General features: G+C 42.5%; 4 protein-coding genes and 1 long non-coding RNA gene across 29 annotated transcripts; 2 read left to right on the top strand and 3 right to left on the bottom strand.

Moving 5' to 3' along the window:
* Positions 1-4,250: 4,250 nt before the first annotated feature.
* Positions 4,251-11,669, top strand: PDE12 (phosphodiesterase 12). Its single transcript, XM_006277975.4, has 3 exons — positions 4,251-5,591; positions 7,529-7,607; positions 8,635-11,669. Exons 1-3 carry the CDS (start codon positions 4,377-4,379, stop codon positions 9,075-9,077), a joined length of 1,737 nt encoding a protein of 578 aa, XP_006278037.3. The 5' UTR covers positions 4,251-4,376; the 3' UTR covers positions 9,078-11,669.
* A 23,762-nt stretch (positions 11,670-35,431) lies between these two features.
* ARF4 (ADP ribosylation factor 4) lies at positions 35,432-50,853 on the bottom strand. Its single transcript, XM_006277973.4, has 6 exons — positions 50,616-50,853; positions 41,191-41,271; positions 40,700-40,809; positions 38,021-38,092; positions 37,567-37,692; positions 35,432-36,398 (listed from the first exon to the last, which is right to left on the bottom strand). The coding sequence occupies exons 1-6, from the start codon at positions 50,680-50,682 to the stop codon at positions 36,312-36,314; spliced, it is 543 nt and encodes a 180-aa protein (XP_006278035.1). The 5' UTR covers positions 50,683-50,853; the 3' UTR covers positions 35,432-36,311.
* Positions 50,854-56,589: 5,736 nt separating this feature from the next.
* On the bottom strand, positions 56,590-96,630 carry DENND6A (DENN domain containing 6A). The gene is made up of 20 exons (XM_014596543.3): positions 96,199-96,630; positions 93,663-93,701; positions 93,525-93,567; positions 81,365-81,477; positions 80,631-80,711; positions 78,749-78,854; positions 76,288-76,367; positions 74,754-74,816; positions 71,781-71,836; positions 70,736-70,858; positions 70,392-70,487; positions 67,090-67,184; positions 63,744-63,809; positions 63,569-63,633; positions 62,679-62,768; positions 61,912-61,965; positions 61,719-61,828; positions 60,450-60,552; positions 59,317-59,391; positions 56,590-58,526 (listed from the first exon to the last, which is right to left on the bottom strand). Exons 1-20 carry the CDS (start codon positions 96,376-96,378, stop codon positions 58,395-58,397), a joined length of 1,770 nt encoding a protein of 589 aa, XP_014452029.1. The 5' UTR covers positions 96,379-96,630; the 3' UTR covers positions 56,590-58,394.
* A 2,754-nt stretch (positions 96,631-99,384) lies between these two features.
* On the bottom strand, positions 99,385-112,886 carry LOC106738772 (uncharacterized). Of its 5 annotated transcripts, none has more exons than XR_002092774.2 (4): positions 112,759-112,886; positions 106,846-107,005; positions 104,986-105,084; positions 99,385-99,796 (listed from the first exon to the last, which is right to left on the bottom strand). It is a non-coding gene; the product is annotated as an uncharacterized LOC106738772 (long non-coding RNA). The 5 variants fall into 5 exon arrangements; XR_001371925.3 differs by having other exon boundaries at positions 112,704-112,885; XR_002092775.2 differs by having other exon boundaries at positions 106,846-106,975; positions 112,759-112,883.
* Positions 112,887-112,948: 62 nt separating this feature from the next.
* SLMAP (sarcolemma associated protein) lies at positions 112,949-278,771 on the top strand. Of its 21 annotated transcripts, none has more exons than XM_059715853.1 (25): positions 112,968-113,066; positions 113,145-114,175; positions 183,096-183,243; positions 188,931-189,003; positions 193,026-193,062; positions 197,981-198,043; positions 210,747-210,842; positions 211,213-211,284; positions 212,468-212,608; positions 215,649-215,786; positions 217,881-218,049; positions 218,134-218,184; positions 218,751-218,801; positions 226,230-226,292; positions 239,502-239,558; positions 243,437-243,517; positions 243,813-243,872; positions 252,221-252,343; positions 253,189-253,263; positions 257,776-258,096; positions 262,443-262,560; positions 268,553-268,724; positions 271,526-271,660; positions 275,648-275,737; positions 276,789-276,877. In XM_059715853.1, exons 2-24 carry the CDS (start codon positions 113,978-113,980, stop codon positions 275,729-275,731), a joined length of 2,526 nt encoding a protein of 841 aa, XP_059571836.1. In that variant the 5' UTR covers positions 112,968-113,066; positions 113,145-113,977; the 3' UTR covers positions 275,732-275,737; positions 276,789-276,877. The 21 variants fall into 21 exon arrangements, with proteins under 21 accessions (XP_059571835.1, XP_059571839.1, XP_059571838.1 ...); XM_006272192.4 differs by having other exon boundaries at positions 183,096-183,249; XM_059715852.1 differs by lacking the exon at positions 275,648-275,737 and having other exon boundaries at positions 112,949-113,028; positions 183,096-183,249; positions 276,789-278,771.
* The last annotated feature ends 3,419 nt before the right edge of the window (positions 278,772-282,190 follow it).

Below are 282,190 nucleotides of genomic sequence, written 5' to 3'. Positions count from 1 at the left end.
TCAGGGTCAGACCAATTCCTATATTTGAGGTCAGAAAGGAATTTTACCCCACGGTCAAATTGGTATTGACTATGGGGGTTTTTGCCTTCCTTTATAGCAGGGATGTCTGGCCCTCTACCCAGGAACTCGAGCATATATTGACAACATTTTATAAAAGCAGGACATTGGCTGCCATGGTTCTCCTGCTTTATGTGTGGCAAATTAAGGTGTTAGGTTTATTTTGTATCAGGATTGACAGGAGGCAGGTTTAGATTACTGTTTGTATAGGATGGTTTAGATAGGGTTGATCCTACCTCAGGCAAAGGGTTGAACAAGATGACCCATGGAGCCCTGCTTCCAGCCCTACTTCTCTGTGATTCTGTGCCAGTAGTTCACAGGCCTGGTTCTCACCTAGATAAACACATTTTCCTACTTTGCAACACAAAACAAAGATTGTCACAGTCCCCTCAATCTTCTCCCCAACGTGCCCTCTGAAGTCCCTTCTACTTCCATTTTCTTCTATTTCTAGTTTTCAAAAAAAAGAGGGAGACACACACAGACACTCATCCCAAATTGCAGCAGCTGGCTTTCTAGGTAGAACAGGACAGTTGCCACACTCTGTTAACCCAGCCAATCCTGTTCTGCATTTCTGCAAAGAGCTGCTAACGAGCAGGGATCCAGGATTTCTCTTTCCCACAGAAAAATGCGGATTTTCTCCTTTAAGGGAGAAAAATATGGGAAACAGCAGGTTTTCCCTTACAGGCTGGCACATGCGCCATGTGCGCGCACACATGCTCATGACCAGCAATACAGCCAAAAAACATGGCGGAGAGCAGCTCTCTGCAGGTAAGTCTATTGGGGGGACATAGATGATGCATGAGAACAGAGATGACATGAGGGGGCACAGGTGACATGTCAGGGAAATTTGTAGAGGCACATATCGGGGGTACAGCAGGTCACAGGACTGCAGCCTGGCTAGAGCAACACCAGGCAGGTGCAACTTGGTGTGGGAGGGCAGAGCGGGGCAAGGAGGCTTGGTGCTGCCACCAGCACCAGGAACTCCACGTGACCATGGCCACTAAGGTGATGGCCTGCCCACCCATCAGCAGCAGGGAAGCACAACTTTGCAGTGCTTCACCTTGACAGCCATGAAGGCACAGCTGGCGTGTGCCCTCCCTATGGCCCCCCCAACGTGTTGCCTAGGGCATCACCTATTCCTACACAACCCTTGCCCTCCACCCCTTCCCCCCATGCTGGGGAACTGGGGGCAGTGGGTTGGGAGTGAGGGGCACCAGCAGGGCTCGAGGGCCGCGTGTTGAGAGTGAGGGGAAATAACATGGGCAGGGGCAAGGCACCAACATATCAGGACTGCTCAGCACCACAAAGCAGTGAGGGGGACAGCCACAGCTAGACACACATTCCGGTGAGCAAAGCAGACGGGGGAGCTCCGATTTCCCATGATATAAAAACCAAAATCAAATACCAACATTTATAGGTATTTAGAATTTATTTAATTATAATGATCGAGGCACTGGTAGACGTCCAAATTACTTTAAAATTGTAAATATATCAAAACACTGTTCAATTAATACACACACACATACACACACACACAGTTGTGTTTCGGAAAAATGCAGATTTTGGTTTTATCAGAGAATTTTGATTTTTTTTGTCAGAGGAAAGCAGGATCCTTCTTAATGAGGCAAAAAGACACTGGCCCGTTTATTTGTGCTTACAGGTCAATGGCGCGTTTGACCCATAGCTCAAGGTCTGAGTATCCTATTAATATTAGGCCTCCATGGAAAAGAAAAGCAGCAGCCATGACAACTGAGTATAGGAGTATAACTTCAGTGCATGAGCATTCAATAAGTAAGGGGAGCCAGACCAGAGAGAAGAAAGATCTTTTCCTGAAATTAATTCAGATTTAAAGAAACAAAGTCAGAGAGTTGCCACGGATTTACATAAAACCAGGATCCCCTATTCCTTCTCTCATTTCCCAAATGCAAGTGGATTGAGCCTACTTTGTACATGCTCACCAAAGGTTATACAGACACAAAAGGATAGAGAGCAGCATGAATATTTGGCACTAGAAACTTGCCCAAAACCACTCCAAAATTGAAGGTTGCTTCAAAGGAAGGTAGTGACATGAGAGGCCTTCTTCTGAGCATGACAGGAGCTGAAGGGGTTCAATTAACCACAGTCATGCTGGAAAACAGGCTGGGGATACAGGCTGACCTGGACAGGCTCACAGTCACTTGTGGGCAGATCAAAACCTGATGATGTTTAACACCAAAAAATGCAAAGTGCTCCATCTGGGGAGAAATAATTTGCAAACACTTACAGGGTTGGCAGTGCTACACTTGCTAGCACCACAACCACAAGAAACCTGGGTGTCGTGCTAGACCACAGAATAAACATAAGCCATCAATCCGATGCTGTAGCTAGCAAAGCACTGGTAAGACACTGGTGCCACCTTAGTGGGGGGGGGGGGCACATGGCCCCCTCCCCTGCCCCAGTGACAGGGGGGTGGTCCTCTGTGGCAAAACTCACTGACTGGGAAGTGGCCGCAGCACTACATCTGGTCCTCCTGCCCCCCCGGCTGGCACTCCCAGGGGGGCACCAGCACTCCTGCCTGCCCCTCCTGCCCATCACCTAAGCAGAAAGCATGGCCGGGCAGGGGGTGCACGTGCACCCACTGTGCATTGCCACTGGACACTGGTATGCATCTACAGATGCATCTCAAGCAAGACTAAGGATATTGTCCTCTTGCTCTACTCAATTCTGGGAGTTGCACTTCAGGAAGGCTGTGGAGAAGATTGAGAGAGTCCAAAGGAGGACTATACATATAGTTAGAAGTCTGGAGAGCAGATCATATAAGAGGCCAAAAGACATGGCACTGTTCAGCCTGGAGAAGAGAAGAGTTAGGGGAGACTTGGTGGCAACCTATAAGAACATAAGGGGTGCACTTCAGGGCCTGGGGGAGCATCTGTACACCAAGGCACCCCAGGGGAAGACAAGGAATAATGGTCATGAACTGCTAGTGGATTGCTTTAGATCGGACATAAGGAAGAACTTCTTTATGGTTCGAGTGTCCGGGGTCTGGAACAGATTTCCCCCAGAGGTGGAAACATTCCCTACTCTGGAAACATTCAAAAAACATCTGGACACGCACCTGGCTGGCATCATCTGACCCCACCAGTCTTCCCTGCCCAAGCGCAGCGGGGCTGGACCCAGTGATCCGCGAGGTCCCTTCCCGCCCCGACAACTACGAGTCTATGACCAACATGCCCGCTACGTATCCCAGCAAACGCCCATATCCCCAACGGCTTCCTGGTGCTCTGTCATCTAGAAATGGCTGGTTGGTCGAGTTCAGCTGGCGGCAAAGCCGGCTTTCACTCGGTTCCATTCTCCCCCTGCCCAAGCGCCGCGGACGGGGACTCTGCAAGGCCCAGGACAGGCCCGTGGTGGGGGGCCAAGGTGCAGCTCTGCGAGGAGGATGCTGCCTCTGAGCAGCTGCCCCTTCAGTCCCAGCGCGGGGCGGCGAGTCGACGTGGGCCCGGGCGGCCGGAGCCAAGACCTCGCCTGCGGCCACTTGCCCGGCAGCTGCCCCCGCTCCCGCAGGGCTCCTCACCTGGACGACCCCGTCCGCACAGCGGCGCAGCCCGGGCTCCTGCGGGGCGAAGCAGCCCCGACACCCGGCCCCGGCGGACACCCCCCAGCGCCCAGCCCTGCCGCTCCGCTCCGCTCCTCGGGGCCGCGGCGGCTCCGGGCGGGCCGCGATGGTTGCCAGGACGCGGTTGCCACGAGCCGGGGCCGCCCCGCGAGGAGGGAGGAGAAGGGGCCCGGGCCCGGGCCCGACGCCTGCGCGGCGCCGCGAGGAGAGCGGAGCGGAGCGAAGCAGCCGTGCCCCAGCCCCCACCTGCCCCACGGCGATGCCCCGCGGCGGCAGCGCTGCTCCGGGCGGCCGCGCGAGCCCCAAACGCCTCCCGCCCGGAGAGGTCCGAGCGCGGGGCCTCCCTCCGCCGCAAACGGAGCTCCCGCCCTCGCTCCGAGCCGGGCGCCCGCAGAGGTCTTGCACGGCCGGGCCCGCGGTCCCTCCCCCGGGCAGCGCGGGGCAACCGGGCGGCCCCGCCACCTAGCTGGGCTAGAAGAGAGCGACGCTAGGACCCGGCGCTGCATAGCCCACCCTCTAGCAGCCATGATCCCGCCTGACTTGCATCACTTCCGGCGGGAGCCCCGCCCTCCCAAGAGAGTCCCGGCACTTCCGGTAGGGAGAGGCTGCCGGCTCCTTCTCTTCTGTCAACACGTCGGTTTGGCCCGGAAGCGATTCCGCGTCGTCACATCCGTTCCGCAGCTTCCCAGCAGCCTACGCGGCGCGGCGCGGCGGCGGAGGACGCATGGTGCCGGCCGGCGCGCTTCGGCTCCTGCTGCGGCGGCTCTGCTCCCGGGCGGCGGCGGCGGCGGTGGGGCTGGCCGGCGCCATGGAGCGGGCCGTGGTGCGCTGCGTGCCCGCCGAGCCCAAGCTCAGCCTCTCGTTCGTGCTGGGCGACGGCAGCGCCCGGAACCTGCAGCGCGACCGCGAGGAGCCGCTGGGTCGCGCGCTCGCCCGCATCGCCGCCAAGGGCCGCGCCAAGGCGGCCAAGAAGGGCCGCAAGGGCCCGGCCAGCGGGGAGGAGCTGCCGCCGCCGCCCACCGTGCGCCTCTTCTCCCGCGACGGCGAGGCCGTGGCCGACGACGTGCCCAACACCGAGGCGTGGCAGGACGGCGCTGTGCTGCAGATCGGCGACGCCACGTACCGTGTGGAGCGCAACCCGCCCACCGTCACCGAGTTGCGCCTGCCGCACTCACTGCTGGCTGGCTTCCCTGTCTGCCCCAAGCTGGCCACAGAGTTTGCTGCGCCTCACCACTGCCTCTTCCGCTGGTTCTGCGAGCGGCTGCCGGGCGCCAACGGGGCCCAGCCCGTCTGGGTGGACGTTGAGGGCGGCGACCAGCAGGTCTTTGTGCCCGGCAATGCGCACGTGGGGCAGCGCCTCAAGCTGCACTGCACGCCCTGTAATGGGCTGCAGCGCTATGGCGTTCCCCGTGAGGTTGAGAGCGTGGGGCCTGTGGAGGCGGGGCCTGGCGCCTGCACTTTTGATGCAAGACACCTGTACACACGGCGGTTGGCGCCTGCTGGGACCCTCCGCGCCGTGTCTTACAACGTGCTGGCCGACACCTACGCGCAGACCGAGTTCTCGCGCACCGTGCTCTTCCCCTACTGCGCTCCTTACGCCCTGGAGCTCGACTACCGCCAGAGCCTACTGCACAAGGAGCTGACTGGCTATCATGCTGACCTCATGTGCCTGCAGGAGGTGGACCAAGCCGTCTTCACAGACAGCCTGGGGCCGGCCCTGGAGGCTTTCGGCCTCAAGGGGCTCTTCAAGATCAAGGAGAAGCAGCATGAAGGCCTGGCCACCTTCTACCGCCAGGACAAGCTCCAACTGCTGAGCCAGCATGACCTCACCTTTAGTCAGGCCCTGCAGGAGGACCCGCTGCACCAGGAGCTGCAGGACAAGCTGGCCACCTACCCCATGGTGCAGGAGAAGGTGCTGCAGAGGTCCACCGTGCTGCAGGTAGTGTCTGCAGCCAGGTCAGCCCCTGGAACAGGGTGGCAAGCCTGGCAGTGGCATTGTGGGTGTCGGGAAGCAGGGCTCTGTTCAGCTGAGGTGGGAACATGGCCACTACAGAGTGCAGGATTCTCATTAGGGCAGCAGGTGGCTCCTGGGCAAGACAGAAGGGCAGAGCAGGAACCAACAAGAGCATGTGCAGGAGTAGATTGTGAAGGGAGCACTTTGCACAGTGCAGTGTATGTGGCTGCCTGCTGGCTGTTCAAAGCATGAAATGCATTTTGACTTCATTTGCTGAAGTTCTGGGATGGGTTTAACAGTCTGTCTCTGCAATTTACTTGCATCTGACTGGCCTGATGGCACAGGCAGCCTCTGTATGTGGTGAGCACCGCAGATTGTGGAGGGGACAGGGAACAGAAAGAGCAGCAGATCAGGGAGAGGAAGGGGATCAGAGTGGCATTTGGAGAGAGTGTGGGGCAAATTTGTGTCACACCTGCCAAAAAGGTTGGCTTGGCCCCTACTGCTCTGGAATAAGGACTTGAAACTGACGGGGTTATGGTTTTCCTGTATCAAACATCCACATCAATGTAATTTCTTTACTGTGACTTCAAACCATCTTAAAGTGAGCTTCTAACCTAAATTAGGTTAAGACTGGATATTTGATGGTCACACTTTCTAAAATGCCTGGTATGAGCCTAAATTAAAAATAAAATGACAAACTAGTAAACATTATGGTTTGGGACAGGGGACGGGTGGCAGTCTGTCACGCCTTTTAGCACAGGGTTGGGCAAATTATAGCTCACAGGTCGGATTTGACCTGCCAGGCCCTCATCTGGCTCACAGCACCCAGCAATGAATTGCACCCCACCCAGTCCTTCTACCCACGAGGGTGGAAGCGAGGTGCCCACATACAACCCCCAAACATATCCTACTGCACCTTGTTCACGCCCTTGTGGGTGGAAGGGCCTGGCCATCACACAGCTGCAGCTCCCGGAAACCTGCTGTACTTCCCCTGCCTCCCAGTTGCTCCAGGTAGCAGGTAGGGAAGTGGCAGGAACGGGGTCTGAGCTGCATCTGGGTAGGAGCACAGAGCCTGAGCCTAGGGGGGCAGTGGCAGCAAGGAGCTCAGGTGGGCAGCAAACCCAAATCATGACAAAAATATTTTTTGTAATAAAATTAAAATGTTGTAGTAGGTATTTGACTTTTAGTGTATGATTTGGCTTTTTTCTGGTTCTCAGATGGCAACCCCTCCTCCCAAAAGGAGTATTTCCAGGGGGCAAGGGGCAAGGGTTAGGGGGTGGGACTTCCAGTCCCAAGATGGGGGTGGGGCAACTGTCAAGGGGCAGGGCTACCATGCAGCCTTTGACAGCTCACCAAAACTTGTTAAGCGGCTCTCCACCTGAAATAATTGCCTATGCCTGTTTTAGCAGTACTAGAGACAGTAAGCGGCAATCCTACTTCTTAACTTTGGTCTTATTTTTCACATCCTCTGTTTCCAATTGAGCGCAAGTATAAGTATTTCCACAGTCAAAACCTTAGTTTGGTGTTCTAGTAACTGTGGTAATGAAAGCCTTGTTTATAAGGCTTGAAAAAGCCACTCATCTAGAGATGGTGTGACTAGTAAACTTTCTCTTGTGGGTCACACTATTTTAATAAGTGCTTGGATCAACTTCTCAAATACAGGCTAGTGCAATACTGGTTTTTTCAGAGTGCAAAGAAAGGACTCCACTGTTCTTGCAAGGTGGGGCGGGACGAAAGACTGGAAAGGAACAAACAAATGAAGAGTTGGGGAGAACACTATAACAAGATCTCTTGCAGATGATTCATTTTTTTAAATTGCATTAAAATGCTTTGGCTTGTGTTTTTACATAAATCTTTTGGAGGTCTGCTAGTTTTATTCTGATTTTAATACTTTGGATAAGAGCATTCATTGTCTTATGTAGGTTTCAGTTCTTCAGTCTACAAATGAGCCTTCCAGGAAGATTTGCGTAGCCAACACTCACTTGTACTGGCATCCAAAAGGTAACTTTGCTACTGTAGCCATAACTATATAATCAGGTCAGCTAAACTTTTCTAGTCCTGATCCTGTCTCTCCAACTCTAATTATTGGAAGCAAGGGCTTTCGTAGCTTGTTTCATCTCAGAAGGAACGCACAACTAATGTGCCAGCATACAGAGGATTGTGTCATAGTGAGAATCTGCCTGGTTATGTTTAGCATGCAGCTCTTACAGGCAAGCCCCTCGTAGATTCATAGATGTTAGGGTCGGAAGGGACCTCAATAGATCATCGAGTCCGACCCCCTGCATAAGCAGGAAAGAGTGCTGGGTTTAGATGACCCCAGCTAGATGCTTATCTAACCTCCTCTTGAAGACCCCCAGGGTAGGGGAGAGCACCACCTCCCTTGGGAGCCCGTTCCAGACCTTGGCCACTCAAACTGTGAAGAAGTTCCTCCTAATGTCCAGTCTAAATCTGCTCTCTGCTTGCTTGTGGCCATTATTTCTTGTAACCCCCGGGGGCGCCTTGGTGAATAAAACCTCACCAATTCCCTTCTGTGCCCCTGTGATGAACTCAAACCATGATTTGTTAATGTAGCTGGAGTCACAGAATATAGCATCCCCATCCTCATTGGAATTGGTAAGGTTGCATTGTGGGGTAGGTAGCCAAGCAGAAGGGTCAAGTGTCAGGCTTAGGAGAGGTGCCCTGATCTCCAGATGTTTCTAGAGGGCATGGGGTGGAAAGGAGCCATTTGGATGGCTATGAAGCAGAGTGATTTGGAGCCAGGGGACTGATGGAGAAAGTGTGAAAGAAGCCTCTTCTCAAGCAAGCTTCATTCCCATTTAAAGGAAAACAGGGAGAGGGTGTATTTAAAATGTTCCTAGTCCCCTCAATCACAGATCAGGCTTAAAAAGTCTTGCCCTAGTCATAACATTTATTGAAGGTTGTCCTGAATGATTTCGTGTGTAGGCAAGCCTTAAATTAGCTTCTTAAGAGAGAAATCCTTTGAAACTACTGAACAAAGTATACAAGTAACGTGTCTTTATGTTCTTAGGTGGAAACATTCGTCTCATCCAAGCTGCTGTAGCCTTGTCTCACATTAGGCACATAGCATGTGAGCTGTATCCTGGTATACCAATCATATTCTGTGGGGATTTTAACAGTACCCCATCAAGTGGACTGTATCGTTTTGTTAGCAGTGGCAATATTGATGAAAATCATGAAGATTGGGTTTCTAATGGTGAAGAAGAAAAGTGCAGTATGTCTTTAACCCACCCTTTCAAACTACAAAGTGCTTGTGGAGAACCTGCATATACAAACTATGTTGGTGGGTTTCATGGCTGCCTGGACTACATTTTCATTGATGCACATGCTCTAGAGGTAGAACAAGTAATTCCATTGCCAAGTCATGAAGAAGTTACTACCCATCAGGCCTTGCCAAGTGTTTCACATCCTTCTGATCATATAGCACTAATATGTGATTTAAAGTGGAAGTAAAATAGTACTGACAGCTCTTTGCCTGACCTTTTAAGCAAGAAATTAATTTACTTTAGTGGAACTTGTACCATGCTTGAATGCAACAAAAAGAAAAGCGGGAGCGACTACTGGAAAGTTCACGTGCTTTATCAGCTCCAATATAAACACCTTGTTGAGCATTTTGTCTGACTAGTCATAACATTTGCATGACAACTTTTTATAACTAGGAGCAAACATTTAAGACAGGTGGGAGGAGGAAACATTCAAGACAGATTAGGTGGTGCTATATAAGATGATTTTTTGTGTATTAATTTTTTTTTAAACCGTAAACTAGTCTGATTTATAAAGTACACATAAAGCAAATGGACAATGCAGAACTAGTTGGGGAGCAGGAGGAATAAGCAAATGGCATGAATCCAATTTGTTATGCCCATTGTCATCACAAGACACAGCTCCATTTTCTAACAAATCTAAAATACAAATAGCTTCATTCATTTGCCATTCCTGATGCATCTTTCAAGCAAGTAGCCTGTTCAGTGCATTTATATCCACTAGCACCTGACATGTTTTAAGCTAGTTACCATCTGAACAGTTGTACAGTTAAAGAGCCATCCAGCTTAAATATAAAAGTAAAATTAAAATTTTAAAATTAAAATGTTTTAACTTCCTCTGCTCAGTTCTTAGTGTACCTGTAGTAACTGAAAAGTAGCTTTTTGAACTTCTAAAAAGTATCTAGATTTTAAAAAAAAAATCCCACCCATTATAACAAACCAAAATCAAGTATAATGAATAAACAATGTTTTATGTGTGAGCAGTTAGCCTTGAACACAATTTCAGCAGGGATAAGTCTCTAACCATCTAATATGCTATTTTTTAACTGTAGAGAAGATGATCGGAATTCAGATAATCTATATTTCCAAGCAGGGGAGGGAGTGGGTAGAGAGAGAAGAAAACAGTTAATGAGAAGAGCTAGTTGTAGGTATCATGCTTTGAAGAGAAACAGGGACCTTGCAACAAATTCAACTTCAGAAAATTCTGCATTTTGCTTCTTTGTGTATCTTACATATATATTTGATTTAGGATAGAGTCTAGTTCCCCCCCGCATGCTTTTTTTTTTTTTTTAACTGGAGGACATGTGGGGTGTTGGAAAAATGTATATTATCATGTTTGAATTGGAAAGGTGGGTGTTAAATCACTTATGAAGGCTTCATTCCTCTTACAAAGACAAATTTTAAACAGTTTTCCTGAAGTTTTCTATTCTAGTCAATAAATGTTCTTATTAATTCCTGTGATTAACACTGGTATCATCTTACTGTTTCCTGTTATTGGTGTACTCTGGGGAAAGAAGCCCCAAGTTTGTATCTCTGTCTCTCTCACACACACACTCACACGCACTCTCTCTCTCTCTCTCTCTCCTATTCTAAAGAAGCAAAAATAACACCTATGCTGTTAATGGTGCAATAAATGCATTAAGATAAACTTTCTAAGGCTACTACAATTAAACTCTTAAAAATTAATAGAAAACACATTGATGCTCAGGCAAGGCGATATAAAAACAACTCTGCCCTTATATTTTCTTCAAGGAAAACTAAAAACTAATTTTATATTCTCACACTGAATTTAGCTAACTACTGTACTGATAGAACTTAGGGGTCTCTGAACACAAATATAAATACACAGTACATTCCTGTTCAGCCAGAATTGAAGCTTAAACTATCAACCGCTAACTAAGTGAATAAATGTTAAGTGTCAAAGTAATCCTGCTATTGCCATTCTCCTAGGCACCAAACTGCCTTCTAGAGCAGAGGTTTTCAACCTTTTTGGATCGGTGTACCCCTGGTGGTGGGGGGTTGACAACCCCCAGTTCTAGACTAAGCGGATCTGTCCTGAGAGGAGAGTCTGAAGCTATTATCTGTATGGTGGTGGAGAAAGAGCAGACTAGGAAAGCCTGGGAGGAGAATCCTTCCAGGGCTAAGACCCCACTACAGCTACAATTCCATTTTGCTGAACATTGATTGCCAACATAGGCCATTCCCTTTTAGGGCTGGTGCTAGTCTGGGGTGTATAAAGCACAAAGCAGATATTGTTAGATCAGGCAGCTTTCATGTTGTGCCTCTCGGGCCCAATGATGTCAGAAGAGACTTTACGAAACTCCTTAGCTGAAAAGAACAGATTCTTGTCAGAGGGTTTAAGATGACAAGCTGGCATTCACACCTATGGGTTGGACCGCAGAGGGAGGGTGGTGGGAAGTTATGGGTTAATAGTAAGATTTTTACCATTTACCAGGTTTTAAGTGAAAATCCATATGTAAGGAATCCCATCAGATTAATATAGCAACAATGAATGCAACATGCAACGATTAAGATGAGCACATAATTGACAGGAATTACTCGGGCGGGGGGGTGGTGTGGAAATACAGTAATTTTTCTTTTCTTTCAATTCTTGCTATTTTTACTTTTGTATCTTGTTTAGACAAAGATCTCTTAAAACATTTTTGAGAGACTTTTTCATGCTGAAAAATAAGTGATGTATGTACATACAAACTGCATTCCACCTACTGTGTATCCAGTCCTCGCATGGAAGGTATTTTTATTAAATAGAACTTGTGACAAAGAGTCTTAAATCAGTTTTGTATATTTTGCCTATAGATGGAAGGAAATCTAGTGTACATGTAAATCTAGTGTTTCTGTATGTGTGTCTAGTGTACTGCTCCTAGCCTTTGCCTTCTTCGAGCATAGACTGATGAGTGGAAATTGTGCTGTAAACCTTTGGGGTACATAATACTAAAGTTATACCTGCCAACAAGACAGTTTTTCTTCTGAAACATGCCACCATTCTGAAGAACTGTACTATGTGGTTACACTTGGGCAAGAAATCCTGATAAAGAATAATAGCACTTGTTTCTGTCCATTACAGCAGGACATTATGGAAGCAGCAGCTTACTGCAGCAGTACGAGATAAGCAGTTGCAAGCATTCTGCTTCTTAACAGAAGTAAGGTAGTTTTTAAAGTCAGTGATGCAACAAACAATCATTTATGGAAGGCATCATATTGTGGCTTTCAGGTCATTACAGGAGTACTATTGAAGTTGCTTTAATTATAATTTATTAATATTTAATTGACTTTTATGCTTCCATGCTCTGGAGTGACTTTTTTTCTAAACTTTTTAAAAATTATTATTTTTAAGAAAAGATACTTGAATGAAAAACCCTAACTCTTGGTTAACAGAGGCTTTTGCGTAGACACTATTTTTATGTGATGTTCCTCATGTACATCTTTAAAAAGTGGATTGTGATTGGACAGCACTATTAGAATCACCAAAATAAAATCCCAATCTTGAAAATTCACTGCCAGGACATTCCTAGACCTCTGTGGATTCCCTTGAGATTGAGTAGTAGTGTGGTACTGAGGTTTATATTCTGACACTATCTTGAGTTTCAACTTAAACTGATGCCCATGGGATTACACATCAGGCACAGGAGTCTGCCTGCACATATATTCTGACCCTTCTAGCCCCAGACCAGAGTCTTGTCATGTCTGAGAGCTGCAAGCACAAGGCTCCCAAGATATACAGGCCCCAGGGTAAGTGACCTGATAACCAAATAAGAGTTGGTTGATCAATGCCTCCTTAGGAAAAGTAAAGAGCCAAAAGGGAAGAAATCCAAAAGTGGAAAACAGAGTAAAAGAACGTGTTTATTTAACTATGCCTCATTCTCTAGGAGCCACATGCAGTTTGTGAGCTGGAATTTGGCCACCCCAGTGTATACAAAGGATCAGAATCCAGATTGGAATCAGTTGAGGCTAAGAATCCAGACAAATTAAAAATTACACTGAATTAAAATGGGGAATGGGCTCATTGTGCACCCCCCACCCCTAGAGTTAATTATGTGGTTTAGCTTTCATTTATTGTACAGTAGAAGCAGCACATGTTACCATGCACCAGCTGTATATCATCCACTTGTGGTATGTCCCCACCCCCCATTTTACCTTTGTCCGTACAGTCAGTAATATAGAGAGATTATTCTAGAACTGAATGGCTTTGGATTTTCAATGACATCTAGTATTGCGCTAAGTCTGTGGATCTTAAGAAACCTACTTATCGGAGCTACAGAAGTCTTCGTAAGTTTACTGGCTCTAGACATCGAATTGTTGGGTCTGAAGTCTAAACATGACTACTCTCTATACACACATTTTAATGGACGACTTGGGAGGCCATTAATATATTCTCAGATAACTGTATTGCTTCTAGAATAGCGGGGAGGCACTCAGCAAGGCCAGCTCAGCAAAATGAACCTGGAGGACTTGAATAAAATAATTCTGTCCTGGGGAGATTAGCGGTAAGAACTGGGAGGTAAAAAATCAACATCTAAATCCTTTTATATTATATATTTGTGTGTGCATGCACGCCCACGCGCGCGCACACTACCCCAGTCTCACATTCCTTATTTTTTTTCTTGTCTCAAAGCTTCCACATAATTTTTACATCTTTAAAACTGTTAAGTCCCATAACATCAATGCACTGCCTCCATTTTTCTATTTAACACTTCTACTATTACAAGTATTATAACTATCTGGTTCTCATGGGGGACTTCAATCACTCTGACACCCTGACATCTGCTGGGAGGGCAATATAGCAGTGCATAGGCAATCCAGGAAGTTTTTGGAGAATGCTGCAGACAACTTCCTGGTGTAAGCGCTGGAGTGGCCTACTAGGGGCCGTGCTCTTGACCTGCTGCTCACAAACAGGGAACAACTGGTAGGGAACGTAGTAGTGGATAGCGATATGGGCAGCAGTCATCATGAGATGATTTGAGTTCAGGATCCGGAAGGAAGGAAGGATAGAAGGAAGAAGAGCAGCAGAGTAAGGACCCTGGACTTCAGAAAAGCAGACTTCAACTCAGGGAACTGATGGGCAGGATCCCTTGGGAGGCCAGTCTGAGGGGGAAGGAGTTTGGTCATATTTTAAAGAAACCTTACTGAAGGCACAGGAATGAACCATCCCGATGCACAGGAAGACTAGCAAGTATGGCAGAAGATCAGCTTGGCTTAGGGGGGAATTTTTCAGTGAGCTAAAAAACAAAAAGGAAGCTTATAAGAAGTGGAAACTTGAACAAATGACTAGGGAGTAGTATAAGTATAACTCAAGCATGCCAGGATGAAGTCAGGAAAGCCAAAGCACAATTGGAGTTGCAACTAGCAAGGGACAGGAAGGGTAATAAGAAGGGCTTCTACAAATATGTCAGCAATAGGAGGAAGATCAAGGAAAGTGTGGGTCCCTTACTAAATGGGGGAGGCAACCTAGTGACATGATGTGGAAAAGGCTGAAGTACTCAATGTCTTTTTTGCCTCGGTCTTCACAGGCAAGGTCAGCTCCCAGACAACTGGACCTGGCAGCACAGTTTGGGGAGGAGATGAGCAGCCAACAGTGGTGAAAGAGCAGGTTGGGGACTATTTAGAAAAGCAGGATATGTACAAGTCAATGGGGCTTGATGGTGTATCCAAGGGTGCTGAGGGAGTTAGCCCATGGGATTGCGAAGCTACTGGCCATTTTCTCTGAAAACTCATGGCAGCCAGGAGAGGTCCCAGATGATTGAAAAAGGGCATATATAGTGCCCATCCTTAAGCAAGGGAAGATGGAGGATCCGGCAAACTACAGACTGGCCAGCTTTACCTCAGCCCCTGGAAAAATCATAGAACTGGTCCTGATGGAATCCATTTCTAAGCACTTGGAGGAAAAGAAGGTGATTAGGAACAGTCAGCATGGATTTACTAAGGGCAAATCATGCCTGACCAACCTAATTGCCTCCTATGATGAGATAACTACATGGATGCAGGGAGAGCAGTGGATGTGATATACCTTAACTTTAGCAAGGCTTTTGATATGGTTTCCCATAACATTCTTGCCAACAAGCTTAGGAAGTATAGGTTGGATGAATGGACTGTACAGTAGATAGAAAATAAGGCTCAGAGGGTAATAAGCAGTAGCTGTTGGTCTAGCTGGCAGCTGGTATGAAGTTGAGTGTCCCGGGGGTCGGTCCTGAGATTCAGAGACCTTGACAAATTGGAGGTTTGGATCAAAAGAAATGTCATGAGGTTCAATAAGGATAAGTGCAAAGTCCTGCACTTAGAATGGAACAATCCCATGCCCTGCTACAGGCTGGGGACTGACTGGCTGGGCAGGACCTGGGGGTTACAATGGACAATAAAATGGGTATGAGTCAGCAGTGTGCCCTTGTTGCAAAGGCTAACAGCGTAGTGGGCTGCATTAGTAGGAGCATTACCAGCAGATCAAGAGAAGCAATTATACCCCTCTATTCAGCACTGGTGAGGCCACATCTGGAGTACTGTGTCCAGTTTTGGGCCCCCCACTATCGAAAGGATGTGGATAAATTGGAGATAGTCCAGCAGAGGACAACAAAAATGGTTAGAGGGCTGACTTCTGAGGAGAGGCTGAGGGAACTGAGTTCATTTAGTCTGGAGAAGAGAAGACTGAGAGGAGATTTAATAGCAGCCTTCAACTACCCAAAGGGAGGGTCCAAGGAGGATGGAGCTAGACTGTTCTCGGTGGTGGCAGATGACAGAACAAGGAGCAATGGTCTCAAGTTGCAGCAAGGGAAGTTTAGTTTGGATATAAGGAAACACTCTCTCACAAGGAGGGTAGTAAAGCATTGGAACAGGTTACCCAGAGAGGTGCTGGACTCTCCATCCTTGGAGGTTTTTAAGACCCAGCTAGACAAAGCTTTGGCTGGGATGATCTAGTTGGGGATAGTCTTGCTTCAAGCAGGTTGTTGGACTAGATGACCTCCTGAGATCCCTTCCAACTCTAATTTTCTATGATTCTATTAGAAAGCCAACCGTCCGATACAAGTTACTTCATATATTTTGAGACCGTCATTTGATTTACAAAGACTCCTACCATTTCCCTTTGAGGTGGGAATCTAAAACTATTGGCTCTATTTCCCAATCCCTGGCCAATATTTTTCAAATGATAACAATAAATTTAACCAAGATTTCACTTTGTAATTGTTCTAATATAGGGATGTAGAAGCAGTTAAAAAAGTTATCCATGTAACCTCTATCAGTTGAAGGGTCAACTGAAAACAGCAGCTGCTAATGGGAGCTGCCCCCTGGGGCCTTTGATGCGGGGAGCAGTCAGAGGCAAACCCCAGCAGACAACACAGCCCATGTGGCAGCAGGTAAGGGGTTCCCAGCAGGCACTGGAAGGAGGGAGCATCTGAGAATGAGCAATTGCTTATTTGAGTAGACCACCGTTTCCCTCTTTAACCTCTGAGGCTATGATGATAGTGAGCAAAATACAGCCCATGGGCCAGATCTGGTCCACCAACTTATTGGATCTGGTCCACCACAGGTGGGCACCTGTCTATTGATTGTATCTGGCTTGCAGCTGCCCCCATGGCACTCACCATGGGACCAAGCCCTGCCCACTCCTGCCCAAGGCAGCCCACATGCACTCCTGCCTGAGCCTGCCAACAGCTCCAGTCCCAGCCCTGCCTCCAGACAGTGTGCACAGTTTCCCAGTGGGGATGCTGCAGCTGTCTGGGTACTGCTTGCCCACTCCCACCCCCAGGGGGCTGCTCATTGCACCAGGCATGTGGAGTGGGTGAAAGGCAGCTGGAGCTTGAGCCTTGCAAGCTGGGGCAGGGGCCACCCAGCTACAGCTTCCCCCTTGCCTGACTGGGCACATGGTGCCTGGCATATGTCACCACAGCTGCTACCCTTCCATATGCTACCTGCTGCTCAGAGCAGTGCAGCAGGGGCAGGAGAAGGGGCCGAGCAGCACCCAAGCAGCTGCAGCCACAGCAGAAGCAGCCCCACTGGGATGCCGTGCATGCTGGCCAGGGCTGGGGCTGCCAGTGGGTGAAAGCAGGAGCATAGTGTGGGCTGTCCCAGGCAGAACTTGGCCCCATCTGGAGTGTTGTGGATGTAGCTGCAGGCCAGATAGGGCAGCGGAAAATGGGCAGACTGCATCTGCACTGAACTGTCTGGGCAAGCTCTGCTGCACATACCCCCTACCCAGACCTAGAGTGTGGGCAGGCCTCCCACATGTAGAGTTTTCAAGAGTAAGACTTTATTTTGAGCTAGTATGCTATCACCTCTATATACACTGCTCAAAAACACAAAAGTCAGGACAAAAATTATTTTTTTGAAATGAAATTAAAAGTATGTTATAGTAGATTTTTAATTTTTAGAATAAGATTGATTTTTATCTATAATTTGTTAAAGTGTTATCTTCTAAAAAGATTGTGTGCATGTGGCCCTTGACAGCTCACCGAAACCCATTAAGTGGCCTGCCAACAAAAATTATTATCCACCCCTGGGCTATGGGTAATAGTCTCCCCTCACCCCTCCCCTTCCCTACCAGACTGCACCCTGTGCTAAACATTAATTGATAATGTATTACCAGTATAAATATACTTACTTAAAGGTTTAACTTTTCACATCCCTATTTTAAGTATCAAAGTAAAGAGATTCATGGCAGCCCTCTAAAAAGGAAGTGCATGCAAGCTGGCAACTTAGAGTGATATTTTTTCAAAGGGCATATTGATTGTTCCTTCCTCTGCTTACAGAAGTGACCCCTGGCACACAGAAGATTCTGGTCTGGGAAGTGCGACCTCCAGCATCATTTTACTTATTTACATAGAGAAACTTGGGCCCAGTTGCTCCATAACATAAGGGAAGTTTCTACTTCTATAGATCCCTCAAGATAATCACACATACGAGATGATCCACTGTTTATGGCCCAGAAAGCTACAGCCACAAAAGGACAAGCCTCACTTTTCCACCAGTGGAAGTATTTGTAGGAAATTCTACAAGAAAAACAACTAACCTTGTTCATACGTGACATGATAGTTAACCCAGATCCTTCACCATTTGGGTTTTGCAGACTTGCCATAGTATCAGGGTCAATTACTTAACCTAGGATCTGTTTCAAGGCACAAGGGAGTTAGTGGAAAACCTCCTGTTGACTCTAAAGCCTATTAGCCCGCCCTAAAGCTAACTGCACTGTGATCATCTTTCTGTATAATATGGACAATCTAGCAAAAAATTAAGTGAGCTAAATGACAGCTAATGGCCTCTGTGCTGTTATGCTACAAAGTAGGAAACTTAGTTCTTTGCATGTTAGCTTACTGATTTCAGTGGGAGAGAACGCAGAACTGGGCCTTAAATTGGCAAACCAGATGTTAAGCAACTCAATGGATATATATTTGTTTAAATCCTTTGCAGGTGCTGAAGTGAGGAGAGATTTCTGCCCCCACATTTGTAGATATGTTCTTTTTTAGTTCCCAGATTCCTTCCAGCCTTAACAGTGTGAAAGGCAATTCCAGCTTTGAAGAATGAGTAAGCAGAGAAGTCATGGTGAGGGGGAAAAAAAAGCATGACGGCATTTTTGAAAGTGCAGCTCTTCATCAGCTAAGCAGTTTATTTCTTAGAATGCAGCTGCCCCTGCTTTGAAACAAACCTTTCAGAGAGGGTACCTACTTTTTCTGCTATTGTTTGATTGAAGGTAAAGCTGAATAGCTGGAGTCACAGGGTAGGAGTGCAGGCTGCCTTTGCAAAGGGATACGTATAATCAAGTTCTAAATTAAACCCTAGCAGCTGCACTTCCTACAGCTCACAATTTCAGCACTTGCCATAGGGATAATGCCAGGCTGGCAATCTGGGCTATATTTTCACATTTTAGCTATTTTAGCTTTGCACCCTCACTTATTTTTCATCCTGATGCTAGTCATATTCAGGATTCACTGTACAGGCACCACCACACCAATCAGAACAGAAGTACAAATGTGTTTCCAAGAGATTGTTCATTTGTCTATTTGCAGTGAAAAAGTTCACAGTTTAAAACCCCTATCCAGCTGTACAATGCTGCCAGGCAGGTGGAGTGATGACAGTCTGCTTTTGACCCACAACATCCCACCTCCATGCTCTCCTCCCTCCACATCCAGCAAAGGGCTCTCCCATTATTTTCTTTTCCTTCTCTTTCCTCCTGCATACACATTACTTCCCCTAATCTCCACCCATGGGACAGAGAGCCCTTCAAATGTTCAGGGCAGAAAGTCTGCTGCAGAAACCTGCTCTGCAACATTGCAAACCCAGCTTTGCCTGGCAATTCAGTGCCACAGGCCAAGGTGAAGCATAGCACTAAGGGTCCTACTCCAACAGCAGGTTCACAAACCATGAGATGACCATGCCATTTTCAGAAGACTTTGTGGTCTGTCTTTTGTCTTATCTCCCACTGCCCATCTCCCAGCACAGATTTTACCCCCCTTCACCGCCACCACCATCACATGCACTAGAATCCTGACCAACAATTATGTCCCTCAGCCGCCAAATAAATCCTACCTCAATTCTACCCCTCACCCCAGCCCCCAGAATCACCCCAAGGAGTCTTCATCCTCAGGCTTGGGAGAGATGCCTTCACTCTGTTTCAAGTTGGGGATGGCTCCATGGGGTCTTCACAAACATAGTGCTCCAAGGATAGAGAGAAGCAGTACTACTGGGAGAAGGAAGACACAGATGCCACTGAAAAGCAGAGCTCTCCTGTTCCTCATCCCTTTGTGCAGCTGAAGAGACCTCTACCTACTTCATGCAGCTGCCCTGATTGGAAACACTGATTTGGGAAACAAGCTGCAGGCGCTCAGAGATTTGTTTTGCAATAAATGGCACCCAGGGGAATCCTTCTAAGCCTAAAACAGAAAACCCATGATGCAGGGCTCTACTACTTGCCAGCTGCTGTGAGCCCTTTCAACCCTCCACTGCAACCAGCTTTTTTTGGACCCCAGTTGTTCCAGGAGGGCCTCAGCACCCCTAGTTGTAGCTGGTATCTCAAATCCTTTCCTGCAATGATTTATTTAATCAGCCCTTCACAGACACACCCTCTTCCACACACCCCCACCACCTCAGCTCACTAGCCTGGCATCTGGCCATGCCCCTGCCCCCTCCGCTCAAATGGGAAGCAGAGGAAAGGCAGACCCTGGCTGCTTTCCCATATGGTTTGCAGGGGGGTGTTAAACCCCCCTTCCCTGGTTCCAGACCACAGCTGGGGTTTGCCCTGGGCAGGGGGCAGCTCCTGCCAGGCTTCTGCCCCTCCGCTATCCACTTTTGGTGGAGGAGAGGGCAGCCCTTGCTGGAGTTTTCTCCATCACTCCAGCAGAAAGAAGGAGGGGGCGTGACCATGCTACGGCCAGGGCTGGCACACCGAGACATGGGGTTTAAACCTATGTATGCGAGCCCCTGGCTGGGGTGTGGCCACCCCCACCCCCTCCACTAGAGTGTGGGGGTGGGGGCAGCAAAAGCCTGACAGGGGTCCCAGGCAGGCCAGGGAGCAGGGTTTAAAGCCTCACTTCCCCATGCCTCAGCATACTGGTCCCGGGCTGGGGCCTGGCCATGCCCCCTCCACTAAGGGAGGGGGAAGCCTTGGAGGGCTTCTCTCCTCCCTTCCCTTTGGCAGTGGCAGGGAGGTCCCCCCCAGCTTCTGGCCTGAGCCACTGCAGGCACATGGGTGCATTTCCTGAATCAAAAGTGAATGCGTGCGTGTTCACCGGCTTCTCAGTTCAATCTATGCAGCTTCGACTAACCTTCAAAGATTGAATTGATTCAGCCTTGGGCTTTTTGAATGTCTGTACTTAGCCAAAGAAAACAGGTTTCACCCAGCACTGGTTCTCTCCTAGTAAATGGACCATCTGCAAGGTCCATTACTGCACTGAGCCCAGAACTTAACATTGAGATTTCACCTCAGGATTTTTCAGTGCTCCACAGGGTAGCTTCTCAGTTTCTGCCAGGTCGTTTGTCCTACTGTTGGCACCTACACTTCACAGTGTAGTGTACTGCCATTTCCAAACCCAGACTAAGGCCTTTTGACTTGGAATCAGAGAAAGTTAGGGTTGGAAGCAACCTCAGGAGATCACATCTAGCCCAATCCCCTGCTCAAGGCAGGACCAGCCCCAACTCCATCATCCCAGCCAAAGCTTTGTCTAGGCAGGTCTTAAAAACCTCCAAGGATGGAGAGTCCACGACCTCTCTGCGTAACCTGTTCCAGTGTTTTATTCCTCTCCTAGTGAGAAAATTATCCCTAACATCTAACCTAAACTTCCCTTCCTGAATCATGAGACCATTGCTCCTTGTTCTGCAATCTGCCACCACTAAATACAGTCCAGCTCCATCCTCTTTCAAACCCCCTTCAGGTAGTTGAAGACTGCTATCAAATCCCCTCTCAGTCTCCTCTTCTCTAGACTAAATAAGCCCAGTTTCCTCAGAAGTCATGTCCCCCAGCCCCCAGTTCATTACCCTCTTCAATTTGTCCACATCCTTTCTGTAGTGGGGGGCCCAAAACTGGACACAGCACTCCAGATGTGGCCTCACCAGTACTGAATAGAGGGGAATAATCACTTCCCTTGACCTGCTGTCAACACACTTACCAGTGCAGCCCAGCTTACCATTAGCCTTCTTTGCAGCAAGGGCACTGTTGGCTCATATTCAGCTTATTGTCCACTGCAATTCCCAGGTCCTTTTCTGCAGAGCTGCTACCCAGCCAGTCAGCCCCCAGCCTGTACTAGTGCATGGATTGTTCCATCCTAACTGCAGGACTTTGCACTTGTCCTCATTGAACCTCATGAGATTTCTTTTAGCCCAATCCTCTGATTTGTCTAGGTCACTCTGAATCCTAGCTCTACCCTACTGCTCCCCCCAGGTTGGTTTCATCTGCAAACTTGCTGAGGGTGTACTCTACGCCATCTTCCAGGTCATTGATGAAGACACTGAACAAAACTGGCTCCAGGACCAACCCCTGGGGCACTCCACTTCATACTGGCTGCCAATTAGACAGCAAGCCATTGATTACTACGCTCTGAGCCTGATGATGCAGCCAGTTTTCTATCCACCTTATAGTCCATTCATCCAACCTGTACTTTCTTAGTTTTCCAGCAAGAATGTTGTGGGAGGCTATATCAAAAGCCTTGCTGAAGTCAAGGTATGCCACATCCACTAGTGTCCCCACCTCCACAGAGCTAGTCATATATATAGAAGGCAATCAGGTTGGTCAGGCAACACTTGCCCTTGGTAAATCCATGCTGACTGTTCCTGGTCACCTTCTTCTCCAAGTGCTTAGAAACAGATTCCTTGAGGATCTGCTCCATGATTTTTCCAGGGACTGAGGTGAGGCTGAGTGGTCTGTAGTTTCCTGGATCCTCCTTTTTCCCTTTCTTAAATATAGGCACTGTATTTGCCCTGTTCCAATCGTCCAGGACCTCTCCTGGTTGCCGTGAGTTTTCCAAGATGGTGGCCAGTGGCTCTACAATCCCATTGGCTAACTCCCTCAGCACCCTCAGGTGTATCCTGTTTGGCCCCATGGACTTTTATATGTCCAGCTTTTCTAAATAGTCCCTAACCTGTTCTTTTGCCCCCATTGCTTGCACATCTCCTCCCCAAGCTGCCAGATCTGGGAGCTGACCTTGCCTGTGAAGACTGAGGCAAAATAAGCATTAAAAAAAAATGGCTGAAGTGCTCATCTTCTGTCACCAGGTTGCCTCCCCAATTCAGTAAGGGACCCACATTTTCTCTGATGCTCCTCTTGCTACTGACATACTTGTAGAAACGCTTCTCATTATCTTTCATGTCTCTTGCTAGCTGCAACTCCAGTTGTGCTTTACCCTGCCTGATTTCATCCCCACATGTCCGAGCAATACTCTTACACTTTTCTTTAGTTGTTTGTCCAAGTTTCCACTTCTTATGAGCTTCCCTTTTGCGATTTAGCTTACTAAAGAGTTCCCTGCTCAGCCAACCTGGTCTTCTGCCATACTTGCTAGTCTTCCTGCACATCGGGATGGTTTGTTCCTGCGCTCTCAGTAAGGTTTCTTTAAAGTACAGCCAGCTCTCCTGGACTCCTCTCCCCCACAGACTGGCTCCTCAGTGGATCCTGCCCATGAGTTCTCTGAGTGAGTCGAAGTCTGTTTTTCTAAAGTCCAGGGTCCTTACTCCGCTGCTCTCCTTCCTTTCTTCCCTCAGGATCCTGAACTTAATCATCTCATGGTCACTGCTGCCCAACGTGCCATTCATTACTACATTCCCCACCAATTCTTCCCTGTTTGTGAGCAAGAGGTCAAGAAAAGCAAGGCCCCTAGTTGGCCGCTCCAGCATCTGCACCAGGAAGTTGTCTTAACACTCTTAAAAAATGTCCTGTATTGCCTGTGCACTGCTGTATTGCTCTCTCTCCCAGCAGATGTCAGGGTGATTGAAGTCCCCCATGAGAACCAGGGTTTGTGATCGGGAAACTTCTGCTAGCTGTTTGAAGAAAGCCTCATCCACCACTTCTTCCTGGGCTGGTGGTCTATAGCAGACCCTCCCACCACAACATCACCCTTGTTGCTCTTCCCTCTGACCCTAATCCAGTCTTTCAACAGGCTAATCTCCAGTTTCATAGTGGAGCTCTGAGCAATCATACAGCTCTTTTACATAAAATGAAACTCCTACTCCTCTCCTCCCCTGCTTGTCCTACCTGAACAGTTTGCACCCATCCATGACAGTGCTCCAGGCATACAAGCTATCCCACCAAGTTTCTGTTAATCCAATCATGTCATAGCTCTGTGACTGTGCAAGGACTTCCAATTCTTCCTGCTTCTTTCCCAGGCTCTGTGCATTCATGTACAGGCACCTGTAACTAGTCAATTGCCCTGATTTGTCAGGAAATATGAGAATACCTCCCCTGTTGCTCAATCCTGCTTGCTCTTCCTCCAGGTCTCCTGCTTTCCCACTTACCTCAGAGCTTTGGTCTCCATCCCCTGGCAAACCTAGTTTAAAGCTCATTAACTCCTTACTAAGTTAATGAGCCTGTCTGCAAAGATGCTCTTCCCTCTCTCTCAGGTGGATCCCATCTGTCCCCAACAAGTCTTCTTGGAACAATGTTCCAAGGAGCCAAATCCCTGCTGGCAACACCATCTGCACAGCCAGGTGTTGATCTGCAGGATGCACCTGTTCCTGCCCAGGCCCTTTCCCTTGACTGAAAGGACTGAAGAGAACATGACAACTTCTTTCATGTTTTTTGGGTGTACTTGGTAGCTGTGCTGGTCTGAGACAAAAAGACATACAAAAAACTAGAACTCTTGGTTCCAAAATAATACCTTTTATTAGACCAACTGGAAAACTGCAAGGAAATTGTCCTTTTCTGCAAGCTTTTGGGATCAAAGTCCCTTCGTCAGGGTCTGGGAAAAATGTAGATGGTACAAGATGGTAAAAAGCCCCCATGGGTAGGAAATAAAATTAATTTTGCACAAAGGGAGCTGAAGATGGAAGGCTGTCCCTCTGGGGCCATGAGAGTGTCTTTGTGAGCTGTGTTGAGTAGCTCTCTGATGTGTTGATCAGGTAGGATTCCTTCCCTGGAGGTGTCAGATGGCAGGCAGGGAGGTAAAAAAAACAAAACAAAACAAACTTCCTTGTTGTGCTGCAATGAAGTTTAAAATCCAAAATCAGCTAAAATTTGGCATCTTCCATGTTTCAGGGGTGCACTGGGTAGCCGTGTTGGTCTGAGACAAAAAGGCATACAAAAAACTAGAACTCTTGGTATCAAAATGATACCTTTTATTAGACCAACTGGAAAATGGAAAAAAAGTTGTCCTTTTCTGTAAGCTTTTGGGTTCAAAGTCCAGGCTCTGGGAAAAATGTAGATGGTACAAGATGGTAAAAAGTCCCCATACTACCAAGTACACCTCCGAAACATGGAAGAGGTCCCCTGGTGAACAGTTGTTTGCCAAGCCCTTGATGTACTCCCATAGTGTAGCGGTAAGCTGCTACCAAGTCTCCTCTCAGCCTTTTCTTTTTCAGGCTGAAGAGTCCCAGGTCCCTCAGCCTTTCCTCGTATGGCTTGCTGTGCAAATCTCTGATAATAGGCCATGTGGGGGAGGGGCAGGGGGCACTCCCTCCCAAGATTGGCTGCAGCTTGGTCTGCCCTCACTGCCATGGCCACCTACAGGTGGTCCCTGCTCCCACATCGCCACCACCTCCAGTGGGCAGTCACCATGTCCCCTAGCCTCAGGAGCCTGGAGTCTTTCGTGTCTCTGATCATACGGGTGGCCCTTCTCTGGACTCTCTCAAGCTCTACCATGTCCTTGTTAAAGTGCGGTGCCCAGAACTGGACGCAGTAACTCCAGCTGTGGTCTCACCAATGCCGAGTACAGAGGGAGAATCATTTCCTTGGTTCTGCTGGAGATGCATCGATTGATGCATGCCAGAGCATCATTTGCCCTGCTGGCTGTGGCATCACACTGCCGGCTCATATTCATACTGAGGTCTATTATTACCCCTAGGTTCCTTTTGTTCATGGTGCTGGTCAGTTTGGCGCCGGGAAGCCTATAGGTGCATAGGGGTTGTTTGTCTCCCTGTGGAACACTTACATTTCTCAGTGTTGAAGCTCATCTGGTTCCGACTCATCCAATTTGCCAGCCTGTCTAAATCCGCCTGTATCTGTAGCCTATCTTTAAGCGTGACCACGCTCCCCCATAACCTGGTGTTGTCTGCAAACTTGGCCAGTGAGCTCTTTACCCCTACACCCAATCACTGATAAAGATGTTGAAAAGTACTGGACCAAGCACTGACCCGAAGGACACCACTGGCCACTTCTCGCCAGAATGACACAGATCTGTTGGGACTCTCTGGGTTCTTCTACCTTGCAGCCAACTCCCTACCCACCTGTCTCGCAGTTAAGCCCACAATCCTCCATTTTTATCACAAGAACATTGTGGGATACCAGATCAAAGGCTTTTTGGAAGTCAAGGTATACAATGTTGACCTCCTCTCTTATCCAGGTGGCGAGTTACCTGATCATAAAAGGAGATGAGGTTGGTAAGACAAGACCTGCCTGCAATGAAGCCATGCTGGCTGTCGTTCAGAATCCTACCTTCTGCAAGCCTATCGCAGACTCCTTGATGAATTTTCCAGGATTTTCCCTGGAATATAAGTTAAGCTAATTAGCCTATAGTTACCCGGGTCTTCCCTCTTCCCCTTCTTGAAGATGAGCACAACATTGGCCCTCTTCCTGTCCTCAGAGCTCTCTCCAGAACACCATGAGTTGTGGAAGAGCTTTGCCAGGGGCTCCATGATGACTTTACCCAGCTCCTTCAGCACTCTTGGATGGAGTTCATTTGGTCCTCCTGACTTATATGTCTAATTAATTTAATTGATCACACATCAGTTCTGCAGCAATAGTAGGAAGGCAGTCATTGCTGCCCTGCTCATTCTGTACTCTATCTGGCATGATTTTCCTTTTCCCATTGGCCCGATGAAATACCAAAGCAAAGTAGTTATTCAGTTCAGTTTTCTTCTGAGTGCCAGTAGCCAGCTGCCCCGAGTTGTTGAGCAATGGCCTCACACTCCCATTTGTTTTCCTCCTGTTCCCTACATACCTAAAGGACTTCTTGTTGTCCTTGATTCCCATTGCTAATTTAAGTTCCGTCACCATCTTAGTCTTTCTAATTTGTTCTCTACAAGTGCAGGACAGTGTTGTATAGTCCTCCTTGGGGGCCTGTTCCAAGCTTCCATTGTTTTTACACCTTTCTTCTTCCTTAGCAGGACCTTTAATTTTGATTAAAGCTCATCAACTTTTAAATAAACACAGTTCAATCTGACCCAGTAAGCCAGATAAACATCTTGCTAGACCTTCCAAATCTTTTCTTCACAGGCATGCACCAGCCTGCCACAATTAAAAACCCTTACCTTGTGTATATGATCTCCCTACTATGATGACTAACTGCAAAATGCACATTTGATATGTAGACCCTGTTCTGCTTGTTAGCATTAATAGGCATTTTTGTTTTACTGAATCACAAAGCCATGTACAAAAAAGAACCAAATGCTGCACCCATTGATCCCTATCCAATTACACTTCATAGATTTCATAGACATTAGGGCTGAAAGGGACCTTGCAAGATCATCAGGTCCAGCCCCCTGCCCAAAGGGCAGGACGTCAGCTGAGGTCACTTAAACTTATTCCATGAACTGAATGGAAAGGAGTAACTGGGGGAATTCCCAGGCTAAGAAACAAAGGTCACCCATGCGTTTTGATCCCCTTTGTATTTTCTGAACAATTGGACTTGTAATCTTAATCATTCCACTACCAATTCTGATTGTTCTAATTTCTTCTTTCATCCTATTATCTTTGTAAAAGAGAAAGCAAGAGGAGAATCCTTGGCCAGCTCAGATATCTACCATCCTCTTCTAAGTAGAGCTATATAGAAACACACAAGGGAAGGTGCCCCAGGAAACTCCAGCTTTACCTCTGAGTGTCTTTTGCATACTAATCCCTAGGAGAAGGGTTTTTCTGGCTACGGACAGAGCATGGGATGCTGCCAAGATCCTGGGATCGGTAACCTATCCTTCACAAGTGCTTCCTGCCCCCCTCCCCCCATGGAAGCACAATTTCTTTTGGAGCTGTATGCCTGTTAGCTTTTGTTTGTAGCTGCAGAAAATATCTTTCCTGAGGGCAAAAGAAGAGAATGTAGTCTCAGAAGTCGAAAGAATATCCTTTGACTAGCAAACTACTGCTCAAGTAACTAATGTTCAGAAAACTGCATGCTGTGGCTTTCCCTGGATCTCCCCAGGAATTACTTCATCTTCACTGAATGATTCCCTCATTTTCCTTTGGGCTAGATAATCACTGTACAGACCACTAAGCATTTGCTTCCATATTCCTATACCTCCTGCCTCATTTCTGCTAGTGCATTAGAGGTGGACATCATCTCAGCCCTTTATTTATTTATTTTTCAGAAATGTACAGCAGACAAACCTTTACATGTCCTGCCATACACAGACTCCTGATCATCCTATGAAGGCATCCATGTTCCTCAGTGAAAGCAACAACTAGGAATTCCCCAGATTAAAAAAAACCAATTAAATGTCAGACAAGAGTCACACCACAATTCAAACTCTTCATCCGTTACGTACTGATAAACAAGAACAAACTTACCTTTGAGGTTGATTCTCCAGGCTGTTTTTCTTCCTCTGTTCTCACCGTCCTTTTTTTTTCTTGCTTGTCTCCTTTGCTAGTTCCTGTTCCTTTCTTCATCGTGTTTTCTTTGATCTTCTTGCGCACTATATCCTGTTACCTGGTAACTTTTCCTGTGTCCGTCCTCTTCACAGGGGGCCCCAATATTGTCAGCACGCTTTTCTCACATCTTCAACTGCTATTCCTATCCACCAATTCCCTGATCCCCTCCCAACTGCTCAGCACCAACCACCAGTGCCCAGTCCCAACTGCTATGGAGCCTTCCAATTCCAGCATTCTCTCGCTTTACAAATAGAGGATCCAGGTCCCAAATATTCCTGTTGGTGATGGCGTGCTAGTAGGAAGGAAGATGCATTTCCACTTCAGATCTGTGAAAGCAGGCTGTTGGAAGGAGAGACCCGTTTCCAGACAGGGTATCTGCTACACTGATGATTTCTGAATGGGAGCCTGGTGATGATTTCTGAACGGGAGCCTAAAAATGCAGAGTGCAGGAGGGAGCAGGGTGAATATACATTAGGCAGAAGCCTTTGTGCCATGCTGAAAAATTTGAAGATTTGCTGCTAAACCCTGCCTTTCTGAGTTACTCAGCCAAGTTGGTCCTGCGGTTCAAAAAATTAAAGGTGCCATCGGCTTACACCAGGGATGGGCAAAACGTGGCCTGGGGGCCGGATGCAGCTGCCAGGCTATTCTATCCGGCCCGTGGGGCCCCTAAAAAAATTTAGAAAATTAATATTTATCTGCCCTGGGCTGCCTGTCACGCGGCCCTTGAAGGCTTGCCAAAACTCAGTAAGTGGCCCTCCACCTAAAATAATTGCCCGCCCCTGGCTTATACTGAATTGAAAACATGCTATAAATTGCTTGAACTCAGAGACTAATTGATATATACTTACCAGGAGACAGGGCCCTGATTTCCTCTCCTAATTACTTTGTTAATGCTTTTTTGAAACACCTAAAGTTTATTTCAATTTTAAACTTGCATGGGTTAAAATTCAGAGTCAAAATTTAATACATCTACAAGAGAAAAAAAACAAACTCTTAGTGGAAGGATTTTCTGGTCCGAGGCAAGTTTATTCTATAAAGAAAGTGGAATTTTCACTCTAGCACAGTGGTTCCCAAACTGTGGGTTGTAACCCCAAATGGGGTCGCAACACCAGCAGAAGAGGGTCACAGGGGTGGGGAGCTGTGGGCTGGGAGTGAGGGGCCATGCTGAGGAAATGGGGCCATAAATGGGGTCATGCCGAGGCAAAGTTTGGGAGGCGCTATTCTAACGTAGGAGAATGGGGACACCAGGACTAACTAGTGGAAATTCAGCTTGGTAAGCAGGCTTCTTTTACATTACAGTAACTTAAGATGTGTGCAGATATATCTTCTAAGCACAGTATCAGTCAAGTTCACAGCAGACACCAAGGGAGAAACTGACTCAATTAACAGTCTTAGTAGTACTTGAATCAAGTCCTTTCATAGGGCTTTTCTAAAGATCTCTAGAGAATATACCTAGTTATTTTTGTAAGAGTACAAAATTGATGAGTAAATGGTCTGTCCAAAACCAAAGAGTGAAGGGGAAAATTTGGCACTCAGAGAATCTGATGACAAACAAGAATAGGGAATAAGAAGAAATGGAGTTAAGTTAGGCAATAAATATTTTAATGCAGTCTAGTCTGGTAGCATCTCAGATGCTCTAGCATCTGTAGATATTATGCACCTGATCCTATTATCTTTTAGTCATACATGCAATTGCAATTTAGTTAATAAAACTACTTGTGAGAACAGGACTGGATTAAAGTATAAGAGGCATATGCCTATATGGAATAAAGCTGTTCAACGCATTTGCTGTTAATACATTATCTTAATACATTTTCTGCTTGCAAACCTGTCATGAACCTTTTCATGGATACTGATCAAACAGGTTTTGAATACATTTAGATTATGGGTTGTTATTATGGTAAGTTTATTAGGCCAATCCCTTTGTGTAGAAGAATTTGTTCAGTGTGTAGCACAGAGTCCCAAGTCCAACAACGAGAGTCACTTCAGTTGCAGGAACTCAGGATTTCCTCTTATTTTAGCAGAATGAGGAACAGAAATTTTCAGCAGATTTGAGTGAGAACAGGCCATAACAGTTTTGGAACCATGTCCCAGTTTGGGTAACTGACTTGAGTCAGAGTAATTCAATAATTCTTTTTCTATCTGCTCCTCCTTTGATGCAAGTTTTAAATTTGATTTGTTAGAATTTTACCTAAGCCAGGAGTGCCTGGTTAGACTCTGAGAGGATGCATCAGATAAGAACTACTACTGTTAGTGGTTTTAGCCTTAGGCAGACGAACTATTTTAGTTGATACCTAAAAGACAAGAAGGAACAGTTCCTTCCTATTTACTTAAATACTTGCACTGTACCCACTGCTATAATTCCCAAGTACCTTCAGAGGAGGATAGTCATACAGATTTTCAGTGCTCCTGTAGCACACTTCCAGTTTTTTAACTAGTGGGAAAAATGATACTGACTTTAGTGTCATGCCAAAGCGTTTTTACAATCCAGAAAGGGAGAAGGGCCAGAGACATTAGTGTACAAAACTAACTTCACTATTGCCACTCTGGTTTACATAGTGCTGTACACAAGACACTAATGGCTGTACAAAATCCTGAGACATCCGAGCTGCACCTCATCCTATGTATTAAACTCCAATTACAGCAACACAGAACCTCCCACTACTGCCAAAACACAGTAGTAAAAAACCGTAATGGCCTATCAATTGGCCATTCATTGACCTATCAATCTTATAACATAGTACTTCTGAAGTATATACTTCTCTTCCCAAAGGCAGAGAAGTTGAAAACAGGCCTATTAATGGTTTCAGATTTCCACTTGAGCCAGTCTTAAGGCTGAACTTTGGCATAGACTAATACGTGATTGCAACATTAATACATCCTAAGAAGGATGGATATGTATAGCAATCTATGTATGGGAGTTAAGAGCCACTGACTCTTTGAACTAAGGTGATATCCATCAGAAAAGCCACCTGCAGCAGGGTAAAGCAACATTTAACTGGCAGCTATAATGCGAGGCATCATGTCTAGCAACTGTGGATGTAGATGCAGTATTTCACCATGGTCCTGTAAGGAGACTCAGACATGGGTGGTCTAGCCCACTTTGGGGCTATAATCCAAAAGGCAAGAGGCAGGTAAAAACCATAAACCAAGTATATGTTTTTAGTTCAAAGGCTAAGATCAGAAGCCTGATATCATCATATGTTGGCAGCAGCACAGAAGCCATATGAGCATCAGGAACCACTTAAGTAAGAACAGGGAGACACATCTCAAGTAAGAGAAGCAAAGGGTTGGTAGAGAGGTGTGTGGGGGTGAGTCGTGTGTCACACAGCTAAATTAGGTCCCAATTAGATCAGAACTGTTTCAGCAGCTAATTCAATAGCTTTAACTGGTACAGCTGAAGACACTGGCTCACCAATCATTATGTCACAGGTCCCAGCTGGGACAGACTAACTCAGAGTGACTATGAACAAGTCTGGAACCCTGACACCTTCCAAGGTAATGCATCTGAGCAGGCCAAAAGTATAATGTGGCACGTAAACATCTACAGCAAGTTAAACCACCAAAATCACTGTGGCTAGCCAGAAGCAGTCATGACAACAGACACTTCATACTTCTTGCTTTTGATCCTGCCCTTTGTATCACAGGAATTAGTAGAAAGGCATAGAGGAGTCAAGATGATTAACCAAAGGGAAAAGCTTCGGAAAATAAGCCTGTACCTGCTCTTTCTGCAGAGCAGTGGTTCTCAACCTTTTCAGGCTCAAGGCACACCTCAGAAAATGCCACCTCTTAGCTTTTTGACAGGGGGAGGGGAGGGGAGGGGAAGAGAGACTACACATTCGCTTTAATGCGCAGTGGCCTATTTTACTGTGCATTAAAGCATCGCATACAAACTGTGCAATAATACTAATGTGCAGTAAAATAGGCTACTGTGCATTAAGCATCACTTTAAAAATGTGTACTTTTGGTATTGTGCATAAGGGCAGCCTAACGTGCATATTTAGTACCTCACATTGGAGGATCTCTCTGGGCTTATCTTGTGACTCATGTAAGTGTTTGCATACTTAATGCCAATAATGTCATGCAGCTCTCCAGGGCACTCTTAAAAGATCTCATTACCATGGTTGAGAACCACTGCTGTAGAGCAAGAGGGGGCACATGTTGCAGCCCTCTACGGTGACAATATTTTTGGGTAAAATGTAGTGAGTCTTTTAGTTAAAGTACAGGACCTGTGACAGACTCTTACATAAAAGTGGCCAACCACTACTTTAGGGCTAGAAAGGACTTCAGACTTCTTCACAGGTTAAACACTACCAGGGTTATTCCATATGAATTACACCACTTCCAGAGACTTCTTTGCGTGCGTTTCAAAATGGCCATTGAGCAGTGCTCTGGAGTCTGTCCCTCTCTTGAAGCTCAGACCTCTAGAACACATCATTTACAGACATTTTTTCTACATCACAAGAGGAGCTCACCTTAATGCCCAGGGACTAAGCCATGCCAGAGCCCATGTAGAGGAAGGTAAAGACCTTTTACCAGGGCAGAAGGGGCATAATAATAATAATAATAATAATAATAATAAAAACCACTTAACACTACTCTGCTTTAAGTTTAGTTTCTTTCAAAGCCACAGACAAACTACTAAATAGCATCAACTATCCAATTCAGGGCAAGGGACCTGGGCATCCAGAGACTTCATGTTGGAGCCATGGCCTCCAAGATGGAGTGTGTAGCAATGGGTGTGCCCTGTTTTTTTGCCCTGGACTCATGGGACAAGAGATGTCTCAGTCAGTACCTTAGCAAATACTGCACTACAGAAAAGTGATCCTATACACATGGAGCTCACACACTAAGGGATCTGCCTGGACAACCATCAAACAGAGGAAATGCCAGTATTTAAACCACCTTGATCAGCTAGAATGTTACTTTGTACTCCACTCCAGAGTAACCTACCAGCACTACTACACCATTTAATCAGGAGATAAAAGCCATTCTCCCTCTTTGCCGACATGTCTTTAGAGAGCACCTTGCAGATGGGGCCATGTTTCCAGAAACAGACGAAGAATGTGATCTAATATGATCTATTAGAACAACTTTTTTTAAACACTATTTCAGTTCTTCCAAATACCTTAAAAATACTTTGAGTGGAACAATGCAGCAATTCTATCAGTAGCCTAACTAGTGATGTTCCACCAATATCTTACCTGGACAGTAAGCAAAGACACCTCTGATCTATCCATCTCTCAGCAAGCACCCCTTTCCAGGAACAGGCTGAACAACTCTATTCCTCTCCAAGTGGAACCATTTGATTTACCATTTTACCCTGGTCTTCCAGGTTATGGCACCCGATTTTCCTCAGCAGCTCTAGCTGTGTTGTCTCCCGCTATACTTGCCATTGAATTATAACCTGAAAATTCAGCAACTTGGGAAAACATTATTTAATTATCTGTGAACACTGATCAGAAAGGAAGAGTTAAAAACATTACAAGGCATACATCATCTCTGACTGAAGCATTTTGGTCTCAAGATTTTGGTGCAATTTTTTTAGATTCCAACACCAAGGAAATTAGTCAGTGTTCTCCTAACATTTGCTTTCAACTTGCTCTTGGCTCCAAGGCTGAGGGCCTAACTCCTTTCAAGTTCTGTTCAATTGTAAGCCACTTGCACTCACTCCCACTGTTACCAAAAAGCTTTCTGATCAGAACATAGCAAGATACATTTTCAAAAGGAACTGATTCTGTATTGTTATCAGCAACAGAGCCACTGACTGTGGAGGGCAGTCTCACTGCAGTTAACCCAAACTGTCAGTTTAGGTGGGAGCATTGACCTAGTTTAATATAGCTCAGATGGAAGCATCCTCTGAAGAAAGCCAAACCTACATTATTGCATCTGCTGTTCTGGCTTTTGTCTCTATGGGTTGAGGCCTTATCCCATGGCTCTTTATAATCAGATTTTCTAAGATTTCCACCCCTACTCCTCATCCCAGCAGCTGTGGAAAAACCTGTATGAAAGTCACTGGAGGACTTTCAGAACCAGAATTTTACCTGTCAGTTGTGAAATGGGAAGGTTTTGGCCCACATAAAAGCAGAGGACAGATCCTAACCCAGGGACAGGCAAAGTCTGGCCTGCGGACTGGATCAGGCCTACAGCAGACTCCATTTCCCAGCAGCCCCTGCCTACCATCTGCTGCAGCTGGTTTCCATGGAGACCCCAGCAGGGGTGGCACCCTGACAGCACAGAGCAAGGGTTTCTGTGGAGCAGTGCTGGCAGATGCACAGTTGGGCAGGGAGCTACTCCAAGGCTAAGATCTTGCAACAGTGACCTTGTGATCCAGAGTTGGGGCAGGGGTGTGCAGGCAGCAGATCACAGCTCTGTCCTGGCTCTGGACCACTCTGTCACTGCTGCAAGATCCCAGCTCCCAGGCCAGCCATGCACCCTGCCAGCACTGCTAGGGCTGGTCTCCATGGAAATACCAGCCCGCCACTGCTGGGGTCTCCATAGAAGCCAGCTGCAGAGACCTAGGCAGGGGCTGCTGGGAAATAGAGTCTGGCCACCAGCCAGATCTGCCATTTGGCTCACCCTGTCCTAACCTATAGCCACAGCATCAACTAATCGCAGGTTTTAAATACCACTGAAGTCCATCCGAATGTTTTTTTCTGAGTAGACTGAAATAGGAAGAGGTCAGGCTAATAGTGCAGTAAAACATAAGGATTTCTGCAGACATGAGAGGTGCATCAGAAAACTCCCCATAGTTTCATGTCTCAAGATGTTACTCTACATTCAAATGTTTTAAGGAAGGAAAGTGGAGATACAGCTCATGTGGACTGACTGGGATTTTTGAGGACTGATTGTCACCATTACTGAAACATCAGAACAAATCCCTAGATGTTCAAGTTTGTTGCTCAGGCAACCACCCCCAGAACTCATCTGTCACGTTGCTACTGCAACCCTTATTGTACTTTAAGTGCACATTAACTATGAAAACAGACATGCATGCTTTTTGGGCAGTTTGTACTTGTTTTATTACAATTTTAGCTGTTAGTATTTTCATATCTGGACATCTTAAAAGGATTTTTTAGATTTACAACTTCAAAAGACACTTTTTACAGAATTATAAATCTTGTTGATGACTACTGACTGCACTGTATACAACTTAACTGCCCCCCCCCCGGGGGTCCACCCCCAAATAGCTCCAAACAAGTGGAAGTCAGAGATCTGTGTTCACGTTCAAGCTACAGAAAAAAAAACTCAATTAAAGAAAAACAGTGATCATATTAATTTGACAGTTCCACAATTTTAAGATTCAAGAAGAGCATACACAAAACTATATTTTATCATTTTATTAGGAATAATTCCAAGTGGGTTATGAAGAAACTAATCCATAGAGTTTGATGAATTTCCAAAATCTCTTTATGAAGATATGTTCACCAATAAACAGTAAAACTTCAGCAGAACTATTATACACTGGGCAAAAACAGTCAGGCTGATACCAAAAAGCAACATGCAACATAAAAAAAAAAAAGAGATACAATATAAAGGAAGACAATCTGCTGAATATTAAAAACAACCTAAACATGAGCTCTTCGCAACCAGCGCAGGACTATTCTACCCAACAAATCCAATTCACACAAAGGCAATTTGGGCTGACGGAACCCAAGGGTTAATAAAATGTTCCTCAGTGCAGTAGATCTGAATAGTGTTTTAGAGAATTTTCTTGGCTGGAACAAGCAGTATTAGGAAGTCTTTTTTGGCAAGGGAGAGAAATAAATACAAATGGAATGCTACATTTTTAAATCAGCAGACTGTCTGAGGAATGAAATAAGGTATCAGTAAACTAAAGTAGCAGGGAAAAAGACTTTAAAACATTAATTTATTGGGGCTCAAAGTATTCAAAACAGATTTTGAAGATGTCACAAGAACTATATTCAGGCATTTAGGCTAACAAGGGAAGTAAAATCAGAAGATACACTTTTTTTTTTTTTCCAAGTTAAGGAGATATTTTTACCCAAGCCCATTGCTACCTCTGCAACATGTAGCTTGGTAAACAATAATTGGCAACAAAATAAGTTGAAACGCTGTAATATCCTGCCCAAATCAGTTCCAGATACTGTTTAATAACCAAGATGCAAACTAATTTTTTTTTTGTAACAAGCCTAGACCACTTATATCAAACATGTCCCTGGTGAAAGAGTCATCCAGTTTGAGTTAGCGTTTTGAGAGCTCATTTGACAGCCAGTCGAGTCCCTCATACAGACCAGTTCCTTGCGTAGCACAGGTAGCTTGGACATACCACTGTTAATAGGGAACACAAAGGTAAAATTAAAATAAAAAAACTCAAACTTTGGTAAAATAAAGACTATAAATTATAACTAGAACATAATGGTGATAAATACTTACAGGTAATTTATGCCAAGTAACATGTAGTTGGTTTTTAAAGAATCAACTATTGTATTCGTCTCCCAAGTACTTTATAGTGCATGAGCTCAAAGAATAAGGGGAAAGGCAAGATGTAAACTAGTTATTTGCTGTTACTGAAAGCTATTTAAAACCCATTAGGGAATTTAAGAGGGAAATTATAATAGACAGACAGTACTTTTGTCAATATGAAGTGATGAAGGAAGTGACATACTAGGTTGCAACTGATTTATTCGTTCAGTAATTCTAAATTTAATGCTTATGCAGATGAAGCCTCTCTTCACATAGGAACAATTTTAATGCATGTATTTTCCCCAAATTATCTTGAAACTGTGAAGTATTCAAGCTTTCTTCAAATAACCAAGAAGAAAAGTAACCATGGTTTGTTAACAGATCATGGTTAGGGACCTACCAAAATTGCAGCAGAAGTGCACTGCCTGGTGGGTCCTTTAATCTTGCAGTTTCCACCCCGCCACTGATTGGCAGAGGGGCCTCACTGCTCGCTCCTGAGCGGCAAGCAGAGAGGCGCAAAATGCCATTTTAAATATGGCACAGTTTTTGCCTTCCACCGCTGATTGGCCAAGGGGCTCTGGCAGCCCAGATGCTTGCTACTAAAAGGCCAGGAGACAAAAACCACACCATACTTAACACCACAGTTTTTGCCTTTCCGCCAATAAGGAGTGAGCAGCAAGCAGCAGAGTCCCTCTGCCTATCAGTGATGAAGGGAGAGGAAGGGGGAGCACAGGGGAAACTGCAAGATTAAAGCAGCCCTGAGCAGCATACTTCCGTTATGATTTTGCTATGTCCCTAGCCACGATTCAAGATACTCAGTTGTCTAAAACATGGTAGGTAATTACATTCTTTACAACTGCAACCTTCGCTACGCTACTGAGAACCAGCTTCATGCTTCGAACTTCACTTATTCATAGAAATAATTGTGTACAATACATTTAACATCTTTCCATGTGAGAGAGATGAAGGGAAATCTACACATACCACATAAAAACTGAACTACCTGATAAGCAAACAATACTTGAGTACTCACAGTTCTGTTACGCAGAGACTGAAGACCTAGTTTATCTGTCATTTCACTGATTGCCATGGCATTTGGCAGGTCTTGTTTGTTCGCAAACAGAAGCAGTACTGCATCTCGCAACTCATCTTCCTGAAGCTAACCAAAATGAGAGCATGTTAATTTCACTTGCCTTCTTAATTTTTACTTAGCTAAAGAAAACACAATTAAGGGTGCAGTCTTGTCAACTGTTCACTGTTATTCCCCACAATCAACTGTCAGACGCTGTTTGCCAAGTTAACCAAGAACCCTGGTGGACCAATAATGCTGAATTATAGAACACATGTACAGAATTTTAAGGCTTCCTGAAACTTCAAAACCCGGGACACTGTTAGAGAGGCTGGCATATTCATCATTTTCAGAAAAGCTAACTTAGCAGAGTAAACTTAACACATAAATAGTCAGTTTGATAGGTTTTGATAATTACCATTTTCTGCAGCTCTTCTGCTGCTTCCTGAATTCTCTCTCTGTCATTGCTATCTACCACAAAAATGAGACCCTGCAAAAAAAAAAAAAGGCAGCTTTGAGTCACCTTAAAGTATACAGCATTATTTGAAGAACAAAATAAAAGAATCAACACAGAAATGAGTGCCATTGCTGCTGTGTACTATTCCATCCCCCACCCCCAATCTTTTTATCTACTGAAGCTGTAAGAATTAGAGACATTCTTTAGGTAGGTAGATCACCTGTAGATACAACACAAACACTAATTAATAATTAGTTGGGTAACTTAAAAAAAAAAAATCAAGAAGTTTAAAATGAAAGACGATTCCCAAAAATGAGGTATTACACATTATTAGGGTTCAAAGGAAAGAAAGCTAATGCAAGTGTTCCTATTTTCCTTTTCCCATCCTTATCATGCTGAATTAGACATTTCCAGCACATAAACTATTTCAAGACATAAGGTGTGTTCCACAGGTGAACATTTAACAACTCTTACCACCAAGCACAACATTTACATTAACAACCTGAAGTTTCACTAATCGGCATTCCTAATAGCATTTGAAAAAGGAAAGGCTCTTGTTCAAAAGTGTTCTAAAATGTCATCTGCTCCAGGAACTCCAACCTAACAGCCTTTGTTTCAGCTACCCTCCCCTGAGAAAACGAACATTTCTCTTTAGAGGTCGTTGACAATTTGCTTATAGTAGCTTGGAAGAAGTCGCTAACATGTTTGGTCCTCAGATGAGCTACCCTTAGACTACTGAACCAGCCCCTTTTTTGTTCATCCACACACTCACTTTTCTACCCAAGTACCACACATGTGCTGCTACTGAAAGAAGCTTCCTGACAATAATTCTGCTCCCAGCACACTGCAGCATAGCAACAAGCATGTATCCTCCACCGCCAACAGACACGATAAGCTACTTGCCTTTCTGATAAACATCTGAACAGAGGCTCACAATTGTGTTGCTGCACACAGTACTTCCCTGCAGTAGTGAGCAGCAGCAGCAGGGTAAACTTGAAATGGTATAGATCAAATAATCAGAAACTGGATCTCAAATACAAACAGTGTTCTAGAAACATTTTATCTACTCTTCAAGTAGGTATAGAATAAATCATCCCCCCCCCTTAAGTTTAAAATATCATTACCAGGGATCCTGGTTCTCTGTTTAAAAACCCAAAATTCTCCAATTTAAAGGGGAAAAAAAATCCCAAATTGATTAACCAACCCCCCCCCCCCCCCCAAATGCACGTTTTCCCACAATTAAAATGAAATGCTGCTTTATACATACATGCATGCACACACACACGTATAGGTATTAGTTGAGCACAAAGTTTTATTGACATATTTACAATATTAAAGCAATTTGGAAGTCTGCCAGTGCCTTGACCATCACAATAAAATAAATTCTAAATATCTATAACATTTTGGCATTTGATTTTGTTTTTTTATCATGGAAATATCAGAGCTCCCCCTGTGCCCTTTGCTCACCAGAACACAGATCCAGCTGCAGCTATTTCCCCCCACCAGAGGGAGCCCCCAGCTGCCAGGGCGATGGAACAAGGGGCAGGGGCTGCAGCCCCCCCATCCCACTCCCTAGCAGCACCCAAGAACTGGTTGCTAGGTGTGGGAGGTGGCAGTTCCTGAGGCCAGAGTGGAGCCTGGAGCCCAGGCTCTCCCCCCACACCCTCCGCCACTGACATGGCTGGAGCAGAGCCTTGAGGGGGTAGGATGCAGGCTGCCCGCTGTGGGACTTTAGTCTCCCCACCCTGCTGACCTCTCCCCTGGGCCTCCACAACACAGTGGGTGGGACCCGACACAGAAGAGCAAAGAGGCTTGGTGCTGTTGCTGCCACAAGCCCTGTACCAGCCAGGCCACCAGGGTGAGGCGCCCCCTGTCCGCCTGGCAGCGAGCCCAGTGGTGGCGCAGTTGTACCCTCTGCTGCAGCTAGGCACGCAGGCAGATGCCTCATCCTGGTGGCACAGCTGGTGCAGGGCTTCCTCTCTGGAAGTGCACACAGTGGTAGGAAACCAGCCCCCCTGCACTCCCCCAAGGTAAGCCACCCATGGCCAGGCCTCACACCCATGTATTCCTGACCCAGCCCCTGCCCTGGCTGGGCAGCACCTCCAACCCCAGCTGCCAATCCTCCCCCACTCTCTCCCTCACTGTGGGGGCAATCTGCCCTGCTTCCCCATACAATTACCTACAGGCAGCTTCTTTCCACCGCTGCCCGGCTCTGTTGCTGGGCACATGCATGTGTGTGCATGCACATGTGCACATGGCACCCCCTGCTTCTTGCTCTCCCCAGCCCCTAGCAGGCTGGAACTCTGCCAGCCTGCAAAGGGGAACCCAGTTTCCTGCATTTTTCTCCTTTAAAGGAAAAAAATCCACCCTTTTCTCCTTTAAAGGAAAAAAAAAATTCACTTTTTCCCCCACATAAAATCCAGGATTGGGAATAAAGGCTCCAACTAGAACAAAAAAGAAACAAACAAAGAGCCAGGAATCATTACAATTCATCAGTGAGATGGTGATGATCATTTTCAATGAAAGGAAAAGGAAGTCATGAGAAGTCTTTCTACACACAAATAAATTTAATGTCAGATTTGTAAAGCTAAAACATGCAAAACAAATCTCTATAGATAAAATGTAAAAATTCCTTCCTACCTGCGTGTTTTGAAAGTAGTGCCTCCAAAGAGGTCTAATTTTATCTTGACCACCAACATCCCAAACGGTGAAACAAATGTTTTTATATTCTACAGTTTCCACATTAAAACCTAAAAGAAAAAAAAAAAAGAAAAAAGTGGTTAAATATTCACAATGACAATGTATAAACATAATTGCTATAAAATGTTAACTGTGCTCTCATGATCATTTACCATATTTCACTTTCAAAAAGGAAAGCTTGATGAGCAGGCTTTTGTTAAGATGACATCAAGATGGTAAATTTTGGGAGGGGTCTAACTCTATCCTACATGCTCATTGGGGAAAGAACCCAACAACTAACCCTTTCCTTAAAAATAAGGTCTTAAAAAGAGAAACACTTTAAAAAAAAAAAAAAAAGTCCTTTCTGCTTCAGGGGATTTTAACTTTAAGTCTGAACTAGATTACAGAAAACTTCACAGTAATGATGAAATAATACAAATTTGTTTACTTACCAATAGTGGGAATTGTGGTGACAATTTCTCCTAGTTTCAGTTTATACAGAATAGTTGTTTTGCCAGCAGCATCCAAACCAACTAGAAAAAAAAGTTTCACAATACAACCTTAGTTAAGTTACTTAAGATAGTCTCATTAGACGTAACAGGGAAGCAATTCATTTTTCAGTGAGCAACTGGTCAATTCTTAAAGTTGTCTTTTCAGAAAGTTCTGATATACCACTAAGTAGGTTTCCTCCTTACTTCTCCTCTGCCTATCACTGAGTCACTGACACACAAGCCAATTAGCTAGTAATTTAAGTCAAATCCCAGATTCTCTCCACCTACACACTTAGAAAGCTTTGTATTTCTTCTTTTGCAGAAACTGCATAAAACCAGATTTTTTTTTTAATGTGCAGTTCAAATTTAATCCTCTCCTGAATATTTTAATATATTTGTTATATCTGGCATTATTTTCTAGACGACAGCCAGAACTATGCTTTCTTTTCTCCTCAGTCATTCAGTATCTAGATTAGAAATTTTGGCCTTATCTATTACTGATCCCTTTGTTGCCTCCAGATCTAGCTACTGCTTTGTGTAGCATTTGGATTTACCTTGGATTACTTATGCTGTTTCAGCTATTGTGAAATGCAGCAGTCCACTGTGCAATACCTTGTATACACTGCTGTTCCACTGACCATAAAGTAGAATTTGCATTGTTTTTACACATAAAGCATCAAAGGATTGTGGCCTAGCTGCTATACATTTTTCTTCCCCAAACTTTATTCCTATTCATTTAAATCTATTAAATCTGAGCTATTCTGGAACTCGGGGGGAGGAGGGGGGGAGCACTCTACTGCAGAAATGGCTTCTCTGTGTGGCAATTAACATAAGTGCAGAACTTCAAGGCAAACTACAGAGGAAACCTTTTTAAGAGTGAACTTGGAAAGGGGTGAATGGGAAGGCTCTTCTGAATGGAAGATTGTTAGTTTATTTTTTTTAAGTTATTTAAAGTGGACACACACCCAAATAGACTAAGACTTCATGGACCATAATGATATTTCATTATACTATGGAGTGGTTATGCAATCTTTGACCCAGAAAATCAATTTATCACCTTACATTTCTAAATATATTTTAATCCAGTACGTAGGTGGACAAAGAAATAGTTATGTATTTAAACTGCAAGAGTGAACATTCAACGAAGACATATACCACTTATTAAAAACACCACCATGAGAACCCAAGGCATTCAGAAGGCAAGACAACAACAACAAAAAAACCCCCACGCATTATTTTTGTTACACTTTCTGCCAAACTAAAAAATGAAACTGAAGCGGAAGGAGGGGAGGGAAGTCACAAGAACATTATAGCACTGCCAACCCACTCAGCAGCAATTTCTGTATGAATACTGGCATATCCTTACTGAATAACACTCTACCATGTTTTGTACTCATTTCTTAGTTGCTATTTTTGTGGCTGTCCTGCACTCATATTTGAGGTCCCTGACTATTTAATTATACATGCACTAGTTGGGTATTATGTCAGTTTCCTTTATATTACAACATAATGTAGTGCAATTTGAGATTACTCAATTACTTAATCAAAATGAAACCGAACCCTAACAAAAAAAAAAAAAAAAGAGCCTCTAGCCTCTTCCTTCTCAAATACACACAACTAACTGCTTTGGCATGGCACAATTCCTACGAGCAAAACTTCCACATAAGCCAGAGGTGGACAAAATATGGCCCATGAGCTGGATTGGGCCCATCAAAGGACTTTATCCAGCCCACAGTGCATCCTTTGGCCCTGCCTGGCTTACAGGTGGGGGACAGCCCAGGCCATGGCGCATAACACTGGTCCCAGTGCCCCAGGGCATGCAGAGGGGTGGGGGCACCGAGGTGGCTGGGCTTGGCTTCCCAGCAGCCCCCAGAGAAGCAGCTCTCTCTGCCTGGCTCCTGCTGCCAGTCTGCCCCGCACCCACCAGTGGGGATGCTGGACAGAGCAGACGGGCGGGTTCTCCACAGAGACCCCCATAGGCCAGGTGCACTCGGCTGGAGAGATGGGATGGGGCTGCAGGCAGGTGCGGCTGGGATTGCCGTGCAGTGATAGCACAGGGCCAGGGATCGGGGCAGAGCTGCAATTTGCTCCCATGTCTCTGTGATAAGCACCAGTTTCAGGCAGGTGTGGAGAGTGGATCGCAGTTCTGTACAGGCTCCAGCACTGTGCTGTCACTACTCTGTGATCTTGATCCTCATCTCCGTGATCCTGGCCCTAGTCACCCCCACCCCACTCCCAGATGCTGCTCTCCACTTACCCATGACCCCATCCTATTTGCCGGGCCGAGCCTGCCCTTCCTGCACGGGTCCCAGGCCAGTCTCCATGGAGACCCCAGCTGGTGACCCAGCCATGGGTGCAGGACAGATGGCCCAGGACTGGATAGGACCAATTGCCTGCCTCCCTTCACAACAACTCACCAAAACTTCTTAAGTAGCCCTCCAGCCCAAATAACTACCCACCCCTGCCATAAGCATTCTACAGTATTTGGGGTAATTTATGAATAAGCAACAATATATATAGATGCATACAAGTTAACAGAGCCATCCTTTGGGAAAAAGCTGCCCTGGGGGAACTTGTATTTTGGTGTCGTCCCTCTGCCCCCAAGTCAGAGGTGTTGCTGCAGGTGGCCCCAACCCCAGCTGCTGCCATGGTGCAGTCACCCACCACCTGTCAGCCTCACCCACTGCTGTGTGAGCACCTATTTGGAGCCGCCGCTGAGGCGGGAAACGATAGCAACATCCCCAGAGCAGCTGTGTGGCCAGCCCCAAACAGAATGGGGGAGGGGCAGCTGCCCAGGCAGGTGGCCCTGTCCCCAGCTCAGTCCCCATCACTGTGGACATTTCCCCAACCCCATGACTGGGGGTGGGGAACATGCTCCTCCACTGCCTGGCTCAGTACTGGCTGGAGGTGAGGATAGGCTGAGGCAGGGGTAGAGTGCTGGGGGGTGGGTGTAGGTGTGGCACCACTCAATGCCCTCCCCTGACTACGGCACCCTAGGCTGTCCCCTAAGTCTGGCTCTGCAAGTTAAGGCATTTTTCTCAAGTACTTTCCCCTCACATGTTAGTACACAGCTTTTATAGATATTATTTTAACTGGAAAAACCAAAAACAAGCTTTTTTGAAGAGCAAGAAAACAAAAAGATTTCCCAAAAGTCAATTTAAGAGCTGGCTTTTTTAAATGTTGTTACGTTTTTGTTCTGTAATTGCTAGATGCTGATCCCTTATAACACCAATAACCGTTCCTCCCTCACTCCCCTAAATGATTAGTAGGAGCACAGATGGTCACAAAACACTTTTATCCTGATACTGCAATATTATAAAATACAAATGTTGGTTTAGCATTTTTCCTTATACCTATGAATACTGGGTAGCTTCTAAAGAAAGGACTTTGTAGGGAACTCTGAACTCCTTCAAATATATGCCAGCTGTACAGAAGTAACGTCTTTAATAGTCCAAGGTATCACAGTCCAAGGCTGCTCTTTCGGAGCTAAGCCACACTAGTGGGCATTGCCAGATGGAAGACAGAGTACCTGTACCCTTAAGAGAAGTCATAAGTATTATGTACATATCTTTACATAAGGTAACAAGGAACTTTTCTCCATGAAAAAATTTAAGACACATTGGGGGAAGGGGGGGTTGGAGGGAGGGGGGGGGGGAAAAGTGCATGCATACAACCAACTCAAAAATTGCTACTTGAATGTTTCAAAACTACATGGCATCAGTTAAGGCAAAACATCACAAGTTAGACAACTCTGAAAAATAAACATGAAGTTAAATTCAGCTGCCTGAGACTGCCACCCCAGGAGACATTGGCAATATCTGGTGCATTTCTTCAATGACTTGAAACATATCCCTTTAATTAAGAGACATTTCAACTCATTAAAATGATTCAAGTATTAAACAATTGTGGAGTATGGGCTTAAAAAAAAAAAAAAAAAAAAAGTGATCCTGTGACTCAAGAGGAGACTTAAAACCTGGAAACAACACCCTCTACCCTTTAACAAAAAAACCAACCAAACAAACAAACAAAAAAACCCTCCAAAAACAAAACAACTGAAAACGTAAGTCAGAGGTATTCAACTCATCTGGCCCTGCAGACCAGATGAGTGGCACAGAGCTGGACTACAGACCAGCCCATCATTCCAGATCTAGAGCGTGTCCTAAAGCAGTTGGAGTAGACACTGTGTGGGGTGTGGTCTGGTCCTGCTACAAGGCTGTGCTGCACACGGTAGCTGCTCCAGGATGTGCTGTTGGATCTGGAGTGGAGACAACAAGCGGCGCATGGGACCATCCAGCATGCCCCACATGCTGCCCGCAAGTTAACTTTGAAACCAATGGGCAGCACTGGAGGCTGGATCCTAGGGATACGAGAGCTGGATCCAGCCTGTTGGCCAGATTTTTTACACCCCTGATGTAAATCAATTCCATGCTTCTGTGGGGACAGAGTGATTAATCAGGTTCTTGACGATGGCAATACTGGAATGACAATGAAGAATCCTAGATACTCTTCCTCCTAAAATAGTTTATACTCCAGTGTAGAAAAGATACTGCAGCCAGATCTCTAAGAAACCACAATTTTGTTCAATCCCAAGAATAAACTCTGCCCACAAGTCTTTGGACAAAGGACATGGCTACTAATATTTCCAGGAGCATTATAATATTATAAAAACCTAAGTCCGTCTATCACGCTTTGATTCATGCTTGATTGGCTAAAGGAAACAGCCAATCAGAGTGCTCCAAGCATGGGGGAGCACCGTCATGATTCCAAAGCGGCACTGGCTTCGGCTCCCCCACCTCACAAGAGGCAGAACAATGACAGCATGCAGCATTAGGTGGTGGCACTCCATCCCAGCCCTCTCCCCCCCCATCATTCTTGATGGGCAATTGGCTAGCATTATTATAAATACAGAGTAAACTGGCTTCCAAGTCAACTGCCAAGTAGTTATACAAGATAGTTATGAGCATCAGGTTTTTAAGACCCAGCTACACAAAGCCTTGGCTGGGATGATAATGTTAGGGATGGTCCTGCTTTGGACTAGATGACCTCCCAAGGTCCCCTCCAACCCTAATTTTCTATGATTCACAGAATTACCAAGGTCTTGTGAAGCTTGAATTTCTGCTAGCCATCTCACTAACGCAATTACTCTGCATAGACTTTTTATTCCAAACTGAAAATAGCCTCACCTTGCATTTTAAAACCCTTAGAATAGTAAATCCCATGTTTAACTGCTATGAGTTAATACATACTCAGAAAACAAGCTTTTTAAAAAAAAAATAATACAGTAGCATATAATACTTACCATGAGCCAGGTATTTCTTCAATGTCTTAATACATAGCTTTTGAAAAATGAAAAATTGAACAGTCCCACCATTTCTAAATCCAGTAAGGGCAAAATGTTCCTGTTAATCTTGTAAAACAAAAGTAATATTTTGTTTTTAAATGTGTCCTGGGACTATGATTTTAAAAATCTGCCTCTTCATCACACAAAAATTACATTAAATTTCACTTAACTTGGATGAGCTCCTGATGTTATCTATTTCCAAATAACCAGGTTCTTAGTCAGAAACCAATAACCAAAATCCAAAATAAAAAAAGAAGACAGGTTCTATTCAGACAAGTCCCCAACATTCAACTCTTTGATTCTTCTTCACTGCTGTTACTGTACAGGCTGAGATTAAATGTAATCTCAAGAGTTCTATGGGTTCTTTTGTGAAATCTCCAGACAGAACACACTGGATAACAATAAGCAGCAAAGAGCTGCAATAAGCAGCAAAGAGCACCTTGCCCTGGCAACCATTTGATATCTGCAGTGCCTACTCTACCCCTCTCAGAACTTCCCTTTTACTTGTGACTGGAGAAATCATATTTGTAAACCTCAGCTTTACAATACACTCAACTCTGAGCCTCCACTTCCAGTCCCCTATGTTATCATGGCCACGTCTACTTCAGTAGTAAGCAGCCTCTCTAAAACAGTATGTGACAGTCATATAGGGTGCCTGTACACGAGCACAGAGGCTGCTCCAACATGCTGTAATTACAGCACATTGGAGCAGACTCAATTATAATCAAGTCTGCTGGAAGGCGGCAACTGCTGCGCTCCAGCAACCTCCTGCGTCTTGTGTATCAGCGTCCTGGTGCTTAAAAATGGCGGTGGGGGCACTTGAACTAAAGCTTGTTTGACAAAGAGTTCCCACTGCCATCTTTAAGCACAGGGACGCTGATACATGAGATGAGGTGGCGCTTTAATTAGAACAGCTCCAAGAGCTGCTCTAATTAAAAGCACTCTCCCACCTCGAGAACATGTGTAAAAGTACCCATAGATTGCTTCCCAAAGAAGTTCACAGGTTTGTATAAGATAACCTCTGTCTTTTCCAGAGTTCCCTCTCTCCACCACCACTGAATTTTTTGTTCCTTTTTATGAATTATGCTTGCTTCGGAGCCGTGAATTGGATTGCTGACACTAGTATATGGCAGGAACTCCCATCTCAAAGGCTGTTCTTCTCAGCCAGTCAAATTGTATTGGTAAAAGCCACGTGCCCTTCAGAAGGGATTTCAATCGCTGCATTGTATGTTAGTCTATTATACTGTTCTCTCTCTTAACGAGAGAGAGTAATTTTGTTTCTTTTTTTTTTTGCTCCTTCCAGCTAGTCTTTGCTGCTATACATGGCAATCTCCTGCTCTGGATGCACATAAAGCTTCACACAAATTAAACAACTACAAAATCTTAGGGATTAGGTTTTTTAAAACAGAATAACCATCAAAACCAATGCAGCCAATGCATTGTTGCAATTAAATTTAGAGTTCCAAAAACAGACAAAGACAGAGCAACCCAACCTTGAAACATCCAGGCTCAATTTGAGACATAACCAGGAACAATGCAACTTCAGAACTATGCTTACTTTATCATTCATATAAAACAAAATCTATACTATAATTTCTTTGCTGTTTGCAACAGTTACCATAAAACACAAAGCTGATTAAGAACATATACAACAATTATTCTTAAGATAGCTATGTTAAAGGGGTTTTCCCTCCTTTAAATTACAATTTCAAACCTTTCTGAACACACAGAAGGGATTCCCAAATTCTCCAAAGGAACTGCCCTTTAGTGTGAAAAGCCAAAGCTGGTACCACTATCTGTTTCTCCAGGATTATTTGGTGGACAAGAACTTAACTACTTATTACATAAGAAGTTAATAAATCTCTCTAAAGACTAAGGCTTGGCTACAAGCTCTCTCAAGTCTCATCTGTATGGCCATATCAACGTATCAAGATAGGAATTTGATTTTACTAGGATTGTGCAAGGCGAAAAACAAGGTTTTCAGTTATGTGTTAAAGTGTAACACAACACAACACACCTTTTAAACATGTTTTTCTTTAGCTGACTATGCATAAAACTTAAGGTCCAGGATTTTTCTACTCCAATACAAGTGTCACCTAATGGGACTCTACCAAAACATTTAATCCCATGCCTTGGTTGGCCTTCCTTCATCACACCCCCAGCTGTAAAATGGAAACAGAACTGTACTCCAACACTGTCTTGCAGAATCCTTGATGTGCACAGACCACTCATGAAAGTGCAGACCAAAGTATTAATACACATTCATGGTTCATACCACAGCTGCCCTGGTCAAAAACTTGGGACAACAGCTCACTACTAGCTACTGCTCTCCACCCAGTCACAATCTTGGGTTTAGCAATGGCCTACCATTAAGCATATTGCACCTTTTTACATTCTCTGCCTACATTATACAATTTAATAAGATTATAAAATATTTGAAAAAGACAAAAAATAAAAGAGCTTGCAAAGCTTAAATGTAAAGTATGTGGAGTGATAATTCTGCTTTTTACTGATTTTGGCAGGACTGTAAAGGAAGTTGGTCATCATACTTATTTTCTATTATAACATAGTGTTTGAAATAAGTTGCATCTATATATCACTGAACAGATGTTTGTTTTCTCACCTACATGGTATGTTAACTTAGAGCCATTTTTAGAAAAAATAATTTAATTCAGGTAAAGGAGGCAAACTGTCATATTTCAGAGATAGAGTGCAAGCATTAACATTTAAAAAGCCTGCGCACTACAGGGTCCAGTCTAGAGGGCAAAATCCTAGCCCCAAACTGCTGCTTTTGAGATAGACACTAATTCAGTCTTTGCATCCATTCAAATTAAGTTTGTGAAGAGAGATACCTATTATGACGTGGACAACTGTTTATATAGATTTCTGCCTTCCATGCTACATATACAAACAAGTCCAAGGCCCCATCTTCTAGCTATAGATCCTTCCACACAAACAGGGTCTCACAGTTATGCTACTGAAGAGAAATATAAAAGGGGCTTGTTCTTCGACCCAGCTGTACATCTATTGTAACCAACCCTTAAACTGACGTGAAAACCAAGTCACTTAATGTCAAGCCGCAAGCTATTAAAAAGTATTGCTGATTACTTTAAAGCTAACCTAATTTCAACTAATTACCTAGGAATAGAGAGACTAAAGGGCTGAGCGCTAGGAGAACCTCCAGAACACCACCTCATCAGGCATTTATAATCTTGCAAATGATGAAGGCACAACAAGACTACCCACAGCAACGACCCACCGCTGCATTCTTCCAGCATGGCTTAGGGCCACCTCCTACAAGGATTTCGTAAGTTACTGATCGTTGCCTGTGAAGAATCACTGTCCACGTGCAAGTAAAGTGGAACAAAATATCGCTCTTAAAAACAACATACTGCACATTTCCTAACAGGGCTGTCCCGGTGAGACGAGTCTTCCCTGGAAGACAGGGCTGTTCTCACCCAGCTTTCAAGGCAACCGGACGAGGCTCTCGTTTCAAATTCTTACTTTCGGAAACGAAGATGGCAACCGTCCAAGAGAGGCTGGCAAAGTGGCCCTGCGGCTCCCACGCCGGGCGTGCAGCCGTGCAGGGGGAAAGGCCGGTTTCCTACCAAAAAAGCCCTGTCCTGGATGCGGGGCAGCTCCCGCGGCCACGAGGCAGGGCTGGGCCCGTCTCCAGGCCGGGGAGAGGGCAGAGATGTGGGCGGTGCGGGGAGCCCCGGATCGCGAGCCCAGCCCCGGACAGGGCCCGCGGCGCGGGGGCGCGGGAGGGACGGACTCGCGCAGGCCGCAGCGCCGGGCCGGGCCCAGCCCTAGGGCCGAGCTCGCCCGCACCCGCCGCGGCCCGGCAGGCTCCGCCGGGGTGGGGGGGCCGGCTGCGGCAGAACAACAAAACCAAGATGGCTCGGCGGCGGCGCGGCCCGCGGGGCCTAGTCCCTCCCCCCGCGGCACGACCCCCCGGTGCGGCGGCCCCTCGGGCCCGGGGGTCGGGGGTGTCCTGCCGCCCGCGGGGCTCAGAGGAGAGAGCTCGGGGGAGCCCGGGCCGTACCCATGAGGATGCGCATCTGCTTCTTGCCGAAGAGGCGCGAGAAGAGCGAGGAGATGGTGAGGCCCATGGCGGCGGCGGCAGCGGCGCGGAGGCGGCGGGGCCTGGCTGTGTCGGATCGCTCCGCGGGTCCCGGCCCGGCAGCACCAAGGGCGGGCGGCGGCGCCTGTGCGTCCGGGAGCCTCGCTCGCTCTCTGCCACGTCACGCTCGCCACGGCCGCCGGCTCCAACGCGGACAAAATCGCGTCACGCGGCCACCTCCCCGCTGCGGCGCCGCCCCCGCCTCCGCCCCCCGGTCGGACTACGGCTCCCAGCGGCCCCCGCGCCCAGCCCGGCCTCGGCGCCCGGCGCCGCCTGCGCGAGGCATGATGGGAGACGTTGTCCGGGGCCCGCCAGCCCGGAGCGAGGCATGCCGGGAGCTGTAGTCCCGCCCCCTTCCTTGCCGCGCCGCGCGCTGGGGGATGTAGTCCTCGCGGCCGGGCCCGCGGTGCCTCCGCGTCGGAAGGCGGGGCCGAGCAGCGGCCGCAAGGGCCGGCGGAGCAAGAGCCGACCCCTCCCTGCGCTACCTTTGCCCGCTCCGTAGATCCCTGCCCGCCCTTCCGGCTGACTCCACGTTGCTCAGGTGTCTCCCTGCTGCCTTCAGCGTTTCTCCCGCCCCCGCTGCGCGGCGCAGGCTTTCCCCCCCGCTCCCCGCCCGGCCCCGGCTCCTCTCCTGCCCCCGCTCGGTTTCGTTTCCTTGCCCCTGCCCCACACGTGTACCTTCCTCTGTTAGAACCATAGAACATGCGGGGCGGACGGGGCCTCCGGCGGCCACATCTAGTCCAACTCGGAGCAGGACCAGCCCCAACTACATCTTCCCACCCAGGGCTTTGTCTACCCCGATCTTAAATACCTCCAAGGATGGAGAGTCCACCACCGCCCTGCAGGGCCTGTGCCAGTGTTTTACTATCCTCCTAGTGAGAAAAGTCTTCCTGATAACCAACCTAAACCTCCCTTGCTGCAACTTGAGACCGTTGCTGCTTCTTCTGTCATCTGCCCCCACTGAAAACAGTCCAGCTCCATCCTCTTTTGAATCCCCCCCACATCAGGTAGTTGAAGGCTGCTGTTAAATGGCTTTTGGTCTTTTCTTCTCTAGATGAAATAAGCTCAGGTCCCTCATCCTCTCATGTCCTGTGTCCCAACCCCCAAACTATTTCCATTGCCCTCTAGTAGACTCTCTCCCTTTGTCCACATTCTTCCTGTAGTGGGGGGGTGCAAAACTTAGACAATAAACTCTTCTCTTGGGTCACCTTTTCAAGGCTACCAGGCTTTTCACAATGACAAGGCAGGACAATAACATGCATCTCATTTCCTCATCACACCAGCTTGCTTTAGAAACCCCCAGTCACTTCTCCTGTCCTGTTTGTACTTGTTCCATTGGCTCCCTTTGGGCACATCTGGATGAGCGCAGGCATGCGGTACGTAGAGCCACAAACACGTTTGCAGCCCCACATACTGCACAGCCCAGTGTTCTCTGTGCTGCAAGGGTGCGCTGACCGAGCATACGTTGCTCTGTTTTTTTTCCCCCTACAGATTTTTTGGACCCCTAGATATCAAGGAGTCAAAAAAAACAAACCAAAACAAAAAAACTGTGTGTGGGGGGGAAAAAACCAAACCACAAAACAGTAGTGCACGCTTGAGTGCACACGCTGCTGAAAAGCGGAGCTGGGCCACCCAGAGCCGCACTGCGGCTGAAGACCAGGGTCTGCCTGGCAGAATTGCTGCAGCCCTTGGAGGCCCCCAAAACCCCAGGTAAGGCTGCTGGGGCTTCCCCTACCATCCCAGGGGTAACTTGCCGCATGCCAAAGCACACATGGCACGGGCGTTCCCCAGGGACAAGTAGCTGTGGTACGAGGTGTGCACCATTGCTAATTGTCCTCAGGGAACCAAACATCCATACACGTCTGGATATGCCCTTTGAGTCTTCTCTCCAGCCATTAGTCACCTCCCTAAAGAAACAGAGAAAGTCCAGAGGGACAAGTGATGCAAGCCACCCAGCAATGAATGGGGAAAGCACCAACTCCTTACTAAGCCCCACATACAGCTTCCAGCTTTGGCCCTTTTAAAAGCTATAAGGAACGATTCTTAAAAGTTTTCCAAAATTTTTTGTAAAGTAACTCTTCTGTTTCTAACCTTTCTCCCCTACCTCTGACAATATAATGAAGCTAATCCCAAATTTTCCTCTCTGCCACTTAAACATGAGGATTTCTTGCACGTCCATCTAACTGCAGGTAGCTAAAGAAGTTCAGCAAATGACATAATAACAACACAGGTCACCTGTTGCAACCAAAGTTAAAAGTGTTCCTTTGGCCCAGGGCCCATGAACAATTATGGAGGAACTTGTTCCTGAACTGTGCTCTGTTTTGAATTTGCTCCAGAATCTTTTTAGTTGTAAAGAAAAACTCCATTGTCAGTTTACTGATATGATAGAACAGAGTTGCCTTATGTTTTCCTGGGGTACAATATAGGAAATTCCTATTACTCTTAAATTTAAAGTAATTTGTGCTGCTGCAAAAAAATCTGCACCTGTTCTCAGTGCCTGAAGGTGCCAGCTTCCTTCTGTTCATCAAGAACAGAACACAATTCTTTGCTACTAAAAGCCCTCATTGAATAGCCAGCTCTCACTGTCCCACCTTTCTTATAACAGCTCCTATAAGTAGTTATACAGACTTAATATAAAATCCTAGAGCAGTGAGAATGAAAGTTAGAGCAGTATATTATACATTTAGTATTTAAATGATCAACTGATCCTGTGAGGAATCTATGGTCAACAAAAGACAAAAGAACCATTTAAAATCCTCCTTACATTACTGCTAAGTGTTTCAGAACACGTTAGTTAATATTTGTAAACACAAACTGTTTTTCCTGAGATATATATCATCTTATGAAAAAGATCATGGGATTTTTCATGTCTATGCTGAACAGACAGGACCTATGTTTATCAAAGGTCTTTTGCCAAAGTTGTACAGCAAACTATGTAGAACTCAACTTACCCAGTTTCTCAGAACCATACCTCATACTCTCTTTGGATCTTATCCATTTCTTTGATATCTTCTCAGTCTCTTTTTAATTTGCCCATAAACTTATTCTATATATGTTCCCATTTAAAAATATTCTGGAAAGAAAAAAAAATTATTTGTCTCCTTAGATGTCCATCAACGTCATAGTAGGTGCTGTGTCTACAGATCCCATCATGTCCCGTTTAAAAAAAAATGTGCATCTGTCACACGCTTTATCTAAGCCTGTGCTAAAAAGACACACAGACTTCAAACACTCAGGGATTTCAGTGCTTACCCAATGTAGTAAGGGAGTGAGCTCAAATCACTTGCAGCTTCGTATTTTTCAGTATTATCTTAACCAGTGTGCATGAAAGTTAAGGTTCCAGTGAAATCCTTTGTAATTATTTTTGCACAAGCATTTTTTCCCTAAATGTATCACATATATGCATCAATGTATCAAAGGACAACAAATTAGTTTACGGGCCAGCAATGTGATTACTCCCAAAGATGTCTAAAGAAAAATATTTCCATTGACTGCAAGAGGAGCTGGGTCAAATCTTGAGTATAATTAAGAAGCAGATTGTTTATCTGTGTCACTGCCCTGCTACCAGAGTGGTTAGAGAGAGACAAACCTCATATTGAAGCTGGGTAGTGCTTACTGAAGATGAAAGAATTATGTACATAAATCATGTCTTTATAAACATTAAACATTAAAATTGTCTAGGATGAAACCCTGATTCAAACTGTTTGTAGCCATCCTGTGGCATAAAGGTAGAATTAAAGGTAGAATTTAAAAAAAAATCCAAAAACCACATTTACAAATTAGAGGCTCCCCTAATTTGCAACTTCAGTAGATATAGTTTGCCAGCAGGGACTACTACGTATAATCATCTTGCACTGTTATGTTTTGCCTTTGAGTGAGGAATTTTTACTGTGTTTTTAAAGAAAAATACCAGGTTACAGAATGAATACTATTTATTTTAAAATAATTTCAGTATGAAGAAATCAACTTGCAACTTAATGAAAATATTGCCCAATTAAGGATAGTCTCCATTATACCATGGCAACAGTGGCATCAATGGGAGACGCGAGTTAGTTTACAAATTTAAATTATGAAAATCAGAGGCTTGGTGTTAGATAGGACCTCAAGGGTGATCTAGTCCAACCCACAATAAAAAACATGTTTATTTTAAACAAAAGGGCCACCTTTCAGCTAACAAAATACTTTCAAGTTGGAACTGAAAAGTTTGAGTAAAAAAAATAAACCAGTTACTTCAGTTTATTCCTGTTGTCAGTGTAGTTTAAAAGTAGCAGTGCACTTATTTATCCCAAGATTTATAGTGCACAGGTCTGGAGTTTCAGTACATACTCATCTTCTCCTCATGGTACTCAATTTTGAGCTGTAGAGATTGTTTATGCTTTGACTAAATCTGGGAAAGTTTAAATGGCACATACCAAGATGGCCTACCTGTGGCACAAATGCCAAGTGACGCAAACAGCTTGTGTTGGGCACATTGTAGATAGGGGAGGGAAAGGCAGCATAACAGGCAATAGTGCAGGAAGCACAAGGCAAAGGAGGAGACCATGCACAGACTAGGGAGCAGAAAACAGAGGAGGAGATCAGGCAGAGAGGAAGGGGATTGGAGCAGCACTTGGGGAGAGCAAGGGGCTAATTTGTGGCATGTACTATATATGGGGAACACTATTAACATAGTTTCACCTTTACATCATGTTCAAAGCAATCTTGGATGTGTTTTGAGTGGATATGAAAATCAACAAATCGGGGACTCAAAGCTGATCACCAGAGCAGTTAACCACCATTACTTACATCCTACCATTCTCCTGTCTTCTTTCTAGTCCATCTGTTCACCCTCAGGTGGTGCGACCTTTTCTTTTTATCCACATTGGCGGTGGTGTTTTGTAATTTTTCCATTCTCCAGTTGAACCAGGGCCTATAATGCCCCTGAGAATCACCTGTTACTACCTAACAGGTCCTACTGAGTTCAGCCACTTGAGGTTTGTTCTCCCTTTCAAAGGTTTGGTGGATATGGTGATGGAAAATACTTTCTAAAACTAGTATTGTTTATCTCAGCAAACAAAACAAGGCTTCTGGAGTAGGGATTTTAAAAATCACAGTCTAGGCATATCTATCTTGCCTACAGCCTTCCCATCCTATGCAGGTAAACCCATGTGGGCTTGGGAGGGTCCCATGTCTCAGACTCATTCCCCGCAAATAACTGCTGCACTCTTCAGAGAGTGCCCTTTTTTAATCTTACAAAAATTCTCTGGTTCTTCTGTGTTCATGGCTTTCTTCTGTCCTAGTTAAAGCTAGTTTAGGTTGGCTGGAGATGGGAGTCAAAAACAGATAGCTCCGTCAGTGCCCCTTAGTACTCTTAAGTGCAGAAAGGGGGTTAATTCTAGCCATTCCTTCCATTCCTGCCTGTTTTTCCAGACAACTACCTAATTCAGATAAATCAATATTAATAAAACGTTAACATCCAAAGAGCAAGGCCAATGTTTAGCATTCATAGTTTAATTGTGGAATAATTCCAAATCTGTCAAAGCAGTCTGTGTTTGTTGGCCTGAAGGAAGACCTAAGCAAGCTCTCTCTGCAGTTCTGCTAGGCAATTTTCAGAGGGAAGAAAGTAGGCTGAAGTTTTTAGCCTCATTTCCTCTCTCTTTTCTTATGAGGTCCTTATTCTTCTCTTCCAAAGCTTTCCTCTTTTTCATTGTTCTTCCACTCTCTGCTTCCATCATCTTCCCTCCCTGTGCTCCTTTTGTATTCCTCCAACCCGGGTCTAATGGCAGGTGCTGCTGAGGGGCTGCAGCCTACTACCATCTCTGCCGTAGTAAGACAGATGAGGAGGAATCTGGCCAAGAGGAAAATAAGAATAAGAAACTCGGCGATGATTTGTGGAATAAATAATGGAAACAAAACATTACAAAAATGAAATTTATTTCCTTTACAAAAATATGTATTTGCAGTCAAGTGGCAATAGGTTAACATAGCTGGTGCAAATTTACATGGTTTCAAGATACTGTGCAGTGCTTCAGTTAAATATTCAGAAGGTAATATAATGTATTAATGGCTACATTTTAGTCTCAGGGTTAGAAAATGTTATTAGTTAGCTGTGCAAAATGAAATGCAAGTCAGAGATTACTGTCATAGTGGTATAATTTAAAATGACTGATTAGATAGAATTTGTTCCACCAAAACTTCTGGCCATGAATTTTGTATGAACTGAAAAAATATTAAAATACATATTTTCTTAAAAATACAAACATGTCTTTATACCTAAATAAGAAGTTTATAGATGGTATGAAATATTTATTATACAAACGCATTTTGTAGGATAGCAATGTTACAAAATTATTCTTGCTCTACCCAGAACACTTCAAAGTAGAATTTTGATAGTTGCTATTTGCCTGTCACATAAAACTGTGCTGTACAGTTTTGCTCACTATAGCACCACTAATCCTGCTGCAAATGGGTTGGCAAAGTACAACTTTGCACTTCTAGTAACTGAGCTCTTTTACCACCAGAGCTTCTTGTTTAAGGAGATCTCACAGCAAGAGTTTCTTGTTGCTTAATATGTAATAAAAATGGCTTTTTATGCATGTCTACTGTATGCACATACATTTTAAGTAGGTTTGCTGTACTCAAATTGCATCCAGAAAAGGCCATATATATCCAGAGGCTGCCTACAAGCTGAAAACAGTATTTCTTCCTTCTAAAAAAAACCACTTAAATGGCTAAAAAAGAAGAATACCAGGAATTTACCAACATGCTCCCCAACTGAAGTGGATTTTGTAACAGATTTCAGTAGTGTTATTGGATACAAGAGGAGCAACACTAATCTTACACTTGAATTATTTAAAAAGCAGCACTACTAGGCCTATTTTCTGTAGGGAACACTAGTTAATTAGGTTATCATGAATAAACCATATCTAATGTTGAATTTTTGCAGCTCAGCTTTAAAGTCATTAAATTGTTCAATAATAAAGATAATGCAAAATTCAAATTTAAGTGTAAGTAAGGCATGTGACTACAAGCACCCATATTATCTGACATTCAATGGAAAAAGATACCAGCTTCTCCTCAGAAATTATTTAGCATCAGATGACTTCTTCCCTGGACACAGTTGAAAAGTAATACAAATCTTAAAAAAAAAAAAGGAATAAAAATAGGATTAATGCCCTACTAAAATGTTTTCGGTCATTTCTATTAATAATGGTTTTAAAGCCATAACAGATTTGTATGCAATGATCTATTAACAATGTATCTCAAAAACACAGCAGTTGGGTTTCTAATGTCAGATATAAGACTTCTAAAGAAAGAAGGCACTGTGAAGAGTGGGATATTACCTTAATGGGACAATCTCCTGACAGACCCAAAGCAACTGTTGCTTTTCCCCTGAGTTCAAGTGACTAAACAGAGCAACACCAATAAAAATATTCTGCAATGCCAGCATTGCATTGTGGTCCTGCATAATTCATGATTTCATAAGTGCACTTGATTTTTTAACATGATTTAACACAGAAATTCCTTCTGTTCCATCAGTATTTAAGTGGAACCCATGCAGGTTTCTATTTTAAAAAGAAGCTAAAAATGGTTTTCTGCTATTAGTACAGTTATTGCTAATGTTAATAGACTATTTGGAGCTGCATTTCAACTGTTAGCTGCCAATGTCCATGAAGCTTTGAAATGTGTTGTGAATCTGCTACAGAAATATGCAAGTAGAAGTCATGTTGTGCCAGTTTTAAGCAAGATGTCCTGTAAATCATCTGGGAGTGCTAGTATAATTGAGTCAATGTGCATCTGTAGTTTCTCCAAAGTGTCAGGTTTCACAGGTAGATGTTCTCTGTCAGCCTGTAACTGCAGGAGATAAAAAAAATGAAAATGTTTTTAATTAATCCCGGTACAGACATTATACTTTTACCAGTATAAGTGACCAGCAACCAGTCTATACCCATACAAGAACAAAAGTTCAGTGCATACAGATTGGTTTAAACACCCCAAGGGTGAACGTATGTTCTTTTCACTACTGATGTGAACTTTACAGCTTACAGAAAACCGCATCACTTAAGTGGATTCCACCTCAAGCTTTTTGAACAACTGCACTTAGTTTAGAAGTCTGCAAGTTAATTTGATGTTCACAGAGAAGACAGAACAATGGATATAGAAGCTGAAATCCTTCTTCCATCCAGTGTAGAACTTTGGACAGCAGAAGTGCAAGCTTCTCCTTAAATCAGCATATATTTCACACACTTCCAGGAATCAGAAAGTGAAATATAGTTTCCAGGTACTTTTACAAATTGCTCTTCCTACTACTGTAGTCCATTACAAAACTGTCACCAGCTTAAATGAAAACATGACAGAACTACTAATCTTTGTTAATTTTCATAAAATGCCCATGTTCTTGGGTTTTGGGATGTCAGAAAAGCACTGGATTAGAATATCAACATTGCCTGTTGCACAAATGCTCAAATGGTCAATTCACAGTTAGCGCTGAATTGGATTACATTTGAGTTAATAACCTGGACTGTTTCTGGAAACTGAGTGAGCTACTTTTATATTTTGAAGAACATTTCAGTTTGATGTGGCTATAAAATATTATACAACATGAAGATAAATTATTTTGGATATATTTAAAATGGTTACCTACCAGTTTATTCTTTAGCTTTAAGACAAGATCTACTGTTTCTACTTCTGTGTGTTTCTGACTCCAGAAAAGCAAGTCCTATTGGAATAAAAAATATTCACTGTACTATTTCATGTATGCACATGCACATTTTAACCTTTGATTATGCCCATTATAATCCCTTCTAGTCCATTTTCTTCACTCCTTAGAATGAGAAAGAAGTCAGTGCTGATTTTGTGGTGCAAATCATTTTCTTGAAAATAAAATTATGTCAAAAGATAGCAGTGCCATTTTAGATGAGACCATGGACCTACCTGTTGTTCTGAAACCTATATTATGCTTGCATGGATTGGGGGGCTAGTTCTTTCATAGTTCTTTTAGATCAATGGATGTCGTCAACCATGATGTTAATTTCTCCGTTTCTGTTCTCACCAAACATGTTATAATTCCATTCACTTTTATGATGTTGCTATCCACGTCAGCCAGTTGTTTTGACCAAGTTTGGCATGTTTCAAAATCATTTCCATAGTGTTTCTTAATCAAGAAAAGGATCCAAAAACTTTTTTGGAGCTTTTGGCTACAATGATTCATTTTAGGATTTAGTTTTCTTAAACTCATTCAGCATCTTCACCATAATAAACTGGTATTTTCTCCTGTCATTAATATATTTATATGCATGCTCAGCAAGACAAACTAGAGATATTTTAAAGTCAGTTTGGTTCTTGAAGGGTTTTTTTCTTAAATTAAACGAATGGGAGGAGAAAATGGAGTTCTACTGAATTAAGTAGATTATATTAAAAATTAAAAAAATATGGGGTTAGGTGCAAAATGGCCTTCAAAATACACACCTTAAAGAAATAAAATGGAAATTGACTGCACAAATGGTGAAAGTCATCCCAGAAGGTTACAGAAGGCAGTCTTCTACACAACAAGAAATTTTGCTCAAATTTGTGAGCCAGTACTTTGCAATACAAGTGTAATACAATTGCTCTCTGTATGGCTGTTCCAATATGAGCTCTTCTTGAAGTTAATAAACTACTGTACAAAACTGAATCTAAAAGAGTATCTTCAGAATTTGTAATAACTGCATTTGACACAGAAAAGGTCAGGAGTCCATTTTTGAAACACGAGACAAAAACAAAGACATGTTTTCCAACCTCATTACAGAGAGCTTCTAACTGAAGGGCCTCCAGCTTCTGCATCATTTCTTTCTGACGGATCCTGAACCAGCCATCAAAATTTGGAGATTTCAAAAAATGCCTACAAAAAAATAAAAAGAAAAAAAATAAAAAGAAAAGAGTGAAAAGGACATTTCCAGTCCAATTCTTTTATTTTTTCACTCTGTCAACTGTTGCATATAGCTTCAGTAAAAGTAGTTCTGTGGTGAAGTGGAGGAGGATATGAAGATTATTTTTTCTAATTTCTTTCAGTACTTTCTGCTGGGAAAGAAGAAATGTCTGTAATGGAATGCTCATTACTGTTGCAGGTTTGTGTTCCCTGGACTACTAGTAAATATATATTTTTTCCATCTTTTAAGCTAAACACCTTAAATCCTTATGAACTTTCAAAGACTTCAGGCACAAACACTCCTAAACCCAAAGGTTCTGACTGTGCATTTGAAAGGCTGTTTATCAGAAAGAATTTGGTGACCCTTGCCTTTAAGGTTTTGGATAATGGAGTTTCCATTCTAATGAAAGGAAAACTGATCAATAAGTAAAATGTTTCATAGTTATTATTATAACATTTAGTTCTTCAGAAGCTAACTACTCAGTTTAGAAAGTTAGCAGAGCAGACTGACCTTGGGATTCTTATTTAACATACTGGAATGTATACAGGCACTGTACATTCAATCCTGCTTTATATAGGATTAGTAAATATTTGTACTATGGCATCACCATATATCAGAACCACTGTGCCTGTATGCTGTGTGCTTTGGTAAGAGATCATCCCAAATTGTAGTGGATTTGTCATCTAAAAGAAAAAAAAATGGCCAAAGAGATAAAACATACACAAAATAAATATGGTGCAGTGAATTTGTTTTGTTTTTTTTATTGGGGTGGGGGAAGAGGGCAGGGAGGGAGATAATATGAAAGCCAGACAAGCCTAAGCATATGGGTCTAAGAAAAATACCGAGCCCTTCGCCTGCCTATCCATAACCAGTCACCAGGATTCAGGAGGCATCATGGCAGAGATGAGCACTGCAGTGGGATCTCAAGGAGAACAGGGACTTAGAGTGGCATTTTGAAATTCTGCATTCAGCTATTTAGAAGTCTTTCCCTAAAGCTTCTCTATTTATCTATCAGAAATGTTAATACTGCAGTACAGCCAAAAAAAGTTCACCCAGGAGAATATAACATTACTGATTTCTCTCCAAATACGTTTAGTTTGATTTCAGGTTTTTAAAAAAATAAAATAAAATAAACAACCTGTAAAGTCCTATCCAGTCTCCCTTAAGTCTTGAGGTGAGTTGGGGTCCTGCTTTCTCCAGTGTTTTCATGAAGTCCTCTTGACTGAATTGTCTCAACTGTGGTGGACTCTACAAGAGAAATAGTTCTCAGCCACTTACAACCTTAGCTTTCTTTAGAGTATTTTCAGATCCTCTGAATACAATTTCCTTACCTTCCATGGTGATATGCTCTTTTGCAGGGGCATAAGGCTAGCCACATAACGTTCCTGAGGACAAAGAAAAATAGTTTAATAAAAATGTGATGCTGCAGCCAGTATAAAAATCAGTTCACATTAATAGTTCATTTGTTCAAACTTTCATGCAGCTGTACAAAAACCCCCCAAAGGGTACCTAAAACAGTTTTCTCAAGCTATTGTAACAAACTAGTTTAACAGCTTGCATTTATATAAAAATCAGAGTGTGCCTTCACTATACTTTACAAAGTAGTCTGTTCTGGGTAGAAGGAAAACAACCAACCAGCTAACAGCAAAGGTAGCAAAGAATTCACTCCAGTAACTAAGGGGTTTGAGAATGAGGAATGGTACTCAGTGGGACCAGTTTAGTGTCTGCCTACCACATCTGGCCTGGACTCTGAGCAGCTGTTGCCTGCCATGGAGCCTGGGCTGCTCACAGCAGGGCTTGCAGCTTCCCTGCTGTAAGCAACCTGGGCTCCATAGCCAGTGGCAGCTGCCCAGAACCCAGGCCAGCTGTGGTGTGCTAAGCCTCATGTGCCATCCTCTGGCACATGTGAATGAAGACTTGTTGCCAACCCCTGTTCTAGCTCTATACAAGAAACAGATTTTTATAAAAGAAACACTACATTTAGAAAAATTAATAAAAAAAGTTATTAGTGCAGAATGCTAGCTTTTTGTAACAACTGGACACTGTAGAAAAATACATCATGTGTGTTAAGTAACAGACACGATAAATGCCAGCTTACTAATGGAATGATGAAGCTTTGTGTCAGCTCTAAGAAATAACGCCGAAGAATTACACTCTGGGCTTCTGCAGGACGTTTCTGTTGTACACCCTATAAGAAGCAGACACAGTAGTAACCTATTATACCCATTGTGGAAATAAGACTTATTTTTAGTTACTGAATAATTAAGGAGAGGGGAAACTGCATGACCAGATGTATGCTCCATCAATGCATGTGTCCATCAAAAAAAATACCACCCCCCAAGTATATAAAAAATAAATTAAGGCACTGTCAAAAAAAACATTAAAATGGAACATTAAATGTAATAGTCTTAATACAGCTTCTAATGATTCTCTGATATTTAAGTTGTATTTGCTTCTACACCTTAAATTCATCTAGAATCAGAAACAGAAATTCTAGGAGAAAGTTTATTCTCAAGCAGGGGTAGGCAACGTTTTTTGGCCAGAGTGCCAAAAAACCCCACAATGTCTACTGTGGAAGGTATCGGAGTGCTGGCATGCCAGAAAAACAAAATGAGGGCAGGGGGTACATGACAGGGTGCACTGCATATTAGTATATGGGTTGCTTGCAGCAGGGCTTGCAGCCTCCTAGCCACCTGCTGGGAACAGCCTGTGCTCCCAGCTGGCAGCAGCTGCCTAGAACCCAGGCTGGCAGTGGCATACCAAGGAAAATGGCCTCTCATGTCATACTTGGCATGCGTGTGGGGGGTTGCCGACCCCTGAGTTAAAGCTTCGAAGTGCCATATTGAAAACTTCACAACTGTGAAGTTTACAGGTTTGGAAACAGAGTATGGAAAAAAAACTGATTAATCATCTCAGTTCTCTAGATTCTTAGAGGAAGAATGGACAAGCAGCATTCAAAATAGTTTCAGTCAACAAGTTTAAGGTTACCTTCTGTAACTGTTTTATAATTTCTTCATCTTTGTTTAAGTATGGTTTATAAGATGTATAAACACCTAAAAGACAAAAACAACAAAAAGGGTATACAGCCAGAAAGCAAACCATGCATATTTTTTAAAGGAATCAACAGTAAGATTTAGGTTAAGTGCAAACAATGATGTATTACCAGGTTTAGAATCCAAAGTCTTCAGGTTCTTCAGCTTTTTCACTTTCACCTGCTTTGGAACTTCTCCTGCAAATATATTTAATACCATCACAACTGTCAGTCCTGTTCTTCTAATGCATGCAACCACAATTAATACACCAAATGTTTACAAAACCTTTTATTACCTGTACAATAAAAGGTATCAAATGTAGGTAGTCATTTGAACTAAAATATATTCATACGAATTTTAATACACAGACTGCTTATAGTCTTACAGGCTTTTCATTTAACTCATGTGCATTACAAATAAAAACACTCAACTGGAGAAAATGTGAAAAAAAAGTGTCCATTTTTCTTTCAAGATGCCTGTAGCATGGTCACAAAAGAAAAAAAAAATCCATGCATAGTAATGAAGGTTTGTCTTCTCCATTAATTTTCTAACATTTTATCCAGTTCCCCCTCTGGGTTACCTGGGGCAGAAGCCTTCAGTGAAAGTAAACATTTAGTCAACCACAAAACTGTGAAGTACCCAGAAATATAAAGAGCAGTCAGAAGAGAAGACCTGAACTCAGCCTCCTAGCTTCCAAACCCAGGGCATATGCTCCCTTTGGCAAGTACTGACTTCTTTTGTTTTTGGGGTAGGACCTCTTGTTTCTTCCTCTAGCCAAGAATCTCTGCACCCTGTTGACATTTCATGAACAGTTCAAAGGAGCCTGATGCTGTTCTGTAGAGTCAAAAATAAGACAACTTCGCTGTCATGTTTAGCTGGACCAGCAGTTCTCAACCTTTTTAGATTTGGGGCACCACTCAACAGATGCAAGGCACCCCTCACTAGACTTGAGGCACCCCCTTCATAACTTTTGTGAATTGAGCATCTTATTTATTATAGTGCTCATCTCTTTGCAGAGGGGCAGGCAGTCGAGGAATTGCCTGAGCTTGCCCTTATCTGCTTACCTCCTCACACCTGGCTTCTCTCTCATGATGCCCCAGATGCACTCTTCAAAGGATCTTCTGGCGACCTAGCTGAGAATCACTGAGCTGAACACTAGCTTTCAAAAGGGCAGTCAAGTGCAGTACTATAAGCTGTACAGATGCTGCTCAGAGATTTCTCCTCACCTTTGCACATAAAAAAGTTAAAAAACACTTTAGGAATATTTGTGTATCAGGATCCACTTGATTAAAATGGCCATAAGTTTGGGCTGAACAGTGTTCTGACCTTGAAGTGGTACACTAACTTTTTAAAACAAATTTCAATTGTACACTAGGATTTTAAAGAAGCTTTGACAGGTAATCTATTTTCTACTACCTTATTATGGGACCATGAATTTCTACTTTAACGATCTTTCCTCCTCTTTCTAAAGCTTCTCAAGGTCTGGTGAAAACAGTACCAAGGCTAATACCAACGATTATCCTCAGGAAGTGGAACACTACTGAATATTTTCTTACAAAAAAAGCATTTCAGGCTGAAATATGCTGGCCTTAAGTAACATCTACATTCTTGGTCCAGAGCAGAATAAATGTACATACCTAGACAAAGGGGGATTCAGTTCAGGTACTTGAACTGGCTAAGCAGCAGCTCTGCAGAAAAGGACCTGGGGGTTACAGTGGACAATAAGCTGAATATGAGCCAGTGTGCCCTTGTTACAAAGGATGTTAACAGCATACTGGGCTGCATTAGTAGAAGCGCTGCCAGCAGATCAAGGGAAGTGATTCTTCCCCTCTTCGGCATTGGCAAGGCCACATCTGGGAGTACTGTGTTCAGTTTTGGGCCCCTCACTACAGAAAGGATGTGGACAAACTGGAGACAGTCCAACGGAGGGCAATGAAAATTGTTAGGGGGCTGAGACATGATTTCTGAAGGGAGGCTGAGAGAGCTTGGCTTACTAAGTCTGGAGATGAGAAGACAGAAGGGATTTAATAGCAGCCTTCAACTACCTGAAGGGTGGTTCCAAATAAGGTGGAACTAAACCAGGAGTCAGCAACCCCTGGCACACGTGCCAGAGCATAGCATACAAAGCCATCTTGCTTGGAACACCACAGATGGCATGGGCTTCGGACGTGCCCCTGCTGCCAACCATGAAGCCCAGGCTGTATGCAGCAGGGAGGCTGCAAGCACCTGCACCAGGGTCCACGGAGACCTGGCCTGACTGGTTGCCAGTAGTGGGTGCATGCAAACCTTGGGGTGGACAGAAAAGAAAGGGCCAGGGCTGTGCTGCCACAACAAGGATTGGGCCCCACCCAGGTGCCCCTGCCATCCACCCCTGGCACACCAACATCTTGCAAGTTGAGGTTTCCAGGTTTGTTGGCACTCTGCCTAAAAACTATGCTGACCCCTGAACTAAACCATTCTCAGTGGTGGCAGATGACAGAACAAGGAGCAACAGTCTCAAGTTGCTACAAGAGAAGTTTAGGTTAGATATTAGGGAAAAAAAACAAACCAAACAAACAAAAGAACACCTCACAAGGGGGTAGTAAAGCATTGGAACAGGTTACCCAGAGAGGCTGCTGAATCTCCATCCTTGGAGATTTTTAAAGACCTGGCTAGACAAAGCCTTGGCTGGGATGATATAGCTGGAAATGATCCTGCTTTAAGCAGGGGACTGGAGTAGATAACCTCTTCAGGTCCCTTCCAACCCTAATTTTCTATGATTCTACTTCACATCACAATCATAACGATGCATAATATTACTACTGTTGGCCGAGAAGCTACCTTTTGGATAGCAAAAGGCTAACAGATTTCAGTTGGGGCAAAGAAAAAAAAAAAAATCGAACTTAACAGCTGTAATGGCTTAACATTTAATATGTTTAAAAACTACACTGGTGAATGTGTAATTTCACACTACTGTTGCATCAATTATTAAGCTTTATGGTTACGAGTAATACTGTGTGTACTTTTTAGCAACTGTTACTCCTATATTTTTCTGATTCTAAAATAAAGAAAATGCAAGAAGAAAAATACACACAGACTAAAGGTCATGTTTAGTGACAGTTAGTAAAATGTTACCTTTGAGCAGAAGGTTTCAGCTGTTACACTCGTGGTAGAGGTATGAAAGCAGAACACATTTAAATATCAATAAACAAACATGGAAGCTAATGGCTATTACTGCTTCCTACCTCAAAGACATAGAGATGGATACTAGATGGATGTGACAAAGTGGCACAAAGCACTTGAATTTACTTATCATCCTTAAGTTACACGTGCAACGTAGATGGAGTTGTTTTACATAAACTCAGACCTACAAATAGCTTCATAAAGCAGCATGCAAGTGTAAAGGCTCCTGTATTAGCATCTAAGATTTCATTAAAGGAAAGGTATGATATTTTATATAGTCTATAGTAGAGTACTGTAGAAGAGTTTATACTTTACCTGGAAGTTTAATATCTCCTATTCGAATAATGTGTGGCCAGTGTTGAAGCGTTTTAGCAAAAAAAGGATTTGTCACTCCTAAGATGACAGAGGGTCTGAAAAGAAAAAAAAAAAAAGGTTCTTTAAACATGAAAACAATAGCTTCTCTCCCCCTAATAAATACAAACACTGAAAGTTATTCAAAGTTTATATTAACGCAAAGAAAGAAGTTTCCAACATATGACGAAGCATTACCATCTTACAGAGCTTTCCTTTGGTAAGCTTTCAAAGGGCTGCAGAACAGATGCATCTTACTTTAAAACCTATAAAGTAATAAGAGGGGCACAACTACTAAATATCACATTTTGCTGATTCTTAGCTAAATGCTGCCCAGTTGTACTGTTGTGTTACTCAGCTTTTCCAACACCTATAGACATTCATGAAGGACATCACAAAACCTAACCATGTGACTTCACAACTTGGTGCAATTTCAGGGTTTCACAAGACAGCTCCATGACCTTTTCTCATGTGCAGCCTCTAATTCTATCAGCATCTCTGCAGTCAGATCTTGTAAGCTGAGATTTCTGCCTGGCTGACCTTTTCCACCCTAAATCTTTCAGATTCATTGTTTTGAAATGCACATACTTGAAGGAAAGAAGTGTTTTCCCACGTTTTGGCTTCTGTTTTCCACACAAAATTTATGACTTCTACTCACATTTTTAGTCTCTTCAAGCTTATTTGAATTGTTCCTTTATTTCCCACTGTTATTTGGGAGTGCACTCTATTTATTATCATTTTCCAATCGCCTTGCCATGCTATTTATTCCCTCTTCCAGGTCATTCATGAGAATGTTAAATAAAACACATACAAAAAACTTAACTTGGCCATCCCACAGAAACTCAAACACAACGTATTTTGCTTTACATTAACTTCTGGGTTCATCTCAAGTGGTAAAAGCAGTACAAGAATAAGAACACTGGATGTCTCAAAGGATCAATAATGAGAGATTCTTGTACATCGTTGGCTCATATCTAGCCTAGCCTAAGCTGCTAGGGTGCCTATACACGTGCTCCAAATAATTAAGTCTGCTGGAGCGTTCTAACTGGAACACTCCAGCAAGCTGCAGCATCACATGTATTCAGTGCGTCTCGCGTTTCCAAATGGGGGGGGGCGGGGCCGGCAGCGGCGGCTTCAACTAAAACTCTTTGAACGAGCTTTAGTTAAAGCGCACCCCCCCACGGCCATTTTGAAGTGGGGGAAGCTGAATACATGTGATGCTGTAGCATTTTAAATTAGAGCAGCTGTCCAGGAGCCACTCAAATTGAAACACCCCTCCTCCCATTCCAGACCACATGTAGACACCCCTAGTGACTGGATCCTTTCATGGCTACCGAGTCCTATTTCATGCAAGTTAAGTGGTCTTTCCAGTTCTTGACACAGGTATCTAGATTACAAAAAAGTAATGGTTGTATTGGCACTTCTTCTACCACTGGGAAAGAAAGTCCTTTCACCTGTACAAACCACTTCTCTAGCTCAAGTGCAAAGCACACTGGCATTAAAATATGAAGAACTGTGTGCTGGTCCTACCTGTATGCACCTGTTCTGAGAAAAGGTATTTTCAGTCTTTAAAGGGGCTTTTACGATAACTCCTTTTCCCCAGAATTAAGCTCATTAGATTTAGTTTACCTTTTGTTTTAAAAAAATGAAGTCTCTAACTTCCGAAGGGAACAGCACAGCGAAACAAAGCTTCATTATGAGAAAAAAATCCTCTTGAAAAGTTGATGTTAAAGTACTTTGGATATACTTCTTTGTCAGAATCCTTCCTCTTTAAAAAAGGCACTCAAAAGTAGAAACCTGTTTCCAGTCTCTTAAATTTTTAATGAAGAAAACACATGGATGCAAGCTCCATTTCACAAAACCAATGATACTAAACCAGAAGTTTAAAAAAAAAAAATCTCACTCTGGTATACATCAGTGAATTATGTCTTCAGGGACAGGTCACTAAAGTTTAACCAACTATAACTGTGTATTCCATGGGATTGATAATGTAATATGCAATTTAGCTTCTAAAAATAACAGGACCATGAAATACAGTATCCATGTTTAGATATTGTTCCACTGGAACATTATCTGGAAAGAGTTTAAAAAACAAACAAAACACAATTTCAATATAACAGTGACTTCAGACTTTAAAGAAATCTTATTCTGAAAATGATGAGTAAAGAAAACAAAAAACAGCACACCCCCAATTAAGTTACAATATTTCAATAAAATATATTTTTAATACAAGTCTATGATTGGGATCCCATGGAGAGTTGCATGTGGATTTAAAAAGGTCACAGTAAGATCTATAAGCAATTATGAAGAGGAGATTTGAGAGGGGATTTAATAGCAGCCTTCAACTACCTGAAGGGGGGTTCGAAAGAGGATGAAGCTGGACTGTTCTCCGTGGTGGCAGATAACAGAACAAGGAGCAATGGCCTCGAGTTGCAGCAAGGGAGGTTTAGGTTAGATATTAGGAAGAAGTAGAAACCTGTTTCCAGTTGATGTTAAAGTATTTTGGATATACTGCTTTGTCAGAATTCTTCCTCTTCAAAAAAGGCACTCTCAAAAGTAGAAACCTGTTTCCTAATATCTAACCTAAACCTCCCTTGCTGCAACTCGAGACCATTGCTCCTTGTTCTGTTATCTGCCACCACCGAGAACAGTCCAGCTCCATCCTCTTTCGAACCCCCCTTCAGGTAGTTGAAGGCTACTATTAAAATCGCCTCTCAAATCTCCTCTTCTCTAGACTAAATAACCCCAGTTCCCTCAGCCTCTCCTCATAAATCACATCATCCAGCCCCCTAACGATTTTTGTTGCCTTCTGCTAGACTCTCTCCAATTTGTCCACAACCTTTCTGTAGTGGAGGGCCCAAAACTGAACACAGCATTCCAGATGTGGCCTCACCAGCGCTGAATAGAGGGAAAGAATCACTTTCCTTGCCCTGCTGGCAACACTCCTACTAACAACAAGGGCACATTGTTAGCTCAAAGGTTTAAATGAGATTTCAAACCTTCTACCAATCTTGAACACAGAAGTCCTGTCGACTTCAAGTATTATTCCAAATATGAGATGATTACAAGATTATGACAAAAGGCTTTACCTTTATTTAATCTTTAGTAGTAAGAATTACTCCAATTAAAATACTCAGCTATAGCTTAGTGTCAAAACAAGTAACAGGTTTCCTTCCAGTCTTGAAAAGTTAGTTTCCACTGTCAGCATTATACAAAATCATGACTTGCACGTGATAGGTTTACAACAGTGGTTTAAGCATACTTACGGGGCTTGTGTACGTGTAGTATATTCTTTGAATTCACTGTCATGTATTGTGAAGTACGGCCTAAAATCACTGCAGTATTTCAAAGGTGAAATACAACTGTGGAACAGAAATAGAGAAAATAAATGTAGTATGCACACACGTAAATACATAAAAAAAAGTATTATGTATGTACGTACGCATATATACATGTATGCACACATACAATACAGTATTTAGTGGAGGAAGACAAAACAGCATTAAATATGTACAGCTTCAGCTGAGGTTATCCAAAGCTGCTCTTGGCTCAATTTAACTTTAATGTGCCTCTGATCATTTGATCACTGTAAGGAAGCTGTCACAGTTACCTTACAAGAGCCAGAACAGTTTCTGAAGACTCAGAAGGTGATAGTGCCATGACAACAAGTGGTTCGCCTAACAACACAAGTTCCCAGAGCATCTGGATATGAAAGAACACTGGACAGAAACACCTGAAAACAGATTAAGAGAGAGAGTGTGTGGACATTTTCAATATACTTAACTTGCCAAAAGCAATACAAATTTTAGTTAAGTTATATATCTAGCCATAAAAGGATGACACCAAATTATATTAAGCTTTCTCCCATTTTTCAAGCTGATTATTACAGGTTTCCCTTGATTCATGGAAGTTCTTTATATGCAAATTCACTCTCATATGATGAGCATATTTAGACCCATAATTCATTATATGCAAGGTAAATTTGCTCCTATGTGATCAGCATAGATGCCACCCCCCAACCAAGCAGGTAAGTCTGTGTGGGGAAGGGAATAGGCTGTGGCCCCACTCACCCCAGCCCTGGCTGTGACAGCCCTGGGAATGGCCAGCACCAGCTGCCTGCAGCCCCTGGGCTGCACTGTGTTCTGCCCCCTGCCACCTGGGTTCACCCCAGCTCTTGGGCTGCACCTTGCCGTGGTACAGGTAGCTGGTATTGGCAGCTCCAGCACAGGCTGGGGTGAGCCGGACAAGCAGAGCCCCAGGCAGCACAGGGCACAGCACTCACCCCAGCCCTGGCTGCAGTGGCCCCAGGAGCTAATGCCAGCTGCCTGCATCAGGGCATGGCGCAGCCCAGGAGCAGAGGTGAATGGGGACAGGCAGAGCACACTGCAGCCCAGCAGTGAGTGCCCTCTGCTTTGCTGCCTTGTGTAGCCCCAGGAGCAACACCCCTCCCCTGCCCCTTCTCTAGTCCCAGCATCACTCCCTCCAGAACACATCCCTATTTGTTACACTGGAAATGTAGTTAGAGTTAACTGTTTAAAAGGTGCTACAACTGTTCTGCCTTTTACCTAAGTCATGTTTTCTGAGGATGCCATCAACTGTACCTGGATTTGTAGGCATTCAAAACTACTGGAAAAAAAATCAGGTCAAATTTTTACCTGAAAAGCTCCACTTCATGAACAGTGGGCAAGGCAACAGCAATTTGAGAGTCTGTCTGAAAGACAGAAAATTAACTTTCAGTGTACATAATGCACGGTGGCATGAATATTGCTTAAAACAGCTATCCTCCCTGTTTTGCAGACACTATTCAAATATACAGTATGTGCTCTGCGCTCTCCAAAACAGTTATTTAATTGTACTAAGGGTAAATGAAGGATATCATCAATAAAAGTTTCTTGAACTAGTGCAAGTCAGAAGGGTTGCAAAGTATTTCAGCTCAGAAGGGTTGCAAAATATTTAGGAGGTTTCAACCAACAATTTTGTTGGGTTTTTTTGTCTGAAAGTACAGCTAGACCAGTTGGCTAAGTATATCTGTTTTCATCTTATGGCTAAAAACAAAGCTTGTGGTGTTTTGGTTTGTTCAACAAATAGCAATTTTTAGTCAGGTAGCGGGAGTGTTGGAGAGCATGGAAAAGGGGCATGTGGTATGGGGGGAGCACAGGGGAAAGGGCAGAGGTAGTGACTAGATGCTAATGAAACTATACTCCATATATCAAAATCTCACAGTTAAAAAGACGACTTTAAGGGAACGTAGCTCCTGAGTACATGAAAGTCTATGCCTACTATTATTTTCCAAGGGAATTTAAGATGTTGGTCATCTCTCAAAGCCTTATATTGCTTATGAATTAATTTCCTTTCTCCATGGGAAATAGAACTGCAGTTGTTATCCAAGGTACTCAAGTCAAAGCTCCATAATTAAAACAAGGATGATGGCAAGCATTCCTTGCGAAAGGACACAGGAAAAGATGACTTTCCTAAGCTCAGAGAGAGGGATTTAAATTAGTATAATGGAAGTGATAATTTTATGGGGGATTGAATTATCAGATCAACTGTTGGTCCTTTTGCTCCATTACTTTTCATGTTGTAATTGCACGTGCGCCTAGATTGAGATAAAATATCTAACTGAACAAAGGAATAAAAATCCCATTTTTCCTCTTTGACAAATTAGGAGAAAATTAGTTCTACAATCATCTCTAGTTTTACCACTTAGACAAAGCCATTGCTCTAGTATCAAGCCACAGAAACTGAAAACATGTTTAGAAAGGAGAAAAAGACACACTGACATTTCGGTTTATTGAACATTCACCAGAAACAAATCACATAAGCCCTTCATGAATTCCATTTGAGAGAGAGATTTGTCAACAGGTTCTGCGAATCATTGCATTTCTGTACATCATCACTCTCTCCTGCAGAAACCCCTTTGGCTGCTTGCAGACGTTAGAAACAACCCTGGTGCTGGACTTTAAACTTGCTGCACACCTGTGCCAAGCCCAGCACATGCCCAAAGGAGCACATGCCCAGAGGAGGCACAGCGTTAGTTAAACCCAGCTTGTCCGATGTCTGTATAGATCAGGCGCTTTAATGGGGTTCTTTTGAAGCTTTTATCTAATAGCTGATTGACTCAGCTTTAGATAAATGCATCAAAGAGCCCAACTGAAGCACCCGATTTACACAGACACTGCAGAGCTAGGTTGAAGTAACGTGCGGCTTCTTCTGGTAAAGTGTGGCAAGTTTGTCTGGGGTTTTTTTGTTTGTTTTTTTTTAAATCTGCAAGCAGCTTTTATGTTCCCATATCACATCTAAGTAATTAAATCACAGCAAATATAGCTGCTTTTCTGCCAGTCAGCTCAATCCTCATGTAATGGATCCTCATGCAATGGATTTTGCAATAATCCTCCAAGCACAAGACTGGGGGCTGGAGCAGAGCAGTTCCTCAGAGCCAGTAATGCGGACTCCCCATTCATGATGCAGAAATCTTATGTCATAGTTAGACAAAGTACTTTGGGTAAATGTGATATAATTTAGCCAAAGCACCTTGTCTGCCCATGTCCTTTGACCAACACAGGTGTAACCATACCCCGAAACTACATCATGGTTAGGAATGATTCCTTGCGCCTGCTCCTTTTCCTCTGATGCAGACCCAGGTTCTGCACCATCCTGCTCTGTTCCACGCACTTTTCCCTGCTGCAGGTAACCAAAATAAATCTGACCACGGTGCACTGGGCTGTGTAAACAGTGGTGCTAGGAGAGCTGTCTGAAGAGAAGTGAAATGTCAGGATGTGCTCTTGGCTGCCTTGAGCCGCTGCTGCTTGCAGCATTTAATCTGAAATCTGGGGAAGTCAAGCTCTGCATGTGTCCCTGCTCTGGGAGTGAGGAGGCACATGGCCTTGGGGCTGGGAAGCTGAGCAGTTCCCCAGTGCCAGCAGAGCCCGCATCAGCCCCCAGCACCCACCTTGCCTTGCCACACTGCAGCCCAGCTCCTCTCCGGGCAGGTGTGCGGTGTTAATAAGTTAGTGCGCGGCATGGTATTCAATTGTGTGTGGCCGCGCACACGCGCAGCTTGGAGGGAACCTTGTAAATCACAGCATATCAATACATGAAAGAAGCAGATTTGCTGCTCCACCTTAAAACGTTGTTTAAAGGAGCAGTGTATCGGGAAATAAATCAGACTGCACAGAGAATGTGACACACAAGGATGCAGAGACATGTACTGTAGCACAGTGGTGCTCCTTGTAAATAGGAGGTTGTTGATGTTTGTTCTCCATGTTCAAGTAAACATATGCAGTTTGATCTTCAAAACCTTCAACAGGCTGGGGCCTGACTAAACTCATTACAATACCACTTTTCCTTGCAACATAACATATCTGTTACTGTCTGACCCCATTTAGAAATAAAAAAAATAAACAACTTAAAATGGACATAGCTTTATTACCAAGCTTGTTAAAGTTTGCACAGGTAAGGCCATGACATGGGCTGCCTTCATTTATTTATCCTGAAAAGCTGACCAAGAAAACTGATGTTGAATAAGTCATCCTTCAGAACACAACAGATTAACACAGCTGAGAGGGTCACTTAAAACAAAGATACGAGCTCTCTCATTGTTCTGAACCATAACAATATCTGAGCGCTACCTGTTGCGTGAACTGTACTATTTGAGTTGTTCCAGGCTTGTCGTGACACGTTGGAATCCGCACCTTTGGAATTAAAAAGTTAGGAATTAATTTCCCTTATATCCAACTAAACCTAAGCTTAGAACATCACCCATGAGACAGGATGCAATGTTCAAAAAAGTCACTCATGTGGTGCTTAAATTGTTTTCTAGTACCTGCATGCATAACTCCCTCCCCACCCCCAGCAATGTTATAGCTAAGAATTTTTCAGTGTCATTTTTAATCTTATAAAAAACTCCTAGCAAATAATTCAACTAGTCACTTTTTAAAAGACAAAGCAAAAAATAAGAAATTTCTAAAATACCACAGATGTTGCTGTCCAGAAGGAACCGAGTAGAAGACAGAAAGGTTTATAGTTTTCAGTTTAAAATTGCCATTAGAAAATTTTCCTCCAAACCCCAGACTTTTTGGCAAGTACTGGTTGCAACCAAACCAAATTGAAAAATTGTAATGTAGCTCCTGCCCTCAATCTGTGGCTGTTATTAGATTGCCTGAAGGCACACATGCATTGCAGAGCCTGTGGAACGGAGGATGAAGAGTACAGTCTAAAATTAAGCTGTAATTGTCTAACAATAATGGAAAAACAGCCCTGATATTGATTACCATTTGTATGTAAGAGGCAAAAATAACAAGGCCATTATAAAACAGCACTCTGCATTCGTGTGTCTGAAAACTGAAATCTCTTTTGGGGTCCTTCCTGTCCTTTTAAAAGGACAAGTCTGACATCTGCCAGGTAGAAATCACTGGTTTATTAGTGACAGTTGATTCTCTACAATTACCTCAGACAGCTTTTTCTTTGCAAACACACATGGCCTTTAGACATGAAATTGAAAATCATCCATATTTCTAACTGTGCTGCATGGAATCCTTTCAAACCTACAAAGGAACGTTGGTGGCCAGCTGCCCTCCGTTCTAATTGAGCATCTGCTCATTGCAGTTTTCCCGGACTAGCATGCATTAGCTATAGCTTCTTCTATAGCTTTCCTTAGAAATAGTTAATTTTATTTAAGATTGACAGTAGATGCAGTTTTGAAACTTTCTAACTTCTGAGACTATCAAAGCACACATTGACTAGGAGGCTATTTAACTTCTGGGATAGGGCATATTTTCTTTTAAGCATATACATCAGTGTACCCCTAACTACACTGGAGTTCCATTTATGTAGTAGAGTTTGGTACTAAATATTGTAAAATTTTTGCTGACACCCATTTTGACTCTTTAACAACACTTGGTATGAAAACCTCTTGGAAAGTATATTCTAGAATAATAGCAGACTAGAATTATTTTGTGTATGAAAATGTAGTGATAACATAGATGCATCTACCAACTTATGTTCTTGCTTCCAAAGAACCCAAAATATTTAATCTGGATCCTCCCAAACTTAATCAGGAGCTGAATGCACATCTATATCTTTTCCTAAGCATAAACAATGCAGAACACACTGAATATATACAGTAAATGCAACTAAATCCAAGCTGAAAATTAACACATTTACCTTCATTATAATGTCCATAATAGGCAATTGAAGTATTTTCCCTGGAATTGGTGGGGGCCAACGATCAACATCACTACAAACTGAAAAACACAGTTAAATAAATGTTCAGCATATGTACAGGCCATCTCTGCAACGCTCCAAGCTGTTCAAATAAACTGTTCAGTATGCACAAAATTCAAGTCTTAACTGAATACTTATCCCCAGTGTCACCCCATGTCACCTTCCCAATTAAATATTTTAGAGACTTATCACTACACTCAAGTTATTCAGTTGGTTTGGTAAGAAAGGGTAACACGGTCTACTTTTAATTTAAGAGTTGTATTCAGTAGCAGCCAGAGACTCCAATCAGGGTAAAGATTCCCTGGGCACTGTTCAAACTTATCTAAGAGACAGTAAAAAGAATAAATGATTACCATATTTACTTGAATCTAAGACAACCCTGAAGTTAACATAGCACCCCCCCCAATTATTAGATTGTAGACACGGAAAATTATAAATGTTTTAATATTCCATGTCTAGAACCTAGTTGTTGGGAGAGATGAATTTAAGACAAGCCTCTATTGCTGCCACAGGAAAAGAAGTAGCAAGGAAAACAGTGGTTGGGGGGCAGGCAGCCTACCACATGCCCCTTGTCCCTCTCTACCCCACATGCCTGCCCCTTACCTTTGCAACTACTCTTGCTCCATCTCCACTGGGGGCACAGAGCATGCAGCCAAGCCAGGCAGTAGCAGCTCCAGTTTCAGCCTCCCAGTCAGGGTCAGGGCTGGAGCTGCAGCAGCTCCCCAACCACTCTGTGTCCCTTTCCCCACACCTTCTGCTCTGCATGTCCCTTTCCCTGTGCTCCCCTTGCACCACTTCCCTGCACTCCTCTTACTCTGTGCTCCACTTCTCTTGTGCCCTAGGCATCCCTTTCCCCACATTCCCCATGCTCCTCTTGCTCTGAGAGTCCCCCAGCAGCACACACACTTAACCCTGCACTCCTGTTTACACTGTGTGCCCCCTCCCCACACCTCCTCCATGCTCCTCCCACACTGCACACCCCTCCTGATGCAGGAGGAAGGGCGCACGGTGTTGGGGAAACAAGGGAAAGGGTCACACAGTGTGGAGGGAGCACAGATGAAAGGATGCGTAGAGCAAGGGGATGGGATGTCAGGGGGGTAGGTGTACAATGCACAGGGGAAAGACTATGCTCCCCTTGCTCTGTGTCCCTTTCTGTGTGCCTCTTCACTTAATGCATCCTTTCTCCCACACCACCCCCCTCCACCCTTTCCCCTGTGCTCCCCCCATACCACATGCCCCTTTTCCATGCTCTGCAGCACCCCCACTACCTGCCACATGAGCCATCCTGGGCTGCCCCTGGAGCCACAGCAACTGCTTAACTGGCCTGTTCTTGATTTCAAGACAAGATATTTTTCCCCCTTGTTGAATGTGGGGAGGAAAACCCTCATCTTATATTCAAGTAAATACTGTAGGTAAATTAGCTCTGTGCACAAAACTCATATTGGGTAATTAAAAAAAAGAAGATACAAACAAGAAGTATTAGTGAAACATCAATATTAAAGCAATTTATCTGTAAAGATTTTCATCTTGGATTTTCTAGCATTTATAGAATTATAAATATGAATACCCTCATTAAATACCACTATTATTATTATTACCATTAATAAGTCCAACAGTTGCCAGGTTTAAGCACAAAAGAAAATATTTGTTTTTCTGATCAAAGGTTGGAATACTTTCATTTGAACGGCTGTACAACATACAAATGCAAATCCCACCAAAAGTGGATTCGCAGATTGCTGTTTACTGAAGCACAAAGCAACAAGATGTGGTTCAGGGTGAGACACACCATATTAGGACCAGAATGGGAAATGTGTCTCACAACTGACATGGGGCTGAAGCACTTGTTATTGATAATTTCTTGCTTCTGGCAAAACAAAGGCAAACCTAAACTCTCACTTTCCCTGCCAGCTGTTCTGGAAATTCAGAAGTGCCACCCACTATCTCCTGTAAGGATAAACTGGCCATTAGGCCAACTCCCTTCTGCTTATATGCTTCCTTTCTTTTCAGTTCAACAGCAGCAAATTTATTTACAGACAGTGAATCCAAATTGTGGGGCAGAGAAAATTAAGGTGAAACAATGAACATTAAGGCCAGCAATCTGTGTTGCACTGATGATCCCTATACTTAGAAGACAAGGCTTTTGGCTCTTCAAAGGGAAACATCAAATTATCCTTGTAAAGAACCAGATTAGTAAATTTTTAAAATTGTCTAGAAGGTAAAAAAAACTTTTCAACTTAGCTTCTCAGAGCTTTAATATTTCTTCCAGATAGAAAAGTATGCAAGCTGCAATATATTTTGTTTTTAATAAGATTAAGAAATGTTATGTTTAGCTCACTTGTTCTCTGGAGTTTTGCAATTTTTATGAAATGCTTTTGCAGAATAGTGAACTATTATTACTAACCTGCTTCCAGGAAAGGTTCACTCTTTTTAAAATATTCTGGTGCTATTTGCTTAAGCACAGTGTGGAAGAGGTGAACATAAGGTAGCTTGCTGATGAGAACCAAGGACTGGAAGAGAGCATAGAACACCAATGCATAATTATATCATTTTAATTTAGTCTCTTTCTAAAATACTATACAATTTAACTAAAAGTCTTCAAGTGTGAACTTGTAATTACCTTTTTGTTGCAAAACAACTACAAACTGACCTACAAATAACAAGTTACCAACTTGTTTCATAATTTGTAGCCTTGCTCTAGAAACAGAAAATCATGCAGGCAGACTGGCTGCAAAAAATGACTTGCATCAAGACACAAGGTTTTCAAGGCAATTTCTTTTATTGGCACAACTGTAAAGTTGAGAAAAATGTTAGGCAAGCTTTTGGGTTCAAAATGACATATGGACAAAACATTCTGTGCCTGAAAGCTTGCCTAACATCGCTCAGCTGTACAATTACTCCAATAAAAGATAGGGTAGATTTGTAGCTTATAGACCAACTAAATCACTCTGTCTCTCTTCCCTCTGATTTAGTTAATCTATGAAGTGTAAATCTACCCTGCCTTCTGGCCTGACTTACTACCTCTGCCCCCCTAAAAAGATATAATAAAAAGAAACCTTGCTTTTCAAGTATTTCTTGGACCATCACAGCTACAACAATACTCCAACCCTACTTTTGTGTTAATTTTTTTTCAAGTTTTCCTCAAATAACAAAATGACTTAAATAATGGGAAAGCGTGCCAACTCAATCCACAATCTGAAAGAAATGAGTCCCTTTTTGACTTTGTATCATCACCATTAAAAGCAATTTGTATTCTGTAAGCCAAATTCTACCCACAATTACATCTCTCCAAACTTACGGCAAGAATCACATTTGATAAGTAAGGATATTTTCTCACAAAGCTTTGAACAGCATTTAAAGCTTGGTCCACAGAGAGGCTTAAAACTCTTCTATTCCTGTTCTCTTCAGAACAATATGCTCCAACATGATGCCAAGATTTCCCTTTTTAGCAAAGACAATGTTCTTCTGTTTTAAAACTGTACGCTACCTGTCTCCCAATTAGGTCTGGTATAGCTTCTTTCTTTCACGGGATGTGTAAACAAATACTAAAGCTGTTTAACAAACATGTGAACAAGTTCTACTATTGTTACTAGAAAAAGGAAATTAGGTCTGAAGAATGTGTGCACTTGGACAATACTCTCAAGGACCTGACTATATGGTGTCATTTAAACAACACTGTTAACACACTGTTTCATTTTATCATGTAGAAAGAATAACACCTTTTCTTAATGCTGTCAAATAACTAAATGAACTACCTGCTGTTTCTCAAAACTGTTTTTTCTAAGTGGGGGAAAGTACTCTGGTGCTTGCCCCTGTTTCTTTCCCCTCTGTAGTGCCTGCCCCTACACTTGCTCCATTCTGCAGCCTCTGTCTCCCACCCCTGCTCTCTACCACCCCCCCATCACAAACACACACAGCTTCTGTCCAACTGCCTACCACTGCTTCCTGTCAGGTGAGGTTCCAGCTTCAGTCCCTCCCAAGCACATGGAAACTCCAGCCCCTGCCCAGAACATGTGGAAGCTCTGGCCCCTGCCCTGCCATACAGCAGTGTTAGCAGCTCTGGCCCTGGGACACTTGCATGGCCAGGCAGGGACTGGAGTTTCCATGTGCCCCAGGAGGGAATGCAGCCAGAGCTTGAGCCCTGCTTTACAATACATGGTGGCAAATCATATTTATGTGCATGGAACTGTACAGAAACTATGAAGATGCAGTTCCCACACCAATGAGGTTTATTACAGTGTAATGGCCCCTGTAGATTTTTTTTTTTTTAAAAGACATTTAATTACCTTCTGGAAGTAGCCTCTTTTTAAGGTCTTGTCTCGAACTTGTCTGAAATACACGTAGCCATAGTAATATGCAGAGTCTTTCTGTTTAAAAAAGCAGTATGATAATTTGAAAGTAAAAATTATGTCCTATTTTTTAAAATGTTCTGTGTTGTTCTTATAAAATCCATTGTTGATAAGTGTGTAGTGCAAGTACACATACTAAAAAGATAATTTACTCCACATTTATAAAGATTCTATATATTTGAATAGGAAAGTTCTGATTCTAGCTTTGTAACATTTGAAGGATTTTTGTTCATTCAGCGAGCTTGAGGTTTCTACCGTCTCACAAACATTTCACCCCAAAATCTTCTACAAATGTACATAAATAGAATTAGTTGCCTGGAACACAGTCAAAGTTATATTATCCAGTTAGTGGTCAGATTGTTAACATCTGGGTAATGTTATTAATAAAGAAAAAAAAGTCTACAATCCCAAGATTGAAAGAGAAAGCTATGACACCATTATACACGCTGTAAGTGTAAAGTTCAAAGATGAATTAAAGAATTTTTAGTAAACATCTAGAAGAACATCTCTTTGAGAAGGTTTCCTAAATAACTTGTCTAAAATTTGGTGATACAATTGCATCACCAGAGTTTAGATCAGAGTTACCTTATCTATACTAAAATGTAAGCGTATTTCTGAATGTTTAAAACAAATACGACAGAACTCTGTTTTAGTTTTAGCATATTTCCAACCTTTAAGTAGATTGGTAAATCTCTGTCCAACTGGTCCAGATGACAATGCATTGAGAGCTTCCTGCCAGAAGACTGTCGGAATCTAAAACAAAACTGGGTGTCTCCCAGACAACCTATTGTAAAAAAAAGGAGAAAAAATGGCTTAACTTTATATTTCCATTTAAATTAGGGCCTATCTCCATGGGCCTGCTATATCAAAATGATTTTACTTTGTTTGCCTTAGTGTGTTTATCCAACTCTGCCTTTAAAAAATGGAGCCATTTGGTGCTTTCAGCTACAGTAAATAACCTTTTCTGCAACAAGAAAAATTCTACATCCCAGCATGCATGTTGACTTTGATTCACATGGACACATTCCTAACTACTCTCCTGATGGCAGTTCTCTCACTACTACTATACACTTAACTACAACATTTCACAAGATGAACATCTTGGACAGCCCCCTGTGTGAATGAGGTATCCAACGAACAGCACAGCACTTAATCAAAAGCTGCAATCCTTACGAATGCCCAGATGGGGTAGACAGAATCTGGACATTGAACAATAGTACCAGACAGCGGTTTGTAGACTTGGAAGCTGATATATGATGCCATATGAAAGAAAAAAGAGCTGCCTAAGTGGAATGACCCACTGTCGCTGTGTGGGGTCCCCAGAGATGGCCGTGATGCCCCTAGGGCTCTGTGACCATGCCAGCTTCGCCCTACAGGCGCCTTCTAGTCTCACATGCCATGTCTTGTTGGTTTAGATAATAGATAGGGAGGCTGCCCTCAAGTTGTTGTGCAGTCACAGTCCTGATGGACCCCACTAAACCCTATGGGTTCTTAGACCCCTGGCTGGGTCCCTGCAAGACACCCCAAGCCTAATGGGCTAGATGCACGGCTCCAAAACTGCACCATGCCTCGCAGATGGTATAACACTGGGCCTCTGGCGCTGTCACTGTGCCCTTTTTGGTGCTGGGGCTCCACACAGTAGTGTGCCCCCTATGAGGCCTCCTCCTCCCCAGTTGGCCTCATCCCAGTCCACCGGTATAAAAGACAACAGAGAAACAAGACCCTGGGCTATAACGTAATACAAACAATGTAAGTCACACTCCATCTCTTTAAAAAAAACAAACTTCTCCTCAAGCACTGAGTGCCTCCCAGCCCTGGGTACCTTATGGGCTTCTGGAGCCCCATTAACCATATGAGCAGCAGTTCAGGCTGCCAGTGTCTCTGGGTAGTTCTCCCCTGCAGGAGCTCCTTCCCCTGGCAGCTGCCAGAGAACTAACACTCCCAGTCCCACTGCTGGGGCTTATATATGCTCAAGGCCCTGCTTCCTTCTGGTCAGCTGACCAGGTGCAGATGCCAGCTAGTATCTCCCTTAACCTGTTGCCCTGGCCACCTGCAGCTGTGAGGCTCTGCCTGGCTCCTAGGGCCCTCTATCTAGGCCAGGGGCAGGCAAAATGCAGCCCATGGGCTGGATGCGGCCTGCCAGGCCATTCTGTCTGGCCCACAGGACCCCTAAAAATTTTAGAAAATTAATATTTATCTGCCCCAGGCTGCCTGCCACGCAGCCCTCGATGGCTTGCCAAAGCAGCCTTCTGCCCAAAGTAATTGCCCATCCCTGATCTAGGCTGCTTCCACTCTTAAAGGAGCAGGCACCTTAGTGCCCTGCAACACCCACCCACAGAATCATAGAAAATAAGAGCTGGAAGGGACCTCAGAAGTTCAGCAAGTCCAACCCCCTTGCTCTGGCCACAAATTAATGTTGAAATCAAATTATCCCAGCAAGGTGTCTGTCCAGGCTCCTCTTGAAGACTTACAAGGTTGCGGACTGCACCACCTCCTTGGGAAATTTATTCCAGATTCTGGTCACCCTCACCATAAAGAAGTTCTTCCTTACATTCAACTAGAAGCCATCCTCTAACAGTTTATTCCATGTAACTGCGTACCCCATTACTTCAAGATCCTCTTGTTGGAATAGTACCCACTACCCTTTCTGGTATCAGGCAGCAGCATGTTCATGTACATTACATGACCACTGAAGTAGCCACCCCCATCCCCATGATTCCACAGCAGCTGGACTTGACCACCAGTTAGCAGGGCTCCATGTCTAGTCTAATCTGGAGAAAAGTCACCAAGATGCAGATATTTACAGGACACTGCTAGAGCAGAGATGAAGAACAGGGGACACTTTCCAACTAGCTCCTAGTACAGAGTCAAAACAAAAGCTTTCCAACAAAAGTATTTGAAGACAAGGAAGCAGCACAGACTCTTCAGTAACATCCCCATTATCTGTCTATGGTGTAAGGTACAAAACACCATAGCACTCATAAACCAAGGGGTACAACTAGACTTTTCCTGGCAGCCAGGTGGTAGGTAACTTGACATGCATCCATTCCCATGTGAGATTCATATGCACTGAGTCAGAACAAATCTCATGTGGAGGAAATCCAAATACAAGAGAAAAATAAATCAGGAAAAACACTTCGGGTCACAGTTCTCTAAATGCCTTCAGCTTTTAGATGTGTAGGTTTCTTAAAAAGGCTTTCACTCAACAAGGACACTCCTCCAGAGATAGATCGCACTTTTGAAAGAACCACCCAGATACCACGTGAAGAACTGCTGCGCTACAGAAGAAAACCCCCCATAAATCACACACCGTTGGTTATGACATCACCCCTACCTTGAACCCATAAGGAAAATCCTCAAACAACTGCAACCCATACTAGAAGGAGACCATATTCTTAAAGAGATCATCCCAGAGCCATCCATCCTAGCCTTCAAGCAAGCACTGAACCTCACTAACCTCATCACCAGAAGCAAACTTTCTACCAGAAGCAAATACCAGAAAAAAGCAAACACACCAAATGGATCCAGACCATGCCATGACAAGAAATGCAAATTCTGCCAACACGTCTCCACCACCCCCACTATTGCTACACCCCACAACAGAGCCATCAGCATTCCTGGAACTTACAACTGTACCAGAAATGTAATATAATGTCATCTAATGCACCAAATGCCCTGATGGAAAATACACAAGAGACCAAACAATAACTGCACACCAGAATGAATGCACACCGGAAATCCAAAGACAAAAATACCCAATTACATGTGGGGGCACATTCTCACAAGAAAACCACTCTTTCCCCAAACTCTCTGCTCAAATCCTCAAAGGGAACTTACAAAACACTTTTCACAGATGAACCTATGAACTTCATTTCATCAACCTCCTGGATGCAAAAAAAAAAAGAGTAAATATAGACATTGGATTTATGACAACTATAACCTGCCTGAAATCTGACTCCCCAGGTACCTCTCTCCACTATTTACATGCTACATCCATCCCCTACCCACCCAGCCTGTCTCTCCTCAATTTACATCTTCCCTGACTGCCTGTCTTCCATGCATACCAGCCCAGCCTCTGGCTTCTTTACTATTCATTCCATCCAGAAAGAGCACACACCAACTGCAGAGGCTTCCTCAGCCTGATGAAGGGTTTTTAAACCCAAAAGCTTGCCAAGACATTTTTTTCCAACTATTTAAGTTGGTCTAATAAAAGATAACAGATCCACCCAAAGAAACTTGTTCAGCTTTTAGAAGAACTTCATCATGTTATGGTCAGACCTGATGAAAAATGTCTTGCATTTCACAGCTTACTTAACTATTCCAACTACATAGCTTGTCCAATAAAAACATAATCACCCTAAAAAAATCCTTGCCTCTTGCATAATTTTGGACCATCAAGGCTACAACACCACTCAAACTACCTTCAACTTTCAGCTAACTTGAAATTTATCATCAAATAATTTTGCCAATATCAGGCTTCAGACCAACTATCTATGCAATTAAAGAGCCATACATATCTTAAATTCCAGAGACACTTGGGTTCAGAAAAGTTATTGCAGAATGCTCTTCTGTAGACTACTTCACTCCATACAAAGGGGGCCACAAGGGACGCCTAGTCCAGTCCTCTGTACTTGAGCTTCCAGCTCTGTGGGCTGGATAAGCAGTGCAGGGCTGGTTTGTCAGCCCAATTCTGCTATGGAGCAACCCTGCCCACTGTCCCAATCCTGTGCAAGAGGCCATGTCATCCAGCCAGCAGGGCTCCCTGCAGTTCTGGTAATTTGGCAGTTGGGGAGTGGTGGCAGCATTAACTAACTGATGCCAAATTTCCAGACTTCTGTGAAGCTACACATAACAGATGACAGCCTCACAGGTCAGATGTGGCCCATGGGCGGGTGGGCGAATACACCATCTCAGACAGATACCAGCCCAGCCTCTTCTCGTAAAGAACCAATGAAGGAGATTCCACAATATTCCTAGGCAGCTTAGTTCACTGTCCTATTATCATTGTTACAGGGTACTTTTTGCCTGCAATTTTATCTGCCTTGCCTTGGTTTAAGGCAGACCACACTTCATCTGGCCTCCTACCCTGCTCTCTCTGTCAATGGAAAATTATCTTCCTCCCCCTTCAAATATTTGGAAGGCTACCATAAAGGAAACTGCTATCAAGTCTTTCCTTAATTTTCTTTTCTCCAACCCAAACATACCTACCTTCTTTCAGCCTTTCCTCATATGGCTTGCTTTCCAATACCTGCATGATCATCTTCTGATGCCTCTAGATCCTTCAGTTTCTCACCACCCTTCTTAAAATGCTGAATAACACTTTGTGCTAAGCTGCTGGTAACAGAACTGAAGACATGAGACAGAACTCTATTTTGACATGCACACTGCAAGATAGCGCTGCTCTGGTGGAAACCTGCTCCTGCACCAGCAAAAACAAGTCATCCTGGTAAGCAGCAGTCTGCATACCTTCCTGGTTCTGTCTGTTGCTTTTTGGAACTTAACCCTATGCATGGACTAACCTCAGGATAATACCTTCCAATTTAACAGTCTGCAGAGGTGCTCCTGCCCTCTTCTCCTTCCATTACTGATCTAAAGTCAATACTGGCCCTCGACCCAATTCAACATATTATGGGATCAGATACAAAGGGAAAGTAGTTTGGAAAACTCCCAGCCATTCCGAGCTGAACCCTCAAGTGGGAAAAGAAAATGCGTATGGCATGCAAGGGGGAAAGGAAGGTGAAGAAAGAAGTGCTCAAGAATTAATTTGCAAACTATATCAAAGGACATACCTGCAGAGGCCAAACTTTGTTGTGATTTCCTGAAGAAATTACACAGGCTCAAAAAGGATAATACAAACAATAGGATGGCCAACAGCTGTGCTAGAGCACCTACTGTGCTTTACATAACAGAGAAGTATCTCTCTCTATTGACAGAAGAGAGAGTTCTGTGAATGGCTAAAAAATAAAATCTTTCTTTATTTCTGTGAGCATGAAGTTGCAGGGGGGAGGGGATGAGACAGACCAGAGTTTAATTAAATTGAACAAATAAAACTGAAGTTCAAAATAATTTGGATAGCAGCTCCAGGAAACCTTGCCCTTGTGAAATGTTGTTGCTGGCGGTTCTGCCATCAATACTTGTAGTTTCAAGATTCTCCTAAGTAACATAGGCTGCCTTCTGTAAAAGATGGAGAAAACTACAAGAGACTATAAAGTTAAACTGAGGATCCACAAGATGACCTAGTGTCAAGTTCCCACAACGGAATCAGATCTCAAATTGGTGAATAGATCTGGAGGAGTCCTTTAAAGAATCTTTATGTTGCAGTATGAAAAGACAGGCCTACTCAACTGAAACGTAAGTGGCCAAAACATGTCCTAAATGAACCTGATCTGAGCCAACAGAGCTCAGTGTCCCTTAGACATAGCAAACATTACAAGATATTTGGAAGAAATTCTTGTCTGGACTGCATGGAATGGTTGCCAAACTGAAAATATTTGCATGACAGGCATTTCTTACAGAATCTTTTCTGCTTTTTGAATCAGTAGTATCAGGCCTCATGGGAACCAGTTCATAGATTTTCAGACATTAGGGCTGGAGGGACCTCGGAAGATTGAGTCCAGCCCCCTGCCCAAAGGGCAGGAAGTCAGCTGGGGTCATAGGATCCCAGCAAGATGAGCATCCAGTTTGCTCTTGAAGGTGTTCAACGAAGGCGCTTGAACCACCTCTGGTGGCAGGCTGTTCCAGACTTTGGGGGCTCGGATAGTAAAGAAATTCTTCCTTATGTCCAGCCTGAAACGGTCTTGTAGTAGTTTATGACCATTTGACCTAGTCGTCATCCCTAGGGGCACTCTGGTGAACAAACGTTCCCCCAGATACTGGTGGTCACCTCTGATAAACTTATAGGTGGCCATCAGATCGCCCCTGAGCCTGCGCTTTTCCAGGCTGAAAAGCCCCAGGGCTCTCAGCCTGTCATCGTAGGGTCTGCTTCCCTGACCTCTGATCATGCGCGTGGCTCTTCTCTGGACTCTCTCAAGCTTCTCCACATCCTTTTAGAATTGTGGAGCCCAAAACTGGACGCAGTACTCCAGCTGCGGCCTCACTAAGGCCGAGTACAAGGGGAGAATGACGTCCCGGGATTTGCTTGAGAAGCATCTATGGATGCAAGCCAGCGTTTTGGTCGCTTTACTAGCCGCAGCATCGCATTGCAGGCTCATGTTCATCTTGTGGTCAGTGATGACCCCCAAGTCTCTTTCTTGCATAGTGCTAGCCAACATAACACTGCCGAGCCTATAAGGATGCTGCGGGTTTTTCTTCCCAAGGTGGAGAACCTTGCATTTATCAGCGTTGAACACCATCAGATTCTCATCCGCCCCCTTGCTGAGCCTGTCCAGGTCAGCCTGGATCACCCGCCTGTCTTCTGGTGTGGATGCTTTGCCCCAAAGTTTGGTGTCATTGGCAAACTTGGCCAGTCCGCTTCTGACTCCAGTGTCCACATCATTAATGAAGATGTTGAACAGTATGGGTCCAAGGACAGAGCCTTGGGGGACCCCACTGGTCACAGGACACCATGATGAGTGACTTCCATCAATTACTACCCCCTGGGTCCAACCACGGAGCCAATTTTCCAGCCAGTGGATCGTGAAGGACCCAAGGTGACAATTGGCCAGTTTCTCCAAGAGGTGATCATGGGAAACAAGATTGAAGGCTTTTTTGAAGTCAAGATGTATGACATCAATCTCATCTCCCTTGTCCAGGTGATAGGTCACCTGGTCGTAGAAGGAAATGAGATTGGTCAAGCAAGACCTACCCGCAACAAACCTGTGCTGCCTATCCCTTAAGATGTTGGCGTCGGCCAGTCCATTAAGGATGGCCTCTTTAATAAACTTTTCTAAGATCTTCCCCAGGATAGAAGTCAGGCTGATGGGCCTATAGTTAGCCAGATCCACTTTCCTCCCTTTCTTGAAGATAGGCACCACATTGGCCTTCTTCCAGTCTTTGGGCACTACACCAGAGCGCCAAGAATTTTCAAAGATCCGTGCTAGAGGCTGGGCTATGATGCTCGCCAGCTCCCTGAGTACCTCAGGGTGAAGATTGTCAGGGCCGGCTGACTTGAAGGTATCCAGCTTCTCAAGATGTTCCTTCACGAAGTCAGCATTAATGGAGGGCAGGGGATCACCCTCACCCGGACTTCCCTGTCCCGTAGCTGGCATGGGCGTCCCATGGGACTGATGAAAGACCGACGCAAAGTACCTATTTAATAGATTGGCTTTTTCCTGGGCATCAGTTGTCAGTTGCCCCATCTGGTTCAGCAGGGGTCCAATGTTGCCCCTGCTTTTACACTGGCTCCCCACATATCTGAAAAAGGACTTTTTATTGTCCTTGATGCTCAAAGATAGTTGGAGTTCAGTTGCAGCCTTGGCTTTCCTGGTCAGCTCCCTACAGGACCGGACCAGTGCAGAATAATCCTCCTTGGAGGTGACTCCCATCCTCCATCCTTTGTAGGCCTTCCTTTTTAGCCTCAGGAGGTCTGCTAGGTCCCTGGAGAGCCAGGGGGGCTGCTGTGCCCTCTTGCTGCCTTTCCTCCGAGATGGAATAGACTTAGCTTGCGCATTGAGGATCGCTCCCTTGAGGAGCAACCACTCTTCTTGAACCCCCCCTGTCCCTGTGGTCATGGTCCCTTAGGGCCTCACTGACAAGCCTCCTGAGCTTGTCAAAGTCGGCTTTCCTGAAGTCAAGGACTTCCGTGTTGCTGACTGACTTGCCAGCTTTTCAGCGGATGGTGAAGGTGATCAGCTCGTGGTCGCTGTCACCCAGCTTCCCATTGATCACTAGGTTGCTGACTAGGTCATCCCCAGTAGCCAGTACCAGGTCGAGCAGCGCTTTGCCTCTCATTGGCCCATAGACTTCTTGAGTCAGGTAGAGGTCACCCATGCACGAGAGGAAGCTTTGTGACTGCTCAGATTTTGCTGAGTGATCCTCCCATGAGATGTCCGGGTAATTGAAGTCACACATGACAACCATGGTCCTGGAGCATGCTGCCTCAGCCAGTTCTCTCAAAGGAATTCAGCCATTGACAAGCTATGCCATGAGAGAGCATGGGGATTCAAGGAACTGGCCTGTGACATATATTGTGACATAAATGAAAGTGCCCATGCTGATCATATGGGTGGATCTCACAGAACAACATATCAGTGCTGTCTCAGCCATGTTGCTGCTACCAGTACCATTGTGGTTCATTTGGTCTTACTTTGGAAATTACAACAAATGGACAAAAATCTATGCAAGTTGCCTTGACCACAGAAAAGGAATTTGTCTAGCATAGAACTTGGACTTTGGCTTGTTCTCAAGCAAAGCCTCTAACATTCATCACTTGGAGGGGTGGAACAGGAGTTCACCATGAGTGTTCCCCATCTGTGAAATATGCCGAGTTAATCTTTCAGCGTCCACTTGTGGTCAAAATGTAGCTGTAGGAAAGTATTTTTTGTGTCCTGAAGTTCTGAAATGACTGCTGGCCATCACCATTCTGTATTACTATCTTGTTCAGTCAGTGCTCGCTGACTGAGCCCAGAGGCAGCATTTCAAATGAAGCTGTTCCAGATACATGTCCCACAGAAATAACTGCTCAGTTTCACACTGCATTCCTGCTCTATCTAGTCATATTGCTGCAGCATCCAAAATCTCTATATCAAGTTCTTTTGGTTGGGCATATGCTAATCCACATGCGTCATTCTGTTTGAATTAACGCCTATCAAAACCATGACAATTAGGTCTGGGTCCTCCACGCTTCATGACAAATGGCACTGGCAAAACACAGATGAATTATGGGACGCCACAAAAAGTAACACATTTTTAGTTTGACACTTAATTCCCAAAGTATCTGTAGGCTCCAGTAGGCATCCAACAATGGATCATGAGAAAAATCCCATACAAAGAAAGAAACAGCAAAATATTGCACATCAAACAGCTGCCCGCTACCACACCCCAAAAGTCACAGGATTTCAAACAAATAGACCCATGTGGGCCCAATAATTAAGAAGTAAGTATCTTAAGCTGTAACAGCAAAGAAGCATGGATGTACTTCAATTTGATAGTTAATTCACTGCAGTATGAACAAAGTAACTAATCCAATATGACCCCCATACAGACAATATGTGAAACTAAGTGATCTTTGAACATTGCCACCATTACTCAACTGAGTAGGCCAATGGAGCGCTGGTCAAAACTGAAAGGCTGTTTACTAGTATTTTCACTGCTTGGTATGACAGAAAAGGCTGGTGATGTTTTTTTTCCTGCAGCCACCTACACAGCATGCAACACAAAATAATTACTTTAAAAAGTTATACAGCAACTTCAGCTAAAACCCCACTCTCCTTTTTCCATTTGTTTAAAACTAAAGAAAAAAGCTGCAGTGTCACCAATCTCTCACACTGTCAGCTGTCCCATTACCTTAAACAGTGTATTTCCAGTTTTAGAAGTTATTTTTATTATGGTGGCTCAAAAAAACCCCAAAAAACAATTGGCAAACATATTCCCTCCTGCTGATTGGCACAGACATGAACAAAACAGAAGTGTTATAAAAAAAACAAGATGACAGACAATGCAGAGAATACAGGCAGTTCTATAGCAAATTTCTCCCCATCATCTGCTCATTTTTTTTAATTGAAAAGCATACTGTAGCAGGCTGTTCTACACAACTGACCAAGGAAAATGGCAGTCATATCTTACTTAAAACCCACCCAGAAACCTATTATCAATACAAATGTCTAATTTTGTTTTAATACACAAAAAATAATCAAACACCACAGCCTTTTAGCAAGTTTCAAAACCATTTTTCAATACATTAGATACCCTCTATGGCCTTCTGAGGAACTGAAGACCTGCTGGCTATGGCTGCTGAGTTAGTTATAAGCTAATAATTTCCTCATAAGTTTGCTCTTGGGTCATAAACAGTTTTCCTACTAATATTAAGACACAGAATAAAGAAAAAATATTTGGGTAGAACAACTTTCCTTTATTAAGATACATTTTTTTCTGGTTAACTTCTGGAATAAAGTTTTTATCCAAGGGAGGCCTCTACATAATTTCTATGTTCATAAGAGTAATCAGATATAGTTAGCGATGCTATCAACCCTGCCCACAAAGGTTTCTGTTTACTTGTATACATTATACACTATTAACTTAACATGATTTTTCCAAGAGTAATTTTGCACTATTCTTAGTTATGAGGTTGTATGTTAAATACTTAAGTATTCTAAATAAATACCTTCCTATGCAATATTTAAATAAATCTGTAACTACTACATACAGTAAGGTGTATACTTACAGTTCAGCATATATGCTTTTTACATGCAAGAGCCAAAAAGGAACCACTCCCTTACTTTCACAGAAGATGGTGAAAATATATTATCTCACTTTTACCATATTAAGACATAAAATAAAGTAAGCAGATCGTAAAAGCTGTAAGATAGCCAGAAACTCATGGCAGAACTCTTACACAACAAACATGTTTCTTCTGCCTTAGTACAAAACTGCCATAATGTAAAGCTTCCAAAAAAATAATAATGGGATCAGAACGTCTAGAGAAAAATTGTCATCTACAAAGAGTTTGAACTTCTGTAAGATGTGCAATGGGGGTCTGTAGTTTAGTCATCCCCTTCTACAGATGCTCCAGATTGCTAATCACATGTCTCTACTCCACTTTGGCAAAAGAGTAAAGAAATAGTAAATGCAAGAAGAGTTCAGCAACCAGGATCAAACACAGTTGCAGATGTAAAGGACGGAGAGAGAGAGAGAGAGAAATAAAATAGTACAGCATTCTAATTGTGGTCATATTTGTTTTTAAAAAAAATCTAATTAATTAAAGTCTTGTTCATTTTTTAATGCTTTTAGTTCAGTACTCCCTCCTCATATTAGTTTAATTAAGTCACTCAACCTCTGTGCTTCAATTTCCATAAAGAACATGGAAATAATATAATGGTTGTAATAGTTCCACATATTACAGATATTAGGAAGCTTAAGATACACTAGTGTTCTCAACCTTTTTAGACTCAAGGCACTGTCCCCTGGACAGACTCAAGGCACCCCCCAGAAAATGTCTTAGTTTTCGCTATTTTTCTGCCTATAGAAAAAAAAAATAATAGAAGTTTTTCTGCTGTAGAGAACTCAGAAAGACCACAACTATGGATTTATATTTGAAATCTCTGGGTCTTGTGAATCTGGCTTTTAAACCTAATAGTGCTAAACTAACATTGTGTAAAACCCTAAGGCACCCTTGAAACGATCAAGGTACCCTGGTTCAGTATCACAAGGTTAAGAGTTGTATTTCTATCAAAAAATGCCAATACAAGCTATTATGATACAACTGTTACACAGTATCTGCATGATACTGTAACTGCTCCATCCCTTACCCATCTTGGATCAAAGTTAGCACAATTTGGCTAACTAGTGACATAACAGGATAATAGAGGTAATAGTTAAATTGTAAAAGATGCTGCAAGCTAAAGTGTGTTTGTCCATACCTTTAATCACTGCAAAATGCTTGAGGACCTACAGATGGCAAGAACTACTAAAATGCTGAAGTACCACCAATACATATTAATTCTCACTTTATGAAAAATAAAACGAAGGTTCCTGCATTCTACTACTATATAAATAACTAATATTTTAGGTTTCATCTTACTCACAGCTTAACACTTTTTTGGATCATTACAACATTCCTGCAAAATACTTTAGCCAAAATTAATTGTGTAATTAAAATTAACACCGTTCTACCAAAGTTCGGTCTAGGACTACATACATTCACATTATAGATTACAGAAAAAAAAAAGCAATTACCTGCATTCGAATCAGGAAAAGATAAATAACAAATATTGGTTTTCTGGGGAGGGAAAAAAAAACAACAGGTAAAAAAGGTTTGTTTGTTTGGTTTTTTTTTAAAACAAAAAAGGCATAAGGGAAACAGTTTCTACTCACTTCTTTATCCGTAAGTTTTGAGTTTTGTGGATATGTCACCTATAAACAAAAACAAAAATTATCTCTACTTGAAAACAGGATGAACAATTTAAAAACACCAAGTGATTAACTACTCAACTACCTTTTGTGATGCAGCATTCACTGATTTACTTGTGTTTATTGTTCCCAATACAAGACAGCGACTATCTCTTAGAAGGCTACTCTTTCCCAACTGCTTGGATAGAACTTGAAGGCTCAGATCCTGGACTATGAACAAAATCAATCAGTGCTCTTCCCTATTCAAATAACTTTAATTGTCATAACTAGTCTTGAGGGTAGTGTAGCTGTGCTGGCCCAAGAAATACAAGGCAAGAATTTTTGTGAATATCTTTTACTAATCAAACTACATGGTAGGGATGAATTTAGATGAGCTTTTGAAAGTGATGCATTCTCCTCAGGTCTGAGGTAAAAACAAGTTCAGTGAAAAACGAAAACAATTTGCAGGGCTGTAAAACTGGAAAGAGAAATTCCAAAGGGTAGCAGAGGCCTAAATCACAGAAAAAGGATATTAGTGAAAGATCAAGACTTTTCAAAAAGGAAGGTCATTATTACCTGTAACTTGAAGAAACATTATCTAGAGTCAGGTAGACTGTAGTATGCAATTAAGTCAATATCAATGTTCAATCCTTGGTTGTTAGTGTACGGCCACATTGGAGCCAGCTAATAATGTGGCCAATAAATGCCCATGTATGCACACAGCTGCAACACAGCACACAGGCAGTAAGGAGCACAGTCCAACAGCTTGGAGAGCTGCATGCAGCTGGTAAGTCTGTCCTGGTAGAAAGGGAAGGGGGACAGAAAGGGCATGGCGGGGTGCAGATCAACGCCCCCTGTGGTAAAGAATGGAGTGGGGCAAGCACTGCCTAGCTGGGGCAGGGCAGGGCACAAGACAGAGCCACAGTTCATCTGGGGGGCGGCTCCCACTGCTGCATATACCCAGGGAGGGCACCGGGGGCAGGGGTGAAAGTGTGGTGTGCCCCTGGATGTGCATAGTGGGTACTGCAGCAGCAAGCTGTATCGGGTTTTTCCAGCAGGAGGCTGGGCCAGGCTGTGCTCAGGGTGGGCAGCAGAGGCACCGGGAGGAGGGCTATGGGGGCAGAGGGGCTGCAGCCTCCTCAAATTTTGCTATAGCCCCACTGTAACCCCACCTCCCAGCGCCACTGCCACCTGCCCCAAACACAGCTCTGACCCAACTCCCTCCCCACTAAGTGCCAGGAAGATCCCAGCACAGCCCTGGCCCCAGGCTGCAGCTCCCGCCCCCACATGCAGATCCAGGGGAGCACCCCACCTCCAGTGCCCTCTCAGGGTGCAAGCAGTGGTGGGAGCTGCCCCCCGCCCAGACAAGCCATGGCTCCGTCCTGTGCCCTGCCCTGGCTGGGCAGTGCCCGTCCCATCCCCTACCCCACTCCCTTCCTCACCACACGGGGGCACTGATCTGCCCCTCCCCTTCCACCATAACAGACTTACCAGCTGGACATAGCTGTATCAGTATGTTTGTAGCCACCAAGGAGGAGTATCTGTATCAGCTGACATGCCTTCTTAAAAACTGGCTATCAGTATCAGCCCCCCAAAATTCTATCAGTGTACCCCTAAAATTCTGTATTCTAATCTTGCAAAAAAGAGCCACAGAAATGTAGACCTCACTGCTGAAAAATACAAGACTTAAAACTGCACAGCAGGGTTGTCAAAGGGTGGTGTGCGAAGGTCCTTGCTGCCTCCCCGCCACACAGCCCTGCATGCACGTACCTGCTGTATACAGTGCACGTGGGGGAACACTGGCCCAAGTGGGTGCCAAGTGACCTAGGACCCAGCACTGTGTAAGGGGCTGGTCCTGTGCAGCATGTGGATCAGTGGGCAGCACCCAGGGCCAAATTATGAAGCTCCATGGGCTGGACTCAGCCTGTGGGCAACATGTTTGACACCGCTGCTTTAAACCTACACCGGATATCTATGTAATAGAAACTCTGATGTACTAAGTCACCAGCACCACTTCCCCTACAAGTACTTGCCTTGATTTTTCTCAATCACTATTGCCTTCTACTGAGCACAAAAGCATTTTTACATCTTAAGCCAGCTGTTCCCAACCTTTTTGGCTGCACCCTGCTGCTGGGAGACAAGTGCGGCAGTGGCTGGGAGGAACTCCCGGCACCGCTTGTCTTTTGTGTGCAGCGCCGCCGGCATTGCCCAAGCGACCCTCTTTGGGTTGCAACCCGAGGTCGGAAACCGCTGTCTTAAACCAAAACTGAAGAAGCATCACGGCATGCTTGACTATCCTGCCTTAATGCCTTCTTAACCAGCTCAGCTCCTACATGAAGAGCGACAGGTCGGTCAGGCATCTCACCGGGCTGATGGATGGGAAGAAACGAAATAATCCCACCGGCTAATCGGAAGTGCCGGAGCAGCTGCACACCTCCCTCGTTGCAACTCTATGTTCAGATGCCCGCCTGGGTGACAGCTTACGGACCGGGCACAGGCAGGGCCCCCACCCCCCGCTCACCTCCACGGCCTGGCCCAGCTCCAGGTCGAAGCCCACCACGCACACGCAGTGCAGCCAGGCCGAGAAGCGGTCCCCGGGCAGCAGCGCCAGGCCCCAGCCCGGCCCGGCCGCCTCCTGCTCCTCTTCCTGTCCCGCCGCGGCCCCGGCCCGGGCCTGCTCCTCCTGCTCCGCCGCCGCCATTGCGCCGCTGCCGCCGGCCGAGCCGGACACGGGGTCACGTGACGCGCCGCTCGCGCCCTCCAAGCCCCCGGCCCGGGCAGTGGGAGAGTCCAAACCCAGCCTCGGGGGGGGGATGGGGGGGAAGGAAGGAGAGGAAGCCGGGAGAGTCCAAACCAAGTAGGGGGCCGGGAGAGTCCAACGCGGCTTGAATAGCGGGGGGACAGGCAGCCCACAGCCGCGCGGGGAGATGGAGCGGTCCAACCTCTCCCCCAGCTTGAGCCAGGCCCCGCCCACCCCGTCCCCCGCGGCGGCTCGCCCCTCCCAGGGCGACCTCGGCTGCCCCGGTTCCCGCGCGCAGGCGCCTGAGTGATCCCGTCTGCCCTGCACCGGGCGGCGGCAAAGCCGATTGCCTGCGCTTCCGTGCCTGGCCTCGGGACCCTCCTCTCGAGAAAAGGGCTCTCTAAGGATAAAATAGATCGAAGCAAGATTATTTAGTTATATATTTTTTCCATATAGCTCGTGTTGTGGCCCCTGCCCCATGTTAGATACATGGTGCCATTCACAAGTTAAATCAGGCCATGCATGTCATAGAGTCACAGAACATGAGGGTTGGAAGGGACCTCAGGAGGTCACACCTAGTCCAACCAGCCCCCTGCTCCGAGCAGGACCAGCCCCAGCTAGATCATCCAGAACAAGGCTTTGTCTAGCTGGGTCTTAAAAACCTCCCAAGATTGAGATTGCACCACCTCTCTAGGTAACCCGCTCCAGTGCTTCACCACCCTCCGAGTGAGATGGTTTTTCCTAATGTCCGACCTAAACCTCCCTTGTTGCAACTTGAGGCCATTGGTCCTTGTTCTGTCATCTGCAGCCCCATCCTCTTCAACCCCCTTCGGGCAGTTGAAGGCTGCTATTAAATCCTCTCTTTGGACCAGCCGTGCCTGCAACATCAGTGTCACAGGATAAAAATAACTGTAAAAAGAGTCAACCTGTTATAAAGGCAGTTCTGGAAAAGGTGGAACAACTGCAGATACAGGGTAACCTAGGGGATAGCAATCACCAATTGTTAGAATTTACTATCCAGTGAAAGGTGGGAAAGATAACTAGTAGGGCTGAAGTGCTAGACTTCAGAAAGGCTAACTTCAATGAGCTCAGGAGATCAGTAAGTGAGGCACTGAAAGGCAAGAGCATTGGTGAGATGGGAGTCCAGGAAGGGTGGGCGTTCCTCAAGGGAATGATCCTTCAGGCACAAAAGGGGACCATCCCACTGCACATAAAGGGAGGCAAAAGACCCAAGAAACCCTCTTGACTGAACAGGGATATCCAAGACAGCCTAGCAGGGAAAAGAGAGGCATACAGGTTGTGGAAGCAGGAGGTAGCCACCAAGGAGGAATATCTCTGGTTTGCACTTGCAGGTATTCAGTCAGAAAGGCCAAAGGAGCACTGGAACTCAGGCTGGCAACAAAAATTAAAGACAACAAAAAGTTCTTCAGGTATATAGGGAGCAAAAAGAAGGCACATGGCAACATAGGACCCCTACAGGACAGACTAGGGCAACTCGTAACAGATAGAAGGGACAAAGCTGAGCTCCAAAACAAGTACATAGCATCTGTATTCCTGAACACCGATCAAGACATATCTCCCAAAGGGAGGCACAAGAGGGATTCCAGCCCACCAACTGTTAGTGCTGACCTAGTAAAGGGGCATTTGGAGGGGCTGGATATGTTAAGTCAGCAGGCCCACATGATCTTCGTCCAAGAGTTCTGAAGGAATTGGCTAGTGTCATAGCAGAGCCACTGGCACAGCTGTTTGAGCACTCATGGTGCTTAGTCCCAGAAGACTGGAAAAGGGCCAATGTGGCCCCTATTGTCCAGAAGGGGAGAAAGGATGACCCGGGTAACTACAGGCCGGTTAGCTTTACCTCTATCCTTGGGAAAACCTTTGAAAAAGTTATTAAGGATCACATTTGTGGGAGTCCAGCAGGAAAAATAACGCTGAAGGGCAACCAGCATGGCTCCATAGCAGGTAGAGCTTGCCTGACTAACTTTGTTTCCTTTCATGACCAGGTCACAAAATGCTTAGATGCAGGAGTTGAGGTAAATGTCATCTACTTGGATTTTAAAAAAGGCCTTTGATATAGTCGCATCCCATTCTTATTAATAAATTAAGCAGTTGTGATGTAGATTACTGCACGGTCAGGTGGGTGGAGACTTGGTTTATGGGGTGCACACCGAGGGTGGTGGTAGACAGGTTGTTTTCGACCTGGAAAAAAGTGGGCAGTGGAGTTCCCCAGGGTTCGTCCTTGGACCAGTGCTGTTCAATATCTTCATGTGACTTGGATGAGTGTGTGAAAAGCACTCTGTCCAAATTTGTGGACAACACCAAATTATGGAGCAAAGTAAACATTCTGGAGGGCAGGGAGCAGATTCAGGTACAAACAAGGCATTTTGCAATGCTCCTCTGAGGCCCCTACCACATGTCACATACATGATGCAAAGTCACTGGTCAATCATGCAATGCGTTTAGACCAGCCATATTTTATCACACCATAAAAATGTCTATCCAGGTGTGAAAAGAGCCAGCCAAATACAAAGTTAGTGCTTGAAAATGTGTAACAGCTCTCTAGCTGGTTTCCATGCAGCTTTCATTTGAACATTTGCTCCTGAGGAACAGAAGCACAGGATCACAGGAAAGTAGGGCTGGAGGGCTCACAAGGCTTTCTAGTCCAGCCCTCTGCTCAAGGCAGGATCCTTCCTGACTAGACCATCCCAGCCAAGTGTCTGTCTATCCTGCTCTTGAAAGTTACCAAGGATGGAGATTCCACAACTTCCTTGCATAGCCCATTCCAATGCCTGACCACTCTCAACGTGCTTCTGAATCTCTAACTGAAATGTCCCCTGCTGCAGCTTGAAACCATTGCTCCTAGTCCTGTCCCCACATGTATCCCCATTTTACAAAAGGGAACCAAGGCAGAGAGCAATCAAATGACTTCCCCTAGATAACACAAGAAATATGAAGAAAAGCTGAGAATACAGCTCATAAGTACCAGGCTAGTGCCTTAACAAGACAAGCCTTACTCTTTAATATATAAGAGTTTTCAAACACAGGCAAGTCCCATATATATCATATTAAAAACAGTTCATGAACCTGAAATATAACAGTTAAAGAGCAACATCATTGGGGAAATAGGTCTTCTACCACATGACTCTACACTTCAGTTCCTCCTTTGAGTCTTTTCCTTCAATTGTAGCAGATTCAGTGACAAGTTACACAAATTACCTCTGGAATGTGTCTTTTTACACCTAGGCTCTGAACACATGAATCCCAAAACACCACTTCTGCATCTTCTATGTGGACCAGGAGAATGAAAATTTCAAAGCTACTGAATCAGACTCCATTTCCTTTACTGAGTTCCATTCTCTCATCTTTCTGTGTCCTCTGTCTGTTGAAAAACCACATCATGAGAAATTAAACTGGACATTGATAATTACATTAATTTCTTAAAGAGGAAGAAGTTACAGTTCATAAAATATGACATACTCAAATTAACATTTTAGTACTTTCAGCTGTAGCAATTTTAATTTCTTCATAAGCCGTTAACAACTGGGCAAGTTACAGTTAGAAACTAAAGTACAAAGCATTGTCTATATTGGAGAATTTCAGAAAAAAACAGCACAACTGCCAGGGCCATCCTGGGGGAGGAGCAGAGGCAAACTGGGGCGACCGACCTGGGCCCCATGTTTTGGGGAACCCTGTGGAGAGGAGCAGAGTGGCCATGGCTCCTCCTGCAGGGCCTGTTTAGTACTGATGACTCCGCACTGCTGCATCAGTATTAGCAAAGGTGTTTAATAGCTCTGCTATTCAGTAGACCCCAATTGCTTCAAGTGTGTTTACTATAACATCAACCTCTGGCCCAGCTCATTCAAACTCTTGAACCAGCTGCTAAGTCCAGGATGCTGCAGGAGGCTCAGACCAGAGGAAGATTTAATGTGGAGACAAGACCTTTCACTGTATTTGTGACAGTCTTTCCTTTTAATATTTTATTGTCCCCTCACTAACTTATGCCATAAAAATGTATACAATTACATGTATATAAATACATGAAGTATTTTACTGCTACATATAGATAAGGTTGACATCCAGGAAAACCAATTTCATCTGAAATGTCATATACAATGTGTTATGCCAGGAGGCTTTTCCTATCAAATTTTAGAGAAGTAGACAAGATGTTTGAGAATATGGGGTTCAAAAAGGGAGGTAGTCTCAATTTCTGGACATTTTCTTAACTATTTGGGGAATGTTATCAATCAAAAACATCTTGACCTAGAGATTTCAATAACTTACTATTGTTGAACAGTAGTGCCCTTGACCAGCTTTATGGGACTAGGTCAGGAGAAGAAATTAAAAATAATTTCTGCATATATTTCAAGCACTACAGAGTTCTTGACACCCTGTGCTGGCTGGTCTTTTTGCTTCTGAAAGCATTCATTTGGCTTTATCATGTCCATGCAATCTTCAGGAAGCATCAACAATTAACTTTGGTTTTCTGAAACACACGCTTTCTTACGGTCTTACTTTATTCTTCTGATGTATCAGGTTTCCCCAACCCTTAATTCCAAGGTAACTACATTTTCTTTTTATTATTAAAGAGACCATTTTCCACTGAAACTATACAAGACGCATTTCCCATTGAGGATTTTAAAACACAGAATCAACAGTATATCATTATTAAGATGAAAAAGGAAATAAATAGATACGCATATATAAAAAAGCTATTTTTTTCCTAACAACGTGACATTTATTTTTTGAAAGATACTAATCAGATCCCCTAGTTAGGCTTGTAAACATAAGCCTAATTCATGTTTCACCTATAATAGGCACTCTACTGTTAGCATTCAGTTTAGGTATCTTTTACAGCAGAGCGTGCTTTTCTGTTTTCTACAACTCAGGTTCCTATTTTGCAGCTGACTTCACGCAAGTGGAAGGTCGACCCATAGTGGGGAAGCAGATGTCACCTTTGTGCCACCATAAGAATTTTTATGTAGGCACAGAGCGAAAGCAAGTAGATGTTCATACCTTCTGTCATGCCATTAACGCTTACATTTGTGGCCACAACAGAACACAACAACAAACTAGGCCTTTTTATTGCAGCCCATGTACATTTGCTTACGTGTTTGCTCACACTTTTATTCATGGCTCTTCAGCCTCCCTGAGGCAAGGGATCTTTGGGATTCAGGGGCCCAGTCCTGCAAACCTCAAGAATTCCTGGGCAGGATCGGACCCCTCACGTCTGGGGAGTGCCTGCACCTCAGGGCTTTGGGGGTGCATGGGGGGTTCTCTGCTTGCAGACACTCAGTCCATGCTGCACACAGGGGACTCCTTCTCAGGGGATTTCTCTGGGTGCGCCTGCAAGCGTGGAGTGGAGAGCGCGGGTTCCCCCTCCCTTTGCATTTGCAGACGCGGTCAGGGGAAATCCTTTGCAGAGAGATTTCCCTACACATGCCTGCAAATGTGGAGGGTGGGAACCCTGTCTGTGTGTCCCCCCAACCCAGACTTGCAGAGAAATGCAGGGAAATCCACTGCAGGAGATTCTCCTGGTCCCCAACACAGGGGGCTCATCTACAAGTGGGGAGTTTTCCCTCCACTGCCGACATGCCTCAAGTCAGGGCACAGCAACGGGGACATCTACATTAGGTCTGTGCAAAGTGGCTAGTATTCACTTTGGATTCGGTCGGTTCAGGGGACAGTGATTCGATTCGGTGATTCGAATCACTGTCCCAAATCAATCTGGCTGCATCTGATTTGGAGGTTCAGCTGCTGCCGAATCAAGTGAAGCTCTGAATCACGCAGGCCACATCCCCCGCCCGCTCTCAATGGCTGCCCTGCCCACCCCAGCTCCCGGCTCTTTGGGGAAAAAACGCCCCGGCTGCTGCCAGGCGGAGGGGTGCGATCCCTGCTGCCCCACTCCATGCGGGGGGGCTCTGCCATGAGCCCCCCGACCCCCACCTGCACTCCCAGCCCCCCATGGCTGCCCTGCTCGCCTCAGCTCCCGGCCCTTTAAAAACAAACAAACAAACAAACAAAAAACAACAAAAAAACGACCTCACCAGCTCCTGCCTGGTGGGGAGGGGCGATCCCTGCTGTCCTCCACTGCCCCATGCTGCATGGAGGGCTCTTCTACGAACCCCCAGAAACCCCGAGGCCGCTGCAGGAGTCAGTGTGGTTGGGGGTTTTTTTGTTTGTTTTTTCTTAAAGGGCCAGAGCTGGGGTGGATGGGGCAGCCATGGAGGGGAGGGGCTGGGAGAACAGCCAGGGGTCAGGTGGCTCATGGCAGAGCCCCCCACACAGCATGGGGCAATGGGGATCACCCACCTACCTGGCAGCACCTGGTGAGTGTGGGCTTGTTTTCCTTCCCCTTCCTCCAGCCCCCGCTCCCCTGTCCCCTACTTACCAGCTCAGAGTCCAGGTCCAGCTCCCTGCTGCAGCGGGCGGGGACTGCCCAAATTGCCAAAGCTCTCCAAATCAATTGGAAGAGCTTCAAATCGACTCAGACCTTTTAATAGGTCCCCTGATTCAATTCGGACTTGAGAGATTCAGCCGCCGAATCAGGCCAAATCTCTTCCGAATCGAATCAGAACCCGAAGCTTCACACAGCCCTAATCTATATATGTCCTTGGAGCGTAATCAGCTGTGCTGTAACATGTAGTGGCAGAACCAATTGCCCACTGAAGACATCTGCTTCTAGCCATACAAATTCAACTGTAGCATTAAACCGAAGCAAAATAAAGCCTCTTTCATAAGAACAATATCCTGAAATCCTTTCTGCTGTTAAGTAATAAAGAGTAGGAAGAAAGAAATGAAGAGAACAGGACAAAAGAGAGGGAGATATTTTTACAGTAGATCTTGAGTTGAAATGGAGAACGGATAAGGTACAGAAAGGCTGTTCCGGTTGGCAAGAGCTAGAGAAGAGAAAGTTCTTACACCACCAGTAGCACGTTGTCTGGGAAGACTGAGAGGAAGGCAAGGCAAGATAAACAAGATGACAGAGATGAGGCCTGTGTGCTAGGTGAATGAAAACCTGAGGAAGCGTCTGATGGACTGACAGGGTAGGCAAATTCCAAAGCTAAGAACTTATTATAATATGATTTTTGTGCTACAAACTGAGGGTGATTTCTAGCAAATCATAGGACTTTGCATAAGAAAAAGTCTGTCCACTTTATTTCATTGAGGCTTTAGAACAATGACACCAGCCATATGATTGCCCATATGCAGAGGCAACCCAAGCAGGTTGTGGGGCCTGGGGCAAATCAGCCTGTGCAGAGCCCCACCCCCAGGCACAAGGAAGCTGGTGGTAGATTTGGCGGGGGGTGCTGAGCAGCCAGAGGCAGCAGATTTAGCAGCAGATATGGTGGCGGGGGGGCAAAGGAGGGTGCCGAGCAGCCGGACGTGAAGCTGGTGGCAGCACAGAGTGGCCACGGCTGCTCCGCCCAGCTCTGCAGGGCCCCCCAAAATGCAGGGCCTGGGGCAGATATCCCAATTTGCCCTGCTCATATGTATAGATGGCAGGACCAGGGCTATAGGGACTATTAGGGAAAACATTACATTAGTTGTTGCAGTAGAAACATGTCTATACATGTGCTCCAGGGTGGGAGAGGGGGGTGTTTTAATTAGAGCAGCTCCTGGTCAGCCACTTTAATTAAAATGCTGCACTGTCACATGCATTAAGCCCCCATGTGTTTAAAAATGGCCACTGGACCCTTTATCTAAAGCTCAGTCAATGAGGTTTAGTTAAAATACCCCGTGGCCATTTTAAAATGTGTGGGACTTAGTACACATGATACTGCAGTGACGCTACAGAGCTCTAATCAAAATGTAGAGCAGACTCCATTAATCAAGTCTGCTCCACCGTGTTCTAATTAGAAAGCCAAGGAGCATGTATAGAGGCAGCCAGTGAACTCAGGAATAGTCCTAATGGTGAATTCCAGCCTGTGTGCCTCTCTCTTACACCTCCTGCTCTACCTACTTTTTTCCTAGGGTTGCTATCTGCCTATTTGCATGCAGCTCTCCTTTTAGCAACACCTGAGCTATTTTCCAGTTTCCTGCTAGCATACCATATGCCCTTTTGCTTTATCTTGAGTGGGAAGTGAAGATGCTGACTGCTCCCATCTGCCATACAATGCTAAATACTGACACACTCCTTTCCTTATCCCATTCCTAACAGGAGTGTCAGGCCAGTCCTGCATATATCAAATACCAGTATTTGCCAATTTATGATAATTATATGTCATTTTTTTTTACTTAAGGATAGAAATATTTTAAGAATAAATTGTTACATTACATATTTATTGGGATTTTGATTTAAAACAGCATTTTATCTATATCTAAAATTAGAACTGATCACAATTAAAAAATGACATTGATTAAATAGCAAAACCTCTCTATTTTTACAAGACTTCCTCACACTCCTCAACTATCTAAATGGCTGACAAGAACATTTCAAGCATTTAATTTTGCACAGAAAATAAGTTATATTTTTTCAACCGGCACTTATCACACATTTAACAAAATGCCTACTTAGGATTGTACAAGTTATACACAAAGTTATGCCAACAGAAATAGTGAGGTACTTACTGTGTGTAGGATTTCCCCAGTGCCCACTGAGAGCATATGTATGGCATTATTCCTTAGGCTTAGAACAGTTTGGCATTCCCCGATGTGCTCAAATAACCTCTGTTGGCCAAAGCAGAATGGGACAAAGTTTCTCCCCAGTACCTAGGGGTATCTTATCCTTATCTATAAAATTTTTGGCATGGATTTAATTATTGCATATTGATTTAGAAACTGATACAAATTAAATTATTGCCATCTGTTTTGTGGATGCAGTTCCAAGATATCTTCAGGTGTCTTCAGGAGAAAAAAAGGATTGATCAACAAGGAAAGGTACATCTCAGAGGCCAGGAATTGTAGGGATTAAGTACGCATTCCCTTTAGGCATGCTTTTTACTTTGTAAAAAAGATTAAAAAATAGCAAAAGGGCCATCAACAACAAAAATAAGAGAACAAAAAAGAACTGGGGCTGCTAAGCAGTGAGGATGGTGTAGAGATGAAAGTGACCTAGGTACAACCCCAACATTAAATTAATATTTCAATAAAGACAACTCTGTTGAGCAGGAGGGCAAAGGCAGGACAGCTAATGGGAACAAGAAAATAAGAATGAAAGTGATTACATATGGGATGGGATGGAGGCAAACTTAAAAAAAGCTTAGTGTACTCAAGCTACAGGTCTGGGTAATTTTCCATCCCAGAAATCTGAAAAACAAACAAAACCCTGGCATATGAAATCACAGGTCTGTTATCAAGGATTAAAAAAAAAATATTGAGTCATGGGTAAGACTGTACAACTAGAGAACAGTGGAAGGTAATATCCATATCTAAGAAGGGGAAAAAAATTATCTAGACCAGGAGTTCCCAAGCTGTGGTACACGTACCCCTGGGGGTACACAAGACATCTCTGGGGCATATGTGGGAGAAATTGTGTAATGGCAGATATAATTTTTATAATAATAATAATAGGCATTTAAGGGGTTGAAACATAAAACGTATGCTGGTAAGGGTAGGTGGGCAGCTGGTAAATCTGCAAGCAGGTATGCAATAAGAAAGAGTTTGGGAACCTCTGATCTAGACAATTACAAGCTTCTTAATCCACCCTCAATAAAATGTAAGGCTTTAGAACACATTCTAAAAGAATAAATGCAGGATGGTAAATAGATAACAGAAAAAAATGCAACATGGGCTACCCAAAATCAGAGTCTGGGAGATGAGAAATGGATGAATTCAAAAGGAAATTATCAGGTTCATAATTGTTTTAACCTTGCAAAACAATTGCTAATAGGGGCTGTAATTTCTCTCTATAAATACATTAGAAGGGCAAACACAAGGGAGGGAAAAGAATTATTTAAGCTAAACAATGATAGCACATTATAAATGGATATAAACCAGACAGGAATACATTTAGGCTGGTGATTTGAAGATTTGTAGTCCCCAGAAGAGTGAGATTCTGAAAGGAGCTTGAAAATGTTTTCCCCTCCATCTCTACCCAACCATTTATAGTTTTAAGATGATGCTCCTTCAATTTATGAATGGGATTACATGAATTGGCTGCAAATGATAGCAGGAGATTGGTCTTCTGATGCAGGAAGTCCCTTGTAGTTGTATGAGCCTGTGTTTTTATAGACTGGTTCCATCAGCTAGTGGCTGGTGAAATAACTTTATAGTCATCATCAGCGATACCTCACAGTCAAGGATGGTAACTCCTATGGGTCAAGTTGTAGACAAGCACACTGGTAAAACTTCCTTATACAGACCAGCACTTAGCTGTTCTGCATTTATAACTGGCTTCTTGCCTTCCCAAATCTTTACTTTTCTGGCACTTCTGGCCCTGTATCAGCATCAGTCAGGAAAACAGCAAATAGCTCATTAGCAAATGCTTACCTGTCACTGCAATCCCAAAATTATTAGCATTCTGTAGACATGTTCTTTCATCATTTATTTCCAGTGATACATCAGCAAAGACAGTTCCAGGCTGCTAGAGGGCATATTTGCAGACTATTGTACTTTCCAGCTCCCAGGGAAAAAGAAAAAAAAATCAAACCTGTGGAAATTCAGGCTAGATTGTCATACAATTTTGAATCAATATGCTCTGCTACTACATCATTTTGATCATTTATGGTCCAGAGGTTACATTAAGATGCATTCACATAATAATGACTTGTTTACCAAGCATTGCAACATAATCATTTTGACAGAGGGTGACCACACTGTCGCATCCCATCTTCCTTGATTTACTGATTTTATTAAAGCGTTTTCTGCCAACTAATGAAAAAATGCTTTTCCAACCTCTGCATCGCAGCAGCAAAAAAACAAAGGGTGCTTCTTACAATATAACATAGTAGATTTTCAAACCTATTAGGTAATAGGTACTCTGGATTACGCACAGCATTTCTTCCCTCCAACACTCTAGTGGGTAACAGGAAATTGCTGTGAACCAAGAATATTTTTGCAGCTGAATGTGAGGGTTAGCTGCTTTACAGTGCACAGTAAAATGTACCTGCTCCCCAGAAATAATCCCTTCAGGTTTTACAGTTCTGCTAAATACAGTTTGGCTCCACATGTCTCAACAGGTAACTTTTGAGGTATTGGACTGGGATGTACATCTCATTACAATTGAATTCTGCTATGAACTTCCAAATCACCCTACAAAATAGACACTATTTGCCTAGCATCATTTTTTTCAATATAACTTCTCCTCAAATATGTCCAATAGATGAGATTTGGAGCATATCTGGATGATTACAAAAAACTAGACCTGATACATCAGGGTGAGTAGTGAGTTCCAGAAGTGAGATTCCTTTGGGAAAACACTCTACCACTAGCTTTCCTTTCAAAATATAGCTGTTTTCAGGGGTAAAGAAAAAGTTTAAAACCAATTATGTGGCAGTAACAGCAACATTTCTAGTCAGGCACTGCTAAAAGAGTAATTTCACTTCCTGGGTCATTATAATCTACCTGATTCCATCTAAACTCATCATTTCACAGGTGTTAACAACCTCTCTTTTTTTTTTAATTAGGGGTGCACTGATAGAGATTTGAGACAGACAGCTAATTTTTAAGGAGGCATATTGGCTGATACTGATCTGATTTCCAATACAGCTGAGTGCAGCTGGTAAGTCTGCTGTGGTGGACAGGGAGGGAAGGGATGTGGGGGTGCAGATCGAGGCCCCTATGGTGAGAGAGGGAGTGAGGCTGTGGCAGGGGCTGGCACTGCCCAGCTGGGCTGGGGACGGAGCCACGGTTCGTCTAGGGGGCGTGGGGAGGTTGGGTGGCTCCTGCCACTGTGTATAACCCAGGAGGTTATGGGGCGGGGGGTGGGGGTGTGTGCCCCTGGATCCACATGGCGGGGGGGAAGGGAGGGCTGCAGCTGCGGGCTGGGACTGCGCTGGACTCTTTGTGGCGTGTGGGGGGTGGGATTGGGCTGGGGCTGTGCTTAGGGAGGGTGCTGGCAGTGCTGGGAGAGAGGTTATGGGGGTGGGGACTGCAGCCACCCCAAATTTTGCCATAGTTTCTCTCCCAGTACCCTGCCTGCTGCCCCGAGTGTAGCCTTGAGCACAGCCCTCATGCGCCAGGAGCACAGTTCTGAGCAAAGCCCACATGTCCTGGGAAGAGCCTGGAGCAGCCCCGGCCCACGACCGCAGCCCAACTTGCCTGCACCCTGTGCAGATCCAGGGGCACAAGCCCCCCATACCCTCCCAGGGTGCACACAGTGGGGAAAGCCCCTCCCTCCTCCGTGCCCCACAGACGAGCCATGGCTCCATCCCATGCCCTGCCCCAATGGAGCAGGGGCAGGTGTTGCCCACTCCCTCCCTCCCTCCCCCTGGGAGGGTGTTGCTCTGCCCCCCCACCACACCCCTTCCTTCCACCACAACAGACTTACCAGCTGGATGCAGCTCTTCATGCTGCTGCGTTGTGGCATGTAGGTTGACATTATATACCTCCAGCACAACCAAAGAAGTGATTTTCCCACTCTACTCGGCACTGGTGAGACCACAGCTGGAATAGTGCGTCCAGTTCTGGGCACCACACTTTAACAAGGACACGCTAAAGCTTGAGTGAGTCCAGAGAAGGGCCACCCGTATGATGAGAGACTTGCACAGCAAGCCATATGAGGAAAGGCTGAGGGATCTGGAACTCTTCAGCCTGGAAAAAAGAAGGCTGAGAAGGGACTTGGTAGCAGCTTACAGTTACATCAGAGGCATATGTCAAGGGCTCGGTGAACAACTGTTCACCAGGGCACCTTTGGGGAAAACTACAAGTAATGGTCACAAACTTCTGGAAGACTATTTCAGGCTCAACATTAAGAAAAACTACTTCAGAACTAGGGTGTCCAGACTGTGGAATAAGCTCTCTCCAGAGGTGGTGCAATCGCCTACACTGGAGATCTTCAAAAGACCGGACAGGCACATTGCTGAGGTCACCTGATCCCAATTGTCTTCCCTGCTTGGTGCAGAGGGCTGGACCCAATGAACTTCTGAGGTCCCTTTCAGCCTTATGGTCTATTAATCTATTAATTTATTGGCCAAATTATCGGCCACATCAGGCCAATTTCTGACGCAATCAACTTTCTTTACATTGGTGCCGATACAAAGGTCTGGATATTCCACTCATCAGGTTATTGTTTGTTCTGCAATTCCACCATCTGTTAGTTGCTGCTCCTGTAATAAAGCTCCTGTTTCACAGCTCTGAGATAGTTTTTAACTCACTCCAACTTACATTTGAATATAAGTTACTTATATTTTTCTTGAATCTTAAACTGAATAATACAGTTATTACAAGTTATTCGACATATTAGTAAAGCTTCTAATTTATTTTTAACTAGAGAAAAATATGTGGGATGATGCACCTCACCATCAGCACCCCCTTTTCAAATTATATATCTGCCCATGGTTGTTTTAATTGTTTGGAAAGCAGAATGCTAGAAGGGATGCAGTTTCCCAGGTACAGCAGGCAGGCCCTACTGACACAAGTGAAGGTGTGTTTTACTGGGGCCTTTTAGACTTAGAGGCAACATGAATCCCAGTCTCTTCAATCTCTCCAGTCTCTTGTCATTTGGAAGTCTCTCAATTGCCTCTGTTTAATTTCCTGGAAATAGTCTCTCTGGAATGTCTCTGTTCCCTATAGTCATGGTCCTGCTCTATTTTATTTGATATAGAATGACAAAAAATGAACACATTATTCTGTGTACTACTGGCTCATCTAACAGCAACATAATATTTTCCAATATCATTTCCCATCCTGTTCCTTATACCAGAGACTCCAGAACTTTTCTATAGTGAAACTTTTTCCTGGAATTCCCACTCAAGATGCCCACTCGCATCTAGGCAGGATATAGCTGACAGCACATTTCCATGTACTAACTTGAAAAGGACAGGGTAAGTATCATTCCTCTGCCATATATACAAAGTGCCAAGTGATAATTTCTATACTTGATATATCCTGTTATTTATTTTGATTTTTTTGATCACCTAGTCCACAGTGCTGTTCCAATTTTTTCCCCAAATGATCCTAGTTAAGTTTGAATTTATGGCTGTGTCCCTGCAATAAAAGTTCTTTAAATGTTGAGCACCCTGCAGGACCTAAGAAACATTCCAGACATTCAGGCCAAAGTCCTAACGTTAGGCAGGTATGCACATGACTCAAAGATGCTGCATTCCACAAGTCTGGCAGGCGTCATCTCCCCTAGAAGGGTAAAGGTGATTTGCCCTTCATTCCCTTATCCAAAATGGCTACTGACAATTGTCTTTGCCCTAAACAATGATGGCTGTCATATATAACACTTATAGACTTTCTGCCCTTAACTATGATGGCCACTGAATGTGATCTTCCTGCCCTTATCTAACATGGTTGTCAAATTTCACCTCTTAGGCTCTGTGGCAAATGACAGTTTGCCTGAACTGAGCATGTACTTGTAAGTCATCTTTACTCCTGGCAATTAGTCTACAGTTGCAAATTCTGCACCAGAGCCCATTACAGATGCCTAGCCACCTGTTCCTTTTGCTGGTCAGAGGGACACTTTGAAAGGTATCAAAGACCCCAGAAGCTGTTTTGCACCCCCACTTTCTCCAGTTTGTTAAATAAGAACTGAAGTAAAAAGGAAAATATGTAGACTATAAGACAACACCGTGTGTGTTTGGTTTTAAAAAACTGTAATTGTAAAACCTACATACAGTGAGTGATCAGAAGATGTTATTTCTCTATTTCTGCTGTCCTCTAATCATTTTATTCCCCGCTCCCACAGAGTATAATTTTTTTCTCTGATGTTTTTTCCCCTTGAGTCTCATCATCAAACCCTCTTTCCTTTCAATCAATCAATCCAAGATCCTTCCAAATATTTAAAAGGATTTGTTCTCACAGGAATTCTGTCCTATCCTTTGCCCCATGAGCATACATTTTTCTACCATCTCCTTTTCTATTCTCCCCACCTTCAAAATGTCTGAATGTATTTCTAGTAAGTCAATCTGTTTATCCAATCCATTTGCTGTAACATTTGAATTTCGCTCACCGTGTCCCTAATCCTTTTATAAGATTCCTTTTCCCCATGACTTGCTACAAACAGCCTACGTAATGACACTCATTAAATAAACTTATTTTCTGATTGTGGGTTCTGGGTCACAATCAGATAAATTTGAGATATGTCAGCAAAATAAGCCTCTATTTTAAATATACCAATTTGTAGGTGATATGCCATATGCTTTTGAGTTTTGGAAACAGTGCAATGTCTTGAAGTTTGAAAATCACTACCATAGTTTCATACCTCTTGTACAGTTACCCCTCTATCACTTTTCCCTTTTTGCCTTCAAAATTATGCAGTCGTTTCTCATCTTAGATATCACTTCCCTGCTTCCAACACCGTAATTGATTCAGTGCCACCTGGCTTTTAGTCTCTTCCCTCCCCTAAGACTTCTCTTTCTGCCATGTCCTATGTTTTCATTCTGCTTTGACCTTTGTTACCCTTGACACAGTTATCCACCACTCTTCCTTCCTCTTGGGCTTCTGGCACTTTTCACAATTCCAGTCTCTCTCATTGATTGTTCACGGCCGGCCTCTCTCTCTTCATTCGTTGTTCTTATTTTTCCTGCCTGACCTCCACTTCCATCTCTCAGGGCTGTATCCCTAACTACCCTCCTCTGCATACTGTGTCAAAGGGTGATCTTATCTGATGGCCAGACTTCATTTTTTATCTGTATCGCTCAAACTGCCAGCGAGCCTCAAGGAGACTGAATGGCCAAGGGCCACATTGAACTAGTACTCGAGAGACCAGTTCCACCACTGCATTTTACTTGATTTTGAGCAAATCTCTTTGGCCTCAATTCCCCCTCTTTGTAAAATAAAAATACATACGGACCTGCTTTATAATCTACCGACGGAAAATGCTGAGTAAGAGGCGGGCATTGCACAGTGGATACCTAACTCTTTTTTTTTTTTGTCCTCTCCTGTCCTCTGCTCAGCCCTGCCTCTGCAATTATCCTTCCCACGTCTCGCTCTCTTGCAATCTGGGACTTTAATTGGGTTAAGACCCAGCCGAATAGATAGGCGAATGCCTTGCGAAAGTGAGACACGCCTCGCAGCCGCGCAGAGAAGAACCTCCGAGCCGAGGCCGGGGCAGGAAAACCCGGGGGGGGGGCAGGAAAACCCGGGGGGGGGGGGCAGCAAACACCGCTGCACTGTCCGCCGGTTTAGTTACAACGAGAAGCACCCTCCCCGACCCCACGTGGGAGAGCGGCCCCGGGCCCCACCGGCTCGCAGCGAGCTGAGGCTGTCGGCACCTCCTCCCCTCCACGCGCCCCGCACCTGCGGCCCGTCGCCGCCGCATGGAACACCCGGAAGCGCAGCCCGCAAGTGCGGGCACCACCTCCAGCGCCGCTTCACGGCACTCAGCGCGCAGGCGCTACAATCCCGCGCCTGCGCCCTGCCGAACCCGCGCCTGCGCAGAAAGTGGGAGGCGGGCGCGGGGCCTTCCCTTTGGTCAGGCCCGGTGCGAGCGGCTCCTCCCTCCCCCGGCTGCCCCCCCTTCCCCCGCCATCACCCGCCTCCCGGCCGCTGCCGCCGCCGCCGCACCGGGTAGGTTTGCAGTCACTATGGCGGCTGCAGCGGGGAAGGTAAGAAGGGCGGGGAGCGCTGCGGCGCCCGCACGGGCCGGGCCGGGCGACTCTGACGCCGTTTCTTTGGCTTTGCAGGTCGGAGGAAAGTTTTCGGCGTCGGCGGCCGCCTGAGCGAGACCCGGCCCGGTCTCCAGGCCGCAGGAGCGGGCGCCACCCGGATGCGCAGCCACCTGCGGGGCCCCTGAGCGCCGCCCCGCGCCCGGGAACCGCGGAGGCGGCCTCGCTCCGCGCCCCCCGCCGGCCCCCGGCCCGGGCAGGAGCAGCCGCGTCGCCCCCCCCAATCTTGGACCACTGGCTCCTCTCCAGGGATGAGGGCGGCGGGATGCGGCAGGTCGCGGGGACCAGCTAAGCCACCTGCCCCTTGAAGGCTTCGTTCGCCGTGTGCCTGGACGCTGCGCCGTGCCCTTCCCCGGCTCCTCCTTCACGCCTTTCCTCGCTCCCACATTGTGGGTGTCCAGTCAGCCTTGTTTACGGAAGGGGGTGGGGGAAAAATCGAGGGGGAGGTAGCCTGCATCCATCCCAAACAGAAGTCTTGGCGTGTGACTCATCAGCTTGGCTTTAAAGATCTCCCTTGCTTCGTTCAAAGGAGCGCACTCCTCTTCGGAGGAGCCCCATGGTTGTTCCTGTCTGCTCCGAAGAGGATGGATTGAAAGCTGCGTCTTCTGGGCGTCGCTTGAGGCACTGCTGATCTTCTTCGTGGACATGATGGGGCTTTTTCACTGGATTATTGCCAGGATTAGTTTACACACTGAAACTGTGCGTTGTTAGGCCTCGCTGGGTGCAAGTGATGTTTGTCTTGCGTTCATGTAAAGTTTCTGGAGATTTGGGTTAAAAATTGTGGAGGGTAGCCTGCATCAGAAGAGATTCTCTTCCTCCCTGGTTGTTGTGACAACCGCAATCTGTCCTCGATGCCTTCAGCCTTGGCCATCTTCGCTTGCCGCCCGAACTCTCACCCGTTTCAGGAGCGCCATGTCTACCTGGACGAGCCCGTCAAAATTGGCCGCTCAGTGGCCCGCTGTCGGCCAGCTCAGAATAATGCTACTTTTGACTGCAAGGTGCTGTCCAGGAACCATGCACTTGTCTGGTTTGACCACAAGACAGGCAAGGTAAGGCCATTTTTGCTCTCCTGGAGAGGAAAATAATATATGACAGGTTATTTTCAGCAAGTCACTGTACATTGTGAGCGACTTGTGTTTTTCCTTGAACTTGGTTGCAAACTAAGTTTATGCTGCGGCTAGGGTTTTGGGGTTTTAGTTAACTTAAACTCTACTAAAGGCAAAAAAAACTGAGAGCAGGGTTTGTGAAATGCATTAAGTAGTAGAGGAAGCTGGTGGATCTTCCCATGATCACTTCTCATTTCTGGGGATGCATGACTTTCAGGGAGGAGTATTTTATATAACTCAAGGAACTGAGTTATAAAACCTGAAGTAAGGTAAATAAATGCTCATCATGGTAACCATGAATAGTTATTGTTATTCTGGTGGAACTGGCATCTCGCCCCAGTGCTGTGTTAAAATGGATGTATCGGCATGTATTTTTTTCCTAATACTTAAATATATATCTGGTATTCATATGCTCAGAAGAATAACTCTTAATTTTGAGCAGCTGTCATGCCAAAAGGAAAATAGCGAAGGAAAAAAAATGTATTACTCTGGTATTCTGCCAATTTATGCTATCAACTTTTGAACAATATATTTTAATACTCCAAGCTGATAGTCACAGTATCACTAGCAGGAGCATTGTAGTTTAAGGTTTGGATTATCTGCTATCATTGCTCGTGAACTGGAATTAAAATATGCTGATGTGGTGTTAACCTGGCCACAGTCCTCTCGAAAGAGGACAGCAGCTAGCACTAAATGGAAGTTTAAGAGCTTTGTAATACTTGTTTATGTCCACTAGGGTCTGAACTGGAACAGGCAAAATCACTTTGCTTAACCTGTCAAACAAAATATTTAAACTGCTAACTAGTAGTGAGAGCTGTTTTCTTTCCCCTCAAAATCTTCAGTCCTCTCAAAAATATGTACTAAAAAGCATGAAACATTTTGAAAAATGGATATAAAATGGGTGTGATACTTTACATACTGTAATCTAATTCAGTTGTCTGATGACTGTCTTTATGTGTTCCTCTATTAATTACTCTTTTTATTGCTTTGTATTCTAACAGAATACCCTGAATAAGCTGCTGCACCCGGTTTTTTCTTTTTGTTTGTTTTCTTTATTATCATGACACAGCATGAGGACCAGTGCGATACCCTGACAATTCTTAAAGCTTCAGATGTTAACTACTATATGTTATGCAATACATAGGCATGATGGGACAGGACATGAGTTTAACTTTATTAGGTTGGGTTGGGGCATGACTTGTAGATTACTTGGGCATAATTGCTCATTAACCTATTATTTGTTTTGCTATTTTATTTGACGCGTTATGATTCCATGTGATGCTGTAGAAGAGATGCATGCTTGATGCATTGCATATAAGCCGTTTAGGTTATAACGTCAGTTTAAAGACCTGGGATGCTTTCAAGTGTGAGCTAATATGCAGTTTTTCTTGTTTGAAATAATAAGTTGGATGCAGTAACCTAAACTATCTGGTGTAGTCCAGCATTTTTGACAGATGCATTCCAATTTTATTCTGCTTTCTGCCTGAGCTTCTCGGTGCTTTACAAACTTAATTAAGCTGCTTAACACTCTTGTGATATGAATAAAGATGCCCTTTTTTACGCAAGGTTCATTTCATTCACAGGGAGGCTTTGATGGTGGGCAAATCAGCTAAGTGTTGGGAGAGCTTAAAAGATAAGCAGCTCTGTTGTTTTAGTCTAGTGCAGTTAGCTTTAGACTTACCAATGCAAGTAAAACATGAGCTTTCAACATACAGAATAAACATGAAAAAAGCTAAGTTGCTGGTTTGAATCAGCCCAAGTCCATCTGATGCCTCCATCTTTCATTTGCTATGATTGCTGGGCCTCTAACTTGGACAGGGGTCTCCCTCATAAACCCATCATCACAAATATTAAACTTGCAGGCACTTCCAGCCTATATGGAGGAATGAATTGGGTTAGAAAATTCATTACCTTCTATTTCCCTGATGAAGCTGTTCTGAAACAGGTTTGAGGCATGGTTGTATAGCAGAGAAGGGAGGCTTGAACTCTTTGGCTCCAGGGGAGTATTGCGTTTCTATGTCTGTCTGAATCTCTGTATGAAAAGTAAATTCCAAAGAGGATGAAGTGGTGGTTGGGAAGGGAGGAAAGATATGCTTTGTCAGGCAATATAGTTTTATTGGTGTTACAATGCAGAAGATATAAAACATTGTAGGGAAAATGCAGTAGGAAAACAAGTGGAGAGAGAAAATCCTTAGCTTCCTTCTATAATAAATCACAAAAATACACAGCTCTGTTTACAAGTCCTTACTCTTAAACCTGCAGTGTTTGCAGAATACAAACAAAAACAGCAGTGGAATCAAAGCATGTTGCTAACATCTGCAGGCAAACGTGTTGCCAAAGCCAACTTTTTAAATCAGTCTTTATTGCCCAGGAATATTTTATTAACCCATCCGTAATGTAAACTTAAAAGTATATCACTTTTGTTTTATTGTTCAACATGATTGAAAATTTGTCTGAACCTTGTCAACTCTTATCTTTTTATAAGAGCTTAGGCGATATTTTTAAAGTACAATGTAATGGAGAAAATTATGAGAAATGAGTAAGATTTGACACTGTGATCTGAGGTACCGAGGCTTACATGGAATGAGTAGTTCACTGTCAATGTGGCTGCTTCATGCACAGCACTAAGTGACTGTTAAAAATGACATGATGCTTGTTGAAATGTGTGCTATACTGAGAATAGGGTCCTTTAAACAGGTCTGAAAAAGTTCCCTGTTCAAAGAAGCTAATTTTTGTAAGACCAAACAGTACTAACAATAAAGGTAAGGTGCAAAAATGGGAGCATGTTTTTGGGGGAGACCTCTTGAGAGTAAGTAAAGTAAAAATGGCTTTAAAGGGAAGTGTCTAATTGAAAGTTGAACTTCTATTTTAAGAAAGTAATCTACTATTAAAAGTAACAATGGAATCACTAACTAAAAGAGGGGGACTAAGATTGGTTTTCAGGTTTCCTCTCTGTACTTGGAAATACTTGACAAATAATCACCTTTTATTGTTTTTTGTATAGATAGAACACCTTTGCTTTTGGGTTTTTGCACAACAGAACAGTTATGCACCCAAAAACCCATCCAGAGTACATGCCCTGTTGTAAGCTATTGATGTGCAGAAGCTTTTTGCTGAGTTTTTTTTTTTTTTTTTTTTTTTAAACCCTGGAATAAAAGGGGTTCTAGGCATGAGAAGTTACTGCTGGCTGATACAGATTTCCCTGCGGAGGTACCAACCAGAGCAACTGCTGCAGAGTTAATACTGTAATTGTTGGAGCTTATCCAAAGCAATTGTGGAGCATCAGTCCTGAGATAGGAGCACCAACATATTGATTAGATTTTTAAAAAAAAATATGTACTTGAAATGAGATTTCACAAGCCTTGAGTGATTTTTTTTTTTTTTAGATTTATTTTTATTTATTTTTTTTAACTCTTTTGCAGTAAAAAAGGCCAGTGAATAAATTTTCTTATAACTTGATGGTTTCTGTTTATGCCCAGGCCCATAGCGTAAGCATAAAACTAGGCCTTTCCTCTATATTTACATTGCCTAAATTTTTCACTAGAAAAAGTTGCATCTATCCTAGAGGTTTGTGTTGCTTTTAGTATATTGGTTTCCACCTAATATAATTAAAGCTGTGCAAAGTTTTGCATATAGCTGCAGTCTTTGGCTCGTGAAATCTTGTTCAGTCTTTGCTGAGAAGCTGTTGAAGCGCCATTTTGTTTCTCACTTTTGATGCTTAGGAAAATTTGTAAGCATGCCAAAATAAATGGATACTGACTCTTCGGAAATGCTGGACTCGCTCTCCTGCAGCAGCAGCACCATGTTCTGCAATATTGGAAAAACCCAGTTGCTGTCTGGGATGTTATCTACTGCCAGAAAGTCCCTGTGCTTGGGTGAGGTTGAGGAACAGATCAAAGGTGTGCTCCCTTAAGCTACATCCCAAACCCATCAGCCCGTTCTTGCCCACAGTAGATGTGGTTGGTCCTGAAGCCTAAATAGTTGAAGTCTCTGCTGTAGTGCTAAAGGAAGAGGGTTCATGTACTACTGGTTGGGAGATTTTTAAGGTTGTCAAACCAACCATGCCAGGTTAATGGTTAGCACAGTATCTTTAATTTTATCTCCAGTTGCGTGCATTACTTTCACCTGGGCTACTATTAGTCTGGTATTTCCTGACTCAGGAAGACTTGACTTTCTAACCTAAATGAATTACTTTAAATGTACTTCTTTTGTGGATAATATTGATTAGTAGCGCATGAACATTATTTTTCCCCTGTTAATCGTTTTGTTGAGTCCTTTCATCAAATGATATAAACTGGCAGGATGGGGTATTTGATTTGACAGGTAAAAAATACTAGGTCAGGTTAGTGGTCAAACAGTATCAAATAATGGCCAAATTATTATTAGAACAGTGAAGAGGGAGACTTTAATCTTCAGTAGATTAGATATTCATGCTACTTAGGAAAAAAAAAAACCAAGTCAGTTACCTGCTATTGTGAAACAATTAAATAAGATTCTAAAAAACTGTAATGAATTTTTATAACTATCAGCATTAGGTAATTGTAAATATGGATGATATTCAAGACGCAACAGTTCTTTTCTTTGGTACATATCCTGAAACCCCAGGTTTAGCTTGGACAATGACAAAAAAAAAAGGAAGAAATAAAATGCATAGTAACTATAAAAGAAAAAGTTAATTTTTAAATGCAGTTTTGCTAAGTAGGCACCAAACCAACTCCTCATTAATTATGCTGTTTGTATTTGGAGATGCCTGTAATCACAACAGGCAGCTGGTAGGAGAATTTTTTCTATCTTGTTCTGGGTTCTTCCCTTAACATGGAGTAGCACCTGCAGCCTCACACAGCCTAATGGAGGTGTGTGGGTATGGGGGCAAGGGAAAAGGCTGGAATTGCTCAGGAGAGGGGAAGTGGAGCAGGGAGTGTCTGCTTCTAAATGCGGGGTAGTCAGTGGGGGAGCGGGGAGGAGTATCCTGACTCTTGCCCTTGCCAACAGATGACGGCTTGATGCAATAAAGAAGGAGGCCATCACTTACACAAGGGCATTCTTGGATTCATGTTTCTATTATGTGACCAGTCAGTTGAGTGGCTTGTCCAACCCTCTAACTAGAGCACTGCTGTTCAGCTTTTGTGTGGCCAGGAGCCATGCATGGCACCTGTGAGCAGCCTCCAGGCAGCATAGGCTACATGGGGGTGTAGGGGTGGCCCTCTTGGTATCCCTACTGCCAGTGGTACAGGGCCTGCCCTCCTCCACTGCCTCTCCATTGTTAGTATGTGGTTGTCCCCCTATGGTCTGCATGTGGCAAAGGGTTTCCATCACTGCCCCCTTATGTTAGGACAGGGGCAGTATTATACATGCTCCCCACATCTTCTGCTGGGTAGCAGAGAGAGAAACAGCCATGGAGGCTTGTGTGCCACATATTAACTGCTCACAAACTACCTGTTGGCTCTTTGTTGTCCATGTGCAGCCTATAGGGTGCCATTTGGACAGCCCTGAACTAGAAGGCTTATAAATGAGATAAAAGCCCATTGCCTGTATGGGCTGAGCTGGTAGGTAGTGGGTAAAGCTGGACCATGGTCTTTATCACTGAATTATGGTAGTTTTACTGGATGATGCCACTAAGCCTGTTGTTTTTTTATTGTTGAAGTGTCAAAGCTGCTGCTTTTCATTTTTTTCATTCATTTTTATATCAACATGAGCTTTCCTTAGACTGTGCCCATTTGGTACTTCAGGCAGAATTTAGAGGAACTAAGACAGTTTTGGTGAAGGAAAATGATGTTCGTCTGAATTTGGAAATGGGTTAACAGTAGAGGCCCATTATTAAGACTGCAGTTTTAAAATCGTCATTATCTGGGAAGCATGTTCAATAGTGGGGAGTAGTAAAATTAGCAAATGCCACTCAGTCAGTGTTAAGGCTAGTCAAAACCAGAGAAACATGAGTACTTCTAGGGACTGCGCAAAGCTTGGTGAATAAATAATCCGGTAGGTAATGAAATTCAGTATTGACAAATACGAGGTAATACACAGCTGAGGGAAAAAATGACAAAATTTTATAAGACATTTGTGGGCTCTAGGTTAACTTGAATTAATCAATAAAGAAAAAAGTGTCTGTTCCAAGAGAGATCACTTGAACTATATTAAGCAGTAGTTCAGAAGAAGTTAAGATGTACAAGTAGAACAGAAAATACTGAAAATATTATGATGTTCTTTAAATTGACAGTGTGTCACCTGGAACATTTTGTTCAGTTTTAGTAATTGAATCCTAAAAAAATGTAGCTGAAATAAGGGTTCAGGCCTGTGATGAAAAGGAATACAGATATGGAAAGGCTTATCTGTGAAGAAAGATTGAAGTGATCAGCATTGTTAGTTAAGAGGAAATATACAAAATAATAATGTGTATAGAGTTGATAAACATGAATGTTGAATTAATATTCTTTCTCAGTAGTAAGCCAGGAATGTATTTGGTGAAATCGATAGACAGTGCATTTAAAACCAGGGACAATTCATTTTTAGCGCGCAAATATAATGATAGGAGCTTTTTGCTGTAATGTATCCTAAGTACAACAGCTTATAATTGTGTTTGTGATACTGTTATCCTTATATTGGGTTACATCAGCATTTTTTATTTTTTACAATGGAAAGAAATCTCCATCTTTCAGGTGCTGAGTAGGATTTTTATGGCAGGACTGTCCAGACTCCCTGTCCAGCTGCCACTCCCCCTATAGCCGTAGCTGCAACAAGTAGCCGCAGTCTCTGGGTTCCTGATCTGTCTGGCTGTTGCTTCCTGCACGTGCCTACGGGCTCAGGGCAGTGCAGCAACATGAGGAGCTGAGGGTGCACCTGGAGCATGCAGTGTAGTGAGGGATTGGGAGGTGACTGCATGGATGCGCAGCGCAGCCAGGAGGCTGAGGAGGGGGCCATTGTCAAAGGTGCTTAGTGCACTGGAGGGAGTAGGGGTCACAGGCATGTGGTGCACTGAGAGGGGTGCACGTGACAGGTTCATGATGTTCATATACCAAGGATATGCTTTTGGGCATTGTGAATCTAGTCAGTGTCCTTTTTTGTTTTCAAAATATTGATATCTTTACATCTGTGTCTGTATTGGTTTTTCATTGTTTGAACTGTTTCTCATATTAATAATGGCTTTTCTGTAGAGTGTGTGCCCTTTTTCCAGCATGTATCTACTGCATATTTAAAGCTCCAGAAATGACTTGCATATAAGCTGTATAAAAACAAACAAAAAAAAGCCCTATCCAAAGTTAACAGTACACTAAACAGAATGTGTACACATTTATTTCACTCATTCCTCTTCACCTGTTAAAATTGAATACTTAAGGAAACAAGCCTATTTTTGCAGTACATTTTAACTTTCTGCTTGTAGACTTTGCAAACAGATTATTTGTCACCTTGGTTTCTAGCCAGTTAAACTCTCTGGTCCATGTGGGGTTCAGGTTGCTGTTTCTCTTAGGATGAGAAATCAACAGGAGGGTATTCATTTGCAGGAATTATCAGCTTGTCCACATTGGGCGAGTGATACCCATACCTCTTAACTCGGTGGTTCTCAACCAGGGTGCTGTGAGACCCCCTCAGAGTTTCTGTGATGACAGCAGCCAGGTAAACCTGACTCACCTGCTCCTCTTGCATTAGGCCTTCCTAATCACCTTAAAGCAGGCAGCAAAGGCACCTATCCTGGTCGTTGTGGTGTCGTGTGTCCTTCCTTCCCCCCCCGCATGCTTCTACCAGTAACAAGCATGCGTGGAACTGTCCTGTCCTCTTATTTCCAGGAGGAGTGTAGGGAATGCCAGACCAGGAATGGTTGCACAGCATGAGGCAGACTTTAGGCTGATTAGACAGCCATGATTCAAGAGAAGTGCGTACACACAGCACAGCCCTTCCCAAGCTGGCTGTGCAGCAGAGGGATGGGACAATTTAATCTAGAGGTGGCAGAAAACAATTGAGAAGTCCTGAGGGAAGCTGAGGCAGCACCAGCAGGGGTTCTCAGCTGAGGGTGAGGCCACATTTAAAAAAAAAAAAAAAAAGAAAAAAAAAAAGAGATGGAGTGCCATGACCCTGAAAAGATTGAGAACTGCTCTAACACGTCACTTGCAGTGTCTCCATCAGCAATGTTAATGTAAGGAAAGTGAGATGAGCTTCCTACTCTTGCATAGTTTTCCCCATTTGCAATGGAATTGCCAAGCCTTTTTGCTAAGGATATGTCTATATTGCCATCACTGTAGCCATGGAAGCATATTTAAACTTCACTAAAATTTAACTTGTTCATGTGCTCCTAACAGTACAACTGTGGCAGCATATGGAACCTGGGACAGATTTTGCAGCCAGGCTGAGCCTCTGTCCTACCATGGCTGTTTTGCTATCAGCCTGCAACCTCCCTAATTTGGTATACCTCATTGAAGTGACTCCAGTAGTGCATACTAGTATTTAGCATCTTGTTTAAAGGTGGCCCTGCAGTGTATTGACTAGACGAGCAATACAGTTACTGTTCAGCCACATTAGACACTAAACTAGATTTCAGCAAGTATTTTGCAGAACGTCTTCTTCTAACGTCCATTGTATGCACTGATTTTTCAGGGTAAGTTTTTATATAGCTGTAGAATCACTTATGCCTGGTTAAGTGACTAATTTTTTTCTATGGTGGTTGCAAGTGGAACATGCACTTGGACACCGGGCAGATCTTCTGGCTTTGTAAAACCAGACTGTTAGTCTCTCTGTTTGTTAATAGCTTATTGAAGCATTTGGCGACAGACCTCAATAACGCTTTTTATGTACTTTTTTTGTCAGACTTTCCTTTTTCTTATTTGAAATCACAGCTAGTCTCTGTAAATGAAATGGCATTCCAGGTTCACTTGGCACTGTGTCAGTCACAGACGGTGTTTTTCTCTGTAACGTTATGGTTTGCCACTTCTTACAGATGCAAGCCTGAAACTACAGGCTTGTAGTAAATGACAGGCTTGTAATAAAGGCTTTATATATCTTACTTACATACAGTGCAGATTTGCTAAAGGTTTACAGGGTGTTAAGGTATATTTTGTGGCTTATTTTATTTTAGTATTTATCCACGCTATCAAAGAAAACTGTGATCTTATAGACAGGGTTTTGGGAAATTTGGTATTTAACTTTTATTGCATTTGTGAGAAATTATAGTGGTTTCTTAAAAGTAAGTGTTGTTACAAAGGGTAAATATGACCTATGAGGATTAATTTAAATTCTTTGTCACACCAATACATGGGCCACCTGTAGTCTTTGGATCTCTCTGAAAAACTACAGAATAGGTTATTATTGGAACCAAGCAGTGGAGGGCAATAAATTTAGCTGGTATTTCTGGGTCAGAGGAAAGATAAGGCCAGTGGATAGGATGCCTGCTTGGCTCTTGGGAAACTTAGGCTAATTTTTCTGCTCTGCTACAATTTCATGTGTGACCTTAGTCATTCTGTGTCTTGTTTCTAATCCAGAAAATAGAAGTTCCCTGCTTCTTAGGGGTGGGCATTATGAGGATATACTAATTAAACTTTGAGAGATGCTTAAATCTTATGGAGCCATATGGGTACCATAGATGAATATCTATCTCCAGCAGGCACCACAGCCAAATGAATAGTAATTTATAAACTCTAACTAAAAATACATATTTCTCAGCACTTTAAAAATGTGTGCGAGTTCCATATGTGCTTTTTTCCTGAAATCATGAGCACTTGGGACTAGGGATTGTATTTATCTAGAAACTAGAAAAAGGGGTCTCTTCATTTTTGAGTGTGGGAATTCTGGATATTAAAGAAAATGTGCAACCTTGGCTTGCACTTTCAAAATGTCTGGGACTTCGTATGTATGGTAATTCTCCCACTTATAAGTGAAACGTAATAGGACAGAGGCAGATATATTATTGTGCTATGATAACCTTCTGCAGAGAGGAGGTGGTTACCAAGAATTAGGAATATTTTTGGAAAGTAATAATTTCTAAACAGTGCTTTTCAAACCTAGTCTTGTTCTGATTGGCTATTTTATTTGCTAAAAGGAATGTATAATACCTTCAAAGAACAGGAAAGAGCTAGGAGATTAATTTCATGTTTCTTTTAAGGCATCTTCCAGTTGTAACTAATTTACCTCCTGATACTGACCTGTATTTTTGTAATATTAGGCCAGATGACTAAATAGAAAATGCTGCTCTCAGTGCTTTAACTGTAAAGGAATAGTATAATAACAGTTGGTCACCTGTATTATAATAAAAAAGCCAAGTATTACTTGAAATTGTAGGAAAATAACTTTTTTTTCTTTAAAACTACAGTTCTTTTCAAAAGGAGAGGAAGTAAACTTATTGGAAAGTTTAAACATCAGATTTGGGGGGAGGGGAGATGTTCATCACTTGAATGCTTGATATCTTTATTTTGGTCATGTGTTCTTTATTTTGGTATCTGAATTGCACGTTTTCCATTTTACTATAAGTGGATTTATCTTCAGTGTTTATCACTGTTTTAGTAGTATTGCTTCCCTGTATGTATAAGTTACAAATGGAAACGTGAAACATTCCTAAGATCTCATACAGCTAGCTGACATTAAACCTTGCCAAAATTTATGTACAAATACCTCCCTAGTATTGTCAACTACATTAATATAAAGTATATTTTAATCATTGCATATGATACAAAAATCAGCTATTGAAAATGAATTGTATAACAAGCATATATGTTGAAGTAGAATGCTAATCTTGATTTTTAAAAAGTGTGAAGAATATTCCTTGATTTCCAGAGTACTAATACTCTACTATATTTGGTTATGGGAGCCTATTGTGCTGACAACGTCATTTAAAAAATCGCTGAGACTGAGAGAGGACTTCTTAAATATAACTTTCCTAAAGCTCTCTTAAAATTCTTATTATAGTTACGGGTAGTCTGAGTGTCTTTTATTTCTATGGTTTCAGTGTTGTCATCAACCACAGTGGTTGTGTCCTTTCACTTTTGTTTAGAAGTCTATGTCCGCATCTCAAAACTCATGAACATAATTGACAGTTTTGCCCATAGTCTTCTCAGCCAAGTATGGAATGAAAGTGGAGATAAAATTTCTTTTGTCACTAAAAACAATTTTCCCAGAAGAGGTTTAGGTATGTTAACACAGATGACCAACTTGTGTAGCTACTGCTTTATATTATTATGACTTTTGAAAAGCTAGAATGTTGGCCTATATACCTATTTAGTTTTGTATAATGCCTAGATGATTTTCTTTCACACCTGACACCACTAATCAAAGTTCACACCAAAAATCATTAAAGTTTATTAAAGTGCATCTGGAGGAAAATAGAACTGTTGAATGAAAATACAACTATTTTGTTCCGTAAGGCTGGAAATAATAAAATACTTTCACTTGGTGGCTCTCAACCACTACTTCCCTTTTAAAATCTTGAAAGGGAAGCTCATGTGTTTTTTTTTGTCTTTCTCTGTATTGGAGAATTTTTCCTAGAGTACAAGTGTTGGAGAAATTGGGTATTAGCTGGGAATGTGCGTCTTTACTGAAATAACAGTTTGTGCAGGAAGTTGGCATTGGATACAATCACAGTCATGTTGTTGAGCATAATATTCTTCAGAAAGATAAACCCTGTCCATGGCCCTAAGTCAGAAATTTGTTGTAGAGGGGGATTTTCGTGTAAAAATTAAAACTCTGGCAGACCACTTTATTATTATTAAATTTAACAGTGTCAATGATACAGCATATATTGCATTTGATATAGAAACTCTCAATGAATATGTTTGATACTTTGATATGTTATATATTTCAATGCTTACTTTCCGTCCTCTTCCTAAGTCTTTCATCCTTGTTTTCTGTTCATCTCTCTTGGATAGTTCTTTGGAACCCTTAATTAACTGTATGGTATACTGATATTTTTGCCATCTAACTTAATGCACAGAAAGGACAATGAAACATAGTCCTTGTTGGCAGAATTGGGAGACTCCTTAGTTCTCTCTCATTCCCAAAGAAAATTTATTACATTGATGTATGTACAGGCAACCCCCACTTAATGCTGTGCTATTTTGCTATATCACTCATTTTAAATTGATACCTGATTTCACTTAGCGCTCAGTGAGTTTCATTATAACGCTCACAGTTGCTGTCTTGGGTCATTAAAAACACTTGCGGTCGCCATCTTGGATTGTTAAATAGTTTTGGTTTCACTTGTTTTGCTTAACGCTCAGTTTTTCAGGAACCAATTAAGAGCGCTAAGTGGGGCTTGTCTGTACTGATACACCTGTGTCAGAACTTGATTTCTTCTTTGGGATACAGTATGTGCAGGGCTCAGACTTCAATGTATTTGTGGTATTAATGGCCAAATTTTGCTCTCAGATATATACATTCTTTCACAAGTTTATGCTTAACTTATTTACAATGGTTTTTGTTAGATTGGACAAGTGCAATATGTGATCACTTCTTGGTTGCTTGTCGCTTCTTGTTGGCTCTGATCAAGTGTAGAGCTAACAAGATTGTTACTTTGCAGTTTTTGCTAGTGTAATAGTTTTTGACTGTTTGCTTTCTCAGTAAGAGGGTCTGGTAAGAACATAAAACATCCACACGGTACACTACCTAACTTGCATTATAAGTAAAATTCTGGTTGTAGGTTATCTTCTGCAAAACCAGGAATGGCCTACTTAGTACAGATTCTGTCATTTTGACATGCCTACAATCTTTGGGTGCATCTACACATGCTTTAATGTGCATTAGCCTATGTGCATCAAAGCGTCGCATAAAAATGTGCTTTTTAACTTAATGAGCATTAAAATAGTTTCATGCACATTAAGCATCACTTTAAAAGCATTCACTTTAGTTACTGTGCATTAAGCCAGAATCATGCACGTTTTCCTAGTTCCTAGTATGATTAATCAAGTCTACTGGAGTGTGGCAATTGCCATGCTCCAGGACCCTCCTGCATCTTGTGTATCAGTATCCCCATGCTTAAAAATCGCAGTTGAGGCGCTTGTACTGGAGCTTATTGAATTAGCTTTAGTTCAAGCACACCGTCACCATTTTTAAGCATGGGGATGCTGATACAGGAGACATGGAGGTGCTTTAATTAGAGTGGAGGTACTAGATTTAATGCATGTTAACTAAAGTGCATTAATGCATGTGTAGATGTGGCCTTTATACACTGGCAGTATTTAGTTTGTTGTAGGAGTTAGATTGAAAGGAGCTTCATACTGTGTATTTCTAGTAGCAGGCTTTGGAAATGCCTCTGAATATAAAGACTGTCTAGACAGGGAAGACTGTCGAACTGACATCTTTAGAACTCTGCTTACTTGCTATCTGTTCTACTGCTCCTTGGGAAGCACTAATGGATGTCTGAATAAAATGACTTTTCCAGATGCCTGCATGAAGAGCCATTGTGGAAGAGTTGATTCCATTATAGCTATTCTGACCAATTTCCTTACGTAGATCAGTCCTAAAGTGGTGAGCTGACCTGATGATCTGCAAGCAGAAATAGCTCTTCAAATTTTGTTTCTATTCTGTTTTTCAGAATTCTTTTTATTAACAAGAAGTTCATTGCAACACACATTCCTCATGGCCCTTTTGGCTTGTATACAACACCTTGCAGTCCTTGCTGGGTTTTTTTCCAGGCTTTCATCCCTTCTCTGGCTCAGACTTCTTTTCCATAGCTGTCACCTGTTCCCTGCAAGTGTCTTTCTGGCCTTTTGCCTGACAGGTACAGAAAGCCCTCACCTAGTGGACATGCTCATGCACCCCAAAGCTTATCAGAATGAAAGAGCAGGAAATGACTAAAAGTAGTTTGATTGTTGCCACTTGATGGTTTAAGAATAAAACTTATTTTCACAAATTTCCTGTATAGCCTGCATAGGGACATGTTTTGTTAGTGTGGGGGTATGTTTGCCGTTAGGTGTTCTTTGTAACAAAGGATAAAACTATGCCAGTCAGGGTCTTGTGATGTTGTTTGGGGTTTGTTTGTTTGTTTGTTTGTTTTTTGTTTCCTAGCATGTGATAGAAAAAGGGTGATGTGTTTTCAAAACAAATGAGATAGGAGGGGTTTGCTTCCCTGAACCAACAGCATGACAAGCATGCGTCTTCTACAAACTTGACTTCCTTATTCCCATTTGCACCCATAAACAATTTATATGGGACATTAAACACATCCATGGCTTGTGTAAACATAGCAGTTTTGCTTCTTAACATTTACTGGATGCAGTACATGATGCTAGATGATGAGTTAGGACAAGTGCTATCTATATATATTTAAGCATCTGGCTGTTGTTGCTAATAGGCACATCTACACAAGACGTTTACTGCAGAGCTGTCTAATTAGCTCCACAGTAAAGTCTCAACATCTACAAGTGCGGCCCTGTTAGGCTGCAGGAAACTAATTAACTCTGCCACAGGTTAGTACCTGTAAATACAAGTACTGTCCTGCAGCAGAGTTCTTTAGCGCGCAGCAACACGTGTAGATGCTGACAGGGCTGCCTGTGGCACAAGGGTGCTTCAGTGTGGGGCTGCCTGTTGGCTAGCATCACACTACCCAGCTAGCCCCTTTGCAGCATATTGAGCCAGGTTAGAGCAGCCTCAAGGTGGCAGGCTTACCCCCAGACTTTCTGCCAGTTGTGACTTCTCCAACTTGGCTCAGTGTGCTGCAGTTCCGGGCGAACATGTGAACACGGCACCTGGGAGCAGTAAACTGCAGTGCAATATGCTCTGGAGTTTACCTGTCTGTGCTAATAGCACGTATAGATGTACCCAATGACTACTCCCTCTTTTGAAATCTGTAACTTCTGTAGTATTTATAGGCGAACTACAAGTACAAACATGGCAGCAACTACAAACAAGGCTGCCATGTTTGTAGTTGCAGCCTTGTTTGCACAGAGCTTGAAATAAAACAAAAAAATACTGCTTTGTAATATCCCTTAAATTGCATCAGCATAATAGGTTTCTGAGTCTCATTTTATAATGGCTATAATCTTAAAGGATGTCGTCTCAGATTGGTTCTTTCAGAAGTGTCTCATTCCATATTTTAACTAGTCAATTACTGTCTAAAAATATTTTTCCTAATGCTACTGCAAATGGTTGTGATATTAAACTTTTTTAGTTTCTATATGTTTCTAGGCCTACAGCCAAGTAGAAATTTCAGTATTCCATGGAGGTCCTATCCAGTAGAGTAAGTTATTTTCAAATAGTGTGTGTGTGTGTGTGTGTGTGTTTATTTGTTTTTACTGGTGAGCACTTCTTACTTATCTGAAAAATTATCTCTGAAAAATAGAGGTTTTGTTCCCATTGTAGTGACTGTATGGGTGCCAGTAGTGTAACTGTCAATAATATTTATATTGCTGTAGTGCCAGGGTGTCTTAGTCATGGACCAGGACCTTTGTGTGCTAGGTGACAATGCTATAATATTGCTGAAAGTGCTCCAGATAGATATTTCTTGTTATTTGCCTATAGTTTGAATCAGTCCCTGTCTGCATTAGAATATGGGACGTGTGTTGGATAACTAAACAATCTTTACCATTTAATTGCTACTGTTAATAAATATTTCCTTACTAATATTACTGGGATTGCAGTCACTGCCAGAAGTTTCTCTTACAGATGACCAGAATTTAGTCACGAAAATGTTTGCAGCAGTGCTTTACATGCAAGCTATTTTGATATGATAAAGATAAGCTGTAAATACCTGCTTATCAGGAGAGTAAATTTTTTAACAATTTGAATAATTAATCTCTAGTAATTGTTGCAATACAGTAGTTTGCCTATAATCCTCTTGCAATTAACAGGAAATCAAATTTTTGTTCCTGATCACAGAGCACAATTGTTCTGTGCTTCTGATCTGGTACCTATTTAAAAATTGCATGGGGTTAGAAACATGAGCTGTGTGGAAGCTAAGTTGTCAGTTTAAGGTATTTAAGTGGTGATTGAGGGAAGAGGTTTTGTAATGATGTATAGGTATTCTCTCTTTCTATTGTACCTGTTCGTACTGGTAGTATTTAGATACAAAATATTGCCAAATTAGAGCTGAGAGAGTCTTTATTCAATGCATTTTGTAAGTATGAATGATTGATTCTTATGGCATGCTGGTGTTCCACATTTTTGCAGCAGACACTGAAGTGGCACTGCTGTGAGAAACAACTAGTTTCATAACAGCGCTGAAAATTTAAAAATTGCTTCAGGGTTTTTGCTTAGGGAATTGACTCATATTTATCATACAGTAGAACTTCTTCCTGTGGCATGGACAGTACATAATCAGTACTTTCTGATTATGTTTATCAGAAAATAATTGCAAAAGCACATCTTTGTAGTCCTCATTTAAACAAAGTAGTAAATAACAACATTTTCTGCGGCTTGTTAGTAGGAAGGAGAGAAAAAGAATAGCCTAAATTTAATCTCATAGGAGGCAGATTGGAAATTTGACTACAATACTGGTGTTCTAAATTAAAATTTTGAATGGACAGAACCAAAGGGGAAGTGTTTGGTTTTGTTCTTTGTTTGTTTGTTTGTTTTCCGGGTATTTTTGGTTTTTTGTGGTTTGTTTTTTTTTAATGGCTAGGTCACTTTTAAAGAGTATAGTTTCTCAAACAGAGTTTCCAGTCTAGAAACTTGATTCCACTATTATGCAGCATTTTTCCATAGCTGTTCTTTCAATATATTGGATGAGAACATTCCAAGTGCTCTTCTATAGAGGTGGTTTATACTGCATTCATCAAATGTTTGAGCACCTAACAGAGCAATCTCTCCAAATTTGAACAAGTTGATTGTTTCTTCTTTAGGTAACTGCATTCATTTTAATTAGAAGAAACAATCACAGGAAACTGATTTAGAAAAATCAAGGTAGTACGTTGTGTGCTCTTGCTATATTGGTTTCATATTAAGGATTCTGTCTCCAAACCACTTCCAACTGCTGCCCAGCTAATAAGTCTCTTGAGTCTACCACACAATACTCTGGATTTTCAGAGTACAATAACCACACAACAATGTTCTTAAAACTTCATGTGTATATAATAAGGCTGTTTTATTTAATGAACCTCAATTTAGAAGACTTATCCACTGTAGTAATTAGTTTGTGGTGGTTCTTAATTGTTAACAATTATGAAAAAAAAAGATACAGCACTATAGCCAGTTAAAACAGTAATTACTCAACATTGTGTATAATGCATAAGGGTCAGTGTCAGACACATTTTAAAAAGGTTAGGGAAGTGCATGAAATTATTGTGATTAAATTGTGAATGGTGGGTACTCACTTGTAGCAGCAAAACTGCCATACATCTCCATCCCATTATTAAAAATATTGTTTCCTATTGCCTCATTCATAGGTTGCTGACAATGGTTGAAAGACGGGCATACTCAAAAAGATATGGTGTAGTGTGGAAGAAAGTATTGTTTCTGCAAGTGCCAATTTTTTTGCCCTTTTAAAACGTCTGAAGCATTTTTAGTAACATTTTTAAGTACACCTACATGAATTCTGTCTTAAACTCTGTACAGTTGTTAGATATGTAAACAGCCTAACAAGTACCTAAACTTAATTTGGTTATGTCATAACTTGCTGAAACTTATGGAAAAATACATAAAACTGAGAACGTTATATATTTAATTATGCCTAGTATTTTTTTTTAGTTAACATCTTGCCCTCTAGGGATAGGAGAGCTCTTTTGGAACTTGTGCTGGAGTTCAAAATTCATGGCCCATTTGTGAAAATATTCAAGCACAGATATGTGGTTGACTTTTTCAGTAGAGCAGACTAAAATGGTTGTCAGTACAAACAGATTGATAGTACTTCTGCTGTTTAGAAAAAAACAAACACTTCAGCCTTTTTTCCACATTTCAGAATGTTTTGTGTTAGGGTAATCTCTGTAATAATACTTCATTTAATAATAACCTTCTTATTTGAACAGTAGTAAGGAAGTAAATTTTATGAGATATTTTCATAAAGCAGGACCGGTTTGTTCTTAGCTGTGCCTAATCCTCAAAGTGTGTAGCTTTAAAGAGGAAAAAGGCAGATTCTTAGATTATTTCAGCAGCTAAGACATTTAATTTATGTAATGATGAACTTCTTAGCCACATGTACTCTTTATTTTCATTATTCAGTGTAGTTGATCTTTCTGCTAGCACAACTATATATTCCAGTTTTTTAAATTGGCAAAATATATACTACTCATTATGGACTGTTGATATGCCAAGCTTGGTATTCCAAAATTAAGACACTTCTTTGCTTAAATATTTTAACTTTTTAAAAAATGATGACTCTTTTTTTTTTAAATCCATGCATAACCAAAATGTCTGAAAGGCAATTTGATGAGACATAAGAGAATTTTTTTGTCTTCAGGCACAGACCAAGCATGGATGAAATGGTTTGGGAAATTATGAGCCTGGTTTGGGTTGTTTATAATGGAATTGACTGCATGGTATGCAATAGCACCAGCTATTGATTCTTAAATTGAAATACAGGACACAAATGATTCTCAGTTGGGGTGCCCCAAGGTCCTGTTAAGGGTGCAACACTGCCTGGCCCTTGTGTGATGAGGTAAAAGCTCTCCTCCCTCAATCCAGTGTCCTGTGCCTATTCCTCTGGGCACTGCCACTGCCCCCATGCTTCTAGACATTTGCTGTGCTGTGGGTGGTGGGACGTGGTGTCAGCTGTTTTGCAGCCTGGCTCATCCCCTCCGTTCCTCATGCTCCAGGGGGTGGAGAGAGTGGCCCTGGAGCTGTTGCCAGTATGGGACTCCCACACAGGAGCAGCCTCAGTAGTAGGGGCTTCTCTTGCCCTATCAGGTAGAGACTGGGGGCAGATGTGAGGTATGTCAGGTTGAGATCTTGCCCCCACTGCCCTTACCTTGCACCAGTTAGATCTGTGGTCCTTAACCTTTTTTAGCCTCAAGGTACTGCTCTGTATCTTTTCTGAATGTATGTTATAGTTCATTGATTTTCAACTAGGGTGCCAGGAAATTCAGAGAAGTTATTTTTCGGGGGGGTGTCTTTAGGCCAAAAAGATTGAGAACTGCTGGTGTAGTTGATTATGAAATACATTGCATGGTGATACATGATCAACTCCTTGTATCTGTTACCTGACTGGGCAAATTGGCTGTATCTTGCATATTTAAGGCTCAAATATTTCCATGTACATTTTTCAAATATAAATATACTTGTTGGTCATTCAAGTTGCATATGGAAAAAAAATGACTTCTTATCCTTGCTTTACCAAAATACAGAAGATAAGTTGACATTTTTTTTAGATAAATTCCAATATTTAAAAAAAAAAATCTTTTTTAGTTTAGAATTTTTACCCTATCTCAAAACTAAAAAAAAATCTAGTTGGGACAATCAGCATGTAGTCTGGCTGGACAGAAATGTTTTTAAACTAGCTTGAACAAGAAATGGGCTTCATTGCTTAATCCAACCAAAAATACTAGTAAAGTGAAAGAGTAAATGATAAATTTGCTTATTAAGTTATTGGAGTTACGTCTTAAATAACCTCAGAAGTAAAGAGGCTGAAGTAAAGGTAATGCTTGGGGGGGGGCACTGATTACATTAATTTTACCATATTTCTGTTACATTTAATCACTGAAATGATCAAAAGCTTATTTTTGTCCAGAAAGAATAAGAAATTTACGTTGTGAATTAAAAACTTAAACAAGTTCTGGAATACAAGTGGCCCCTTAGCCTTTAAGATAGGGCAGAATATAAATCTAATATATCAATAAAATATTTGTTAGAGGGGAAAAAAATAATTTTTTTGAGGCGTTCATATGTACTGTTTTTGAAACCTTGAGGGTTTGTTCCTGCTAACAAAGTAATATTTGGTGATGGTTGATTTATATATATTTGAATAAAAACTTTGATTTTCAATTTCTCTCTTCCCTCCCCCTCTTCTACCCAACCCTTCCTTCACAGTTGCCCCCCTCCTTTTTGGGTCCATTTGCTTAAATACTGCTAAGATCTGCCATTATAGCATCTCTCAGTAACAGTGCCATTTGTCATTCCTGATGGGCCATCCTCTATTCCTGGTAGAGAAAGGTGGTGGTGATAAACTTACACGATATCAGATAGTGCTTAGTTGCTTACATGCACTGAATACAGTCCTGCATCCTGAAATGAACTCTGACTGCTTTAACCTTTTCAAATAAATGGGCCTGAGACTTTTCTGTCCCAGTTAGTAAAGGACTTATGTACATGCATGGTAGTGTGTGCGTGCGTGTGCACGCGCGCTTTGGGACTTAAATCTGTGCAGTGAAGTTCCTGTATTTTCTTTGGAGCTGTTATTGCAATAGATTTTCTTTTACTTAAAATTTATGGTTAAATTAGTTTCCTAGAAACCCACACCATTGTGTTTGTGCCCCTGCCTGGGTTTGTTCACATGTTGGATCTCTGAAAACTCCTTAATAAAAGACAAGCCTTCAGGAGGATATATGTGAGCCTTAAATAAATAAATAATGGCAAGGGCAAAATGTTTAAAATCTGTTTTACACCTTCAAAGAGAGGTAAGACAGGTGGCGGTACATCTACTTCCCTCAGCCCCACTTAAAAGAGAACAAAATGTCTTTTGAAGAACAGGGAAGGTATAAACCAGGGGTGTCAAACTCATACAGGCTGGCTGGTCTGGGTGCTGTCTGCTGCATGTGGGTCAGCTCCAAGACCCACTGGCAGTATCAGGTGCTGGGTAACAGGGCTACATGGCTTGTATCTTTGACACTCCTGGTAGAAACAGTTCTCCCCTCTTTCCCCTGCATTTCATATTTAAATGAAAATATCTAGCATTTATTTCCTTGCTAGAAGCTGTCTTTCACTCTTTGATATGTAACGTCTGAATTATTTTTTCTCTAATATTTAAGTGTTTCTGGAAGTGTTTATTTTATCAAATATTTTAATAAGTTTTTTGCTTTTTAAAAATTATATATATAATAGGTTTAATTCATGAACATTGGTAGAGAATATTTTGGTTTCCCAATAAAGAGGAGGCCTGTTTTCTTTTTCCTTCTCAAAATATGGTTAACTTAAATAAAAAGATAAAGTTGAAATGTTGCTCATTACTTCATATTGGAATGTCATATAAAAGTTGGGGCAAGCCTTGTGTGAGGGAAGAGTAGAAAGCTGGGTATCAAAGATTGAAGAGGTGAGTGAATTCTTTGAAAGCAATCCAAACAACTGGATCATCTACCTCAGTACAATTAAGCATCATTAGAAATTTCTACTTCAGCAAGTTCATTATCATGGATAAAAGTATCAAATGCTCAACAGAAGGAAAGCCATCCATCTCAGGGTGCCAAGACCTTAATGGGAAATCAGATGATTAAAATGAAGCTGTGTTAGAATGCAGACCCCTAAAGTACAACTTGAATAGCCTGCAAGGCTAAGACTTGCATTCAGAAATGAACTACACTCATTAGTTGGCAATCCTGTCTTCTAGATTTTAGATCGGAGAAACACAAGAGAAACAACCAGATACTTTTGTCAGGATTATTGAATTATGGAATATCCATCTCGGTTTCCTAACCTTTCCACTGTAATTAAGACAAGTAGTGTAAAACAAATCTTAAGGCTGTCCAGTCATTTTAGAACATGTCTTGTGAAAACAGAGACATACAAAACTGTGCATTTGGTTTCTGCAATTTTTAAATGCCAATGAAAACTTTTTAAAATTGATGATGTGTATGCAAACCTTGTCGTAATGTGCTAGTAGAGGAGGATGGAAAATAAAATTGACTAGTTAGCAATAAAGGAACAAAGGGGTGCACCGATAAGATTTTCTTGGCCAATACCAGTAGCCAATTATTAACCAACCATATCGGCTGATGCCAATCTGATAACCAATTTATAGATTCATAGTTGGTAGGGTTGGAAGGGACCTGAGCAGATCATCAAGTCTGACCTCCTGCCATGGGCAGGAAAGAGAATGCTGGTGTCAGATGACCCTGGCAAGGTGATTATCTAGCTTCCTTTTGAAGACCTCCAGGGTAGGACCGAACACCACTTCCCTTGGAAGTTTAGCTTTAGTTCAAGTACCACTTCCACCATTTTAAGCGCGGGGATACTTTTAAGCAGAGCAGAGTGAGGCAAGGGTGGATGCAGGCTGCCCACTTCGGGCTCGGGGCTCTCTGCTGTGCTGCTTTTGCCCCAGGAGCCCCACACGGGCCATGCGCCCCCTGCCCATCTGGCAGCAGGAGGCACAGCTCGCCGCTTCCGCTGCTTCTGGGTGGGCAGGGGGTGCACAGCTGGTGCAGGGCTCCTGGGGGAAAGGCAGCAGAGCAGAGAGCTCAGAGCCCACAGTGAGCAGCCCACATCCGCCCCATGCACGAATCTGGGGGGGGCACATGCTCTCCCACGCAGTAGGGGAGAGCCACTCCATCCCACATCCCCTGGGCGAGCTGCCCGTGGCTCTGTCCCACTGTCCACCCCAGCCCCAGGTCACATGCACTGCCCTGGCTAGGCAGTGCCCCCAACCCCTGGCCCACTGCCTCCCTCACTGTGGGGGCTTCGATCTGCCCCCCTCCCCCATACCCCTTCCCCTGCATAGACTACCTGCAGGGAGCTGCTTCTCACAATGCCTGGCTGTATTCCTTGCCACATGCATGCATGTGACTATGCACATGCACATGGCACTCCCTGTGTCTCACTCCCAGCAGCCCTGAGCAGGACCCCTTGCAGGCTAGAATGCTCCTGCAGTGGGAAACCCGTCATTTCCCGAGAGAACCCAGGCCTCTGGGGAGAGGGAACCCAGGTGTCCAGGGCCCTGGCCAGAAGGCATAATTATTGGCTGTAACGGCCAAAAAAAGCCGATAGCTGATAATGTCTTCCTCCCATTTATTGGTGCCGATCTGATAGGCAGCCAATATATTAGTGCACCTCTAGAACAAAGGAACCACAATATGGATTAGACCAGTGGTACCTGGTATTCTTCACATATTTGTCTACTCTTCCCATAAATCCTTAAGTTATCAGTAGGTTCTTCACCATTTTGTATCGGTAAGCCCTGATAAAATGCTTATTCATTAATAAAAGCAGAACAAAATGCAGTACTTAAAGCTTTTTACCTTTTAAATGCTTGTCTCTATTTTTTTTCTTTTGCACAGAGTAAGTAGATCAGACATTAACAGTAGCTATATACTGTAAGATCAGACATCAGTTCTCTGTGGTGTAGATGTAGATATAGATTAATTGAATGTTCCTAAACAAAATGTTCTTGACTTTTTTTAAGTTAGCCTTTCTGTTCCTATAATCACTTTCATTGACCTTTCCTGGAATCTTCTCCACTTCTGTTGCACACTCTAAGATTCACTGCCAGATTTAGAAAGGCAGTGGGTACCTAAAGATGTAGGTAGGCAACCAGTGCAATTTTCAAAAAATGTCTTTGGACTCTTTTACAGCAAACCAGAGCTATCCAACTTCAAGACAGCAGTGTACAACATTGGTCAGAGGCCCCTGGGTTGCACGCTGTGAGGGATGCATGCCGTGTAGGCTCCTGGCACCCCTACCATATGCAACCTCCCCCAGTCATGTGACCACTGTGACCCCCAGCCCCTGCTGCTGTGTGGACAGCATGAACATCTTTCTCCTTCCCCACCCCCCTGCCATGTGGGTGGCATGGGCATGAACCCTACTCTCCCCCCCCCCCCCCCAGCAGAGCAGTGCAAACCTTCTCCCACTACTTTTGCCAGGTGAACAAGTCCCCTCTCTTTGCTGCTGATGAGTTCCTCCCCACCCCACCCCACCCCACCCCCCCCCTTCTGCTGGCAGTGCTGTGTAGACAGCCCAAGCCTCCCCCTCCCCCCCCTCCTGCCCCGCCATTGCTGCCTGGGGAGTGAGCTTATTTGGCCCCCTCCAGCTGTGCTGCCCTACCCTGAAGACTCCAGTTACCATTGGAGAAGCAGGAGCAATGTGCTGGCAGTGGTGTCCAGACAGAAGCCCATGGGCCAGACTTTAACCCCTTGCAGGCTGTGTATGGCTTGTGGCCTGTCAGTTGAACAGCCCTGGTGTAAACCATCCAAACACCATGTAAAATCTTACTGACTTTTCTCACTGGCATTTCTGTGGTGCTCATTTGACTGTTAATTTCTACAAATATTAATTAACTAATGTTCACAACATAACTGAATAAGGCAGTTATCCATCCCCATTTTATAGCAGGGGTGCATGAGGCACAGAGAGATTGGAGCTTGCGTCTTGGATCATTTACCAATTGATGGATACCTGCTATTTCAGAATGCTTAGTCATTTATAGAGCTGTGTGTTCAGAGCACAGTTCCCATTGACTTACATTGTACTTAGAAGTTCCGAATAAATACTTTTGCAGATCTGGACTAAGATATCTCAGAATGGATTCCCAGAAATTGAGGTGCACACGACTAGTTACAAGTGTTGGGAAGTATGGTTTAAGTTACCTGCACAGAAGCAAAGACAGAATTTGTTTCTTTAGGGACCTCTTGAACTTGTGACTATTCTCACTCTCACTCACTGGAACTGGCTTTCATAATGTTCTCTGCCTCTTTTGGCGCCTAGTTCAGACACATCTGGCCTGTGAGTTTGGGCACTTTGCCCTAAAGCATAATGCAGACAAGTTTGTGTCTTGGTGGGATATTACAAGGGCACTAGACTGTGGATTGAGAGCTGGCTGGTCCTTAAAGCTGGCTGGTGCATGGGGGGCTGGGGAGGTGCCAGGGCTTTCCCATTCTCACTTTATTTAAATTGTTATTCTTTCATGGTTTTTAGTTTTCTTAACTAGCCCTGTATGGTTTTCTGTACTTTTAATTGATTGCTTTTAACTGGTTGGTTTTATTTATTTTTTTACTTTCTTAAAGTTTAATTAAGTAAAAAAAAAAAAAAAAGTAATTAGACTTTATTATCATGTATATACCCCTAGGGGACAAAATAAGGCCATGCAGGCAACTTTGTTTTGGCACTCTTTTGATTTGGGTGCTTATCTTGCAACTGTCGTTTGCAACTAACTGGGACAGAGGAGTCTCAGGCCCATTTATTTGAAAAGATTAAAGCAGTCCGAGTTCATTTCAGGATGCAGGATTGTATTCAGTACACTTAAGCAACTAAACACTATCTGATATTGTATGTAGTTGAATGTAGTTTTGTGGGCAGTTTTACATTAAAAAATCTAATTGAAAGAACAAAAATTCCCATCATGTAGCATTATATTGATAATATTAATAACCAGGGGTGGGGCCTTTAGGTCCACACAGCTGATCCTTTCTTTACATGAATAAGTGGAGTAACCAATAATAGGAATAGGTTGTCATTCTCCATGAGGACCAATTGATGGATGAGGTTGAAACACACATTTAACTGGAGGGTTTCATAGGCCATTGCTGAGAAGAGAAGAATGATAAAAACCAGAGATCCTGTATTTGGTTTCATGCTCTGAAAAACCGTGTGCTCTGCTTTGCCACACTCCTTGACCACTTTCCTCCTCTTGTATTGCAGTCAGGCTACGTCCTCCATGGTGTGTGGACTTCAGTGAGTGGAATACTGAAACCACACAGATGCCCTCCTTGCTTTCGGGTGATTCCACAGTCCACCCTGGCACACAAAAGCAGTAATTGCAGCAAGAGTTCAGCCCAGCCCCTACAAACATGGGACATGCTTTGTTATTTCTACAGGGTTGGACAAATTCTACAGATGGCTTTGGAGAATATTGTTTATAAACTCTGACAAACATCTTTTGAGTTTATAAACTCTTCTTCAGAGGTTTTCAGACATATTTTGGTCCCTTTTCAGAGCAAAAATCATATCTGACTCTAGCATGACTCCCTGTCAAATTTCAAGCTCCCTCTCAAAGCATAGACATGCTAAAGATTCTTAACAGAACTGTTGTAGGATGTGCTTATTGTTGCTGAAACTATTTATTTTTCTATAATATCACTCTCCAAAGCAACAATGTCATTTCTATTGAAACTTTTTCATAAGGCGAATTTTTTCTTAGATTCTGACATATGGTGAATTTTGAGTTTAAAAGTTTGGCAAAATCAGAAGCAACTTGAGAGCAAAACTTTCCTTTGGAAGATTTAAACAACTTGCTCTGTAGTCATTGATATCAGCTCCACCTATAACTGTATTTTCCATTTTATCCAAACATGTTTTAATGCAACTAGGGTCCTAAAATGCTTGTCTGTTGTGTTAAATATTTAACCAGCACTCGTGTTTAATAGAAAGTTAGTGTTGCTACATACTACTGATTGAAGTCTATACATTCTAAAAACTTCAAATTGTAATAGCATAATTATTGAAGGATGGAATTGTTTCAATGTAAACAGTGATGCTAAATCACTTTCTTAAATGAATCAAAATATGTAAGATAAGAGGGTGAAGTATTTTAGAGTTCCGCAGTTCGGAGTTAAAGAACAACCCCCTGACAGTGAATTTGAGAGAGCAGCCTGATGTTTGGTAAGCATGTGAATTAAGAGGTAGTTATAAAAATGCAAGGGAAGATAGGATTTCAAGGTGTGAAGTTTAATCAGGACTTAGAGCACCAGAAAAGTTGAGGAAAAATGCATAGAGGACAAATCCATAAATCTGGTGACGAAATGATTACTAGAAATTTTGAGAGCATGGACGTAAGAGAAATTTTAATGGAGTAGAGAGCAGACAGAGGTCACATTAAAGAGGCTCCAAAAATGGAACTGAAGCATAGGAGCTAAAAACATGGTAAACTGGAGTTTAAAGGTGAAAGAAATATAGGAGGTAGAATTGTTGTTGGAAAGGCAGATTGGGGTCGCAAGCACATCTTTGAAGATGAGTGACCGATGTAGGCTTCAATTCTGCGGGAATCTTTCCAAGAGAGCTCACAATGGAGGACCCAGGCCAAGTACAGACAATCAGAAAGCCCAAGGCAGAATTGATTCAATCTAGGCAGCTTCCTTTAAGCTGCGTAGTTCGAACCTATGACCAACTGAACTGATATTCAGTTTTCAGTTGGGAAAGGCAGGGGGAGGCCTGCACTGATCAAGGTGTGGGGGAGAAGGGGGGTGCTAAAGCATATCTACCAGCCTGCTGGCCATTGCCAGCCCAGCTGAACGTCCCCCATCGTCTCCCCAGTATATGTTTCCAATCCCTTGCTATTCCCCCACAGGGGTTTAAGGAGCCCCCTGTCCAGATCTTGGCCACTTTGGGGGGGCCCTCCCCCTCAGGAGGTTCCCCCCAGCCCAGCCCTGGTAAACTGGGCGAAATTCCTCCCCTTCCCAGCTGCTGATTTCTTCAGCCACTGGCACAGGAGAGAGGGAGGAGTCCTCTAGGACAAGTGTCTGCCCCAGCAGCCCAGCACGGGGCACTGGGGAGCCCCTGCCTTGGGGGGCCTTCTCCCCACCCCAGCCCAGGGTCCCCTAGCCTGGGGCAACCCCAGGGAGTTGATGGGATTTCTTCCCCTCCCCAACCCCAGAGCTGCTTGCCTCAGTCCCTGAGAGTCTCAAAGTGAAGGGAGATTCTCATGCTCCTTCACAGCTGCTGCCAGTCCAAGGCAAAGGTAGTTGGAGGGGAGTGAAAGAATTTCCCTTGCTCCCTGGGCTATCCCTGCAGGTCTGGGGTTTAAGAAAAAATAAGACATTTTGCAAAGTGGTAGAAGGGTTTTTGAGACCAGAAAAGGAAGCAAATCAAATGAGGTTATGGTTGGGGAAAGAGTGAAATAGTGTAGAAATAGTGTTTGGTAAGGAGGATGATAAAACTGCTGTCGGAGAGAACAATTTTGAGAAAGAAGGAGAACGCTGCATAGTCAGAGACTTTCTTCAAAGGTGCTTGCAGCAAGGCAGAGTTGGGCAGTGTTTGCTGTTTTAAGCTGGCCTTTTGGCTGGTGGTTGAATGTGTGTTGAGTATGGGCTGTTCTCAGCTGGTTCATGGCTGGTTTCCACTGCTTTATCAAGTACTGTGAGCATGTGGAAATATGTGAACTAAGAGGTAGTTTGTAGGCTTAAAGAGGTTTAAAGCTGGCCTTGGGATGGGTCCTGCTACTTCTCTATAATGTGGGGGCTGCTTATAGTCTCGTGTCTGGTCCTGCCCTTTCTTCGGCTGTGTGGCTTGCAGTGCTGTCTACTGGTAGAGTTCTTAGGCATTGCAGGAATAGAGGAAATGCACGTTGGGGAATGAGCCAGGTTTGAGGTTTGGAGAGATGGGCATCCTTGTGGGAAGGATTTTGCAGTGGTAGAGATTAAGAGCCAAGTCAGAACAAGAGAGCACTGAACACAGACTTGAAGTCCCTCAAGGATGAGGGGAAACATAAACAGCCTAAAGAAACCAGTGTTGAAAGAGGTGAAGTGGTGTCAGATGGAATAATAAGACTTCAGAATAAGTGAAGTTATGATTGCACATTTTAGTTTGCAGCGTTGCTTTAAAAACAAAGGAAATATGCACTGTCACTTCCTCATTTTAAATCCACATCTACTATTAGTGACAGATGCTTGAGGAGCAGTTCTTTTAGGTAGGCAGGGTGTCAAGAAAAAAGATAAGAGCAAAGTTGCAATACTAAGGTAATGGGATTTTTTTAAATTGAAAAAATCGTGTATTAAGATTTAGTTGTGTGCATAGAATTATGAATATTTTAATTGCCTTAACTTTTTTAGTTGTATATGTTATTGTTAATATGGGAAGTAGAGCTGTCACTTCGTGAACCACAAGCAGCTTTTGCACTCTGTCATTATGTAGAACAAAAATAACTTTTTAAAAATTAAACAAAGAAAAACTAGTCATTGAACTGTTCCTTTAACAGGTGGTGTAGTTGATTTCCAATACAGGATTTTGGAAAGATTAGTTTTATGCTATTTGTAAAGTAAGATGAATCTTAAACTAGAAAACAAGGAATACAGATTCTTTGAAATAGGGTGTTCTGATGTTCTTGCTGGGACTTAAATCCAGAGGTTCAAGACTAGAGAGTCTTGCTTGTACTCAGGGTCAGATCCATTACGACATTTGAGATCAGGAAGGAATTGTATTCCATGTTCAGATTGGCATGCACTGTTGGGTTTTTTGCCTTCCTCTAGCAGGGGAGGGAGGGTGGAAATATGGTTTTCTTCCTTGATTCTCTTGAGCATATTTTAACACCTGCTCCCACATTTGAGGTGGCAGGACAGTGACAGTGTCTTCATCTCTCTGCTTTACCTGTGGCAAGTTGGAGTGTTTTTGATGTTTTGCAGACAAGGTTCCTTGGGTGAATTTGATATCTTTTATCAGACCAACCTAAATGGTTGGAGAATAGTTATTAAGCAAGCTTTCGGGTTCAAAAACCCCTCGTCAGGCTAAGGAAGCTGCAGCAGTTGGTGTGTGCTCGATGTTTTGGGCATTGTGCCTGGTATTTGTGCAAGAGGATTGTTTGCAAAGTTTAAAGAAAAGTTTGGACAGACAATTGTCTAGGATGGTTTAGATAGGGATGATCCTCCCTTGAGTAGGGGTTGGACTTAAATGACATGCTGAGGTCCCTTCCAGCCTTACTTTTCTGTTGTTCTAATTTCTTGACCATGGTTTCTTGACAGGATTAAAAATAATGTTTTGGCCAATATTTGAACTATTAAGCTCTATTGAAACTTTTTTTAGTAACATCCTTGCTTGTTTTAAATACCACTTTCTCTAGATTTATACTGTAATGTGTTAATTAGAAAATTCATTCTAGTAGTTTATTATTCTGTTGCATTAGTTTTTATTTGAATTTAGCTATTTGCAGCTATTGGATTTTTAATTATTGGAACTATTTCTCTTTATTTATATAGTATTATTTCCATTATAACTAAAAATAATTGTACACTCAAAGTTGTTTTTAATGCAGTAGTTAATGCAAAATTCTTTCTGGTCATTTTCTAAATACTTTTAAAGAAAAATGTTCAAGATTACAAATGTTTTCATCAACATAAATCACTTTTAAACTCTGTATTCAAGATAGGAATGCATTTTTTCTTTTAGTAAACAGTAAATGAAAGTAAAGCTACAATCCATTGTTATCCATAACTACTGTAACCTATCTATCTAGCTATCTGGTATGTGTATATTATACACATGCATGCACAAAAAACCCACAATGCTTTTGTATAAAAATGTGGGATTGTTTTAAGGAGACTTTTTTATGTTCTTCCTGGATCTTTAGAAGCAATTAGAAAATATAATAATCCCCCTTTATAAATCTAAATACACCATAAATACTATACCCTGTTCTGGTCCCTACCATTCAGCAAGGGTATAGAACTAGAGATGGTACAGAGAAGGACAACAAGGATGATCAGCGGTATAGAGGGGCTTATGTATGAGGAGAGACTAAAGAGGCTAGGCCTGTTCTGTTTAGAAAAGAGATGCTTGAGGCTGAACATAATAAGGGTTTACAAAATACTAAATGGTGAAAAGAAAGTAAATAGGGATTTATTATTCTGTCTCTGTCTCTCTCCCTTTCTCTCTACAAGAGTTAGGGACCATACATGAAACTAGTAGGTAGTAAGTTTATAACTAATGCAAAGAAGTTATTTTTTTTTGCCCAGTATGTCATTAAAGTGTAGAACTCATTGCCACCAGATGTTGTAGGTGTTTGTGGTTTAGCCAGATTAAAAAAAGGGTTTGGAAAAATTCTTGGAGGAAAGGGGGCTCACTAGCTACTGAGCATGGCTGTTAGGGATATAGCCTCTGAATCAGAACTTGCTAGACCTAATTTGTGCAGACAGAAGTGCAACTCCCTGTTGTAACCGAGAGCTCCTTGCAGGAAGTGCTCTGAGTTGCAAGGATCCCCTGGAACATACAGAACTTCACTGTTGGTTCCAGGGGGAGGGGTATCTAGCTGGTGGCTGTGAGCCTGCAGACAGTTTCCCCTAATAATGATGCCTCCTCTCTGCCAGGCTGTGAAGTTTTCAGAATGGTAGCGGGAGAGGGAGCTTGTTCTAGGGCAGGGGCGGGCAGTTATTTCGGGTGGAGGGCCGCTTACTGAGTTTTGGCAAGCCATCGAGGGCCGCATGACAGGCAGCCAGGGGCAGATAAATATTAATTTTCTAAAATTTTTAGGGGCCACACAGACCAGATAGAATGGCCTGGCGGGCTGCATCCAGCCTGTGGGCCGCCTTTTGCCCACTCCTGTTCTAGGGGTTTCCTAGCCGGCACTGGAGGGTGGGTGAATTGGAGGCCCCCACTCCCCACCACCTCAGAGGGGCTCCAATACACCCACCCCACCCTCCAGCAGGGGCTGAAAAATCCCTGGTCTGAACTCCCTCCACTCCCTGTTCCCCCTCCCATTCTGAAAATAGTGACAGGTAGGTAGTCACAAGCTACAGAAGATGCTGTTTTGAAACTTCTTCATCTGACTCCTTATGCAATGGGGGTTCATATTTTTAACCAGTTGGTCTTTTTGAAGCAGTCTACAGTCATGCATTTGTTTGGTCATGGTCATGTGTTCTGTGGCCAGATCAGGCAAAAATTGCCATTTCTGTCTGCACCTTAAATGCTGGCGGCTGCAAGTGAGAGAGGATTGGGGAGGGGGAGGATAAATAAAAACCCTGGGGGGCAGGGGCTTTGAGTGGGGGGCAAGGGTGCACAAGCAGGGCATCCTGCCATGTACCCCTTGCCCTCATTTTGTTTTTCTGCCATGCCAGCACTCCGACACCTTCCGAGGTAGGCGTTGTGGTGTTTTTTGGCACTTCGGCCAAAAAACATTGCCTACCCCTGCCCTAGGGCCTAGACTCTACATGTGTTCTCAGCGTAGTACCAGACACTTTTAATTAGTGAGCCACGCTAATTAGAAGCGCCTGGCACTGCTTTGAAAACTGGTGCATCAGTGGCACAGTTTGTCAGTCCTGAGAAAATGGCAGCAGCATGCTTTGAACTAAAGTACATTGAATGTGTTAGTTCAAAGCACATCGCCACCATTTTCTCAGTGCTGACGTATGCTGCGCCACTGTTGCATGTGATGTACAAGGCTGCCAGCATGCGTCAATTTACGTGCTCGAGCAGACTCAGTTAACTGAAGCTGCTCCAACGCGTGTTAGAGCAGACTCCCCGCCATGTGTGTAAGTGTTAGGGATCTACTTCTGCACTAATGCAATACTGCTTCTGTCATGTCAGGGCTGACCTGTTCAGTAATCAAGAATCTCATGCCCCCGCCTGCTCAGCATGCTTTAAAAAATCCTTCCCTAAGGGTCCCATCTGATAGGCTTGCTCAGAGCATGCTTATGGTGCTATCCACGTGAGTTAGCCCTGCAAACAACACAGTGTTTGTGGACATCTCTCAAAAAAAGGGATAAATTAAAAAGAGGCTTCACTGGACCAGGGCAAACTAGCAAGAGGGTGTATGGCACTGCAACCCAGGAATAGAGGTGCTTTCAAGAAAGAGATGGGAATGAGGGGTACAGGTAGACTTGGATTTCAGTCTCTGATCCAAGGGCTGTTTATGTATTTTATACAATGACTGTTATACGCAAGGCAAATGGCAGGGGAAATTTGTACCTTGTAGAGTAGACCTAATAGACCAAATCTTCTTTGCTGTCTGCCTGACTTGAGATTTAACATGGCTAACTACCTCCTTCGTATAGTATAAAACAGTCCTTGGAAGAGTGGCAAGGGACCAGAAACTAAGTCTTTTTCCTTCCCAGGTGAGTGACTTGAACTCCTCTGCTACAGCGTTTTGCACTTCCCTCTAGTCTAGTCCAAGGAATCTTGAATCGTCTTGCACAGTGGCATGACTTCAGCCGGAAGGGTGGAGAGCGCCCCACCCAGAACAGCCTACAACCAAGTGATTAGGGCACTATCCAGGAAGATGAGGTGTGAATACAAATTTCCTCAGACTGAGACAGCATTGAGCTTGAGCTTCCCATTCCTGCTCAAGTGCAATAACCACCGTATGAAGAAGGAGGACCTTAAAACCAGTCAGGAAGAAAAGGGGAAATAAGAAAACCTTAACTCTGTTATTTGTTCTTATTAAAGAAAAAGTCATCAAGTTTCAAATCAGGCTGTAAATCCCAATATGATATATGCTCAGAATGATTAGTTTCAGGGAAAATGTCAAGCCCTTTTGAGGGATTGGGTTTAGCATACACTCTTCTATTCAGCATTCCCTGTTATTTGATGAGTTCCTGCTCAGTCTTCTGTCTCTTGTGAGTCCTGTTCTGAGGTACCTACTGGTTCCCATGTATTGGAGCGAGTACTTAAGTAAGGTCATGGGTTCAGTTCCAGGATCTGGACACCTACAAAATTATGTATTGCCATGCTTAGCCTTAAATAGCTAGGTCCCTCGTCATTTTAGCTTTCTCTCTCTCAGTATGTGTTCACAATGAAAAGTGTGCGCTGCTGTTTTTTACATGCTCCATGGTATAAACATTATTTAAACAGGGTAGCAACCTCTCATGTTCTGTAAAGGTTTACCCTCTAAACTTACCCTTTCAAGTTGTGGATTTAAAAACTTTATATTTGTAAACAGCTTAGTAGTTTCCCATTTGTATGCCACTTGTACAGCCCCAGGAGAAAATTACTTTTTGTGTGTATTGCAAACAACTTTGAATAGCAAATAATTTTGCATTCTGCCCATTTTATTGCATTTATTCAAAACTTAATACAGTAAAAGCCCTGTTATCCAGCATTCTACTAGCTGGAATACTCTATTAACCAGAATTTCCAGCCTGGATGCAGGGGGTGGGGGGATGTCAGGACACTTGAACACGGCTGCTGCCACCCACCACCCTGTGCTGCCACCGCCAATGCCAACCCCACTCGCTCCTCATTCCACATCCGACCGAAAACCACTGGCCTTGGGTAACCGGAATTTTTAGGTACTTTGCACGCCCCCCATTCTCTTTGTGCCAGATAATGGGGGGTGTGTGTGTGTGTGTGTGTAAAACTGTTGTTTCATACCTGTTAGAGGAGGCTGACCTATTTGGTAACTACATGCTTATCTATGGCACAGTTTCATAGCTTTTTGTTGTCTCATTCTGTTATTGGAATATATCGCATTTTCTGGATTGGGACAGCAATAACTAACAGATCTGTAATTTCAAATATAACCTTTTGATGAAAAACAGCTTTCATGCTGTATAGCAAAATTTAATGTTTATAAATTATTCTGGACAATCATCTGTAATCTTTATGCCTGATAATTTATTGCCAATTGGATATAAAAATGTAAATGTCTTTCAGAGCAAGTGTTGCTCTAAAATTAAGAACAAAGTTGCAGTACTAAGATGATGATTTTTTTTAATTGAAAAAACCTCTTAATATAGTTGTGTGCATAGAATTATGAATATTTTGTCTTAATTTTTTAATTGGATATGTTATCCATTGATATGTATAACTTATTATAAATGTATGTACATTTCTAATGGATAATCAAAATTCAGCAGTTTGAGAGAGAGCACTCGTTAATAATTTCAGGTCAGGGAAAAATATTGAAAGGTAGTTTGTAAGAATTCTTAATATTTGAGGCAAGGAATGATGATGATGAACTTAAAAAAACAAACAAACCCCGAAACACAGAGGAAGGAATAGATTAGTTAGTTGGCTTTTGTATCTAATCCAGTGTTAGGTCATCACTTTATAAAGAGGAAGGTTGTACCCTTCCCTTCTCTTCCCTGTCTATTATCCCCAGGCATTGAGACTGCATATACATTTCCTGTTGAGATTTTTTGAGTCCTTGACTCACTGTGGGTGCAGCTCCTTCTGCGTGGGTGGGGCAAAATATTTGTAAATTGTTCACAGCAAGTCAAGCTTTTTAAAGAGGGATGAAAAGCACAGGTGGCAATAATTCTGAACTGGGCTTATTTCACAGTATTACAAGTTAGAAAATGGTAAACACCCAACCCAAGAATCACACCCTTTTTACAATTTAGAGTAATATGCTTTAGTAAACTTTTAATAAAGAAAGATCTCATTTTGGCAGGGATTCTTCCAGGGAAAAAAATCTCTATGGTTAATTTTAGGACTTTTTACTTTTAGACTGTGTTGCTCTGAAATATTCTTGTGAACATAAACATGGATTTATTTCCCCCCCCTCCCAATTTGAAAAATGTTTCTAATATTTAAACGTGAAAACAAAGGCTTTAAATGGGAAGTGATGGGAGCATCAAAGTTCCTTATGTCTTGTGACAAGGTTCCGTATGTGAAAACACTAAAAGTTCATAAAACCGTTGAACCACTTAGCATTTGGATGAATCGTTGTATCTTTGCAGAGAGAGGGGAATGAGTGGAGTGGTCACCTCTAGGTAGCATTGGCTTGCTAGAATGTGGATAGTTCTAGAGTGGGCCAGGAACATGTAGTATCTTGATACTGTACAAAGGCAAGTAGTTCCTTTTTTAATTTTTTTTAAATCCTGAATTCTAAATGCTGCTCATTCTGTTGTGTGAAAGCTGTTAAACAATATTACAAATGAGGGGTTAGTGGTTACCAAGAAGTGTTCATTTATCTGAATCATGCCTAAACTGGAGGAAAATGACAGGAAGTAGCCAGGGAATAAACTCAAGTAATGAAAATAAAAATTATTCTAAAATGAAAATATTTTTGAGAAAAAGAAGCAAAGTATTTGTGCATATCTCAAGGAGTGCAAAAGTTCCTGTTGGTTCTTTTTCATGTTTACGATCCATCACTCCTGAAGAGGGGAAGCAGAAAATTTGTCTTGGATCATGCAAGTAAGATAGTTTCCATGTACCCATGATGATAATTTAGGTTGTTGTTCTTGGCTGTCCAGCAGCTAACTTATTCAAGATTCATCTGTTCACCTATTTCTTTTATGTAAAGACTTGAACTAGAAAGGCAAGTTGCAGCCTGCCTTTATGCTTTCATTTTCACCTTCATTGTAGCACAAAATGACCATCTTACAGAAGTTACTGGAGGAATAGGCTGCATCCAACCTAGACAGGTTACAGGGGTGGGCGGATGAGAACAGGATGGGTTTCAACACTGACAAGTGCAAGGTGCTGGACCTGGGGAGGAAGAACCAGCAGCATACCTACAGGCTGGGGAACTCCTTTCTCGTCAGTGCAGAGGCAGAAAAGGATCTGGGAGTCATTATTGATGCCAAAATGAACATGGGCCAACAGTGTGGGGAAGGAAGGCCAACCATACCTTGTCATGCATCCCCAGATGCATCTCAAGCAGGTCCAAGGAGGTGATACCCCCCCTTCTATGCGACATTGGTCAGGCTGCAGTTGGAGTACTGCGTCCAGTTCTGGGTGCTGCACTTCAGGAGGGATGTGAACAACATGGAGAGGGTCCAGAGGAGGGCCATCCGCATGATCAGGGGGCAGCAGGGCAGGCCCTACGAGGAGAGGCTAAGGGACCTGAACCTGTTCAGCCTCCACAAGAGAAGGCTGAGGGGGGGATCTAGTGGCCGTTTACAAACTAGTCAGGGGGGACCAGCAGGCATCGGGGGAGTCCCTGTTCCCCCGAGCGCTACCAGGAGTGACTAGAAATAATGGTCACAAGCTGGCAGAGGGTAGATTCAGGCTAGACATCAGGAGGTGCTACTTGACTGTCAGGGTGGCTAGGATCTGGAACCAACTTCCAAGAGAAGAGGAGCTGGCTCCTACCCTGGGGGTCTTTAAGAGGAGGCTGGATGAACACCTTGCTGGGGTCGTTTGACCCCAGTACTCTTTCCTGTCATGGCAGGGGGTCGGACTTGATGATCTGCTCAGGTCCCTACCAACTATGAAACTGTGTCCTGGATGTACTTTTCCAGAAAATTGAAACATCTGGCCCCCAAAAGATACTATAAGCAAAAAAAGTGGGAGAAGGAAGTGGTAAAATAAACAGCTTAGAACAATTCAATATAGTTAAGCAAACAAAAGAAATAAATGTTAAATGTGAAAAAGTTTAGAAATATACATGAATACATGCTTATTGGTTCTGTCAGAAAAGAAAACTCTAATTGTATCTAAAGGTATGTTTCTAGGCCCAGTGCTGTGAAATGATACTTGGACTGTCTCTAAAATGAGTTAGTATGGGTGCCAGAAGTAGTGTAGCTATGTTAGCTTGCCTGTCTGCCTGCACCGTGCTTCTCAGGTTGTGCCATGTTGTTTCACTGAAGTTGTGAAGATGGCATCAGCAATGCAGAAAAAGTGAGAAAGAGGTCTGTGTCACTGAAAATATAACAATAGAAATACTGTATTTACCTGGATACAAGACAAGGTTTTCCCCTAGTTTGGCTTGAAGAAAAAAGCCCCTCGTCTCACATTTGCATACAAAGAAACCTCATTAAATACATTGTCTATCATTAAACTACTGCCAAAAGCAGCAACGGAAACTAACTATGAAGTTGATTAAATGCAGCCAATACTGAGCATATGTATGTATACGTATATGTGTATCTTCCTGTGGTTGGACATAGTTGCCGTGCTTTCATTCTGTAGGCTGTGCTCACTCTGGAACTCGTTCAAGACCCTGTAGAACCAGGGATGTTCCATGGTCCACAGTCTCCTGCTGGTGGTGCGTACCCCCGCCACCATGTCAGGAGGTGGCCTGCAAAATATGTGATGAAATGGGCTGTTTTGGTCTCTGTACCAGTCGCCAGCTTGCAGATCTGGCTTGTGTACCTTGCCCGCAGGAACAGGAGGATGTCTGGAATCCTTCTGCCCCTAGTCTGTTTCTTCTTATACAGGGTCTTCCTTGCTACCTTCTCCCCTTTGGATCCCCAGAAGAAGAAGCACATGGCTCTCTGGATTCTGTGGGTGACATGCTTTGGAAGGGGGAAGAGCAGTGCGGTATACAGAAGCACTGGTAGCAACACCGCCTTCATGAGTGCCATGTGCCCCCCACATGGAGAGGTGGCACATGTGCCACTGACCCAACCTCTGCTGCTCCACCTTGGTCACCTCCTTCTCACTGGCCATCCTACCACTCAGCTTGGGGTCGAACTCCACCCTGAGGATCTTGATCCCCTTGTGAGCAACTGAGACCCCCCAGGGACTCTAGGTCCCTGAGATTGCCCATAGTCAGGCAGGTGCTCTTGCTCACGTTGAGCTTGGCACCTGCTGCCACTTTGTAGACCTGTGTGTCACAGGTCTCTTTCTGCTTAATACTTATTCTGGCACAGGATGTTTAGGTTGTCTATGTAGGCCAGAACCTTGGTCTCTTTCCTGCTTCTGCCGGGGATCTGGACTCCATTCATTACAGGATCCTGCCTGATGAATTGGGCCAGGGGTTCAGTGGTACAGATGAACAGGATCGGGGAGAGCGGGCAGCCCTGGCAGGCCCCCAACTCTATCATGATCCATGTGCTCAAGAGCCCTTTGACCAGCACCTCGCTGCTCACGTCTCTGTAACTGTACACCATCCTTATCAAGCTGATGAAGGTTGGAGGGGAAGCCCATTTGCCTCAGTGTCTTGAAGGCGAACTGGTGTGATACTCTGTTGTAGGCCTTTTTCAGGTCCAGGTTTAGCACAGCAACCTTCTGCCCCGTGTCCTATTCCAGCTGGAGCACATTCCTCATTTGCAGCAGGGCCTCACGGATCTGATGTTCTGGCATCGCACATGACTGGTCCTTGCTCAGCCAAGACTTTGGTTAGCAGCCAATACTCAGAGTTCAGGAGAGTAATAGGCCTCCAGTTCTTCAACTCTTCCTTTGGACCCTTCTTGTGCAAGAGGGTCACGAGGCCCCGGTCCATCCCAGCAGTGGGACCCTACTGCAAGCATAGGTTAGTGCAGTACATCTGAATAAGGTATATGATAGTGCCCATTTAAGTGCAGTCCCACTCACCACCAACTCTTTAAAGTCAGGGTGAGCCACTACACTGCACACATTTTTACTTCCTCTTCAGTCCCGCAGCTGAGCTGTGTCTCTTTCCCATTTCCAGTTATTCCTGTTTCTTCATCAGCCTTAACATCATGAAATGAGGCCTCAAACAGTCTACACAGAATCCCTGATTGCCCCTCCCACCTCAGCCTGGTCATGTGATTAGTGTGGCTCTACCCTCCCTGAGGTGAATTCAGACCAGGTTGCCCTGCACCTCATCTGCATGTACATTTTTGGAGCATTCTGGGACTCATGACATGAACACCTGGTTCCAATCATGACGGAGGCTAATTAGCACATGGATCCATAGGGCAGTATTTGGAGTGTACACATACTGAGAAGTGCTGAGCTATAAGGTCACCGTGGCATGATCTGCTGTTGACTCTTCTGGAGCCCCGCCCAGTAAACTACTTAGTAATTCATGGGCCTTTGGCTTTAAACTAATACCATGCATACTTTGTACTATATATAGGTAGGTACAAAAGTGCTGCTTAAAAGTGTGTTTATGGAGTGCTAAAACTTATAGCAATTTCAAAAAAGGTAAAACGCATCAATCCTGGATGAACTAAGTGTATGGGTTCTATATGCAAATAGCTACTGCCATGTGTAATTTCAAAGTCATTGTTTTCAAATTTGTTCCTTACTTCCATGTGCTCAGGAAGGGCAGGGTCTGATAGTAAGGAGATGGGTGAAGCAGAGAGGAAAGAGGTTACCTGACTCTGCTCCCCCTGACTTATTTTCCCTGCTGTAGCAGTGAGAGGGGGGACAAATTCAAGGCAAACTTCCAATAATTAGATTCTGTACCTGGAAAATTATAACAAACTTTATAAATTTTCCACCTATAGTCTAATCCTTAGGAAATCAACTTATTATTATCAGGTTTGTCTTCTAGTTGAGTAAATATAGTGATGTGAGAACTTCAGTGCACAATTTACTGCATTTACTTGAATACAAGACCACCTCAAATGTAAGACTACCCCCCCAATTGCACTTCATACACAGAAATTTACAAATTTGTTATAATTTTTCATGTATCACAACTAATTATTGGAGGATCATCTTAAACTTGTCCCCCCACCCTCCACTAGTGCAGGCAGTTGGGGGATGAGGTGGAAAGGGGGGGCTGCAATGGGGCAGGTGATGCAGGGACAGTCAGTGGGGCAAGTGATAGGGGATAGGCACTGTGGAGGCAGTGGAGCAGGCAGAGACAGGAGGACAGCTTGCCCTCCTGCTGCCTATCCCTTCTGCTTTACCCCCCCTCATTGTGCTTGCCCCTGTTCCTGCAGCCTCAGACTGCCCCATTCCCTCTCCCCTACACTCTCTACCCTCCTCTGCTGTTTCTGCAGCCTCAGGTCCCTGCCCCCTTTCTTAGCGGTCTCCCCGCACCCCACAGTCTGTCCTGTCTGCCTGCCCCTCCACTCCCTTACCTTTGCTCCAGATCAGCAGACTTTATCCCTGCCGCAGCCTGGGGCACTGAGCATGGATCCAGCCTGGCCTCAGAGCAGTGGTGCATAGCTGGCACTGTTGCTACAGGGCTGAGCTGGAGCACATGCTCTATGCTCTGTGCTCCAGACTGCAGTGTGGACTGGACCTGCCAGCATGGAGCAAAGGTGAGGAGTGTGACAGAGGGGGAGAAAGATGACAAAGTGGCACTGGGGAGGCTGGGGGCTGGCTGTGGAGGAGGGAGTTGCAGGGCATGTGAAAGCAGTGGGAGGCAGGCGGGAGTTGTGGCTTCAGCTCCAGCCTCAACCCCAGGCAGCTGCCTGCCCCCTGCTGCCTCGTACTCATTTGTAAGGTGGGGGGCTTTTTTCCTCATCTTAAATTGGGGGGGGGAGAAGGGGGGAAATCTTGTCTTCTGATCTAGTAAATATGGTAAGCCTTTCTGAGTGAATTAATTCTTAAGAAGTTCCTAAGCTGTCGACATTCATATGTGGGCAATCAGAAAGATGTCAAAGTCTTGCATAAGCTTTATGGTTAGTTGGAAAGATCAGGATTGATTCCCCAGTTTCTAAGTTACATTTTGAAGAATTTGGGATGATTGAGGACCTTTCACTCCTTTCTTCTCCATGTGCAACTGCAGCAAAGTTAGTGGAGTTCTCAAATGGCAGGGGGTCATTTGGAGCGGATTTGGGTGTAAACTTTTGGATAGATAACTGTAATATTAATACACCAGACCAGAGGTGTCAAACTTGCTGGGCTAGATGTAGACTGTGGGGCTTCCCAGGACTGGTGACATTAATCCCTATGACTGTTGGAGCTGCTATTTTGGTGTGGCTTCAGAGTCCAGGGAATTAACACAGCTGCTGCTTGCCCCCACCCCTTCTTCCCCTGCCACCCATTTTAGTTAAAAGGGGTAAAGGAGGTAGAGAGTAGCAGCATTATGGCCCTGGGTTCTGAAGCTGTGATGAAGCAATGGGGATTAATGCTGCTACTACTGGGATTGCCACTTGAAGGCTGGATGATTAACATCTATGGGCCAGATGTGGCCCATAAACTGGATGTTTGACATCCTGCATTAGACAGATCACATCTCAGTTGAAGAGAAGTGAGCTGTCCTTGCATCAACAAAGAGGAGGATTGCCTCCCCTGCTTTGCCTACAAACTTGGGTATAGAGTCTTTTCTACAACCACCTAGGCCATGCTCCATGTGAGTCCTGTGGCTCAGGGTTGCAAGGGCCTGGATTTTGCTACTCTTCAGGAATGTCTTCTGAGTCTTGTAACACTGGATTTGAAGGGATTCCTTCCTGAGCAATCTCTGTGTAGCAGTAGAGACATTTGATGTCTGATTTTCTTTCTCAGGAAAGAACTGAGTTTTTATTTTAGATTTTTAGCCCCATATACCACTTACTACTTAGTGTGGTTGAAAATGGAAGTCTGCATTTCATGCGTTAGGACTATGCATAGCTAAAATACTGTAAAAGAAATGCTGAAGACTTGAATTGCAAATCATAGCAGTGACACCAGCGCTCTCAGCCCAACCAAATTGTGTAAGTAACATTGTAATCCTTCTGATAAAGAGTCAAGAAGCAAATTCACCTATGGAATTAACTGACCAGTAAATTATAGTTCTGGCTGCACTAAGTGAAGAATGTCCCAATATACAAATGACCCAAAAAGTTCTGGTATCCAGGATCTGAGCCAGGCCAGAGCACCCATTTATTGACTCTTTAGAGTAGCCACTGTCAAACTTATGAAGCCATTGGGGTGAGTTTTTCAGGTGACTTAGGTTAGACCAGGTAAATACTTGCTTTCTGTTAATTCTAATGGATAAACCAATCTTGATAGCACTTGAAATTGGGAATTATGCAGTCAGTGGCTGCTATGTAAGAACTATTGGCTGTTGAAGCTTATGTCTCTGATACTATGTGGCCGGTCTCTCCTTCTCAAACTGTAGCCCAGGGGTCAGCAACATTTTTGGCTGGAGTACCAGAAACACCCCAGTCCTGACCCACTTGACTTGGCATGCCAGGGGCAGACCATGGGGGTGCCACGAGGGGCCTGATCCTCATTACTGGTGGCAGCTGCACGTGTGCCTCTATGCAGAGGGCAGGGGTGGGACTGGGATTGCCCTGCCCCCACCATCTACCTGGAGACGTGCGTGCAGCCACCGCTGCTGCTGCCACAGAGTCTGGTACAGCTGTTCAGTCTCCCAGCTCTCGGCTGCGAGCAGCCTGGGCTCCGCGTCCGGCAGCAGCTGCACAGAGCCCAGGCCAGCTGTGGCGTGCCAAGCAAAATGGCCTCACACTCCATGCTCTGGCACCCCTGCTGTAGCCTTTCAAATATGTATCAGCCACAAAATGTTGAAGATTTTGAAGGAAATTTTACTAGTTCTAACTGGTACTAGAATCTTGATGCAAGTTTTAATTGATTTAATTGGTAACAGAGAGCTGGAACCACAGAAGGACAGGATAGAGGATCTGAGAACCTAAAGTAGGGGTGCACTGATAGGGATTTTTGAGGCTGATACCGATAGCTAATGTTTAAGGAGGCATATTGGCCAATACTGATCCGATATCTGATAAGCTGCCTGCGGCAGGTAAGTCTGGTGTGGTAGGAGAAGGGGTGGGGAGAGGGGCTTGGTGGGCTAGATCAAGGCCCCACCATGAGGGAGAGAGGCAGAGGCTGGGGCAAGGGCAAAGCGCTATCCAGTCGGGGCAGCTCATCTGGGGGGCATGGGATGGAGCAGTGCTCATCTTGGGGGCACATGGGAGGTAGAGATGACTCCCGCTACTGTGCGGCTGGTTCAGCGACTGGTCCGCTGGGTCCCACTGCTGCTGCTATCACTCATCCAGGAAGGCATGAGGGGTGTGTGCCCTTGGATCTGTGCCAGGCAGGGTGGGCTGGGTCCAGGGCTGTTCCCCATGGAGCCTGGGCTGCCTGGGAAGGGCGCGGGACAAGTGGAGGCGCTTCAGGGAGTGGGAGGATATGAGGGGGTTATGGCAAATTTTGGGGTGGCTGCAGCCCCCTCTGTATCTCCCTTCCAGTGGCGCCATCCCCCCACTCCACTCCCTACCCGGCCTGGGCTCCGCTGGGAATTGCCCTGGCCCCAGTCCACCTCACACAGATCTGGGACCTGTTCTCAGAGGGGTGGAGGGCGGCACCTCTGGCAGGGAGCTACAGGAGGGACTTCAGCCACCCCAAAATTCGCCATAGTCCCCTGCTCTGAGCGGCGCCACTGCATGCCCTGCCCGACCACAGCTCTGCTGGGAACAGCCCCGGGCCCAACCTGCCCCACCCCGCGCAGATTTGGGGTCACGCCTCCCGTGCCTTCCCGGACGAGTGACAGCAGCAGTGGTAGGAGCCACCTTTGCCTTCCCCTCCAGCTCCTCCATGTCCCCTGGATGAACCCTGCTCCATCCTGCACCCCTGAACGAGTTGCGGCTTAGTCCCCGGCTTGCTCTCCCTGACTGGGCAGCGCTTGCCCCTGGCCCCAGCTCCAGTCCCTGCTTCCCTTCCTCCCACCTTCAGGGCAGGACCTTTATCTGACCATCTTTCCTTCATTCCCCCCCCCCCCCCGCCCCCCCACTTACCAGCTGGAGACAGCTTTCCACACTGCGGGCTGTTTTCGCTGCCTACATGCTGTGCTGCGGATGTGCACAGCACAGGCATTTATCAGCCCAGTTACTGGCCACTTAAGGCTGATATCCGATATAGATAATTTTCTTTATATCGGTACCAATCAGACGTCAGACCGATGTATCAGTGCACCTCTAATCTAAAGACATTTATCTGGAACTGGACACTGTGGCTAAAAGTAAACTGAATCCAAACTATGAAAGACTGAACTAGAACTGTCAATGGAATCTCAGGTCTGTTTTGTTACCTTTTTGCCTTTTTAGAAGGTCCCAATGGATCAAACCAGCCAAGCTCTATTTAGTTTATTAGGACTTTAAAGGAATATAATCAGTTTTCAAGGGAACAAGATGATACTTTACCATGCTGAAGGAGTGATCTGTTATGCCAGTCACAATACTAAAATAGAGCATGATCAACCCACTTTTTTACATCATCTGTATTTACAGCCCACTTGTTTACAACTCTCAAAATGATGTCTTTGCTGTTCAGTGGGCCCATTTTTGCTAGTTCCTTTTCAAAACTTTCCAAAGTTCATGGAAATAAGAGCATCCTTTGCTTATCCAGTCCCCGATATATAATATGTCTGTGCTTGCACATTAGTAAAACCTCAGTTTTTATCATGTCTTTATAGTTCTGTGATTAGTACAAAAAATTAAAAATGTGATGCCAATTCAGAATAAGTTAAAGCCTTCTGACAATATGGTTCATAATTATACAACTTCACTTAAGTACAAAGCATAACAAAAATACAGCACTCAAGGTTAACAGTTCCATCTCTTCTAAAATTTCCTCTAAATCTGTGTTTATGAAGGAAGTTGCATCAGAGTTCATTGCATCAAAATTGTGGAAAAGGGCAAGTAAAATCATGGAAGACAGCAGAGGTGACTAGAAAGTTTTTAATGTTTAAAAAGCTCAATATTAAGCATATTTTTGACACGTTGATGGATTTATCAAGGACAATGAGAAGCAAGTGAATTGGTGTTCAAGGGTAAATTAAAAAAAAGTAATAGGTTTAACTCATAGCACATCAGGAATTCAAAGCATAGAGATGCTAACATACAGAATGGAAAGCCTTTTCTTTTTTGATATAATATATTTCTATATGGCTTGAAGAATAAATATGCTTATAAAGAGAGTAACCTAGCATGTTTAATTTAATGAACTTGTGTGTATTCAACTTGCTTTACTTCAGTCCAGAAGAGCACAGTAGTCTCTTCTTATGTGGGCGGGGGGGGGGGGGGGGGGGCAGGATAAAACTTGGAATCCACTGAAGCACAAGCTTCTGAAATGGACTTGTCTACATTATTTAATGGTGATGTTTCATATTGACAGGAACTGATTCTTAGTATCAAAGCAAGAATCTTGTTTCTGCCTTTGAATTAAGTGCTAACAAAGGCTTAGCTGTTAATCTTTGTGTGTGGTAAAGAATAGATTTTTTTCAATATGAAGCTTCATTCAGAATGGGACAATGGGAACAGTTTTTAAGACATTTACAGTAAATAGTTGAGTTCAACTGTTACTGGCCTATTTATTAGAGCTGTGCGAAGCTTTGGCCACTGATTCAGTTTGGCAGAGATTTGGCCCGATTCGGTGGCTGAATCTGAATGTAATCAGGAGACCCTTTAATCTCTCCGAATTGACCTGGAACCCTCTGAATTAATTTGGAGAGATTTGGACATAGACAAAAACATTTAAAGCTTTGTCTACGTACCTCAAGGTACTAGGCGGCTCGTGAATGCTGAGATGGTGGGGTGGATGGAGCGTCCCACAGGAGTGGGGGGGGGGGGGGGGTTTCCTAGTGTGCTCGGCAGCAGACCTGGAAGTGGTCCAGAAGCACTTCCGGTTCACTTCTGGATCTGCCGGGCACTGTGCCGGGGGGGGGCCACACCCCCTCAGCTCAGTGACCGGTGCCTCCTAGGTCGGGGGGAGGAGGCACCTGGGGCTCCCACGTGGCTGATCACCGAGCTGGTGGGGCATGGGGGGCCCCCTCACGGCCGATTGCTAAGCTGGGGGGGTGGGCAGTGGTGTGAGCATCGATTCTTCAGATTTGGATTCAGCCAAATTGAATTGGGGACAGTGATCTGAATGAAATCACTGTACCCAGTTCGGGCTGAATCCAAATTGAATACAGTCCATTTTGCACACCCATATATTTATATGTTATCTGCTGGTCTCCATCAAAGTTAATAATTAAAATTTTGGCGGGGGGGGGAATCTCATTTAGTGTATCAAAATACTTTAATTTCCATCTTATGTGATAGGAATATACCTGTTATTCTCACAAATGTGAGAGCTGTGAAAAGCATTATGCATTGTGAAATTTTCTTGTGTACGTTTTGCTTAATTAACATTTCTTCCTATTAGTAACTTTTGTTTGTTATTTTAATAAAGAAAACACTTCTGAAGCATTTAGAGACCATTCTATTAAGAGGAAACATATTTTATTAATGTCTATTTCTTGAATTCTGTGGTACCCAGAGGCCGTAACCTAGAACTTAATTTATACATAGAGAGCATAGATGTTCTAATAGTCTTCCTTGGACTTAAACTCTGAATTATGAATGAGAAGGAAACAAAATATTGAATACCCACTCACTAAGTGGGAGACAGTGTCTGAGTGATATTTCACTTGGGCTCCAGGGGCATGAGTTTGTTTCACTCTAGATTTGTACTTAAGGTCACCCTAAATTGACCTAGCTGTAAATGAGTGCTGGGTCACTTGGGCTATTAAAGGTGCCAGGCCACATGACTTACGGTGTTGGCTACAGACATAGGTGCTCTTTAACTGTGCAAGCCCTGTGAACTAGTATGCCTGAGGTGACCTTTGACCTTTTAATGGGGTAAACAATATAGTCTGGATGCATGGAATAAGCCAAAGGTCCTAATGGAGGGACGGGGGAAGCATATGATTGCATAGTTGGACTGTATCATGATGCATGTATGCATACAAAGAAGCAGAATTAAGGTTACTGAGGCAACGTGATTCTGTTACTGCAAAGCTAAACACTGAGTTAGGCAACCTTAACTTTAACATAAGTATTGTGTGCAACAGACTTCATCATTAAACAGCAATGTTTCGCATAGGACATACAAGGCAAAAACCTACAGAAGTTAAGAAAATGAAATATTAAACCACATACCAGTATTTATCTTCTGTGCCTCCTCCAACAAGAACGTTTCTTATCATTATCCACAATTATCACACTGCACACTATGCAACTTTAACTGTCTTCCTTTTTCCTTTCTTGCCACATCCTTTTATCAGATTATATTTCCCCTGAGCATTACCAGTTTTGGATGATAAAAGTTATTATTATATGATTATATCTTATAATTAGATGATATTTACAAAACATCATATGGAAATATATATTATAGTATTAATGTATATTATATGAAATGATTTGGTATGTCCAATTAATTTTCTCTCTCTCTCTCTCACTCACTCTCACACGCACACATATATGTGTGTGTGTGTGTGTATATGTGTGTGTGTGTGTGTGTGTGTGTACACACACACACACACTCGTACAATCATAATAATTATAATGCTGTATTGATTTATAATGATCAAACTACAAACAGGTGCTAATAAAAGAAGGAAGACAATCCAGCCAAATCTTCAGAACTTTCAAAAAGCATAAAAATTAACACTGAACTTTTACACCAAAATTGTAAATTACTTCAGAAGAATCACTGGAACTTTAAACCCATGTTAAGGTATGGATGCAAAGATATGGAGGAGTTCAGAGGTACTGACTGGGGGCACATAGCAGCTGTTACTTTCTGACCATTACTTGTGGGTTATGTCAAGGGGTCTCAGAGTTAAGCTTGCCCCCCTTGATGCACATGCTGCTGAATCCTATTCGCAACAACTATATGAAACCCTTAATTTGGTTGGACAGACACTTTCCTTGAGCCTTCTTGCTTTACCCCTCTTTCCCTAGCTCTTGCATAGCTGGAACCTACAGCTGCTGGGATCCCTGATTGCTTATGACCATTTTGGAGCCCCTTGGCCTCTGCTCTGGCTTGCCCCCTTTCCCCCTGAGTCAGTACCTAGTGCTTATGTATCCCCACTAGTTACATTGCTGCACATACACATAAGGGAACAAAAATAAGTTCTTGTATTTATGATTTATTTGAGGATTCATACGCTCCAGTGATGGCAGATATATAAATATTTAGGCTTTTTGTTACTAAGTAGGGAAGCCAATTAAATCACAATGGAATTAATCCTTTTAATACTTATTAACAGTATAGTGTACTGTCATTTTGCTGGTAATCTGAGTGAAAAGATCTTTTTTATCCTTCTGTAAGAGGTGCTTCATCTCTACTAGTAATAGTTTTATTTTTGTAAAAATTAATTTTATTTTTATTCAAATAATTCAAAGAGCTTAATTGAAAAGGTTGCTTGTCTAAAAGGGACTTGTGCAATTGTGGTTTAAATTATGGTTCTGGGATGAATCTTAGGTTTAATCTCTTTATATTTGAAGTTTTACTGGCTTTGTGTTTGCTACTGTAACTTTTTTTTCTGAGAGCGCTTCCATATTAGTCCTCCTTATGTTCATTTCAAATAGTTTAATTCTGAAGGAAAATCCTTTCTTTTATTCTCCTTATTAAAATAGCACAACTTAGTATCCCAAGTTGTTTAAGTTTTCATTCCATTTCCATAAGTTACTTATAGAAGTAACTTTCTCTTTTCTGTGTTGTTTTTACTTTCTGGATACTGCCTTCATTCTTTTACATGTTTAGATAATGAGCTTTAATGACAAAAGTCTATCTATTAAATGTAAAAAGTACGTGGCTGAAAAAAGCAACATTCATAAGAAAAATCAGATTGCTGTTAAAACCAGCAATGCTGGATGTTGTTGATTAGACATAAAACTGATCATCTGACATTTCATTAATTTCCTGTTACTTTGGAAAGCTTGGGCAGATTTTGGTTTGCCATTGCTAAGCATTTATTTTTCATAATTGCTTCCTTTTCTTAATGTGGAAAACTAAGTTGTAATTATGCATGTTTCACTTTTAAGGATGTGCTGTACTAAGTGTGAGAGTTAGCTGCAAACTTGCGGTAGCAGTAAATTGAAGTATAACAGATATTTTTTTCTCGATGAATCTGATAAGTAGCAGGGAATTGTTAATTTAATCATTGTATGGTACATGGTTTCAAGTAGTACATTTACAGCCTCTAAACAAGCACAGATGGTGTAAATAACAAGGCAGATACAGAGCACATTGATATAAGTTAGTGTAAAAATAAATCTACAATATGAGAATACCTACATAATAAAACATTTTGTCATTCAGCTACAGCTTAAATACTGCTTTCTGTTGGATGGAATGTTTATATCAGACTTGCTGAAAAGTGTAATCATGTTTCCCCCTAGTGGTTGTACATAACACAAATTAAAAAGAGAAGGGGAGAGAATTGTAGAGGGGAGGGGAAGTGACATAGTTTTGTTCACACAACCCTTTTTAATATGTAATGTTGGTGAATTTTTTTTTTAATAACCCAAGTATTTAACATGCAATTCATAATTTAGTGGAAAGTCAATCAGCTTTCCTTAGCAAGGTGTATAACACAAATTAAATAGAATCTAATTGAATTTACAATAATTTTTCTTTGGAAAACTCTTAGGAAACCAGGCCAATCTCTTAGAAATAAGGGCCTCACTATAAATTCCATTAATCTTGTCTTTTCTTTCTCTTCAGGGTTTCCTTGATTCTGTCCCATTCCTATTCTTCTACTTATTAGGCAGGAAGATCTTTTAGCTTTCTCAACAGCTGTTTTCCATTTTAAAGCTCTATTTGCTGGACAGTGATTCCTCCCCTCTCCCCCATTTACAAAAGTGTAAGTCAGTACTTTTCAGGTCAGTAAAGTTGCACCCGTGTGAAACGGGTATAAGTAGTAGGAGAAACAGACTCTTGGTTTGCAGTCAGAGGAGGAAAAAACCTTGTCAACAAGGCTAAGACCTTGTCAACGTGAGAATATCAGCCATCATTGACCTGCCATTGCTTCAGCCGAGTCGTGTTGGCTTTAAAATATGAAAAAACCCAGGTATTGTAGTCTTCTCAGATGTGGAATATTAAATACAATCCCAGCAGAGCTAGATGAGTAGGCAGAGTGCAGGTGAGTTGGTCAAGTATGTGACACTCACAGATTATCAAGTTACTGGCAGTACCACTTACGCAAGGTGTGTGCATTACAAGTCATTTCCTCATTAGTCAGGTTTGAAAATAGCCTTGTGTGTATCTTGAAATGTCTGTTGTTCTCAAAGGAAGTTCCAGAATAATTTGCCTTTCTCAAGGAGTCTTGGGGTCTATTTATTATTTGTTTTCAGAAAGTCTTGTTTGGGGAGATTTCAAATAAATCTAACCTACTAAACTATTTCCACCTTTTTGCTTTGTGGAGAGTACGGGTTGGCAGAGACATGGGTTCAAATGGTAAACTCCCTACTGTCACATTTTTTCTCTTTACTGGAAAATTTGTTCTACATATTTGGATGGGACCACACCCTCTTATGATTAAGCTCTGTTTCCAGTTGAGTACATTCACCCTTTTTATGGACTGTTGAACTTTCGAAATGCAGGATGAAAACAAATTGTATTCAGTGTTCATAGAAAATATCCATCCCAGTGGTGAGTTTCTATATGGCGGTATTCTTTTTTAAAAAAAAGAGTAGGCTTTATAAAGCAGACATTTAGAGGAATTTAAAGACTTAGCATAAAACTTTATAATTGCCTTCCTCTGTTTTACAACTTTCACAGATTATTTAGTTCTTTCCAGAGAATACCTTTACTTTTGACTGAACTTGTTGTTAGGTACTTGTACCTTCTTTGTCCTAGGGAAAAAAACATTAGCTTGTACTGGCAGGAGGCCTACACTTGGCAGCCCTCTAACTAACAACACTGTTTTCAGTGTCATAAATATTAGAACTTGCAGCTGAAACTCTGTTGGAGACTACTGTAAGTATACTCCTGTGTTTGATTTGATACAAACCTTTAGCTGGACATGACTTAAAATGATGCAGTATTACTTTACCTGGAAAGTTTCCTTTGGTTGAGATTTTTACTTGTATAGCTATTTTGGTAGCTTAAATCCTAGTGTGAATACAACCTTAGATTTCTTTCTGGGATACTTTAGCTATACCTTTGATATGGTGGTGAAATAGTTTATTTTTGGCAACTGTCAGCTGAATAGTGTTGAGCATTGTGGTCAGCAACCAGGCAGTTTTTGTGGGGCGCATAACACTTACGAGAGCCAAATCTGCTAGAAGCTCGTTAGTGAAACTATTTCTGTGAAATATGTTTGTGAAAATACTGTACTAAGTTTGCAAAATCTGCTGACAAATAGCAAGTAGCTCATGCCAAGTTGGTGGGAGGGAACCCCACCAGCAAGTTCTTTATTACAGTCTTTTAATGAGAGTTTTGGACCTTATGGTTAAGATTATTCATTAAATATGAACAAATACAGTATTTGGAGATGTCCTGGGTGTCATTGCTTCTTACTATGGAAGTTAGAGGCGTCCTGCTTATAAGAGATCTAGTGGTTGTTCACAAACTGGAAAACTAAAACTTCTGAGCAAGGTCCAGGGGTAATATCTTGGTTAATGTTGCCAGCACCTTACCTTCTTTCAAAAAGCTTGGATTGAGAAGGTTCATGTTTTTCTTAATCTTTTGCCTTGGTGGTACTTATCTTGTATCCTATTGTGTTCTGATTAGGACATTTAGTCTTTTGGCTAATACATGCCTGGCCAACTTTTCAAGTTCTGCTGTATTCTTACATATTAAAATGTATCTAAAGTGCTTCCATCCTGATGGAAAATCTGTGTTAGTGTAAGTGATGTGTAACCTCTACTCAAATATCCTAGTAATGGGGTCTTGTAAATGTATGTAATAATATAGTTGTTTGGCTGTCTCTGTTCCTCAGCAGAACAGTTCACTGTTCTGAGGGATGAGAGGGGGGAGGAGGGAAGATGCTGGCAAGAACTTCCTAAGAATCCCATTTTAAATGAAAAAGCAAAAGCTCAATCCTGTCTATTAAAACCGGAGCTACTTTTGGGTAGTAATCTTGTGATCCAACATATTGCATCTTACATGATTATTGGGGTGAAGGGCTTGACACACATCCTATTAGTACAGGGGTGTTCCGACTCTGGCTTGAGGGCCAAATGCAGCTCATAGAACTTCTGTATGTGGCCTATGGGGCTCCCCTCAGGTCGGGAAATTTGGTGGCAGGGGGAGCAGTGGCCATTAATATGGCCAAACTCCCAAATCTCAAGCCCTGCATGGCTTATCAAACCTGACTGCACCCCCTTTCCCCTGTAGGGCTGGGTCACACCTGTTCCCTACACATCTGGATCAGGGCTGGACCACACCCCTTCATCCCTGCGGGGCTGAGTTGAGGCTGGGCCATGCCCCCTACTCCATGGGGCTGGGCCATGCCCCCTTCCCTCTGTGAGGCCAGGTTGGGGATGAGCCATGCCCCCTACCCTTACAGGGCTGGGTTAGGGTTAGGACTGGGCCACACTCAGTATCTCCCATGGGGCCAAGCCATGCCCCCTTCCCTTGTGGGTCTGGCTTGGGGCTGGGCTGTCCTTTGTGTGGCCAAATGGTACCTACTGTGCCTACCCCAGGCTCCAGATAGTGACCACTGGCTAGATCTGGCCTGTGGGCAGATGGCGCACTGTCCAACCAGCCCACAGAGGGAAAAGGTTGAGCACTGCTGTGTTAGTAGATTAACAAGATGCTAATTTATCATTTACAGGTTTCCTGGGAGATCATAAAATATATTAGCTGCCTATTTTGCAAATGGTTTAAAAATGCCCATGACCTGTATGGAACTTAATGGGAGTTGCTTGTTAAGTACTGAACTGCCAAGACAGATGCTAGAATCATGCTGGGCAAATACTGGTGATCTTCATAACCCTTCATGTGGTAAGATCAATTAAGACATTCTGGTAAGCCTAACTTAGGCACTTTCTTCCCAGAGTGGAATTAGTAGCTCAGATTTAGCTGTCTAAGTTCCCTCTGTAATACATTGGGGAGAGTTAGGAGTCTCACAATGGAATCTGCAGTAGCCAAGATGCTGTTGCAAACCACCTGAGCTACCCAGTACAAAATACTTGTGCAAAAGGTGTGTCTGAAATATCATACCTTATAGACTTAAGCACTGAACTCCAGGCCATTTGCAGGGGTGTGTACACATGTACTAAGGCGGCTTAACATAAGGCAACTTAAGCCACATCGGAGTGTACACATGTACATCTCCTAGACATGGTGGCAGCCATATTTTGAGCAAAGTTGACTTGACTAATGCGACTCAGGATAATACACCTTGCACTCTGACAGTTAAATCAACTTAACTTTTTAAGTTGGCTTAACTGTCAGAAAGTTTTTACATGTGTATGCACCTCAGGTAACTAAATCAGATCAGGATTCACAGTGCAGAAACCTCTCCTGGAGTCTTGCTCCTACATTGGTCCTTTAAAAAAATGGAACAAGAAACACTTCTCTCTTTTAAAACAGCAAGGAGGAAAAGGAGGATGTGTCCCTTATTTGTAGAATAATTTAGTGATTAGAGCACCTGCCTGTGGTGGGGTGCTTTGGGTTCAGAGTGCTTTGGGTTCAGGGTTCTCCTTTTTTTTTTTTTTTTTTTTTTACAGAGTTCAGACTTTTGTTTGTTTAGGGGCCTGCAAACCTTTGCTGATGAAAACTTAAGCAGTGCTGGGCATTAGATGTCTCTGGGGTTAGCTATGTGTTTTGAGGATCATACTCTTAAATTAAAGAGTTAAAATTCTGTTTATGCCCTCCTTGTAGTATCTAAGTCCTCTTGTGGATTTGTCCCTTCATCATTTTATAATATGATACTGCTGGCAAAACTTGTGAGATACTGTATGCTTCAATACCAGAAATATGTTTTCAGTACCCAATGTTATGTTCTCTTAGCAGACATATAGGAATTAGTAGTAAGTATCTTTCAGATATTCCAAGCCAGCTAAGCTGAAATTCAGGCAAGATGCTGCTGGTTAGGAAGAGAGAAATATATTAAGGTACTGCCTGGGACTCTGTCAGGAGTATCTGTCCTCTCATTTTTACTGGAAGTTTCAGCATTGTCATTGTACATAGGCAAGCAATCTATTAGTAAGGACAAATATCTTCCTTAATTATTATTATGGCGCTTAGCTAGCCTTTGGCTCTATATTGTAGATACTGCTGAACCACTAAGACAGTGAGCTTGTTGAGATGCTGCCAGATGCAAGTATTATAGTATGAAACTTCCAAAAACTGGTGCAGATTATTATTGCTGCAGTATGCCTTGTCATCTAATGTCTGTGTGAGGCCATACCTGGTTGCCCTTAGTGTGTGCTGCAAAATCAGGTTTTTTGCCCATGTTCTCTGCAACTTGTTGATCAGGAATCATGTATTGAGAAGAAAAGTGAGGTTGGGAAGTATGGAAAAAATATTTCTTTTGGGGGCAGTTTCCTAAATCTTTGAAGACTTAATGGGGCATTTACTGAAAAAACAGAGCATTTGGAAATATTCTTGGTCAGCTCCTATAAGTGGGCACAAAAGTCCCTCTTTAGCTAGACATACAGACACAACTGAGTGATATTTTTTTTGTCCCTAGTTTTGTTCTTTTATATAACCCACACCTTTTCCCCTAAAACCAGCTGGGGAAAATTATGGTGCACATTATATACAAGGAAAAAGGCCTCCCTGTGGGCCAGGACATTTGGCAGAGGGAGGACAGTGTGTTGGCAGTGTTAATTCCTGTCTTTCTGGGACCCCTGGCAATTAACATTGCTGCTTCCTCCCTTCCCTACTCCATTGCCAAATTTCTGGGCCCATCGGGAGATCCTTTCCCCAACTGTGTGCTAGACTGGGCTGGCATGTGGGGTTGGCCCACAGCTAGACCTGGTGCACCTGGTCCGGCCCTTGCCCCAGAGTGCTGAATCCAACCCCATGGAGTGGCTCTGAAGCCAGATGCTGAGTAACTGATTAGGTTCAGGACTGCATTTTAGCTCTGGACCCTGTGCCAGGTTGCAGCTGGGTCAGCTCTGGATTGGATCCTATGTGCAGCCTCTCAGCCCTGGAGACCCGAGACCTCAGATAGTTACTTGTACTCTATGGTAAGATCTCTTTTCCTCCTTGGGGCCTTTTCAAAATGAGTGCATGGTATATTTGGGGGCTTACTTCATTAGATGCTGTGGAGGGACTGCAGGAAAACTTATGCTTTCCATCTCTGCTTTAGTTTAACATGCAATTCTACCTTGCCTTCTGCTTTACTTCAGACTAACTCTCTCTCTCTCCCCAGTGTAACTGTATTAAGATAGCCAAGATGCACACCCAGAACAGAGACTGAGAGCAGTGCTGGGGCGTGAACTTGAGGCTTCTGTAAACTGGCTGTACTGCTTTGTTTTGGGGATTTGGCAGTACTTATGAGTGGGAGCGAATGGGTGAGCAAACTTCTTGGCTCTAGTCCCAGCTACAAGTAAGACGCAGTGTAGACTAATTGAATAATTTAATAGACTATAATCACAGTGGTCCCCTTTTGGCTTCATCTGATCTGATGTCCTGCAAAATGCAAGGCCTAGAATGTCCCCCCAAATCAATTCTTATTCAAACTAAAACATATTTTAGGAAAAAAGACCATGATGTTAATTTAAAAATTCCAGAGAGTATAAATCCATCACAGCCCTCATTGTATTACAGTCTCCTGAATGAATTAAATGAAGCTATTGTAAGAAGTGGTAAATCTTGTAGTACAGTTATTGCACTATAGTGTCACAGTTGGAGTCAAATGTTTAAGGCAAAACTTTAGGTTTCATTTGCTTTCATTTGGATCAGAGGCCTTTTAAGAAGTGCCCTAGAAACCTTATGTAGAATTATTGAGAGAGAACTTCAAGGTCACTCTTTTCTTTAGGCACTTAAAGACACTACTGGACTGGTATTTGTGGTTTGAGCCCAATTCCTAGCCATTTACTTCTGTGAGAGGCTTCTGGCAAGTCTGTTGATCTTTTTGCCTCAAATCACTTTTGGTAAAATGGAGATATTTCCTTTCTCCTGCCTTATGTCTTGCCTATTTAAACTATAGGTGTTTTGGGAGTCTCTTACTTAGTATGTATATGTATAGTGGTTAGCACCATGGGACCACCCCTTGTTGACAGCTTGAAGAGCTATTATGATATAAATAGTAATCTCTTTTATCTGGTGACATTGACTTTGCCACTAAGGTATTCTTTGTTTAGAGTTTTTTAAACAACTTTTTGATATTTAATAATCTGTAGATTGACATCTAATGTTCAGTCTGTGCAGTTTGTTGATTTATTCAAATCAATCTTTGTTCAAGAATGGGTATGCAATTACTAATATATCCCATTTGGGATTTCTACTAGGAAACTTTCCTTTTATTAGTTGGAATTGTACCACATTTTCTGAGCGTGTCAGTCAACTTTCTTAAATGTTTTGTTTGTTTTGTGGCATATTGGCCAAGGGGGTTTGTAAATAAGGCAAGGCATATAAGAAACAACAGAAAGTTTATCTAAGAGTACTTAAGAAAATGAATTGAAATTGTTAATTCCTGTATTGGATCAACCCAATACATGTAGCAAAAAGTTAACTTTTCCAAAATCATTTTGAAACTCAATGACAAATTGAGAGAGGTTTTCTAAAATGTAGTAATTAGTAACTATGTTGACAAATGTCTTATTGTAGCAAGTCAGTCAGCTATGTATAAACCAAATTACTTGTAAATTAGAACTCTTCCTTAAGATCTGGTTTTCTTTAAAATATGCCCCTTGCATCAAAATTAGTGAGACTGATGGTTAAGGAAGATCTATTTTTGTAAAAGTTTTTATCTTTACACTAGTATAGTGCTTTTAAACTGGTAAAAGTTTTTTTGGGGGGTGGGGGGAGTACCTCTCAATATTCGTCCTTTCACAATCTGATAAGTCTTTGCAATTTAATGGCCTCTTCTTAATGATATAAAGAATACCTGATATTTTTTGCACGTTCGTTTTATTTTATAAACTTATATTTATATTTATACTAAGCACCTTCTCTTTACCACATAGACAAAAAAAAAATCATTAAGAGGGAAAATATCATACACTGTGTATTTTCTGTGGGAGAATGGGATTGACAGCCAACATTCTTCACCTGTTTTTTTATATCTTATCGGTGGAGGGAATTTTTAAAGATTTTGGGAAGCTCTTCAGTTACATGGGTTGCTGTTCTGAGTTTGACTGCTTGTAAGGTGAAGTTCATGTTACTGAGATTTGCAGTGATGATCTCCCATGGTTGCAGAAAAATTAGAGGTTTTGTTTTGTTTGAAAGAAGTTTCTCAGTTTTGCAAATAACACTTGTGACTGACTTTCTCCGATAAGGAGTTCAGTTATCTAACCGAAGTGATCAACAGGGTTAAAGTGTTTCTAATTCCTCTTAGCCAGAGTAATAAGCCAGTTTGTTCCTCACCACTGAATTTAGCAATGTAAGCTAGACATCCTGGGTGTAGCTTTTTGAGTGTTGTTTATAATTAGTTAAGTATTGTACTGCAAAGAAATTAACAGAAAACAAATATTTTTCCTGTTAGATTGCTGGTTATGTCGAACAATCCTGTACTGACCCAGCTGACTCGCACAATCCAAAAATTCAGGAACTGTGGCACTTCTTCCTTTACCTGCGCCCAAAAAGTAGATGTTTCACTAAGGCTTTAAGCTAACAGTTAAGAAACTACAGATTTAAGTCTTCTGCCAGTAACTTTTTTTTTTTTAATTTGAACTTCCTGTTAAAGCACAGCAAGATAACTGGAGAGCATGAACTATGTTTAGCTGAAAAAAAAAAATATGTCTGAGAAATTGTCGTGTTTTATTTTAGTGTCTACCAGGAGCTGACACTGAATTTGAGTTGTCTTTGGGCACTTATGTAGAAGCAAAAATAATTAGCTATTTGCTGTTCATTAATTCTTACTCTTGTTTAATGCTCATGAGTCAGTCCTGAATAAAATTGAACTTTAAAGCAAACCTGTTCTTTAACCTATTTATGTTTCTTCATTTTCCCATACTGGAAGGGCTTAGTCATATTGCTTGATGGGATGCTTCTGGGAAGACAAGTAATATCACTGTGTTCTGAGGGAAACCTCATTTGGATTTCTTATATTCTTGGCCCAAGTTGCATAAGGTGAGATAGAGGGGTGTAGTCTCAACGTCCTAAGCCAAGGTCATCTGAAATATGCTTTTACCCTCAGTGTATGTCAGGGGTGGGCAATTATTTTGCACAGAGGGCTGCTTACCCAATTTTGGCAAGCTGTCGAGGGCCACATGGGTAGCCCCGCCCATTGACAGGTGCCCTTCCCCCTGGTTACCATCTTGGCACCAGTGTCCCAGGGCCAGCACCAGTGGGGCCCAAAGTGGGGTGCAGGCTGGCAGAGGTCTGTGGAGCTGGGCTGGGACTCACCAGCAGGGAGCGGGGAGCTGGCCTGACTCCACAGAGACCCTGCTGGCTGTAACCCTGTACCCTTGCCGCCCTGCTCTGGGCCTCACCGGTGCTGGCCCTGGGACACCAGTGGGGGCCCTGTGCTCCTGCGCCTGCTCACTCCCAGTGCCCCCCAGCCCTGTGGTACAGGCAGGGGGCAGTGTGCAGCCCCGACCCCCTGCTCGCTGGCAGGGAAGGAACTGGTGCTGAGCGTGGAGAAAAGTAGCCCTTCGCCCACCCTGTGGCTGGTGCTCCCTGCTGCAGCTGCTCGCAGCCCACGCGGGGCTGTCCTGAGCAGGCACAGGCAGCCCCACATGGGTTGCAAGTGGCTGCACAGGGAGTGCTGGCCATGGGGCGAATGAGGGGCTGCTTTTCCCTGTGCTTAGCACCAGCTTGTAACTCACCCCCATTGCCAGCCTGGGCGGGGAGGAAAGCAGCCCTCCCGCTTGCTGTGCCCAGCAATGTTTGCCACTGCTGCCTCTGTGCTGCCCAGCGTGGGAGCTCTGGGTAGGCAGCAGCAGCAAACACTGCCTGGCGTGGCAAGCAGGTCCTCCCCTGCTCTTCCCCCCCCCACCCCTTACCTGCATGGGACAGCCACATGGTCCCAGGCCAGAAGCTCCTGCTGGGGCTTCTGGCTGGAGGGGCGGGGCCGGGCAGGCCCTGCTGTTGCAGAAGCCTGCCAGGGCTACCTCAGGGTCCTGCTGCCCCGGCTCCTGTCATTTTTGACAGGAACCAAGGGCAGATGCATATTCATTTTCTAAATTTTTAGGGGCCCTGTTGCTCAGATAGAATCGCCTTGTGGGCTGGATCTGGCCTGAGGGCCATATTTTGCCCACCCCTGGTGTATGTGCACGCAGGCAGTTACCTCAGAGCAGCTGGTACATAGCAAGCCTGCACCTCCTGTTATGTCTTCCTCATTCATATCTTGAGATAATTTCTAACAACCATTGTCTAAATTGTACAGAATCTTTTATACGCTTGTAAACTCTACTGAAAAATAGCATGAAGGGTAAGTAAATTATATAACCAGAAATTGGCTTGGTAATGCAAAAATATTCTAATGCTTCTTCCTGAAGATAGTATTGCACAATATTTCAAACAGTGCATGAAAAGCGAGGTCATTGGGGGGGGGGGGATGTGTGTGTGTGCGCGCGTGCACCAACTTACCATGGTTCAGCAATGCCTGCAAGAATGGTTATCTTCTGGCAAGAATATATAGAAGGGATGGTGAAGGGTCCTTTCTATATTAGCAAAAGTCTTACTATATCACTGTACACATTGACACTGGCTTTGAAGTGCTCTTCCTGGCATAGCTTGTTTCACTTGACAAAGGAGCCTAAGCTATGTCAGCAAAAGCACTCTTATGCTGATATAAGCTGTGTTTAGATGAGGAAGATTGTGCCAGCATAATTTAAGCAGCAAAATGTTCAATTGTAGGCTAGTCCTGGGTCCCAGAAGCTGAAAACTGAAGAGAGTATCTTTGATTACTGACTTGTTATAGTCATTTTGAAAAATAGGTTTGTTAGTTGCACAACATTTAATGTACCAGCTAAAACGACTAAATCTCTGAAGGAGTAGAATTTAATGAGCTGGAGAGAGCAGTAAGCAATGAAATCAGTTTGTTTTGAAAATACAGAGCAAATTTGCCTGAAGCCACTTCTCCCCATGCATTCTGCTTGCTTACACATCCCCTCCCTGATAGGTGGGTGGGGCACAGGGTCAGCGAAGGAGAAGGAGTTTAGGATATACATGAATGGTCCAGAATAAAGAACTGAGGGAGTAACTGGGGAGAAAGTTTGGGTTAAACTTTTGACTTGCACCGTAAAAGAGGGGGCAACTTTGACTTCTAATGTTCAAGTACACTCTGCTAGTGTATTAACTGTTTCTGAGTAGGCATTTTCAAGTTCTGGAAAGTGGTACTAATGTGAATTGTTTCTTTCCACGTCCCTTCCTCTAACTTCATTCATATGTAAACAAAGGCTTTGTGGGTACAGCTGGGTGGTTCCCCTAAACTGCTCATTTGCTCATTACATCAAGGTATGAAGGCAACTGTAGCATATGCACACAAAGAATCAAATGCCTTTGACATCAGCAGTGGGGTGAAACAGGGTTATGTCTTAGTCCCCATACTTTTTAACATCTACTTTTCATTCCTGCTTGTTCATGCGCTCAAGGACAGCGATGATGGCATTTACCTTCGAACCAGACTAGAAGGAGGCTTGTTTAACACTGCAAGATTTAGAATGAAAACCAAGGTAAAAGAGCTGGTTGAGAGATTTCCTGTTTACAGATGACATGGCCTTTGTTGCCCACAGTGAATCTTCCCTGCAAAATCTCTTGAGTGGATTTTCTTCATCATGCAAGAGCTTTGGGATGGCAATTAGTCTAAAAAAGACTGTCATCATGATCCAAGTGTTGGAAGAAGCAATACCTGACATCACTCTGGAGGATAAATCTCTTGGTGTTGATTCTATAATCAGCATGAATCTTGACCTTCAGACTGAACTGACTAACAGTCAGAAAAGCAGCTAAGAATTTTGGGCTGTTACAGAAATATGCATGGAATAACAGCAAACTATCAACTAAGGTAGACTTGTGTGTCGTCGTTCTTGCTTTATGATTCAGAAATTTGGACTACATATGTTAGGCACATCAAGAGAAAGAACAGCTTCCAGATGGGATTTCTGCATAAATTCCTGAAAATAAAGTGCAGGGGTGTAGGTTGTAGCCGTGTTGGTCTAAGGACATAGGCAGACAAGGTTCCTTGAGTGAATTTGATATCTTTTATTAGACCAACCCAAATAATTGGAGAATAGTTATTAAGCAAGCTTTCGAGTTCAAAAACACTTCATCAGGCTAAGGAAGTTTCAGCAGTTGGTGTGTGCTCTTCCTGGATGGAATGAAAAGTGAAGAAGCCAGAGGCTGGGCTGAGGAGTCAGTTGAAAATAAAGTGGGAAGGCAGAATACTGAATGCAGAGGTACTGGAACACACTGGACTGACACACTTAGAAACCACTGTCAAGAAGAGGAGGCTGTGATGGCTTGGCTATGTCAGGAGAATGGGAGGAGACTATCTACCTGAGAATATTTTGTATAGCAAGATTCAAGATGGCTCTAGGAAGAGGGATCACCCTCTATGGCAGTAATATAATATGTGCAAAAATGATATGAAGTTGTTCAACATCAGCGTAGACAGCTGGGAGGAGTGCACAGAATCCTGTCCTATCTGGAGGGAACACCAGGCACTTGGCGCAGTTCAACATGAAGCAGCTTTGATCCGGAGGATGGAAGCAAAGCAAGAAGGAAGAAAGCAGCATGCTGTAAACTTGAACTCCAACTCAGACACCACATGGATCTGTGAAACTTGTAACAAGCCGTGTTGCTCTTGAATTGGAGTTGCCAGCCACAAATGGCTTCATCAGGCATCTGACTAGACCTCTTATGTGTACGTTATGATCCAGAAGATTGATGGTTGCCTACCTAAATGTCAGTGTTAATTATTCAAATGTTGTTTAAGTGGATAGAGCAAGAAGAGAAATGAGGACTGAAATGCAGTTCCTGTTGCTATATTTTCTATAAGGAAATAGAAAAGGAAGTGAGAAAAGGAAAAAAAGGGCAGAATCAGGACTGGTCCAAAAGATGAGAACATTTCTCCACAGTGATGGTCAGTGTAACAATAATGTATGGAATGAATAACGAATACTAAGAACTCATGGTTTTGGCATTTGTGAAAACGTTCGGTTGAAAAGAGGGAGAGCTTAAGGATAGAATATATTTCTAAATGTAGACCTGGGCTTACTGGTCATAATATAGAATTTGATCCTCAGAATAAATTTGGCTAAATTATTGTTCCCTGTGGGTATATTGTTCTACAGTTCTCTACATCAAAGACATTTTTTTTAATCTTTCTCTGAAACTTCTGGTACTTGCACTTATCTGAGATGGGCTGTTGGATTGGGTGATCTATTTTTTTCTATTTCTGTCATCTCAAAACTGAAAAGGCAATCACATTAGCTTAAGATAGCTAACAGTATAGACACCACATGTAACGTTCTCCATGTAATGAATTATTGCAGGATAGTTAAGGCATCCATAACATTTTAGGGTTAGAGCTTTTACAAACTTTCAGCAAAAACCTACCATTTTTCAAACAGCTGTGCTCCTGAAGATAAGGAGTAAGACTAGGCCAGGGGTGGGCAAAATGAGGGCCAGGGGCCAGATGTAGCCCACCAGGCCATTCTATCTGGCTTGCGGGGCCCCTAAAAAATTTATAAAATTAATATTTATCTGCCCTGGGCTGCCTGTCATGTGGCTCTCGATGGCTTGCCAAAGCTCAGTAAGCGGCCCTCTGCCCAAAATAATTGCCCGCCTCTGGACTAGGCATATCATTATGTTCTGCTAGTATGTATGTCACAGGAACTTTGTACAGAATGCCATTAAATCATCAAAAACTCAGTAATGGAGCACTTGATTTTTATATAGATACATACAGATGAATGTTTATGGAGCCCTTCTTGCCTTTTTTAAGAATGTAAATAAACCATTATGCCACTACAAGACTGCTGATATCCTTGGCAATTGGCTGTGAAAGATTTCTTTTTAATGTACCTCAAGAACTTGGACGTTTTACCTTATATATTGCAGTGTTATTTTTAGGTTACTAATCCTGGCTCTCTCAGAATAGTATTAGAATAGTAAGCAAGCATTACTTTCTTGTAGCTGGTTAACCTGTCTACTAAATCACTCGTTACTTTGCTTCTTTTAAGATGTTTTAATTTAATTTCTAGTTTTGGTGCCTAGTAAAATAGTAAAACAATGTGAGAGAGTCCATAGAAGTGGCAAAATTAAAAGCAGCAGTCAAGAAACTACATATCAACACAGCTGTTCATAGGCCACAAGAGTATACAAGTCTCATGGTGATCAGTGCTTTAAAAAAAAAAAAAAAAAGAAATGATATGCAGAAGAACTCAACCTTGCATAAAGGTTTATGCTTGAACATTAGAGGACTACAGTACGAGCTGCGGGTTATATAAGCAGGAATTGTTGGGCACACACAGGCACAGCTATGCGCATGGGGCTTGCACACAAGTGGAGGATGCACAGTGTCAGGATCCAGGCCATTTGGCCTGGCACGTCTCAAACCTCTAAGCAAACACTTGGGATGAAGGATCCAACCTTTTGTCCAACTGCCAGTGTACCTGTTTACTACTGCTGACCACTTAGACTACATGGTTTAATCCAGCTGATATCCAGCTGCGTTGAGAAGTTTAACTCCTCAGGAGTATGTGATGGGGGTAGCCCATACCCCACACTCCTATATTTCGTATAGGAATTATATTCATTATTGTGAGAGGCAGGGTTTTTTTTGTGGCCGATAACTTTTGTTGGACCAACGGCATAGTTGGGATAGGTTTATACGAGCTTTTAAATGTAGTGTATATATTGGGGGCCACACCATTGCTCCAACACTACTATAACCTCTATTGCTGGTCATTTAACAACATAGGAAATGCACATATGTAGACATCATAAATCCATCATGCATCAGTTTATCAATTTTGTTTACAACTGTCTGTTTGTCTTTTGACCCATGGAGTAGTTTCTGCTCTGATCATCTTCTTTGACCTTAATTTATGCTGCAATTGAATGGAGTTCCCTTTCCCTCATCCTGGCTGCAAAAGAATGCTCAGCTCTTCCCTCCTGCCTGAGACTTCCTGTGTGTGACTGCGTGGCTTCCCCTTTTGTTCCTTTTGAGAATCCCTTTTTAATTCCTCCTTTGTCATCTCTTTCCCTTTGGCCCACTTGGGAAATTTCCAGTTCACACAGCCTTTCCCTGCACTTTGAGAAGGGAAGTAGCTGCAGCTGATTTTTGTACCACACCAGTTGTCCAATGAGTGCAGTTGCCAGGTTTAATGATTCTCCATTGAATTTGGTCTGCTGACGAGAACCATTTCATGTTTCCTAAAGTTAGAACTTTGTACACAGAAGCACATTATCGGAACATTATCTGATTGTCACACATTATCTGAACTTCTTTACTTATTGATTAGCCAGAGGTTGTACTTCAGTAGTTTAAACTAACACAAAATTTAGCTGTTTCAGATTTCATTGGGACAGTGTTCCACTTCCTATAGAAACTGATGGGCGTGAGGAAGGAGTTCCTTTCAGATCACCAGGGATCCTAGAAATCAGTTTGCCTCAGTAAAACATGGAAGTTGCACTTGTACACGAAATATTTATAATCTCTGGAAAAAAATCTTTCTGAAAATAAAATGCTGGCTCTCCAGTGGGAGCCAACAGTTCTTATAGCTGTTGCAGCAGCCCTCCAGGGAAGAAGCTGCTGGCACTCTGGGAAGTAGCCAAGATGGCATCCCACCCTCCTCCTTCCATCACTGATTGGCTGAGAGGTCTGCCCATTGTGCAGCCTCTGCCAATCATGAGTGAAGGGTTTTGCCACCTGAAGAGCAGCACTCTTTGTCAGTCAGCAGTAAGAAGAGACTTGCTGCAGAAAAATGCAGGGTTTTTTGTTTTTTTTTTATTGGAGTATTTTGGGTTTTTTATGGAAAACTAGGATCCATGCTGATTACTCAGGACAGTTAGTCCTTTGAATCAATAAGTGATTCAAAAAACACATAAGAACAGCCAATAAATTCAAGTTAAATACATGCAGATTCCCCAGATTATCTCACTAGCCATTCTCAGCATATAGAAGAGTCCCATTTCTTTGTACCTCACCAGTTAAACAAGTAACCTCTAGAAACGTCTCCTAGAAAAGCAGCATAGTAATATCTAAATATACAAATGTTTAAATAGATTGGGGTAGACCTCTACTTCAGTAAGTTACTGGTACTGCTTTTAGTGGTGTTAATGGCTGTCATGACATAGAAGGTAAACCGGGGAAAATGAGGACTGTCATTTCCATACAGTACAGGTCAGAGTATATAAGCCACTTTTCATTTGGTTCAAGTGCAAAACTAGTGGACGACTGGGAATAGATTAGTAGAGTCATAGAGTCGGAAGGGACCTCAGTCGGCCATCTAGTCCGACCCCCTGCTCCGGCAGGCAAGAGGAGGGTCACCAAACCTGGGGTCATGTGATCCCAGCCAGGTGCCTGTCCAGTCTCCTCTTGAAGACCCCCAAGGATGGGGCAAGCACCACCTCCCTTGGAAGCCCATTCCAGATTTTGGCAACCCTGACCATGAAGAACTTTCTCCTAATATCCAGCCTAAACCTTCTCACTAGTAGCTTATGGCCATTGTTCCTTGTCATTCCAGGGGGGTGCCCTGGTGAACAGATCATCACCTACTTCATGTTGCTCTCCCCTTATGAATTTGTACGCTGCCACAAGGTCTCCTCTCAGCCTTCTCTTGGAGAGGATGAAGAAGTTAAGGTCCCTTAGCCTTTCCTTGTAGGGCTTTCCCTGCTGGCCTCTAATCAGGCCAATGGCTCTTCTTTGGACCCTCTCCAGGTTGTTCACATCCCGCTTGAACTCTGGCGTCCTGAACTGGACACAGTACTGCAGCTGTAGCCTGACCAGTGCTGCACAGAGGGGAAGAATCACTTCCCTGGACCTGTTTGTGAAGCACCTACAGATGCACTACAAGGTGCGATTGGCTCTGCCAACTGCTTCCTGTCTCCGATTTTATTTTATTTTTTTTTGACTTGGCACATCGTATAAGTAGAACTTGATTTTTAAGACACAAATTGGGCTTCAAAACTTGACTTGCACACCATGAAATATGATATAATTCAGCTTGAGATTTTTTTTTAAATCAGGATTTGTGGACAGTAAACTGTCCAAGTCAGCATTTCTCAACTTGTGCGTCATGACCGAAAAGTGGGTTGGAAGAATATATGGAAGGGTCACAAACAAACTTTAAAAATGAATCAACCAACTTTTAAAAATGGATTCTCCTTTAAAGGAGAAAAATGTAGGAAACCATGGCTTTTCCCTTGCAGGCTGGCTGAGTTCCAGCCTGCAAGTGGCTGCTTGTGGTCCCCCATTCCCCTTGCCCTGCCCCACACACCCACCCACTGCCCTACATGCTGAGGAGCTGGGGCCTGGGGGGGTGGGAGGTAAAGGGTTGGGAATGAGGGGCACTGGGTTGAGAGTGGCTATTGAAGTTTACAAATGGGTCCTGGTACAAAAAAGGTTGAGAACCACTAGTCTAGGTGGATATACGGTGCATGCATGTGTTTTGAAGGGTGAAAGAAAAGTCTAACTTTAAACTGGTTATGTAGGTATTAGGGGCACAGGCATGTAGGTATTATGGGTGCAGAGAGGAACAACAATTTTTGCCTGATCTGGCCGCAGAAAGCAGTCTATAGCTGTCACAAATGCATGGCTATAGACAGCTTTAAAAAACCCTACTTGGGTGAAAAGCTGACTTCACATTGTATGAGGTGTCAGATAAAAGCGTTCCATAATGTTGCATCTTCTGTAACTTGTGTCTGGGGAGCTCCCAGCTTGTCAATTCACCCACCCCACCTTTCAGCACCAGCTGGGGAGCCCCAAGAAAGAGTTTCCTCCTCTGCCTTTCCCCCCCTCCCATTCTGCAAACAGCATTGGCAGAGAGCTGTGGCCATTGCTATGGGAACCTGGCCGCTCGCTTCCAGCTGGCCTAGATTCCCGTCCCCCTGGAACCAACAGTGAACTTCTGTTTGTTCTGGGGTAATGTTGTAACTCTGTGCTTTGCAGAAATGGTACTGAGTTACAGTTTGGAGCTGCACTTCTGCTCTGTACCTCCTGATCTAAACCAGGGATGCAGTAGTTCTACCTGTTGTATGAGAGGCATACAACTAGACTCCTGTCCAGATAAATGTAGCAATTTTGGATGGGAGAAGGTGCGTGTTTGTTTTGTTTTTGGGTTTTTTCCTTTAATTTTTAAGGTAGGATTAGTGAGACAAAGCTAAAATGATGGGGGGATTAAAGAAAGATCATTTGAATAAATTGAAACTAACTTGGAAGAAACCCTAGAATTTGCTGCTAACAGCTGTAAAGGAAAAAGGCACTGTTGATCAAATGATTTGTCAATGATCTTGAAAGCAAGATGACTTTGTAGGATTTTGATATCTCTAGTTCTGAAAAATTGTGTATCCACACTTGAGCATCTGTTTGATTAAAACATCTACAGGGGGATTTTTTATTTTTTTTTTTACTAGTTGCACTATCCAAATAAATTATTTTAATTCTTACTGTGTTTCTGTAATTTTTAGTATAGGGTAATTAAAACTTAAATGTGTTAATTATGCAGCGAAAACTAAATTGATTGCATATAAAGGGACATTACATTGAAAATAGTTTTCCATTTGACATTCTCTACTGTAGCTAATTGTAACACAAGATTACTATAGCTTTATATATGAGAGGTTTTTTTAGTTTAATTTGTACACATACATTTCATAGACGTTAGGGCTGGAAGGGACCTCGGAAGATCGAGTCCAGCCCCCTGCCCCAGGGGCAGGAAGTCAGCTGGGGTCATAGGATCCCAGCAAGATAAACATCCAGATTTCTCTTGAAAGCGTTCAAAGTAGGTGCTTGAACCACCTCCAGTGGCAGTCTATTCCAGACCTTGGGGGCTTGGACAGTAAAGAAGTTCTTTCTTATGTCCAGTCTGAAACGGTCTTGGAGGAGTTTATAACCGTTCGACCTTGTCATCCCTTGGGGTCCTCTGGTGAACGGACATTCCCCCAGATCCTGGTGAGCATCCCTTATAAACTTATAGTTGACTATCAGATAGTCCCTGAGCCTGTGCTTTTCCAGGCTGAAGAGTCCCATAGCCTCTCATCATAAGGTCTGTTTTCCTGACCTCTGATCATGCGCTTATTGGCTGTCTGTGTGTCCGTGTCTTTATGCTTGTGGGTGTTTCCTTTTTCATGTACTAGAATTGTGACCCCTTTTCTGTATTGCCTCTGGGGAGCTTATGTACCTGCATCACCTTTTGATTCTGCAAGAGTGAGTTTACAGATGGCAGTAACAAATCAGATATTGAAGAGGCAGATATATACACAAAAGAGCGGTGGGAAGATGGGCCTCTTCTGTTTTTTCCTTTCAGCTCATTAACTTTTCCACGTGGGGTGCAAATATTTGGGGTGCAACATCTATCCCTCTAGTCTAGCTCACTCTTCTCATGGGAATCCATGGTGGTGGTGGGAAGAAGATATCCCTATAACTGTGTGTCCTAGTTCCTCATCCTTTTCTTTCTAAGTCCAGTGCCATGTTACACAGCAAGGCTTATTTGCATCTTGGAAAACTGGAATCTTAAGAATATAGCTGCAACTTTAATTTTTAGATGTTTTAATACAATCGTAAATGCTAGCATGATCACTGCAAGAAAGTTTTTTGGGGTTTTGTTTTTGTTTTTATGCTGGTCACACATTTAACCCATTCATTGCAGAAAAAAATTAACTCAAATTTGCTTAATGTTTATGCTGCAATGTACAGATATGTTACTTAACACCTTGAATTTAGTTTTGAGCAAAACTAAAAAGCCATGGATAGACATAACCTGACATTTGGAAATATATTCAGGAAATGGTAATTTGTCTGTACTCTGTATCTTCCCATTTATAACTTGAGTCTGTTATGTAAAATGAACTTAGCTTTGATTTCACTAAACTTTTTTCTTGCAGAAAACTTACTGCAGTATAACTTTTTTCTTTGCAGTTCTACCTTCAAGACACTAAGAGTAGTAACGGTACCTTTATAAACAGTCAGAGACTGAGCAGAGGATCTGAGGAAAGCCCACCATGTGAGATCATGTCTGGTGACATCATCCAGTTTGGTGTAGATGTGACTGAGAACACGCGGAAAGGTAAGGGTATGGATCACTTTTTTTCAATTTTAATTTCAAGTCTCAAACACTTTTATTGGAAGCATTCTGCTGAAAAGAAACTCTAAAAGAGAAACATACTTCAGAGTGTTAAATCGAGTATTATGTTGTAGGGCAGTCTTAAGTGTTCCTGTGTGAGGACTTCTGCTAGTTTTTTAGGTTTTTATGCAGGCTGTTTTTACCCTCCAAGTAGGAGAATCCCAGATATCTTCAGCCAGTAAGATGTTGCTGGTGTGAACAATAGGAATTGCTTGATGGCATGGTCAGCGGAAGTCTGAAGTGGGCCACTTTCTTTCGGGGTCACTTGTTGTTTTTTTTTTCTTCCATACCTGCTGTTGCTACTGGACACAGTGGTAGGGGTTGGGGGTTGCTCATGGAAGTGAAGGGATGAGGGATGTTAAAATATTGTTGATGATTGATTGACTCTCCTAATTGTAGAAGAGGTTCCTTTTCTTCAAACAACGTTAGTCCCTACTTAGTTGTTGTTCTTGGTTAAGCTTGTACTAGAGACCAGCCGCAGGCCTGTAATGAATATCCTCAGAAATTTCTTGAGAAAATGACTGTCCATATGGTTTCTTCAGCATCAGCAAGCTGCCCACCTTCTGAAGAAGTCCTACATGAATAATTTAGCAACGTTTAAGTTTGTTAACCAAATTGAAGAGCTTCCACTGAAGCACAGTTAGTCATCCCTGCTGTATCACAACTCATTGTCCCCTTTCTAGAGAAGTCCTTCACAAAGGTTGTATTAAGAGGGTGTTAAGATGCATAACGTTTTGACCCTGTGGGCCAGATGAGTGGTATGGGTCTGGTCTGTGGGTTAGATCAGACTATAGGGTCCAGCACCATCCCTTCCATGTCCCACACAGCAGGATTGGTCACCAGGGACCCATCACTGCCCCTCCTGCTCCCTGTGTGCCAGGATGGGTCTTAGGGGCCCAGCACCACCCCCTGCAGCCCTGTGCACCAGAATTGGATCCTAGAGGCCTGGTGCTGCCCCCTCTTGCCCCCCACCCCCACACCAGGATTAGGCCCTGGGGACCCAGCACCACCCCCTTCTGCCCCCTGTGCACTGGGATTCTGGGGGCCTGGTGCAGCCCCCTCCTGTCCCTCCATACTGGGATTAGGACCTGGCACTGCCACTGCCTGGCCCTGTGTGCTGGGATCAGGTACCCCATCCAGCATGTATGGCCTAGAGCTCTCCCTGGGTCTGGAAATTTCGGTAGAAGGAGAGCAATGCCACCACTCTCCTGCTGCCAAATGTCCACATGCATGAGGAGCCCTATGGGCCACATGACATGGCATTTCCAGCTGGAATCTGGTCCATATGCAAAGGGTTGAGCACCCCTGAGTTAAGGGAAATAATATGGTATTTAACTGGTGGTGATTGCACTTTTAAACCCAGATGATGCCAGAACAGTGTAGGTTTTTACAGGTTATTTAAATGAACAGGAATAATATTGTGAATTTTGCTGCTGTTTGGCTGTATTTTGTCTCTTATATAAATAAATAAAGTTTCTCTCTAGCTTAGAATTTACTTTGGCCCTTAACATGAAATAGTAAAGAAAAAGATTACTAAGGCCTTAAAGAATATGTGCAAAGGAACTTGGGAGCAGTTCAACCAAGTGTCATGGAGAATTTTTACGCCTGTGAATGCTCTGAATATGGGCAAAAGTAATTCTGTTGCTCACTTCCTTTGCTCAGTTGTTTTTATTCTATCCTCATATACTTGGAGTGGCTTCAAAAGTGAAGGAGGAGTTGCTGTTCCAAACTAGCACAGCAGCTGCTATGCTGTAGGTGTGCCTGAAACTTAACAGTATAAGTGTAGCAAAACTGCTCCAACTTAACCCTTCTTCATCCAGGGTCAATGTTGGAACTGTTCAGCTCACTTGAATGGCTCCAGGTTTATGCACACATAACAATCTCAGGGTAACAGCTGCTGCACACTTCTGAGCAGCAGCAGTTCCTCCTTCACTTTTTAAGCTGCTTCAAGTGTGCATTTGTCCCATATTCCCAGAGCTGCTTTCTAAACCAAGATTACTGGAACAGTAGTTCAGCTCTTTGAAATTTTTTTTTCTAACACGCCCAATTTAATCTTTAGACCTGTGCAGCCCACTTCATTTTATGAGCACCTAGATTTTCTTGAAGAGCTGGTATTGTTGTGAGATGAACATGAAGAAACATTAATACTAAATTATTTTACAGTGTCATGAAATTAGCAACCATTCAATACTGTGTGAAATTTATGTTGGGAATAAATTAAATTAATTCTTAGGAGAATATGTTGTATCCCAAACCAATTAGGAAACATTTATTTGGCAAAACTTGCAACTCTCACCAAAATGTCAAGGGGCTGCTGTGGAGTATTTGAGTGCAAGACAGTTCAAAAACTGAGAGGCCTTAGAGCTTTTACTTAGAAATTTAAATCTCAGTTCTTTTATCAGTATTGACAATAAAGCCAAATTATATAAGGTTTCTAGAAGATGAATCTCAAGAGATCTGTTGCTAGAAATTGGGCAATAGTAATAAGTATTTCCATAATTTTAAATTCTTCCCACCAGATTCTGTAGAGAACTTAGGCTGTAGTTGCTACAGACAGGAAAAGTAGAGCATACAATATAATGCTGTGTTGTTAATGAGTGCTTTTGTGCAGCTTTTGGAGAGGAACATTAGCTCATCCAGACCAGTGAATAAGATTTAAATGGTCATGCTGGTCCATATGACAGAAATTACAATTAAATTGCAACAGCATCTCAGTGAAAATGATTACATGCAAAATATGAACAATTATTGAATGCTCATAGTAAATGCATGGAAAATACCCTTTTTTTATTTCTTTCAGTACAGTAAATTCAACTGTTACACTTAATAATAAGAAGAATGACTATAGAAAAGCTGTATAAAAAGTAGTGAATTCCTTTAATACCAAGTTCCACTGTGATACTTCAGTAGCCCTTTACACAAAGCATCTGAACCTTTTGCAAAAAAAAATTAGTAGGGATAATACAGTGACTGCATGGACAAACAGTAGTGTGTGCCTTCAAATATGCTTGGGTATAAAAACAGTCACTAGTCTGTTTTATTGTGTTATTTTGGTTGGTTTATCCATTTTCCACACAAAGCAAAGACGACCTTGGTTTGATTCATCTTACAAATGGCACAGTTAATAGTATAATGTTGCACCCTCAGGATTGCAATATAGACACTGGATGTATTTATACTTGAGCTGAACTGCGCAGTAGACTAATTTGCTGTGGTGTAAAGCATCACAGTCTACACATGCAACACTATTAGACCACAGCAAGTTAATTTTTGCCACTGTGGGAGTACTGTCAGAGATGGTACTATCTTACAGCAGCGAAAATAACTGCACCTAAATGCCTGTGTAAACACTGGCCCGGGTGTACGTTGTGCTCGATCAGCCCAAGCAGCAGGGGTCCAGACCTCTGCCTGCCACCTAGCCATAGGGCTCTGCATACTGGGGCCTCTCGACTCCCTGATGCCACCTCCTGGAGCCCAGAGCTGACCCCCTGAGTCTCCTGCCAGCCAGGGGCTGCCCTGTATACGCCCTGGACCACAGCAGTTTAAACATCTACACATGCCATTAAGGCACCGTGATAAACTCTGGTGCAATTTGTGCTGGAATTTATCACGTTGCCTTAATGGCACATGTAGATTCACCCACTGGTTCCTCCAAGTTGTGTTGAACTAATATCCACAGGATATTATATAACTAATATCCACCTCTTGCAGAGTCAGTATTTCTGTAAAAACCTGACCTCAAAAAATTCTCATTTAAGTGCCCCAGTGTCAGGAAAACAAATCTCTGCTTATACAGTCAGCAGTAGATTATTTACTTTATAGATGTCAGGGACATCTATATCAGTTATGTGATTAAGTCTAAGAAAATTAAGAGCCATGGATCTGTGCCCTATGTTCTGTTTATCTGTAATGTCTCAGAATTACATGAAGTCCCGAAAGACTATCCTGGATGTTACTTGAAGATCAGGCTGGCTGTGTGCTCTTATTTCAGATAGAGCAAATGGTTTACCTCAAAAGGAATACTTCTCTTAAGTAAGTACTGACTAGGAAGATAGATTATGTAGTCTGAAAGATGTTACAATTACCTGTAGGGAGAAGTAGTATACTCATTTGTTCTTTCTGCTTAATGCTTTATTAAGAACTTAGAATTCCAAAGTTGCTTGGTCTTTCAGCAAGTCTGAAGCCGAGGAGTCACAAAAGAGTTCTCTCTCTTTGTGTTATGGTATCATTCAAGACTTCAGTCACCCTAGAAAATAATTTATGCATTTGTCCAGGTCAACTTGAAGCAAACGTAGTGCTCTAAACAAGAAAATACTTCTATGTTTTAGTATTGGATGTAGAAAGAAATGACTCATTTCTCCTAGTTTCAGAATCATTTACTGTTTTCAGAATCCTCTTCAAAGTGTTATCCCTTTTCTGTGCAGGGATGTCCAACTCATTTAACCCTCCTGAGCTGGATCTGGATCATGGGCTTCCTTGCAGATTGGATTCAGACCCATATCCAGCAGTGGGGCATAATTATTAACCATTACAATAAAGTGACTGTTGTGGATGTTTTATGATTGTAGGTGGGTGACCTTGAGCTGTTGAGTGGCTCCTATGTCTGTTTCAGTGTGTCACATATTCCTGAATCATACAGAAAACTATGGTTGCTAAATGAGTATCTGTAGAACCATAGTTAGGTCTTTATTAATAAAACCACATTATAGAGAGATTGTTTCTAATGTGATGCAAGTGAATCAAGTATTGTGTAACCACAAATTCACTCTTTAGGTCATATCTGTGATTTCAAGTATAACTAGATCCCACTCCTCCAGAAGAGTGGCTTTCTCCCTGTCCTTAATATGAGATGCCCTTTGTTTAGAGTCTTGAAGGTAAGATCTGAGGTCTTCACTATATGCTTTCTAGAAGTATTTCTGAGTTGAGATTCTTTGTCTCCTTGGATGCAACCTCAGGAATATTATCAATGAGTAGCAACTCTGACTCACCCTCTGTGCTGCCCTTGTTGGTTCCTCTGTTTGTAAATACAGATTTCTAGGTAGATCCCAGGAATTAGAATTTTATGTTTGGCGGCATAGATATGTCTTTTTAACTTTGAACTGTTTTGCTTCCAGGTGTAGATTATTAGAACTCTTCCCAGTAAACAGGGGAGTAGTTCAGCATATCTAGTATACCTCTGTTCCTGTCACTTCACTCAATGAGGGCATATTCCATTTTTTTGCCTGATCTCTCATGTTGTCAATGTGTTTAAAATGTATAGTTAAGTTTCTTGTCGGTTCATAAGCTTTTATTGGAAAGAAATGTTGTGAGCTCCACTAGGTATGAAAGATTCAGACCTAGAACACCTTAAGTCAAGAGTTGGCGCAGTGTCAACTCCTCAAGCTTATGATCGGCCAGCTTTTGCTTTCTCATTGGGAGGTCTGACAAGGCAGACAGATAATAGAAGTCAATGCTTGAAGACATCTCTCATCTTCTCTTGTCCTTCACTTCACAGTTCCTAGTTGCGTGGTTGGCCCAATAATTACTACAATATAACATATTTCCTAAACCAAATTTTTTAAATTTTCCATTCTTTAAATTATTCAATAATAATTGATTATTAAGACTCCCCTGTTCTTATTTCTTTCCAGTTACCCATGGATGTATAGTCTCCACAATTAAACTATTTCTCCCAGATGGTATGGAAGCTCGACTACGATCAGAGTAAGCATGCAGATTTACTTGTATCTGTTAAAATTAGACTATTTTATGCTGAGCATCTAAGTGTTGAATTCTGATGATGATAAATACAAATTTAAATATGTTAACTGATACACTTGTATAGAAATGTGTAACATAACATGCAAAATCTATGCCCATCTAGGCATATGTAACCTAATGAATGATAAATGGCTAAAGCAGTATCGATGTGAAAGGGAGAATAGTGGGGTGACAAAATAAAGGAGTGATTTCTTATCAGTAAACCTGGTAATGTTTAACACTTGAGAGTCAAATATATGTTAAAATAATTTATTTTCTGTAAGCAAAATGGTGCTGTGTATTATCCAGTTGGTCAACAAGATAAATGTATAAAATAGGAATTTGAATCATAGCTGGAAACTTCTGTTAATGCAGTTGAATTTATAAATAACCACATTTTGGAAAATGATTAAGGGTTTATATATTCACTGGTGTTACAGCTTTGTTAATCTACCCTTGCCAATCTAAATGAGTTTCCAGCTTTTTAGTGCTGGTGAGAACATTAATTTTATGTTGATTAAAGTACTTAGGAAAATTAGTTTAGTAAATTATATGATTTTTGTCTTTCCTATTAAGATTACATGGCCTGCTGCCTATCAAGCAAGTTTTGAAAAAAACTCTTTTCCTTCTCTACCTGAGAAACTAAAACCAAATTGGAAAAAGTAGCTACTGCCTTTAAAAGATAGGCAAATCCAGTTTACATCAAAACAAAACAAAAAACCCTCTCTGAAAAAGATTCTCTTCTAATTTTTTCTGTCGGATAAAATCCATTTGTGCTTTATACTACTATGCTGTGCAACTCCTTCTGCTGCCTTTTATCCTTTTCCTGCTGCTCTTCTAGGCTTGTACGAAACTCTGAGATCTATTCTTCTTCCCATTTTTGTAGTAAATTGGTGCCTCAAACCTTTCTGCTCTCACTTATGGGTAATGTGGCTGCTATTTCATTTTTGCCTTTTACACTTCCAAATGGATTACCACTTGGAGTTAAACTGCTTCTATTTGTTTCCTCCTTCAAAGAGGGAAGCTAGTTTCTGCTCAGTCCCATATAAACTATCCCGACCAAATTTCTTTTAGACTTGGGCTAGAATTTGAGTGGGTTTTCTACATCTTTGTTGTTGACTCCTGTAATTATAGATAACTTTTTATAAAAATGAATTTAAGCATTTTTATACATTTTTATAATGTTTAATATGGAAAAAACTTTAAATAGTAAATTGTGAATTACAGATTTTATCATTGTTTTATAAGGAGTTGTAATTGTATCTTGGTTTGCCTGTCACAGAGCTTCTTCACACTTGTTTCATTCACTGTTTGTAGCTTATTAAAATATTTTACTTTGGGCTGTTACATGAAGATTCACACAAATAGGGAAAAATGATTTGCTGGAGGAAAACTGATTTGGAATACGTGTAAAATATTATGGAACACACAAGTAGGTTTTTACACATAAGTAATAATTTTGTTTCTTCAAAAGTTTTTAATAATATAGGTGGGTAGTGGTAAGAATATTAATAGTTGTTTCAACACTGGAATTTTTTTTTAAATTTGGCATTCTCTCTAATTTGGACAATAACTGAAAATTTTATGAGAGTTAATCTGCTTTTTTAAAAGGAAAGTGGTAAATAAGCACTGAGGAAATATAGATAATTTTTGCATATATTGGCTAAAAACCATGAGCTGCATATAATAGTATATGCTATATTTTCTTTGAAGAATTAATGCAGTACTGTTTGGTTTTCGTTAAACTTCACATGTATGCATTTTGCTGGCAAACACTGCTTTGTCATTTGTGTTTTGTAATATTTAAGAAAATGCTATACTTGAATTTGACCCAATAATAATTGCGCATTGTTGCTGAATTGCCTGTTGTTTCTAAATTATGTTAGCATCTATTGTAATTAAAAAACATATTTTCCTGAAGAAATCAACATGTGAGAACCATTCTTGTTGTTCCGTAAGCACAGAAAGAAATTGAGGATGTAGTTCCTTTGCTGTATTCATTCCTTTGGGTACTGATTGTGCTGAAATAGAAGTATATAAAATAGAACCAGATATCTCTCTCACTTGGAGAGTATCAAAGTATTGTAACGGGCTAGCCAGAGAGGTTGTGGAATTTCCATCCTTGGAGGTTTTTAAGACCTGACTAGATAAAGACCTTGGCTGGGATGATCTAGTTGGGGCTGGTCCTGCTTTAAGCAGGGTGTTGAACTAGATGACCTCCTGAGGTCTCTTCCAACCCTAATTTTCTATGATTCTGTGTGGGTTCTGCAGACATAAACTAAGCTATGTATAGACAGGACAGCAGGAGTTAAAAGAAAGCTTTCTTCCCCCCAGTTAAGTGGTTGTTTTAAACAACAGAATATAAGCAAAAAATTTTTGAAGCAGATGACTAGTACCCTAAATTTAAATAATTGTTACTACTATTTTTTTGGAAGTTGTACAGATATTATGTTTATCCACAGTATTTTGAGGTCTGATTGAAAAACCGCTCAAAGCTGCTTACAGATTTCTATTGACGTCAATAGGCCATGGAGCCTTAGCAGTTTTTTGCCTAACTTTAATAACTCCTCAAATTGCCCAGGTTCTCCATCAATCCATTTATTTATACCAAATATTATTTCTTTTACTTTAGCAGCATGATCGAAATATGAAATATTTACATTGATTTTTATTGCCCTAATTGAGTTTTCAGCAAATTGAATTTAAAGAATTCATGTGCGCTGTGCAGCTCACCATGTATTTTCTAAAGGTGCAAAATAATGCAGTGCTATTTTTTACAGCAGTTGTACTAGAGTAAATGTACACGCCATTCTTTTGATGATGCTGCTAGCATGAAAATGAAGCACGGGGTAAATTTTCTTTATTTTTGTAGCATATGTACATACGGAGAATATTAATATAATTCTCTGAAAATATAAACATTCTTGTAGTGTCATATTTTGGGGAGAAAACGGGGTGGGGAAACACTTTTTTGAATGTGTTTTAGGTCTTTAAGTTTGGCCTAATGAATGAAACAAAAACACAGTTGCTGTCACCTGCACTCCATGCAAATGCTGCAGAGTTTTAAAGGTGGAAGAGCACATATAAATGAGCATCCCATTTCTGGAACGGTGCAGTTTCTTATCCTTAGCTTTGTTTTTTTTTTCTCTCTCTCAACCAAAGTAAGATAAGTTGGGACAGTCTTGGGGGTAGAAGCAACTTTGAATGGCTCTCAGTGAAAGAGGGACAAGATAAGACCTGTCTTCCTTTTACTTAAAAAAAAAACAAAAAAAAAACAAAACAACCTGGTGTTTGGAATAGTTAGGCTTCTTTCTGTGTTTACCTGATGCTTGCTTTTGACAGGGGCATTTTGCCTGTGGTGCCACCTTCCGCATCTTACTGTGAGGATCTTGGGAGGCTTCTTGTACACGTGTGCTCACTGATCAAAATGGCATTGGATGCCAGAGCACTTTGGCCCATATGATTCTCCTTGCTAATTCCTTAAGTACAGGAGCACAAATCTTACTGAATTCAAAGGGAAGTGTAAGCTCTGGTGAATTTGCTGCTGTTTCAATTCCCTACCAGTGTCCTTTACCCCAGCTGTCAACCTCTTATACTTGGTTGCTACTGGATACTTCACCATTATTTGTATTCCCTTGGAATGGCAAATTAACCAAAGTTTGCTTTTACTTATTTGGACTTTAAAAAAAATCTGATTTTCTAAATGTTTTGTACTGTTTATTGTTAAAGTCATGAAAGTTTAGAGGATGCCTCATTGATTTGTTTATCATCAATTTAGAACTGAAAGCAAGGATTTGAAAAACCTACTTCCACCACTTCGTTTCACAAAAAGAAATTCAGCATGCACACCATAAAACATTGATTAGGTTAAATATTTAACAGGAGTACCAGCCCCTTTGTGCATATTTGAACTACTTTTGTGTTCCATTTTCCTTTCATAATAGTATAATTTAAGACTTTATTATTTAATGTTTTCTTTTTTTCAGTGTTATCCATGCTCCGTTACCAAGTCCTGTTGACAAGGTACGGTTTTTGCATTGTCTGTTTTCTCAGTTAAAAAGTATGAAAAAGGTAACAGAATGAGAGAAACCTAATTACTTTCTGAGATGCCACTCATTCGAAAATTTCACATGGTTTAATATTTTGTTTACTATTTCTTAACATAAATGTTGCTGAATCTCAAAATATCGTAATTATAGAGGTAGGTGCCCTGAGGATTTTATACCAGTCATGATCTAAGTAATACATACTGATTAGAAAGGGCTGTGGTAAGAGTTAATATTTGCTGTCATTGTATATTTCAAGAACTAATAGGGGGTGTTAGATTTTATACATGAAAAATATTCCATTACAACTTAATATTGCCATAAAAAACTAAAACCTTCCTTGGCTGTTTTTGTTTACAGTGCAGTAATATACTGTCACATCACAAAAGTTGGCATGTTGGGGTTTGTTGAGGGTAATGCTTAAGTTTAAAAAAAACACAAAAAAAATTATTTTTTGTAAGGTGCAGGCCTAACAGAAGAATTAGAAAAAGATGGCTTTGCTGCTTTGTTAAATACATGTTTTGCACTTGCTAGAAGCCATAGAACAGCTGGTCAAGTGTGGGCACATTGGCAAAGGAACATGAAGAATGACATACTTGGATTAGTGGAAAACAGCAGGGCTATATGGAGCTACAAAGGTGGTAGCAAGAAGCTTGAATTGATGTAATCACACAGATTCAGGGAGAGATTAAAACAAAATGAACAAAATGAGGCACAAAGATGATTTGTGGTAGCATTGTATGGGTTGGAGTACAAGAGTAAATGTGAAGATGAGGGAAGTCAGAGAGGAAAATGCTTCAGTAATTAAGGCAGGATATTTAAATTAAAACTTAAGACCGTGTTAGCTCTTACTCATTGTTTATTTTATTTTAATTGTTATGGAACTTTTTGCTCAATGGATTTAAGGATAAGCTATATTTGAACTGGTTAAAAAATATTTTATTTGTTGACTTGAATTGTAGTAATTTGGAAGATATCTAGGGAGTGTATGTATGTTCTTCAAGTCGCTACCTGCTCTAAGCATTATTAGTAGGAAATTAGTCTCCCAGTTTCTTTCTGTTGCTCTTGTCTTTGGAATCTGTCTTTTTCTCTGTGTTAGGCAATGCCACCTTCCATTTTTATGTATTCTTTAGTATTATTTCCAGAACAAAACAAAAAAATCTCAATTAAATGTCTCTACCAATTCTGAGTTTTATTTGAATCATCAGGCATCACAGAATGTGCATCTTTTGGGGAGGAAGTATTTCTACCCTGATTTGGAGAGAGGCATTCTGCAAAACATTGTGCTGCCTGTAAGTTATCTTCTGAGATGGTTCAAAGGGTCAGCTAAGCCCCACACCAAAATTTCTTCATATAAAATCAAACTTTTTGGTCTTTGGTACACACACACACACAATATGTAGCAATGAGAGCCTTCCTCAGAATTTCTCACTAAAATATTTTTAACCTTTCATTTGAATCAGTCCGCTGGTCTGCCTGTTTTATTTCATTTTTTTTCCCTTTCCCTTTAGCTTAACAATTATGCTGGGTGCAGTCAGGTTATATGAAATGTATGTTGAAAGACTTTTTACCTATTAAATAGACTGAATAAACATTAGACTGAAGTTGATATAAAAAAGGTTTTCTACAAATCTGTGCCATAAGCATTTTCTGCATCCTTATTGAGGATTTTTAACTTCCCAGACATAGATTGGAGAACAAATGCTACTGATGGTGGTAGGTCTTAGATATTTTGGATTGTGGTTAGTCTACAGCAGCACTAGGTGATCTTTTCTGCCAGTGGCTGGAATGACCCATCTCATAGGGCAACTACAGAATGGACTAGGGCAACTCATAACTGATAGGATGGAAAAAGCAGAGCTCTTAAATAATTTATTTGCTTCTCTTTTCCTCGACACTGTTACAAATACACCCATCCACCAACAGTGTTGTTGGTGGATCAGGCAAGTTCATTCTAGTAGAGCAAGAAAAGTGGTATTCATGCCATTGTGGGAAGTACTACTGAAATCTCACCTGGAATACTATGTACAATGCTGGTCACCATGTTTAAGAAAAATTAAGTGAAACTGGAAACAGGTGCAGAGAAAGGGCTACTAGAATGGAGAAGGACTACTAAGAAGGGGATTAGAGAGTATATCTTGGGAAAGAAGACTAAAGTAACTTGGCTTATTTGATCTTGCAAAGTGAGAGCTAGCAGGCTGTGTGATTACACTGTGTAAATACATTAAGAGGTAAACACCAGTGAGGAAGATAAGCTATTTTATGTGATAGGATAGTGTTGACACAAGAGCAAACTGACCGTGAGAAATTGAAAATGGAATTAGGAGAAGGTTTCTAACCATCAAAGGAACGATAGTTCCTGGAACCATTCTGGAATGGCCTTCTAAAAGAATCGTAGCAACAAAAGAACTTAACCAGTTTTAAAATGAATGTTGCAAAGCCAACCATGGGGTACCCTCAGAGCTCTAAATTTCTCCCTGCCATCCCATTGCTTGTCCCAGGGAACAGACCAAGGTTTACCTTGGGATAACTCCTTATTCCCCCCAAGCTTCAGCTCCGCTGTGCTTATACCAGACCCCACAGCTGTAGCAGTGGATCTTTGCTAGCTCCAGGTAGTTTCCTCATGGGCTGTAAAAGAATTTTAGATCTCCCTTTCCATAGAATGGGCTACCCTGGAATATCACTTGCTCTGAGATGTCATTTTACCACGTGCAATCAATAAGAAATCAAAACAACAAAAGGATTTATTATTTAAGAGAAAAGAATTATGGATAAAAAATTGACAATATAGTTTGAAGATAAAACAAAGGCAAATTTAAGTTTCTTACTGTCTCATCTAGCTACCACCTAACCTGTGGCTGGGCAATTATTTGGGCTGCTTGCAGAACCAGTGCCTGTCACAGGGACATGCAGGGGGAGTGGATCTCAGCTCTCTCCTGGGTCCTGGCCTCAGCCCCAGCCCTGGCCAACCATCCCACTCCCAGACACTGCTCTCTACCTATCTTTGGTCCCATTACATCTGCCTGGCTGAGCATGCCCTGCCCACAGGCATCTGCCACCTGCATGCTGTGTCTGGTGCTCGCAGTGTTGGGTGTAGGGCAGGTGGGCTAGGGGCCGAGGCAGCAGTGTGGGTCCAGTGACAGTGGCAGGGATGCTGGCAGTCAGTGCTTTAGCAAGGATGAGTGAGTGGGGTGACTGCCCTGGGCACTGAAGCGAAGGGGTGCCAACAGGCACTACCCAGCCAGAGCAGGATGTGGGATGGAGCCATGAGTGGCTTGCTTTGGGGAGGGGACAGGGGAGAGAGTGGCTTCTGCTGCTGCATGCGCTCCCATGCAAGCATGGGGGGGCATGCCCCCCCAAGATCTGTGCATGGGGCAAGGGCAGCTGCCACTGCAGGCTTTGCCTAAGGTACCAAAATTTCTTACTATGATACTGCTGGCAGAGGCAGCCAGAAGTATGAGGGCGGAGCAAACCAGTGCTGTGGGGGCTACTGAGAAGCTGAGTCTTGCTGCCATGCCACCTGGCTCCACAAACTACAATTCCCAGTGTGCCTGAGAGCTGTGTGCAGAGACAGGGTAGGCTGCGCTCCATGCCAGGCAGCACCTCTGCGCTTAGGGGCAGTGGGACCAGCCTCATGTGCCACAGCCCAGACTGCCCCCCTCGCCGGGGCTGGGTGGGGCCATTAACATGACAGGTTTATAAAAGAGATTGATTATAAGCAGGGATCCTGGTTTTCCCTGATTAAAAATCGCAAACTGCAAATTTTCTGATTAAAACCCCAAAATCTGTGATTAAAATGAAAGGCCACTATATATGTAGGTATCAGTTGAACACAAGGTTTACTTGATCTATTGACAATTTAAAGCAATTTGGAAGCCTACCAGTGCCTCGATCACTATAATAAAAAAAATTCTAAATACCTATAAATTTTGGTATTTGATTGTGGGTTTTTTATCATGGAAAATCAAAGCTCTCCCTCCCCTCTTAGCTGACAAAATGCAGGTCCAGGCCCCTCACTCCCAAGCCATAGCTCCTGGCCCTGCTGGTGTCCCTCACTCTCCCACCCCACATGCCCCTGATCCCTTTGCAGCCCAGAGGGTGCAACCTGATGCGGCAGGGCAGAGCAGGGCTCCACGGGGAAGCTCCTTGCTTCTTTGAACTCCGTGCTGCCCTGGAGAGGTGTCCCCTGCTTGCATGGCAGCAGCAGGGGTAGTGGCATGGGGTTGTGGGCTCCGGGAGTGAGCGCAGTGGCAGGGAGCCGGTCCCACGCCCTGCCCTCCAGATGAGGTGCCCATGGCCCTGTCCTGCTCCTCACTTGCTCATTCTGGTCCCAGGCCCCAAACCTCATGCACCACCCAGCTGGGCAGCATCCCCAGCCCTGCCCAATTCCCTCCCTTCCTATGGGGGCCTCAATCTGCACCCCTCTGCCCCACCAGACTTATGTGCAGGAGCTGATCTCTAGGCTACCTGGTGGCCATATACACTCAGCGCTTTGGCGCTTGCATGTGTAAAACTGCTCAGAGACTTGAGTTTCAGTTCCAGTAGTGCCATGATCTGCTGTGCAACCTTGGCCATGTGGTTTCTCCTGTATGCATCTTGTTCCCTTTCCCAGATGTATTTCAGTTGAGCATGTAAGCTCTCCTGGGTCACTGGTTATTTCTGAATTCTGTGTTGTGTGTAGCACAGTGGGGCCTCATTCCTGATTCGGGTTTGTAAGTGATACTAAAATACAAAAAAATAGTAATAATAGAATAGTAAAGGACTAAGAGAAAAGAAATTATAGATGATAAACTTTCTCATAAAAAGATTTTATTTTCTAAACATTTAAATGATTTTTTTTTAATTATCTGAGTTTGTAGAGTGTCCAACACAATTTTGAATCTTTCATTTCACAGGTTGCTGCTAACACTCCCAGTATGTACTCTCAGGAACTGTTTCAGCTTTCACAGTATCTACAGGTATTTTTTTTAATGTTAAGATTTCTAAGTAATTAATTTGACAGTTCTGTGCAGCAAAGTACTTGAATTTTGTTCAGTATCTTAATGTTCTATATTTGTTATACTTGTGCATTTCCATTCAGAATGCAATTTTATAAACGGCGACAGGTAAGAACTAATTGCTTGTTCCCTCAAACAGCATAAAAAGTGTATGGGAGTTACACTTATATGTTGTTACCTGTGTGAATATATATATATATTTTTTTACAGATAATATAGCAGCATCTGGCTTGCATGTGGTCAGATTCATGGAGGGTCAGATCCATTGATAGCTATCAAATGAAACAGTTCTCTGACATCCCTAAACCAAAAATGGCCGATGCCAGAGAGGGTTAGACAGGGGATGGACCAGTGATTCTCAGCCAGGGTACCGCAGCAGCCTAAGGTGCCTTGGGATCCTGTCGGGGGTGCTGTGAAGTACCATACAACATTAGCACTATTAGGTGTGCAAACATGATTCCCAAAATAAAACCCAGAGAGATCAACTTGGAATCTATAGTGCTAAAGGATTCTGACCTGTTTTGGTCTTTTACATTCTTTGGAAAAGAAGGATTGGCTTTATTATTTTTTGTAGTAAACAACTCAAGTGAAAACTGAGAGCTGGCATTTTCCAAGGGGTGCTTGAGTCTGTTGAAGAGTGCTTTGAGTCTAAAAACGTTGAGAACCACTGCACTAGACAAACTCTGTACATATGTTTTCCATCTAAAGCAGTAGTTTTCAAACATTCATTCATTTGCGGACCCCTAAAATTTATAATGGAGGTGTGGACCCATTTGGAAATTTTAAATGGTGTTGTAGACCTCTATGTAAATGTGATTATTCATATACTTTTGATTGATCATAGCCATCTTTTGTGGACCACTTATCTAAAGATCTGTAACTTGCTACTCTTGAAAACAGGACCCAGTATGGCATTTATGTTGTTAGCATGCAGTTTGTAGTGCTGATAATTGATATTGAGACTTTCTGCTTTAGATGGGAATGTCTGAAGACTACTGCTTCTTCAAAACCCCTCCTTGTGTTTTTCCACTTATCTGACTGCCTGAATTACTGACTGGGTGTCAATATAATTTGTCTTCTGAAATCTCACTCAAAATAGAGAAGTCAGGAAAAAAAAGAGAGTCCTCAGTGTATTAGGAAAGAAAACAAGGGACAAATAAATTCATGTTCATGTACTGTATTGTCTTTTATTTCTACCTCTTCCCAAAGTGAACATCAGATTAATGCACTTGACTCTTCTAGGGTCATGGTTAATGGTTATAAATATACTTTTTTTATGGATATCTAGGAATTATTTAGCTCTTCAGCTGTGCTGTTATGTCTTTTTCACTCATGTACTGAAATTGGATCTCCTAATAATTGTGTTTCTCTTGAAGATTTAGTTTTTGGAATACTAGCAAGAAGATTCTCTCACTTGTATTGCTATTAATAATTTTGCTGCTATCTATTCCAGGCTTGTTGCCCATTTTAGGATATACTATTGCAGTAGTTTCCATGTACCAGTTAAATGCAGCTTGTAATATTAATGTTTACCGACTAACTGATTGTGGCTTCACTCTGTCTAGTACTCTTACTGGTAACCATGACATTTTTAAAAAGAAAAGAATTCAGCCTCAACATATGTGCCTTTTAGAATTCTTGCTTTTTTGGTGAGAAGAAAAAGGAATAACTTACTATTTCTGGCTAAAATGGAGTTGTCAAGTTCATGTTTAAAACCATTTAGTATAAAATAAATAGGGAGGAGTACAAGAGCACTGCTTGGGCTTGCAAGGATGAAGTCAGGAATGCCAAAGCACAATTGGAGGAGTCCAGGAGAGCTGGCTGTGCTTCAAAGAAGCCTTACTGAGAGCGCAGGAACAAATCATCCTGATGTGCAGGAACACTAGCTAGTATGGCAGAAGACCAGCTTGGCTTAGCAGGGAACTCTACAGTAAACTAAATCACAAAAAGGAAGCTTATAAGAAGCAGAAACTTGGACAAATAACTAGGGAAGAATATAAGAGCGTTGCTCAAGCATGCAGGGATGAAGTCTGGAAAGCCAAAGCGCGTTTGGAGTTGCAGCTAGCAAGGAACATGATGGGCAATGAGAAGGACTTCTACAAGTATGTCGGTAACAAGAGGAGTACCAGGAAAAGTGTGGCTCCCTTACTGAATGGGGGAGGCAACCTTGCGAGAGAGGATGCAGAAAAGGCTGAAATGTTCAGTGCCGCCTTCTCCTAAGTCTTCACAGGCAAGGTCAGCTCCCAAACTGCTGCACCAGACAGCATAGTTCAGGGAGGAGATGTGCATCCAGCAGTGGCGAAAGAACAGGTTAGGGACTATTTAGAAAAGCTGGATATATACAAGTCCATGGAGCTGGACGGGATGCACCCGAGGGTGCTGGGAGAGTTGGCTGGTGAGATTGCAGAGCCACTGGTCATCATCTTTGAAAACTCTTGGTGTTCAGGAGAGGTCCCGGATGATTGGAAAAGGGCAAACGTAGTGTCCATATTCAGGAAAGGGAAGAAGGAGGATCCAGGGAACTATGTACCCATCAGCCTCACATCAGGCCCAGAAAAATCATGGATCAGGTCCTCAAAGAATCCATTTCTAAGCACTTAGAGGAGAAGAAGGTGATTAGGAACAATCTGCATGGATTCGCCAAGGGTAAGTCATGCCTGACCAACCTGATTGCCTTCTATGATGAAGTGACTGGCTCCGTGGCTGTGGCAAGACCAGTAGATGTACCTTGATTTTAGCAAGGTTTTTGTTACTGTTTTCCACAACGTTCTCTCAGGCCAACCTAAGGAAATGCAGGCTGGATGAATGGACTGAAGGTGGATAGTAAACTTACTGGAACATAGGGCTCAGAGAGTAGTAATCAATAGTTCCATGTCTAGTTGGCAGCCGGTATCGAGTGGAGTGCCCTAGTGGTCAGTCATGGGACTGGTTTTGTTCAATATCTTCATCAATGACCTGGAAGATGGGATGGAGTACTGTACCCTGAATGAGCTTGCAGATGACACCAGGCTGTGGGGGTAGTAGATATACTGGAGGGTAGGGTTAGGATTCAGAGTGACCTAGGCCAAAAGGATTGGTCCAAAAGAAATCTCGTGAGGTTTAGCAAGGACAAATGTGAAGTCCTGCACGTAGGACGGAACAATCCCATGTACCAGTACAGGCTGGGGGGTTGACTGGCTGGGCAGTAGCTCTGCAGAAAAGGACCTGGGGGTTACAGTGGACAATAAGCTGAATATGAGCCAACAGTGTGCCCACATTGCAAAGAAGGCTAATGGTAAACTGGGCTGCATTGGTAGGAGTGTTGCCAGCAGGTCAAGGGAAGCAATTATTCTCCTCTGTTCAGCACTGGTAAGGCCACATCTGGAATACTGTGTTCAGGGGTGGATTAACCATAGGCAAATGAGACGCATGCCTAGGGCCTTGAGTGAAGAAGGGGCCCAGTTGTGCTTATTTTACATACAGGTTTCCCTCGATTTTATGCATGTTTGATTTATGCAAATTCACTCTTATGCGATGACCCTTTTGTACCTGAAATTTGATATATGCGAGGTAAATTTGCATATATGTGATCGGCATATGCCTGGAGAATGCCACAAATCGGATTCGCATAAAGCAAACTTACTTTATAATGCAAGAAATAGGGATAGGTTCCCCTGTTAATTGCTCCCAGGGCCGGCTGGGGCGAGTGTGGACAAGCGGAGCCCCAGGTGGTGCGGGGCACAGCACTCACCCCAGCTGCAGCAGCTCCAGAAGCTGCCGGCACCAGTTGCTGGCAGCCACTGGGCTGTACTGTGCCCCGAGCCCCTCAGGGCTCTGCCTGTCCCCACTTGCCCCAGCTCCTGCTGCAGCTGTCCCAGGAACAGCTGATGCTGGCTCCCTGTAGCCACTAGGCTGCACTGTGCCCTGGTGCTGGCAGCTGGCGCCGGTAGCTCCCAGGGCCTCTGCAGCCAGGGCTGGGTTCATATATTCATAGATGCTAGGGTCGGAAGGGACCTCAATAGATCATCGAGTCCAACCCCCTGGATAGGCAGGGAAGAGTGCTGGGTTCAGATGACCCCAGCTAGATACTCATCTAACCTCCTCTTGAAGACCCCCAGGGTAGGGGAGAGCACCACCTCCCTTGGGAGCCCATTCCAGACGTTGGCCACTCGAACTGTGAAGAAGTTCTTCCTAATGTCCAATCTAAATCTGCTCTCTGCTAGCTTGTGGCCATTATTTCTTGTAACCCCCGGGGGCGCCTTGGTGAATAAAACCTCACCAATTCCCTTCTGTGCCCCCGTGATGAACTTATAGGCAGCCACAAGGTCGCCTCTCAACCTTCTCTTGCGGAGGCTGAAGAGGCCCAGGTGCCCCAGTCTCTCCTCATAGGGCTTGGCCTGCAAGCCCTTAACCATACGAGTGGCCCTTCTCTGGACCCTCTCCAGGTTATCCACATCCCTCTTGAAGTGCGGCGCCCAAAACTGCACGCAGTATTCCAACTGCAGTCTGACCAGCGCCCGATAGAGGGGAAGTATCACCTCCTTGGATCTGTTCGTCATGCATCTGCTGATGCACGATAAAGTGCCATTAGCTTTTCTGATGGCTTTGTCACACTGCCGACTCATGTTCATCTTGGAGTCCACTAGGACTCCAAGATCCCTTTCCGCTTCCGTTCCACCAAGCAGGTCATTCCCTAGGCAGTAGGTATGCTGGACATTTTTCCTCCCTAGGTGCAGCACTTTGCATTTCTCCTTGTTGAATTGCATTCTGTTGTTTTCTGCCCACATGTCCAACCTGTCCAGGTCTGCTTGTAGTTGTTCCCTGCCCTCCGGCGTGTCCACTTCTCCCCACAGTTTTGTGTCATCCGCAAACTTGGACAGAGTACACTTCACTCCCTCGTCAAAGTTGCTGATGAAGACATTGAAGAGTATTGGTCCAAGGACCGAGCCCTGCGGGACCCCACTGCCCACACCCTTCCGGGTTGATACCGACCCATCCACTACGACTCTCTGGGTGTGACCCTCTAGCCAGTTTGCCACCCACTGGACTGTGTAGTCATCCAAGTCACAGCCTCTTAACTTGTTCACCAGTATGGTGTGGGATACCGTATCGAAGGCCTTCCTGAAGTCTATGTATACGACATCAATCACTACTTCTGTGTCCAGGCGTTTTGTAACCTGGTCATAAAAAGAGACTAGATTAGTCAGGCATGATCTACCTGCTATGAACCCGTGCTGGTTCCCCCTCCGCATAATTTGTCCTGCCGGGCTCTCGCAAGTGTGAGCCTTGATAATTTTTTCGAAGACTTTGCCTAGGATGGAGGGGAGACTGACTGGCCTATAGTTGCCCGGGTCCTTCTTCCTCCCCATCTTGAAAATGGGGACCACATTGGCCCTTTTCCAGTCCTCTGGGACCTGGCCCGTGTGCCACGAGTGTTCAGATATTCCCGCCAGTGGCTGTGCAATGATGTCAGCCAGTGCCTTCAGTACCCTCGGATGGAGCTCATCCGGGCCTGCCAACTTAAAGGCATCTAGTTCTTCCAAGTGACTCTGCACCATCTCAGGGTCTACGCATGACAGTCTGGCACCTTGCTGCTGCCTCTCTACAATCCCAGTGAGAGCCTTGTCCTGCCCCTCACTTAGGAACACTGAGGCAAAGAACTCGTTGAGGAGTTCAGCCTTGTCCCCCCTGTCCGTCACTAATTGCTTCTGCCCATTTAGTAGGGGTCCTTTTCCACTCTGGGCCTTCTTTTTACTCCCTATATATCTAAAAAAACAATTTTTTGTTATCCTTTACTTGGGATGCCATCCTCAGCTCCACGGTAGCTTTGGCCTGTCTAACTGCCTCCCTACAAGTGCGAGCAGAGGAGATGTACTCCTCTTTGGTAATCTCTCCCCGTTTCCACTTTTTATACGCTCCCCTTTTAGTCTGCAGGCTCCCCTTTTAGTCCGCAGGGTTGGAGACGGGCAGAGCACCAGGAAGAGCCTGCAGCCTCTGAGCCTGCAGCGGCCACTGGCCCCAGCCTGCTCTTACCTGGCTGCAGGCAACTGCCCACTCCTGCTGCAGCCCTGGGAGTGGTGGACACCGCCTGCTTGCAGCTTCTGGGCTTCGCCGTGCTGTGGGGTTCTGGGTACAGTGCCTCCAGGGAAGCAGAGCCCTGGGTGGTTTGTGGCATGGCACAGCCCAGCAGCAGCTCTCGGAGCTGCTGCAGCCGGGGCTGGGGTGAACGCTGCACCCTGCACCACCCAGGGCTCCGCTTGTCCACACTCACCCCAGCCGGTCCTGGGAGCAGCCGACAGGATAACCTATCCCTATTTGTTGCATTATAAAGTAGGTTCGCTTGATACAAATTTGATTTATGCGGCGTTCTCCAGGAATGCATGTTCTGCATAAATCAAGGGAAACCTGTGTTATAATTATAAAGTGAAAAAGATGTATACAGTATTAAGTAGGGCCCCCTGAGTTTGTTTGCACAGGGCCCACTAAAGGGTTAATCTGGGCCTGAGCGTGTTCCGTTTTGGACCCATTACAGAAAGGACATGGACAAATTGGAGAGAGTTCAGCCGAGGGCAACAGAAACGGTGAGAGGGCTGGGGGACATAGTTTCATAGCTGGTAGGGTTGGAAGGGACCTGAGCAGATCATCAAGTCCGACCCCCCTGCCATGGGCAGGAAAGGATGCTGGGGTCAGATGACCCTGGCAAGGTGATGACATGACTTCTGAGGAAACTGGGCTTATTTAGTCTAGAGAAGAGGAGACTGAGAGGGAATTTAATAGCAGCCTTCAACTACCTGAAGGGGGGTTCAAAATAGGATGAAGCTGAACTGTTGTCAGTGGTGGCAGAAGACAGAACAAGGAGCAACGGTCTCAAGTTGCAGCAAGGGAAGTTGAGGTTAGGTATTAGGAAGAATTTTCTCACTGGGAGGCTAGTAAAACACTGGAACAGGTTGCCCAGAGAGGTGGTAGAAGCTCCATGCTTGGAGGTTTTTAAGGCCCAGCTTGACAAAGCTTTGGCTGGATTATCTAGTTGAGGATGGTCCTGCTTTGAGCAGGCAGTTGGACTAGATGACCCCTTGAGGACCCTTCCAGCCCTCATTTTCTATGATTCTATGATATGGAGGTTTGTTATGATAATGGCTGAAATCTGAGGGACATTTCTTAAAGAAGTACTTCCTGCTTTGGATGAAAATATGTATATTGGTTGTATGAGATCCTCTGTGTCTGTCTTCTCATATCATTTAGAGTGAATACTATTGAAATTGTTTTTATCTTCATTTAAAGAAGATAGACATCCTGAATCTTGTTATAGCAAGAATCAAGCACTTCTTTCTTGTGCTCAGCATGTCAAATGAATTGATATTTTAGTTTTAGTGTTATGCAAACCAAACTACTTAAATGCATAAAAATCCTTTTTTACTCTTGTATTTTCCTTTTTAAAATGGCTTTGAAAAATAGAACCACTTATTCAAAAATGAACATACTCCCATTTTGCTCACTTTTTGTGGAAAGAGAACTTCTCCTTATTTTGTCTTAATCACATAATAAAAATAGACATTCAGCAGGAAAGTGTGAAAAAAATCATATCAACTGGAATAAATTATGTAGACCTGTTAATATTGTTCTTTTCAGAGTAATTTGACTTTGTAATTTTCCCTTGTCCCCTTTCTCATGCATCTCTTGTACTTCCCAGTTCTCTTATTACTGGTTATCGTTTTGTTTACGCTGTGCTTAATCTTCAAATAATCCATTAAATCCTGATTCTACTTTATTGCTAGTCTGTCTGTTTTCCAAATGGCGCTTTGGGAAACACCTTTGATTATCCTTCCAGGTGGGCTGATTTTTAGGAGTACTGCTAATTCAACCAAGTTGCATGAAGTTTTGCTTATGATTTTTCTAGTGAGCAAAACTTTTAAATGCTAGGAGTAACAAGATGTATTCCTGCCCCCCACCCTTTTTTTTATACCAAGCTATACTTATGCAAGATCCAAGCCGTTAAAGTGGGTCTTCAAATAGTTCTGAAGAATCCTGCCAAAGGGAAGAGAACATCATCTGGTCTCTGCTAAAATGTTGGAATCCTGTTTTATAGCCCAACTTCAATGTACATGCCACTAAGTAGGCTCAGTGACATTGCCTTTGCACCCAAGAATAACTTGGTTGGTCTCACTTTGGAAATAATTGCCATTGCTTCTTAATTAGCTCATTGAAACGTAATGCTCCTTTCCTGTGAGAATTGACTATATTGCCTTTGCATGCCTAAGAACAGAAGACTTGGACCTGTAATGTGAAGCAATATCATTTGATTAGCAGAACCGCTAACTAAACCATATACCTTTTGAACAATTTCTAACAGAACCGCTGAACTATATAATTTCTGAACAATTTCATCTTCAGTGTTAGGGTTTACCCAGCAAATGTCTTCAATATCTACAGAGAAGATTTAAATAATTCCTGTTAAATTTTGTGAATACTTCAAATCCAGTTAAAGATAATGCATTAAGATTTTTTTTACAGAATAACTGATCTCCTTAAAGCATAAGACTTCTAAATTTTGTTCTCAAAAACTACTCCTATTTCTGGAATAAACTTTCCAGAAATGGAGTTACATTACAGGTCTTGGTAATTATTTCATGTATTGATTTTATGAGCATACTTTGTCCTGCAAATGTGCATACATACAGGTAGTTATGTTAATTGTCCTTGCAGATGCTTTGGAAATCCGAGTCAGTCAAAAATAATTTCTGGGTTTGTGGTACACTCTTAAGATATAAGTGTATGCTCCGAACTTAATTGATTAGAGGAGGTTAAATGGCACCCCCTAGTGGCTGTACTAACTTATTAGATCATTTAATTTCTAGTTACACAAATAGGCTGACTTTTCACTTCTCTCCTTTTCATGTGAATTTATTATAATCCAATTAGGCAAGATGTCAACTGTAAAAATTCTGTGAGAGGGGTTTCTGTAGAGCACTTAAGCCCTGATTTATCTTTCATGTATGTTGGTTTTACTTTTGTCTTGAACAATTACTCCTTGTTTAGAGTAATGAGTCTCCTTGGGTTTGTTAAATACATTACAGTATTTTATTATTTCCTGTTTTAGCATCCAGTTATAAAACCAGCACTTTCCTGATGCTTAGTTAAAATTTTTACCTTTGTTTTCCCCCTTCTTTAACCTTTTCATTCCTGTTTCCTTACTATAGGAATCCAAATTTTGGGGTGGAAATTACCACAAAGGGAGCTGTCTACCAGGCCAAGAGTTAATTTCCTTCTCCAAGCTTAGCTCTTCAGTAATGAGACCTGTGTCTTCATGGAGTTCACCTTGTTTTGTGTACTTTTTCTGCTCATTTTAAACTTGGCGTTGGACTACTTAACCCTTGAATTTCCTTCACAGGATTGGATGCTTGACAGGCTTAACAGCTTAGATAGGTCAAATCTATCACCCTAGAAATGAGTTTCATTTACTGAGGGACCTCAACATAGGAGCCACCAAATGAAACACATGTAGGTGTATCTACACTGGTTATGTGATGTAGATGAGAAGGCATGCTGCTGAGCATACCCTACTTATCTGCTTCTGCTCACAGGCATCAAACCTGGAAGGGGACAGTAAGGAAGCTGATCTGAGGGAGCTCCCCCAGCCACACGAGATCCTTGGTTCTGGCTTACTGGAGAGTGGTAGGGGGATGCCCCCAGGGTAGTTTTGCTGCTGCATTTCTCAATTTGGTGTGTTTTAACCAGGAGCAGATAGGCAAGATATACTCAGGAGCATCCTTCCTGAGAGCACAGTGCAGGTGTAGACATGCCCATAGTGTCAGTATATATCTTTTTAGAGCGAGTATGTAGAATAAATGTATCTCTGAATATAACTTGTGAACTGTGTACTTTCCATTGACACACAACTTTACCTTATTTTTTTTTAGTTTACTTGTCCCATTTATATCTTGTTTACCTTGACTAAGGCAGAGACTGTGACCCTTCATTGTATATGTGTAGCGTCTATCACTGTTGCATTGTGTTAATGCTTAGATGTTTCTATCAAGGCTCTTTTCGAAAGAGTTTCTTATTTGTTTGTCATTAGAGGGTGGAAACACAATACTGTACTTCCATATTTTTATTCTTGAAAACATTATTTTACAACCATACACACAATCTTTTATACAAGTATAATATTATGCTTATATACAACAATATGTAAAATATTACCTACCTATATACTGCTATAAACCAAAATTCGTCATGAATAAATGAACTGCCTGGGGAGATGATCCAAGTTGTAGTCTGCTACCATGATGTACATTTCTGTTATAGTACGCTGAACACAACACTGAACTCTCATTACTTCTGAATAAAATGAAAATAACCCAAATTAGGAAATACATATTTCACTAGAAGAGGGGAACATTATGCAACAAATCCAGATTTTAAAATGTTCAAGAGTAATTTCCATGCAATTCTGATAATAATGTAAAAAGGGTCACTTGGACATCCAGTGGTCATTTGTGCAGGCTTGTCATTTGTGAAATTTAAAAAATCTGCATGGTCATAGCTAAATCTCTGTTGGACATTCTGCTTGATAATGTTGTATGGTAACTATAGAGAGGACCAACAGAATTTGCTCCTTACAAGAGGTAACCTTTTAATAAAAGGTTAAACAAAACAACAATGGTTTCTTCGGGAATATTTTTGAAGACAGTGCTATCTACTGGAGGTGCCTGTATGAATAGGGAAGTGTTTGATTAGATTTTGGATTCAGCGGATTCAGAGGACATTGATTCGATTTGGATCACTGTCTTGAATCGATTTGGCTGAATCGGCTTCAGTATATTTGGCGCTGATTCAGTAAGATTTGGTGATTCGGATCAGCCAGGGAGAGGCAGGCGCAGCCAGGCAGCTGTGCCTGCTTCTCCCCAGGCTGGGAAGATGCAGGAGAAATCCCCATGGCTGCCCTGCCTGGCCCCAGCCTAGTCCTGGCACTTAAAAAAAAAAAAAAAAAAAAAAAAAAAAAAAGCCTCATACTCACTGGATTGGCAGTGGCAATTGGGGCCTCTGGGAGCTCGTGCCAGAGCTGTGGGGGGCAGCAGGGATCACCCTCCCCCCACCTGGCACCCGCGCAACAGCTGTCGCATCGTGCAGGTGCAGGAGCAGTGCAGCTCAGCAGGGCGCCATGCACAGTCTGGGAGCTGAGGCTGCTAGGGCTGAGTGCTGCCAGACTCCAGTTGGCAGGTGGAGCTGCCCCAGCTCCCAGAGAGCACACGGCACCCTACCAAGCCACGCTGCGCCTGTGCAGGCTGCAGCTGCAGGGAGAGGGATGTTCACTGCCCCCCATGCCTCATGTTGCATGGCAGGGCTCTGCCATGAGCCCTCAGAGGCCCTGATGGCCATTGCCAGAACCTGTGTGTACGGGCTTTTTATTTTTAAGCGCTGAGAGGCTCGACCGGGCAGAAGCTGAGGCCAGGCAGGGCTGCTATGGGGGCTTCTACCACAGCTCCTCTGGCTGTGCCTACATCTCCCTGGGTGGGGGGAGCTGTGGGGGCTATGCCCTCCTGCCACTTGCCCATGCTACTGCTTGCTCCCTTCCTTCTGGAGTGAGCCGCGCCTGCATCCTGCACCACACCCCCCCTGGCTGGCCAAGCGGCAGCAGGGCAGAGTCCCTGCTACCAGCACTGACTTGCCTGCATCCCTTGCTCCCCCTCCCCTTCCTGAGTAATGTGGCCCGCCTGCCCTGGCTGGGCAGCTTGTCCCAGCCCCAATCCCTCCCTCCCCCACGTCCCGTTCTCTCCCCACTCTGCCAACCCCAACAGATTTACTAGCTGGAGGCAGCTGTATCAGCTGCCTGTTTAGTCTATGGCCGAATCTTTTCGAAAGCTTTTCTGAATTGTTTCAGATGCTTCAAATCTGTTTGGAGCTTTTAATTGGTCTCCTGATTCGATTCAGAGATTTCGTCCCCGAATCGGGCCAAATCTCCTCCGAATCAAATCGGCTACTGAAGCTTTGGACAGCCCTTGCTACCAACTGTCAACTTAAGAAATTCTGGCACAGGTCTAATATAAAAATATAACTTTTCTGTGGATTTGCTTTTTCTTTTTGCATCGTTTTAGATCCCAGCATGAACTCATCTGCATGATAAGAGTAAATAACAAAATGCAGTGATATTATTACTGTTTCCCTTATGAGTATGGGCTGGACTAGAAGTTAACGCCTGTTACTTATTAATGTAACCTAACTTTTTTCTAAAGCATGTACTTGGAATGTAATTTTAACTTTGTTGTAAAAATTCACTTCTGAAAAAGAGAAATCAATTTCTGTTCCTCTATTTCCAGCATTAACTCTCAGTCACTTTTAATAGGACTTTGCCTGCAATTGTTAAAATCATAGGAATAATTTATTCATTCTTTGTCACAGAATATATTTACAATACATGTGGTAGTGATTTGAAACTGAAACCCTTAAGAATATAATCTTGTTGGCCAACATCTTTCAGTTTGCTCATCCTCAGAAATAAGTATAAATAAAATGAATATAAATGCTCTCATTTTGCCATAATTTTAAATAATGTTTGAACATACAATTTATATTGTCTGCCAATCTTTTTCCCCCTTTTTCAATTTAACAGTGTTTTGATATCTTCTCCATTTGTTTCTGTTATTCTAAATTAAAACTAAATTGTTGGTTTGTGTGTTCATCATAGGAAGCCTTACATCGGGAACAAATGTTGGAACAGAAGTTGGCCACCCTTCAGCGACTGCTTGCTGTCACGCAGGAAGCTTCAGATACTAGTTGGCAGGTATCTGCATGCTTCCTTTTCATTTTTATCCCTAAAGGAATTAATATACATGGACTATAAATCATTGCTGGCAATTTATAACTAATTTTAACTAGGAAAAATTAAAGCAAAATGACGGAAGGCTTAAAGCTGGCTCTTTCCAACTTGGTTTAAGAGACAACATTTTTAATTGATGAAGTAACATGGTGAACATCTATGTTAGAACTAACCGTTGCTTTTAATCAATCCAGTAAACTGAAGGTTTCCAAGGGAATTTCTGCATCTTTTTCAAAATGTTATTGTTATGAGCATTCTTGAGATGCTCACTGTTGGGGTTTTTTGCTTTGTAAAATATGCTCTCTTAATTTGAATGTATTACTTTTTTCAACAGGCTTTAATAGATGAAGACAGGCTGCTATCAAGGCTAGAGGTTATGGGAAACCAATTACAAGCTTGTTCAAAAGTATGTCAGTTTTTTTGGATTGGTTGTATAGTTTTTTGAAATACTGAACCACAATCCTCTGGAACCATTTTAAAGTGTAATAGTGATACTAAACTAAACTTTTAGTGCAGTTTTGAAATTTCAAATGGGGTTTGCAAAGGTTCACACTGAACCATTTCATTAAGTAATTGTTGATGAACCTTAAATTAAACTGGAAATTTTTTTGGTTACAATTGTTCGTAATTGTATTTCCTGGGATCTATTAAGATGCCAAAAACACATAAGGAAACTAAATCTAGTTTAGACAGTTGTGTTTTCAGCGTTTATCAGTCTTGTAGATAATCTAGTTTTAGTTGTTTCTTGCAGTAGTGTATGCTGACATCTTATACCGTATTCCCTGTGGATGCACATTTTTAAATGTGAAATAACGCATGATGAGCATGGTGCTTGAGATTTTAGAGAGAGAAGCAGAAGCATGCTGCAGATTACTAGTACCCTGAAAGTAATTTATTGATTCTTTTCTTTTTCATAACGTAAATCATAAAGAATCCTTTGAGATCTTATCCTCTATCAGGCCTCTGAGATTAGGACCTGTCAGTTTTCTAGTACAATGGGACAAGTAAACTTCCTTAAACTGGAGTATGTGCAGAGCTGCTAGAGGTGACACAAAGGGAAGGAATGAGAAAACAGAAGATAGAAAAGGGGAAATATAAATGAGGGGAAAATGCAAATGAAGGAGTAGAGAGTTTACAGTTGTTGTAGTGTAATGACATAGGAGTACAATAGCATTACTTCTTTATAATCCATGACACACAGCAAATTTAAAAAGAGATTGAGAACCACTATGCTAACATATCAAATTGGAGGTCTGGAGAGTTAGGCACAGCACTGCTAGTGCATCAGTTGGAATACACAGATTTTGTTTGAATTCTTGTTATAATCAAAACTAGTTCTAGAGATTTTTCTACACTAAATACTTGAAATCCTGTACTAGATTATACCAAGTCAAACCAATAGCTCTAAATATTTTATTTTCCTTATTGTTTTGTTTCCATAGCCCAAATTGTTTTGCAGTCCTTGACAGACTAGGTCTGGATGAAAATTTAATGTGGATATTTTTTGTATACATATCAAACCATTAACCTATTTTAGGAGTTGCTGCTTTGAGAGTTACCCTAACAATCTTCTATATTGCTACTTACAGAATCAAACAGAAGACAGTATACGAAAGGAACTTATAGCATTACAGGAAGACAAACACAATTATGAGACAACAGCCAAAGAGTCCCTGAGGCGGGTCCTACAGGAGAAAATTGAAGTGGTCAGAAAGCTCTCTGAAGTGGAGGTATTTGGATTTTATTTTATGACCACTTTCGTAGGACCATTTAAGTCTTTCTAACTGCTAGCCTTTCAAGCTTGTCTGGCATCTACACTGCACCAGTGTGTGATAGTGTTTATATTCATAGATCAGGTACAGTTTGTTAGGAAGTGTTGTAGATGCATATTTTTCCTAGTAGTCAGTCTGGCATATTGAGCAAGTGAGAAGAACTTGATAACTAAGCTTCCTATTTTTCAGTTGTATCTGTGTTGGTCTAAAGACATAAGTAGGGTTACCATGCATCTGGTTTTCCTGGACATGTCCCGTTTTCTGGCCCCCTGCGCTGTGTCCGGGCAGGTTTTTAAAATTAGAGACAATTTTCTGGGTTTTTGCCTGTTCCTCTGCCCTCCTGGGCTAGCCACTTGGGGATTGGCTGTCGGGGATCATGTGCTTCCTGTGTGGGCTCCAGGGAGAGAGACCGCACAATGCCAGAGCTGCTTGGGGGCCAGATGCTGCAGGTTGGGAGTGAGGGGCACCAGTAGGGCAGGGGTCTGTGGGTCAGGAGTGAGGGGCACCAGCAGGGCTGGGGGCAGGGGTATGTGGGTCAGGAGTGAGGGGCACCGGCAGGGCTGGGGGGGCAGGGGGTTGTGGGTCAGGAGTGAGGGGCTGGCAGGGGGGCAGGAGCTACGGGTCAGGAGTGAGGGGCACAAGTAGGGCTGCCAGGGGGGCAGCGGCTGCAGATCAGGAATGAGGGGCACAGGACAGGTGACTGGGTTGGGTGTGCAGGGCACTGGCAGTGCCGGGGGGCTGTGGGTTGGGAGTGAGGGGCACCAGCAAGGGGGTGGAGGGCAGACTACTGCTGTTTGGGAGCGGGGGTCATTGGCAGGGCTTGGGGGACTATGGCTTGTCAGTGAAGGGCAACAGAATGGGCAGGGGCAGGGCACCGGCATGTAGCTGCCCCTCCCCCCCACCCCTTCTGCCCAGCAGGTGTCTTCTTTTTTGGACCTGGAAATATGGTAACCCCAGATAGGCAGACACAGTTCTTTGGGTAAATGTGGGTGCCCCTCACTTCTTTTATTACAGGGGTGTAGGTTGTAGCTGTGTTGGTCTAAGGACATAGACAAGGTTCTTCGGGTGAATCTGATATCTTTTATTTGACCAACTTAAATCGTTGGAAAACAATTTTTAAGCAAGCTTTCGGGTTCAAAAACCCTTCGTCAGGCTGAGCAAGTTTCAGCAGTTGGTGTGTGCTCTTCCTGGATTAAATGAAAAATAAAGAAGTCAGAGGCTGGGCTGGTATGCATGCAAGATGGCTAAATAGATGGAAAAAAAGTTCTTTGCAAGCTTTGGGGCACAAACATTTCAGGCATAGGGAGAATGCCTGAAATGTGTTGTTTTTTTCATAGTAGACTAGAAGCCAATGTGCAAAATGCAGGTCTGAAAATGCACATGCGTGGCAGTGAGGATCAGAGGGAATGGGAGACAGTGTGAGACAGGTGAGGGGGATGGGAGTGGAAATGTAGAACGTGATAGAAGGTAGCTGGTGAAATGCAGGCAGGTTACCTGGGGTTATCAGATGACAGGCAGGTTATAATGTGCCATAAACTTTGTTTTTCAGGGTTTTCATGTTTCATGTTGAAACTAGTATATTGTATGAAAAATGGAGGTTGACTGGTTTTAAATAAGATTTCTAAAACGTATTTGGCTCGGCATGCTTAAGTAGTTTAGAATGTAGCTAAAATTAAATTATTAGATGCAGTCCAACAACTGGTTCTCATTCCATTTCTTCAAATCCATCCTCAGCCAACTGACTTCTTTTCTGTTTCACCAGTGACTTCTGCTCCTTTGCTGTTTCTTCCCTCTTGCTCAATTCCTTTCTCTTTTTAAAAAAAAAAAAGATGTTAAACACTATTTGCTGTAATTAAGCTCACCTTCTAATCTGCTTTTCTGCTTTTCTTAATTTGTCTTTATCTTCATATCCTAGATTAGCTTGTTACAAAGAATAGCTTCTGCTACTGTAAGTAGCCTCGTTGACTTTAATAGTATGAGGAAAGTTGCACGTATGCTTATATATTTTCAAGCATAGTCCTTAGATCAGTAGATGTTTGGTAATACTCAATTCATCATTTATGCAAAGTACTATTCAGTTTAAAGGTGACATAATCTATGAGACTGAAGATATTAATATGCTTATCTTTTGCTGCTTTAATTTTGCAGCTTTTCAGGATAAGTTTGTCAAATATTGTAGTGGCTGCTGCATCAAGTGTGCCTCTTCGTACTTGATTCTGTAATAGTCAGAACTCTTAATATGGGACACATCCATAGGGTGTTTATTTCCTGGGTTGGTCTCTCAAAGAGAGAACATGTATTTAAACCCTAGCTTGGCTTTGTGTATATCCTCCACCTACCAAGTCAGTGCCAGTCTGAGTCCTCCATCACTGTGTAGATTATGTATAGTTAAATCATTTGTTTTGAAATAGGTGGTTTAATCACTTTGATAATGTAGTTATCCAAGAAATCTTAGCATAGATTTTGATTTATGTTATACAATCTAGTTGCAAGTAACAAATTTACTTGTAATTGTGTGATCTGTAAAATATATTAAACAATCTTTATCCCAAATGAAAGTGTGTCTGGACTCTATAGTAAATACTCGCTCCCATAGAGGATTGCAAAGCTACATTGTTGTTAAAGAAGATCTGTGTGTGAACCAAGAAAAGGAACATTTTCCTCCCTACTTTATTGCTAGCAATCGTAATTATTTCCAAAACATACTTTAATTCTTTTTTATACACAGATAGTTCACGTCGCTCCACTTAACATGCGATTCCTCTTGCAGAGGCTATTAATATAGGTTATATTTTGGCAACACGTTACATATCCATTTGGCTTTTATAGAAAATTATAGGAAAAAAAGTGATTTTAATGTTACAATTACTGCCAGAAATTAGAAACTGAGGCATTTTACAAGCATTTGAAAGAAGTCATTGTAACTGATTACTCACATGACTATCCATATACTTTAAAATATTTTTGACAATTATATAGAGTAATTCCTTCCTTACAGCGAAGTTTAAGTAACACTGAAGATGAATGTACTCACCTGAAAGAAATGAATGAGCGGACTCAGGAAGAATTGAGAGAATTAGCCAATAAGTACAATGGAGCTGTAAATGAAATTAAAGACCTCTCTGACAAACTAAAGGTAAGGACAGACCTCTTATATAATAACTAACTGCAAAGCTACAATGGAAGCAGTACATGTATTTAAGTACAGTCACATTTATTTAAGGTACAGAAAAATTTGCTTAAACTAACGACAGATAAATGGAGAAATACATACCTCAAGCTCCTTAACCCCTGTATTCTTTGTTTTAGTTAAACGTACCTGAAATCTTCTGAAAAGAAACTTCCTGTGAGATGATTTAAAGAAAAGGGGTTGTTTCCTCTTCTACTTCTTTATTTGCTTAAATAACTATTTGATGTAAGCCTTTCTTACAGTTATAGGAAATACAAACTGAACAGAATTAAAGAGCCAGACTTTGCTATTTCATGATGCATCTCTGTGCAATGGCAACTAGAATGAAATAACACATAATATATAGGCTCATGAGCTGGATCCTGACATGCAGGTACGTGCAGTTTGTGGTGCTGCCCAAACCTCTTTGTGGTACCACAAATTGCACACGTTGCACATTAAACCATTTGCAGTGTGGGTGGCTGGGGCAAAATTTTATTGTTTTTAAACCGCCTGTATAGTTTGGAGAGACTTTGGACAAGCTTTCAGGCCGAAAGCGTGCTTCAAGTCTGCTGTCTTTTTTGCAGTAGGTTAGGTGAGGAGAGGAGGATGGTGCTTCATTTTTTTTCTGATGTCCTATGTTGCATATTTGGAGTTGTGTGTATTAGCCTAAGGCTTGCAGATAGTAAGTTCTCTAGGGATAATGTTACATTTCTTGCACAAATTGAGGAAGTAGAAGTCACTGTGTAGCCTGGATTCTTTCTCTTCATGTTGTGGATTTTCAGTATAAATAGCAGATTTCGATAACTTCCCTGTCATAGGAGAGGAGTTTTTTTTCCTGGACAGTGATGGTTACATAGGCGAGAGAAGGGTTTGTTTTAGTGATATCTTTTATTGGATAGATTATATAGGTGGGAGAACTTTTGAATAAGCTTTTGGGTACAAAATGCCCTCCATGTGCAATAAAAAGTATCCTAAAAGAAACTCCCTTCCTCCTGTTTAATTTTAAACCTCCTTTGTGGTAACCCTAACTAATTGTAAGAAAAAGTCCACACCCAAAGAGCTTGCAATGTTGAATGTGTGGGAGCGATGAAGAAAAGAAGGAAGAAGGATAAGTATCTCTCTGTTTTCAGAACTGGCAAAGAGATTGAGACTGTCAGAGTTGTCAGACACGGTTTTGGACTTGTAACTGGGGTTTCTTGAATCTTAGTAAAGGATCTGAGCCAGAACCACTTTTTCTCTCAAATTAAAAAAGTAAATTGCTTTTACTGATTCTTGAAACAGTGATCACTACATTAGAAAAGTTATGTTGGTGATCAAAAACCAAAATAGCCCACATTAGCAACTGTAAACTTATCTTCTAAAATAAAAGTAGAATGCATACTGATCATTAGCATCTGGACTTGGAATGTTAGAGTATTGGTTTCACAAATACAATTTTACTGTTGATGTTGAACGGTTTGTTAAATAAGGATCGGGGTTACAGCTTTTTTTTTTTTTTTAAGGATATGGAGAAAAATCTTTCAAAACTTTCTTTTATTTTGTCTGTTGCCATCATGACAGCTTTTCTTTTTAAATTAACAAGGAAGAAGCCCCACACATTTCTATCACATTTGTCAGTGGCCATACTATCCTGTTTGACAAATCCAACTGTTTTGGCTGGTGAACCAAGAAGTGCTTACGGTGTTGTAGAAAGTTCTTGAACATTCATACTGGTCCAGTAAAACTGAGATGTTTGATCTTTTAAATGATAAACTTAGTTAAAATTGTAAATATTGCTCTGTCATGTTGTTTCCTCTGTTGTGTTCCAAGCAAGGTGTATCTGGGTGAAAAAAGACTGTAGGGTTTAGAGCCCTGGAACTGGGGAAAAAACACAGCTTCATATTGTGAAAACAGGAGGTCTCTGTGAGTTTACTACTGGAAATGAGTTTTAGAAAAGTTACACAAGTATTTGAATGTTTCTAATGGTAGTGAATAAGGAAGTCGCTCCTGAATATTTATGGGAAAATGTAATTAATTCTTTTTAAATGGACAATTGATTTTTTTTTTTTTTTTGAGTAGGTTGCAGAAGGAAAACAAGAAGAAATCCAGCAGAAGGGCCTGGCTGAGAAAAAAGAATTGCAACATAAAATAGATGAAATGGAAGAGAGAGAACAAGAACTTCAGGCAAAAATAGAAGCTTTGCAAGCTGACAGTGACTTCACCAATGAACGGCTAACTGCTTTACAAGGTTAGTCGCTAGTCAAAAAATCTTTTGTTTATTTATTTTTCTTTTAATCTGTGAAATATCTTTTTCTTGGAATTCTGTTTACAGTACGGTTAGAACATCTTCAAGAGAAAACTCTTAAAGAACACAACAGTTTAGGTAGGTGTAATATTAATGGTTTTTGTTTAAAGCTGGATTTCATCACTTTACTCTATTATTATTATTATAACGCTATATTCCTGGTACTTCTGACAGAAAAAAGTGTTTCAGGTTACACATTCAGTGGCTCTTTCTCTTTAATTGCTGAATTCATTTTAATATCACTTGTTAAAATTTAAATAAGCATGGATGTAACAATTGCCAGCAGAGGGTGCTGCTACTTTAAAATGTTTATCCAGACTAACTTTTGTCCTTCACTTTTTTTTCAGAGGTCAATAGTGTTTGTACCAAAAAAAAGTTAAAAAAGAGGACCTTTATGTAGTAGACAGTGGGTTTTAGGAGGTGGTTGTTTTTTTGTACATTTGATCAATGAAATAGAGTATGTGATGCGGGATGCTCGTCTAAAATTTCATTATGGGGCATAACATGCTTGTTTGGTGTTACTACTTGGATACTTGAGATAAAACAGCTGGGAGAGCCAGCTAAATTCCATAATGCTGTATACTAAAAAAGAAAAAAAACAAAACTTTTTTGGTTCCAGAAATAATACCCTTTCTCAATCCTAGGCATACAAGTTGATGACTTCATACCTAAAATTAATGGGAGCACAGAAAAAGGTAGTGTATAAAAATAGACTACCTTTTTTCTTCTGGTTATTGTCTGAAATTGCACAAATTCTTTTTATCATTCAAGGTTTTTTTGGTTTTGTTTTATATTTCCTTTTGGGTTCTTTTTAACTAAAGAAAGGAATTAAGAAAGTTATAGATATAAGTATAATATTTTAAATATAAAGTATAAATATCTAAACGGCATAAACTAAATCAAATTTTGAAAACTCAAGCAGAACTTTATCTACAATTCTAATAAGCAGATACATATATCTGTTGTTTTAAAAAACAAATATAAACTTATCTTTGTCCTGCTAATATCCCTCTGAATTATATGCAGTAAACCTTTTGAATGATCTAGTTTAATTATACGCTTGTCTTTCTTCCTATGTGCATGTTATTGTATATGGTAAGAATCCCAATTTAATAGAATTTTATGCTGTAGAATTTGTATTTTGAAAACATATTCTAAATTATACTAAAATAGAAAATATTTTTACACTAAAGGGAATTTAAAATAACTTACTTTGGTGTGGGCCAAAAACCCTTTAAGGTGTTCTTTTCTCTGTTGTTTTAAGGCTTATCATTGGAATTATTGTGCTTGGTCACTAATCTTCATAAATAAACTGACACCTGATATTTTAATTAAGTGTTCTTTTGAAAATTATCATAAGTGGCCTTAACCAAATGATTTTTTTTCTATGAAGTTTACTTTTTGGACCTTTTATTTTCATTGCACATAAATTATTTGTCATAAATTTGTCATCCAGTAGGGCTGTGCAAAGCTTCAGTTGCTGATTTGATTCGGCAGAAATTTGGCCCACTTCAGCAGCTGAATCTCCAAATCTGAATCTAATCAGGAGACCCTTTAATATCTCTGAATCAAACTGGAACCCTCTGAAATGATTTGGAGAGGTTCAGAAAGATTCAATGATTCGGCTATAGACACAGCTTTAAATGTTTTTTCTACATACCTCAAGGTACCAGGCGGCTCGTGAGTGCTGAGATGCTGGGGTGGATGGAGCATCCCGTGGGAGCTTGGCAGTGGACCTGAAAGTGGACCACAAGCACTTCTGGGTCTGCCAGGGAGCATGTGAGGGACCCTGCTCCCCAGCTTGGTGACTGGTGCCTCCTGGGTCTGGTGGGGGAACCTGGGGTCTCCCTACGGCTGATTGCAGAGCCAGGGAGGGATGTGGGGGTGGGGGGAGCGCCCTGTGCACTCAGTGGTAGACCTGGAACCACTTTGGGGTTCACTGCCAAGCACATGGGGCCCCCCCGCGCTCCTGTGGGACACTCCATCTGCCCCAGCATCACAGCGTTCATGAGCCACGCCTGGTATCTCGAGGTATGTAGAAAAAACATTTAAAGCTGTGTCTATGGCCGAATCGCTGATTCTCCAAATCAGCATTGAATCTTCAGATTCGGATTCGGCCCAGTTGGGACAATGATCCAAATCAGCAAGTTGAATTGCTTTCCCCGATTCCAGCCGAATCAAACATGGCCTGTTTTGCGCACCCCTAGTATGCAGGCTTGTTTGACAATAAATCTCTTCACTTTCCAAGCATGCATTCTCCCTTTCTCATGCTTAACATTGCCCCCCTATTCCAGGCAAGTACTGTTCCAGTCTTCTGAATTTCTCCAAATTGTTTCTCCATTCTACAACTACAGATTCTCAATTATGCTCAATTTTTTTTTCACTAAAAGATTTCTTGCTGCATTTTACTCTAATTGGGCAGCAGAAGGAACTTCTGTTGATGTTTCATGGTTCTGGCTAACTTGTGAAGAAAATAAATAGTTAACCTAAATACTGCTGGATGACTTTGTCAGCCCTCATATTTCTTTGCTATAGAAAGAAGAGGTTGATTAAATACTGAGAGAAGCTGTAAAATCCCCTAAGTTGAGTACTGGTCATGTACTGGTCTGCTAACCTCCATGGCATTCCAAGCATTTAACAGTGATTCATATTAACATTGGGAAGAAAGAGGTCTAATGTCTACTGCATACAATGTTTCTCTGAGCTACTCACCTAAACAGTAGATTGAATGTATATTTACTTAGCATAGTGATAACTTTAATAAACTTTTAAGAATTTTTTCAAAATAGATTTGTTTTCAATTTCCAAAGTAATAGATTTATTTTTTCTATATGAGAAGATGTGTTCATATTTTTTGTAGTGAAATGCCATGTTCTTTCTCGTAAAATTGTGCCACTAGACATTGTGAAGTTTTATGTAGAAACATTTTGGTGTACTATGAATCTTCTTTTTAGTCTTACATTTTCTTGATGATAGGAAAATATCAAGGGGCAGGACCCTTTCACCCCTTACTCCTCTTCAGTAAATAATAGTGTTTGAGGAAAACTGAAATATTTATTCAAAAAAGGATACTGGACTCTTTGTTTAAAAAGAAAATAAAGCATATAGGCATCAGAATATCCATTGCATTGAAATCCAGTGTTTCACAAATTTAACTTTAGTTTCAGGAATTATCCCTAATTAGTAATAGCTCTAGGTACCGTACCCATAGCAATTTTTGTGATATTGAAAGTTATATTTACATTAGAAAAAAAAAAGAAAATTTGTTCCCTGTTGTTGTAATAACAGTATTGCCATCTCTGACTAAGCAGCAGGCCCCCAAATATAATGGTAAATTAAACTTAAAAAAAAACCCCAACTTTTCTTTCTCTCTCTCTCTCTACCACTCACTAGACTAACAAGCTAGCAACTGGCCTGTTTGTTCTCTCACTAAGGTTACCATATTGTCATCTCTTATTATTCACTGTGCTTGCATATTCCCTACCCTCTTCAACAGGTCTCCTTCCCTTCCCATTTTCCCTGTCTTATACCATGTTCTCCTGTGCCCCTGTTCTTTCTGATGCCCCCTGAATTTCTTTGACTCCTTTGTGGTTTTGTGTCCTGTGTCCTAATACAGTGGTGCTCAGCCTTTTGGCTGTGTGAGCCAGATTAATGGCCCAGGGCCAGTCCACAGGCTGGATGGAGCCCCGGACAACAGGATCAGGCCGTGGGGCCTGGCATCAGTCTTTATCTGTCCCACTTGCTGTAATGGCCCTGGATGCCTTGTGCTGCCTTTGCCTGGTTCTTGCATGTTGGGATTGGGGCCCAGCGTTGGCCCCGCTCAGCCCCATGGGCCTGGAAATTAGGCAGCAGGAGAGCTGTGGCACTGCTCCCTTGCTGCCAGATTTGCAGACCTGTGGGGAACCCCGTGGGCCAAATGACATGGCTCTGCAGGCTGGATCTGGCCTGTGGGCCAGGGTTCAGCATCTTTGTCCTAATGCATTCCCTTTTTTGCAGCCATTACAATATACTTTCTTGCACTTCTACATTCTTTCATGCTTTGTCTGTCTTGTGACTAAGGATCTGGTCAAATGACATACCTCTACCAGTGTACTTTACAAATGTGCTATATGCCCATATGGATTACAGGGTATTGAGAGCAGGTAGAAAAGCAGTGACTCAGAGGCATCTGTTCACAGTAGGCTCTATTACAGCACCTTGTCACAAAGAGCAGTTAATTGAGCGAGCAAATTACTATCCACTTAAATTTCATAGTTGGTAGGGTCGGAAGGGACCTGAGCAGATCATCAAGTCCAATCCCCTGCCATGGGCAGGAAAGAATGCTGGCGTCAAATGACCCTGGCAGGGTGTCTATCTAGCCTCCTTTTAAAGACCCCCAGGGTAGGAGCAAGCACCACTTCCCTTGGAAGTTGTTTCCAGATCCTAGCTGCCCTGACTGTGAAGTAGTGCCTCCTGATATCTAATTGCAGGGGAACTTTTCACTGTAGGCATACAGGCTATATTACCTGCACCCTTGTCATCTAGTGGTCATGTGCTAAAATAACACCTACCCTAGAATAAAAATTGACTGTCTGTGCACTCATTCTCCTGATGTAATTTACTTCGGTGTCTAAAGCTGATATAAATTATGCTGGTGTTAGTGTTGCATGGCCAGGCTCTTTACACAGCCAGTTTCACTGTTTCATCAAATGCTGCAGTATTGTACATTAGGGATGTCAAACTCAGTGTTGCCAGGTCTTGAATATGAAATTACTGTATTGGAGCTCATATTATTGTATTGGGGGCGGGGGGGAGTATGCAAATAAGTAGTCTTTTTTAAGTAACATCAGGTTGCCTTATATTGTTGTTCTGTTTATTTAAGAGCATGTATAGCATTTAAAATAAAGCTTAGTATTATTACATAATGAGATTTAGTTATGTGATTGTTATTCAGTTACTTTACATTGCTCACTGTAAATCCTCAATGAGCGAGTGAGAAGTGGGTCATCAAAGCTGAAGCATTTCCTTATTCTGAGGCAAGCAGTTATGAGAGAGTGCTGATGGCAAACCTGAAAGTTGGTTGAGACTCCTTGAGTGACTTGGGTTTTTCATATGCTACATCAATTAACTGCATCAAATAATTGTACATTTTGATCACTTCTAGTGTTATTTATCATACATCATAGAAGGGTTGAAATGATTGTACAAATACGATTATTAACATACATCCGGCAATGCTGGTCAAACTTGCCTTGTTCCCTGCGCCAGATCTGGTACAGCACAATAGCCACCCTGGTGGCAGGAAGGCAAGCAACCCTGGGGCAGGCAGCCACTTGGTGTGGTCAGTGTGGCTCAAAGCAGCAGTGGGCCAAGTTACTGCAGAGTGAGTGAGGGATGTGTCTGCCCAATGGCTTCAAATTTTGTTGCAGGGCATACCTACCATTAGCCATGCTCCAGACTTTCTGGCCTCAGCATAGCCTGCTGGACGAGATGGAGTGGCTCTTCCTCTGGCTATATGTTTGACATACAGTTTAGAAGTAAGTTGATAAGTTGGGACAAAAGAAGGTAAAATATTTTATGTGCAACATTTTTTTAAGGTCCCAGAGTCTTGTTATTCCTAAAATCCTAAGTCCAGTACCTGAAGGTTTACTTAACTTGATACAGTTGATTACTTTTAACTACTGCAAGGAATGTAATATCTGTGGCATTTTTACATGTGAGGGTCTCCTTGGTCACAGTGCAGAAAGAGGAATAGTGTAAGCTCAGAAACCAGGAACTTCTCATCTCTATCACAAAGTGCTTTATTTTATTAAAGTGAGTAATCACTAATACTCTCACATTATAGTTTGGGAAAGGAAGGCACAGTCAAGTTAAGTGACCGCTTGAGGTCGAGTGGGAGCGAGTACTTCCCGCAGCCCTGAACATCTGGGACAGGGGCCAGGGCCAGGCGCTCCACGCGCGCGCTGTGGTCGGCCTGGATCATGCCGCACAGTAGCATGGGCACCAGCCCCGCCAGCTCCAGCACCCACAGCCCCTGCAGCGCCATGGCCGAGATATCCTGGCCCAGCCCACCCCAGGGCAGGGACAAGCCGGGGGAAGCGCAGAGCCAGCTCCAGTCCCAGGGCTCACGTGGGCTCAGTGCCTCCTGGCTGCCCGTGAGCCCCCGCCTGCGAGTTGGACCTCTGCACGGGTGTACACGCGTGTTTATGCTGGGAAGCTTCCCAACAGCACACCCACCCAACTCACAGCACCAAAAGTCCTTGCTGCTTATCTGTTTCCTGGGCCCCCAGGACCACAGCGATCCTCCTCCCCTGATACTCTCTTGTGGGCTCAGACCCAGCCTGGTCTGCACTTGCCTGGCAGGAGACACACGGTGACCATGGAGACCGTCTTCCTAGCTGCACTGGGCACAGGGATAGGACCTGCCGAGGTACTGTACAGTAAACCTCCCACTGAGCTGCTGGAGTGCGAAGGTCTTAGCTTTATGCCCGCTTTATGAAAATGGGAAACTGCTCCTTGGCTTGCCTCTGGGGCCTTACGGCTGAGGGCTAACAAAGAGGGCAAGCTGGGGTCAGACGATATTGTCTGACCCCAGCACTTTTTCCTGCCCAGGGCAGGGGATCAGACTCGATGACCTACTGAGGTCCCTTCCGCCCCTAACATCTATCAACCTATGGACTTGCTGGAGTCAGCAGTAAATCAGTTGTATAGCTGAGAACAGAATTTGAGACTAGTTAAATTAGTTAATTTATCTAATTTAACTAAATTACTTAACTAGTTAAATTATCTTTTCAATGAACCATGTTTATTCAGCCTTTGATACTGACTTCATATATCAACTTGGATAAAACTGCTTAATCTTTTCTGCCAGTTAATCCATCAGTGAAATTGCGGTGATCTTATCAAAAGTTATATAAAAACATGCAATAACACCACCTTCTTTGAAGATAAGCACTAAGTATTGTCTTCAAGAGCCAAAACACTTGTCCTTGCAGGTCAGGAATTTTTGAGTCAACTCTTAAGATTGTAGAGTCATTTACGAGTAGGATAATGTTCACAATGTAAGTTAGCTTTCACTCAGTATGCTCTTTTTACATTGGATCAACTTGTTAGTTGAAAAGTCTTGTTTATTTTAAAAGTTGAAGCTATATGATTATTATTATTATTGCTTGTACTATAAAAGTGCTAAGAAACTCCAAGAGCTACAGTATGTAAAGCTTAAGAATAAAGTATGGTAAAAAGATTTCTTAATATTATGCAACAAATCTTAACAAGCTAGACATTAAACCAATTGTTTTTTCCTGGACAAAAATGGCAAGTCGGCCACACACAAAAAGTTGCTCATTAAACAGCACCTTTTGTGGTGTGAAAGTATCCTGTAATAATTTTAACGTGTGACTGGTTGGCATGTTATGATTTGTTGCATGATATTCTTACATAACACTCAACGAATGCAGTGTGTGCTAGAGGCCTTAGCATTGGGATTTGGTACTATTTTATTTTTCAGCTCTAATTTTTAAGCTAATTAAAAGGAAAAGGATGGACCATCAGTTTGTGGGGCTGAATACTGAAATAAACCATAATCCTTGAGACCTTCCAATATTGTATCATTTTATTTCTTCTAAATTTATTTGTAATTTAAAAGTTATCGGTGAACAGTTGGCTGAATATTTTTGGTATAACTAGAGATTAAAGGTAATGATGTGGATGCCATTTGCCACCAGTTAAACTGTTCTAATGATGCAGAATGTTTTTTTGGTCAAATGAATTGTTGCTACTAAATTTATCAAAGATTTTTCAAAAACAGTAGCTTTGCTTTAGGTAAAGTACTTTTCCATTCATTCCACAACTTCCTTTAGAGTTTACTAGTATTCAAAGGTAGCTGTGCATGAAGAGTAATCTCAATTCAAATATACTTTCACAATATTTTCACCAGCTAGGTCTAAAGGACAATCAATATGCCTGTCTCCAAAAAGATTTCTTGATTATTTCAAAAGAATAGGTCATGTCTGTTTGCATATTAAACTGACTCAGCTTCTTGAAATTTCTCTGCAACAGAATAAGAAATATTGCTAATGTACAATTCAGTGTGCATCAATTCTAGGATAAGATAATGCAAACTTAAGTGTTTCTTTCTTTACTAGAGCACTTTCTTTCAAAGAGTGGAGGGGACAGCACTTTTATTCATCAGTTCATAGAATGCCAGAGTGAGTACAGCGCATTCATCACATTCACTTTAAAACAGAAATAAAATATGCAACTAAAATTAGGATATATTTGTCAGTAGCAAAATGTGTTGTAGTGTAAAATTGAAGCACTTTGTAGTCAAGCAAAGCTCTTCTGGGATAGGAGGACCTTTTTGTTCATGTTAAGTTACGATTGTCTGTGCTTAACAGTTAACTTACCATTGCTTTCTATCACATTTGGCCCCATGCAATTTAAGGCTGACCTAATTTTGTAACCTTGATGGAAAATAAGGGAACCTTCAAACCTGAATATTTTTGCCAATTAAAACAAATATTGCAGGCTGCAGCAGAGAGATAGAAATGAGGTAATGGTGCCTTTTCTCTCTTCTCTGCACAGTTCTGTAATGTATCTGATAATTGAAAGTCTTACAATATAAATTGCACTAGATCAAGTGACTGTAGAAAAGGATTTGTGGGGAAAAGGAGACTTGGAATTTTATGTGAAAAAGTAGGAAATGCTTTGTGGAATGTAACACTGACTTTCTAACACCTTGCTTTTCAAAGCAAATTACTTTGAGAGGATAGCAAGTAGCAAAGTAGTTCAGTCTGTTTGGAGCAGATTGATTGAAATCAATTACATTGATTACTAAAAAAATGATCAGTCTATTACTATTTTGCTGCCTCTGAGATCTAGGTCAAATATATCAACTTGGTAGAAAGCTGAACGTGCTATCAAAATGTAAGTAGAGGATAGGCCTTTTTTAAAAAGCAGGGCAATACGAGAAAAAGAAAGGGTTTTTTCCCCCACTTCAGTTGAAATATAGAGGACTTTACAGAATTCATTAGACATAACTTCTGTAAATCCTTAACTTAGCTTATGAACTACTAACTGAAATTGAGCAAACTATGGAAACAAAAGCTAATCATTAAGGTTAGAGTGTGAGGTTTGTTCCACTTAAAATAATCAGTATATGAGAGCATAAAAATGAAGCAAAGGTTCATTTTAAAATTCAAATGATGTGCTGTAGTTATCTGAATTTATGGAATGTTCCAAAATTTCCCAAAAAGAATTTAAAGAGAAGGTTCTTCTTAGTAGCTGTAAACCTAACAGATTTTATAAGCTGCTTCTTCCTAACACAAGGCATAGTGAAAGTGAACTTGGTGTGCTAAATGTTTGATAAAGTGAATATATATGAGTTTTGTATAGCTGATCAAAGGAGCTTCACGTTTAGTATCACAGGAATGTTCTGTTTGCATGTGCATATGTAATCACTGTTTACTGACAACTAATTTAACCCTGCCAATTAACATCATTTTAGCCAACATAAAGCTGAATAGTCTGGTTGCAGTTGGGAAGCAAAGGTGACTATGATTCCTTAACTGAAAAGACTTCAATATGTCTTTTGAAGTGGAATGTGAAAGGGAAGACAGGGAGAGAGCCTGGAATATAAAATATGTAATAAAAAAAAAAAAAAAAAAAAAGGCAGGGAGAATTTGTTTATTGAAAACACAGACAAAAACCTACTAAGATATTATTTATAACAGTAACCTATTGTTTCTAAAATCACTAACCATCAACATCATGGATAGGGATGTATATAAATGTAAATGCACTTGCTTTTCCAGCAGAAGGTAAATTTATCTCTTCAAGTAAACAAGAAACAAAATAAGATATTATTAATCAGCAGTTCCCAAATTGTAATTTTGTTAGTTAAGACATTGCCAACCTGAGCATTCAGCTAGGCCCTAAACAACCATGAAATTAAAAATAGGTTCCTTTTGTTTACCTTCCAGATTTTGAATACACATACAACACCGGAGTCATGTTTTAAAGCCCTTTCAGAAGCCATGAAGGCTAGAAAACTACTTAATTAAAAAGAAAAAGCTCAACCCCTCATCGTATTTACAGGGGTTTACAAATGCAGCTGAATATTATGGGACTCATAATAAAACTTAGAGTTGACAGTCCCAGCCTAGAACTATGACTAGTCCTCAGAACTGGTGATATGATACTTTCCTTCTAGATTCCAGAAATTCTTTGAATTGTCTGGATTTTTTTATTGCAAAGAGGGACATTGGAGAACTGTAAAAAATCCTTGGAAATAAGGAGCCACCAGCCTAGTGATGTTTACTTGGTTCTAATACTTCATAATAGACATAAAGGAGCTCTTAAGACAGGAGCTGCCAGACAAGCAAGCGAGAAATAACCAGGGAATAAGAGTGAGGCATCCCTGTAGAACGTCTTAAAAGGATGCCCCAGTGGATAAGGGTGGAGAGAAGGAAGGAAGCATGTTCTCATTAAGAGAACAGGCACCCCTTGTTTCAAAGTAAGAGATGGGGGAAAGAAAGGAAAGCTGATAGAAAATGAAATGAAGAGCATAAGAAAATGATGCAGTTAACTCTTAAAAAGGACAACCTACTAATTGTGATAAATGCATAAATACTTGGTGATGTTTTTCCATGTAAGAAGGTACTCCAGTTGCCAGGATGTTCTCTATTTGTCAAGACAAACGTGTACAAATCTATGGGGCTGGATGCAACACATCTGAGTGTGCTGGGGGAGTTGGCTGATGTGATTGCAGAGCTGCTGACCAGTATCTTTGAAAACTCGTGGCTATAATGGGAGGTTCCGGATGATTGGAAAAGGGCAAATATTGTGCCCATGTTTAAGAAAGGGAAAAAGGATCCAGGGGGAACTACTGACCAGTCAATGTCACCTCAGTCCCCAGAAAAATCATGGAGCAGATATTCAAAGAATCTATTTCTGAGCATTTGGAGGAGAAGGTGGTGATTAGGAACAGTGAGCATGGATTCACCAAGGGCAAGTCATGCCTGACCAACCTGATTGCCTTCTATTATGAGATAACTGTTTCTGTGGATGCATGGAAAACAGTACACATAATATACCTTGACTTTTAGCAAGGCTTTTAATACTGTCTCCCACAGCGTTCTTGTAAGAAAGCTGAGGAGGTATGGGTTGGATGAATGGACTGTAAGGTGGATAGAAAGTAGGGCTGTGTGAAGCTTTGCTAGTCGATTCAATTCTCAGGAGATTTGGCTCAATTTGGCAGCTGAATCTCGGAATCCAGATTGAATCAGGAGACCCATTAAAAGGTCCAAATCAAATCGAAAGCCTCCAAATTGATTTGGAGAGACTTGGCACCAATTCGGAGATTCGGCCATAGACTAAACAGGCAGCAGTCCTCAACCATGCTGGACACAGCTGCCTCCAGCTGGTAAGTCTGTGGTGGTGGGTGGAGTGGGGGGAGGGTAGGAGTGTGGGGGCCAGATCAATGCCCCCACAGCGAGGGAAGGATTGGGGCTGGGGCTGGGACAAGTTGCCTAGCCGGGGCGGAGGGGTGTGGGACTTGGGGAGGGGGACTCCTGCCACTCTGGGTTACAGTGCACCACTGGTCTGGGAGGGCATGGGAGTGGGCGTGTGCCTCCAGATCTGCACAGGGCAGGCCAGGCCAGGCTGCGCTCTGGGAGGCTAGCCCCAGCTGCTGGCTGCCAGGCTGTGCTCCCCGGGGTGGGTGGAGCCAGGGCTGTGCTCCAGGCAGCTAGCCCCAGCTGCAGCCCTGGCTCCGCCTGCCCCGCAGAGCGAGGGCTACGGGGGGGCTGCAGCCACCCTAAAATTCCCCATAGCCCCTGCCACCAGCCCCTCCCCAATCTGGGGGCACATGCCCACCCCCATGCCCTGTTGCTGCTTGCCCAGCTGGGCTGTGGCAGGGTGAAGCTGTGGCTTGTCCAGGAGGTGCGGGGAGGCAGGAGTGGCTTCTACCACTGCATGCCGCTTGTCTGAGACAGCGCAGTGGCACCATCTTGTGCCTCCCTGCCCCAGCTGCGTGAGCAGTGGGAGGGCATAGCCCCCACTCCCAGTGCCTTCCACCCTGAGCAAGCCGCGCCTGCATCGCACCCTCTCCCCAGCCCTGGTGGGCAAGGGGCAGCAAGGCATAGCCTCCACTCCCAGTGCTGCTGTGCCTGCATCCGGTGCCCATGCCCGCCCCCACCCCCTCCAGCTGGACAAGCGGCAGCAGGGCAGAGCCCCTGCTCCCAGTGCCTTTCGCTGCCCATCCGGTGCTCAGTCCGGCCCAGCCCACCCCACCCTGTACAGATCTGTGGGCACATGCTGCCCCCCCCCCCCCCGAGTTGGAGTGCTCCCCCCACCCCAGTTGGACAGCTTGTCCCAGCCCCAATTCCTCCCTTGCTGTGGAGGTGTTGATCGGCTCCTACCCTCCCCCCTCCACCCACCACAACAGACTTAGCAGCTGGAGGCAGCTGTATCCAATGTGGTGGGGACTGCTGCCTGTTTAGTCTATAGCCGAATCTCTGAATTTGTGCTGAATCTTTGAATCCAATTCAGCCAAATTGAATCGGGACAGTGACTCGAATCACTGTCCCTCCAAATCAGCTAAATCTGAATTGAATACTTGTCTCTTTGCACAGGCCAGATAGACAGCGGACTGGATTGTTGGGTTCAACGAGTAGTAATCAATGGCTCAATGTCTAGCTGACAGCCAGTATCAAGTGGAGTCCCCCAGGGGTTGGTTCTGGGGCTGGTTTGGTTCAATATTTTTAATGCTCTGGAAGAAGGAATCGGTTGTACTTTCAGCAGGTTTGTGGATGACACCAAGATGGGGGGTGTAGTAGATATATTGGAGCTTAGGGCTAGGATTCAGAGTGATTGGGCCAAAATAAATCCCATGAGGTTCAACAAGGGCAAGTGCGAAGTCCTGCATTTAGGACAGAAGAATCCTGTGCACTGCTATAGCCTGGGAACTGCCTGGCTAAGCAGCAGCACTGCAGAAAAAGGACCTGGGGGTTACAATGGACAATAAGATGATACGAGTCAGGGTGCGCCTTTGTTGCCAAGAAGGCTAACAGCATAGTGGGCTGCATTAGTAGTAGCATTGCCAAGAAATTGAGGGAAGTAATTATTCCACTCTATTCTGACCTGGTGAGGCCACATCTGGAGTACTGTGTCCAGTTTTGTGCCCCTACTATAGAAGGGATGTGGACAAGTTGGAGAGAGTCCAGGGGAGAGCAGTGAAAATGGTTTGCGGGCTGGGGCACATGACTTCTGAAAAGAGGCTGAGGCAACTGGGTTTATTTAATCAGCAGAAGAGAAGAGAGATTTAATACCAGCTTTTAACTACCTGAAGTGGGTTCCAAAGAGGATTGAGCTAGACTGTTCTCAGTGGTGGCAGATGACAAAACAAGGAGCAATGGTCTCAAGTTGCAGCAAGGGAGCTTTAGGTTGGCTCTTAGGAAAAACGATCTCATTAGGAGGGTGGTGAAGTACTGGAATGGGTTAGCTAGAGAGGTGGTGGGATTTCCATCCTTGGAGGTTTTTAAGGCCTGGCTTGACAAAACTGAGGCTGGAATGATCTAGTTGGGGCTGGTCCTGCTTTGAGCAGGGAGTTGGACTAAATCAGTGGTTCTCAACCTTTTTTGTACCAGGACCCATTTGTAATTGTTGGCCAGTCCTGACCCAGTGCCGCTGACTACTGACCTACTGCCCCCTCCACCCCCAGACCCCAGCCCTCCAGTGTGTGGGGCAGGCAGTGTGTGTGTGTGGGGGGGGCGGGGGGGTCCTAAGCAGCCCCACGCAGGCTATAACTCTTGACAGCCTGCAAGAGAAAAGCCATGGTTTCCCACATGTTTCTCCTTTAAAAGATAATCTGTTTTGTTGATCCATGTTTAAAGTTTGTTCACTTCCCTTTCATATATTCTTATGAGCCACTTTTGAGTCATGACCCATGGGTTGAGAAACACTGGACTAGATGACCTTCTGAGGTCCCTTCCAACCCTAATTTTCTATGATTCTCTGTTACGCAATCATTTATTAATGGGCTGAAAAGAAGTTGAATGATCATGAAGTGGGTTGCCCTTAGGGAGATTTAGTTCACAAGGTAATATGGGATTGGAATTTTGAAAAAGCCTAAGGGAGTTAGTTTGGCACCAGAATTTCATTCAGTCACAAAGCAGAGTAGACCCAAAAAACAACAAGCTTCTGTCTTTCAAGATTCCATGCTTGCCCTTTGTGAAATTTTATGAGACCGTGTTCTGAATGATTCTGGGCAACAGTAGCTTGCTATGACTGCTGAATACATCTAATTTCCCTTAATTTGCAAATTTCTGTTAACTACAGAAACTTTTCACCATATTATTATAAGGTGAAATCCTAACCCATTGATATTTCATTGACTTCATTGAGCCCATGATTTCATGGTGTAGGTCTGTGAATATTTTACTATAATGTTATTGGAGGGGACACATGATGCTACTAAAAGTGCCCAAAACAGCACACAGACAGAAGAGAAGGAAAGCAATACAATTCCTCTTCTATCACCACTCAAAACTTTTTTCTTCTTCTGTTTTCATAAACATGGCTATATCTTATACAACATGACCAACTTCATTATGATTTTCAAAGAAGAATTTAATTTTTGCATATCTTTGCATTACTCAAAATATTTATAGTATTTTCTTAAATTATGTATAGGGTACATTAATGATGAAATGCAAAGCCATTTAAATAGCTCACAATTTGTGTGCATTTCATATTTCTGCTCTTTTCTGCTCTTTAGATTTAGGGGATTTTTTTTTGGTTTGTTGTTTGTTAACATTGGTGACATTTTGGAATAAGGATATTCTACTTGAAGACGCAATTACTTCAGCCTTTCTGTATAGGTGCTAACTCATGAACATGTTCTGAACAAAAAAAATGACTTTTACTGGTAGTAACAGAGGTGTTAGCAGGCTGCAACTTGAGAGAGGTAGTTAGCCATGTTAATATGAAGTCAGGCAGAAGGCAGGGGAGAGTAGCAAGGCATGATATTCATCCCAAAGTTCTTGCAGTCTAAACCAGGGGTGGGAGAAATATGGCCTGTGGACCAGATCTGGCCTACCAACTAATTAGATCTGGCCTATGGTCAGGCACCCACCAGTTGATTGAATTTGGCCCACAGGTGTCCCCATGCTGCTCCACATGGGGCTGAGCTCTGCCGGCTCCCATGTGGGGCAGCCCACACCATCATGGTCTCATGCCCACGCCCTCCCTGCTCCTGCCAGATGGCACTACGCTGGCCCTGGCCAGTGCATACAGCTTCCTGGTAGGTGCTCAGCTCCCCACCATCCCTGAGCAGCTCCTCCTCCTGTCTCTGCTGCATCACTCCACGCATCAGGTAACATGGACAGCCATGGGGACTCCTGCTGGGCAGTAAATGCCCAGCCAGGCAGGGTGGGGGGACCTGCAGCGAGGTGGCTCCTGCCCTAGTGTGTGGGGTCTAGCTCCCAGCCACCTTCCACCCACTTGGCCACCTGCCTGGTGTGATGAGCAGCCACCTGTGGGTGCCTTGAGTGGGTGGAAGACATCTGGGAGTTGGAGCTGAAGTCTTTTGCACTGGGACAGAAGCCTCCCATTTACAGCTTCCCGCCCCTGGCTGCTGCCCAGCGTGTGTCCTCACAGCTTCCCGGTGCTAGCTGCTTCCTGGAGCAGTGCAGCAGGGGTAAGGAGGAGGTGGAGGAGCTGTTGGAGGTGGACGGAGCTGAGCAGTACCTGAGTGGGTGCGGCCGCAGCCCCCCTGGGAAGTTGGCCCTCTCCGGCCAGGGCCAGAGTGGTGCTGTCTGGAAGGTGCAGGGCTTCAAGTACATCCTCTTTTATTCTAGCGTTCAGTGAAGGCACTTTTACTTGAGTTTTTCAAAAACTGCAGGGGAGAAACATTTGGCCTGTGCTCCCCTCTCTCTCTCTACATAAGTTCATCTTTGGGGTGTCCACAGCAGTGATATCATCTAGTGCAGGAATGCAGGTGCGGGCTGCCCCAAGCGGGAGCAGGTGGGGCTCAGTTCCAGCAGAGCGCTATGGGCTGGATGGTGGGGCAGACTGAACCTGCATCTTCACCGCACCAACTGAGCGAGCTCTGCTGCATGCATCCCCTGCCCCTCCCTCCTCCTTTTTCTCCTCCTACCCTACCCTGGCTGGCTCTCAGGACCTAGTGGGCAGACATCGCCCCCCCCCCCCCGGTTCATTACACCCACCCAACCCACATGCCCATACCCCCCCACAACCCTCCACCACTCCCTCTTCCACCTCCCCACACACACTCCCCACAGTCCTCCCCAATATAAAAGAGTAAGACTATTTTCAGCTATTATGCAATCACTTCTATGTATATACTACTAAAAAATCCCCCCATAAACCAGGACAAAAATATTTGTTAAAATAAAATTTATATATTAAATTATATAATATATAAAGAGTATAAATTAATGATAAAAGTATAGTAGATGTTTGATGTTTTTAGTATATGATTTGTTTTTAATCTCTAATATATTAAATGATATCTCATGGAAGATTTTGTGTGTAGCCCTTGACACCTCACCACCGCTCATTAAGTGGCCCTCCAGCTGAAGTAATTACCCAACCCTGGTCCAAACAAAGACAAAGGGTAATTCTTAGTTAGAAAAAAGTAGACTACTTCATTAAAAGGAAAAAAGGGGAGGGGGGAAAAAAAACACTCCAGGTCGTCTTCACTTGACATAAATAAAAATGTACCAACACAAGCCTGTCTTTAAAGATGAACCGAAAAATCTGTTCTTCAAGTAAATAATTTGTTACAGTAAGCTAGTTTGCTGTACTGGTGTGTCTTGCCTTCTCATTGGACAGTCACTGGTTAATACAGTAGTTAAAAACTACTTGTACTTTCATGAAAAATTAAAGCTGAATCTTTGCTTGCTTTTCTATTCTGATAATAGAAATGCATATATTTAGTAAACCGTGTGTCTGGTTTGCCCCGTAAGTCCCTCTCTAAAATAAAGTGGTCACAAGATGCTAACAGCAACTTGTATTAAATGTCACTTAATATTCCCTGAATGTGATCCAGGTTCTGTTACCCTTAGTCATGTTGGGTTATAAGTCGCCACAAAATTACAGAGTAATCTTATGCTTAATTCAGAGGGTGATAATCTGTTCCTGTTCATTTATAAAAATAGATGAATTCAAGCAAACTGTTTCTTGTTTGTTTTGAAATACAATAATGCTTCATTGCACTTTGCATGGATTTACATGTTTTTAGCTCTCAGAGTGCTTACTGCTGTTAAATTGTTGTATAGCACAGGAGGACCTCAGTCACTAAAAGTAGATAATGTTACCAGTAACAGCTTTGAATTGTTTCATTTGTGTTTGAATGAGGTTGCTTCTATTTGCCACTTCTTCGTCAGTTAAAAATAAAATAAAATTGAGCTATAGTTCATGACGTGCATGTTAAAATATTTTGTCCACACAGACTAAAACACAATGAACCATTATGGTGGACTAAGCATGTTTTTTAACCTTAATGTTAATTGCAATAAACAATAAAAAAGAGAGACTGTTGAAATAAGTTTTTTTTTTTTTCCAGGAAGAGGAGACAGGTCAAAAAAGACTCATTTCTCTCTAGATGGCTTTCAGTTTTTACCATACAGGGAATTGTAGAGGTTCCAAAATCATCGATTTGTTGTCAGAGCCAGGCTACAAGCTTATCCTGAGTAATTGCTTCATGGCATTGGCTGCCACTGGAATGGATGAGTCATTTTTGTCTTTATATCAGGCAGGTGGTAGCTAATCTGAGTACGACATTCTTATTTCCTGCTCCTTCTCCAAGCATGCAGGCAGATTTCCCCAGTTGCTCGCACCCTTCCCTGGGAGCAGCTGCAGCTGGTATATGACTGAAATATGCTGCCTTTATCCCAAACTTCAGTAGAGTTTTGGAATGGCATCTATCAGGGAGGGACAAATGGACTCTCCTCTCAACAACAGCAAAAGACCCACCACAGAATCCAGAATGAAAGGCTGATAGTGTCTCTCCTGTAGATTTTTTTTCCTGCAGCTTTAAGGATCTGCTCCACCCATCTGCCTACTCAATGACAGTTTCTATATTCAGGCCTGAAAGAGGGGTAGAACCAGCTCTGACCTTGGTTATTGTATTGTGCTTTAGAAGCCCCTGCCGACTCTCGAGACCAGAACCCAAGAACGATTCTTCCAGGAGTTCAGAGACTCAAACTGCACATTAGGTAGTCTCTCTGCTGTCTTCTAGTTGTCTCTTTTTAAAGGAAATTCATAACCTAGTTAGGTAACATCTTTTCTGCTTCTGTACTCTTATCTGCAAAGGTTCTTTTTGAAGGCTTCTCCAAAAAACTTGCTAAACGCAACCATAGCACTCGGGGAGCAAGCTTTCTAGCCTTTTTCTCAGTTTCAAGGCACCTCTGCAGCTCTAGGAGTAGAAACAACCTCATTGTTCTTTCACACTCCCTGTCAAAAAAAGGGGTTGCTTGCGAAAGGAGTGGCTTAGCCTGGATCCTGACTGGTGTTCTGTTTTGCCTTTCTTCATAGAATAGCACAGGAGGGAGTTAGTTGGTATCCCCAGTAGAACAGATCTTAGATATTTACTCCAGAAAGGCAGATTCCTTTGGAAGATTCTGTGTAGGGTTCCATTTTTTCCTGTAGGATGATTGGGAGCAGAGTGGGAAGAAATTGGTTTTGTTCATTTTCCTTTTGAGAAGATGGTGTGTAAATGTGTGATTCTCCCAAGATCCTCTTCATGATCTTCAAGCTGGACTCTGGAGATCTACAGCCTTTGTCCGTCTCACCTAAATGTTCAAAGCCCTAAGATCTACTTCTGGAGGTTGTATTCCTTTGTGACCAGCTCAGTAGGAATGTAATGTACTATTTATACTCATTTACATTTTCTACACTGTATACTTCCAGCATGACAGTCCAGTAGTTTATAGAAATCCAAGGAGGCAAAGCCATTTTCTTCAAGCTGTTGTCTTTGGCTGTCTCTCACCATAAACTGTGCAGCAGCAACACTCTCAAGTTTGCTTCAGAGGAATTGCTTGAGAGAGAATTGAGGAATTCTTTTATTAATTCCTCAAGCTAATTGGTTTCCAAGCCAAATAGCTGTCCCCAAGCTAATTGGTCTGTTTGCACAGTTGTGGCTACATTGCTTCCAGTGGATAAGTATCCATTTCCAATGCATCTACTTCCTTTCAGATCTCTCTTGCCCGGGAGACTTTAATTTCACTGGCTTCTTCCAATATCATGTCTAGAGCACAGCATACAGGAGCCACTGTGGGCAAGTTCTGCCATGCTGCCATCTGCTTTATTCGTGCTGTTTTGAGTAATTTTAGCCGGGATTTACATGGATCTATTGGTGCATGCAGCCTGTTAGTAGATGAATTCTCAAAGGGGTTTTTGCTCAGAAATGTAAGAAATACTTCCCCCCCCCCCCCCCCCCCCCGCTTTGTGTTTTTTGGTGACAGGTCCACTTTCTGTGGGTTATGTTCCCCCAGTTTCTCACTTTCTCCTAGCTCATCTTTAGTTTCTCCATACTCGTTCTATCTTGATATGGTTTTGTCAGACTTGTGATGGTGCCTTTCAACAAGAAAATATCAAGAATCTCTTGCTTTGATAATTTTTTATTAATTGCACAGATGATATCACTAGTGTGGACACCCCACAGATGAACTTAAGTAGACAGAGAGGGGAGTGCAGGCCAAATGTTGCTCCCCTTCAGTTTCTGAAGATCTCAAGTGAAAGTGCCTTGACTGCAAGCTAGAATAAAAGAGGACATGACTTGACATACATCTAGGTAGCCTAGTACAAGAGATGATGGCACATCACTGTAAACTAGTACTGAGGTGAGAGAGATGTCTTTAGTCATGACAAACCACATGTTATATGTTTGGAAGTCTGCTAAGTCTATATAAGATGGCAATAATGATATGAAATTTAAGAAAATGGTGTAATGATCATTTAAAGCCTGAAATTCTTCATGAAAATTACTTGTGCATATTCTTCTGTTGAGTCGTAAGGGAAGATGACTAAGTAAACTTTCTGTAGTAGAGTTTTAATGTTGTAACGTTGCTTTGACTTTTATGCTTATTCCTTCAATGTCATTATGTATCTTTTAAATCTCTGTACAACTGAGTGTCTCCCAATCTGTACTTCACCATTTGTCTTTTGTTTTCCCCTCACATAATCCTGTACCCCACGTCTCTTGTCCTTTTCCAGTATGAGCTCTCAGTTTTGAGCCTTCTATCCCTTTTCATTACCTCTGAGGTACTCCTTTCGTACCCTGTTGCTTCTCCACAAGTAGGACATGAGGCTAAACATCCAGTTGCTTTGTCATTCTGTTTAAAGCTCTTGCTTCTCTGCTAGAATCCAGCAGGGCGGGGGCACAGGAATCAGACAAAGAGAGGCAGCCTGAAACCGGTTGCCACCATAGCTCTTCTCAGCCAATAAGAGAAATTGCAGGGGAATATTCCCTGATCCCTGTTTAAAACATAGCCCGATGCCAAACATGGATGATAGGAGAGAGACTTGTAAGATACAAGACACATGGCAGTTCTGAGAGTTGGAACCACTAGATGTTTTTTAAGTTTGAAGGACCTTTGTGGAAGCACCTTTCATGAAGTTACCAGGTAGTTACTAGTTCAACAGTTCTAACAATTCCTTCCTTCATAAATTCATACTTAGTCTCCATGTGTCCTTATTTTTTGCCTCCATGTGCTCTATGGGGTGGCTGTAATTGAGCAACAAACTTTCCAATTCCTTAAGTGTTCATGCACATTTGCTAGCATGTGATGTAGACAAGTAAACTCCATCCCTTAACCACTGCATACAGATAAGGAGTTTCCCCACATCTAAATTGGGCAGTTCACAAAAGTATGTTTAGTTAGCACCAAAACAGTCTTGTTTGGCAACTGTCATTAGACATATTAAGATATAGAGGTCTTTTTTAGATTCTCCCTGCCTGTTGACACCATCTGCAATTTGTTTCTAGATTGTCACAGTACCAGGCATGTAAGTTGATGGTGGAAGTAAATTCTTAAACCTCTGGGTTTTTTTATAAAATAGCTTTTCTAAGAAGTTCTGCCTAACCTATTTAAAATAAAATTAGTCCTTCATTAATTTCCTGGAGGACTGAAGAATTTGACTGTGGAAGTTATTCAGTAAATTGTAGAGCAAAGGTTTAATATAAATTCTGCTTTGTTCATTACGCTTTACGTTACAGCAGACTTTTTTGATAATCTGCTTCTCTTTCTATGCCAGACTAAAGTTTTTGTTCAAGCATGGTCATAGAGTAATATTATCAGCTTTTAATTTGGTCATGGAATGTAGACTGTGTAGACACGTACAGGGAAATGCTTAACTTGAGCTGGGATAGTAACACTTGTTTTGTTTGGCAGACAAGCTCATAGACGAGGGACATCTAACCAAAGTGGAAGAAGCAAAGCTATTAAAAGGTTAGACTTCTCGATTATATAACTCTGTTTTTTTTTTTAAAATGTGCTTTACATATTATGAATGATGCTTTGTCACAGTTTCTGATTTAAATATTTACTATTGTTGGTTTATTAAATATTTGAATTAGTCTTTTTTTAAAAGACCCTAAAGGGGCTGAATATTTGTATCCACTGAAACTCTACTTCATGGATTAGTTTAGCAAAATGTCTGGATGAAATGATTATTGATGGGTAGGGATGCATGAAAGACTAGTCTTGACTGATTTTTCTTATTCAGAGTTTTTTGTTTTGGGTTTTTTTTGTCTTTTAAAGGCTTGGGGGTGTTTTTTAATAAGCTTGGATAGCCTCTCACAAACTGGGATTGTTCACTGTAATGAAAACCAGGAAACATTGTCTGGCCTTACCAGTTAGGAGGAAAAGTGAAGTGTGTGCTTTAACTCGTTAGTAATTTAAGTAACATGGTGTTAAATTGATATCCACCCTTATAAACCTGCTTCTAAAGACAAGAACATATGAAGGTGCTTGCTTCCCTTAAGGAACAGAACATTAACAAACTGTTTTTCTTTTAAAAAGCACTCAAATGCATATGTACAACTTAGATCCCTAAGTATTTATCAGTCCTAAGTTGCAAAGTCAAAATCAAGACTGCTACAAATGTGTATAACTAATATGATAGTTCTATGTTTTGTTAACTGTTAGCTATTGATTATTTTGTGGAGGTAAGTTGATAGCTGACACTCATTACTTAATGTTTTTTAATGCTTTTCATAGATATGGTTCGATATAGGATAATTTCTTTTAACTTCTCTGTCCTTTACTCATCACTGATTGTTTATTTTTAAAACAAATTTTGGTCATTTTAGGGTCCAGCATTTGTTCTTTAAACCCTATTAGTTAAAATCTAGATTTCTTTTCTGTTATCTTCTTTGTGCAGTTACATTTTAGCTTGTTTCTGAGCTTGTATAAACTACTGACAACTTGCCTTATTTGGCAAAAGAATGCATACAATAAACACAACTGTAACTTCACACTTGCATGCCAATTATCTTGCAAAATGGTGAGTTATTTTTAGTATTGATGTCAGTGCATTCCATCTCATCTAATAAGTGTCATGTCAACAATTTCAAAAATTTTTATCATTTTAAACTGTATTGAAAGTTGAGGAAAATGTGCCACTAGAGTGCTACATAAAAATGAATATTTTTATTAAAATGCTACTCTTGCAAATGTTGAAAAGGTGAGTATAGTTAAATTACTGATATACTAAGTAATAGTCACTTAGCTAGACTCTGAAATATGTTTAATTGTGTAAACCCAGAGTAACTGGTGAATTTTCCCCCCATAATTTTTCTAGTGCTCCTCAATCCTAACCTGTAAATGGTTCTATTGTTTTCAGTATTGACTGTAACTGCTTAACCAAGGACGATCAAAAAGTCCTCCACATAAAAATCTACTGACTGTGATGTGTAGCTCTGCACTAACAGCATACAGTTACACTACTTCTGCTTTGGAGGCTACCATGGGCAAAGCAGTGGTAGTGTGTTTCAGCTTAGCAGTCTTGTGTCACAGATAAACCCACTTGGGCATCAGTGCAAAGCAGTTCTCAATGAGATTGTCACCAAAGTCCCTTGTATTTTGTTGAATCCTACTTTTTTCTTGGACCCACTGAGCCATTTAAGCCTTTGCCCTCTGCCGTTTCAGATTTAGAACTGGCACATGATTTTGGTAAGATCCAGTAAAGTCCAACCCTGTTCAAGGATTCAGAGTTATGAAGGAGGCCATTGGGGGCAGGGGGCGCAGTATAGAGTCCAGGTTTGGAATTAGCATCTTGCCTCCCATTTTGTACTGAGTAAGAAATTACATTTCCATATATGGCCACAGGGAAATCTGAATAAACCAGATGCCAGAATTGTTCATATTAATGTTTCTCAAATGACTTCTGACATAACTCATGTGCATGGCTTTTTACAGCTAGTTTTGACTCTACTATTCTAGTGGCTAGTCTTTAAGGAAAATTATATTGCTTTGCTTAGCTTTATGGCTGGATTATAAGTATTCAATAGTGTAATATGCCTTTGTCCAAATATCAGAAAATACTTTAAAAACATTAAATGTTTTACCCCTGAGAGAGAGAGAGAGAGAGAGAGAAAGTACTATTCCTATTTTCCAGGCAAACAAATTAGATCTTAAGCAATTTGTCAGTAGTGAATTATGAAGTTTAAATTAGAGCCAGGAGTGTCGGGTCTCCTAAACTCCTAGTCTTGTGCTCTGCTCACCAGTCTGCCCTTCCCTTTTGTGGATCATTGTGCAACCTTTGTTAACAGACATATGTAAATCTGCCAGAATGAGACACCTTGCTAGCTTGTTTTTAGTCTCCTCTGTTTCACACCTGCCTGGCTATTCTGGGGCAGCAAGCATGTACAGTTTTATTTTCTTTGTCCTGGAGGAAAGGGGAAAAGTTTTTTTTTTTTTTCTTCCATTATTACCTTGTCTGGGTCTAGTCTGCTTGTCAAGGTTTGCTGCTTGTGCTTTGGTTTCTTTCTCTTTGTCAGTTCTTTCAGGTTGTTTTCTGGCATAAAATGCTAAGCTCACAATGCTGAATTGTTTTGGGGGGTTTTTTCCACACGATTCAGCCTGCCAATCCTAATGAATTTTCCATGCATCCGTTTGTCTATAATTGCATGGTCTCCTTCCCTCTTTCTGTCCAGATCCCTTGTTTGCATGTACTGTATTAGTAGGTGAAGAAATGCTGCATTCTTGTAGGGAAGAAAAGATTGTTTGCTGGTAACATTATAATAGCTCTGTTTAAGTGCTTCATTACATAACAGTTATCCCTCAGAAGAAGTGTCCACTAATTTGGGGTAGGCAGCCAAACAAGGCAGAGTGTAATCAGCCAAAAATTCATTATATATAACCTCAAGTCTTGCTGTTAAGGGCATAATTCATAACAGACACATACTTAATGTTTTTTGGTCCAGACCTGCTGTGTCTGTTTAATGAGGTGTGCATCCATCTGAGCTACCCTGAAGTTTGGAAATAAAATTAAGGAGGCATATAAAAATGAATCTTGAGCCTCTTTGAGTCAAGAAGACAGGTGCATGGGCAAGAGGATGAATTTGTATAATTAAGCCCCCTTTCCTTCTCACTGTTCTCCTCATGAGGCCCCTTGACCTAACCAAAATATTATTTTCTGTGGCCGTGGTATGTGTCATGTTAATATATTATGAACAAAGTATGGGAAGGCTGTTTCACAAGCCCTTCAGAGGTGCTTTAGTGGAAGGGATGTAGTTCATTTCCTAGTAATATAACAAAAACTTAAAATGACTTATAGTTATTAATGTTTATGTTGATCATGTTACAGATTCTTTATTTATGGTTCATTTCCTATTCTTATTCCATTACAATGTATACCAGCACCTGTTACTTTACTTGTCCAGAATGCTGCAAAATAGGGTTTTGTTCTTAATAGCTGTTTCTTTCCTGCATACTACAATATCTGTATTGTTCCAGAAAGGTTGTTCTATTTTTTTTTCCTGATTTGTTCCCTGAATGACGGAATAAAACAATCGGCTTTTACACTGGGTTCCAACTGGCAGGATTACAGCTTTAAACAAAAGCTCTGGCTATGCGTGAGACTGCTACGTCCCATGACAGACTAACATTTGAGATGTGACCCTATGGTTATTCAGTCAGTTTTGGAGGACTGTAAAAGACCTAAGGAAAACTTTGGCTCCTTTTAAAGAACAGATGTACCAGTCTTCTGAAGTTCTCTACTCACAACTGAGATGAAACAGCAGAGCTAGAATTTATAGTGGGGGTGGGGGTAGTTGTATGGAACATAGGTGAATTTTAGTTGAGCGTCCTCTTGTTTCTTACAGAAAACCAAGCAAAAGCAAAAGAATCTGATTTGTCAGACACGCTCAGCCCAAGCAAGGAGAAAAGCAGTGACGACACTACAGGTAAGTGTTCGATATAAGTTTCTGCAAGATTGCATTGCTCTCAAGTGTTCTCTTTCCATCTAGCATTCAGCTTATTAAGAATTTAGTTTCAGCTTATTAAGAATTTATTAAATTGAACCAACTGCATCTTTTAAGTAGAGAACATTATTTGATTTTGCATCTTGCTGCCCTGGAGCTAAGTTTAAGGGGCAGAAGGAACAGTGAAAGTTCCTCTGATCTGTTTGTAGAATCTGATTACAGACCTTGACTTCAGTCTTCCCACTGCAATGTAATGTCGTAACGTCTTTTCTTTTAGATGCCCAGATGGATGAACAAGAGCTAAATGAACCTATTGCTAAAGTATCGCTTCTAAAAGGTAAATAGAAAATTACTTTTTTTAATTTTAGATGCATTAAGAAAGGTCTACATTTTACATAACTTGTACATTTTGATTGTTCCATTTCTTCATGTAGAAGATCCTTAATAAGCAAAGTGCGTGACGTGTATGTAAGAATGTAATGGTGCTTTGCATCTGAAGTCCTTCATGCACAGGAGCCAAAAAATAACTTGCAACATGTAAATTTACCCAAATTTAGCATGTAATATTGGGTCTCAAAGAAGGGAAGAGTTCATTTAGTGGCAGAGTTTAATTTGGCTACCCTTTGAAATTCTCCTGGTGTCTTATAGGGAACGATGGATGCCTTGTATTGGGAATGTATTTCTTTTACAATTTAATACACTGGTTTTTTTTATTTAAAAAGTTCTGGAAAGTTCTGTATAACGTAGTTGTACATATTTTTTTGGTTTTGATGAAAATAGTTAACGGTGGAAATAATCTAGCAGATCATCTAGTTCACTTTTTGTAACATGTAAGTGCACCCCTACTGAATGTCTGTGTGTGTGCTTTACTTAGCCCCATTTCTGCTTATTGCATATGAAAAAATAGTACTTTGGCCTATCAGACCACAAAAAAAAATCACATATTGACGTTTTCAGGCACTGAAACAGAGATGCTCTATCTAGTCACTTTTCTTTATCAGGCTACTCCCTTGCTGCTGCTATTTTCTTTCACTCTTCTAGATTACCCGTTGTTCCCATATTGACCTTCTGTATTTAAAAGTTCAGGTAGTCATCACCCAGTTTATAAATTATTGCAAAGCAGAATATAATCCCATTATTATATTTTGGTTTGTTTCATCTGTTTTGTCCTACCTCCCTGCAGAAGCAGTTGTGCTCTTGAATTATTTTTAATGATTTTAGAAATAGGAAAACTTTGTTTATTTACTGGATGATATTTTCCCTTATGTTCCCGTCTTGTGAGATTTGTTAGCAATAAACTAGCAATATCTGTTGTAATTCTCATCCATAGCTGCTTAGCCAGCCATTTTATTCAATACAGCTTGTCAGAGCATTTATTGCTTTTAAGATCTTATGAGCCATTTCAGCGCTAGCAGTTGGCTTTGCTGTGGCTTAGTACACTGGTTCTGAACCCTTTTTGTACTGGGACCCATTTGCCAAGATTGGCTTGTCCTGACCCACACCCCTTGGCCCTCTCTGTGCCCAGCCCACAGTCTCCTGGCCCCCTCTCCCATGCTGGTGCCTTCACTCCTGATCCGCAGTCCCCTTCCCCCCCTCCAAGCCCTGCCAGAGTGGGTCCCCAGCTGCCTCCATCCTGCTTGGGCCAGACTGTGAGCAATGAGTGCAGGCCCCTGCATGTATGTGCACTGCCCCGTGCCACTCGCTTCAGACATGCAGCTCCCTGCTGCGAAGCACCACCCCCACCTCATTCCCTCGCTGATTCTTCCCCAACCCCCCTGCCCTGCTGCAGCCAGTGTCCCCAGTGCTGGCATGCATGCAGGTGCACACAGACATGCGCACATGCAGGCATGCACAACCTCCCTCCCTCCCTCCCCCCCTCCAAACAGTCCCTTGGACTTCCATCCCCTGCTCCCCATGCTTACCTGCATCCAGCAGCTGGGGCTGCTCCTGTAACCTGGCCTTGCTCTATGCTGGCCATGTGTATCTGCCATGCAGATACATGTGTGCCCACTGCCTCCAATCATCCCAAGCAGCTGCTTGCAGGTTGGAACAATGCCAGCCTGCCTGGGGGAACCCATGCTTTCACGTGTTTTTTCTGGGGACCTGCTCGTGACCCTTTCAAATATTCTTGCACCCCACTTTTGGGTCGCAACCCACCAGTTGAGAAATGCTGCCTTAGTAAAAAATATAGGAAGGCAAAAACTTTTTTCTGAAGCAGCAGCTGTTTTCGTGGCTGTTGAAGACATAGGGAGATGCATCAGTTAGGAAACTTATGGAATATTTTGTTCAACTATTTACTAGAATTTAATAAACGAGTCAAGAAATCTGTGTTACTCACAGAACAAGAGGATGTGAGATGTTTAATTCTGTTACAGTTTCTTCCCTCTGTTTTTCTATCCTAGGTACTTCACATGTATCAAGTTGAAACTAAATGTTAATAAAAACCAAAGGGTGTGTTGGGGAAGGGGGAGGGGGAATTCCATCATGCTTTTGTATAGTTGCCAGACTCTGTTTTGTTGATGAGGTAATGTCTTTATGAGTCTCTAATTGATGTTTCTAGAAACTTGCTATTTAAAGACAGGCTGTATCTGTAATTGTAATTAAGTGCTCAATAATGAGGGGAAAAAAAAGGAAAAATGTATATGTGCGCCCAGAGATGACCTGAACAGAGTGCAGGGCCTGGGGCAAATCAACCCATGCGGGGCCCTGCTCCCAGACCTCAAGAAGCTGCCGCTGCCATTGGCAGTAGCGGGGGAAGGTAGCGAGCAGCTGGATGTGGAGCCACCGCTCTGCCCAGCTCTGCACCACCGCTGCTCTGCCTGGCTCCTTGGGGCCCCACAAAGCGTGGGGCCTAGGACAGTCGCCCCAAATCGCTTCCCCCCCTTCCCCCCAAGTACGGCCCTATCTGCTCAACAAGCAAACCTGCTGGGAGCAATCAAGATGGGCAGAACTTGTAATAGTTTTGTTCTTATCAGATTCTTAACATTTCCTTTAAGCAATATGCTCACTACTTGTATGATGTAGTTTACATGCTCTGGATTTTAAAATATTGAAGAAAACTCAAGTTTTAATTAAGTTTGTTTGGTTTCAGTTGTACAACGTGTTTTTTCCTGCTACAGAGAGTAATGATATTGGATAGGGTCATTCAAAAACTCTGGAAATGAACTGTTGTGGGAGTTGTACAGATTTGATTTAATTAAATTGTTTCCCCAGATAGTCTTCAAGCTGTGCCTGGACATGGGGTGACTAGAAAGCAGAATGTACCCAGGGTTCTGAGCATAGATGTCACACTAGAACTCCAAGAAGCCTTCTGCGAGGGCAGCCACGCAGGCAGAGCTGTCTTGGTGCTTTATTTGTCCAGGTTCCATCATCATGTAGTTTTGGTCTCAGCTGAATTTTTTCTTTTTCCTATGATGATTTTAATGGGCATTATAATTTATGTAATGTCTAATTCTGACATTAGAAAGTGCAGTTATAAATTGGGTAGAAAATGTTTCTGCAAGTTTCCCTCATATCACATGTTATGCCTGACTAGTTTGAGAAGTGGGTAGTCTCCCTAAGTCTGAATTGTAGTTCTTGGCTTTAGCCAAGTTGGAGAAAAGTAGGTGTCTTGTATGCCTTGAGAATACTTTAGCACCGAATGTTCTGACTTTCTAACAGCAGTTCTAAGTCCAGCCCTGGAGGCAAAGTAGACGTAAGCGAAAGGAAGGCATAACCTATTCTTCTAAGGCTTGTATGGGACAGGAGCTCTTCTAGCATCTGCTAAGCAACAATAGATGTATTGTACTCAGCACAGACACCTTTATGTCCCTGAAGCAGTTATCTTTGTATAAAACTTGAAATGCCTTTCTTAAATCTGTTTTAACGTTGACCCATGTATGTACTTTTGGCCTTGGTACATAGTAAGACAGCATGACAAAATACAGAGATAATAGCCATTGAGAAACTACTGACAGAGACTGCTACTGTAGGAGTATACTTTATCCCTTTCTAGATATGCTGGAGTTTGGAAATCTTCTGTACTAGCAGTAACTATTTTGCATCCCTTTCAGTTTATCAGAGTTTAATTCTTGAAACAGGTCTATTTATTTCTCACTTTTCAGAAATTTCTTATCTTCCCAGGTCCTGTTGCAGGTGTGTGTGTATATCTGTAAACATACATCTGTATATTTGCTTTTTTTAGCTTTGCCTTTTAACAAAATTATTTGATTTGCTACTGTAGGTCACACTTGCTTGTGAGATCAAGAAGCATAATTTTGCTGAAAAAAATGAAGTGTATCTAATTATGTGATCATAGTTAGAATTTTTTTTATCAGTAGGATAAATGACTTAAAAACAAAGGTTTGGGTGTTTCAAAAAAGTTCTTTGCCAGTTTAACTTTGTTCCTTTTGGAATAAGTGATACAACTCTTGTTGATTTGTGAGAATGGTTAAGCCAACTTTGAGTGCTTTTGAACACTGTTTATCAAGGATACTTCTAATTGCTGCTGTTTGCACTGATTGTTAAAAAAGTTAGAGATTTTGGGGGCCGATACCAATAGCTGATATTTAAGGAGGCATACTGCCTGATACCGATCTGATTTCTGATACAGCTGCATGCAGCTGGTAAGTCTGTTGTGAAAGGGGAGTGGGGAAGGAAGGGGCATGGGGAGGCAGATCAGTGCCTCCCGTGGTGAGAGAGAGAGAGTGGGGCTGGGGCTTGGGTAGGTGCTACCCAGCTGGGGTGGGTGTGGGATGGAGCCGTGGCTCATCTGGGGGTGCAGGGAGGGGCAGGGTGGCTCCCACCACTGCTCCCACCACTTGTCCGGGAGGGCATGGGTATGGGGGTGCCCCTAGATCTGGGTGGGCTGCAGCTGGGGACTGTGGGCAGCAGCGGTGCTGGGAGGGGGCTGTGGGGGGTGGGTGCTACAGTGAAACGTGGGGTGGCTGCAGCCCCCTCCCCCCATAGCCCCCTCTCAGCGCTGCTGCCATCCGCCCCAACTGCAGCACTGCAGCCTGCCTGAGCTGCAGCCCCACTGCCTTCCTTGCTGCGGGGGACATTGATCTGCTCCCTCCACGCCCTGCCCCCCCCCCCCACACCCCTTCCTTTCCCCCTTCCCCTTTCACCACAACAGACTTACCAGCTGCACCCTGCTGGGCTCTGCTCTCTGCTGCCTGCATGCTGCACTGCAGCTTCATGCACACATGGGTATTTATTGGTCACATCAGGCTGATTTCTGATATTGTCAATTTTCTTTATAATGGTGCTGATCCAATATTGGACTGATGTATCAGTGCACCTCTACAACTTACATTTTAACTTGAGTAGCTTTCTCCTATATCCTGGCCTCTGGCTGTTTTACCACTCCATCCAGGAAGAGCACAGACCCTCTACAGGCGCTTCCGCAGCCTGACAAAGGGTGTTTGTGCCCAAAATAGGGCTGTGCAAAGCTTCAGACAGAGCTTCGGATCCAGAGAAGCTTTGGATGCTTCAGGGTCCGAAGCAGCACATCTGGGTCAAAGCGCTGCCTCATTAGGCTTCCCGAAGCGGTTCGGAGCTCCCGACACGCTTTGGAGCCGCCTCGGAGATCCGGCCATAGGGTATAATGGGGAAACAAAATATCTATAACTTTGTTGTTTTTTGTCCAATTTGGATGAAATGTTCAGGGGTGGTAGACTCTGCAAATAGGATGAAGCTTACTAGGTTTCAAGAAGATTGGTGCAGGGATTTGGGGGGAACGGCACCCCAAATTCTTGAAAGCAAAACTCCCATCATGTCTATGTGTTACAACACAGGGGGGTCAACCCTTGCACCAATCTCCTTGAAACTTGGCAGGCTTTGTGGCCTCAGTAAGAGCTACCAGCCCTGCAGTTCTGACCCCTCCCTGTGTTGTAACACACAGCTGTGGCATGAGTTTGGCTTTCAGGAATTTGGGGTACAGTTCCCCTCAAACCCCTGCACCGATCTTCTTGAAACTTGGCAGGTTTCATGCTCTCAGCAGAGGCTACCATCCCTGCAAGTTTCATCCAAATCAGACAAAAAACAACAAAGTTATAGATATTTCATTGATTCCCCATTATACCCTATGGCCAGATCTCTGAGGCGGCTCCGAAGCTTCAGAGCCGCTTCATCTGGATCGGGGCAAAAACCCGGTTCAGATCTCTGGGTCAGATCGCAGCCATCCGAAGTGAACGGATCCATAGCTGGATTGGATTGCTGCCGACTCGCACATGCCTAGCCCGAAAGCTTGCTAAGAAGAATTTTTTCAACTACTCGACTTGGTTTAATAAAAGATACCAGATTTACCCAAAGAACCTTGTCTGCCTATGTCCTTAGAACAACACGGCTACAATCTACAGCCCTGTTTAAGATAGATGCTTCCACTGATAGGAAAGAGGGTGCCCATCAGAAAGCTGAACTAAAGCTTCTCCTCTGTCTGCAGCCAAGTCATGTTTCTTTGATGAGCTGACTGCAGTGGAGTTTGTCAGTCTCTTCATGTGTTTATTGAACATTAACAAGCATTGGAAGTCCAGTTATTCAAGCCTTTCCACATAAGCAACTGAAAACAATACCTCAGTAATGAAGAGGAATGAGAATTAGGAATGCTAATAGATTTTAGAAGAAAAAATGTTGGGAAATTACTTCCCCTTTTTGTTCTGTCCTTTTATTATAATAGCACCATGTAAAGATCAAAGTTGGAGGGGTGGGAAGGCAGGGGGATATTTATAAGTTAACTTTATTACATCATTCCCACCAGAAAGAAATTACTATAAAAATTAGATTTGACTTAGTTTTCATATTCCTATAATTATTAAAAAGCATCTTGTTATGCCTCAGCTGGATGAAATGTTCTAATAAATGTTCTTCCTGTAATTTGAAGCCATAATAAGAAAAACTATTTTTAAACATTATGTACCCTGAAACAAAATATAGTTTCTACTGTTAGACAAAAATATAAGTTTTTTTTAGGGGACATAGCTGCCACAATATCAGCTGCAATGAAGGATCCCTGTTCAAAAGATTAACTACTATAGCATGTAAACTTATAACACTACTTTGGCATTCAAGGGGAAAATATGCAAAAATAACATGGTTAAAGAAACTGTAAGAAATCCAAGAGATGGAATTAATGTAAGAATAAGAGAAACACAAGATCTTTATCTAAAGGGATGTGATGGTGTGGTGACAAGATAAATAACTTCTTTAAGGAAAATAATAATTTGAGAAAAGGAGCCAACCAAAACAATTATTTCTGTGGTCTGCTGTAGACTCAAGTATATAAACAAGTATAAATATTTGTACGTAGCCAAAGTAAAACTTAACTAATAACAGTCCTAATTAATTTATCTGGATTCTTCAGTAAAAGCAGCTCTGGGTCTTAACTGAAGGTTTTTTTCTATGCTTTAGATGTTAACTTCAGACCTGTATGAATTCTGACACTGAATTTATAATCCATGTAATGCATGCTTTTTGTTTCCCCATGACAGATAGCCAGGTTGTCTCATTCTCCTTTTTCTCCTTAGCATTCCCCTGCTCAACCAAACAATTGATGTACATTGCTTAAAGTTCGTCCTTCCACCTATGTCTTATGTCATTTAGCAGTACTGTTTACTACACTGTACAATCCCTTTCTTGGTTGATATTTACTTGAGAGATCTTAACTGAGTATGGGCTTTGAGAATCCTAGTCCTAATTTTGCAGAATATTTTGTGCTAGAACTGTTTTCCTCCATAATCTGTCATGCCAAGTTGCTACTATTCAACTATCAATAAATGATAGAAGTAGTTGATGCACTGTTTTTAGTGAGGAATATTTGTATACATTTGCTTCCTGTATTTTCTATTCTGCTAAAATATATTATTTTTTTAAATATATATTTTATTTATTTCAGTCAGCGATGACTCGTTTTAGCCCTTTGGTCCAGTGCTTTGTCTTTGTTGTTCACTTAATTTTATTCGAGCTAAAATATGTGAACGGACATCATCTTTAATTAAGGAAATATCAAAAATGTTAAGAGTAATATCGAAGTGAAACAAAGTGCAACCAGATTTTTCTTAAGACAAAAACTTCAGTAGTGCTAAACATTTGCAAGTACTGTGGATCTCAAATGGTATGCTTGGCATTAGGATCCCATATATTAGGATCGTATATAAATAAATAAACAAACAAATAAAGCTATAGATAGATATAGATTGATTTATTGGTCTCGATGCATTAAAACATTATAAACCACATTGTTCCTGCTGCCTAAGTGGCATGGTGCTCTTTGCTTTTGGAACTTGTAGACTTGACTTTCAAAGTAGCAATTAATGTACATTTTTGTTTTTATAAATAAAATACTATTTACAATGCCATCAACTACATTCAAGACTTCAGAATACAACCCTGATATATGTTAACTCTATATGTTTGTTTAAAAAATAAAGTATTTCTTAGCTTCTGATTCCTTGTATGTGCAAATTCTGTTTTCCTATTTCTCTGTATATTGGTTTTAAAATATAATGGAATGTTGCTTTCCCCTCAAAATTAAAACAAACTGTTAATAGGATATTAATATTTTCTGCTAACCTCTGCCTAACCCAGTGATGAGCATTACTATAACTAACGCTGCTTGACTTAAGTAGAAAAACTGTCACTCTTCACATGGCAGTGTAATTTAAGTTGTTTTACAGGCTCATGGTTTAAAGAAAAATGTTCTTTTATCAGATGACTTGCAGGGTGCACAATCAGAAACTGAGGCTAAACAAGAAATTCAGCATCTGCACAAGGAGCTGATTGATGCCCAAGAGCTAGCTAGAACAAGTAAACAAAAATGTTTTGAACTTCAAGGTGAGACCCAGATAAATTTTACTATATAGGGTACCCATTAAAATGTTACTTAAGTGTTATCCCAAATACTTGTCCTTTTAAGTAAATTGAGTAAGCATGTAATCTTAAAAGGGAATGCTTACACCATTTTTTTTGTTTGAACCTCCGGTAAATATTCTGTTAGCACAGTGTTTACTTGTATGCAATTTAAAACGTCAGAAAAAAGTATGTTTATGTAGAAGCTGCAGACAAGCTGGTGGCTTTTATTCCCATACTTAAATTGCTAGAGACCTAAATTAATCATGATATTCTGTGATCAGTATACATTTAGGTAATTTGATAAAATGCAAAATGTATGAATATGTGAGTATGAATTACTGATACATTAGATTAGTCATCCATACATCCTGCTTGTAGCTATGTCAGTGTCACCAGTAAAAGTCTTGGTTTACTTTTTTTTTTTTTTTATAGAAAACAGTGTAGTGTGCTTCAAATTCATCCTGTTCAGCGTTCTTTTTGAGAAATCTCCACAAGCTTGTTTCTTCTTCCCCTCCCACAGCAATCCACGTAATGCAAAATTGCATTTTTAAGGTCAAAAGATGAACAGTATTAATTACAAGATTAATTACACTACCACCAAAAATAATAGAATATTTTATTGAATATTAACTTATTAAACCACTCACATAACTACCAGCTCTGATAACTTTTTGGAATAATTTGATCAATCTAATCTCTCAAAGTCTAAAAAAAAACCTGAGGAGATAATTTGAGATTAACTTCCAAATTGACAAGTTACAAAACTGAAATAATTTCTTATTAATATTTAACAAAAACTTCAGACAAGTTTCCATTTTCATTTATAGCATTATTGGAAGAAGAGAGAAAAGCATACCGACTGCAGGTTGAGGACTCCAGCAAGCAAATACAGCTTCTACAAGGTATGAAACAACTGGCTTTCTCCTTGCTTTTTATATTGCAGGCCCAAAAGGAAAGACTCTTTAATCATTTCTTAATCATCAGATAGCACTGGATACCTTGTACAGGGAGATATTTACCCATAAGTCTTAGTCTAATTTCTCTTGAAATAAGGTGAGAGTTTGTACATTTCTTATATATTAATACACTTCTGATTACTGTTTTTTCCCTCCCTAAATAAGTTTTTATTGACACTAGAAAGACTTTCAACTTCAGAGTCTTCAATAAGAACTCCTTATTGGACTCATTTCCAGGGTTGCCAACCTAATTTTGTTTGCTGACAATCTGCAAACTTTTTACTGGCAACCAGACTTTTTTTTACTGCCATATGTTTTGCATAGCATAAATGTAATTCTTCTGCTGGGCTTTGGATGAGGGCCAGATTCATATTTAGAGGTTTAATGCCAACTATAGTGTTAAAAAAAAATCTTAGGTAGGCAACCCTGCTTGACTGAGCAATGCTGTTACGCTGTGCTGCCCCATCCCAGGGGTCCCCTGCTTACCTACATCCTGGATGTCCTGACTACTATACCCAACACCTTGATGCCCCCCCCATCCTTACCCTTGCCTACACTGCACCCCCATCCTGGCATGGACTGACCCCCCTCCAAAGAAGGACTGCTGTCTGCCTACCCGTGAGCCAACAGTGTTGGAGATAGGCAGTGAGATATTGTAGCAGCAGCAGCAACAGCTGCTCTCAGGCTGCCAGTTGGACAGCTCTCCAGTAATGTGTGCCAGCAAAGAATATAAGTCTCTCTGTTGCTCAGGTAATAAACGTTCTGCAAAAGAATGTGGGAAGGAATCTGATTTTTGGGCCTGCTGTCACTCTAACACAGCCCCACAGAAAATGGTCTCCAACCACATAAAGCAGTAGGAAAAGTAGGAAATTTGATTTTGGCAGAAAAAAATATCAACAACTCCCCCACCCCCCATGTTCCTTCAGTGTATTCTGGGTAGGCAGGGCACGGTGGCAGAAAGCCAAACTAGTTTAGCAGCTAACCAGTTTGTTTCTAAGGTGCTTTATCATCTTCATTATATATTTATTTTTTAAAATTCTCATAACTTTCTGGAACAAATTCCATGAATCTGATTCTTTCTGTTTTAATCCTCAGCTGAAAGGGTTTTATGGTGATTTGGTTAGTTAATAACATATTGAATAAAAACCTCAAATTTCCATAAGGATAGCTGCTGTTGAGGAGTAGGTCATTATTTTGTTTTGTTAGGTGAAATAAAAATCAGAAGGTCACACTGCTGGAAAATCATCTCTTGACATGATGGGCACAGCCACATGAGCCCGCATGTGCGTCTTGCAGCATCTCAAAGCCCTTTGAGATGCTGCATGAGGCACCTGTGGGAACAAAAAAACAAATTTGTAGTGCAGGGGCAAAATTAGACCCTTGGATATCCAGAGGTCAAAAAAAACCACGGGAAAAAAGCAGGGCAGAGCACGTTCCCGGATAGCCTGAGGCAACCGGAGGCTTGGTCTTCCACAGAGACGCTCTGGTAGCCTGCCAGAGTGTCTTTATGGCTGGCCCTCACCCCATGCAGGGCAGGCAGTGTGCCAGCCTCAGGGAGCTGGACCCGGGCTCCTACTGGTAAGTAGGGCATGGAGGGGCTGGCGGAGAGGATCATGGGGAGGCCCCCTGCTGGCCCTGCCCACTCCCCCAGCCCCCCGGATTGCTGCCTGACCCCCACCCCCCATATGGCTGCCTACCATCCCCCACCTGCCTCCCAAGCCTCCAGTGCACATTTGTTGGGTTAGCAGACTATAATGCAGTTCTGCCTCCTCTGTCATAATGTGCTGCTTCCAAGAATTAGGGTCTGTGTCCCAGGGACTGCTGTCACAACTTAAAACAAAGTGATTGTTAATACAGGCAACCCCTGCTTAGTGCTCTTAATTGGTTCCGGAAAAACTGTGTGTTAAATGGAACAGCATTAAGCAAAACCCATTTTCCCATAGGAATTAATGTAATTAAATATAATTTGTTACCAGGGCGGTACTGTTGGTTCCCTCCATGCTGGGCAGTGGGCATCACAGCCACAGTTGTGGTCACTCCAGCCCAGCTTCCCCCTTCTTCCTGCTGGCACAGCCCAGCCTAGCTCTGTAGAGCCCCTGCCAGTTCAGGCCCTGAGCTCCTGCAGGCCTGCCCTGGGCCCCTGCTGTTTCTGGCCCTGGGGCACCAGCCTTGGCCCCACACTCACGCCCATCTGCCCACTCACTGCCACTCGCGTCCCCGCCTGCTGCCACCATTTCCCTGCTTTCCTGCCCACTGCCACTGTTTCTTCCCACCTGCCTGCCAGCTGCTCTGGCACCACGTACCAGAGCATTATAGTGAAACTCGCTGAGCACTAAGTGGAATCGGGTCTGAATTTAAAATGAGCGCTATAGCTAGGTAGTGCTAAGCAAAACAGCATTAAGTAGGGGTTGCCAGTATTCCGTTGTGCTGCATGCAGCTCATGTCTTTCAGAAGACAAAATAATATTTCTCTGTGTCTTAACTTGCTACCTTTTTGACGCAACCTGATAGAAAGCTAGTAACACTTCAACCAAAGCTGGAAACAGAAGTAGGAGATATTCTTTCTCTTGGTCATTATAACTGCAAGGTATAGATTTCCACAAACTGTGAGACTTGTCTCCAGGCTGTGTTATAAACATCTTCATTCTAGAGTTGACAGGCTGATTCATCTGATATAGAGCATGCTTGTCTCATCTTACTTATTACAGTATACGGCATTTGTTATGAATTTTCCTCTGCTGTTTTGTTTTTTTTTCTAGCATGTGAGATTGAGTCATCAGTAATCCATTTAGACCATTTAGACACTTATATTGTGGCAGCATTTTTCTCCATTGTTGGGCCTATCACAGAAGAGATGGCAGTCTCTTGGGCTGTGCTGCATAAGCTGATATATCTGACTGTGAAGAAGCAACTATCACATGCGTTGGTCAGAACTCCATGAGTCTTTTTTCAGTTGTCCTCCACATTGGTTTGTGTACATGAACGGCCAGATTCTGTTCTACCTATTATGTATTTAAGGATGTAGGCACCTACAGGCAGTTCTGTTCCACATTGAGTCCCTGAGAAACAGTTAAAGCGAGAAGTGGGTGGGTCTTTTTCTTGCTTACTAGTTTTTTGTAACTCAATCTCAATGTGTTTTGGTGTTTTTAAAAAGCACATGCATCAGTGGATTTTCAGGGACTCAAGCAGGGAATTATACTTAGGCACCTAAGTTTACTTATGCACCTAATAGAATAGATTCTAGCCACAAAATTAGGTTCTGTTTTGGTTTTTTTTCTCTGTTATTACATTTCTTTCCATTGTCCTCATTTTCACTTTAATTCAGGGGAAAAACAAAATAATAAAACCATGCATAACTTCAGTTTCAATACTGTTGTTCATCAAGTCATTCAAGCCCATGGAATTGATTGAGTTTAAGCCCCTGATTAAAGTTATGAGTGTGTTTCAGTGCTTTGCTAAATTAGGGCTTTTGAGAGACCTGTTAGTGCTTTGCAGTCAAGGAAAATTCACTTATTGCTTCTGTGTATATAGCTTTGGAAAGTGGAGAATATTATAAAACAGGGATAAATTCTAAATGAAGTATGGGTTTTTTATAAGCATAGAAAACCCAAGTAGTTTAAATATAATTTTGTATCGACTGTTTTCATGTGCCCCCCTTATACTTTGTGCTGGAAAGTCTGAACATATATTTGCTGGAAAAGACATGTTGGACCCATAACAGATTTATTTGGTAATGAAATACCAACGAATTCATTAGTTTACTTGCACTACCTGAAAAATGATTTCCCAATTATATAACCTCAACTTTGTTAATTAGGAATGTCAAAGGAATTTGTGAAGGCTAATGGACTGTGTGCAATTAAGTGGAAACTTAAGTGCAAACAGTAATTGGATAATATTAAATACTGAATATAAAAAAAATTTTGTTCACAGACAATTGGAAAACAGAAGCAGGCTAAATTTACAGAGGAATGGTTTTCAGACGATTTGTTCAGTTCCCTTTGGGATCCTGAATCCAGATGTTTCTGAAAGTGCTTTGTCATTAAAAGGAAAATAATCTATATTTTGTTTTATAGGAATGAAGTGAAAGTTGAATACTACATATCTTAATTATTTATGAACTTAAGTGACAGGACAAGCTAAAGCTTAAATGATGAACAGGGAAGTATTACAATAAGAATTCTCAGTACAGTCCTGTAAATTTAAGTCTATCACACAGCACAAGTGCTGTTCTTTCTTCTTCTGAGTTCAGATCAATTGTTTACTAGGTTTGTATTATGTTTTGGATTCTAAAAGACTAGAAGGAAGTTTCTGTGTGGATGAAGTTAAATCTGAATTTCTGTTCGAGAGGGTTGTTAGTTTTCAGTTCCATGGAGCTTCAGCTGATTAAAAGAAGAGCTTTCCTGCAAGCTTTTTTAATACGGCCTAGGAAAGTTTGTATTTTGTACATCTCTTCCAGCTCAGCTACAAAGGTTACAGGAGGATATTGACCATCTTCGTGAAGAAAAAGAGAATGAAATTTCAAGCACTCGGAATGAATTGCTCAGTGCTCAGGATGAAATCTTGCTTCTCCAGCAAGTGGCAGAAAAGGCTGCATCGGAACGAGACATTGATATTGCTACCTTGCAAGAAGAGCTGAAGAAGGTGCGGGGTGAGCTTGAGCGATGGCGGAAAGAAGCCTCCGAATATGAAAAAGAAATTGTCAGTTTGCAAGCCAGCTTTCAACTCCGATGTCAACAGTGTGAGGTTCAGCAAAAAGAGGAAGTTAATCGTTTACAGGGTAAGAAGGCAGTATCTCAAACCAGTGCTAACAGCAATAGTTGCCTTAAATTGTCTGAAGACCTGGATTCTAGAATTAAATTACTCAGGTCTATTCACCTGCACTTTCTTTCCTATCAGAGTCTATTGCATGAAAAAACAGGGTAGTAATTTAACTGGAAAGTTTAAGTGAATACACTACAAAACAATTTTGTAGATTTGTTTTGTAAACTTTGTCCTTCTGAGAGCAGTTTTAAATTCTGCCTTAATTGCTCCTTGAATATATTGGTCATAGTTAAATGTGGGCACATATACATGTGTTCTTTAATGTGCAGTAGACTAATTTACTGCACATTTAAAGTATCACGTAAGAAAATGTGACATTATTCTAATGCACAGTAAAATAGTCTACTGCACATTAAGTGTCACTTAAACACTGCAGATGTGCTACTGTGCATTAGAGCAGCTTAATGTGCATTAATTTAGTACCTCATATTGGAGGGCATATTTACATGTGCTCCAGGGTTAGTGAGGGGCAGCACTTCAATTAGGGAAACTCTGAGGCCTGCTCTAATCAAAACACTGCTGCATCTCCTGTATTAGTGTCCCCCTGCTTAAAAATAGTGGTGGGGGGGACTTGAACTAAAGTTAGTTTGAGCTTTAGGTCATGCGACCCATTGCCGTTTTTAAGTGCGGAATGCTGATACATGAGACACAGGAGGCTGCTGGAGCATGGCAATTGCCACGCTCCAGCAGACTTAAATAATCAAGTCTGCTCCGACATGCTGGAATTTCAGCGTGTTGGAGCAGCCTCTGCACTTGTGTATAGGCGCTCTAAATTTAGTGTGCATTAGAAAAGGCGCATTAATGCACGTGTAGACGTGCCCTGTGTTTTTAATAGCTAAAGAGGAGAAAATATGGTGGCTGAAAAGCTTGGCAGACTTGCAAGGCTATTATAGGACTGCAGAGTGCTTAGCTAAGGCTCATTGTAGTGTCATCATCTAGACATTTATATTAAAGTCCTGGAGGGTTCACTAAGTTTCAGACTAGTTCTGTCAGTTTAAGAATTTAATCCAGTTTTTTGAAGGCATGTATCAATTTCCATACGTTTGCACTTGTCTAGAGTAATGCAGGTCACAAAGTCCTGTTGTATTTCCTAGTTAAGGGAATCTAGCTAGGTAGCAGATGCCCAGGAGAGATGAGACCAGTCCAAAATCTGATACATTCAGGCCTTTCTGCAAGACCTTTTTTTTTGTTCTCCCTTAAAGCTTTTCTACCATAACCATGGTGATACTTAGGATAGCTACTACTACTTTCGTACTGCAAAAGGAGCTTCTTTGATCAAGGAATTGAGAGAGTCAAGGACTCTCAGAGTCCTTAGAGTTGACTCTGCCACAGGGGAATCACATCCTACAGAAGTTCCAGTACAAAAAATGTCATAGTTTTGCCCACATAGTATTGCATGACACTAATACCTTTCAATCTGTACTCAAGTAGTGGTGTTCCTTGTGATTCTTAGTTAGAGGCACAAGTGCTAGGAAGTTGGCCATATTGATACCATTTGGAAAAAATTTTGAGGAGCTGCAGGATGCAGATAACAATATATAATGACAGAGTGTACTGCTAACTCTTAGTCCTGAAACTCTTTCAGTGGTGTGTGGATGGAAGTTAGCACATATAAAATGCACTTAAAATTCTTCATTGGTTATTCTTTTTTAAATCCTCTGAGGAAGTTTCGTATAATCTGATTCTAATCTGTTTTTGTTCCATCTACTGGACTTGTATAACTTTGTTTTATATTACTTATATTTGTCACTGATGATCAAAAAGTTGAATTTTGCTTTTAATGCTTGCTTTGAATGTGTTAACACTTAGCTCTGGGATGTGTGTGGTGTATAGTGACTGCCAATAGCACCTTATTTCCTGAATTGTACCAGTGGTGGTAATCGTGTGGCTACAAAAGGAGACTAACTTTGCCACAGTTTTTTAATTTAAAAATGGTAGTGATAGACTTAAAGGCTGATTTTTATATAAAGTTCATAGATTCATAGATGCTAGGGTCAGAAGGACCCCCTGCCCTGGGCAGGAAAGAGTGCTGGGGATAGATGACCCCATCCAGATGACTATCCAGCTTTCTGCTAAAGACCCCCAAGGTAGGGGAGAGCACTACCTCCCTTGGAAGCCCATTCCAAATTCTGGCCACCCTTACCGTGAAGAAGTTCTTCCTGATGTCCAGCCTAAATCTGCTGTCTGTCAATTTGTGACCATTGTTCCTTGTTACCCCAAGAGGCATGCTGGTGAACAGAGCACTTCTGGTTCCTTGCTGCACCCCCCCAATGATTTTGTAGGTGGCCACAAGATCACCTCTCAGCCTTCTCTTGCAGACAAAGAAGAGATCCAGGTCCTTTGGTCTTTCCTCATAGGGTTTGGCCTGCAAACCCTTAACCATATGAAGGGCCCTCCTCTGGACCCTCTTGAGGTTATCCACATCCTTCTTAAAGTACAGCACCCAAAACTAGGCGCAGTACTCTAACTGCAGTCTGACCAATACTCTAGTCTGACCAATACCCCTCATAGAGGGGAAGTATCACCTCCTTGGATCTATTTGTCATGCATCTGCTAATGCATGATAAAGTACAGTTAGCTTTGCTGATGATTTCGTCACACTGAAGATTCATGTCCATCTTGGAATCCACTATGACTTCAAGATCCCTTTCTGCTTCTGTGCTGCTGATGGGGTCATTCCCCAGCTGGTAGGTGTGCTGGATATTTTTATACCCTAGGTGCAGCACTCTGCACTTGTCCTTGTTGAACTGCATCCTATTGTGTACTGCCCACTTTTTTCCAACCTGTCCAGGTCCACCTGCAATTGTTCCCTACCCTCTGGCGTGTTCACTTCACCCCACAATTTAGTATCATCCTCAAATTTGGACGTAGTACATTTCATGCCCACAGTCAAGTCACTGATGAAGACATTGAAGAGTACAGGTCCAAGGACCGAGCCCTGTGGGACCCCCACTGCTCACATTCTTCCCGGTTGATACCGACACATCTACTACCGCTCTCTGGGTGCAACCCTCATGCCAATTTGCCACCCATGAGACTGTAATCATCTAAGTTACAGCCTCTTCATTTCTTTATGAGAATGGAATGAGATATTGTATCGAAGGCCCTCCTAAAATCCAAGTAAATGACATCCACCTCTGCTCCTGTGTCTAAGCGTTTTGTGACTTGGTCATAAAACGAAACCAGATTGGTCAGGCATGATCTACCTGCTATGAATCTATGCTGGTTTCTCTGCTGCATTATTTTTCCTGCTGGACTCCCACAAATATGATTCTTCAGAATCTTTTCAAAGACCTTTCCAAGGATGGAGGTGAGACTGACTGGCCTATAATTACTTGGATCCTCCTTCCTCCCCTTCTTGAAAATAGGGACCACATTGGCCCTTTTCCAGTCTGGACACTGGCCAATTCCTTCAGTACTCTCCTTCAGTACTCTGCAGCTCCCCTATCAGGTCATCCCCCCGTAGCCAACACCAAGTTCTTTTCTTCTTCCAAAAAAAATTGCATTAACTTATTTAAACAAACATCTCAGGATATTCATAGTATTGGCACATAATTTGAGACATGCTGCCTACTAGTTTTATGCCAGAAATTAACGTGACATACTGCATTTTCTCACATATAGCAAAGTTTGCACTATAATATACAGCACACCTGCAGTTTTGAAAGGCAGAACAAAGAAAGATTTTTCTGAATTTTTGGCTGCGTAGGTCAGACACAAACCTTAGTTTTCATAAGATGCACCTTCCCTTTCCTGTTGAACTAAAGGTGAAACCCTAACTGCTCCTGAAGACTGGTCTTCATGGGTGAATTTATGATTCTAAAAAGAGCTACGGTCTGTATGACTGTGAAGTAGGAGGAGAAAGGCCAGGGACATCTAACAAACAAAAATTGCCCTAAGAAAAGTAGTTTGAGTAGTGGAACATCAAGACCATTAAAAAGAAGAGACAATGTTTAACACCTGTGGAGTGAAGAACAGTGAGCCATTATGTTAGCTGACTTCCTTGGCTGCCTGGAATAGTAATGCCACAACTGTAACACTGTGGAGTAGGAATCAAAGTAGAGTGTTTCTGTCCTGGGCAGAAAATCAGCTTTCCCATTTAAGATGTGCTCCCCAATTTTGGTGGGGGCTGATTTGTGGAGAAGGTGTGTGTGTATATGTGATAATTATGGTAATAATAAACAGCCTGACAAGTCACAGTTTACAGATATTTTCAAATAGTTTTCATTTACTTGTTAGGGTCTTTGAAAGCTTTTGTTTGTTTGTTTTCCTCTGTGACTTAACCTTGCTCCTTTTTTGTAGGTGAACTTGAAAAGTTGAGAAAGGAGTGGAATGCTCTAGAATCTGAATGCCTTACTCTAAAGAAAGAGAATACTTTGCTTGCATCTGAGCTTCAGCGACAAGAGAAGGAGCTACACAGGTCAGTGTTGAAAGGGTTTAGCTTAAAGTTATTATAGCAAGTGAAAAGGACTTTGAAACTTCAGCATTATTTTAATGCCAATAGTTTTGTTGTTATTTTCAAAAACAGCTTGTGTACAGGAATGCTAAAATGCATGGTTCAGCTTAGGGATGACCTTGATCAAGCAGAAATTATATTTAGGCCAGAGATTCTACTTGGGTACAGATGTTCAGTTTCTGTTGGGAATCACCATTTTCCTGGTAGAAATCACAAGTGTGCAGATTCATAGATTCATAGATGCTAGGGTCAGAAGGGACCTCAATAGGTCATCGAGTCCGACCCCCTGCATAGGCAGGAAAGAGTGCTGGGTTCAGATGACCCCAGCTAGATGCTTATCTAACCTCCTCTTGAAGACCCCCAGGGTAGGGGACAGCACCACCTCTCTTGGGAGCCCGTTCCAGACGTTGGCCACTCGAACTGTGAAGAAGTTCTTCCTAATGTCCAATCTAAATCTGCTCTTTGCTAGCTTGTGGCCATTATTTCTTGTAACCCCCGGGGGCGCCTTGGTGAGTAAATACTCACCAATTCCCTTCTGTGCCCCCCTGATGAACTTATAGGTAGCCGCAAGGTCGCCTCTCAACCTTCTCTTGCGGAGGCTGAAAAGGTCCAGTTTCTCTAGTCTCTCCTCGTAGGGCTTGGTCTGCAGGCCCTTGACCATACGAGTTGCCCTTCTCTGGACCCTCTCCAGGTTATCCACATCCCTCTTGAAGTGCGGCGCCCAGAATTGCACGCAGTATTCCAACTGCGGTCTGACCAGCGCCCGACAGAGGGGAAGTATCACCTCCTTGGATCTGTTCGTCATGCATCTGCTGATGCACGATTAAGTGCCATTAGCTTTTCTGATGGCTTTGTCACACTGCCGACTCATGTTCATCTTGGAGTCCACTAGGACTCCAAGATCCCTTTTCACTTCCGTTCCACCAAGCAGGTCATTCCCTAGGCAGTAGGTATGCTGAACATTTTTCCTCCCTAGGTGCAGCACTTCGCATTTCTCCGTGTTGAATTGCATTCTGTTGTTTTCTGCCCACATGTCCAACCTGTCCAGGTCTGCTTGTAGTTGTTCCCTGCCCTCCAGCATGTCCACTTCTCCCCACAGTTTTGTGTCATCTGCAGACTTGGACAGAGTACATTTCACTCCCTCGTCCAAGGCACTGATGAAGATATTGAAGAGTATCGGTCCAAGGACCGAGCCCTGCGGGACCCCACTGCCCACACCCTTCCAGGTCGATACCGACCCATCCACTATGACTCTCTGGGTGCGACCCTCTAGCCAATTCGCCACCCACCGGACCATGTAGTCATCCAAGTCACAGCCTCTTAACTTGTTCACCAGTATGGTGTGGGATACCGTATTGAAGGCCTTCCTGAAGTCTAAGTATATGACATCAACCCCTACTCCTGCGTCCAGGCATTCTGTAACCTGGTCATAAAAAGAGACTAGATTAGTCAGGCATGATCTACCTGCTACGAACCTGTGCTGGTTTTCCCTCAGCATAATTTGTCCTGCCGCGCTCTCGTAAATGTGAACCTTGATAATTTTTTCGAAGACTTTGCCTAGGATGGAGGTGAGACTGACTGGCCTATAGTTGCCCGGGTCTTCCTTCCTCCCCTTCTTGAAAATGGGGACCACATTGGCCCTTTTCCAGTGCTCTGGGACCTGTGTGCGCCACGAGTGTTCAAATATTACCGCCAGTGCCTGTGCAATGACGTCAGCCAGTGCCTTCAGTACCCTCGGATGGAGCTCATCCGGGCCTGCCGACTTAAAGGCATCCAGTTCCTCCAAGTGACTCTGCACCATCTCAGGGTCTACGCATGGAAGTCTGGTGCCTTGCTGCTGCTTCTCTATAACCCCAGTGAGAGCCTTGTCCTGCCCCTCACTTAGGAACACTGAGGCAAAGAACTCATTGAGGAGTTCAGCCTTGTCCCCCCTGTCCATCACCAATTGCTTCTGCCCATTTAGTAGGGGTCCTATTCCACTCTGGGCCTTCCTTTTACTCCCTATATATCTAAAAAAACAATTTTTTGTTATCCTTTACTTGGGATGCCATCCTCAGCTCCACGGTAGCTTTGGCCTGTCTAACTGCCTCCCTACAAGTGCGAGCAGAGGAGATGTACTCCTCTTTGGTAATCTCTCCCCGTTTCCACTTTTTATATGATCTCCTTTTAGTCCGCAGGCTGCCCTGGATTTCTCTGGTCAGCCAAGGAAGCCTCCTGGTCCCTTTCCCTCTTTTTCCTTGCATTGGGATCGTCTTCCTCTGTGCCCGAAGGATCATTTCCTTAAGGCACAGCCACCCTTCCTGGGCTCCCATCACTTCAAAACTCCTACTCTGCAGTGCGTCCTTGACTAATCGCCTGAGTTCATTGAAATCAGCTTTCCTACTAGTTACCTTACCCACTCGACGTCTTATGGTGAATTCTATTATTTGGTGATCACTGTCCCCCAGGTGACTACCAATCTGTAGGTCCCCTATCATATCATCCCCCGTTGCCAGTACCAGGTCCAGTAAGGCATTCCCCCTAGTGGAACCGTGTACCTCCTGCGTCAGGTGGAGGTCCTGTACGCAGGATAGGAACGTGCATGAGCGGTGGGACTTTGCTGTCTGTGTCTCCCAGCAGATGTCTGGGTAGTTTAGGTCCCCCATGACTACCGCCTCTTTAGCTTTTATGGTCTCCGAGAGCTGCCTCAGGAGCCCTGAGTCTAGTTCTTCCCCTTGCTGTGGGGGTCTGTAGCAGACCTCTACCACCAAATCCCTTTCTCCTTGCCCCCATGTAACTTCACCCACAATTCTTCTACTTTCTCCTCCTTCGATTCCGTCTTGATGAGGGTCAAAGTATATTGCTCATTGACATAGAGCGCAACCCCTCCCCCTTTCTTCCCCACCCTGTCCTTTCTGTACAGCCTATAACCCTCAATATGTACCGCCCAGTCGTGGGAAGAATCCCACCAGGTTTCAGATAGCCCTACTAAGTCGTAGGTGTTTTCTGCAAGCAGGAGTGCTAGTTCATCCTGCTTGTTCCCCATGCTCCTAGCATTAGTATATAGGCACTTGAGCCCTGTGACTGGTGCCTTTTTTGCCCCCCAGCTCCGATTCCCAAAGGGCCCCTTATTGCTTACCTGCTTATTGCTTACCTGTGCTATATTGCTGGCCGCCCCATGGATTGCAGGTTCCCGATGTTCTCCTTCTTCAGGCTGGGCTGTCCTTGTGTGTGCTACATGGTTTGGTGGTCCTCGGCTTCCCCTGCCCTCATCTTCCCCTCCCCCCAACGAGCCTAGTTTAAAGCCCGGCGGAGGAGATCCGCCAACCTGGAAGAGAATACATGCTTACCTTTGGGGGACAGGTGAAGCCCATCCCAACTGAGCATGTCCCTCGTCGTGATGTGTGGGTCGTTGTCCAGGAAGATGTTCAAGCTTTTTCTCCCAGAGCAAAAATGGTCACTCTGGGAGAAAAATAACCCAGAAACAGCCAGGGTTAAAAGGTTCCTGGCAGAGTTTCTCCCAGGAGACTTAATGTCTGCATGTTTTCTTGTGGTTTAAGTCCTCCTGGGGTCCAGGAGGAGTGGAATGAGGAGAAAGGCTCCTGTAACTTCCTAAGGCCAGGATCACCTGCTTGGAGAAGGTCAAGGGGCAGCTGCTCTCGCCCATCCTGTAGACTGGGAAGGAAGGGGTAACTACCAGCTTCTCCCTGCCTGCTTCTCACACCAGTGTGAGAAGTGGCAGGGCCTTTGTTGCACTGATCCATCTGCTCAGCTCCTGAGCACAAGCAGCTAAGTGTCCAACAGTGTCACTGAACCCTGCCTGCTTCCCCGGCCTCTCCCTACTTCATCCTCCCACTGCTTAGCTGAGCAGCTGGGAGGAGGGCGGCAAGGGGAAGCCAGGGTCAAGGAGGCTATCTCTGGCATAATGGGACAAAGACCCTCACCTGCTCCTCACACTGGAGTCCCAAGTGGTATGGAGCATGTGGGGACTTTGCCCCACTGCTGCATTTGCTCTCTTTATGTGTACTAAAAGCTGAGCAGAGGGAGCGCCACTATAATCCCCTGTCTGCTTCTCATGCTAGAGTTCCCAGTTTGAGAAGTGGACAAGGGGGCGTTGCCTTGCGTGGGAATGGGAGGACATTCCTATTGTGGGAGGCCCACCATTTCCTCAGGCTTGGATCACCTGGGAAAGGCTCAAGGGACAGTGAGGGGGCCGTTGCAAGCTGAATGTCTGTGTTGCTCCCTCTTCCAGAAACATTGCTAGCAGTGGAAATTTTCTGCCACTAGAAATGAACATTTGTATAAATCCTTAGTTGCGTTTACTAATTTTAAACTTGTTTTCTAGTATTTGTTACATACAAATATAAGATCTTATCCGAAGCAGGTTCTGTTTTTAATAATTCAGCTGTTTAATTAGGGTTTGGGGAAAATGCATAGTGACATTGGTTAAAAGTAGTAAAAAGCATCTTTTGTTACCCAAAATGACAATACCCAATATAGATAAACTTGGATTAGCAAAGTTCTGTTTGGAGCTTGCAAATAATGTTGAGATGAGTTGTTATTCTCTATATGGTCACAATATCGATAGCCATAGTGAACTAAAGTAATCTTATGTAGTGTGTTTCATTACTATGTTATGACAACAGTGGATAAAAATAAACCACACATTCTTATGAATTGTATACTTTGCATCCAGTTGTTTATAGAGTGCAGAATTATTCATAATGTGTTACATTTTGTGCATTCTTCAAACATATTACCTCACTGCTAAAGAATGCCTGAAACATGTAACATAAATAGCAACTTGTCTGTGTTATCCCCTTGCCTGCTGCTATTCTTTGTCTTTCAGTTCTGGCATCTTGTAGTTTGATTCAATTTACAGTGTAATCTTGGGACAATACTGTGTCTGTATTTTTTTTGCTTTGATCTCCCCATTCCCCCCATCCCTATGCTTAGGGTGCCCTAATTTCTAGCTATATTGCTTGAACTAATGAAAGATTCCCTGTAGTGAAAAACATTCCAGACCCGGGATGAATCAGTTGGCTAAGGAAACAGAAGCAAAGCCTTTCTACATCTTTTCCCATCTTCTGTTAATTCCATACCTCCTCCCCATCTCTTTCTACTGCATCCAATCCAGCAAGTCCTCTTTCACTCCATTTCAAGGGCCCATTTTAACAGTATCCAGTGTGTTGATATATTCCCACCAGTCAATCCATTCCCTGTCAGATTCTACTCATCTAGGATTGAGTAAAAACTGGAAATTCAGAGCCAGATTTTCTAGACATAGAGGTAATAGTCTGTGCACAGAAATACATGATCACTTTCGCACCTGTTTTTTCACAGAAAAAAATGCACGTTCAGGTATGAGGCTTGACTGGAAACACCAACATACATCATTAGTTCAGTATTTATTCAACTTAGATTTTATGTTACTAAAATGAACCGCCTTGTGAGGAGATTATATTTTTAAGAAGACAGGTGCATTTTCTATTTAAGAGCATGCCTGTTCATGATTAATCAATTATAATTAACTATATTAAATGTATTTATTATATCAATTATACTATTATAAATTATAGTAAAATAAACTATAACTATTATACTATTTATAAAATGTAGTATAGGTAGAAAGTATAGAGAGTATATAGCATAGGTAGTAAATATAGTATATTTATAAAACTTTTATTAGTAATTAGCTCCTTGAGTTCCATTGCTCTCTCTGTGAGTTCCTTACAAATACTTTGAGTAAAGACTATTTTCCATATGTAAATAGGCAGTTATATGAAAAATGTAAATCCTTGGCTTAAATTTTCCCAGTTCATTTTGTATACAGGGTAACAATATTGCTGACCATTCCAAGTTTTGATAGTATTGTTTTGATATTTGTATAGCATGTAAAGATTTTGAGGATGAAAAATGACTTTACAAATTATCTGAATAATTTAAGATGAGACATAAATTGAGTATTGTTTTGCAGCTCTCAGAAACAGAGTTTAGCGCTAACCGGTGATCTAAGTGTTCTTGAAATGACTCGCAAAGAACTTGAAAATCAAATGGGAACTTTAAGGGAACAGCATCAACGGGATGCAGCGAGTCTAAAATCTCTACTCACTGAGGCTGAGAATCAAGCAAAGGATGTACAGAAAGAGGTAAAGTAAAATATTTATTCCTGTTATGATTGGACCTTTTACCTAGCAGTTGTTTTTATGCTATTTAGTTGAAAATCAAATTAAAAAAATAGGAAGCAACTATAATATCAAAACTCCTCAATGTTCATACAAGTGGTTTTATGTTAGTTGTTCATGATTTACAAAGTGGGGATTTGCATGCCTAGAATGGAGAGTGTATCTTAAGTTGCATGTGTCTGAAAATATTTTGCATATTTCCTTTTATATGCTATTGAACTACATTAGTGATGCACTGTTTTAAGCTGTGCACTGACGGTCTTGATTTACACAACTATGATTTGAGTAGGAGGTGGTCCATAGTCTTCCTTGCCATAATGTCACAGATTCTCAGTAGACTGTACAAGTATGAATTAACTGCTCTTAGACAGGTTGGCCTTTTACAGTAGATTACGCTCACTTTTTCTCAAGATTAGGGATGTGCATCTTTTTCAAAGGTGAGGGCCCTTTATATTTAAATAGGGTCTGTCTTGGATCCTTGGTCTTTGGCAGGCAATTAGCAAGTGCATATGAAAGAGCCAGAAATCCTTCAAATGAGATGATTTGAAGCCCAGGGTCTCAGGAACATATCTAGATAAAAGTTATAACTTCTTACATTTACTTGCCTTATTCTCACAAATGCTGTTAATTTTTGTCCGATCACTGCTATTTTCCATATCCTTCTAGCAATCCCTTTCCTTGCTTTCTCATGAATTCACCACCATGATGTTTTATGCCATTTTCATGTTTCAGAAAAATAATGTAAGTTAATCTTGTTAAGATGAAATGTTAAAACCAGTGGATATTGTGTATTCATGAAGGAACTAATCTTTATAGCTCATGTAGTAGACCTGTGTCAATGGTCAAGTCTTCTCTCATACTTAATGCCCTCTGGTAGGCATCGCCACAAAAAACTGAACCTAAGTATATCTTAAATCGGGTAGGCAACCCTCATCAAGGGTGCTAGAGCATGGCATGCAAAGGCATTTTGCTTGGCGCACGTGCCTCTGGACAGACGGCGGGGAAAGGGCTGGGGCTGTGCTGTCATCACAAAGATCGGGCCCCTTGTGGCTCCCACGCTCTGCTCCTGCCATGCCAACATCTTACAAGTTAAGCTTGCAGGTGTTTTAGGTATTCTGCTCAAAAACATTGCTTACCCCTGCCTTAAATGCTGTGGACAAGCTTCTCTTGATGCAGGAATGTAAAACAGTGACCAAAAGTTGTGCCCATATTTGGACCACATAGAAGTTAACAGCCTGATGTTAACAGTGCACAATATTTGAAAATCTGCCAAGAACCCATGTTTATTTTTATAACCTTTTCAATTTTAATCTCAAGTTCAGCTTTGTTGTGGGAGGATTTGATTGACCTTCTTACTTGACCTTCAGTTTGTTGCACCCATTTGACTGGCGCAGATATCTGCTTATATACAGATGTAAGAATTAACCAGAAATGAAGTAGGATTCTCTCTCTCCAGTCCATGGCTGGCCTGTATGGCACTTTGTGGCTCAATGAGTATTTACTTAGTGGTATTGTATTTACTAAGACCAACGCATCAGCTATTCACAAAATTTCTCTTAGATTTGGAGATTTTTGTCGTTAAAGAGTTTTTCTAATGTGGAGTTCTGTGCATTGCCACAGAAGGGATACTTAATAGACTGTAACACTTCTGGGCTAATATTAATGCATTGTCCCTCCCGATTATTGATGGACATGGTAATAATACACTACATACATTGAATATGTTTGGGTACTGTTATGATGTAGTTGGGAGTCAACATACTGCACTGACTTTCACCATTTTTCTTGAAAAGGGCATAACACCATTTATCCAAAGTATTATTTTAACCTCTTTGGTAAAAGAATCCACTAACTGTTTATCTCCAGAATACCCCAGGAAATTGAAAGTTGATGATGGAAGTATTGCTTCTTACTGTTAAAACAAAGCAGGTCTGATTTGTTCAGTTCCACGACAGGAAATTTACAAGGCAAAAACACCAGAGTCCTATACAAAGCGATTTAAGAAAAGGAGTAAAAAAATATTTCTTTTTGAGCGAGTTCTGAAATAAGGCCCATCACATTCATAGAGGCAGAGTATGGTTGGATATTGTTGTCTTTTGAATGAGATTTAAGAGTTCTGAAGTTGTGGTCAGTGAAGGTTGTGTGCCATGGTATTTAGTCATTTAGCTTCTACTTCTTGACTGTGTATAATTGTACTCTACTCATTTCTCATGCAGTTTCCTTTGAAAAATTGTAATTTTTACTTACTTTTCTGATGTGTAGTGCAATGTGCTGCCCACTGTTAGCGGCACCCTTTGATCTAAGAAAGAGGTTACATTCCAGTGATAGGTGAAATAATTTTTGCTTGAAGTACATGTCATTTGTTAAAATCATTGTCATCCTGCAAGATAAAATATTATGTGAATGTAAGACTGCTTTTTTGTCTTACTTCCAGCAGGGTGTCAAAATTCCCTTTATTATCAAAAGGAGGAAGCAAGCATACAGTTTCAGCTTGTGGGGATGAAATCCAAGTTAAAAGAAGATTATTTTAGTAAAAAAGAGAACAGAGTGCTTTGGTCTTGTTTCTCTTTGGGAAATAGTCTTAACTACCCTTAAACAGGCCTTTTATCTGCTGTCTTTTTAAATACAAATATTAATTCAAGCCAAATTATTTTCAAATTTACTGCTGAAAATGAAAGTATTGTACCCAAAGTTGCTTTAACAGGGCTTATCTTCTCGCATCCAATTTAAACTGGGTCTGTAGATTGTTTTTTCTTTGCCTTTAGTATGAAAAGACACAGGCTGTACTCTCAGAGCTGAAGTTGAAGCTTGAGATGACTGAGCAGGAAAAGCAATCAATCACAGATGAGCTCAAACAGTGTAAAGAAAACCTGAAGCTGCTACAAGAAAAAGGAAACAATGTAAGTCTGTACAAACTGTATGGGCCTCTGGTCATGGCACGGTGGTGGCAATTCTCAGTTGAGTGAGAACATCTCTGTTTTATACAATAAAGGCTGGGTTTTCAAGAGTTGTACACAAAACTATAGGAGCAAATTGCATGCCTGATGTGGCCATGCAGGTACTGTAAATGCAAATGATCATTTGTTTCTGAATTGGACATTTGCATGTACAGATTTGTAGATTAAGTATGCCATTCCAGTAAGTGTGCATACAGATTAAGTGTGTGGCATCATACAAAGGCTTATAATTGTCCTTTGACTGCTGCCTTTTTGGAAAAATCTGGACTAATTACTAGTGATCCAGAAGCTGGAAAAACATTTTTCTTCATAAAATGATGCAGAAAACATTTTATATGAAAGCCAAGAGATCTGGACCCAAAAACAACTTTCAAAAATAAAAGGAAGACCCAACTTTCAAAGATAAAAGGAAGACCCAACTTTCCTAAGGATATCCTATCTGGATGGTGATTTTTTTAAGCAGATTATGTCCCCTAACTCATGGTCATGCCTCTTAAGGGCACAGGTCCCTGGGGTGCTTGGCCTCTGTTGCACGTATTAAAGAACAAAGTGGAAATGCACTGCAGTTTCTACCTCACTGTTTGGAATGGCCTCTTGTAGAGTAACTAATTTGAAAGACTGTCAGCAGGCTTAACCCAACAGCCAGAGCCGTGATGGTGCTATGATGGCCAAAGTCCTCTAGATGCAACCAAGAGTGGCAGAGCTGCTTTAACTCCACTGTTCTAGGGTTTTTTAAGATGTAGTTGATGAAGAAGGAAAGCGAATGGGAGGCCATATTTAATTTTCCTGCAAGAGGCATAACTGGGCACTTGGGTGTCCTGAGTGGCAGTGGCACACAAGAAAGTATCAGGAGCTTTGCTGCTAGCACCAGTGGTTAGGTCAGGCCTGCAGCACTGCTGCTGCTAGTTTTGTGCCCACCCAAGGATCAGTGCCCCCACTTCATTATGCTGCTGCTTCTTGCTGTTGGAAGTGTGACTGGTAATAGTCTTCTCTCACCATCTTCTTCTTGCTTGGGACCTTGCGCTAAACTCCTGCTAGAGTGTGAACAAACAGAAAGAAACCGCCTGCTATTTCAGAATGTTTTGAATGGATGGATTGTGAGTAGAAGGCTCCTTGCCTTTGCCTTGTTAGGAACCTGGTCTTTCAAAGGCAAACTGAATAATCAAAAGGGGGATAATGGGGTAGAAGAGCTATGCGGGGAAATAGGAAAATTGATGGAAAGAGGAAGATTTTCAGGGAGAGAAGGAGGTGTATTTATAGAAATAGGGGGATTCTTATGGGGGAAAAGAGGGACTGAAGTTTATATACAACCAAGTAAGGAACCATAACGCTAGCTGAAAACCACTTCTAGGGAGGACTGGAAGAACTAGTTGGAGTACGAGCAGCACTACTGTTTGGGCTATGGCCTCACTGAAGAAGCTTCTATTTGACACTCACAAGGTGACTTTAAAAAAAAAAAATCCTAAAATTTAGTTATGCTTGTGGATTGTCAAAAAACATCTCACTTGGTAACTCAATCTTCTGCACCTGGCATCAGCCCCAGGGGCTGGAAGCTTTTACAGGTGCTGGTGATCACTTGGTGTCTTGAGTCACTCTTTTCTACCTCGCTTTTGAGGAATGAAGGCCAAGATATTCCAAAGGAAGGTTCGCAACTGTAGAATTTACTCCCTTTTGGACATGTCAACACCTGAGTTTATGGGCATATTTTTAGTCAAGTATTTGCCTGTTTATCAACAGAAAGGAGACTTTCATTATATGATGATGCTTGATAAGGGAGTATAATTTATCATCTTTTTGGGCAATTGCATTAAATATGGTATTTGGTTATAAATTGTCATGCACCTAGATGCCACAGGCATATATACATACATATAATGAATAAAATAAATGCCATATAACCTTCTGTGTACTATAAATGCTAGAGCAGAGAACATTTTTTTTAGTCCAGTTGGAATAATTTTAGATGCCCACAAGTTCCTTTGTGTTTGGTGTTTTATAATTACACGTCACCTTTTTCCTCCTGGATGGGTGAAGCATGAATGTAAAAAAAGTTAGGTCATGTTCTGAAAGCATAGCACTATGGTGTGCTACATGTGTTTGCATGTTTGTAGTTACTGATTAGATTTGACTGGATGGATTTGTTTGTGAATGGTTTTAGAACATTTAGCTGCTTTTGATTCACTTAATATCAACTTTTTTTTTGGATACTGCATTGATTATTTCTAACAACACGCTTCTTTGATTTGCGACAGCAACTGCAAGACAATGATGCTGCATGAACATGAATTTATGATAGTTTCATATAATTTGAATAAAGGATATTTGCCTTGGTTAAAACAAATGTCAGCTAACATGAGATCGATGCTTGTATTGTCCAGGGTAGAACACCTACATTTTATGTTTATTGGGCCAAATTTGTTGTTTTACTATGAAATGACTGTCTTGTATTTAAAAAAATTCCCTGTAAACTTTATTGCAGAAAATCCTCAAACATGAGTTAAATATAAATTCATGTTTAGCTCTGTGAAAAATCAACATGGCTTCAGCCCCAAAATCAAAAAATAAAACACAACCAAAACCCTCCAAAAAAAGACATCTATCATGATCTGAAGGGGGTGGGAGGGAAGTGGAGGGGGGGATGTTTGTGTGTGTCTGTATTAACAGAGACACGGAGAAAACGTGTCTCTGTTAATACAAGAAGCCTTGTCTTTCAAGGCTAGTTTAAGAAAAAAAATCACTATACAATTATCATGACTCTGACAGTCATCTCTTTGAAACATTATTAAATGTATAATACTATGGATAATCCTTATCCAGTCCAAGCCTGAAGCATTACAGCCTTGAAACTAAGGGTATTTTTACATATGCTCCAGGGGCAGGGGTGGGGGGTGCTTTAATTAGAGCAGCTCAGAGATGCTCTAATTGAAGTGCCCAGAGCATCAAACAAGCTTTAGTTAAAGTGCCCCGCCACCATTTTGAAGCATGGGGATGCTGATACATGAGGCGTGGAAGCTGCTGTAGTGCACTAATTAGCACACTCCAGCAGACTCGATTAGTGGAGTAATTATAATTACAGCACATCGGAGCAGCCTCCCCACATGTCTACAAGCACCCTAACTAAACAAGTTTGAGTACAGTGGAAACAAGGTCACAAAGTAAATGAGTTATAGTATCTTGATGGCCTGAAATCTGGAAAGTAAAACGCATTACTGTAGCCCAGGAGAACATGATTTAAATCCAGCTTGGGGTTCTCACAGGTAGGGATATTCACATTTAGGATTCCCAGCTGGCCTGTGCTCCATCACTTGGAGGACTTCATTGTTAATGTTGAGCAATATTGCAATGTCATGTCTTGACTACATGGCTTTCTGGGGTGATTCAGTCATAACTGATTCATTGGAGAAGAAAGTAATTTTTCTTGGGATTATGGGTCTTGAAATTGTGAGAAAATGAAGAAAAGATGAAAAACCTGTTATGCTGCTTGGACCTTCCAAATATGCTGATTCCAGTGTGTAGGGATGCCCGGATGAGGTGACTCAGTATAAAGGAAAACTCATGCTGCATCTTGCACCATTGAAATAAGGGGGGGAAAAAACCCCAAAACGCTAATGTGATGAAGACCTGCAATCAGTGTAAATATAAGCCTCAATTTTGACCTGAAATTCTAAATTCCAAGTGGTAACAAAGGCTTCTTTAGAACATTTTTCTTCTTACTTCACTGTATTTTTAAATATCCATGTTAATTTGAGTAGAGTGGTGTACTGACATTGTATACCAAATTAGATCGTGCTGTATCGTGGTAGATGTCTTTAATTCATTTCAATTAAAAAAAAAACCTCACTCTGTGACTTATTTCCCCCTATCTAAATCATCTTTACCTGATTGATTTTATAGCACAAAATGATTTTTAATATCCCTTCCCTTCTTTAGCCTTCCATATTACAACCCGTCCCAGCCGTATTCATCGGCCTAATCCTGGCTTTCCTGTATTGGTGTTACGGCCCATTGTGGTAGAGAAAGGTACAAGCACTACTGTTCAGTTAATGTATGTTTGTCCCTCTCACCTGTTTGTGCCATTTCTGTAAAATATGCATGGTGAAGTGCTCACAGGATTTACCTGAAGCAAACCCTTCATTTACTATACCATACTTATGGTACTGACAAGCTGAGCAACTACTAATCATTTAATGTTTGTGTGGTTTCTTGTTGATAATTCTAACAATGAATTAATTTCAACCCTAACCAGTTTTGAATGTACATCTTTTCACTTGGTCTTGTTTGTCTTTAGCAAAATGGGGTAAATTCTTATAAAATGTTGCAATGTCAGGACCTGAAAAAAACCCCCAAAAACTGATTGCTGAATCACATGTGAAAAATGAAGAGTTTGCCTCTTTAAATAGAAATTTGGTCCCTTTTTTCTTACTTTTTGGATTTAGCAATTCCTTTCTGACTTTAAACACTTCTTCACTTTCTCACTATTGCTGTGAAGAAGATGGAAAAAGGACAAGATGGGAATGACAAATAGGTGGTGGGTTTGTATTCTTAATTCTCACCTTGCACTACATCCCCAGTGTCTCTTAGTGTGTCTTCTGTAAAACGTTGTCCTCAATCTAAGATACCATTCAAACCCATTGAAAATTATTTTGATAGGTTCCACTAAACTTATGTCACAGATCCAGCTTAAAAACACAAAAGCAAAGAAGTTTAAAATGTCAACATTTTGTCTAGCAGTTCTTTGGCACAAGCTATATTGTGAGCATATTCAGCCCTCTGTTGTTTAAGAGATGTTCTCTTTGGGGTGTGTTGTAATGCACTTGGAAATACAGCACTAACAAAGAATCTCTTGCTGATGTTCCATCATGAAGACTTGTCTGTTGGAATACCTTGTGCTAGAAAACAGAGTTTAACCCCTTGGTGCCAAGAGTCAAGATTTCCCAACAGTTAAGGGCTCATGGGAAGTATATTAGTGATACTTACCAACAGGTGCTCAGGACTTAAGGAACCAAGGGGTTAACTGACTAGTGTGAACTAGAACAAATATGACGTTGATTTTTTCTTTCTCTCCACACAGAGACAATGGCCTTGGATGCCTGTGATGGCAGCTTTGGTTGCTGTAACAGCCGTGGTGCTGTACCCAGGCCTAACCAGAGCTTCTCCATGAGAACTGTTGTTGAATCCATACACCGTCCTCCCTTTTAGAAGCTGGCATCACTCACATACTGGGGGAAAACAGATTAATTCTCTTCCTTTTTACCTCTTAATATAATGCAGCTCTGCGTGAGAACAGCAGTAGGGTCATTTGCTTTAAACTGTATAAAATGTATCTGTCTATAAAGAGGGAATAAAATTGTGACTTCATTCTACTGTGAGCAATACTTTTGCTTACAATTTCATGTAATTTTTAAATTGGTATGTTGGGATTCTAAATACTATAATGGTGGCCTAAAATAGGCTTCTTGGTACCAAATTATTTATAATGGTTAGGTTTGTGGATATTTTGCTTTAGAATCTGATTGCCAGGTTTAAAAGATAAACTTGCTTTTCTGATTTGGATACCCATGCCAAATAACCGTGTAGCTACTTGGAACACATGTGGTTTGCTCAGTGCCTTTCAGTTTGGGGGTTTTTTTTTACATTAATATATACCATTTGACTTGCTGTCAGTCACTGAGCTATTGGGAACAAGATAATGTCTCTTTCCAGGCCTTTTGAAGGAAGCAAATAATTTTCTTTGGTGAGGATTTTGTTTTATTAATGATTTTGGAGAATACATACAGTTCATGTCCAGCCTTAAAGAGATAAGATAGAGAAGACATTGATGGCAAACACCAGCCTAGAATATTTTGTGTGCGCGTGTGTGAGTGCAAGCATGTGTGTGTTCTTGAGTGAACTAAAAGGTATTTCTGGGAGCAAATACTGGGTCATTTGATGGACATAGTGCAGTGATTCAACTTATGTTAACTTTAGTTTGAATGTAATTTATTAAATTTCATATATTTAAAGAGACATTCTTTAAATGTATGAGTACTTTCTCACATATCACATTTTATCCATTTATTTTTTTCAATCATTTAATACTTTCAAAATTGAGCTGGAGAAGTAATATTTGTCTCTTTAGATAAGCTTTTATTGACATAATTTCATTAAGAAAACTGCAAGAGTGCATATATGATTAACTGAGAAAAAAGATTCCATGGTGGACAAAGTAATTGCAAAGCTGGAATCAGTTAACTGGTCGAGTATGCATCAGTTGATGAGATTAGTTTAATTTTGGTAATTAGAAACTTTGCATCAACATGGCCTTAAAGTACAATACAGTGGTCCCCATTAAAACGTGTATTTTCCTAGTCTAAGAGTTAACTGTTGTTAATTATTGACTTTAATGAGAACCACTGTAACTGAGCACTGAATTTAAATGTTGGCTACAAGTTGTCTTGCGCAACACAGCAGTTCTAACAAAAATGTTTATTAAGGACTTGTACAGTATGCTAAAATGGATTGCAAAGGAAAATGGTTTGGTTAAGGGAAACTTCAAAATAGGAAGATTATCTCAAAGATTTATTTGGCTTTAAAAGATTAATGGCAATCAACAGATCTAGTTAAATATTTAAATAGAAATTTAGTATATAATTTGCCTTTGTGAGGTTTTGAGGGTCATTGTCTGTCCTTTTAATTAAAGGTCCTATCTTAAGCTACTTGGGATTTGCTAATGGGAGGATCATTAGATTTTTGGAAAAAATAGTCCACAAGTGACTCTTAGAAAGTGTTATTATCATCTAGTTTGTTTCTTTCATCATTTTCAGTTGCAGGAAGCCACCCCACCACAAAACACTTGTTTGCCAGTGGTACTCAGTACCTCTTGTATATAGGTTATTGCAAATATTGTTCTGAAATGCTTAACTTCAGAATTACATTTTTTAAAGTAAATAATTGTTTTAAATCTATTTTGTAAAGATATAAAAAGTACAATAGAATTTCTGGAGTACAGATTAAACTATTTGCACTAACACACGTGATGTGCATGATTTAATAAAATAACTTTACTCTCCCTGTGCATGTTTGAGTTGAATCTCATTTGAAAACAATAGATTTGTGCTAAATTCATTGCGTATTAGGCATTGCTACAATTATTAGGCACAACATACACAGCATGTTTGGTAGGACTGAGAATCAAGAGATTTCACGTTGCATCTCACATATGCGTTGTTTAGATCTGAATGTCTTGTACACCACACTTGTCTTCTATTCACGTCTAGTTTTAAGGGAAAAAGAAAGGTGTGACACAGGTCTTGGTGGGGGTTACTGCCGTAGAAAAATCAGGGGGGAGGGATTTTTTGGAAGGTGGAACTTTGTGAGAGCCTGTGGTAAGGGTGGAAAGCCAGGGTAGGGTGGTCAGGGAAAATCTGAGCTAGCTGGGGGGGGAGTTATTGAAGGCATGAGGAGCTTAAGGTAGTCTCTGTACTTTGCCTTCTCTCTTCCTTAGGCTTTTTCATTTCTACTTTTCCCATTTCAACCCTTGTTTCTTTGCCCCCAGCCTTCATTCACTGGCATCTTTCCATCGCCCATTCTTAATGCTTTTCCACACAACTGTCATGTCAGTAGGGGGAGCAGAAGGGAGGTGTATCATAATGGGACTGGATATCTGAAACACCAGTTGCTCCTGGTAGCTAGAAAGAACTGTAGTCAATCCCTTTCACACTCTTGCAATTCAGCTGTAGGTCTTGCATGACAGGTCTACCAAATATGCCACAAAAGCTGCCTGACTCTTGGCAACTTCATTTTACTGTGCCATAGATCTTATTTATAAGTGACCTTTTGACTTGGTTTTCAGTAGTCGTCATAACACCAAACAGCTAAAATAAATCCAGTATGTCTGTATTCAAGGAAGAAAACAGGTTCTCAGTTTGTTGGAACTCCATGCATGTGTGCATATTTGTATTCAGATCATGAACACAGGCATAAATAAGTAATCCACTTTTGCATGGATTTGTGCATTTGCATCTGCATATAGAGTTACTGTATTTCCTTACCACAGTGGTATTGCTGAGATCTACTGAGGTTTGCATGTTTAAAAGTTTATCAGGGATGAGTTAATATGTGAAGTGCACTCACTTTCTTAGGGTGATCCCTGAGAGATGATTGGGTACTGTTGGGAAGTTTCCAGTCATGAGCACTTTTATATTGAAGGGAACACAATTAAAAAAGCTTCCTAACATAAAACACCCTCCACCGAGAAACCTGTTTTACAATTGAATGTCGTTACTTGTGCTTGTGCTATATATCTTTGCTCACTTACACACACACACTTATCCTTTTGGAGTTACACGGTTTAATAATAGCCAACTAATTAGCTTGGACTAAGGGGTTATGACAGCCCCAGAGGAGAGCTTTTCACAATCTTCCATGAGCCTGGATGCTTGCTGCAAAATGATGAGTTCCCTCAACTTGCATTGAAGTTGATGACGTTAGAAAGGCCCTCAACAGCTTGCAGGGTGGATTCCAGCAACCTTTTTCATCAGTGACATAGGGCTGCTAGGAAGAGTTACACTAATAAAACATTTCCTGTCTGAATAAATTAGAACTGCTCTATGTTCTAACACAGGGGCGGGCAGAGGGCCGCTTACTGAGTGTTGTCAAGCCATCGAGGACTGCATGACAGGCAGCCCAGGGCAGATTAATATTTTCTAAATTTTTTAGGGGCCCTGCAGGCTGGATAGAATGGCCTGGTGGACCACATCTGGCCCCCTGGCCACATATTGCCCACCCCTGTTCTAACACTTAACTTTGTCCTTCAGTCCCTACTGATGAAAAGTCTTTGTTTAAGGGGGAGTTCTACTAGAGAATTATACTGTCAGGCCTCTTACTCCTTTGAATTATGAATAGAATAAATTAAAAGAAAAATGATGGACTTTTTACACGTTCCATCTGTTTGAATTATATTAAATATAACCTCTCTTCTGTAGCATGGTTGAAATTCTTCTTGCTATCAAATCAATGACCTGAGCCATCTGTTCCTAGGTTTTCTTTTGTTTTTGTTAAATGAGCACAGAGTTATGGACATGCGGAGTATTTTTTTCACAGAATTATTTCTTGAAGGAAACCAGCAGTCTGTCAAGAATGATTCAGTATCAGATAAAGTGCTATATGATGGCTGGAGTAAATGTAACTAACCTTCTGAGAGTGAATTTCTGAGCACTACATTTATTTTCTCACCTTTAACCAAATCCTGTAGAAATGCTGTCACGGTTTTAACTGATTTGTCACTGACCATCATCTGTCCTGCTGGCCTCCCTCTATAGAACTGTATTGCTTAAGACAGTAGCTTCTTTAGTTTGGGACCCCCCTCCGGCCAAGCCATCAGACTGTGCTGAAACACCAGGTTGCCAGAGTCACTGTTGACAAGTTGTCAAAGGTTGGAGTCTCTAAGAGTGGGCGTGTTACCTTCTTTTTCGTATGACATTATCAGTTTTTCTAGTTTCCTCCTCCTTTTAGTCTGCATGGCGTTGCTTCTGCTACTGCAAGTGCTGTATCTTAGATCTGATTCCAAGCTATGGTGGAAACAAATTTATTGTCAGTGATGCCTCTTACCTAAATAAGTATTGCCCTGATCCCAAAAGGATTTAGAGCCTTCTATGAGAGATGTACGGCAGTAATAATACAGTGCTCTCTTCAATTCCTTCATTAGCATTTAGTTAACAGAATGGCCATTGATGCTTGCTTAGAACCCTGCAGTCCATCCTGCCTGTTCAGTGTATGTAGGGGAGAAGATGAAATATATTGGCCAATTCTGTAGTTCACAGTTGTTTTGACTTCTACCCCACCTTTATTAGTTCCCCCCTTATTGTTCTGTTTAACTTTTCAGCAATTCCCCCAGATTGGTGGAGTGTAGGTCAGTGTTGCCTTGACTTCTAACAGAGTGCATCATATTTAAGTGAGAAAGGAGCATTGTTGGCTTTAGTTAGCTAACATAAAGTGCAATCCTAGTGAGGACAATGAAACTTGTAGTTTTTCACAAACTAGTGAGGAGGTAGAGTTAAGGATATAGTAATTTAGGGTTTATCTTGACCTTGCTAATGTGTGGGGGAAACTACAAATTGTCTCATCTTCCCTGGGATTTTACCCTGTGTTATTTCAGTCAGATTAGTTAATGATAATTAACTCGTTAATACTCAGAGACTGCTACCTGGAGAGAGAGATTTGCAGGTTGTTTTAGAAACAGTGGGTACTACCCACTCATTATCTCAGGAGTGGAGGAGAGAATAGAAATTAACAAGCAAAATAAAACTGGATCAACCTGGGGTAGGCAACCTTTCCTAGCTGCAGGTCAGAATGACCCACCCCAAGTTAGAGGTGGGTGGATGGGTGTTAAGACCTGGCGCTTGTTCCCACAGCAACACAGGGAGAACCTTTGCAGCTGAAACCCCCTGCTGCTGAATGCTGCCAAGCCCCTACATCCATGGGCCCGATCTAATG

Source organism: Alligator mississippiensis, chromosome 12 (assembly GCF_030867095.1).
Source record: "Alligator mississippiensis isolate rAllMis1 chromosome 12, rAllMis1, whole genome shotgun sequence".
NCBI lineage: Eukaryota > Metazoa > Chordata > Crocodylia > Alligatoridae > Alligator > Alligator mississippiensis.
The sequence above is the reverse complement of the archived record's forward strand: the minus strand, read 5'-3'. Positions and strand labels throughout refer to the sequence as shown.

Excerpts from the sequence above, each read along its gene's own strand:
- PDE12 (XM_006277975.4), top strand. The coding sequence starts at position 4,377 with ATGGTGCCGGCCGGCGCGCTTCGGCTCCTGCTGCGGCGGCTCTGCTCC. Across the intron at positions 5,592-7,528 it reads AGAGGTCCACCGTGCTGCAG|GTTTCAGTTCTTCAGTCTAC; the intron begins GTAGTGTCTGCA and ends TGTCTTATGTAG. Across the intron at positions 7,608-8,634 it reads CTTGTACTGGCATCCAAAAG|GTGGAAACATTCGTCTCATC; the intron begins GTAACTTTGCTA and ends TTATGTTCTTAG.
- ARF4 (XM_006277973.4), bottom strand. The coding sequence starts at position 50,682 with ATGGGCCTCACCATCTCCTCGCTCTTCTCGCGCCTCTTCGGCAAGAAG. Across the intron at positions 37,693-38,020 it reads CAGAAGAGCTGCAGAAAATG|CTTCAGGAAGATGAGTTGCG; the intron begins GTAATTATCAAA and ends CATTTTGGTTAG. Across the intron at positions 36,399-37,566 it reads AGTCTCTGCGTAACAGAACT|TGGTATGTCCAAGCTACCTG; the intron begins GTGAGTACTCAA and ends CCCTATTAACAG.
- DENND6A (XM_014596543.3), bottom strand. The coding sequence starts at position 96,378 with ATGGCGGCGGCGGAGCAGGAGGAGCAGGCCCGGGCCGGGGCCGCGGCG. Across the intron at positions 70,488-70,735 it reads ACTGTTCTGGCTCTTGTAAG|TTGTATTTCACCTTTGAAAT; the intron begins GTAACTGTGACA and ends TCTGTTCCACAG. Across the intron at positions 63,810-67,089 it reads AGGAGATATTAAACTTCCAG|GAGAAGTTCCAAAGCAGGTG; the intron begins GTAAAGTATAAA and ends ATATATTTGCAG.
- SLMAP (XM_059715852.1), top strand. The coding sequence starts at position 113,978 with ATGCCTTCAGCCTTGGCCATCTTCGCTTGCCGCCCGAACTCTCACCCG. Across the intron at positions 183,250-188,930 it reads GAACACGCGGAAAGGTAAGG|TTACCCATGGATGTATAGTC; the intron begins GTATGGATCACT and ends ATTTCTTTCCAG. Across the intron at positions 271,661-276,788 it reads TACAAGAAAAAGGAAACAAT|AGACAATGGCCTTGGATGCC; the intron begins GTAAGTCTGTAC and ends CTCTCCACACAG.